This window comes from Camelus ferus, chromosome 32 (assembly GCF_009834535.1).
Source record: "Camelus ferus isolate YT-003-E chromosome 32, BCGSAC_Cfer_1.0, whole genome shotgun sequence".
Lineage (NCBI taxonomy): Eukaryota > Metazoa > Chordata > Mammalia > Artiodactyla > Camelidae > Camelus > Camelus ferus.
The window spans coordinates 13,185,209-13,424,823 of NC_045727.1; the positions used below are offsets into that span (position 1 = coordinate 13,185,209).

The window sequence follows — 239,615 nt, forward strand, 5'->3', positions numbered from 1 at the left end:
TGAACTTGGTGTTTCAAACAAACCAATGCCATTTCATGCCTCTACATCTTTGCATAAGTTGTTCTCTCCACCAGGGTATACCCTTCCCCTCAATTGTCTGGGAAATTCATAGCTATCTTTCAAAACTCTGCTCAGGCTTCTGAAAAGCTTTGCTTAACTTCTATTTATACTTTTGCTACTCAAACTGTGGTCTGCAAATGACCAATCTTTGACATCACCTGGGAACTGGTAGGAATGCAGGGCCTATCCCAGATTCACTGAATCCGGATCTGCATTTTAAACGATGCTAGGTGACTTGTGTGCGAGCTGAAGTTTGTGCAGTGCTCTGTGCCACTTTTCATTTTTTGTAATTGCTTGTGTCTGTTTTACCCTCAAGACTGTGAGATCCCCGAGGTCAGGGTCAGGGTCCATACCCCATTCAGGGGCCAGCCCAGACTGTGGCAGCTGAAATATTTGTTGAACCCACAGGGTTCTTCAGACCTGGATCTGAGCCCAGTGTTAAAAAGAAGAATTACAGAAGTGAGGTTCTTTTGGAACATTATTTTACTTTGTCCTCATAAAGATATTATTAAACAGTGTATACCTCCCTCCTTGCTTTCCCTTAGGATGAATTAATAAAAGAATCAAATGGAAAAATGAACAAGGGTTTATGTACAAGAATGTTTATAATTGTACAAAATTACTTAAATAATCAACTTTATGCAGCTGTTAAAAATAGTGTTATGTGAATATATAAATACAGAAAGCTAATATGCATCATACTTATAAACCTTTATAATTTTTAAAAATTATAAATTATTTATAAATTTAACACATTCAAACAGTATAGAACCACGTGGGTAAGCATTAAAAGTAACCGTCTGTCCTACATTATTTGTTAATTGATAGGCTTTTGTTACCTACCCTCCTGAGTCAGTTCCCAATGAGGGTCCTTCTCCCTGGTGTCATCAGAGAGAATAAAATGAGACTGAGTTTGGTTCGGAAGTGAATGAAAGCTTTATCCTTTGATCAAAGAATGGAGAGGTGTGAGCTTGCAGTGTAAAGTACAACGTTGGTGCGGCTATTTTATGGGGATTCATCAGCAGGGAGGGAGAGGATGGAGCTCTCACTGTGCTGCACCAGGTCCACATTGCAGGGTAGCCATAGCATCTCTGCACACGGGCCCCGCAGCGTATCTGCACACGGCCCGCATGGTCTCTGCACATGGCTCGGGCTGCCATCTTGGACTGAGGTGTCCGCATAGCGGTTTGGCACCAGGAAGTCTGGCTGAAGGGCCTGGTGCGAGGCCTCTGCACACACGAGTAAAACTAGACTAAGCACAAAGGTTAAAAAATTTAAAAAAAGCTTAGATTTTGTTACCCAAGTTCTATTTTTGTTTCCTGGGAACTGTTAATGGGCTTTACCGGCAACACTTTCATCCTCCTACAATTTCTGGTCCAGAAGGATAGAAGTAATGTGGTCTGTGGTGTGAGGTGACAGCTTCTAAAGTCCGTTCACAATGTTAAATTTTATTATTATTGATATATATGGTCTTAATAGATCCTGTACTTTCTTTAATAAGTCCACCTAGTTTTCCTACATCATGTAACAAACATCACTATTTTTCAGTTGAGTATCAGTTTGCATTTAGGGGTCAAGTTGCAATATATACACATTCATACATACACATACACATATATCTCTATCTCTGTGCCACTCTTTCTTTATCTCCAAGCCCTTTGAATTATATTTGGGTAGTTTAGAAGCTCCAGTTGTGCAATTGGTTAGCGCATGGTGCTTATATTTGAGTAATTTAAATTAAACTTTTAACCCTCACCTCCCCCCAAAAAACCGAGAACACATTTTTCTGCCACTTGCTTTCCTTAATATTTTTCCAAGTCCCCTCACATAAATCTACCTTAATCTTTTCAATAACTACATCATTGTTTATGGGGGTATCATAATTTACTCCATTCCCTTGCTGACAGACTTCTTAGTTGTTTGTCATTGTTTCTTATTATGAACAATGCTGTTATAAATACCCTTTTACATATGTATTTGGCTTTCTTTTATAAAATAACTTTTTATAATTTAAAAGTAATGCACATCCATGGTTAAATTTTTAAAGAAAATTACAGAAAAGCATAATGCATAAAAATGAAAATTAATTCCATCACCATGAGATGCTGAGTCTCAGCTTTTCACAGTAAAATGTTTTAATTTATTTTACTAGAATTTAATAGGAGAAAAAGAACTGAAGTAAAACCAAAGTCTCCCTTTGCCACCCCACCCCACCTCTGCCAAATTCTTCTATATTTAAAAAAAGATTATGAAATAGTACAAGAATGGGAACATTGTGCATTTGGTTAAACTTTGTTTATCTTAGTAGATATAACTTTAAATTTCTACATAATAAAACTTTTAACACCTGCCGAATGAAAATCAGAGGACAACTGTGATGGCTAAATAGACAATAAACACTCACATGCACATTTAAAAATTTTATTGAAAGGAACAAAGTTTAAAACCTAAACCCGCTAGAAGAAAGGAACTGAGAAAGGCTGATCTCCAAGAAATTATTCAATAAAAGCTGACAAACTGCTTGTAGGGAAAAAAAAAAAAAAAACCTATCCCATCCTGGCAAGAAACATCCTGGGAAAATATTTACACCTCCTGTGTATTCTAAACCCAACAAGTTAATCATGAATTCAGAATATTAATCTTACTCCTCGCTCAATTTTTTTTTTGTCCAGTAGGGTTGAGCACTGTTTCAAATTTGTTAAAAAAACAAAGCAAAACACTTTGCTGAGCTTTGAACATGCACATTCAAGCACCTCTGCTGAATGACCCGAGGCCCAAAGGAGTCTTTTACAGTGTGTCTTGAACTTGCTTGAAATTAAGTTCTGTGTCTGTGATGCAGAGCTTAAAGGTGACCACTTGCAAAGATGACTTGCTAGTCTGCTTTGTGAGCCAAGGAGAGACCATAGTTCAGAATCTTGCCTTGTTTGGTGCACTTCCTCCCCATCCCCCCTTCACTTTACCTATTTACTTTCACTTCTGCTCAGAAAGCCCTGTGGAACTTGTGTTTGAGGGACATGACTCTCCCTTGCCAGGAAGGCAATAAATTCAGCTTTGTTTCTGACTATAATTTGGTGATCTTTGTTTCTTACTGGCTAAATCACCATCAAGTATCCCAAATTATGTTCTTTTTAGCTTGTGATTTTCCAGCATCGCTTATACCCACATTCCACTGTTTCTAACTGCACTCTTCCTTTTGGTCTTTTATGTTCATCTTTTCAGAACTTTCATATTGTCATGTATTCAACTTGCCCAATGACATCTATTTTTATTCTTGAAGTTTTTGTCCCAGAGGCCTCTAATGTCCAATTCTAGTTGTAACACATTGTCTTTTACCTCTTCTTTCTAGCTGTCAGGTTGGGATTCTTTCAAACCTTTTCTTGCTTTAGTTCCACTGTTTCTTGTTTCCCCAGTCTTTTTCCTGGACTCCCTTATCAGTTTGTTGAAGTGCCTCCTCAAGTAATTTTTTTCAGAGAAGGTGCACAAGAGAAAGTTTCAGAGTCCCTGCTTGACTTCAGATATCTTCTTTTCTCCTCACATTTGCTTGACAGTATGGCTGGATATGGGCTTTCCATTCAAAATAATTTTCTTTGTACAAAACTGTCATATAAAAAATAGAAATTGCATTATTTTAACAACTGGCACTAGAATTCATTTAAGGGTGGGGACTGTAAGGGGTGGGAAAAATACACTAATAAGCTCTCATGGATAGACGAAAAGGATAAGAGTGTGGGGGAGAGACCAGGAGAAAAAGGAAATCAACTACACTGCTCATTATGTAACAAGACAGGGAGCTTGTACTGGTTCTGGGAGAGCAGAGCACTGGAGAGGATGTCTGATGCCCAGTGTGAAATGGACTATGTTGCTTGTATGGTGCTTTTGAAAAAAAAAATGTCCACCAATTCTTTGATACTCCTCTCTTCAAGAAATGGAGCTTAATTCCCCTTCCCCTGAGTGTGGGCTAGACTTAGTAACTTGCTTCTGATAAATAGAATAAAGCAGAAATAATGTGTGACTCTGGAGACTAGGTCATACAAAGGCACTGTGGCTTCCATCTTTTTTTTTAAATTGAAATATAGTTGATTTGCAATGTTAGTCTCAAGTATACAGCAAAGCTATCATTTTATATATACATATATTTTTTCATATTATTTACCATTGTAGGTTATTATAAGATATTAAATATCTGTGCTATGTAGTAAATCCTTGTTGCTTATCTATTTTATGTATAGTAGTTTGTATCTGTTAAATCCCTCCCCCTATTCCCTTTACCCTTTGGAAACCGTAAGTTTGTTTTCTGTGAGTCTGTTTCTGTTTTGTATATAGATTTATTTGTATTATTTTTTAGATTCCACATATAAGTGACATCATATAATATTTGTCTTTCTCTGGCTAGCTTACTTCACTTAATATTATAATCTCTAGGCCCATCCATGTTGCTACAAATGGCAATATTTCATTCTATTTTTATGGCTGAGTAATATTCCATGGTGTGTGTGTATGTACATCTTCTTTATCCAGTCATCTGTTTGTTAATAGACACTTAGGTTGCTTCCATGTCTCTGCTATTATTGTAAATGGTACTGCTATGAACATTAGAATCTTTTCAAATTAGAGTTTTCATCTTTTCCAGACATATGCCCAGGAGTGGGATTGCTGGATTGTATGGTAACTCTATTTTCAATTTTTTTAAGGAACCTCCATACTGTTTTCCGTAATGGCTGCCCCACCTTACATTCTCACCCACAGTGCATGAGGGTTCTTTTCTCCACACTCTCTCTAGCATTTATTGTTTGTAGACTTTTTGATGATCTGAGGCTTCCATCTTGATTACACCTTTAGGAGAATTGGGAGTTCCCACTTCCTTGTTCTTGGAATGCTTGTTCTGGGGGAAGCCAGTTGCCATGTAGAAGTCTGACTATTCTGAGACCTCCATGCTGGGAGGAAGTCCAAGCTAGCCGTGTGAAAAGGCAGCATCACAGAAAGATGCCAAAGTTGCCTCCAGCTCTCCCACTGTTCCCAGCCCTGGTGGTGGACATGAAGGTGAAGAAGCCATCTTGGACATCCTTGCCTCAGAAGACACGTCGTGGAGAAGACCTGAGCCTCCTGACATAAGGCCCCAGTTGAGTTGACCTAGCCATTTTCATTCATTCTAGGCACTCCAGCTGGGGCCCCCTGGTATGTAAGCCCAGAAACGAGCCATGCATACTGTGCTCTGCCCAACTCTGACCCATGGAACGAACGGTGAGGATATATGGGTGTGGTGCTCTGCTACAAAGTCTTGAGGTGGCTTGTTATGCAGCAATAAACTGGAACAGTCACACAGTTTATAACTGTCAAACTAACTCAGGCATTCTTTTTTTTAAAAAATCTTTACTAACCATTACTTTTTCATTGCCAAAGTCACACCTGTTCATTGCATCACATTCAAATACAGAAGTATTGTTTAGGACTGGGATCCTGTACTTACCTCCAAAGCACCAGTACCTGCCACACGGACTTCCAGTGGCTTGATGAAGTTTACTGAGTGAGTGAGCCCTGCCTTCCTATTCTCACCTGCTTACTGACTACCTTTCCACTCACATTTAAAAGAAAGTCAGAATAAAATAAAATAAAAAAATAAAAGAAGGTCGAATCTGAAAAGTTTTAGAATGGTGCTACAGGAATTGAGTATCAGCTACTCTGGGGGCCAGGGGAGAATCAGGCTCTGTGGGTGGTGGGCTGGCCAGGTCTCAGGCAGAGGGGTGCTGGCTTCCCCCTATTCCAAGTCCCTCTCATTAAGGGGTGAGGCTGTGGCTTACATGAACCAACCTCTGACAATAATTCCAAGGGGAAATTTGGGGAAATAGCAGCTCAACTACAATGTTATGAGGAGTTTGGAGGGGCAGAAGTTTCTGGGCGATGACAGGCTATCTGGCCTTGGGTATGTCCTTCCCTTCCCAACCTCAGTTTCCTTTATGAGTCTCCTTTGCCAAAGCCCAGCCTGGGAAAAACACGAGGTCTTTAAGTGGGATCTGGCAACATCCCCAAATGCCAGGAACAAAGTCACCCCTCTGATGCTTCAAATTCTTTAGAAAATATGGGCTGACACTGTGGAAAGGGCAAGTTACAAAACAGTCTGTACAGAGAGTACAGAGCTTGCTCTGTTTGTAACTTTATCCAGCCTCTCTGTGTAGAAGCAAGTTGGGGGAGGCTGTTTGCCAGTGTGTTATCTGTGGTTATCTGAGAGGGTGGGAGGAAATTATTCCTGGTAATTTTTATTTTCTTTTTGGTGTGCCTCCAAAATTTTCTACAATGAACATCTATTGCTTTTCATAATCAAGAACTTAAAAAAATTTTTTTTTTAAACCAGGCAGTTTGATACATGCCTTTTGTCATGCTTGGTAAGTCCACAGCTTGCTTCTAGATGAAGTAATAAAAAGAGGGGTCATCCACGCAGCCTTGTTAGTGGAGACTGTGAGGTTGTCTAATGTGTTGGTTTTCCACTGCTGTGTAACAGATGATCCCTAAGTTTGTGGTTTGGAGCAGCACAGTTTATGAGCTCACGGTTTCTATGGGTTGGGAGTCCAGGCGTGGCTTAACTGAGTCCTCTTCTCAGGGGCCCACAAGGCTACAGTCAAGGTGTTGTCCAAGCTGCATTCTCATCTGGAGGCAAGGATGGGGAGGAACCTATTTCCAAGGTCACTCAGGGTGTTGGTGGACTTCAGTTCCTTGTGGCTGTAGGACTGAGGGCCCCAGCTTCTTGCTGGTCCTTTGGGTGGAAGCCACCCTCAAGGTCCTAGAGGCCACCTGCAGTTTCTTGCCATGTGGGCCTTCCCCAACACGGCCACTTATTTCAACAAACCAGCAAGAAGAGCCTCTGGAGCAAGTTTGCTAGCAAGATGGAGTCTTATATAATGTAATATAATCACAGAGTGACATCCCATCACCTTTGCCAGATGCCACTGGTTAGAAGTAAACTGCAAGTCCCACATCAGAGGGAAAGTCTGATATGAGCAGAAGGGATTTTGGACTGAGTGTCTGCACCCCTCTAGAATCCATGTTGAAGACCTAACCCCCCGTGTGGCTGTATTTGGAGATAGGGTCTCTAAGGAAGTAATTAAGGTTAAATGAGGTCATAAAGGTGGGTTCCTGATCTGGCAGGATTAATGTCCTTAAAAGAAGAGACACCAGAGAGCTCATTCTCTCTTCCCTCACACACACACTGAGGAAAGGCCACATGAGGACAGAGGGAGAAGGTAGCCGTCTGCAAGCCAGAAAAGAGCCCTTTCTCGAAACCAAATTGACTGGTCAGTCACCTTGATCCAGGACTTCCAGCCTCCAGAACTTTGAGAGAATACATTATTTGTTGTTTGATCCATCCAATCTGGGGTATTCTGTTACAGCAGCCTGAGCTGCGTTGGACAACTGTGAACGCCAGGAAGCACTGATCATGGTGGGGGCAAGTTGGGGTCTGTCTGCAACACTTAACATTGTGAGGCTGGCTGGAATTCCAAATGGAAATTCCACACAGAAATTCCAGAAGCTTCTAGGTAACATCTGGAATTTTTAAAAGTGCCGATTCTCCCCCAGAGATCGTCGTTCTGTAGGCCAGTGCGGGGCCCGAGAAGTTTCCATGAGCTCGTCCAAGGTGTTTCCAACACTGGAGCAGGTAGTCCAGGTTAAGAGTTAAAGTCCAACATCTTCAGACTCGAGCCCTGCCGCTTCCTAGACACAGGACCTTAAATTGGTGACTCCTCCTTCTGCTGATGGTTCTTCTTCTGATGTGACATGGCAAGTTGTTAAAAGAAAATTAAAAAAACACTGATATTAGCTGCTCCTCTTCCCAGCCCAGCCCAGCCCACCCCAGCCCCAGCAAAAGGAGGCTGGAATTGTCTCACGTCCTTATCCCTGTGCCTTTGGGTCATGGAAAGGTTTGAATTCAGGAGAGGGACAGGGTTTGGAGGCTGTTCAAACATGCGGGTGAGTGACTTGGGTCTTGCTTGTCCTGATGGCTTGTTCTGGGATGCTGAAATACACCAGGGGGGCTGGAGAAGGTGAGAGTCCTGGTGCAGGCCTGTGGTCAGGTGGGGGACAGGGGTAAGGGCCAGTGTACCTGGGTACCAGAAGGAAAAGCAGTTTTTGGCCAAGCTGGCCACAAGCAGGTGGAGCAGCCTCCCTGTGGTAACTGCCGTGGAGGGACCTCAGTTTTCTGTCACAAAGAGTCAATGGCTAAGGGGTGGGGCTGTGGTGGTGTGTGAGTTGACTCAGGAAGGACTAAATGACCTAAAAAGTATGGGAAATTTCTTGCATTAAGTCTATGGAATAAAATTCACACCAGAAATGTGTCAAAAGAGATGATGCATACTGCAGAGGAATTGATAAACGAAAGGTATTATACTATTATGTTAAAATCTCCAGTTTGAGTGCCTGGAAAGCCTCTTCTTACTTATCCACTATCATGGGTCTTATTGTTTTCTAGGCTGAAGCAGATCTATGGTTTGGAGGATGAGGCTATGGTTGGAAACCTGCGTGGAAGACCACCTACAAATTGAGGGACCCTGGTGTTCCCTCCTTTGTAATGACTGGCGTGCTCTGAGCATTAACTGAGTTAATAAAGGCAGAGGGCTTAGCTCCATTCCTAACCTTAGTAAATGTGAGTTATGACCATGTGTTGTAATAATGCTACCAAATGCTGGCAGACTGGGTGGCATGGACATATTTTATTCTGTGAACGAAAGGGTATTTGAGTAAAATATACCACCAGAGCCAGATTCCTGGGCATGTGGCCCGTGCAGTCACACAGGGCCCCATTCTTTGAAGAGCCCCATACTCAGGAGGGGCTCACATTTGGTTTAATGCTCTGCTGTTGTCATCTTGAAATTCTTCATAATTTTTGTTTTGTTTTAAAAAAATTTTTAAATTTTATTTTGGGGGAGCAGGTACTTAGGTTACTTACTTACTTATTTGTTTGTTTATTTATTTATTTAGTGGAGGTACTGGGGATTGAACCCAGGACCTCATCTGTGCTAGGCATGCACTCTACCACCAAGCTATACCCTCCCGCCTCTTCACAATTTCTGAACAAGGCCCCTGCATTTTCATTTTGCACTAGGCCCCACAAATTATGTAGCTGGTCCTGTAATACTGTACCTTGACTCGAGTTCTTAGGAGCCAACTGCACGTGAAGTTTCCAAATTCCTTACAGCCCTTTACCTTGTATGAGTCTTGCTATATCTTGAGTGCCTTCATCTACAGGAAATTTCAGAAGGCAGCGATAGGAGAAGGTGGATGGTCTAGGATTAGAAAAAGGGGAAGGAGCCAGGGCTGGGGAGACTGCGAGGATCCCCTCTGTATAGACCTGGCGCCTGCAGGTGTGTAAAAGGGGGTGGTTTCCTGTAAGGGTTAGGGTTAGAGTTAGGTGAGGCACAGGGAAGCTTGACTTGAATTTTCTAAGTAGAAGAAAGACTGAAGAGTAAGAGAAGCAAGGAAGGAGGGGAACAAGAAGGTTCTATTTCTCCTTCTTAGGCTGTTAGACCCAAGGACAAGCACAGAAAGCAAAGCCAAGAGTATTAGTTATCATAAAATAGGTCCATGAAGGCCAGGCCCGGGGACAGAATGCTATTAGAGCAGTTTGCCTTAAAAGAGGGAACTGGGGGAGGTATCCAGGCCAAGAGCCATAAGCACAGCCCAAGTCCTCGTTCCCTTTTTGGGCGCCCCAGGCACGAGGAAACTGCATTCCATTTGGCAAAGTGCTAAGAATAACTTGGTATCAATTTGCTTTTCGGCTGAAGCCAAAGATGCCTGTTATTATAGACTTGAGGTTTCTTGAAACTTTTCCACATTCACTTTTGATTACTGCAAATTTTCCCATCGTTAGAGATAATGAAATGTCGCAAAATGGCTGAAGGGCTTGATTTGGCCGGGGAAGTGATGGGAAGACGCCATGTGATTACACTGTTCCTCCGTAGGACCCTTGAGGAGGTCTGATCCTCTCCCGCCTTCCATGGAGACCCCAGCCAGGCCCCGCCTCTGGGGCGGGCTCCCTGGGCTGTCTCAGCTCTGGCGGTGGTGGGGGTGGGTGGGTGTGTGTGTATGTGTATGTGGCCACGCTTGCTTTGTCATATACTCTCCAAAATTTGTGGTATAACTTAAATGTTCACATTGGAAAATGAATATTGTAAAAGACACAGATTATACTGCAATGTAATTGTGCTGGTCACAAGAGAAACAGTATTTACTTTAAAATGTTAATTCATAGAGCACTACAGATGATGTGTTCTGGAGATGGGAAGTAAGTTGAATGCCATTTTGAGGACTGTTGTCACTCTTTGAGCGTGTCAGCAAATCTTTGGGGCTGGAGTGAAGTCTGGGCTCGTTGGTCCTCTCGTCTCCCTTCCCCTGCCCCGTGTCCTGTCCTTGCGACATCTCTGAAGGCTTTGAAGCCCTGGTCTGTGTATGCCTCTCAAGTCCTAGATCACCTAAAACAGTGTCGGGATTTGAATACTTTCTCAGGGCAAATTGTCTTCTCCCCAACTCCAGACAGTCCCAGGCATCTTCCAAACTTGAGAAGTCAGAGCTCCTATCCAAAGAGGCCGGGCACTGAGTCAGGCAAATGTGACTGGGGTGTTTCTGTTCTGCTGCTGCTGCCTCAGCAAGTGACACGGATGAGCCTAGGGCTGCTTGATGCAATCTGGCTTCAGCCCATTTCCCAGACCTAACAACTAGGTCTGATTTCAGCTCCTTTCCCTAAGATTTGAAGGCAGTTCAGGATGGCAATGTGGGATAAAGCCATTAGGTCTTCTGGGGTATTCAGAATTAGATCCGAACAGAAAAAAATATTTTATTTTTGTAGATGTGAAGAACCAGGATTCAACTCTGTGACTTAAACCTGTATATATATATATGTATGTGTGTGTGTGTGTGTGTGTGTGTGTGTGTGTGTGTGTAAAAGGAGCAGCCAGGAGTGCTGACCCTTGATCTGATCAACCGTCTGGAGTGCACCCAGGCTCCCAGACTGGCTGTCTGCTCTGATACAGATGAGGAGGGACATATTTCTATTAACGGCTATTGGACCTCCATAATCCAGGCTTCCTACCACACTTACTAACAGGCCAGCTGGCACAGGTGGCGTCCAAGGACCTCAGCCCACAAGAGGAATGGAATGTGACATGTTCTGCTGCTACCAGCACTCCCAAGGGTGATGGGGCAAATAAGGAATTGATTTTCCTTATAAAAGAGATTGAATAATACTCTGTGTGTGTGTGTCACGGACACTGGCAAGTCGAGGTTAAAAAGATGGCAAGCGAATTGCTGGCTGGCTGAGCCAAGAGGCTTGCAGGGAATTGCTGCTTTCATAACATTATTACTAACATTTACTGAGCGCTTCCTCGGCACCAGGCTCTGTGCTCAGCACGGTGCGTGCATCACCTCTCCTAATCCTCACAGTCTTTGAGGCGTTGGCTGCTGCTACTCCTCTTTTTGTGAATAAAGTGGGCTCAGAGAGGTTAAGTAGCTTGCCAGTGTCCTCAGCTTTGCCAATGCTGAAATTTCCGTGGCTCAGTCTATTGGAGCTAACAGGCTCTAACCTGCCTCTTACAAAACAATCTCATAATATTTCCTAAACACTTACTACGTGTCAGGTGCTGGTAATGAGTTGAATTGGAATAGTTTAGTCAGGACTTTGTCCACTTCGTGAAAAGAGATGACAACTCAAATTGAATAAGCAGAAAGTGGATTTATTGGCTTGCAAAAAATGTCCAGGGTTAGTTTTGCTTCAGGCATGGCTGAATCCAACAGACAAAAAAAAAAAAAAAAATTCAGGATTCTCTTTTGTAGTTCCCTGTGTAGGTTCCATTCTCAGGCAATCTTGTGATGGCAAGATGGTTGCCAGCAATGCCAGGCTTGCAATCTTACAGTTCTAAATTCAGCGGATTAAAAACAAGAGGAATGCCTTTCTCAGTTATTTATCACCCCCACCCCTCCACTAATCTGCCAGAATTAGCTGTTTGTATAAGATTGGTTTGGCTTGGATTATATTCTCATTCCTTACCCAACTACACCGACCAAGGAGCTACAGGGCTCTGGAGGTCAGTCTGGGGTATGCGCTTACACTGGAGTCACAGGGGTAGTTAGCATACGGACAGGAAGTGGAGGAGGGCTGAAAAGCCAGAGGGCGATTGACATGCACTTATCAAAAGAAGTGGGGATAGATACTGGGAAGAAAAAAACAAACAAAACAAAAGAAATGTCCACAGCAGTGGGGGTTCTGGGAACATAAAGAAGGGGCACCTAGCTAATAAAGCAAGGGGTCAACTTACTAATTTATAATGGGAGATATATGCCTGGTTCATGAACCAACCAGACATCCACCTAGGGCACTGCCCTCTTGTCAGTGAGCCCAGCTGGGGGCAGGTTGCTTCAGCGGTATAAAATTAGAACAGATGGAATCAGATGTTCCTGAGAAATATCTCCATCAAACTACTTGTGAGCAAATAGGTTCAGCTGCGAGGGAGAGAAAATCTTAAATACCAATTATGTAAAGAAGATAGAAGTTTTCCTTATCCGTTAAAGCAAACCTAGAGGTAAACAGTGCAGGCAGACCTAGGATGGAGGCTTGACATCCATCAGGCACCCAGACTCCTTCTCACTTGTGGCTCAATCACCATTCCTACACAGCTCTCTCTCCTCCATGGTCCAAGTGACATGTTTAAGTTCCAGCCATCAAACCCACATTCTATCCAGCAGAATGGAAGGAGGAAATGGGCACTTGCTTTTTCAAGGACAAGTCCCGGAAGTTGCCCATGCCCTTTTGGCAAAACTTTAGTCAGTGGGTTATACCTATCTGCAAGGGAGGCTGGGAAATGCGGTTTTTATTCTGGGAAGAAAAGGTAACAGGGAGACCACTGGTCTTTGTCAGAAGGGCACCCTAATGGACAGCCCGTTCTCTGCTGCAGTGAGTGGCCTCTCCAGTGGTTGAAGACCAGTCACCTGGACCCCAAGCACCTTCCAAAGGCAACTTTAAATATGTGAGACGTAAACAACTGTTACTCTTTGTTTTCTGCTTGGATCATCACTCTTTTATTAACATATTCTAACTTGAAAATGTCCATTGTAATTTAGTTGATTATTCTTAAACTTAAAATTTATTTTTCTTAGAAATAAGTATGCTTTCTCTTAAAAAAATAAAGACAAGTGCTTCCCACAATTAGTACCTCATACGTATTGGCATTATTTCACTAATTGTGAAACTTTCTCAAACCCTGTATTTTAAACCTGCTGCGTGTCCTTCCACCTTTCTTTCGTGATCATTTATTTAGACACAATTGTAGGTTTTGTTTGTTTTCACAAAAATGCATTCTCATGATATACATTATGCTGTAAATTTCTCATTTTGCTTAAGAAATATATCATGGACATGGCACAGGTTAAGAGCTAGAAATCTGACTCATTCTTTTTAAGAGTTGCATAGGGATCCAGAGGACAGCTGCACTTTAAATGATGCCACCATTCCCTTCGATGGGCTCTCCAGTCATTTCCATTTTTCTGTGACTACAGGCCATGTTGCAGTAACTTTTTTGTACCGATGTCCTTATATCTTAGTTCTTTAAGACAAGGTCTTTGAAGTAGGACTGCTGGGTTAAAAGGTGCATTTAAATTTTTTAATCAGTATGGCCAGATTACCTTGTAAAAAGATTGGAATGATCCACATTCCCACCCATAATGTATGAAAGTTTTCATTTGCCCTAATTCTTGCCAGCACTGAAGGTATTGCTCTTTTGAGTAAATAGTTCATTGCCATCTGATTGATAGTTGATCAATGGTGCCTGGTTGCTTTGATTTACATCTTAGTGACCACTTGTACACTTGATCATCTTTCATAGGCTTATTGAAATGCAGAAAAGTTTATGGTTCAAAGCACAGACTCTGGAATCATTCCACCTGAGTTTGTGTCATGGCTCAAGATGTCTGACCACCTATCATATGACTTGGGCAAGTTATTTCATTGCTCTGAGCCTGTTTCCTTAGCTGAAAAACAGATATATTATCTATTTTATAGGGTAAGTTGTGAGGATTAAAAGTATATAAAGTACCCAAAACTAAGTCTAGCAAATAGCAAGCACTATAAATGGTTAGTGACTATTACTGTTGACCTTATAGATTTCTTGCGTTACCTGCTGGGTGTTCTGTACTGGCGTGATTGTTTTGTAGTAATCAATTTGTGGGAACTCTGTATATTAGGGTTATTAACCTCAGTCTGTTACTTATGTTGGAAATATTTCCCCAGTCTAACACGTGTCTTTTATAGAACTAAGATTTGTTTTCCCCAAACTTCTGTGTATGTAGTCAAACATGTCTATAATTTCCTTTAGGGTTTCTAGGTTTCCTGTTTTGTTTATGATCTCCCATCATAAGATTATAAAAATAGTCTCCTAAAAATTCTTTCAGTATTTCATTTTAACATTTGTTTGTAGTTCTTTTGTATTTATTTTTGTGTATGATGTGAGGTAGGGATTTGATTGTTTCCTCAGCACTTTACTGGAGCTCTGTTTATATAGTAATTACACATTTCACATTTAATCTAGAAACTTCATAGAGAAATTTGGATGAAAATATAGTATTTATAACAGTTAGGAATTATTTGGGTAGTTATGAATATTAATGGATTTTGATTTTTTTCTTTTAATGGAATCTTCCCTTTCTCTCTTTTTAAAATTGTGAAATCTTTTTTTCAAATGAAATATTACAGGAAACTCCAACATACAAAATTAGCTGTTACTGTTTGACATGGTGAAGGATAATGAAGTGACATCGTGGAGGAGTAAGATAACAAAGAGCCTTGTAAAGAAGGATAAAGTTTCATAAGTTTAGATTTTATTCTGAAATAATGGGGGGACCTATTAAAAGGTTTTAGGCAGAGAATGACACAATTAGCTCTGCAAAGAATGGAGAAGTGGACAACAGCGGAGGCAGTAACACCACTAGAAGGGCATCACGGAAGTCTGAGCAACAGACACTGTTCCCTTGGACAAGGGCGATAGAAGTGGAGATGGTTCTGAGGTATATTTACATGATATATCAAGAGAAGTTAATGACCAATAGGGATGTCTGGGGTGAGAGAAGAGAGGGAGGTGTCAAGAATAACGCCCATGTTGTTTTGGGAAATAGGGTGGAGGATGGTGCCATTTATCAAGGAAAAGCAACACTGGAAGAACAGATTTTGAAGGGAGAATGGTGGGGTTAGTGCGAGGAATCTGTGTGTTAAGTGGAGGAATATCCAGATGACAGGTGGACATTCAGATCTGGAGCTCAGGAAATATGCCCGGGCTTAAGATAGGAATCTGGCAGTTATCAGCATACAGCTGGAAACCACAGAGGCATGGGAATGGATGAGATTTTTCAGAGTCTATAGGACAAGAAGGTCTAAGACATAGGACGGACACCGATTCAGCTGGGGTTCTCTGACTGTAAGTAATAAAAATCAACTCTGGCTACTGAGCCTCTACATACGGTTGCACAGGGGATACCTTGTGCAGCCATAGGTAGCAGCCTGGCCAGGCAGTGTAATTTATTGGAAGGATATGAAGCAGTTCACAAAAATTAAAGAAGCTTAACATTCAGGAAAATCAGGTACCTCGGCAATGAGAAAGTCTCAGTAATAGGAACTTACATGCCCCATGTATTATCTTCCTATAGCATGGGAGAGGGATATCTTCCCAAAGCAAATGTGAGGTACTATTCTCAAAGAAGGGGGGAAAATACACTGAGTAGGTAAATCCAGCTGTCTGTTATGGTCTGTCCCTTGCCTTTCCAGTATATGCATTTCTTTTTTTTTTTTTTAACATTTTTTATTGATTTATAATCATTTTACAATGTTGTGTCAAATTCCAGTGTTCAGCACAATTTTTCAGTTATTCATGGACATATACACACTCATTGTCACATTTTTTTCTCTGTGAGTTATCATAACATTTTGTGTATATTTCCCTGTGCTATACAGTGTAGTCTATTCTACAATTTTGAAATCCCAGTCTATCCCTTCCCACCCTCCACCCTCCAGTATATGCATTTCTTACTGAATAATTTTATAAATGCCTCCATCCAACATACTGTAGAAAATGAATTCATCTTGTCCCCAGAGGAGATAAGCTAAAATTATTTCAGTTATTACATCCAGTGTCAAGATTGCTGGGTGATAGTCACTATCCTCTAGTTCTTAACCCCATCTTGATAATGTACAATTTATGGATTTACTGGCTTATATAACCATCACGAACACACTAACATATATTAGCTTGGGGACACTGCCAGCAGAATGACTCAGTGCCCATGGAGGGAAAGTCAGATTGGGCTAACTTGAATCATGCTTAAACTTCAGCCAGGAAGTGTGAGGGGCAAAGTACTTAAATGGAGAGAGAGGAGAGGGATAAAAAGACAAGGTAAACTAGGAGATATGGGTAGAGGCTATAGAGATCTTATTTCCACAAGGCACAGGGCTGTAGCTGGTAGTTGTCCCTCGGTAAGCATGGGAGACTGGTTCCAGGACCCCAGCAGACATCAAAATCCAGATGCTCAAGTCCCTTATGTAAAATGGCATATTACACCCAGCCCTCCGTATCTGTGGATTCCACACACCCAGATTCAGCCAGGGATTGAATCTGTTCCACACTGGTAGAATGTATAGATGTAGAACCTGTGGTTATAGAGCCGACTGTACTTAACTCTCCCTTCTTCACTATACAGCTCTGTATTTTTAATTCAGCCAAGGGTTTTTGTCTAATGGGAAGACCCAAACTTTTATTCCTGAGGTACATGGGGGTTGGGATTTTCCAAGTCTGTTGAATCTTTTTAGATACCAGTACTCCGTAAGTCAGTACTGGTTTTCTGACTAATGCCTTAACTTTCACAAAAGATCTTAGTAATGCTGCAAATCCAATCAGCATCTAATTTTTGCAATTTGTGGAACCAATCTGTAAGTTCTAGTTTAGAATTAAACACCCCTAATTCAATGGTTTTAGCCTTTCTTACTCACTTCAAATTGTTCTGTTGTCAACAGCTACCTGGTTATCCAAATTTTGCCCTCAATGGGTATATAATTCCAAACAAGAGTCTTTCCTTGCTGTTTTGCCATTGTACATTATTCATTGCCCTCCTACCCCCCCCCCCCCACAGAGCAAGTGTTATTGCTAACTTTAATTCAATCTCAGTATAATTCCAGAATCTCCATGTCCCTGCGGGTTTGAAGCCTACTATTTAACGCTGTTATCAATTTCTATAATCATTCAGTTGTTTGGCTGCAAGCAATGAAAACCCACTTTGGTTGACAGATAAAAAGGGAACATAAGGAAGATACATGGTAGTCTGAAAAACAAAGGAAAATCTGGATGACAAGGTCTTGACAACAGAAACTAGGGCACCTTTGGGGATGTCTTTGCATGAATTCTTATATGGTCTTCTTGGGACACTACTATCAGGACTCAGCTTCTGTTAGTTTGTGTCATCACTGCTCTCAAGACTCAAAGTCCTGGTAGAAGGGAATTTAGATTGTACAAGCTTGGATCACACAATCAAACCTCAGCCAAGAGGCATGAGGCAACAATACTGTCATTTACAGTATTTCCACAAAATGGGAAGTAGCTTTCCAAAAAAAAAAGAAAGAAGCTATCACTAAAAAAAAGAGAAATGATTTGGGAGGAGACAAAAATCAATGGATCTCCATTCTACCAATATTTAAATAATGAGGAGAAGAAAAGAACTTACAATGGAGCAACCAACAGCCAGGAAGGCAGGAAGAAGAAGCACTTAAGGGAGGAGTGTGTCAAGATGCTGCTGGGAGTTGTTTGTGCTGCTGAAAGTTCAGGTAAGATGTTTATGTCATGAACTTAGCAATAAGAAGGCCATTATTGACCTCAATTGCAGTGAGACCAGAATACTCAAAGGATTCTAAAGAAAATGTGGCCTTTTCCTTCTTGCCTAGTGTGAGCACTGCAGTAGAAGTATTACAGAGATTAATAACAGTTGAGAACTGGAATAATCTTTGATGAACACTGAAACTAGGAAGTTCTGATAAGCCAAACACACTTAGACATTAAAAGAAATATACTTGAAAAACTAAGGAACAACTACTACGCTCTGAAAAAGGTGCAAGTCTATCAGTTTGAGTAATGGATGATGAATACATTTATCTAAATATTCACTATTATAATATAGGTCTTTTTAATTATTTGACAAAACTGGCTTAGTGTTAACTTGCCAAGGTCAAACAGTAAGCACTAAATTTAATTTAAAAATTCTTTATTTTTAAATAAAGTTTAAAAAGTGAGTAGTGTAAATATTCAAATACAGAAATGTATAAAGTTGAAAGTCTCATGTAACCTACACTGTTCAAAGAAAGCCATTAATAGACTTTTCTATGCATTATGAACATAAACACACAAAATTTTTAAATGATTTCTTACTACATATGTTTCTATCAAGTTTGTTTCACTTAATATATCATGGCCATTTTTCCATGCCCATACACAATAAATGTACTTTATTCATTTTAACAGACATGTAGATTTTCTTATATGGCTGAACCATGTGTTTGGTTATTGTAACCAGTTCTTTACTGATAAACATTTAGGTTTTCTTCTGTATTTTCCTACTGAATAATTTTTATGTTTCTGTAGTAACTGAAGCATTGTCAGTTCCTACTTCATTTTGTCTTCTGGACTGGAAAATACTTTCAGTGTGGCCTTGACCTCTAGTTTAATAATTGGAATCTCTATTTGAATCTGTCAAATTTCAAAACTGGTATATTAGGACTCAATTTCAAGTAACAGAAACCCAACTCAAAGTAACTTAAGCAAAAAAGGGTATTTATTGGTTCACATAACTGAAAAGTCCAGGGGATATACTAGCTTCAGGCACGGTTGGATCCAGGGGCATTGTCATCAGGACTCAGGTCTCTCCATCATTTGGCTCCACTTTCATCTGCACTGGCTTCATTCTCTGACTGGCTCATTTGATATGGTGGGCCCTGTTGGTTTGAGCTTTTCATCCTAGAGAGCTAAGCAACCTCAGTAAAGAGCTTCTCCTCCACAGTTCATGAAAACTCTTAAGGTTGAGTATCATTGGACCAACTTGGATCACATGATCACTCCTGAACCAATCACTATGGTCAAGGAGATGGACTGTGCTGATTGATCAGGTCTGAATTACATATCCACCCATGAAACCTGAGCTGTTGTGTGACACTGAACCACGTGGACTGGAAATATGGAGAGGTGGTTACAAGAAACATCAGGGAGTTGTTATAAGGAGATGGAATGGATGCTGGTCAATCAAAAACTTATGTCAATGAAAAGACCAGATATTGAAAAAGTTTAATTTCTGCTCATAAAGTTGAATGCTAACAGCTGGCATTGTTACTTCCTTGACAATAAAAGCATTCTGGAAAAAAATCATGAGAAGTAAGTCTGTCTTCTACTCAGGAGGTTTGTAATCCATTTGAATGGAATAATCACGTCCAATAACATACTTTTGAGTGATACAAAGAGTTTCAATATAAGTTAACTCAGTGGTCTTGAGTCTGAGAGCCCAACTGTCTTGCTGACATGAAGCAGGACAACTAGCCTCCCACTGGCAAATAGTTCTGTGATGCTGTTCAAATCAGTGGTAAATTTTAAGTTCAGTGTTAAAGTTTTTATGTGTTCCTTTAAGTCTTTTGCAAGTTGAACTGGAACATTTCTGAGAGTACTGGTGAATCAGATTCATCTCTGTATTACTGCAAAAGAGAGAAATGGACAGTGCTTTCAATCTGCTGTACTCCTTCGGATCTGGTAGAAAGGTCCCAAATGCTGAAAATGATCAAATATATAGAGGCACAGAGGCTCATTCTGCAGTTTTTGGTTTTTTTTTTTCTTTTTAAAGAAGGTTGCTGGTTAAGGAGTACACAGCGTGGTCCTTTCTCTTGTGAACATTAAGTCCTGGTGGGGTGAGGTGCAGGTTGCTTCTGTTGAAAACTCTTTGATGGAATTGGATATAAGGTAGGCCAAGATCAGCTGTAGTCTTCTCAAGGACGGCCAGTCTGTCTGCAGCAACATGTCAACAAAGGCAGGTAAGGGCTGAGTCAGATAGTCAAGTAAGGTACCTTCAGCAGGGCCAGCCATATCAATAGCCAGGCTATGATCTGGGAGAACAAGCAGTTTAATATCGAAGCTCTGTAAGTTAGTTTTTACCCTGAATATTCCAGGGTTATTCCATAGGGTTTAATCTGCATACAATTTTCTGATCTTAAATGGCCAGTCAGGTACAACTTTCATTTTCCTGCTCATCTGCACAAGAACTTCCAGCTCAGGAGAAGGCAATATCCTCAATCCAGACTTGAGGTTCTATTTAAAGGCTATGCTACATCTGGGAGTGATTGGGTTGGGAGAGCCAGGTTCATCAAGGTTGGCCCTACTTTCTTTGGTAATCAAGTCTCCATCTTCTGTAACTCAGCCCATCTCTGAGAATCATTTTATAAACAAGTCAAGGTCTCAGACTGGTTGACTGGTACTGCTGATAGATTCAGATGAGATCTGAGGCATGGAGAGAGAAGATAAGATCCTAGGTCTGAATCATCAATTCTTATACACAGTGTATATTAGACTCGTGAACAGATGATCATCTTCACCTTAAGCCCCTCACTTTGACAGGATTAAAGGGAATAACTGGCAGTGTAGATCAATGTCTTTTTCTGTACAGTACAGGAGAAAAGAAAATCGAGCTGACATTTTGAAGGTAGTAGAAATACTGAATTTGTAGATAATTTCTTTACAAATAATAGTTGTATTCAAGCAGACTAGTCATCAGAATTTATTTTTATTTGTTGAGGGTAAGCAGTCTAGAGTAATGAGACTTAGGGCTTGTTTGATGATTTGTAGACTGAGTCACATAATCACAATTAGTCCAGAGGATAAAAGACAAAGATATAAAGAAATCATTCCCAACATTTAACCAGTGCATTCTTTAAAGTAGTTGAGGACAGCTGGCCCTTAAGTCGACTGTGAAGTAAAGGAATGCGATTTGTCTCATGACACAAATTGAAGGTTACTTGTTCTACATGATCTGGTCTGGGAGTTCATTACTTGAATCCCTCCTGCAGAAACAGAAAAGTTATCTTAATGCCTGAGAGTATCTCATGACAAGGAATGAAGTCAGCCAATGTAAAACAGTACGGAGACAGATGAAATTCCATGAAAACATCCACAAGGACAAGGGACTGTGGTCTTGCGACATTAGGAAGCAGCAGCTCTTGAGTCTACTGATCTTTATGCAGGCTTTGTAGATTTTCTTTCAAGTCAGTCTACATTTCCAGCAAAAAGGTAGATGATATGCAATTTGAGATGCCCACCAAGTAAGCTATCACGACCTGGTCAAAAGGCCTACCTCCAAATATCCCTGTCACCTATAGTGGATGATACTAGACATCAAAAGACCCATCTTAAAATCTCCCATTGGCTAGAAGAAAATTTCCAAATGGTCACATTTTAAATCATATACACGAGAAAGGATGTTCAGAGACTGTCTCTTGTGGATCGGGTGTTAACATGTAGTCAGAGCTGAGCATTCATAATTTTGGAGCAGAATAGGCAGTTATGCCAGTGATGGAGGAACTGTTTTAGTGATTTTTCTCAAAGGTTATTAGCTCATTTATCCTGGGAACAGCAGTTAAACTGAATAAAAACCAAGGAGCAGTGTAACTGCCACAGGTTGATAGTGATTTATGGTTTGAGAAGATGAATAATTACCAGGTACCCTTCTAGGTAATGCTGCCAGTATTTGAATTCTGCTTTCATAGTTAATGGTTATCCCTTGCACATGAAGTAGAGTACCATGGCTGATGATGGGAGATCCAATGTACAGCTGGCCTAATATGGCCTCAATGAGGCATCAACTTCAACACTAGCTTCAATACCTGGTGATTCATGTGTTCAAGGAGGATCAAGACTTCAAAGTCATGTATTTCAAGTACCACTAGAGAATCTGGTGTTTGTGGAAGATGGGTAAGGGGGTTTGTCAGTGTAGAATATGTATTAATTGCTCTTTGGCTATATCCAATTCCAGGAACCACTGCAAGTCCATCTAGGGGTAAAGGGCTGTTAATCGTAGGTCCACTTGACTGATACCACTTTCAGCCCATATGACTACTCTGGGGTGCAAAGATATGCCCATCTTCTTGCATTTTTCTGCGTTTGCCCACATTAATTATTTCTAAGAATGCTCAGCATCAACTGAACATGGATGTTGTTGGGCAGAGGTACAAAACAGAATGTCATTCAGGTTGAACATATTGTTGTCTAGGGCAGTGGTTTCAAACTGTGTTCTGACGAATTCTAGGTGTTGTAAAGAAGTCTCCTTAGGTGTCACCATGGCGGTAAAGTAAGATGCTTGTAGCAGGTTTCAGGCCCCCCACTTCTGCTTCCTCCAGAGCAGCTTCACTTTTTTCTGGGCTTCCATATAGTTTTCATTCAAAGGGCTTCATGGCCACAAAGCCTTTGGAAAACCATTGATCTAAGAATAAGTTGTTCACAAAATGCTGAAATAAAAAAAATAGGTCACAGAAACCAGAAACTGTGTGAGCAAAGCCTGTGGTAAGACCAAGTGTTTTCCTACTTATTCCTTCCCTAATGTGGGCCACATTACAGAATGATGAAGTTAATGTTCAAGTCTGCTACAATTTCAGATTGCCTGAAATAGGGCTTATAAGTGACAGAGAATAAGGCTATTGGTTTTAAGTGACAATAGCACTGGGGTTTTTGCAGTCAGCATACAGCTGCAAAATTCATTCATTTCTTCGTAAATATTATACCACGAAGTCCCTGGCTGGATGACTTCTCTTCAAGCATCATTAAGATCTCAATGGGCCACAATTCAAATCCTAAGAAAGTATCTCCTTCTCACCCTTCCTCCCCTTTCTCCATCCTTCTCCTCCCTTCCCTGTCTCCTCACCCACCTGAGATGTGATGCCCTTGAACTAGGTTAACAGCACAGTTCTAGGGACACAGAAGTATATTGCTAAATGTCATGGAATTCATCTAATTCTGTGGCAGAATTAACCTCCCATTCCCCTTCCATGTATCCCCACAAATCTTCTAGATATTCCTCTGACAGAAAATAAAGGTAACTTGTTAAGATATGGTCCTCTCATATGAAGAAGTCATACTAATTCAAGCAGTTATTGACAAAGTAAGAAAAAGGGGGGTTTCAAAGATTCCCCCATTCCATTGAAAGGAATGGTGCAAAAATAACATTCTGTGCTTGATTAAACGTGGAACGCATTGGGCTAAATGGCTAAATAAGACTCTTCAAGCCTTCTGAGATACTTTAATATACTACACTGCATTATAAATCAGGAGAGGGAACACATTTTACAGTACTTCACCACCTTAACGAACTACAGAAACTCTACATATGATATATATTATATGTGTATATCAAATATATACATACACACACATATATATGAAACAGTACTGTTCTAAAAAAATTAATGGCTCATTTATATAAAATTAGCCGGGGGATAGATGACCATAGATAAGATCTTGGTGCTCAGGAATATTAACTTAAAAAAGAGACAGGATATGAACAGGGAACCCCAATCAATTAGACCATCTTTGGAAAGACCACAAAATTGGACAAAAGATCTAAAAACAGCTTTGTGTTTCATGCTGGGTAATCCTGTTGTTATATGAACATTTGCTGTGTTGACTGGACAATCTATCACCACAGACAGTCTACTCCTAAGCCTCAGAGATGCTGCCATGGAATTCTGGTCTAGGTACAGATATCGTTAAGATTACATTTATGACATCCTGACTAGGGGCAACAGATCAGGGATCTGGAAACTTTTCTGGGGTTCCCAATCTCCAGTTATTTTAACACTGTGGGTAAAATAGAGGCTAAGTTAATTCCAAGGAGAGAACTGGACTGGGAGTCAGAAGGGCCTGGCCTCTACCACTTTGTAGCTGTAACACCTTGGATTATCTTTTAAATTTCCATTTCCTTATTTGCAAAAAGGGATTATAATGTGTGTCATTTGATAACTGAGATTAATACATGTGAAAGTGCTTTGAAACTGTAAAGTGCTATATGAACATAAGGGATTACCATATAGGTTCTACCTGGATGTATCAAGAGGCCTTTTCTGGAATCTGACTGGAGCTTTGTGAGATGCTGTTAGGTAAAGGGATTCCTTGGTAGATTTTCTTACATTTGTGTGAAAAGTTCTGGTTCCTGAGTAATCCCAAAGAAGATGCTATGAGTTCACTGTGCCTTTGCTTAATCCCAGTGGGTCAGAGTATCTGCTTGCTCATTCAGTAGGCTACTACAGATTTGAAATGGAAAAAGAATAAGGTCCAGTGACTTAGATGGGATCCTAGACACTTCGTGAACTTCAATCTTTTGAGACTGTGGGGCATGGTCCAATGTGGTACTCAGAAAGATGTTGCCATTCTTCAGTGTTGATAACTAAAAATTCCCTGGTCCAAATTTATTACGTGTCTCTGAAGGCTTTAACTGAAGAAATGAAATGCATACTCATGGAACAAACTGGGCCTTTGTTGTGATAGAATAGCTTCAGCTATTTGGCTTGAGGAGTTTGAAGTCACTAAAAAGGGCAATGCTGAATCTGGGTAGAACAACACAGGAGTGGAGGTGAAGGCCACATCATGATGATTCGCTGGATGCCTCTTGGGTCACAGTGGTCCACTGGAATGGTGTCTTCTTCAGTAGTAAGGTGGTATGAATCACCATGGGGAAAAATCCAGGTACCAGATGTAGGCTGATGGAACAGCACAAGGAACGCAGTCAGAAGGTCCAGGTGAACACTTGACAACCAGGAGGCACAGGACTGGAGGAGAGAGGGACAAAACAGATAAGGTAACAAATGCATGGAATCACAAACACAGGACTCTTACACTGGGGTGGGGCTGCTGTCAGCACATCAGCTGCCTGATGGGTACTAATTTTTTTTTTTTTTAATGGAGGTGCTGGGGATTGAACCCAGGACCTCATGCATGCTAAGCATGTACTCTACCACTGAGCTATATCCTCCCCTCAATGGGTACTAACTCTTGACAAGCCTGGCTTAGAAGCTGACAGATGATAAATGGGGGGAAAAAAGTTTTGTGATTAATGATCAGTGATAATAAGAACAGAAAGAGTTCTCTGGCAAAGATTGTTTCCTGACTCTTGAAGACAAACTCTCTTAGGGAAGCAGCAAACAGAAACTGCCCCAATTCCCATACTTTGGGGCAGTAATTTGATTGTATTCGGTTGCTGGGTAGTGGTTGATGGGGGAGAAAGAAGTGGTTTCACAGGTGGTATAACAATGAATTTAAGTTTATATATCAGCACCAAAGCAAAGGAGATATTGTTCTTCCTTTTCCAGTGACTTCCACAAATTGTCTTAAGACCTTGTACTTTAAAGAGCTGTCCTCAACTTTCATTTTAACAAGATTCCACCTTGAATGGGAGAGAATAAAGTATGCAGGGAAAAGGGAGTAAGGCCTTAGTCTTTGTATTGCCCTCTCTGTAACACCCTATGCAACACAGCAGTTTCTCTTTATGTTTGAGAGCTCCCTAAATCTTTTTAAAGTTAGAATTAAATAATAAAAACATTAAATAAAGAAATGTGGCCCATTACTAGTGACTTTCTTCCTAATCAAGAGTAATTAGGTTATCACACAGCAATTAAACATTTATTGAGTGCTCACATTCTGAGATAGCCTGTTCTCTAAATTCCTTCTTTCCACTAAATGCTTCATCATATGCGGTGATATGTCCAGGCAAAGATTTGCAAGAAAAAGTCCTTGCTTTCAAGGGGCTTGCTATCTGGAGAGCTAATGCATACAAAAACTACAAGCAACTGTATGGACAGATAAAAGATATACAACAACATGTTATAAAACTTAAAAAAGATAAGTTTTGGCTAAAGTGAAGAGACTCATGGAGGAGAGACCATGTGAGTTGGATACTGAGGAAATGGCAGAGTTCTGACAGGTGAAGAAGCAGAAGAAGGCATTCCAGGGTAGAGAAGAGAATGTGAACAAAAGTATAGAGATGGTAAATAAGGCATTTTGGGAAATGGTAAGTACCGTAGTTCACTTTGGACGGAGTGATGCCAGAGTTTGCACCGAGGGTCTGGCGAAAACTCGGGTCTCCGAATTCCCAGTAACAGTGCTGGTGGCAGTGCTTGCTCAGCCATTGTCTTTTTTCCTCAAAGCAAGGACAACAGTCCCGAAATTCAAAAATAAAAAATCCAGCTCGCAAGTTCCTGTCACATCCTGATAATCTCTTCTCGGTCCCAGATCCAGTTCTTGAAAATCTGGAAATCTGGAGTCCACGCTATGACTGCACTGAAAGACATCTGTTCCAGCTAGTGCAGGGCACTGTAATTAAACCCTTTCAAACTCCTATCTTGGACATTTCATATTTTGTCACAAAATTTCAAGCTTTGAGTTCCAGTTGTTTCTTTTCCTCCTTTCTCCTGAGGAAAGCATCTTATCACCACAGTCATAAGAATCTTCTGAGGTACATCCAGAATTAATTACAAAAGAGCTAAAAGACCAACACATTTTTCTCCAAAACAGTAATTTCTCTGGGATTGAGATTATTTGTCTCTGCCCGCTAGGTAAAGGGAATAGTCCATTGACTTTTCCAGACATTTGTATGAAACAGCAGAACCGGCTAACACCTAACAGACAAAATATACTTAAATGTGTTTGCATTTGCTTGCTTAGAGCTGTACCACTGGTAAGCACCACTCCACAAAGTGAAAATGTTTGAAATCCAACTGTTCAAACATTTCTATAGTGTTTGCTGGATAATGGCCTGGAATTTGATAAAAGCAGTTGACAATTAACAAAGAAGCAAAAACTGGCATTTTGGCCACCTTAGTAACACACTTGCAAGCAAACCGAATACAAAGCAGGCCAGCAAAAAGTTAAAGTTTGAAACACTTCCAATCTACTGACCCGGAGGTTCAGCAGAAGTTCTAACAAAACTTTTCAAAGAATGTTAGCCTTCAATTAATAAAGACAAACCCCCAAACATCTTCAGGAATTCCATGCCTGGTTCAGTCTGTTCCAGTAAGCCAGCTTGCTAAAAATCCACCTGCACCATTAATTAGCTGGACTTGGCAGCACCATTTAAACAAAAGCCTGCTTACTACCAACCACACGACTAGGAATATAAAATAGGAGCAAGTAACGGATGGCAACCATGGTCATGGAAAATGGTCAAAGAAAGAGTCAGAAAGGTAATCAGGCACCAGAAAAGAAAAAGTTGTTGGGCCAAAAATTAAAGAGGCTTCTTGATGCTAGAGAACACAACCACTCCTAGTTTTAGCTGCTTTATATGGGGTGCCACTGTACCATGCACATCAGCCACCCTTCAGGCAACCCACGGTGAAAGGACTCAGAATAGAAGCCAAGCAGTGGAGTGTTGTTACCCCGAATATTCACTATGCATATAACAGCTCACATATCCCAGGGATTCAAACAGGGGCTTCAAATTGGTTCTGAAAGGGCCCAAATAACATCTAGGCCTCAGTTTCCTCCTTGTGGCAAAGGAATTGTGGTTCTTAAAAACTCTTCCGGGTCAGTCCCCTCTGAAAACTTGTTGGCGATGGATCCTCATTCCCTTAAAATGCACATTCCCACTAGTTTCTGCATACAATTTCAGAGAACTTGGGGATCCCCAACTCCAATCCAAGGTTCCCAGGTTCAAAATCCAAGGACTGGACAACTGCTAAGTTTTCTTACAACTCAAAAAAAACAAACAAAAAAAACACCCAACCGTTACGAACAATAATCATCCCTTGCATATACGGACTTTTTTTTACCATTTACAAAGCGCTTTCAATCCCACAAACATTGATAGGCAGAGGAGGAAACTGAGGCGCAGACAAATTACAGAGTGACTTGCCTAAGGTCACTCATCCAGCTGGTGGCTAGGCCCGGAAGCAAACCCAGCTCTTCCGACTCCGGAGCTTGTCTCCCCACCCCGGAGCAGCCGCCAGAGCTCCCGCCCCCCACTAAGGCGGCATAAGGAGGAAAAGGCAAAGTAGAAAGCCCACCACCAACCATCCCCCGGCCCCCTCCTGCCCCCCCAACTGGGTCCTTGCAGGCCCTGAAGGGTGGCGCCAGGCCTCCAGGCCGGCCCCGGCCACCCCAGCTTCCCCGGCCGCGCCAAATCCCGCCGCCGCCGCCTCCCCGGGAGCGGGGCGGAGCAGCTGCCCGCCGCCGCCGACCACCCGGACGACTCCTCGTCGAATCGCAAACGCATAGGCCGCCGCCCGAGTTCTGCGTACGAGAAGAAAGACACGGCGCGAGCGCCAACGGCCACCGGGCGCGCGCCGCGGCGGCCGGGCCTGCGCCCCAAGAGCTGGATGCCAGAGCAGGAGAAAGAGCCGCCAACCGATCGCTCGATCGACCGCGCGCCCGCTCCTTCGCCCTACCAGACCGGGGAGGGGGGGAGGGCGCGCCAGGGCTTCTTCGAGTTAGGGGCCTGACTCCCCGGCGACGAGACAAGATGGCTCCTCCGGTCCGCGCCGCAGCTACCGTCCCGGCTGCGTCGCTCGGCCCGCCCCCGGTACTGTTTCTTTAAATGGCGGAGAGGGTCAAGAAAGCAGGAAGAGAGGCGCGCGCTCTCACGTGACAGGGGAGGGTCCGGCTAACAAGATCCGGTCACGTGGAAACATGCTACCCACGAATCAGGAGGCGTCACATCAGGGCGGGGGCGGGAGGAGTTGCGGCTCTGTGATTGGCCGAAAGCGCCGCGGAGGCCTCGGGGGCTTGGGGCGTCGGGGAGTGCGCGAGGCGGCCTGGGTTGTGTGCGCTAGCGGAGACAAAGCGGTGGCTGAGGTGGCTGAGGTGGCAGTGGCGGCAGCGGCAGCGGCGGCAGAGCAAGCCCTAAACGCCTAATTTCGGGGTGCTAAGTCCCGTCACCATCTCATCCAGGCGGCGCGTGGGCGGCTGGTCTCGCGGCGGTGGCAGCGGCAGCAGCGGCGGCGGCGGAGGCGGAGGCGGCGGCAGCAGCAGCACATGGTTCCAAGAGCGCGCTGCGGTTGTTGGGTTCCAATTCCGTGGGGAGGGACAAAGGCAGCTGTGAGCGCCGGGAAACGCCCTGTCGGTTGGTGTGCTCGCCACTGCCCTCGATCCGGGCTTTGAAAGCTGGGACTAACTCTTCTCCGTGAGGTGGAGACCACGGGACCGAGGCCAGGAAAGGGCCTCAGAGGCTGAGGCCGCTGTCTGAAGGAAGTGGGGGAGGGGCGCGGCCCGCCTGAGTTGATTTGGGTGGGTCAGTTCTGAGGCGACGTAGTGGGTCACTGTGAGGTAATCTGACCCAGATTGGGGCCGACAGCAAGCTAGGTTTGGTCCGGGCTTTGAAAACGGAAGTCGGTCTTCAGCGCTTAGGAAATCTTTAAGTCAGTGAGGTGGTGAAACCGGAACCAACGCCATATGCACTCCATCAACATCGTGGTCACCAGTCTGGGGCTTATTGAAGGATCCTGGGATCTTTGATGGCGAAGACATGGGTGGTTATCCACTTATATGATAGAAGTTGCTAGATTTCCGGATTGGTAAATTTCCTCAGGAAATTTAGAGGAACAAAGAAAGGCTCGAAGAACATGAAGATGGAGCAGTAATAAAATCGCCATCTCCAGTATCATCTACTCCAGCACCAACCTCATTCGACTCGTGAACTATCGCAAATTAACGCTAAAGATCCTGAAGAGTACAGATTTATGACGTAGTTCTTCCCAAGATATTATATAGTTATTGAGAAGATTAAACAAAAATTAAAGGAGAAATCAATTATTGTTTTAGACAACTCTTTGAATATATTTTGGATAGATACTAGGTAACCTTGCTTGATTATAGGGAGCACAGATTTACCAAATCTTACAAGAAGGAATCCTGAAAAATTTATTCCATTGTAAGCTTGTATTTCCCAGTTAGTAGGTAAAGGACTGGAGACCTCACTGCACTAATGGCCTTCACAAATTACAGCAGTTTGAATCGAGCTCAGCTAACCTTTGAATATCTACACACAAATTCGTAAGTATCCTATAGGTGCCACCGAGGTCACTGATAACTCATTGCTTGATGTTAATATGGAAATCCTTTCCCAGAAAATTTTACCCTTTTACTTTTTGGGATGTGTCACTGGATGAGTCTTGAGCTCTGTGTGGAAGAACTGAGATCAGTGAAATATTTGTTGCTAATCCGGAAGAATATGATCTTTATTGGATTGAAATTTATTTGATCAAATGCAAGCTAGTTACTTGGCGTCAGTATATTGCGTTGTTTCATTCAAGTGTTTGATAGGAATCCACAAGTACTATTCTTTGGATCGCCAAAAGTTGGACTGTTATAGTATCAACTACCTTCTCTTTAGTGACAACAGTCAAAACAGTTGGGTTATACCAAGCCTTTTCTAAGAAGGAAAAAAGAAAAAAATAAAAAGAATGAAGACATTTAAATGACAACTTGTGAGAAGAAATTATTTTTTTCCCCAGGAAACAGTTGGCTTCATTTCTCTGGGAAATTTACCCTCATCCAATATAGTTTGTATACGCTAAGCAGGAAGTGACAACTTTATTAAACCCATGGTTTAAATAGTGTTTTCCCCAAATGTGTGCAAGTCCCTGAACAAATAGTGTGTTCATGGTTCTTGAGTTTGTGAAGAGATTACCATCACTCCACATTGGTCTGGAATGTTTCACGGTTAATCCTTGTGCCCACTCTTGGAAGTAATCCAGTGAGGTCATAACTAGTTAGGTTATTTATTTATTTATTTATTTATTTATTTATTTATTTATTTTTACATTCATTTGGCACTTTTCAGGAGAAGGTAAGTAATCTCATTCTAGTATCTGGAGAGATGATGAGCAGCTAAATGAATGGCCCAGAGATCTGAAGAACCACCCTCATGGTTGAGAATATAGACTTCAGTTATCCAGTAATAGTACAATAACTTAGTATTTTATAGGAAAGGACAACATATTATTTGTGATAACATCTGTAATTCTCTTCTTTGCAATTTTTCCTATGAAGGAAATAAAAATTATCTGAGTAGTGAAGTTAATATGCCAAACGAGAGCCTGGTTTTGTTTCGTTTAGGAAGATTCTTATTGAATTAGAGTGTTTGAGTAGGTATTGTAGAAGTCACCTAGGTGAAGTCTCATACTGTGGATGATGAATGTGAAATTCAGCTAGATAAGGTCTCTGATCAAAGGTTATACTCATCTAGTTGAAAGCACAGCCTTGGCTAAAACCTTCAGTATCCTTTTGTATATTTGAATTGCCATGTTAAGATCAAGCAGTTGAAGGACACTTAGATGTTCACAGGTGATTGTGTTTGATAAGTTCAGTTCTGGATTTTGGAATTGGGGCCTTATTTGGAATGACAAACTATGTATGATCTTGGAAGACCATGAATGAGATTTCAGGAACTGGGCTCTTAATCCAGCGTCCCCAAAGACTGATAATTAATAGTAACAGTTAATTGCTTCATACCGGTCATTTTAAAACATAGTCTAAAGTAATCTTTACAGAAACCCTGCTGGAGTAAGAATTATTCCTATTTTGCATTTGAGGAGACTGAGGCTCAAAGCAATTAAGTTACATACCACAGCTGCTATGTGGCAGATTTAAGGCACCAAGGTTCAAGGCAGTAAGATTTATCTAGTCACGTGGTTAGTGCTTTTCACCATTAGGCAGCACTGACTGTAGTCAGTTTTACCTTTAAGGGCTTGTTTCTTTGTCTAAAGAGCAATGGGTTCACTTTCCACTTTGTCTTCAATTTCAGTTTATCTCAATGAACCTCTAATTTGAAAGTGAAACTGGAGAATTTTCTGTGAATTTAGCTTAACATGTTGAACTGGAACCACTTGCTTGCATGAACATTTTGATGGTTGTATGTATCATTTGGAAGCTCTGGAGTTATTATCTGGACTACACCTTTGATGTTGTTTACTTTTGAATGTGTCCAATCCTGCCAGAAGAAAATATGAACCCCAGGATACTTAGATAGGTTTTTGGTTTGTAACCAATTTCAAGACCGTTCTTTGTGATCTGACAGGAAGTTCATTTCTAGAGGAAAAACACTTTAAAATTTTCATGAAATGTGACTTGTTACTTGTAATGATGGTAATGTATCTCCTCCTGTTACTGGTGCAGTTTACTTTCAGAGAAGGGAGTTTTTGTCTTACACACCTTTGTTCTAATTTAAAAAAACAAGACCATTTTAGGGTGTCTGACATCTACAATATTGCCATATGATCAATTATGAAACAAACGACTCTTTGTTTACCTCCCAGTGTAGACTTTTGAGCAGAGTCCAGGATAGAAGGGTGAAAATCAGTGTGGTGCAGTGAAAAGAGCATGGGCTTGGGGAGCCAACCAAGCTTGGGTTTGATTGCTTCCTGGCAGTTCCTTGGGTGGATCGACTTATCTGAGCCTCAGTTTCTTCATCTGTAAAATGGGGCTAATCTGACTGTTTATAAGGATTAGGTAAAATGTCTGTAAGGTAATTAGATTGTACATGGTACACAATAAACACTAAATAGATGATGATTATTTTTCTATTTATAATATGAGCTTATATAAACCACAAGTTGGTCAGTGTGGTAGCAACTTGCTGTTTGGTGCTTGTCATCAGGCAGATAAATTCTTAGGTAATTCTGGAGCATCTGTTGGAGATACTAAACACTTGTTTTGAATTTTTTTTTTTTTTTTTGTAGTAGGTCTACAGTAACTGTTGATGGTTATTCTCTTGATTACATCAGGGTTGAGGTTTGAAGCCTGGGAAATTCTAACATGAAAATCTTAGGCTAATTTCTTTTAATACTGGATGTTGCTCGTATGAGATGAATGAAATTAGGGTTTTTAAAGAAAAATTTTATGTTGTTACTGCTCTTTGTAGGTTTTGGTTACTGCTGGTAATAAAGTTGACAAGCAGTCTAGGTGCCAGATTCCAGATGTAGTGGTGGTAGTGATGTTCCTTTGGCGTAAGGTGTGTATCTTAAGTCACTCTGTTTGCAGTATTGCTGGGTGGTCTGATAGGGCAGGGTGCTTAAGTGTAAGATGTCTGCTTTATATGTGTGTTCCTGGTGGCATATTTAATAAGCTGTTAACTTGGTCGTATGATATTTTGGGGTTTTTTTTCTCGGTATGTGAAGTAACCTGTTAACTCTAGAGACAATATTTCTTGTGATGTGTAATCCTGTTGAAACGTGGATCCACACTCTAAATATATTAAAGCTGTCTGAATGTAAAATGGTTGCTCTAGAACTTTCTAGCTTTATTTTCTAGCAATTGAGGCAATTAACTCTTGACAAGATATCCACTACTCAGCAGTATCCAGATACTCAGCAGAAGCTATCAGTGTGGGCTTATGGGTAGTCTATCTCTGAATCTGAATTCAGTCTGAATATAAATAGACCCATTTCCTTACGTAATGAGTAGATTCACACGTGAATTTGTCGCTGGAAATGCTGAGCTGCAAAACTGTTTTGATCATGCCACAAATGGTGTAAAGCTACAGTCATTTGAAAGTGAAAGAGTCTTTTAAAAATCTTTGTCTTTTTCCAGATGGTTGATCTTTCTTGGATCACATGCAAAGAATCTTTAGGTCTGTGAAGAAAAATTTCCTTTGATACTTACACAAATATCTCTATCTCAAATGTTGTTAGCCATGAGCGTACCTCTTTGAATATTATTTGAAAAAAAGGGAGAGTTTTCTCAGTTGGTATGTTTTGGATCGTACAGTTTTAAGACATATTGAGAGCTTTAGTTCTAGCATTTGTTAGGAACAATTATTCAGTTGGAGGTTTGGAAAAGATTTTGAATGTTGTATCTGACCTTACCAGCAGTTGTCACAAAAGGCCCCTTTTATGATGTGTGAGTGCACATCATGAAGGTACCCCCTTAGCTACATTTTAAAGCTACTTTTATCTAAAATGTGTATTGTGGAACAGCATTAGTACTGTATGGAACAACAAACATTTGAAATATTTTCTTTAGAGTCTAAATGAACAAAGGCAGTTTTCTAAACACTGTATAGAAGACAGTGAAAACTTATGCAGAGGTGCTTTGTGCTTGCCCTTTTGAGATCTTACTGAATTTTAAATGTCTCTAATTTTCATGTGAAGCAATCAGAAATATGTATTGCTGAGAAGCAGTTGCTATTCCTATTTTTGATTTCTTTGTCGTAATGGCAAAAGTATCAGAATTAGTTTTCCAGTTCATTCATATTCACCATTGTCACTACAGATGACAGTAGGACAGATACATCATTCTTTAACTGGTCTGTCCCAAAGATTTCTGCATTCAAGATGTAGGCTCATTCTTACTATGATTGTGTTTTTTTTCCCCCAGGAGCTATATTTCTGAGATTCCTTGACTTAAAGTGCAAATTCTTTTTGAAATGAGAAATACTGCAATAGAATTTATTCTATATTTTCATATGACAACCTTGAAAATTTTTAAAAAAATTTTGAGTATAGAAAACTAATTCACTTTGTCAGTTTCTAAGCCAGCTGCTAAGTCAGATGGCAAAATGATTGCTTGAAAGCTTGAGGGCAAACATTAGATTTACTTTTAACTTATATTACCTTCAACAAATCACCTTAATTTTCTAGCTTATTTTTCCCTATTAGCGGAGTAATCTACAGAATACTTTTTTTGTTTCTTTAGTTGATAATTTGAAGAATTTAAGATGATTTTAGAGACAAATATTTTTGATAATTAAAGATATGGCTGTTTTATGTAGTTTTTAAAAGAAAAATGTAAAATAATTAAAAATTCAATTTTAATGAGAAGAATTTGAGCTCTGTCTTCTAGGTGATTTGGAGATAAAATATCTACTTTTTGTTGAAATGTTATTGGTGCTGCCTTTGAATCAGCAACAGATATTTTCACTGATCTCATGGGAAAAATTTCTTGCTAAATTTCCAAGAACTGGTAGTTTTAATTAAAAATTTGCACTTGTGAAATTTTGAAGATTTACTTGAGGAAAAACCAGTGTTCCTGGACAGTTCAGTTTTGGGTATTTATTTTATAAATAAACATTTTACTGTTTGCTTTAAACAATATAGTAAGTGCTCAAAGAATCTTAATATTGTTATAATTCATAAATTTTGAGAAATTTTCACTTTATTGGCTGAAACTATACAAAAAATCAGCTGGAATAATACTGTTATTTTTGAAAAATTGATGATGGTAATGTATTATGTAGGTTAATGCTTTTATATTTTCTTTAATTAGAAGTCAAGGTTTCTGGTGGAGGGTGGGTATAGCTCAGTGGTAGAGCATGTGCTTAGTGTGCATGAGATCTGGGGTTTAATCCCTAATACCGCCATTAAAAGAAAAAGTCAGGATTTCTAGGTGGTTCTAAGGTAGACACATCCCACTTTTATATCTAATGAGGACTACTTTGGGAAATAACACAAATTAAGGAGGATGTAAATGGAGGAAGAATTAGAAGGAGACATCTTATGCATAAATATCATCTTTACTGAGTTCTGAATAACATGGTAATTGTGAATTTATCCCACCCAAATTTTCAGCAGCCTCCTTGAGGAGGAGATGACCATTGGCTACCCTCCTTGAAGGGGCTAATTTTAATAAGGGCCCTAGGAGACCACACCAAGCCTTTATTCTCCTAGAAGGAGTTATTAACAAGGGTCTTGAATTCCTTTCTTTAATGTGGAGAAAGTTCTGTTTTTAGCCAAAATTGAGGAAAGTCAAGAAATGGATTATTCTCTCCCTTCTCCCACCTTTCAAATGGAGTGTTTTTGCTTATAAATTGCACAGAACTGAATCGGTTTTCACCAGAAGATCTCACACAGGTATTGTCCATTGAGCATGCCTAGAGATACACAGAAGCTGACAGTGGTTTAGGGAATGAAAAATAAAATACAGGCATTTTTCTAGGTAGAATATGGAGAGTGAAAAACACTGCTTTTAGCAGTAGTACTCAGGAATCTAATGCTTCAGGGTGGGTTCCTCTGCTCAGCCTACTAAGAATAAACATTCTCAGTAGCTAGCAGGACTTGACAGATTAACACTTGAGGGGGACTAAGCGAGCTCTGGAAAGACTTGAATTGTGGAGAAGCTTAAACCTCAATAGTGTAAATTGACAATGCAAATGGCAACTTTAGTTTTGCTTTTTTTTTTTAAGCTTTTAAATATTTCGTAACTAACTTTTTATTAGGAGTCATAGTTCAATTCCATAATTCTTTTGCTGACTCAGTGTTTATCTTTTCAGAACTACTCATGAATTCTTGTTTGGTGCTCTTGCTGAACTGGTTGATAATGCCAGGTATGTGGTCTTCAGGCACACGGCATGTGCTTGAAAACTTTTTGGGTTGTTGTGACCTTTGCCCTCTGAAGACTTGGGAGGAAGGCAGTTTTGTTGCAAATGTGACTCACTTCTAAGAGGCCTCCTACCCAAAAAGTATTTTTAATAGCACATTAGTTGATACTTGAATTCATTGCTGTGTTCAAGCCTAAAAATAGTGAACTTATGACCTCCAAAGCTACCCTCCCTTGTGTATTAGAGCAAGATAATTGTAGTGAAACACAGGCAATTAAGATAAAAACCTAGGAATCTAATTAATGGAACAAGCTCTGTTTTAGCTTGTTACCAGGACAGTACACCGTGTAATGCCTTTTAAATTATGCCAGAGTTCTGTGTCTTCCCAGAATACAGTGGGCCCTCTGTATGCAAGTTCTACATCTGTGGATTCAATGAACCACAGATTGAAAATATTGAAAAAAAAATTTCCAGAAAGTTTCAAAAAGCAAAACTTGAATTAACACACACTGGCAACTATTTATATAACATTCACATTGTGTTTGGTATTATATGTAACCCAGAGGTGATTTTAAGTAAACTGGAAGATGTGCATAGGTTGCACCATTTTATACAAGGGACTTGAGCATCTGCAGATTTTGGTATCCCCAGGTGGTCCTGGAACCAATCCCCTGTGGATACGGAGGGGTGACTATATTTATTGTTAAATGACTCTAGTTGATCAAAGCATCTTCCATTGTTAGCAGCTGTGCTTGAGAGAGATCATTCTTCAGTACTGTTGTACTGAGTTCTTAGTGATAGAAACCTATAAATGTTGCTGTGCAAGACCGAAATTTGTGTTGGTTTAGAGATAAATAGCAAAGTCCAAATTATGATTTTGTTTATATCATGAAAATATTGTCTTAGTCTTGTTTCTGAATTCAAAGATAAAGTTCATACCTGGTATTTATTGGCCAAGTTTGATGACTAATAAAGGAAGAGAAGACTAAGAGTTGACAGAAGCACTTTCTAAACAGCTCTCCAGTTAATGAGCTTGCTGATAGGTCTACCTGTGCCTGTGTTATAAACCTATACTGTTACTATTTTTATTATTGTTATTCACTGGAGTGCTCGTGGAAGTGTGCTAGTTAACAAATTGTTTAACCAGAAAACTCCCATTTTTCGATATTTTCAGTTGTTTTAATCCTTGCTGACTCATAATTTTTATATTCAACTTAAAAATCTTGTAGCTTAATGGAACCATGTTTGAACTTGCCACTTGTTAGTTTAGTGAGACCATAGTGTATTTTGGCAGGCTGCATTTTTGTAGATCATACAGTTAACTGGAGATTACCGGGGAATATATGTTCCTGTTCATGCACACATTTTGCCAATCTCCCTCAGTTTTGAAAGTGTTTTTATGTCTTTGGGAATAGATGCATGTAGAGTTGTATGGATTTGTGTGGGTTTTTTATTTTTTTGCATTTAAAATGCATGAAACTCTGTTTGCCTTGTTTTCCTTGCCTACAGTTGGCAGAATTGGGCTAGATTACTTTCAAGCCTTTATGGAAAACTTCATTGATGAGTGAACTTTTATTTCAGCTGATGGCTGGAGTCTAATGGGGTGTCCCAACTTTCTTTCAAGCTTAAAGAGGATAAGATTATGGACTTGCGAATCAGTCTGCTGACTGTAGTGTATATACCATGAGACCTGATTTTTCTTAGGTTTTGTGGCAGGTTATTGCTTTCCCTTTTTTTCAGTATCTTGGTAAGGAAAAATGGACAAGTTATTGGAACGTTTTTTATGCTTGCAATCAAAAGAGTGATTTGAGTCATTTCTTACTGTGTAAAGGGAATGTTCTTATTTATCTTTTAGATGTTTTCACTGTGAACTTCTTATTAAAAAAATGTATCCAGGCCCTATGTGTCATGTGATTATTTAAAATAATTTGGAGCTCCAGAAGTGTTTCACAGACATATAAGGAAAATTGTGTTACCAAGTATAAAAGTATAGCTTTAATCTGTACAGAATTTCTTTAAAAACTGAAAATAGAGTCAAAATAGTATGTATCCCACTCAAAATACTGTGTGTTTTGATGGTTGATATTTCATATTCTCATTTGAATCTTGATTTTTTTTTTCTTCTAACTTTGCAGAGATGCTGATGCCACCAGAATAGATATTTATGCAGGTAAGACATACATCAGCCCTGTCTTCTGACTCCCAGTTCCTGAAAGCATTTATTGCTGTGCCTAAAAAGAAATGAGTAGGAAATAACTGGTTTCTGGATCCTGGGTAGACAGCCTGATTACTCCAGGCCTTAGGCAGAAACAGGGCAGCCCTGGTCAGACTTAATAACAGAAATCAAGAATATTGGTGTGAAGAAACTAACATGGGGTGCCCAGATCTAGAGATATATTTTTAAAAAGCCACTAGGAGATTTCTGGGGAAGATGGAATAGGGTAATGGGGAGAGAAATGACTAAGTACCACTGATTTTCCTGATTGGAATTGGCAGGTGGCCAGGCTTGTGGTTTCTCAGCCAAAGAGAGATCTTATTGGAAGCCCTCTCCTCCCTCTGCAACCTTGGGGATCTCCCTTCTCCAAGTCCTAACTTGGAGAGTTGCTGGTATCAGTTGTATAAAACAGCTGGGCAACTGGGTTGGCCCTGAGGTCTGCAGAGATGTTTTCAGGCAGAGGAGTCAGGTAGGAAGGAGGGCTGCTTTGCTTGGAATTTAAAGATATTGACAGCATCTGCTGTTTTGCTTATTTAATTGGTTCTGCTCCTTGGCAGTGAGATCCTCTTTTTTTTCTAGAGTGGGTGTGACAGTGGAAGAATTCTTAGTCATTATCATTAGGTACCCCACACCTTCGTTTTTATAGATAGTTTGCTTCCTGCCTGTTCAGTGTTTGTACCAGCACAATTTTTGTCATTTGAATGCTAAAAATTTGGAAGTAGAGTTAGAGGAAAACGACTTTTAAATCCAGTTTGGCTAGCATGATCTGTTTTTCTGACAGACTTCTGAAAAGTTTGAGGTAATATTTTAAGTAACATTGTCTAGCTTCTGAGAAGACTTGAGTGTTTTGTGGGAATATACAATTGTCAGATAGCCCCTCTTCTTCAGCACATTTGATAAATGGGAATAAGCCCACAATAAGAAGTAGTTCTTAGAACCTCCAGTGTCATATAATTACAAAGAATCTGTCCAAATATGAATTTCTTATGCCTGAGACACTTTGGAGGAAGGAAAATATTCAGAACAGCTAAAAGTCAATTACACTGGTTAAATTCTGAAAGCTTTCTGTTCAGAAGGCTCTGTCAAAGTGGTGAAAAGAAGACTCCTTTTATTTTTAGAAGAAAGTGACAGGAAAGGGGACACAGCAGAAGAATGTTAGAAGATGGGTGCTAAGCCCTCAGGCCAGATGGAGGCATCACTCCCAGGCCACAGTATGTGTCTTACCTCCCAGTGTGCTTCAGTGAGGAGTCACAACAGCCACCTCTGGAAGAAATGGCGGCTGTCTTAATCATTGCACAGATGGCACACGAAGAGTGGGCCTCTACTCCAAGTGATGTTGAAAGGACAGATTATCACAGCCACGTCTATTTGGAAGAAGCTTTTTGAAAGGGATCATCTCTGCTCCTTGTTGCCACCCTTGGTGGGTGAATTTCAGCAAGGAAATTTAGTGCTTTACACTTGGAACGCAGCAGAACCAAGTTGAATTTCAGTTTAAATGAAAAAGGCCCTGTGAGCATTTACCCTGTGCTCAGTGTGACAGCTCTTAGGCTTGGGAGGAATCCAGAGCTAGTGAGAGGGGCCTTTGCTAAATTCTCATTAGAGGGTTGCTAATTGGAGAGAGAGTTAACCATCTACAGATGATGAGAGAACAGTAACTCCATCTTGAGAGAACTGTCAGAGTCATTAAGGATTATATGGTGTGGTAGGAGCACTAAGCTCTAAGCACTACAGCATTTTGGAGAAAGACTTGATTTACTCTGAGTACCTTGAGACTGGGGTGCCCTTAACTTCACACTTCTCTACCTCAGTGCCTTATTAACACATTCAATGGGAGGAATTGAGGCAACCCCTTTACAAGCAGAATAGTAGGATTAGTAATATCTTACACTATAAAGTGTTGTTAATATATGGGGGAAAGTATTTTCCTGTCTCGCATTCTGAAACGAAATGAATACTGAAATTGGAAATCTCCCCAAAGATCAGATATAGTTTGAGTTCACAAATTCACATTTTAATTTAAACTTAAGAAGGGTGAGAAAGGAACCAGACTCACTTACCCAAAAGCATTCCTGTTAGATGGGGCCAGACCATAATGTGCCTGTCAGAAGTAGACTGTTTTTTAATTGAGTTTCTGGACTTCCTTGGACAGGGACTGCCATTCCTCAAAAATCCCTTTTGTGGGGCCAGGTCAGTGGTTAATAAATAGAAAATTAGTTGGAGCAAATGTCACTGAAATGAATACTGCTCAAACAGATTGCAGAGTATGATGAAGAACTTGGATGTCATTCTGTTACAGCCTGTGCTAAGGACAACATTATTTTATCACATCTGATTTTTGACTTATAGCTCCATATCACATCGCTTTTCCAGCTTCTTTTTTTCCCCCCTGTTCTCCCTTATGGGAGTTGGAGGGAAGAATGTCAGGCTAATTTGAAGAAGCTAGAGTTGGCCCTGTTGGGGGAAGCTTAGACGTGCAGCCTTCCACACTGGTTCTGTCATTGTACACAGCTGCTGCAAGGGTCTGACGTGCAGCTGCAGAGAAGGCAGTTTGGCTTTGCCCTCCTGGACTTGCATCCAAGATGTATGCTGGGAAGAGGAGCAGACAGTCTCCAGCTGCTTAGACTCCCCTCTGCCTAGAGCTCCCCCATCACCCTCAAAATCCTTTCCTTGGAGGCTTCACGTATCACTCAGTTGACTGAGTAAAGTACATAGAAGGTGTTAGGAATGTACCTCTAACTGGTAGAGAGTTTTGAGCAGGGAAACCTCTTAGTTCTTGCTGTCTCTAGCTCTGTGCTTCTCAAAGAGTGGTCCTTGGTGGGCAGTATCAGCATCACCTGGGTGCTTGTTAGAAATGCAAGTTCTGAGGTACCCCCTCAGACCACGCAGTTAGATCCTGCAGGTTGGAGCCCAGAATTGGGTGAGCTACTCTTGCTCCAGCTGACGCTCTTCTCGGTCTCCTGCTTAAACCCTCTTGGCTTCCCTGATCTGCTGCAGAGAGTGGCGGTCACTGGACTGTAAGCTCCGTGGAGGCAGTGACCACATCTGCATTGTTCACGGCTGTTACCTTCGTCACAGAGCCAGGCACGTCAAGTGAGCGAGTGACTGGGATGAGACTAGAGCTAAGTGCAGGTGCCAGGCTGCCTGTTTCCAGAGCTGAGGGCGTGACTGCTCTGTCTGCTAGTCTGTCTCGGCCCTGAGGCAGTGCTGTACATGACATGGACCTGGACACTTGCAGCTGCTTACAGGCTGTTGGTCACTGTGTGGCCAGGGGAATCCTCCATAGATGGGTCTCCTAACCTCATAAATCACATGAGGAGCTTTGAAATGAAGTCCTTGAGCAAGAAAGGGACCTCAGACCCACTGTTAGGTGATGATTGTACGTAAAAACAGCCTGTGAGTCCTGTCCTAACACACCAGGGCCTAGAAGTAACTTCCTAGATAGTGTTCAAGAAATCCCAGGAATCCTTGGGGATTTTTCGGACATACTTGGCTCCAACCAGTTTCTAGATCTCAAAGCAGAGTATCCATGTCAGTCTTTATGGCTGAAGTGTGCAGCAAACGGCTCTTGGCTAGATTTAGGACACTTCCTTTACCACGCTCTGTCTCTGACCCTGTTTGTCTCTCTATGACACTTTGCTGCTTCCAGAAGGAAACTTTGAAGACTTTTTGCACTTCTTTTGTGCTTGTGTCTGCTTCCCAGCTCTTGTGTGGATTCTCCAGGGTCTGATGAGAGGCACTGCCACAAGGAGAAATTTTCTTATCTATCAAAAGTACTTCCAGGAAGGTCTTTGCCCTCAGACTTTCAAGAAGCAGTTGTTATTAATGTTTCAGCAAAGTTCAGCTTCCTGAACACTGAGTAATACTTGAAAATCTCTGTGGTTTATTGTACTTCTGAAATGGCATTTTAAATTACATTAACTAGCCCATTTAACAGAAGCCAGTTGTGACTTAACTTGAATCTAGCCTGAGGGAGGACAAAGAGCATTTCAAACTGAGATTCCCCAGCCAAGATAGTTGTATAAAGTTGGTGAGCTGCAGCTTGGGGCAGAAAAAAAGTCCTCCGTTAGGAACTAGACTGAAGCAGCCTTGGGCTTCTCCCTGTGGTACCTTAAACTGACCTTCCTCCGTTTAGTAGACGTGCTTACCTGATTGCAAGGCATGTGCTAGTCCTCTTTAGCCTATCTAGTCCTCATCATTGGGGTCAGAAGTCATCTTGGAAATGCTAGGATGGTCCCTCCCTATTTGGGACTATCTCCAGTTTTGGTGATATGCTCAGACCCAGGCTGCTTGGAGTAACTGCTTACTGCTGCAGAAGAAGCTGCTGAAATAAAAGGGTCTTCTAGCCACTGGAGTGGCAGCCATAGTCTGTTGCATTTCCTTCCAGCAAGCTCTGCCACGGCTGCTCTGTGTCTTACTGTCAAAGGGCTGTTCCTCCTCCCAGTCAAGTAGGTCCGGCTGAAAACCAGGCAGCTCTCACTGTGCTCTGTGCCCTCTCACTCCTGGGTTGGGGAGCCGTGCCAAGGACCTGTAGCATGGAGGGGATGTGGCGATGGCTGCATATGTCCCAGAAACTGCATTTGGCCCGAGATGGTCATGTGCAGAGTTAGTAATTCACCTTCTAGATAGCAGCTGCCACCACTGTGTCCATAGCATGTCCGACTTGAACACTTTGTCTGAAGGCTACCGTACCCTTAACCTGCAGAGGAGGTGCCCTGCTGAATTTGAGCAGTGTTGGTGAGGTGCAGCATGTAGTGGCTGGAGTATTTTAGTGTCCACGTTAGAGGGCAGAGAGGCAAAAGGATGACTGCTGTGTGTGAAATACATGCGTACTCGGTGGTCCTGGCTGTGGTTAGATGCTGGACTGGGTGTTCTCTGCCCTCCTCATAGACTGTCTCAGGCTTGGTCCTGAACTGGAAGGCATTGGGGAACCTTTGAGGGGAATTCCCACCCTCAAGGGCCCTGCCAGTTAACTCAAACTAGCCAAGACTGAGAAAGATGCTAGGTTTGACCTGGCTCTTTTGACCCAAGCTTCACGTTGATCCTCCTTCTGGTCATACCCAAGCTGCCGCCCTCTGCCGGGTAACTACCCAGTAATGGCAGCTTCTTCTTTTACAGAAAGGAGAGAGGACCTCCGAGGAGGATTTATGCTTTGTTTTTTAGATGATGGAGCAGGAATGGATCCAAGTAAGTGACAAGTTGATTGCTTCTCTTGGGGAGGTTATAACCATTTTTACGAAATACATGCTGTGTTAACTGGATTTTTTGTTGCCTCACTGTTGTGACTAGCAGGGAGAGGGAGGTCTTTGCAACATCTCAGGCTTAATTTCACTAATGGATTTGCTGGGTCTTGTCCTAACATACGAGGCAGGATCCGAATGGCAGCCTCAAGTTTGTCAGGTTACTGCCTCTTGATTTTGTATCTATCATCTTGCATAACATCCTGGAGCTGGAGCTGCAGAGGCCTCCCCCAGCCTTATTACCACGTTCTGGTAACAGAACAAGGGCCTCGTGACGGCAGCACCAACAGGCCTGTCGGAGGTTGCCTGTTTGCCTTGTGGTTGTGAGTTTCCTTGGATGGAGGTTTTCAGTAGACACACAGCCTTGCTTGGATTTAATGAGGCTCAGACCTTGATTTTTTTGAGTCTGGGAAAGGAAAGCAGACTTTTCACCTTCTCTTGTGCCTGCTACTTCAGGTGATGCCGCCAGTGTGATCCAGTTTGGGAAGTCGGCCAAACGTACACCTGAGTCCACCCAGATTGGACAGTATGGGAATGGGTTAAAGTCGTAAGTATCCTGGGAGCCCATCACAGGACTCAAAACAAGATCAAGCCACGCTGTCCTGCTTCTATCCAGGGAAAATTTCCTTCTCCTTGTCCTTCATCCCTGTAATTCTGGAACAGGAGGAAAGTCAAGAAGGAGTGGTGGTTTGGGGACTTACCAACTGATGTCCAGCCTTTACATTACAGATCATCCAAAATCATTGAGGTGGGGGAAGCTGTAGGCTTCTCTTGGCACTGTGCTCTGGAACAGCACTGCTCCTGTTGAAAATTCTTACTTTTACCCTGTGGTTAAGGATGCAAGTGGTGGTTTTGTGGGCTTGGGTTACGTCTGAGATGGTGAGGGGGTCGCCCCATGGAGCAGCAGTTCCTGCTGAGCACCTACTGCACAGCACACTTTGTGCCAGGCACTGGGGACCCAGGGTGAGTGAGAGAGACCTGAACCCTCCTCCCCAGGGGACATAGTCTACTCACGTGTCCCGTGAGGCTGGGTAGCAGGGACCTACCTAATGTCTTCAGATCCCTTGGACTTCTTTCTCAGCCTTCAGTTCCCACTGGTTTGGTGTTTGGAACGTGTTGTTCTGGTTTGAGTGAAGCCCCAAGAGAAAGATTTCTATTTCTGAAAAGCTCACTTCCAGCTGTACATACCTTTGGATGGAATGAGATTTAGTGGGGTTGGAGTTTGTACAAATGGAATTCTGAGTCACGTTTCCAGTGTGGCTGTGAAAACGTGTTGTTTTGCTGGAGGGAGGGTGGTGTGTGGTCCGTCAGCAGCTTCGGTGGTTTCTCGGGCGCAGCAGGCGTCAGGTGTGTGGGGAAGAGGGGGTGCTTCCCAGGACGGCGGGGGCCTGTTCCTGGGCTTCCCCACTGTCTTTCTGATGAGCACTTCCCACGTGCCAGGCGCTATGCTGACAACTTTATTTGGGTGATTTTGTTTAATCCTCACCATAGACCTGTGAGGTGTAGGTACTGTGGTTCTCATCTTCGGATGAGGAAATTGCAGTCTGTAGGGGTGAAGTGACTTGCCCAGAGATGTGAAAATGCCCCAGTGTAGAGCAGAGATCTGAACCGTGTCTTTCTGAATGAAGAGCCGACTTTGCCTTCCATCCCCTTCAGTCAAACTGAGGTTCAAATCTGACATCCGCCACTTAACTACTTCTCTGAGCCTCAGCCTCCTCGTTGGTAACTGGGATTATAACACATAAGAATTAAATGCTGTCATTGCTGTGAGAGCACTAGCCTGGTTTCTGACCTCTTATTTATTTCTCCTCCTTTGAGATTTCCGTGGCAGATTCCTGGCCTGATTTGGTGAGTCAGGGGTAGGACCTGTATGTTCCCCAGGAGATTCTGGTGTGGATAGTTTCCACAACTGAGTTTTCCCAGAGTCCGTGTGATGTAAGCAACCCTGACTTCCCATCTGGATCAGCCTCCTTTTCGTGGTTGTATCAGTTCTGTGGCCTCAGACAAGCCTTCTCACTTCCTGAGTATGTTTCCTGCTGTAGATAATGGGCTTCTAATCTCTGACATTCTCCCTTACTGAGCAAGTTTCAGGAGCAAATGAAATGTGATTCTGCAAGTGCTTGGAAAACCAGGAAGGAAAGTCCACAGAAGTTGAGTGTCATCATCAGCATGTTTTAGAATGACTTTTGCGAAGGACCCATTGAGATGGAGCCATCTAGCGTCCAGAGTGTGTTCCTTTTGAAACCAATTTAGAAACTGAGAAAGACTTTCAGCAGGAAGTGATTTGTGGTGAGCATAGGGTAGAGAAGCAGAGAAGTGACATTTTTGTGTTATTGCTATTTTCCCTCCAAGGTCAGGATCAGAAACAGAGGGAAGAAAGAGGCGCGAGGTGAGAGATTTTGCCAAATTAGGGCAAGAGCAAGCTTTGAGGGAAGGCAAGCCAACGTGCCTCACTTTGCCACCAGTAAGTTCCAGGGAGGAATGAGGGCTGTGGAGGGAGTGTTGCCAGCACCTCGGGAACTGGAGGAGGAGGAGCAGAACTGGGCAGCCCCCAGGGTGCTCTGGGTGGTGTCCTGGAGTTTTCCTGAGCACTTGGGGAAGTGGGACGTGGCATTCATTTGTGTGCCTGGGCTGTGTTTGTGCGTGGAGGAGAGTAATATGGCTTCCCAGTGCCATCGCCCCTGGGGGTACTGGGAGGACTAATGAGGTGACAGCCATAAAGCCAGAAGTTGCTCCGAAGAAAGGAGCAAACAGCCCATCATCCAGTGGGCACCCCTCCCGCTGGTGCTTCATGCGCTGCCCTGCTCTGTGTTGCCCAGGAGGGCCTGTCCTTGCCTGCTCTCCAGAGGGTTAACAAGGCCAAATAGAGGTAGGAAACAGTAGATTTCATTCAGACTCTCCATGTGGACTGCAGCCTCAGGGCACATTTCTCAGAAACCAGTTGCACCCTAAAGCAGGGGCCTGTCGCATGACAGGTTTGAGGTGTCAGAACAGTGCTGAGACACGATGGCTGTGATTACGGGGCGTGGGCCGGTTGTAGGCCTCCTCCAGACTGTGAACAGGAAGGATGCTCTGTCTGGTTAGCCCTACATTTGGCTGAGCCTTTGGGTCATCCTGGTGTTTGAGGGCTTGTGAGTGCAGGCGGTGGGCTTTTCCCTTGATGGTGCTGCCGTTTGAGGAGTGAGTGGGAGGGGAGTTGGTGTCAGCAAGGAAGGACAGGTGAGGACTGGGTGTGCTTGGCGTGGAAGATGATGTGTTGAAGGTGTGGGTCACTGGAGTGAAACCTGGCGGTGCAGTCAGGGTGCAGCAGCTCTGGCACAGCCAGGATGAGCCCAGAGCATGGGTGGCCATGGGAGGGTGAGACTCACAGGTCATTCACAGGTGGTGAGACAGCCTGGCTTGGGGGGTAAATGTGGTTGAGAAGGTGATAAAGAAAGACTGAGGCCAATGGAAGAGCAGAGGGGGCGAGTCGGGGGAGCAGAGGGGGCGAGGGCTGTGGGCCTCAGCGCAGGGCCCTGGGAGCAAGGGAGGCCTTTAGGAGAGCCCTCTAGAGGCAGATTCAGGCATGTCCAGAGGGCGGACTTGCTTCTTTTTCAGGTGAGCTTTTGAACCCCTGGGAGAATAACCCACCTCTGCTTCCCTTTCAGGGGCTCCATGCGCATTGGGAAGGATTTTATCCTCTTCACCAAGAAGGAAGACACCATGACCTGTCTCTTCTTGTCGCGGACCTTTCACGAGGAGGAGGGCATTGATGAAGTGGGTCTCATCCTCGTGCTCCAAGTCACCGTCCCATGTGTCCTGGTTCTGGGTCATTTGCATGCTGGACTTATTTGTGTTGAGGATTGCAGCCCTGCCCCCGACTGAGGGATTAGCTGGTTGATTGGATGAACTGGTTGAGGGGGTAAGACAGGTATCTTAATGTAATGTGAGAGGAAGTAAAATCTCACAGCTTCTGAGAACAGTTGTCCTGGTTCTGAGACTGCGGCCATCAAGTGGCAGGGACCAAGAGGTGGCTCTGTGGGTCTCCTAGATCTGCAGCTAGAATTCAGTATGGGGTGGGGGGTGTCGCTGTGGAGAGCTGTTTTATCAGGAGAGGTATTTTGGGGGCTTCCCTGATTTGGGTGGAGACCCTAGCTGGTGATAGTATTAGGGACAGCCCTGTCTTTCCCGTGTGCTGGTGATTCTGTGGAATGTGCTGTGAGCGCGTCTTCTAAGGGAATGAATGTGTTGCTCTCACCTTCTGTATCAGAAGCTACAAGTCATGAACCTACGAGGGCTGGGCAGGTAGTGGAGCAGGATCATGTTGGGAAACATCGGTGTAAGTTCTTCACCAAGTGACGTGTGATACTCAGCCCTAGCTGATTGTTGTTATGCTGGAAGACAGGCGTAATGAATCTAGAATACCCTGATTTTAAAACATTTTGGTAATTAATTATATAAGCTGAACACATGCACAGCTGACTCTGGGCCTGGTGGGTGGCTCAGATGTCTGCAGAGCTGGTCTGCTGAGGTCTGTACCCCATCGTGGGGAAGATCAGGGAAGCCCTTGGTCTGTCCAGCCTCAGACCAGACTCCTGCCTCCTTTCACATGTGAGAAAGGGAGGCTAGAGCTTGCGAGAGGCTGAGAGGGTCTACGGAGAGAAACCCACCGCTGTCGTGTGAACTGGTGAATTCGGGCAGAGTTTCCACCTGATTCATCTGTGCTAGTTGGCTGGGATTCACTTGGTACTGGCCTTGTTTAGATGTGGATCCTAAATCCTAGCAAATCAATTCTTGTTGGGAATGAAAGGCACTTTTTCTGCCATCTTTACTTGGTAAGCCAGTGGGTTTGTTTGCCTTTTTGGTGGAGCATGTGTGTCGGTTCACTCAGTGGATATACTCAGCAGACTTGGAGTGAGAGGTGCTGAGCTGGAAGGCACTCCCCGGGAAGGTGGGGCTGGAGTCTGTGTTTTCCAGAATGTTTCCTGATGGCCTGAGGGTGGTGGGAGGAGGGGGTATGTAGACTGTTCAAGGCCCTGAGAGCTGGGAGAGCAATGGGAAGGTGGTGGCCTCTGGAGAGCAGAACAGGCTTGACCTCGTGCCTTGGGGAGTGTAGGGGACTTCAGTAAAACCAGCTACTAAAGGGAATTTAAGCAGGGGTGTGGCAGTAGCAGATTCTCCTTGAAAAAACTCAGTTTGGTTATTGTGTGGTGACTGAAAGGTTTGCGGTGTCGGTGTCTGTGGCCAGGCACACAGATTCCAGATTTGGTGCTTAATCAGTGGAAAGGAGAAAGGGGAGGAGGGGTCCTAGGTGACTCGGGTTCTGGTGGGGCAGGTGGGGCGTGGAGGATAGGCAGTTTGGAGAGTTAAGTCTGGGTCTGAAACTCGGGGAAGGCCTGGATCTGGGATTCTTGGTAGCAGGTAAGCTCACGTAAAAGAGCGTGTGGCCCAGGAAGAGAACCTGGGGTCTCGGGCCTGCCCCGTGTGAAGGCCTGGGTGGGGGACGTGGCCTAAGAGGCCGAAGTGGCCAGAAGGGTAGGAGGAAAAGCTGGGGAGCGGGGACGCTGAAAGTAAAGAAGTATTCTAGAGGGGAGGTGGGGTGCCTAATGGGGTGAAGGCCCACAGTTAAAGTAATGCCATTGTCCCCTGGGGCTGCTGAGAGGAATGGTTGGTGTAGAGTGTGGTACAGGTGCACAGAACACAAATGGAACTCAAATCCCCCGGTGGAAACACTAGGTTGAAATTTTTTCCTTACTTGGTGTTAGAAGGTTACTGTTTTGGATTGTACTCTAGTGTGCACTCGGCCAAGATTTCAGAATAAGATCATTCTCAGCTGGGTTGGAATGTGTCCAGACCAGCCCCAGAGCTGAATACTGCAAGCACGAAGTTTCTTAGAAACCAGTCAAGTGTCTCAGAACTGACAGTTTATCACCCCAGCACTTGTTAAAACACAGAGTCCCATTTCCTCAGGGCGGGCGGTCTGTGTGGAACCTCTCAGGTGCCTGGACTGGTTTGCTGGGCAGAGGAAATCCCAGGCCACAAGGCTGGGCGGGACGGGGAGGGGGGCCTGCATGTCGAGGCCTCTGGGGAAGGGGCGTTTGAGGCAGTGTTTTTGAAGAGTGAGGAGGATTTTTCCCCAGCTTTATTGAGGTATGATTGACAAGGTAGGGTTTTTTAAAGATTACTTAGACGTAAGATTAAACTCCATACGTGTGGAGGAGAATATTAAAATCTGTGTACAGTTGAGAGAGGAATTAGAAAGCGGATCCCCACGTAGCCACCGTCCTGGATGGATGTGGACGTTCCCCTGTGCCCTGACCAGTCATACTCCTTGTTGCTCCTCGGAAGGAACCGCCCTCATGGGACTCTGGTGACGATTGTTTCCTTGTGTTTCTTGATAATTTTGTCACCTGTGTCTGCATGCTTGAATAATAGTTTAGTTTTGCCTACATGTGAATTTTATATAAATGGACTCATACTGTAGGTTTTTGTATTTTGCTTCTTCGTGTACCGTGTTTGTGAGATTCATCCACGTTGATGCCAGTAGCCATTTGCCCATGTTCATCACTCACAGTAATCCTTTTTGTGAAGACAGTATGGCTTAATTTGTCCACTCTGCGTGGATGTTAGTGTTCTTGCACGTCTGCTGGTAGACACGTGCCAGGAGAGTCTCCTAGGATCTGTACCTGGGCGTGGAATTGCTGAGCTGTGTGTTACATTTATATGTGTCTTCAGAGACACTACATGCTTAGAGATACAGTTTCCTTAGTAGAAAGTGTAGAATTATTACCAAATTGGGAAAATGACCAGGGACCTCCCAAGCCCTGAACGCAGAGACCCCCCAGGCCATGAACCAGTGTAGCCGGGAGGACCTGGGAGTGTGAGGCTATCTTGGCAGGAGCCCCAGAGCCTCTGGTGCCAGGCGGGGGAGCTTGGGTGTCACCGTGGGGAGGGACGGGATGGACACACCAAGTGCTTGCCTGTGCTCTCTCCAAAGGTGATAGTCCCATTGCCCACCTGGAATGCGCGGACCCGCGAGCCTGTCACGGACAATGTGGAGAAGTTTGCCATCGAGACAGAACTAATCTACAAGTACTCTCCCTTCCGCAATGAGGAGGAAGTGATGACCCAGTTCATGAAGATTCCTGGGAACAGTGGTAAGTAGGCTTTGAGCCTGTAGCCTGTAGAATCTAGGGGCTCCAGAGCTGTGAGTGGTGTGGGGGTCGGCTAGGGGTGCCTGGCAGAAGGAAAGGAGGATTTCTGTTCCCCAGGAACGCTGGTAATCATCTTCAACCTCAAGCTCATGGATAATGGAGAGCCGGAGCTGGACATAATCTCAAACCCAAGAGATATCCAGATGGCAGAGACTTCCCCGGAGGGCACGTGAGTGTGGCTGGGAAGGGAGGACGAGGGGAGTGACTTGTGAGCTTGTTCCTGAATTCCCCAGAGTCAGAGTTGATAAAGCTGAGAATGCCTGTCTTCCTGCCACAAGACAGAGGGATGGATGGAGGGCAGCAGGTCCTTAGCTAATGCAGATAAGGAGACTAGTGACCCCCTGCCCCAATTCCTTAATTTGACGGAGGAAGAAACAGAGACCTAGAGAGGGGAGAGGAGTTGCCTGGGCCGTGGCGGGCAGGGGGGCCGTGCCAGGTGTCCGTGCCGGGGATGTGAGGGGGTGGGATGTGCTGTTTGGCAGCAGGAGAGGCCGAGATGTGAGGTGGAAAGGTGGCAGGCCCTTGGTTGGACTGGTGATGGGTGGCAACAGAGCCCCTCCTCTCCCCCTGCCTCCAGGAAGCCAGAGCGCCGCTCCTTCCGCGCCTACGCCGCTGTGCTCTACATTGACCCCCGGATGAGGATCTTCCTCCACGGGCACAAGGTGCAGACCAAGAGGCTCTCCTGCTGCCTGTACAAGCCCAGGTAGGGGCCTGGCCACCCTGGCCTGCTATTTCCCTGGGGCGGAGGGTGGGGCCTGTCCATCCATCTTTTGGGCATCATTGGGAGTGTCGGCTGATGAGAGGCTCTGATGATGCCAACTGAGTTTAGGCCTTTCTTCGGCTTGCGACTTACAGTGGACACCCTTCTGGGTCCTGAGGGAGGGACGAGGGTGGCTGACAAGCTGGGGAGGCTCAGTGAGTGTGCCGCCTGTGACTTAGAGGGTGCCCGGCCTGGCCTTGGTCTTTAGAGGTTGCTCAGGAAAGCAGAGGCCCTGGCTGATTGCTGAGGTTGGCTTCTCCTGCGGAATTAGCGACATGCCTGGTGAGTGGCGTGGCTGCTTATCAGAGATGGGGCAGGAGGCAAGGGACTCAGGAGGGTGCAGGACAGTTGCTGCCCGGCCCCCCTGCTGTGTGGGCCCTCAGATTGCTTCCCCTACCCCTGCCCCACTTCAGGATGTACAAGTACACGTCCAGCCGGTTCAAGACCCGCGCGGAGCAGGAGGTGAAGAAAGCTGAGCATGTGGCGCGGATTGGTAATGACCCTGTGGGCAGGCGGGGTCGGCAGGGGTTGTCCGGGGGGACGTTGCTTGTGACGAAAGCAGGATCCAGGCAAAATCTCTGTCCATCACCCAAGGATAGGCTGTCCTGGGCCCTGGCCCAGTTCCTCTTGTACCCCTCCTGCCACGTTCCAGTCCCCTCAGCAGTTTTTCTGCCCAGGCTGCCTCTTCCTCAGCCATTTATAGGCACTTATCTAAAAAAGCAACATCAACTCCTTGACTTGCCTGCCTGGAGTGAAGAATCCCACGCTGTCCTCTGGCACAAATGCTTGTGAAATTGGTTCTTTTGACTCCAAGGCAAAAATCTCAAGGTTTCTCATGCTGACCAAGCTTCTTGGCTGCTTGAAGGGGGAGTAGTTGGCTGAGGACAAGGATAAGCTCTTGCTGAGGGTTTGACTCTGGTTGCCTTGGGCAGTTTTTGACCTGTTCTGATTCATTTGTAAAGTTTGAAAAGCTTGTCCGTTTTTCTTGGGGCCTCCTTGGCTTTCCAGGCAGGGAGGCTGCCCTCCCTGCTCTCCCATTCCTTCCCTGACAGTGTACACACGTCTTGTCTAGCGGGGTCTGCACTGTGGGGTCCAGCAGGGATGACTAAGAGTTTGGCCCTTTGAATTCCTTATCATGGTTTCTTCTGGGTTTCAGCTGAAGAGAAGGCGCGAGAGGCAGAGAGCAAAGCCCGGACTTTAGAAGTGCGCCTGGGCGGCGACCTCACGCGGGACTCCAGGGTGAGGCCGCAGACCCCCGGCTCTCCCCGAGCATTGCTGCTGGTAGCATCCCAGTGCTGGCCTGGCCCAATCTCAGGCCAGTCAGGAACCCCTTGCTCTAACTCTGAAAAATGGGATATGACATTTCCATAATCACCGTCGAACATACTGTGTAGGGAAAGCTTGGCTGATCACTTCAGCACCCCAGCAACCCCATGAGGTGGACACTGGGAGTATCCTCAGTTTACAGAGAGAAATTGAAGTGAAGAGCGTCCCTTGCCACAGGGCAGTTCTCCACCCCTCCCCATGTGATGCACCCCCTGTACAGACTGCTGTTTCAGTTTTGGGTGTTTCCTCCCTAATGCTGGTGAATCCGGTCAAGTGAAGTAGAGCTTTTGACTTGGTCCCTAGCGAGGACCCTTTTCTGTGGAAAAGAAGTAATTTCCAGGTCTGGTTTTGCGTCCGTGTGATTTAAAGCGAGATGTCTTAGACGTTACAGCACTGCCTGCTGTGGCCCGAGCACGCCTCACTCGGTGCTGGGTGCGTTTCCAGGTGATGCTGCGGCAGGTGCAGAACACAGCCATTACCCTGCGCAGGGAAGCCGATGTCAAGAAGCGGATCAAGGAGGCCAAGCAGCGGTGAGTGCCCAGCAGTGGCCTCGGGGCTTTTAAAACTATGTAGCTTTGGTACTGATTATTGACAGTTAAAGGGCTTGAGGAATCCCTCCCCACCTGCGAGGTAGACGTTCTGTCACACACAGAGGGCTTTGAGAAAGCTGCTAATGTGATCCCAAGGGCTTGTCAGATGCCCCAGGAGAGGTTCCCCCAGCTCAGTGCCTCCTGAGCCAGGACGAGGGGGCAGAGCCAACACCGTGTGCTGAACACAGAACCTTCCTCACTGGCAGCTCTCCCTCCCTCCCTCCGTCCCTTTCCTCTGTCTTCCCACCCCTTCTCTCCCTTCTCACTCCTTTCCCTCTTTCTTTCCTTTTTTTCCCTTTCCATTTAAAGGATGTATAAGATGCTTATTGCATACAACTTGTAAACTATAGAACATTTAAGAAATACAGTTGTAAACTCCCTTATACTTCTCCCACCTGGTGATATCTACCCTTAACTGTGTACCCCTGGTTACAGATGTGGACTGGTGCTGTAGATTGAGGTGTTCCTTTTCATCCAGTCTGGGCGTGTGTCCTGGCTCCTTGCGTGACCTCTGTGCCCCTCCGTGCCTGGAGCCTCTCCAGGCTCTAGGTCTGAATCCCTGGTTGCCTCTTGGCCCCTCACCATAGCCATGGCTTTCGGGTTTCTTCCCATGAGTTTGGCCAGTGCTCATCCATCTGCTTTTCACCTTCCACTATTTTTTTTTATTTTTATCACATGATGGTTTCTTCTCTCACATACTTGTTCATTGTTCTTAGTAATTTCTGCCTTTTTAAAATGTATTACTGTCGCACTGGTGGAGTAGTTACGCAGAAAACCTTGTGTTTATCTCACTATGTGATGGTCTTTGCAGAGACTGGCAGCAGCTTCACAGAATCCCATTGATACTTCCATCCATCTCGTTTTGGTACCAAAAGCCAAAGTCTTGTGCTTTTAATTAGGGAGCTTAAAGTGACCACACAGAGCTTATCCTTATCAAGTCTGACAGGTTACACACTGAATGCAAACGCAAAACTTAAGTGTCTCAAGTTTAAGCTTAAGCTTAACACATCTTAAACACCATGGTGTTTGTGTGTTACTGGGTTGATCTGGTTGAATTTATCTTCTGTCTTCTCAGAGCACTTAAAGAACCTAAGGAACTGAACTTTGTTTTTGGGGTCAACATTGAACACCGGGACCTGGATGGCATGTTTATCTACAACTGTAGCCGCCTGATCAAGATGTATGAGAAAGTGGGCCCACAGCTGGAAGGGGGCATGTGAGTTCCGCCCACGGAGAGCATCCAGCCCAAGACGGAATGCGGGAGGGTTGTGGCCAGAGGGGTGACAGAGCCCTGTCTTCCTTCTGTAGGGCATGCGGCGGAGTCGTTGGGGTGGTTGATGTGCCCTACCTGGTCCTGGAGCCTACACACAACAAGCAGGACTTCGCTGACGCCAAGGAGTACCGGCACCTGCTGCGGGCGATGGGGGAGCACCTGGCACAGTACTGGAAGGACATCGCCATTGGTAACGCCCTTCCTCTTCATCTCCAGCCTTGGGACTCTCGCTGCCTGAGGGGGCTGGCTCCTAGCTGATGTGTGGGTGTTTGCCTTCCAGCCCAGCGGGGAATCATCAAGTTCTGGGATGAGTTTGGTTACCTCTCTGCCAACTGGAACCAGCCCCCATCCAGTGAGCTGCGATACAAACGGCGGAGAGCTATGGAAATCCCAACCACCATCCAGTGTGGTGAGTTGGGGCTTGAAACCTCTTCCTGACTCCTTTCCGACATAGTCCCTGTGCTGGCCTCCTGACTGCACTGACATTCGTGGACTTAACGGTCCCACTAAGGATATGAGTCTGTTTGGTGATGAGCCTGGGAGCTCAGTCTCAGGGCTGTGCTGCATCCACCTGCTCCTCCAGAATGAGGCAGGGTGTCATCTAACCTGCCAGGTCTCACTCAGTTTGTACCACATTGGTAGAGGTGTGAGTGATGCCCGAGCCAGGACCCTCCTGGAGCAGGAGAGGGGTTGGGGCTGCTGAGAGTCTGTGATACAAAGTCTTCATCCTTGCTGAAATCACTGTCCCTGGGGAGAATGACTGTTCTGTAAGGCAGGCAGAGTTGGAGCCAGACTGAGGGTCTTCACATGAAAGGTCGGGGCATCTTTGCCTTGGGCCTGGCTGGGAGGAGCCTGATTGGGATTATTGGTGGTGGGCATGGCCAACGTTTCATGGGGGTGTTTTCTGTATCACAGATTTGTGCCTGAAGTGGCGGACACTCCCCTTCCAGCTGAATTCTGTGGAAAAAGAGTACCCCGACACCTGGGTTTGCTCCATGAACCCAGATCCTGAGCAAGATCGGTGAGCACTTGCTCTACCAGGGACTTGGTGGGCATCTTTCCAGCCCCTTGCTTTCTTCACTTCCACTGTGCTTCTCGAGGTCAATGCTCATATCCTTACATCTCGGTTTTGCTGTACATAATGAGTGCCTGGAAATCAAAACAGAAGTGTGTCCTGCTTTGAGTATTAATTCTGTGCATTTGGAAACTCTGAAGAGGTTGCTCTGGTGAGAGATCTTGGGTTGGCTGAGGAGGAAGGACCCCGCCCTACCTGGACCATTCGCTCTCTAGCACTTTCTCTCTACAGATGTGAGGCTTCTGAACAGAAGCAGAAGGTGCCCCTGGGGACATTCAGAAAGGACATGAAGACACAGGAGGAGAAGCAGAAGCAACTGACAGAGAAAATTCGCCAGCAGCAGGAGAAGCTTGAGGCCCTGCAGGTGTGTGGGCAGGGGCAAGGGGGGCAGGAACCCTCAGTGGCTCCCCCGTTCCCTCAGGCTCAGTTCCACCCTCTCCTCACCCATGAGTGCTGCCACAGCGGAAATGCCAGCCTCCAGGCACGCTGACTCTTCTTTTAAAGAAACAATTTTGTTTATATATGACAAAGAGGCCCAGTTCATTTAGAGTGTTTTAAAATTCCAGAAAATAAATATATCTTAGAGGTAACTACCATTAACTATATATCCTTTCAACTTTTTATGACTACTGTATACACATAATAAATACATGTATTTTTTACTAGAAGTACAGAGATCATGACACATTTGTGTCATATCTCATAAGCACACAAATTTTTTTGTGCATAATTATTTTTGGGGGATAATTTTCCAGAAGTGAGTTTGAAAGAATAAAAGGGGTTTTAAATTTTTATGGTTTTTTTTTAATAACTGTTTCCAAATTATCCTCTAGAAGATGTATTATATCCTGTTTTTTTTTTTTTACCAGCAGTATGGTTATTTTTAAATGTTTATACAAATTTGGTAGGCAAAGATATACATCTTAGAATTTACATTTCATATTTCTAAAATGAACATGTTTTTCATGTATTTCTTTTATAACTATTCTTTTATTTCTGTCATTAATTTTTTCCTTGATCAATATGTCAGGGTTTTTAAAAATACATATATATGTGTGTCATATCAACCCTTTATCATACTTATTACAAAGGCTTTTCCCTTTCTGGCTTCTGTACAGGAAGATGCTCTCGTTGACCCGAGTGCTGTGTGCGTGCCTCCCCATCTGCTGAATCCCACCTGTCTTTCCTGGCTTTGTCCATCAGGGCTCTCCAACCTTATTTGTCTCATTTTATAGGAATTTAGTCCATTGACACTTTTTCTCAGTCTCTCAATTGCTGGATTAATCACATAGAATCTTGTAATTTAGTGGTTTAATGTCTGTGTATTTTTGTCTCCCCAGTGAGAGAGGGAGGCTTGAAATAGTGGGACTGTGGCCCAGGTTTTCCTTCTTATTTGCCTGCTGTCCCAGACAGAGTAGGGATCCAAAGAGTTTGCTTGAAAGTACCAAGATTTGCAAACAACCTCCTCATCATGTTTACCCTGCAGAAAACCACACCCATCCGCTCCCAAGCTGACCTGAAGAAATTGCCCTTGGAAGTGACCACCAGACCTTCCACGGAGGTGAAGCCTGGGGTTGGGGGAGAGGCTTTTCCTTAGGTGTCTTGTGCTGTGGTCAGTGTTCTCACTCTCTCTGGGCCTCTTCCAGGAACCTGCACGTAGACCGCAGCGTCCTCGGTCGCCTCCTTTACCTGCCGTGATCAAGAATGCCCCGAGCAGACCCCCTTCCTTGCAGGCTCCCAGGCCATCCAGCCAGCCCCGCAAGGCTCCCGTCAGCAGCAGCGCCCCAAAGCCTGCTGCCCTGGCAGCCCGGGAGGAGGCTAGCACCTCCAGGCTGCTTCAGCCGCCTGAGGCACCCCGAAAGCCTGCTAATACTCCGGGCAAGACTGCACCCCGGCCTGCCCCTCTGGTGCAGCCGCTGTCCCCATCTCTGGTGCCCAACTCCAGGAGCCCTCGGGAGGCCCCTGCCCCCAGAGCCATCAAGACTCCAGTGGTCAAGAAGCCAGAGCCACCCAGTAAACTCTCTCCGGTGAGACGCTCTTCCTCCTCCAGCCCCGCCCACAGTGGTGTGGGAGTGGAGTTGGGCAGCACTGGCTGCACTGGGGGGCCTCGGTGGAGAGCAGGCTCCCTGGCTGCCCCTGTGGAGGACGAGTCTGATCGCTAAAGGGACCCAGTTGGGAGCCCTGGAGGGACTGAGCTTGTTGGTTCCCTCTCAGGGAGTTCTTGGGTGCTCCCTCCGAGTTTGGGTGCTCCCTCCGAGTTTCGGTCCTCCACAGACTTGAGTCCCCTCCACTGCTTGTCATGTCATGGGCAGAGGTTGGCATCTGGTGACAGCCTTGGTGGGCTGCAACAGTGGCTGGTGCAGCTTGGGGAGGTCCCAGCTGGCCAGGCAGGCTCCGTGGGGAGTGAACTGAGAGGCTCACGTGTGAAGCTTTGAGCAGAAGTCCTCATGGGTACGTGGGCTGGGGGTTGCTGTGCACCTAGTATTGTCAGGAGCTGAGCCCTGGCAGGGACTGACACACAACCCCACTATGAACCACTCCTTTAGGGATCTTCCGGCACCTCAAGGGCTGACAGGGCCCCTCACGTCCCCTCTCCTCTTGCTGTAGGCCACTCCTGGTCGGAAGCGGAGTCTCGGGGTCTCTGATGAGGACGAAGCCGAGGAAGAGGCTGAGAGGAGGAAGGAGAGGTCCAAGCGGGGCAAGTTTGCTGTGAAGGAGGAGAAGAAGGACGTGAATGAGGTAGGTGGTGAAGTGAGGTTCTCAGAACACCTCTCGCGACCTGTGACGGGAGGCTTCCAGAAGCCCAGTTCATCTCTGAAGGACTCGGTCACACAGCTGACTAGAAACATGGTGCCAGGCAGGATCTGAGTGAGGATGGCTTAGGGCTGTAATCACAGGTCTGAGGTCACTGACACAGATCTGCTTCCATGTGTCTGACACTCAGCCTCTTGCCTGCTCTCTCGTTTGTCGGGGTTTGTGGAGGCAGAAGCATAGTTAGTGGTTTAGAGAGAGGCTCCCAGTGAGGCCACACGAGGGGTGAGGTGGTGGCTTCTGACCCTGGGCAGATAGGCTGCTCCCAGGGTTGCAGGCAAGGCCTCTGACAGACCCCATTCTTGCAGCTGTCAGACAGTGCTGGTGAGGAGGACCCTGCTGATCTCAAGAGTGCTCAGAAAGGTGAGTTCAGGGAGGTACCCGCAGCTTGTGGGGGATGTGGGGCCCCTCGGCCAGCAGCACCTTATCCCGAAGGCTCACGGAGGCTTTCCTGGCTCTGGGCTCTCTAATTCCAAGAAGAATTCTGAGGATGGCCCATCCTCGTGTTTATCTTTAGCATTAGTTCCTTGGTGTTCACCTCTGGCAGTCAATCATCCTGCTGCTCTGTGGCCCCCTCCTGACAGGCAGGGAGGGAGACCAGGGTGGCTGGGCTCCATGGCCCTGGCATTGCGGGTCAAGCTCCTAGGGGTTCTTGTCCCTGTGAACCTGGGATGACCTTTCTTGAGGTGGCCCTGGCTGGGTGGGGGGGCTCTAATCTGTGTTTCTGACTTCAGTCCTGTCCACACCTGCAGATAAAGGGCTGCACGTGGAGGTGCGTGTGAACAGGGAGTGGTACACAGGCCGTGTCACAGCTGTGGAGGTGGGCAAGAACGTGGTGCGGTGGAAGGTGAAATTCGACTACGTGCCCACGGACACAACTCCACGAGACCGCTGGTAACGCCCCTTCCGTGAGGCTGGGTTGACAGCAGTGGCTAGGGCAGGGGCAGGTGACACAAACGCTGTGTCCTCCTCCCTAGGGTGGAGAAAGGCAGCGAGGACGTGCGGTTGATGAAGCCCCCATCCCCCGAGTATCAGAGCCCGGACACACAGCAGGAGGGTGGGGAGGAGGAGGAGGCGGCGGTGGCCCAGCAGGCTGTAGCCATGGCGGAGCCCTCCACTTCTGACTGCATTCGCATCGAGCCCGACACCACTGCCCCGAGCACCAACCATGAGACCATCGACCTGCTCGTCCAGATCCTTCGGTGCGTTGTCATCCTGCTCCGGGCCAGCGGCGGCTCTCTGCGCAACCCCATGCAATTCTGACTTCCTGACCCCACCTTCTTTCTTATTTAGGAATTGTTTGCGGTACTTCCTGCCTCCAAGTTTCCCCATCTCTAAGAAGGAGTTGAGTGCTATGAATTCAGATGAGCTAATATCTTTTCCTCTGGTGAGTCTGGCCAGACCTTTGATTTCTGACTCTGGTGCTTAGTGGGATTGCCAGTGCTCAGCTGTGCCCCCTTCCCCACTCTGCCAGCCTCCCTTTCTTCCACTGAGGGAAGGGAAAGGAAGCCCTCACATTGTGGAGAAAGAAGCATCTTAGCTGGATGACTGGTATACAGCTGTGAGGTGCCAGGGCGGAATCCTCCCTGAAGGACGGCAGGCCCGGTGTGACTGAGGCAGGAAACAGTGAAGAGCTTAGGCTCAAAGTGCCTAAAACTTCACTCTCAGAGGGAGGTGGTGTGTGGAGATGAGCCCAGCAAATGCGGACGTGGTGCCTCAGTGCTGGAGCAGCAAAGGAGAGCATGTAAAGACTGAATTTTCAGCAGATGTTTGGACACTAGACTGAGAGCTGTAAGGACTGTCGATGTGGGGGGGGGGGGGGTTGGCAGCATGGGGAAGTGCGGGAGGGCAACCCAGTCTGAAGAAAACATGGATTTTAGCAAGTGTTTGAGTGATGGAAGGTGTTTGAGGCAGAGGGACTTTTGTGAGCAAAGGCCCTGGGATGAAAGGGCAGGTCGGGGCCCGAGGCAGGCAGCTGTCTGTCTGGTGAGCGCTTAGGGAGAAGGGGCCTCAGAGCCAGATGTGATGCCTCTGGAGCGCCCAGTCTTAGGCACAGTGGCTTAACTTTGTGTGACATGGAGGCCCAGCAGAAGGTTTGAGCGGATGGAATTGTGGATCTGAACCATGTCTAGGGCAGGGGCCAACAGACTTTCCCTGTAGAGGGCCAGTTAGCAAGTATTTTCAGGCTTACGGGGCTGTAAGGTCTTTGGGGCAGCTGTTCAGCTCTGCGTCACAAACAGCATATAGAGGAAGGGATGTGTCTGTGCTGATTGGGCCCATAGGCAGTAAGTGGTCAGCTGACCCTGCCCCTACGAGGGTAACTGGTTCCTGGCAGGATGGGTGGAGGGGACAGGGAGCCTGGTCTGCCTGTAAGCAGTCAGGGCTGAGGGAGTGAGAAGCAGAGCCAGGGGTGGTGGGCGTGGACCAGTGGATGAAGGCGTCATGTCAGGTCCTTCATTGACTGAAGGCAGGTGATGGGGGAGGAGGTAGAGGCCACACGCTTCCCTGGCTCACAGGCCTGTGGGAATTGGAGGTTGGTGACCGAGCTGTTAATTGGGAGAGAAAACAGAGGGTAGGGTAAGGAAAATGAGCTGTGACTCAGTTGTCTTGGGCCGGAGATACTGGCACTACGTTTCTGGTGATGTCCACTGGGCAGGACACTGGAGACTGGCCCTTGGGAGGGGCGGGGTGGGAAGGCCAGGGCCAGAGTGGGGACCTGGGAATCGTGTACGTCAAGAGGATGTTTCTGTGGTAGGAGCAGCTTAAGTTTTCCAGGAGGCGTTTCTAGAGAGGACAGCTAGAACTGAATCTGCAGGATCGGTGTGTTTGACGGCAGCCCTGGGTGGCAGCTGCGTGCTTGATAAAGTTTGCCAGAGAGGGGTGAGCTTTAAGAAAAGGAAACAAGGTTAGGAGTTGAAGAAACTCTGGCTCAGAGACGTGAGCAGTGTGTTGTGATAGAGCCCAGATTTGAACTACTACTGAGGACAGGGCCTTGCTTCCCTGTGAGACGAGGGTGCTGCTTGCTGGGGAGGCTGCGAGGCGGCTTCACAGGAAGCTGTGGGCCTGGGTTCGCGTCCTTGCTTGGGCTGCAGGCCTTCAGTCCAGGAGCAAATGGCTGAAGGGCCAGCTGGGCCAGCCTGGCGTCCTTCGTCAGGTTTGTTGCTCTCGCCTTAAAGTTGTTGCCAAATTCAGAGCAAAGCCTGGGTGCAGTGGGGTCTCTGCAGGGGGCCTGACTGCTCAGACCAGAGCACAGGCAGCAGGACCGAGCCTAAAATAGTCGGTTAGCTTATGCTTGTAGAAGGAGGTGAACCACTAATGCATCAGCCTAATAGCCTCCTAAATGTAATGCCTAAAATAACTCTGGCTTTAATTTTTTTTTAAATTAGGGACACAGCTGAGTCTATTGTTCATTGTGTCCTTGACAGTTTGTAAATGACTGTCCTTTTTGCCATCCTGGTGGACCAGGAATTCCATAAAGCCCTTAGGGGTCCTGCAACTATTAGATTCAAATATGTGTATCTTTAAAAAGTAACAACTGCATGTGAATCTATAATGACCTAAACATGAAAAAAATGTAAAAACAAGTATGAATCATAGTTGGGCTCAAGATGTGTTTTTCATTTTAATACTTTTGGAGCCTGCTTGAACATTTATTTTGTGTGGTAATTATATTTTGTGCATAAGTTAAAGTTTCTCTTGCAACCGTGGTTTACTAGGATAATATTCTAGATTGTAAATAGATTGTTCTAACACTTAAAAAACAGCAGCCAGGAGGAGCCATTCACTGCTGGGTAGCTCATACATCTTCACAGAAGTAAGTAAATGCTAGAAGTGGTGAGGCTGCAGTGGTCGGCCAGGCCATCAGAATGGCCTCATCATTCTCATTGGTGATTTCTGAGTAAATCATAATCTCATAACTTTGAGCTTTGAAAATATAAACAAAGAGATATTAACTAAATTGTTTTTACGTTGAGATTTACGTTGTAACCTTAATTTGAAACAAATATCTTGCTACCTTCTAAAAGTTTGAAAACCCTTATGTCTAGTTAACATTACTGCCCCACCCCCGGGAAGTGTCATGCACTCAGGGAAGATGAGGAAAAGCTCTGATGCTGTGTAAACATACTGCACAGACCGAGGTGTCTGCTCTTGGAGGTTCTTGGTAAATACTTGCGGAAGAGAACTTTTGGTCTTCACGTTGTTGGTGTGACTTGGAAGCGGGTTGCTGGGAGGGCTGTTGTAAAGTCAGAAAGGTATGACTGATCTGGGGGGTGGCCATCTTGTCCCTCTTGGGCCACCTGGGATGGTGAGCAGAATCATGTGACTCGCGGTGGCTGTCTGCCAGAGCACTCCGCTGAGTGCTTCACACACGAGCGCTCGTCTTCATCCTCATGATGTCATGAGGTGGGCATCAAGGCCTTTCTTCTCTGGAGCGAGGAGATCGTTACTCCTGTGTCTGACATCCCTTCAGACCCAGCTTCCTTGCGCTGAGCCAGTTGGGGACACCAGTGCCCATCTAGAAGGGCCCTGGGAACCCTTGTGACCTCGTGCGCCTTACCCTCCGGCTCCCCTCCCAACAGAAAGAGTACTTCAAGCAGTATGAAGTGGGGCTCCAGAATCTGTGCCATTCCTACCAGAGCCGTGCCGACTCCCGGGCCAAGGCCTCCGAGGAGAGCCTGCGCACCTCCGAGAGGAAGCTCCGTGAGACAGAGGAGAAGCTGCAGAAGCTGAGGACCAACATCGTGGCACTCCTGCAAAAGGTGCAGGAGGTGAGCCAGGCAGCCCTCTCATTGCAGCTGGACCACGTGGTGTCTCAGGGAGGTGGGCCTGGGCACCTCTTGCTCCCTTCTCCTCACTCACAGGAATCTGCGGTTCCAGCCCTAGCTGCACAGCATCCCGACCAGGAGGGCTGGACGTGGTGCGGCTGCCTGGGCCTCATCCCAGCTAGACCCACAGTATCATACTTTTGCCCTTGTTTAGACATTCTGATGTACAACCTGGTTTGAGAACCCTCCAAGCCATAAAAGAGAAAGACCTTCTTGATTTTCCAGATGATGCCTAGATGGGATGGGGTAGCCCAGAAGCGGGTGTGCCCTGTAGAGTCTGTCTTTCGTCCAGGCAGTAGACACTGAGAGTTTTCTCTGTGCCTGTCCTGTGGACCCCTGGTAAACCAGACAGGCAAGATAGGGTTCCTGTGCTCAGAGCCCAACAGGTGGAGGAGACTGGTGGGACATGCCTTGAAGAAAACACAAAAGAGACAGAAAGCAGGGAGGCCACTTTACTAGGGTGTTCAGGGGTGGCCTGTGGAGGTATTTGAGCTGAGAGCAGACCCAGTCACACGGGAGTGGGATGTGGGAGTTCTGGGCAGAGGGAAGAGCTGGGCCCAAGGCCCAAGGCAGGGAGATAGAAGAGGTGGGGCCTGTATAGGGTTGGAAGTCACTGGAGGGGTGTGGTACCATCTAAACATTTTCAATCTAAGACATTTACTCTGGTTGGTTGTAGGAGGGCCCGGAGGGGGTGGAAGTTAGAATCCGGGACTCCAGTGAGGAGGTTCCCACAGTTGTCTGAGTGAGAGATTCTGGCGTGAACCTTGGATAGTGACTGAGGAGGAAGAGAAGAGGGCAGATCTGTTAATACCTGAGGCAAGGGGAGGAAATAGGGTGATTGTTTTGATTTGTCTGAGCCCCTGGGTAGAGGGGAGGTGGTGACCTGTACTGAGACTTGGAGCAACATGGGGTGGGTGGTGCTGTAGAGCTGTTGGGTGTAGTGAGCCTGGGAGGCCTGAAGCACATCTGAGGCAAGTGGGAATCTGGGGCAGAGGCAGGGCAGGAGCAAGAAATCTGGGCGTCATCTGTGCACAGAGGATGGGGCTGGGGGGAGCAGATGGTCAAGATGGGGTGGGCCTGACAGCCAGGGTGGAGACGAGAGAGGAAGGGACTTGAGCTCAGGCCTCATGGGCTGCGAGGAGGGTGGGGAGGCGGGTCCACCACCCCATGGCCCCCGGCTGACCCTGCCCTACTCTGTTCCAGGACATAGACATTAACACAGACGACGAGCTGGATGCCTACATCGAGGACCTGATCACCAAGGGGGACTAAGGGGCCCAGAGCCAGAGATCAGCTTCCCTACCCCTCAAGGCAGAGCTCCTGGGGGTGGCGCTTCATTCACGGGTTGGTGGACTTACCTTGGTTTGACTCACGTGGGACATTTGTGCTTTTGGAGGGAAAGAGACTCTGATTCTTTGAATCTTCCTCCCTAAGTTTATAAATATTTATTTTTTAAAAGAAACAAGATGCTGTGCCTGCTGTGAGACCATACCTTTTTTTGGTGACTCTTGGGCAAAGGACAGAGAGAACCAGGACGCCAAGTCCGAGCCACATCTGTTGGCTCCTGGCTCCTCAAGATGTGGCAAATCTCTTGGAAGTTGGAGAGGCTCCAGGGGCAGGGCTGGGGGAGGGACAGGGCCCCCCAGAGTGGTGCTTCCCCAGGAGCTCCAATCCAGGGGACCCCAAGGGGGCCACGGGTCAGGAGGAGGCTGAGCACTGAGCAGCTCTCCCTCTCATGGCTCCTGCCCCAGGCAGGGATGTGAGTGGTGGCCTGTGCTGTCGGGCACCTTGGCTGTGGCACAGTCCAAACAGCTTGGGGAAGAAAGATCCTCCTGTTCAGCTTCCCCATCCACTGCCCAAGTGCTCCCTGCTGGAGATTTCCATGGCTAACTGTGGACACTGAGGTTTCCTGCCTCAAAAACTTGAGTCCGCGTTGAGGAGTGGACTGATCCGACTCTGGTCCGACTGCTGACCTGGGTAGCACGCTGAATGTTTGAAGTCCAAAGGATTCCCTTTAGGAAAGGACCTTGTGTGTGAAGGATCCCCTGTGCTGACCTGGTGGCAGCTCTGTCAGTGGGTGTGGCAGGGTCCTGAAGGAGCGACCTGCCTCCATGCTGTGGGCCATCTGGAGGGCCTGCTGCTGCTTTTCCTTCCCCTGCTCCCTCTCTGCCCCACCATGCCTGTTCAGGATCCCTGCTTTGGGCCAGAAAGGAGGAGGGGCCCACAGGTGTGGGAAGTGGGTCGCAAGGACTCCAGAGGCTGCTCTGTAGGAAGCACACCATGCCTTTCCTGCCACCTGGTCACAGTCTCATACAGCTGTGGCCCTCAAACAACTTCTCAGGGTCAAAGACAAAGGCAGGAGTTGCTGAGTTTTCTCTTTAATGGCCATTGGAAAAATTCTGGTTTGCTTTCCTCCAACTCTCTTCTTCCCCCTCTTTATTTGGGGACTTAGGGTTTTCAAGAGCTATGGCCTTTGACCACTGGTCTGCGAGTCAGACCTCTCAGTGTTTCCAGCACCTTCCCACATCTGGCCAGCAGTGGCCCTGTGAAGTCTGTAGAAGACTGGGAGCACTGCGAGGCCCCTAGGCAGGCCACACTGGATTAGAAGTCTTCACCCACTTGTGCACGTGGCCAGAGCGCCTGTGACTTGCGGGTTTGGGGCTTCCCCAAACACATTCCTGGTAGAGGGCTGTTTGGGGGAAATACCATTCAGAGAGACCCTGACCTCTTCCTGTGGAAGATACTCTGAGTCTTGGGGTTTCTTGAACTGGTGGTTCCTCTCCTGTCCAGCTCGCCCTCTCCATCACAGGCAGCATATGGTCCATTTTTGTCCCCAAACATACTGTTTTAAACTAAATGGAAGTTGGTTCTGCATTTTTACCAGAAGGTAAACTCAAGTTTTTTATTTACACACCTGTAATCAAAATGCAATACTATAAACTTTCACTGGTGAGACTCCTGAACTCAGTCTTCAGTCTGTTTTCTTCTTAGTAAAATCCAGCATCTTCCTCCTCTTCATCCTTTCCTCCACTGTGGCTTTAAATTGTCTTCAAATTCTTCTTCATCTCCACCATCTTCAGTGTCTTGTATCTTCAGCCTCCTTAACACCCACAGAAACTGAAATACTGCATTTCTTAAATGTTTTAGCTTCAACTTCTGGGTGTGCCTACCTTGCTGTTTAAATCCAACCACAGCTGCGCTGAGTGCAGCCTGCTTCCCACGCGGAGCTCCTGCCATTCTGGGTAGGAAGATGCGATGCAGGGGTCCCTCCCATTCCCCTGTCACAGATAACTGACCTCCTTGGAACTGTGGGAGGAAGGAGAGGGTCTGGTTGGTCTGTGGCAAGAAGGTCCTGGGTTCAAGGCTGTGAGAAGGTGAATGAGTGCAGTGACCCTTGTTTTTAAGGATAAGAGGGATGAGGAATTTCTTTTGTGTTTTTTGTTTTGTTTTTTTAAGTGACACATGCACATGGTAAAAATTCAAACAGTACAAAAGGCTGGACCATGAAAATCAAGGCTCCCTCCCCCGACCCCATCCCCTCCCTGGAGAGAGTGTCCACCCTTAGCACACAAGTACACATCCACACAATTTCTGCCTGTTTCCCACTTAGTGTATCTCGGAACCTGTTTCAGAAGAGCTCATATGGATCTACTTTATTCTTCTGAACAACCATATAGCCTTTCATTGTCTTGAATGTACTGTCATTTAACGGTCCCCTATTTATGAATATTTGCGTTTTTAGTGTTTATGAAAAATGATGTGGTGAGTATCTGTGTGTGTATGTGTGTACTTAATCATTAACTCAGATCCCTACGTATATAGGATAAATTCCAAAGAGAGAAATAGCTGTGTCAGACGGTTGTATTAAAAATTCTAAGATACATTCCAGAAAAGACTTCCAATTTCAACTCCTATCAGTAGTGTATTATTTCCCCCACACACTTGCCTGTATGCACGCTCTTCCATCTTAACTGTTTACTAATCTGAAAGGTGAAAAGTGGACTTTTGAATTGGTTTGAACTACCCTGACATTGAGCATCTTCACTGGCCAGCTGTGTTTGAGACAGGGCTGTACTTCTGAAACTTCGGTTAGGAACTTTTCTGTAAATCATGAAAAATAAGGGGCAAAATCCTCAAAAAAGTTCACCTTATACCACTGCCTCAGCCCCCAAGTGTCCCATGGATTTAGCATTAAAAACCCCACTTTAGCATCAATACTGTCTTCACTACTAGGTCAGGACAAGGGTTTGATATTTTGGTTTACCAAAGGAAGGCATCGGTTAATAGCAGGCTGAGAGAAACGCCTCTGATTCCTCCTCTACATCTGTCTGGGTGGCATTGCTTTTTGGTTCCCCTTGTTGGGTCCAGTTCCCCTTGAAAGACATGAGTGTCTTTTAGACCCGTGGTTCCAGCAGCATTAGCCAAGAGTTCACAGCTCTAAAGACCAGTAAGTGTTAAGACTGGTAAGTTCAGACTTCTTTACCTGCGCGTGCAGTGCCTCCACTGGCTACTTGTCTCCAGTGTAAGGCTGGGCCAGGCTATTGGGGACCTGTTGGCAGTTGCCAAAATGCCGAAAACATCCTCAGAATTCCACTGGAGGTTTCTGCCCTTTGCTGGAGATGGAACCTCTGAGGCTTCCTTTGGAACAGCCATATTGCTCTTGGTTCCCTGGGCAGGTGGACAGCCAGTTTGGCCACAGGACACAGAGCTCTAAAGGAACGTGCTTCCTCCAGTGCAACATTTGAGGCCTCAGACTGTCCTCAGCACTATTGGGGGCACCCTCTTGATAGTGCGCAAGACACAGACTGGACAGAGGAAGGGCCTGGCAAGGCACATCCCACTCAGCAGTGAGCCAAAATGTTGCCAAGCCTGTTTCTCAGTTTGGCGATTTACACCTCCTAACTAGGAACATGCCAGGCCCAACTAGGGCTCCTGGTGGGTCCTGCAGAAATCTCCCTCCTTCTTCCAGCTCACAAAGCCTCAGACAAATCACTGCCCATCCTGGGTCCCCTCTCTAAAATAAAGGAGCTGGATGACAGTAGAGGTTTTATGGCCTACTAAGGCACAGGGCCAATTCTCCACCAGAAATTTATCCAAAGGCCTATAAGGACAGCCAGTAATTGAGCTGGTCTCAAGTTGCAATGAGGGCCCAAACCCCTTGTTGCCCTGACCCCTTATTTTTGCTTCTAAGAGTCACTGGTCCCCACGGGCTACCTGTAGGCCTTCCACGGCTTACTCAGTGGCCTTCCTCGTAGCCGCCTAACCATCAGCCCATTCAGTATGCCCTGAGGCAAGCAGGGCAGGGCTTCCATCCAGCCTCCTTCGGGCTGCAGGAAGGTTGCCTGTGCTACTTCCTGAGGCCCGGGCTTTCTCAGCAGCTTCCAGCCAAGGCTCGGAGGGTAGGGATCCCATAGCACTGAGGCAAACCTGGACTAGTGAGACGAGAAGGCTCTGGCGGACACATCCCTCCTCCTTTCTTGTCCCCTCCTGACGCTGCTATGATGCTTCCATGGGATCCTCCAGGGCCACTCCTGCCAGAGCACCTGCAGGTTTTTGGGGAAGTGGTGGGCGCTCTAATCCAGCACTTTGAATTTACGTTCCTTCCTTCCCCGCTTTTCCTCTATTGAAGCTCTGGGCTCTCACTCCCCGCACCACTTCCCCATCATTTAAGCCAGTCTGTTCCTAGTCAGGTCTGGAGCACTGCGATGCGAGAACCCCTGAGTGTCAGAAGGGAGAGTTTTGACTTCCTCACGCTAAATCATCAGCTACCATAATACAGCGGGAGCTCGAGGGCTGGCTGCAGATTCTCACCTGGCCTAGAGGACGCGGCCCGCAGCACTGGGTCATCTCTCAAAACGGACTTTGCGGGTATCGGTGCGCCGGCGTCCTCCCAGACCGCCAACGGTTGCGTGACGCGGAGAACGCCCGTCCCGCCCGCCAGCATCTTGAGCCTCGAGACGGGCGCGCAACGGCGCCTGCGCGGTGAGGTTACTGCACGTGCTCCGCGCCCTGCGCATGCGCCTTGGGAGGCTCGCGAGCCTGCCAAAGGGTCCGAAGCGCGAGTGCCAGCGTCTGCCCCTCAGCGCGGGTGAGGAGAAGGGGAGGTGAGCGAACCCGGGAGTGCGAGGCCCGCCCCGGGGTCCGACGTCGCGTCCTGCGGCCCCACCGCGTGCGGCCAGGCTGGGGCCGGCGGCCGCGGGGTCTCACGTCCCGGGACAGCGGGAGGCTTTGGGACAGGGCAGTGGGGAGGTTGGATTTTGCTCCTGGAGTCTGCGTGTCAAGCCCCGGCTCGGAGGAAACCTTTCACCGCGGCTGTTTTCCAACTTTCTTGGGTCAATACAGGAAAATTTCTTGTAGAGATGCCCCTTAATGGTGTGGTGCTTTTACATCTGCAAGACAGAGGACCTGGAGAGGAAGCCGCGGGTTTTACATTTTAAAATAGCCTCTCCAGGTACCTTCCCCTGACAGACCCGCCCGCTCGCCCTGAGGGCTCGGGTTTAACAGCTGCGCCTCGTTTTCCGCTGGTTTGTCTGTCCGTGGCTTGGTTTATGGTGGTGTTTGAAAGGTTTTGGGGTTTCCTATCGTGCTTGAGAAAATCCTTCCCCCTCTATCCAACCCTTGAGTATTCTCTTACATTTTGTTGCACTGTTTTAAAGTTTTTTTGTGTGTTAATCTCCATTCCCTGTGGAAATTATTTTAGTAGAAGTGGTAGGGCAGGAGTCAAACTTTGGTTTTGGTTTTTCCAGGCGGAACTTCACTTCTGCCAGCGCCATTTATTAAGTGACCCGCCTTGGTTATTACTTATATTACACTGTATGTGGTTTTGGATCTGTTGAGCTTGAGATGACCCTTAAATACAACAATGGAGACACCCTGTTACCAGCTAGACGGACAGGTGATTCCGACGTGAGTGTTGAGCTCCTAGAATCTGGGGGCGTCATCAGCAGATAGATGAGTTTCCCTCACAGTTTTACTTTTTAGAATGTTTTTCCAGGCGACTCTTGGAATTTCTTCTTTCACATGAGATTTAAAAATCACGTTATCCAATTCTCTCCTGTCCCTGCCTCCCCCCCCACCCCCCAATTCCATTGGGGTTTAAATTTTAATTGCATTAAATGTAGATGTAAGTTGTGGGAGGGTTGACATTTTTATGATTTTAAATCTCCCTAGACGCTATGGTTTTTCCATTTGTTTGACTCCTTTTAGATCTTCCAATAAGATTTTATTATTTCTTCATACGGGTTCTAAAACTTTCTCATTTTATTCCTAAATGTCTTGTATTTTTTGTCACTACTGTGGATGAGTTTTTTTTTTTTTTGTCTCTATTCCTGATAGTTAATATAGAGAAAAGCAAATTATTTAATATTGCTTATTTTCTATCATACGAACTCTGGTAGTTTTTAAAAGAAACTTGTATTTTATAGATGAAATGTGCAGATTTGCCAGTATGCCAATTTAACTGCAGAACCTCTGAAACAGTGTTGAATAATTATCGAGGTCTTTCTGATGCGCATGGGCTGAGCAGGATATTGGCTGTTGGTTTTGGTGAACGGCCTTTAAAGTGTGGAAAGACCTTCCTTCTGTTTTTGTTGTCTCGTTTTTTAAACTTGGGGCTTTTGGGATGGAGCTGTGGCTGACCATCTTGTCTGAGTTGAGTGCCAGGGGGCACTAGTTACACAGAATGAAACGTGGGTTGGGAGCCCCCTAACCCTGTCCCCCAACCCTGTCCCCCATTGTCAAAGGCCATTTCAGCATCTATTGCTAAAACCATATGGGCTTTTTCTCCTTTAAGCTGTTTTAATGATTACTTTTATTAGACACTGAGTAACTATGAAATACTGCATCAAATATTTATAGGACTATGCAGTGTACATCTTTCATTTGGTTTAAGAAAATGTATTATTATTAGTTTATAATCCATGTGTGCCCCTCCTGAGCCCTCTCCCCTCTCCTCCTTGCTCAGTGGTAACCACCATTCTGAATTTTGTGTTTATGATGTTTTCTTTGCTCTTTTTATACTTTAACTATCTTGGTTTATATTTCTAAATAATTGCTTGGCCTATTTTTGAACTTAAATGGACATGACATTTTATTTACTGTTCTGCAATTTGCCTGTTAATATTATGTTCCAGAAATTCATCCATGTTGTTGGGTGTAGCTGTAATTTATTCACCTTCCCTACTGTATAGTAGTGCTGCATACTCGACAGTAATGGAAATGAATTACACCTACAGTGGAACATACCACAATTTTTAAAATCCATGTCGCTCTGATTGGCATTTGGGTTGTTTGAAAGCTTTTTGTTAATACAGTACATCTGTGGACATTTGTGTTTATGCCTCTGGTTGCATGCATAATACTTGGAGTAGACTGAGTAGACTTGCTGTGTCATAGGTCATGCCCTCTTCAACTTTCCTAAGTAATACCAGATTGTTTTCAGAAGCAGTTGTATCAATTTATATGCTCATTGGCACTAAGTGCTTCATTTCTCTGCTTGCTCACCCACACTTGATACTGCTAGACTTGATTTGTTTTTTGCCAGTCTGATGGGTGTGTAGTGTTAACTCATTGTGGTTTAATCTGCATTTCTCTGATTTCTGATGGGGTTAGGCATCTTTTGATAAAGTGTTTGCTCAAGCCTTTTGCCCATTTTCCTTCTTGTAACTTGTTTAAGAAATCCTTCCCTATCCTGAGGTCATAAAGATACTTTTTATATTGTCTTCTAAAGAGTGTATAGTTTTGTCTTTCACATATAGATCTTTAATCCATCTGGAACTGACCTTTGTGTATGGTGTGAAGTAGAGCTCCAGGTCCTTTCTTCTTCCTTCCCTTCTTCCTGATCGTCCTTACACCTCTTATTGAAAAGTCTTACCTTTCTCCATTAATCTACAGTGTTACCCCTCTTGTATATCAAATGTTCATATATGTATGAATCTGTTTCTGGATTTTTATTCAGTTACATTTGTCTGTTGTCTCTCTACACACTAACTTAATTATAGTTTTATAGTAAGTTTTGCTACCTAGTAGAGCTGATCCTACCACTTTTTCTGCTTCAAGAGCATCTTGAATATTCTTGATCCTTTGCATTTCATATGAATTTTAGAATCATTTTATCAAGCTCCATGGGAAAACCTATACGGGGTTTCATTCGAATTGACTGTATGTTATCAGTTTGAGAAAAATTGGTATCGTTGTAAGTCTTCCAAATCATGAAAATGGTATAACTCTCCATTAATTTAGATCTTTCTTTAGTGTCTTTCATGGCAATTTTATCTTTAGAGGTCTTGTGTGTCCTTTGCTACATGTATCCTAGGTATCTGATGATATTTGATGCTATCGTAAATGGTATTTTTTAAAAGTTAATTTTCTGACATTTTGTTGCTAGCTTGTAAAAATGTAATTGATTTTTATATATTGACTATTCTAATTTATCTCCTGATTCTTTTGGATTTTCTTTGATATATTGTTTGTGAGCAGTGATAATTTTGTCAGTTCTCATACCTCATGTATTTTTCTTGCCTTATTGCATTGGCTAGGATTGCCAATAGAGTGTTGAATGCAGAGTGTGAAAGTGGGTATCCTTTTTTGTTCCCTGTCTCACAGAGAAAGCTTTTTTTTTTTTTTCGTAGGTATCATTCATCAGATTAAATTTCTTTCTATTCCTATATTTAAGCATTTTTTTCTTTTAAATATCACAGATGCATGTTGAATTTCATCTCAAGTATTTTCTGCATCCATTGAGATGACCATTCAGTGTTCTCCTTTAATTTGTTACTGTGGTTAATTGCATTGGTTAGTTTTTCTTAAGGTAAACCAACCGTGCACTTCTGGAATGATTTTTCTGTATTGCTAGATTTGTTAATATTTTGTTTTGAATTGTACCAGCATGTGAGTGACACTAGTTTGTGATTTTCCTCTCTTACACTGTCCTTGTTGGGTTTTGGTAACTAGATTATACTAGCCTCAAAAAACAGGGACAGTTTCTGTAAGATTGGTTATTCCTTGGTCAGCTGTGTCTGGAGTTTGGTGTATATATGTGAGGGGAGGTTTTTTAACTGACTGAATTTAAAAAAAAATGGTTATACTATTATTCAGGCTCTTCTAATTTTTGAGTCAGTTTTAAGTTATATTTTTCTAGAGTTTATCTCAGTTTTCAAAGGTATTGTCACACAGTTGTTATAATATCCCTAAAATACCTGTAGCATCTGTATCTATGTCCTCTTTTCATTCCAAGTATTGTTTTTTGGGTTCATGCATTTCCTCCTTCCTTCTGTTTTCCTTATCAGTAAAGTTTGTCAGTTTTATTTTTTTCTAAGAATCAACCTCAGCTACCTTGGTCCTTTCTATTATGTTTGTTTTCTCGTTCACTAATTTCTAATCATTATTTCCTTACTTTCCTTTCTTTGAGTTTATCCTAATATTCGTTTCCCTACTCAAATTGGATGTTTAGCTTATTATTTTTTGGCCTTTTTCTTTTACAACATGAGCTTTCAAGACTATAAATTTCCCTCTAAGTACAGCTTTATTTGTATCCTGTAAGTTTAGATATATAATATTTTAAGTTTTAATTGTATTTTCTGGTTTTTGTTTTCTTTTTTGATCCATGAGTTTTTTTAAAAGTGTATTTCTTAATGTTCAAACATGGTTATTTTTTCTAATTTTCTTTTTGTTACTGATTTTTAACTATCTTTGTTGTCATCTGAGAATGTGGCCTATATATACCAGTCCTTTGAAATTTGCTGAGGCTTTATGACTGGCCTAAGTATGTGGCTAATATTCATAAATTTTCTGTGAATTTCAAAAATATGTATTTTGCTCTTAGGTATAATTCCCTGTATGTACCTATTACAACAAGTTTACTTTTGATTCTTTTTTTGGGGGGGTAGGTGATTAGGTTTATTTATCTTAAATGGAGGTACTGGGGGTTGAACCCAGGACCTCATGCATGCTAAGTGTGCACTCTACCACTAAGCTATACCCTCTCCTCCTATTACACCAAGTTTGTGTTGTTTGAACCCTTGCTGATAGTGTTTGAGCTCTCATTACTGGGAGAGAGATGTTAAAATCTTCCATTACGATTGTGTATTTATCTATTTCTCCTTGTGATTGTGTCCATTTTACTTTATTTTGAGATGTTATTAGATGCATATGAGTTTTAGAACTTCATAAATTTTACTTTTCATCATTATAAAGTGTTTTTTTTAATCTCTTGAAGTTGACATCTAGTAATATTTTTTGCCTCATAATCTGTCTTGTCTGTATAGTTATGTTTTAGGTGTTTTCTTATAAATAGCATATAACTGGATTTTTTAAAATATTTTCCATTCTTACTCAAAGCATTTAACTTACTTAAATTTTGTGTAATTATTGATGCATTGGTTACTGACTTATTTCCATATTCCTACTTTGTAAATTTTATTCCACTTTATCTGCACTCCTTTTTCCTTTCCTGCTTTCTTTTAGATTGACTGAAAATTTCTCCCCGCATACAGTGTTTTTCCTCTGTTCTGGAAGTTTAGTATTCTCATTCCTCCATACATTTTACATAATCCTTAACTCATCAAAGTCTAACTCCACAAATCACTTAATATTGTTTCAATAAATTTTTGTTAGTCTTCATTTTTCTTTCATTCCTGAACGATATTTTTGTTGGGAATACTAACATTTTCTCCTCTACTTTGGAGATATTTTATTGTCTTCTGACTTTCTCTGGAGGCCAGAAGACAGTGAATTCCCAATCTAATCAATGCTCTCTCAAGGCAAATTTGGTTCCTTGTAAGATTTTGTGGTTTTTAAAGGTCTTGCATTTTCACTATATTGTATTTAGCTGTAGATATCTTTTTATTTACCTTTACTAGGATTTGTTGGGATTGAGTCTGTATACTGGTATTTCTTGTCAAAAAGCTAATTTTTTAGTCATTAACTCTTCAAAGATTGCTTGTGCTCCATTTTGACTAGACACACTTGGCATCTTTTCACTGCATCCTTGTCTCTTCTCTTTTATATTTTTCACCTCTGTGTGTCTGTGTTGCTTTCTGGATGCTTAACACAGATCTCACTTCCATGCCTCTAATACTCTCCTCGTTGTATAATCTGATATTTATTATTTTTAGTGATTTTTTTTTCAATTTCTGCAAGTTCTTTAGTATTTTTTGAATGCTTTTTACTCATTTGCAAGCCACTCTTCTGTTTCTAGATATATATTAAAATGTACTTATTTTACACTGTGTCTGCCAATTTCTCTGTATCAAGGGGTTTTATGTTATGCAAGATTCTGCTGTAATTTCTGTTGGCCATTGTTCATGGGCCAATTTGTCGTGTTTCCTTGTATCTCTGGAGATACTATACTGTGAGCTGCTGGTTTTCCTGGCAGCTTCACATCTGGGGTTCTGTAAGGCCTGGAGTGAAGGGGAGAGCCTCCAGAGAGGATCTGTTTGTTTCTCTCATGTGACTAGAGACAGACATTGCCAATTTGGGGCCAAGCTATATTCTCTACTAGAGCTTTTATTGGACCACCCTGATAGTATGTATTTGGGCTGTGAAATCAAATGAGGGTCTGCTTCTGATTACAAATTCTTAGTTTTTTTTTTTTTTTCTGCTCTGCTTAGGACTAGCCTTTAAGACAAGCAATTTTCCTTGTATTCGATTATTGATTCACCATTATATTGAAGGTATAGCCCTTGGGGGCCCAGCTTTAGGGAGGACATGTACTGATGCCCTACATCAGGCAGGCCATTTGAGGCTATGAAAACTTAGTTAGGCTCAGTGGGCTCAGTAAATGGCTATGAGAAGCAGACTTGGGGACTTGTATCTCCCCAGGTTTCCACATCCACTTAATTTTTGGCCTAGGTATTCCTTATATTCATTCCAGCTCATGGATGCATTTAAGGTATTTTAAAATTTTTATCCAGCATGTCTAGTTTTCCACGAAGGATGATAATACAGGCACCTAGTCTACCATTGCCAGAAAAAGAAACCCCTCTTGAACTGTTTGGTAAAATGAATGATTTACAACTAAAAGCTTCCCAACTTTGACCCATTCTGGCATTTCTGTGTAAACCCAACTTGGGCATGGGTTTACCAGTGTGAGGTATCAGCTTTTTGTATATGGCTGAATTCTATTTGCTGTTGTCATATTTGGATATATGAAAGTTCTGTTCTTATTTTCCATTCCCTCCCCTGGCAGATCCCCTCTCCACTGCCTCATGGGTCAGGGCCATCCTGGGGGTGACCCCTCCCGCCTTTCTCTCCAGTGAGAGCTGCCCCCCAGCACCTCTGCCAGGACTCACCGGTGTCTGCCTGCCTCCCCACAGATGGGAAAGCAAGCACCTGGAAAGGAAGGAGTTTTGCGGAGCCAACCTTGGATCCCACAGCACTGGGGTGTCAGGATAGATGGTTAGAGCCTGGCTCTGATTCCCCTGTGGTGCCTGCCCCACTCCATCCTCTCTCCTGGAAGTGCTGGCACTGGGAGGAGGACCTGCTGGGCCAGACCAGCCACCCTTGGCTGGGTCCTAGGAGCTACTGACCCAAGTTGCTTGGCAACCTGGGGCAACAGAAGTGGCCCAGGTCATAGTTGTTGGGCAACCCTAGAACTCACCAGGGCCAGTGTTCCCTGTGGAGGGTGGTGAGGGCCTTGGCTTGGCCCCAGGCCAAACTGTGACCCTCTGCTAGGTCCTGACTCAGCCTTCGGCAGCCTTCCTGGCCCAGACCCTGTCCCACCATATTTTCCACCCCCACCCCTCCCCATCCAGACCAACCTCCCACTGCTGGCTTCTGGCACTGAGCAGAATAAAGCCCCACACTCCTCCCCCATGCCACCTGTGGGCTGTCACCTGCTCCCCTGTGTCAGCCCTGCTCCACCCAGTTACAGACAGGCTCAGGGACAGGGCCGTGGAAAACTCCAAATCCAAGGTTTTTTATTACTGGTCAGAAGGTGCTCACTCACAAACAGTGCTGAGAAGAGGAACATTGAACAGCTCTGCCGCCCGCCCACCTGCCCTCTCTCCAGTGGGCACCCTAAGGCATTTCACACGTTGGTGTTTTCACTTTTGTTTTTTTATAAAAACAAAGCCAGTTCTGGAGTAGAAAGTAAAACCCTGTGATGGATTTTTCAGGACCAAACAAAAGTGGGAAAGGTTGGAGTGGGGGTCCTGAGGGGCTGGGACAGTGGCCCAGTCCCCCCCCACAGGTGGCAGAAGCCATTGGAAGGGGGTCCAAGGAGAGGGCAGGACACAGCTGATGGGGCCAAACTCAGACAGGAGTGCCCTGTCTTCATCATTTTTGCACTTCTATATACCATACAAATTTAAGCAAAATAGCTATTTTATATATATTTATATATCATAGATATAAATCAGGCAAATAAAGAGTTCAGGGGGTACTGAGATGGGGCACCCCAGAGGCGGGATGCTGAGTCTCTGGTGCCCAGGACACCAGCCCAGGCTGAGCTGAGGGTTGGTTCTTATTGCTGATTTGGGGCATGGTTCTGGGGCAGGAGCACCTGCAGGCTGGGCCTCTGGCCTTTTTGGGGCTGGGGAGCAGCCCCAGCACGGCCAAGGCTAGGCAGGGGCTGTTGCCCTCAAATCCACATGGCTGCTGGGGCTGAGCTCCAGAGACAACTGACTTGTGCTCTCCTGGGCCAGGGCAGCCCCTTGGTTCCCTTTTCTGGGGGGTCCTGGGCTCCTGGAGGGTGGGCAGCTCAGATACAAAGGGCTTTGCTATTTGAGCTACAAAATGCTCCCAACTCAGAGGTGTCTGTCTGGCTTCCTGATGTCTTAAAAAGAAGGGGCTCTTGCCAGGACACTTTTGTGGCAAGAAAGCACACTTAGAAAGTTTTCCACTAAGTGCTGTACTAAAAATATTTACTAAACATCTTCGCTGGAAAGAAATGGAGATCATTTTTTCTAAAAAAGTCAAAAGCAGCTCCCTGGGAGGGACCAGTTCCTCCCTGGGTGGGGCTGGTGACCAGGGCGGGGGCCAGCCTGCCTGAGTTGTGGAAACTGGAATTGTGGTAACTGGAGCAGCGGTTCGGATGGGGCCCGAGTCTATAGTGAAGGGGTGTGGGAGACCCGGGGCACCTGGGGGCTGGAGAGAACCCGGGTCAGCATTTCCTCCTTCCAAGGCAGGAGCCCCAAAAATGTGTTATTTAAAAAAAAGGAGAAGAAAAAGGTGGAGTGGGAGGGCGGGTGAGTACTAAATTGAGTGCTTTAAATAAAAGGTGGACTAGGCTGTGCAGGCGCCTGTATTTGCAGGAGGGGGCGCTCAGAAGATGTTGGGGCACATGTGCCAGTCCTGCTTCTCCTTAGCCTCCCAGTAGCCGCCCTTGTACATGCAGGCCGTCTCCCCGGTCAGCGGGTCCAGCCTCTTCTCGAACCACAGCGGCATGTACACTTCGGCCTCCTTCTCTGCTGGAGGAACAGTGGGCTGGTGGGCGGAGGGCCTGCCTCCTCCCAGCGCCCCAGAAATCCACTCCCTGTCCCTTCTCCCGCTGGCACCCCTCCTTGCCCCCAGGCAGGGCACCCCTTCCCAGTCCCTAGGAGACCCTTGTCCCCCCTCTCACTGGCCCCACTCCTCGCTCCTGGGGTCCCCCCATCCCCTCCTCACCTTCCTCCGCGCCACAGCCCCGCGCGCAGGCCTCCAGCCGCCGGCGCCGGTTTAGGCGCTGCTTCTCCTCCAGCCGCTGCTTCTCCGTGTTGGCCTCGTCCCAGTGGCCCTTCTCCATCAGCCGCTGGTCCGGCCGCAGGCGGCTGTCAGTGGGCGCCACGCCCTCCTCGTGTTCGTTGAGGGTCAGGGCCAGCTCCGAGAAGTAGTACATGTTCTCTGCGTTCTCCCTGCGGTGGCCCCGCTGCGTGAGGTCCAGCCGCCCTCCGTCCCTCCCCATCCCGTGTGTCCCTCCACCCCTGCAGACCGGCTGGGGCGCCCACGTCGCCCCTTCCTCCCCGCGCCTCACAGTCTCGCTCCACCGACCTGCATCTGTTTTGTTACTCCTGTCTGTTTTGTCATACTCTTCTGGGAATTTGCCACTTTCGTCCAATTTTTCATATTTATCAGCCAGAAGTGTCTCATAATGTCATTATTGTTGCTTTAATGTGTGACAGCAGCGTCCTTTTCGCGTCTGTGATGTTGGTCTTACGCGCCTTCTCTACTCACTCATAGCAGAGGTTTGTCCGTTTCCTTCATTGGCTGAAGATGGAGCTTTGCTGATCCTATTTTAGATTTTTCTGCACTATTGATTTTGCTTGTATAGTCTTCCTTTTACTTTGTTGGACTTTCTTTTGCTGCTCCTTTTCTAACTTCTTGGGGTGGATGCTTAGCTCCATATTTCTCTGTGTTTCTTTTCTAATATGTGCATTTCAAGGCTACAGATTTCCCTCCAACTACTGAATCCCACTGTTTTTGATGTGTATTATTTTCATTATCATGCAGTTATATTTTCCAATTTTCATTATACCTTCTTTGTCCTATGGATTAATTAGAGGTATATTTCTTAAGTTTAAAAATACATGAAGATTTTTCTCATCTTTATTTCCAGCATAATTGCCTTGAAGGCACAGTATACTTGGTGTAATTTCAGTTCTTTGAAACTTGCTTTATGGCCCAGTACATGGTCAGTTTCTGAAAATGTTCCACATGTAATCAAAGAGCCTGCGTATTCTACAGTTGTTGAGTGTCCTGAAGGTTCTGTTGTTCAAACTTGTCCTGACTTTTTTTTTCCCTCTGCTCTCCATTATTAAAAGAAGTATATTAATGGGGAAGGTATATAGCTCAAGTGGTAGAGTGCATGCTCATCATGCATGAGGTCCTAGGTTCAATCCCCAGTACCTCCTCTAAAAAAATAAGTAAGTAAACCTAATTACTCCCCCCCCTCAAAAGAGGTATACTAAAATCTCCCACTTTGGTTGTAAACTAGTCCATTTTTCCTTATATTTCCATCAACTTTGCTGTATATATTTTGAGTAATTAGATACAGGGTATATTCAAACTGAAAACATCTTCCTGGTGAACTGAACCTTTATCATTGTGTCCCTCTTTGGTCTTTTTGTTTTAAAGTCTGTGTTGTGATATCATTACAACTGCAGGCAGCTTTTGCTTGGTTAATTTTTCTATGTATACATTTCTTCTTCCATCCTTTTATTCCAATCTATTTCCTTATTTAGATGTGTTTCTTGTAAACCACATATAGTTGGATTTAAAAAACTTTGAAAGCTTATAATGGGAACACTTAATGTAATTCCTGATATGTTGGATTTAAATCTACTAGCTTATTTTTTTTCTTTTCATATTGTCGCTTTTTTGGACCTCAGGTGCACAGTTTTGGATTAGTCATACTACTTGGTACATTGGTCTTGGCATGGCCTGCTTATATTAATGCAACCTTGGCACCTGAACAAAAGATAGAGAATCCTGACAAAACCTACATCTAACCATCATCCATCCCCTACTCAGGTTCATCAGTCCTTTGCTTTCCGTTTAATATAGTTTTGTCGCATCTTTAAGTAGTCTTAAGTGTGTGTGTATTAATATACATATATTTTATGTTTTTAACTGTATTAAAAAGAAAATCCTGATCTATGTAACTTTGTAGGAGTTGCTTTTTAAAACAATATTATATTGCTAAAATTGACCTATATTTCATCTTGCTGTGGTTCATTTGTTTTCAACTACAGTAAATATTGTCTTGATTGAATATACTGCAATTATTCATCCAATAAATTTGGGTTGTTTCCAAGTTTTTGCTTTGGGGCAATCTGACACGTTTCCTGTTGTGCATTTTTAGGAACTTCTCATGAGCCCACACCTCGCCACAGAGTATGTGCTGTTCTTTAGGAGCAGAGGCCACACTGCTTTCCAGTGATGTATAAGAGATACTGTGGATCTACGTCTTTGTCAAACTTGACAGTACCAGACTTCATTTTTTTGAATCAAATGAAGGTAAAACTGGATCTCATTGTGGTTTTGATTTGTATTTCCCCGAGTACTGATGATGCTGATCATTTCCATCTGATGACTGGCCATATGCGTTTCTTCTTCTGTGAAATTCTTGTTCATGACTCTTGCACATTTCCCACTGGATTGTTTTGCTTTATTCATTAGAAGTCTTTATTCTTTTTTAATTATTATTTTTAGTTGGGGTAGAATACTTCTTATGTATTTCTTAAGTATATTTTTATTGAAGTATAGTCAGTTTACAATGTTGTGTCAGTTTCTGGTGTACAGCATAATACTTCAGTCACATAGGAACATACATATATTCGTTTTCATATTCTTTTTCACCATAAGTTACTGCAAGATATTGAATATAGTTCCGTGTGCTATATAGTATAAAATTGTTGTTTATCTATTTTATATATATTAGTATCTGCAAATCTCAAACTCCCAATTTATCCCTTCCCTCCCCTTTCCAACCTGGTAACCCTAAGTTTGTTTTCTATGTCTGTGAGTCTGTTTCTGTTTTGTAAATAAGTTCATTTCTTCCTTTCTTCCTTTCTAAATTCCACATACAAGTGATATCATATTATATTTTTCTCTTTCTGGCTTACTTCACCTAGAATGACACTCTCCAGGTCCATCCATGTTGCTGCAAATGGCATTATTTTATTATTTTTTGTGGCTGAGTAGTATTCCATTGTATAAATATATCACAGCTTCTTTATCCAGTCATGTTGATGGATATGTAGGTTGTTTCTATGTCTTGGTTGTTGTAAATAGTGCTTCTATGAACATTGGGGTGCATGTGTCTTTTTGAATTAAGGTTCAAATTAAGGTCCTGGATATATGCCCAGGAGTGGGATTGCTGGATCATATGGTAAGTCTATTTTTAGTTTTTTAAGGAATCTCCATACTGTTTTTCATAATGGCTGCATTAAACTACATTCCCACAGTGTAGGAGGGTTCCATTTTCTCCACACCCTCTCCAGCATTTATTGTTCGTGAACTTTTGAATGATGGCCATTCTGACTGGTGTGAGGTGATACCTCATACTTTTGATTTGCATTTCTCTGATAATTAGTGATATTCAGCATTTCTTCATGTGCCTATTGGCCATTTGTATGTCTTCACTGGAGAAATGCTTGTTTACTTCTGCCCATTTTTGGATTGGGTTGTTTGTTTTTTTCTTATTAAGTTGTATAAGCTGTTTATATATTCTGGAGATTATGTCCTTGCCAGTCTCATCTTTTGCAAGTATTTTCTCCCATTCTGAAGGTTGTCTTTTTCTTTTGCTTATGGTTTCCTTTGCTGTGCAAAAGCTTATAAGCTTAATTAGGTCCCATTTGTTTATTTTTGCTTTTATTTCTATTGCTTGGGTAGACTGCCCTAGGAAAGCATTGCTGAGATTTATGTCAGATAATGTTTTTGCCTGTGTTTTCTTCTAAGAGGTTTATAGTGTCTTGTCTTATGTTTAAGTCTTTAAGCCATTTTGAGTTTATTTTTGTGTATGGTGTAGGGAGTACATGATTTACATCTTTTTTTTTTTATTTACATCTTTTTATGTATTCTTAATATACTAATCCTTTGTCAGGTGTAAATATCATGATTACCCTCTCTAAATTTATATATTGTCTTTTTGCTTTCTCTAAATTGTCTTTTAATAAGCAAAATTTCTTTTAATGAACAAAAGTATTTTAATTGAACTGCATCAGTTTTTTTTCCATTATTTAAGATATATTTGCTTAAGTTCTAAAAGATACTGTGTTTTCTACTTAGAGTTTAACTCACTGTCTAAGAGCTAGTCAAATCTAGTACTTATTGTAAGACCTTTATTTGGAGTTGATTTTTGTGATAATGTAAGAGAGAGATTCATGTAGTCTTTTTCTGTGTGGATAACCATTTTCCCTAGATCCTTTTAGTGATGGTGCCATTTGTCCATGTGATCTGATATGCTACCTTTGTTATATACCAAAGATACATGCATATCCAGGGGCTGTTTCTGGGCTCACTGCTCTGTTTCACTGTAGCTTCAAAATAAGTCCTCTTTTTTTCTGTTCTTCTTTAGAAATATCCTGGCCCTTTATTCTTCAATATAAATGTAAAAAATCATAATATCAAGTTCCATGAAAATCACTATTGGGATTTTATTTGATTTACTGACTCTTTAGATCATGAGATTTTTATAATACTCATTCTACCCATGAACATGGTATCTTTCTCCATTCATTTAGCTCTTCCTTGATATCTCAGCAAAGTGTTATATGCAAGACCTCTACAGAGAAAATTTATTATAAGGTCCTTTATATTTGCTGATATGATAACTGGTGTCTTCTCTGAAACTGTGTTTTCTCATTGTTTTCTTTTAGTGTGTATAAATGCAACAGACTTTTGCATATTAATCTTACGTTGAGGCACCCAAAATGCATTTTCTGAATCTGTTCAGATCTGTTAAAGTGATGAGTTAATTTATGAATTTTCTAGTATAAAATCATCTTTAGATACCCAGGATATACTCAACATGATTGAAGAACGTTGTTTTTCTTATACTATTGGATTTTCTGATGTCTTGTTTTGGAATTTTGCTTACATATTCATGAGTGAAAGAGCGTATGTAGAACTTTTATTTTCCTACTACTCTGTTAGCCTGGTTTGGTGTCAGGTATCTTATACTGGCTTCACAGGATAAGAGAGGAAAGTATTTCTTCTTTTTCTGTGGTCTGAAAGATTTTATATAAAATTGGGATAATATATCTTAAAAATTTGGTAGAATTCACCTATAAAATTATCTGGGCTTTTGTTTTCCCTGTGGGAATTTTTAAACTACTGCTTAGTTTCTTTATTATAGGACTATTCATGCTTTTTTTTCCTTCAAGACTCATTTCTTGTAAGTTATAAAATTTTAATGATATTTTTATACTTTAAATGTCATATGAAACTTTTATTAATATTTATGTCTATATTTTCTCTTGATCAGTCTTGCTAGTAGTTTTCTTTTTTTTCCCCTCAAAGAATCAACTTCTGGCTTTTTTAACTTCTTACTTTACTTCTTTCTATTTTACTAATCCCTGCTTTTATTTTTAAGGTGTATTTTCTTCATTCTTTCAGTTTCTGTGTTGAACTTTCTCTCATTTCTTAGATTGGAAACTCAAAAAAGAAAAAGCCTTATAAGCTTTTATACCTATTTAAGGCAATACATTTCCTTTGAAGCATTGCCTTTAGTACATCCAGACAGTTTTGATATCTTTTTTTCTTCTCATTCAGTTCTAGGCATTTTAAAATTTCCATTCTAATTTATTATTTTACCCATGAGTTATTAGCAACTGAAAAAAATTTCCAAATATGTGGGGACTTTTTGACATCTTGTTCATAACTTCTAACTTAATTATCTTATAGATTTCACTTGTTGAGCCTTTCTTTAGAGTTTAGTACATGATTTTTGCATAAATTCCATGTATACTTGAGTAAAAAACATGTTCTCTGATTGTTGCAACCATAATTATATGTATATCCTGTGTTGTTTTTTTCCCATTTGACTCAGCAAGAGACGGGGTGTACTGAAATCTCTCTGTCTCCCACTGTGGTGATAGGTTTATCCATTTCTCCCTTTCCTATCAATACGTGCTGTGTATTTTTGAGGCTACCTGCATAATGTCTAACAACATTATGCCTTCTCAAAGAACTCAGCCTTTTATCATGTAGCGTCTCTTTAACCCTTAATAATGCCTTTGTCTTAGTCTATTTTTACCTGATATTAATATAGCTGTTGTAGCTTTTTGGGTTAGTATTTCCATGATATGTCTGTCTTTTACTTTCAGCCTCTGCCCATCTTTATGTTTTGGATCTTTCTTAGAAGGTCCATGCATCTGGGTTTTTAAAAATCCAGTCAGTATTTTGCTTTTTAACTACTGAGTTTCATCTATTTATATTTATTATGCTTAGACCTATTTCTACTGTGTTAATTTACTGTTTTTATTTGTCCTTTTTCTTTTTAATATTTTCTTACTAATTTAGAAATCTTCTGTCTCTTCCTTCACATCCCTGGTGCCTTCTCTGTCTCCCCAAACCCCATCATGTTAACATTACCTACACTTTTAATTCTGGATTATTGTGGGAATATTTTCTCTTTTTCTTTGGTCTTATTAATTGTTTAAAAAAAATACACCCAACTTTTCATTTTATGTACCTACCACAGCACCTTCTGGATTTCTTCCCCTGTTTTAAAGTACTATGTCCAGTACCCTTTTCATTGTGGGTTTTTGTGTGGCAAACTTGAGGCTGTTTGCCTGAGAATTTTTTTTTTTTTTAAATCATGGCCTCATATTTGAATGATAGCTTGGCTGGACAGAAAATTTTACTCTGATTTCATTTTTTTCATTACTTTGAAAATATTACTCCGGTGTTGGCTGTTAAAAAATGTGACATCAACCTGATTCTTCATTCTCTACTGAAACCTTTTCTCTCTTAAGGCTATTTGAATTTTCTTTTTGGTATCCTTCATTTTCACTGTAGTGTGGTCTGGGCAGAAGTTTTCTTTCTCTTTCATCTCTGGAATATAACAGGCCCTTTCAACCCAAGGTCTTTCATCTCTTTATTCTGGGACATTTATCTCCATCGTTTTTCTTTAACTACTTTCTCTCTCCTTTCCATTTATTTCTTTCCTTTAGTTCTGGGATTCCAACCAAACATATTAATTTAGTGGTTGCTCTCGGAATTACAACTTGTGTACTTCAAAGAGTCAAAAGTCAGTGCGCATCCTAACCCACCTCTCGGGTAACACAAGGGCCTTGGAAAAGTTTCCTTCCAGTTATCGCTCTTCTGACTTCCATGATTGTGCGGTTGTACTTAATGTTTAGATTTTAACCCTCACAAGACACTATTGTTCTTGTTAATTCACTGTCCACATGATTTTTGTGCTTCATTTATTCACACACCTTGGTTCTTCCATCTGGAAGCTGTATCCTTTAGTGCAGGTCTGCTGGGGGCAAAATGAGGTTTTATTTGTCTGAAAACATGTGTTTCAGCTTTGCTCTATAAGGCTGTTCTCGCTGGGTGTATAATACCAGGCTGGCAAGTGAGTCTTTCTGTACCTGGAAGATTCCGCTTGACTGTCTTCAGGCTCCCGTTACTGCTGTTCCTTGGAAAGTACAGTCTTTTTAAAATCTGGCTGCTTAATATTTTATGACTTAGTTTCAACAGTTTCACTGTATAGATTTAGGTGTGGGAAATTCTCTGGTGTTTTCAGATATGCTCTTTCTTTTGGACTCTGACTGGAAGCAGGCTGGACCCTGCTCTCAAACTCGATGTGCACCCAACGTCCAGATGCTGCACCTCTCAGGCCCTGGGGCTGCCCCAGGACTCACTCCGGGTCACCAGGGGGCTAGCCTCTCACTTTAGCTTCTTGTCTTTTCCAGGTTTTGTCTCTTTATCTGAAGATTTCGATGATTTCTTCTGACCTATATTCAGTCGGTAGATTCTCTCTGTTAAACCTTCTCATGGAGTTCTCAACTTCAGTTCTTCTGTTTTCCCTTTGTAGAATTTTCATTCTCTTTGGAATCAGCTGTGTCACTTTTATAGTTTTGTGTTTCCTGCACTCTTGGACTATGGGGCTTGTCCTATCAGCCTATTTAAAGTCTCTGTGTAGGACTTGTGTGTCACACTTACTTACAGTTGGGTGTCGCCCCCATACTGGGATATCAGCACACAGTACTGTCCTCCCCTCCCATGTGGATCTCTGCCTGCTGCTCCCTCCCTGTCTGGCTGGATGAGGTTACCTGCCTGCCCTGTCCACTTCCCTCGCCTCCTTGTCCCCCCTACCCCACAGTCCCACTCACGGCAGCGGGTACTTCTTCCACAGCAGCTTGGCTGGTAGTGTCTGGTACACCGTCTTCTGCTTCCCATCCGAGCTGGGGCTACTGGGGCTGCTTTGCACGATCTTGGCGCACTCCATCTGTTCATCCCACGAGCCTGACAGCACATAGTGGGCCTTGCCCTGGCTGTCACTCACGACTCCTGTCACCTGTGGACATTGGCAGGGCCAGCGTAGGCACACGCCCCCTTCTGGGCTCCCTGACTGAGGCTCCAGGAGGTGGCCTTGCTTACCTTTCGGGCCACCTCTTTGGAGAAGTAGCTGTAGGGCAAGAACTTCAGCTGGCACCGGTCCTTGGTCTTGTGGTTCACAATCTCGATGTCCCCTGTCTGGTGAGCGAAGGGGTGGTCAGCGGCCGATCCCCAGGCCACATGCCCCTTCCCCAAGGGCACCCCCTGACCTGGTCGATCCAGAGCTTGCCCACGATGATGTTATGCACAGTCGAGGTGCTTTTCCTCCACACGTAGTGATTCCCACTGGCCTGGAATTCTAAGTGGATGGCACCTGTAGGCCAGATGTAGGGTCAGAGGCCATGGCCTACCACGCTGGGTCCCAGCCAGCCTGCCTGCCTGCCCATAGTCCTAGTGTCCTGAGAACCAGAAGCAGTATTTGTGCAGACTGGGGACAGGGAACAAGCCAGGGGGCATCCAGGAGGCCTGCTGGGAGACTGTTGTCACCCCTGGAGGGCCCAAGCTGGCTTCTGGGTTGGCAGAACCCTCCTCCTCATCCAGAATGTCTTTCTGCCCCACTCACCTAGCGGCATGATGGAGAGGTATTTCCCCCGGAACTTGCTGGAGATGGTGATCTCCTGCCAGAGGCTCCAGCCGTACTTGGAGAACACATAGTGGGCAGCAGAGGGTGGGTGGTGGCTCACCTGGGAACAGATCCACAGGATGTGAGCATCTGCTAGACATGTCCCAGGCCTGCCCCCAACCAGCTGGGGCCAGCCTGCCCTGTGCCCAGTGTGAACGGTCCTGTGGCCCTGGGAGCCATGGACCTACAGCAGGGGCCCTCACCCCCTGCCCCGGAAGGGACAGTGCAAGGCCATGGGAGCAGCCTGGGTGGCTGGTGGGGGACACCCCAAGCACCGCAGGCCTGAGACCTGGGCTGGGGTGTCTGCACACCTGACTCTCGGGCTGTGAAATGGGGGTGATGGCTGAGCTGTGACAAGCTGTGCTGAGGGTGAATAAAGCGAGGGCAGTTGGCGCTGCCAGGGGCTTCATGCCCACTTTCTGAAACGTTAACCTGCCCACTTCCCTGAGGAGGCCCAGACCAGGGAAGCCATTTCAACTGAGGGGCAGAGTTGGACAGGTTGCAGAGCCAGTGTCCCACCTCAGCCCCAGTGGTGGTGCGGCCAGCTGTGCCTGTCTAGTGCCTCTGGCCCTTCCTCTCCAGCACTGGGTGCCCTGACCCTGGTCTCGCCGGCCAGGTACTGCTGTCAGCCTTCCCTTGTCTGCTCCTCGTGTGGCTCCTTTGGTCACCGGGTTAGGGCTCAGCCTCTCCCAATTCCCCCACTTCCTCAGGCAACTCCCGGACTCGCCCCAGAACTGCAGCTGTGAGCTCCAGCTTCACTGGACACCTCTGCTAGGCTCCTCAGATAGCCCGGGGCTCCTGACATGCCCTGTAAGCGACACCCCCACTTCCTCCCTACGTCTCAGAAGCACAATCCTGCCAGCAGCTCCTGTGTGATGAGTGAGCTGTTCCCGCACCTGCCTGATACCTGTGGCCGGGGCCCCCCTAGAGCCCACCCAGCAGCCAACTCAGGGACGTGACCCCAAAGACCTGGCCCTGGAGCTCTGCGTCATCACCTTCTCGGGCAGATGGTCTGGTGGGTCCAGCTGCTCACACCAAATGCTCCAGAGTCATCCCTGGCCCCTCTTTCTCATGCTCCTCACTTAATCTTTAGCAAATCCTAGGCTGTTCTTCCTTCAAAACAGCATCCAGAATCCACCCACTCCCCCATCTTGCCTCCAGGCCACCGTGGATGGTGCAAAAGCCTCGCCAGCTTCCCTGCTCTACCCTTAGCAGCCCCCGCCGCACTCTCTCTGTGTCAGCCGGGGGGGGGGTCCCCATAAAACAAGTCCCTGAAGTCCCCATAAAACTGCCTCCTCTTCCCTCTCATGACTCCCATGCAGAGAAAAGCCAGAGGCCTGACGCCGCCCCCTCCTCTCTGACCTCTTTTCTGCCTCACGCTGCATCAGCCAAACCGCTCCCAGACCACCCCCTTTCTAACAGCCAGAACCATCCACATACACAGTACCTGTTCCCCACACCCCACCCCGTGAGAAAAGCCACCCATCTGCACCTTCAGCACCATCTGTAACACCGTGGATGCTTGCTCAGCTCTGTTCGACGACGAAATGCACTTACTTCAGGCCAGGAACCCTAGGATCATCCTTGCCTTCCCCAGCCTCCCTCCCCACATCCAAAGCATTGGTGAATCCCTAGCTCTGCCTTACAAAGGTGCTGATCTCCCACCTTCCTGGTCGGACCTCCTACAGGTACAAACAGCAGGCAGAGCATGCCTTTTAAACCAGATTTCGGAATGTCTGCCTTCTGAGCTCAACCCCCGGAATCAGAGCAGGGCCCGGGGCACAACAGACGCTCAGCAGCAGCCGGATACAGAATCTGTCCTGGGCGTCTTTCCACAGCACCCACTTGGGGCCCCCCAGCACCCAGTGAAGCACCCACAGAATCCCCCGCTTCAGACAGAGATGCCAGGGCTCAGGCTGAAATGCCACTGCTGAGGCTCCCAGCCTGTGGGGCCTGGTGTTGGCTCTGCCTCATGAGGAGAACACATGTCCCTGTGGGGAAGGCCTGGAGGGAGGGATGGAGAGGATGGAGGCCCACTGACCCGTGCCCCAGGGCAGGACCCGGGGCTCCTCACACTCCCAGCCTCCACCGTCACTGTCCATGGCCTCACGGAGCACAGGCTGCTCCCTGCCTGCCACTTTTCAGCTCAGTGGTGACCCCGTGCTCTAGTCCACCTGACTCCCCAATGGTGCTCTGCAAATGCCCCTCCGCCACGGCCCGAGGAGTCCTCCCCATCCCCCATACCAGACCTGACTTTCCTTACCCAGCTCTCCTTCCACGCAGCCCTCACTGTCCCCGGGAGGCCAGCTCCATGGTGCGGCCGGTACCTGCCCCCATCACAGAAGGCCCAGCTGCCAGATGGGACCTTGGCTTGATGGCCCCTTTCTGTGTCCCATTTGTCTGGCTCCGACCCCCAGGCCTGGCCGGATTGTGTGTGGGCCTTACCTGCTCACACAGGGAGCGCAGGCCCATGTCATCCAGACGGTCCAGCTCAAAGGTCTCACCCAGCATTGGGTTGAAGGGCTTGGCGATGCGGTGCACGGTGGTGGAGTAGGAGGACACGGAGAAGGCGGCCACCAGGCACATCTGCTCCACTGAGCTGGTGCAGTGCACCGCCTTGTCCAGCAGGTGGTGGTACTCCAGGTCCTCGGTCAGCCGCTGGAGCATGGACAGGGGCTCATTAAAGTTGACCTGTGAGCAGGCAGGAGAGTCAGGTCAGGGTGTCTGGGTTGGGCGTCCGCTGCTCTCAGCACAACAGACCTGGGGTCAATCCGCACAGCGCCCTCAGAGATGTCACCTGCTCAGACCACCTTCACAGTGAGGCTCCTCTGGTGACCTCAGACCGCAGCCCCACTCCTCACCTGCCTCCGGGCCCTCACCACTGTCTGACCTGCTTGCGTCTTGCAGACTTTTATTACATTTCCTGTCAGTCTCCCTTCCTGGGATGTGAATGCCAGGAAGGCCAGGGTTTCTGGCTTATTTTGGCAGTGCGTCATAGGAATCAGTGAACGAATGAACGGATGAAGTGGGTCTTCCTCATATTGAGCTATTATGCTATTTTTCTCTCCTGGTCACACAGTGAAACCAAGTCTGGCCTAGAACCCCCAGCACCCTCTCCATGGAGATGCCACTGTGGTCCAGCACCACGAGGATGCCAACCCTGCCCTCAGCCTGGTGGTGACCTCGCTGGGGTGGGCACTTGGGGCAGTGCCCAGCATGGAGGAGGGCCCACCTGGCCCCACACAGCCCAGTCCTGCTGCTCCCCATCTGTGAGGCGGGAGGTGCTCTGCGGGTCCCTACGTCTGATCAGCACAGAACCCCTCCTGGCTCCTTCCCTCTGAGCCTGAGCCCTAAGCTCCAGGGGGATTTTGGCAGTGCCGATGAACATGATTCTATAATGTATTCCGTGCTCCTCAGGTGTCAATAAGAAGATGACACCCAGGGCTGCCTGTACTTCCCATGGGCCATTACTGCTTGTCCATGCACAAGGAAAGCCCCACAGGACACCCACCCTGTCCCGGCACCCCGCTGCGCCCCCTACCGGCATGGGGATCTTAGAGAGCTCCCGGCCGATGCAGTTCTTCATGATGCTCCAGAGGTTAAGGCTGTAGTTGGGCTTGTCGGGGATGCGGACACGCCTCTTGACTTTGGAGGGGCCCTTGGGGACAAGCGAGGCGCCATCCAGCACCTGCCAGAGAAGCAGAGTGTGCCTGTCAGCAGAGGCCAGAGCATCTCCTCAGCCCCCTAGGCCTTGCCCTGGCTGTGACCTGGGTGCTGGCACGTGGCTGGGGGGAGAGGCAGACTCTGCCTGAGTTCAGATGAAGGCATCCAGGGTGAGGGGCCTGAACTCCCCAAGTGCCAACCTCCCCCTCGGCCCCTCTCAGGGTCCCCCCTCCTTACATTGTCTGATGAGGTCCAGTCCACAGAGCCTGTGGTCCCACCCTCAGCTTTTCTGTGGCAAACACAAGAAGGAAGGCAAGTTATTTACAAATCCTGAGGCCTCCCAGGGACCTATCCAGCCCTTGGTGAGGTCCGAAGGGCAGCCCACATCTCCAACAGGGGCTTTTCCGGTTCAGGACTCAGGTGGGGCTGAGGGACTCGGGTCAGCGATTTGGAGGGGCTCCCACCCACTGACACTCCATGGCAGCAGCAGCAGCTGCTGTCCAGCAAAGTCCTCACCAGGGGCCCCTGCTCTGGAATGCTGACCCTGGATGCAGAGGAGCCAAGGGGTGGGCATCTTGGAGAGAGCCCCATGGAGCTCCGTGGGCCCCCTCTGCCACAGACAGACCCCACTGTGTCCCCTGTGCTGGTTTGATTCCTGCACTGGACTGAGGTTGGGAAGGGAAGGAAGCGGGGTCAGTGCATCTCTGTTTCCAGGAACACCTGTGGTGAGATGGGGGCCAGAGCAGCAGGGGGCGCTATGGCTGTGGGTCAGAAGCTTGAGGGCCCAGGCAGGGTGCTCTATTTGGGCATTTTTGATTTAAGTAAGAACAGAACCAATCTAAGCAAAAACACCATCTGGAGCAAGACTTAAAGAAAAAACCCTGAGTGCAAAGAAGAACAGGTGGGGCTGAGAACGGGCGGGAGAGGCTGACCCAGGAGAGGTTCCACCTCCTCTCAGAGCCCACCTGTCCTCCTTGGCCTCAGTGATCACAGTGATGAAGGACGTGGAGTCTTCCATGGCGTCAAAGTACTCGGTATCTTCATCTTCCTCACTGTCCTCGCCTTTGGTGGTTAGGAGGCTTCCTAGAGACACAAGGAACCACTACCTCAGTTTTGCAGCCTCAAAAATCGCGCCTGCCCAAGAGGGGAGCCCAGAGTCCAGGCCCTGTGTCCCCTCCCCACCTCAGTCACTCAGCTGGGGGGCCCGAGCTCCCTTTCCTGGGACACACTTTTTTTCAACCCTCATGCTCAGAGCCTCTTTCCTTCTGGAAGCTTCCCTGATCTCTAAACATGCTGGTCAGTCTGGCCCAGCTTCCCTTTCTGACAGACCCCTTTCCCGGGGTACCTGTGACCTCGAGCCCGGGCAGCCCTGCCACAGAGGGGACAGTTGGGGTCGCCGAGGTTTGTGTCCTGGATACTGGGAGACTGCCTGTCTGGGGCCGTGGGGAGAATAAGCCACACGGGCAGCCAGTGTCAGCCAAGGTGAGCCCAGCCGTGGGCATGTGGAGGGGGTGGGTCCCGGGGGCTGTGTGAGGGGACGCCCGGGCAGAGGCCACCTGCGCCCGCTCACCCTCGCTGAAGCTCTTGCTAGGGTTGGCGGCCCGGCCGGGGGCGCTGCGGAAGGCGCGCTCGAGGCTGTTGTGCTGCTTGGCCAGCTGCTCGATGGTCTCCTCCAGGTGGATGCGTTGCTCCTGCTCATACTGCAGGGCACGCTGCCATTTCCGGCTGTGCGTCTCTGCTAGTTCCAGGAAGTCCCTGCAGGCCTGGGGGGCTGGAGACTGTGAGCACAGGGCTGGGAGCACCGTCTCCCCTCCCCCTCCCCCTGCCAGGTGGGTCAGATACACCTGTGCTGCCCCCTTTGGCTTCCTCAGAGCCAGTCTGGCATCTGCCCTGGTGGGTGCCCCACACTCAGGACGCCCTTTGAGGGCACTGAACCCCGGTGTCACTGCCAGCAGCAGCTGGGGTGCCAGCTGTGGGTTCCTCACAGCTGGGGCCTAAGTGCTCAGCTGCCGTGCCCTCACCAGGGCTGGACCTGAGGTTTGTCACGACCCCTGTCCCCACCGGAACCAACGCACCCCTGGCAGCTCAGGCCAGACCCTGGCATTGGCACAGAAGGAAGGAAAGTCACCTTCTGCTATACTGCCTGGCTCAGAAGTAACAAACAGTTCTTGTCTGGCAGAGGAACTGGGACTGGAAGTTTCCACCAAGTTAACTCAAAGTCTGTATCATATAAACTCTGCTTTAAAGGTCCCCCTTCAAACTTGCGGCCTACTATGACATCCAGATTCTTTGCAGCTGCCTGAGCACATGCCTTCACCAACCTGCTACCTGCTGCTGCTCCTCAGGCCTCTCCCGCACCCCCCCAAGGAAGGCTCCGCCCCTGCTGGGTCAGACCCCTTCTGACCCTCGCCTCCACTGCAGTCTCGCCGGCCAGTTAGTTTCTCTAGTGACTGTGCCTGTTTCTCTTCATCCCATGGAATCCCCCAAGCTCAGCAGCTGCTCCAGAGCGTTTGCTGGATAACTCAACATCCTGCCAGAGTGGGGCACCTGCCTGGGCTTGGCTGGCTCTCCCACCCAACAGAAGCCAGGCCCTGGGATCCGGCCTGGCTTAGTGGAAAGGGCCCTGGGCGGGGGCTCCAGAGGGCTGGCTGCTCAGCTGGCCCCGGGCATGATGCTCCTTAACAGGCCCTCCCTGGGCGACTTCCTTGTGTCCGCCCATCTCACCCCCCAGCACCGTGCAGGGTGGGTGGGGCAGGTGCTCCCCCCTCCCCGCCGTCCTTAAGATATGGAAACAGAGGCCCAAGGAAAACCAGCAAAGTGTAGTGGGAAAGGCATGGGCAGGCCAAGGTTCCCACGAGCCATCCAGCCGCTCTGAGCCCACGTCCCTCCATGAGCTGCCACAGTACTGCGCCCACAGACCGTGTCTCACAGGCACCCTGTCTCAGCTCACCCAGCAAAATCCTCAGAGGGAGGAGAGGGATTTTCCCTATTTGACAGACGAAGAAACCAAGGCTTAGTTCCCAGCAGCCCCGCGAGGCTCTGGGGAGGAGACACAATCAAGGGTCTCCTGCCCTCCCCGGGACGTCTGGGTGCTGGTCCCTGTCCCCTCCCTGGCCACACCTAAGCCACCCTAACCCGCTTCTCCAGAAGGGTCAGGGATTTATGCTGACAGGTGTCCTGGCACATGTTGGGGGAGGGGGGAAGAAATCTCCTTATGCACTTAGCAGGCTCTGGAGGCGAGGAAGGTTGCATCCAGGGCCGTTGCAGGTCTGGGGCTATTTTGGGTCTACAGGGCTCGCCCACTGGTGCGGAGCTGCAGTCACTGGCTATCATGCAATTTGGGGACCCCCGAGGTGGGCCTGGGGAGACCCAGCTCCAAGCCTGGCTCTCCCGCTCCACAGTTTGAGGCCTGGAGCCAAGCCTTCATTGCCCTGGGTCCCACAGTGGTTTCCAGCTTCACCCTGCGTCCCTGCCCCTCCATCGCTGCAGACCTCAGGGTGGGGACCCTAACAGCAGACACAGTGACCACCCACCCCGGCGACCAGACTGGAAGGCACCTCTGCTCGGTCAGCACCAGTGGGTTAAGAGGTGGCAGGGGTAGGAAGGCAGAGTATCCCTCTGGGTACCTCAGAATCGCCCCACACCCTTACAGGAGTCCCATGAGATGAGGGGACTGGGACCCCTACCCTATCCCACAGACAGTGAACAGAGCCTCTGAGGTCATACTGGGTCCTTAACCAGAGCTTGGTCCACTCCGAGCTGCTGCTCCCAAGTGACCTCTGTCCATGTCATCGTTGCTTCCCCCGACCCTAAGCTCAGGCAGCCCCAGCACCCAGGCAGGTTAGTCTCGGCTCCTGCCACCTGTCCACTAACCAGGGTAGGAGCCCTAACAGCAGAGGCTCAGGCTCCTCTCCCTGGGAGAGCACTGGGCACATCACTTCAGGGAAGCCCCTGGCCAGGTCCTCCTGTCCCCAGATACCAAGGCCCAGGGAACAGGGGCTTCCAGGTCAACAAGGGGCAAGCAGGACAGGATCCCAGTCCACACAAGGCACGGTCCCCTTGCCTGCTCGCCCGCCTGCCTTGGCGAGAGGGTGCAGGGGCCCCCGCGGCGTCACACACGGAGCCTTATTACAGGCGAGACATGTGACCGGCGCTTCACAGTGTTCCGGTCCTTATGGTCTGTGAGTGCCCTGCCCGCTGGCACATTGCCTGCCCCACCCAACTGGCTCAGCAGCTGCACAAGGCCTCTCAACTTCCTTAGTACTGCTTCATCACTCCCTGCTGACCAGTCACAGCTCCTGCAGGCTTCTCTATGACCATGAGTTTCAACACAGACGGGTACTTTGCTTTCATATAACACACAGCATTTGAAACAAGGCTTGTAAATGAGCTTACAAACAGTATAAAATAGCAGCCAAAAGTCATGGTAAAGAATTCCACAAACTCATGTCAGAGAGCCCTGTAGACTGTGTGGCCTCTGAGCTTCCTAGCAGCAAAAGCAAAGAAGGAAAGACAATTGTAGTGCAAAGATGAACTAGGCTCCCTTCCTCCTACCCTTGATATCTGTGAGCTCTGAATACCATAGAAACAACCATTTTCTCATTCTACGGAAAAGGGGACTTTTGTTGTATTTCCTGGGGCAGCTGATGGCTTCCTACAGACCTGTCCCAGATCCTCTCCAGACTCATCACTGGGGCCCAGCCTTCCCCACGTTCTCCCTCACGGGTCTTCCCCTTGTCTGGCTCAATCCCAAACACACCTGCTTACTCTGATGCCGGCCCCACCTCCCTCACAGTGCACTCCTGCTGTGGGTCAGGGCTGTCTGGGGCATTCTCACCAGCACTGAGGTAGCCGTTTGAACAGCATGACTGAGGAGAGAATGGCGGCTCAGGGAGGCCAAGGGACTTGCTCAAGGCCACGAGGCAGTGCGTGCAGGGCCAGGGTCCAGTTCCCCACACACCCCACCCTCAAGTCTCCCAGGGCATGGAACCAGTGCTGTCACTGGTTTGTTAAGCTGGATCCTTATTGCCATCTGGGTGCCCCTGGAGGCGGTGTGGGATCACGCAGCCTTCCTGGGGTGGAGCTGGGCTCTCAGAGATGCTCACTAACCAAGGATGTCGGGGAGTAACCCTGTTCAAGCAGGAGGACCCGGCCCTGCCTGCCTCCCAGCACCATCCCTGCAGGTGAGGATGCTGCCCATGTGGCCTGGGCTGCCGGCTGCCGGCCTGAGTAACCTCCACCTTGCTGCCACTGCAGGTCTGGCCAAAGTAGGGCAGCAGAGGGACAGGAAGTCAAATCCCCAGGACCACAGGAACCTCATTTGGGCCACATGTGGCTGGACTGGGCACAGGAAGATCAGACAGTGTAGAAGTGGCCTGAAGAGTGGGGCACAGTGGAAGCTGCTGTATCCTGTTCCCCAAGATTGAAGGGCTCACGTGGCTGGACCAGGGCCTTTTCCACTGTCACTTGGTGCGGGGTTGAGGGGGGCATCTGTAGTCAATGAGCTGCCTGGTCACCCTGTGGGCTGTGGTGAACCCACCTGCCCCCTCTGCCCTAAGGTGCCTACCTGGTGTCCATCTCCAGCTGCCCCGGTTTCCTCTGATGTTGCCGACCTTCAGGCCCCATCCCTGCCAGCCATGGAGGGAGCAGGCACTGGCCCTGGCCCCGCCACTCTGGAATGCTGAGCTGGGCCGTGCACTGTGTGCTTGCTAAGCTGGATTAGGCCTGGGGCCCAGCGATGCGGGGGTGGCTGGGGGTGGCTCCCAGGGGCCCAGGGAGGGCCTGGCTGACCCGAGCCCTGGACACAGTCACATTTCCCCTGAGGCGTGGCCACAACTCTCAAGAGAACTCATGCCCGGCCCTGAGCAGGAGCGGAGCCTCAGGCCACCCCAAAGCCCTCGACCCATACCACACACACCAGGCCCTTCATGGCACTGCCTTGCTGCCCACCCTGAGGCAGGCAAATAACCTCCTGGGCCTTGGTGTCCTCATGAGATGTATTGGGAGCTGAATGCCAGGACTCCTGCAGAGTCCTCAATTCTGGGACCCAGAGCGTGATCATCCTCTGGATGGGAACAGGGTTCCAGTCTCAGCCTGGCCTCTTCCACCCTGAGGGCTGTTGAGAGGGTCCCTGAGATGGAAGAGGTGCGTGATCCTGAGGGCAGAGCAGCTTTGCCTCTGTGGGGAAGGCGGGGAGCCTGTTGACATGGCCAAAGCAAAGTGAGAACTGAAAAGCCCAGGACGAAAAAGGCGGCCTGGCCACCCCTCACTGGGCTGGGCTGCCCACTGGTGACTCACTCTTCCCAGAAGCCTGGCCTGTGAGGGCTGCCCCCCAGGGAAGCACACTGGGGCCAAGCTGTGTGAGTGCCAAGGGGTGTGGCTGCTGGTCACCCTGACAGGTGTCACACAGACACAGAGCATGTCTGAGCTGGAAACCTTGCCCAGCTGTGCCCAGGAGGAAGGAGGACAGACTAATCGCTTTTGCTGGTCCTGATCCTAATCCCGAATGACCTCGCCACTCCCCAAACATGGGTGGGCAAGCTGGGCTACCATCAGTGGCCTGGGTCTCATGCCTGCTCTGTGTGTGGCCCGGGAAGCCTCTCGAGCTCTGGAAGGGTCTGCAGGGCCAGGACCTGGCTCAGGCCCGGCTTTCAGTGGTGGCTTGGAAATCATCAACCTCCTGCAGTATCACTGCCGCCTGTGCCGGGGCCATGAGAACGGTGCCAGGGAGCCACAGAGGAGGGGAGGGGGTACCACATGCCTAATGCCTGGTGGTTCCGGGCTGGGCAGGCACCTTGGGCCAACAGGACCAGCTAGGTGACTGGCTCTGTTTCTAGCCGTTAGCACAAGGCAGGTTCCAGGGACCCAACCAGCTGGGACCTGCTGGGTGGCTGACGGGTCACGTGACTGGCCTGCAGCTGTTCTTGGGCTTCAGGGCTCCAGGTTGGTGGGTGGCTGAGGCTGCCCCACCATCTACCCCCCACACCGAGCCTCACGTGGCCAGCATCACTGTGGACCCGCCTAACACTAGCCTGTGGTACTAAAGGTGGCGAATAGGAGAAAATCGTGCAGAGTCCTGGTTCCCTGAGCCCCTCTGCCTTGCCAGCAGCTTACACCAGGGACACACCGGGGTCTCTCCTTCCCCTCCCTCCAAGGAGCAGAAGGCTGGCCTGACAGCAGGAAGGGGCTGAGATTCAGGCCTGGCTCAGAGGCAGCTGGACTGGAAGAAGCACGTGCACTTCAGCCCCCAGGGCCCAGAGCTGGGCCCCCAGGAGCTGTGATGGGGGTGCAGGGCCCTCCAGTCCAGCCGCCGTGCTGCAGCCCCACCACCCACCCACCCCTCGAGGTTGAGCAGCTCCAGGGCCAGGCCCCCTCCTCCCGAGGCCCTCAGCACAGGCTGCTGGCACCCAGGGGCCAACCGTTCCCAGACACTGAGGGGACGGTCACAGCTTCTCCTTGATGTGACTCACGGCAGTGGGGAGGCAGCTTCGCACTTCAGTTCAAACTTGAAAATAGCCCTTTCCACGTTCAAAATAGTTTACCCCTTGTGCACAGGAACTGGCACCATCTGGCCACCCGTTTGCCAACTGATTTTAGACAGTTCTGGAGTCTATTTTTACCCATCTCCCCAGGCCCCAAATGAGCAAGCTGTCAGGAGCAGAACAGTGGTCAGCTGGACCGGAACCTGTCCGTGGGGCCCAGGAGCACGAGGGAAGGCAGCTCTGGGGCCTCTGGCCGCTGCTTCACTGGGGTGGGTGCGAGGAGCCCAATATGACCTCCAAGCGGGGCTCAGAGAAGCCTCCGAGCATTTCCAGCGGTCACGGCCCTTGTTTCTAGGATGACCCGGCCTTTGTTTCTATTATGCCCCAAATCTGAGGCCTTAGCCAAGTGCCCTGAGGTACTGTCTCTACATACAAGCCCCACCTGGCTCTACGTGCCCCCACCTCTCCTCACCTGCCTGTCCCTGCCCTCCCCTCCCCCTGCTGCACTGTGCTCCTGCGGCTCCTCCCACCAGAGCTGGAGCCAACTTCCTGAGTCCAGCGGTGCTGGGCCGACGTCCAGCACAGCTTCCCCACCCTTGCTGTCAGGATCTGCACCCCATCCCACCAGCCAGCTCTCCCGCCAGCACCAGGTGTGTCCCTCCTGTGCTGCTGTCCTCTTTGGCAAACTGAGGGACCCAGAGTGCAGGGTCTGTCTCATCACGCCCTTTGAGCTGAGCCTGGTGGGTGCAACCCTGTTGGCCACTCCCCCCAACTTTCTGCAGGTCCAGTGTGGGGGCCGAGTCAGGAGGGGCCTGAAGAGCAGTGGCAGGGAGCAAGCCCCCAGGCTGCCAGCCCAACGACTGGCTCAGCACCTTCACACTGGGACTGCGGCTCCCTCCCTCGGCCCCAGGCAGGGCTGAGAGGAGGAGGCCCTGAGAGCGGTGGGATTAGGACCTGGGGGCTCAGCAGGTGGGGAAGCAGGCCTGCGTGAAAGTCACAGAAGCAGCCCTTTCCCACCAGGCTCCCTGCTGGCTGACGGACAGAACCTGCTTCCACCGGCCGGGGCGGGGCACGTGCAGCCCACTCACCAGGGCAGGTTCGCCTCGAAACAATCGTCGCAATACCGTGGGGTCTTCTGCCTGCCATGGGGCCAGGATGCAGGGCCCAAGGCCAACCCGTAGGGGAGCCCAGGTTACCCAGGAGAGATTACCCAGGTGTGCTGGGTCTGGCAACAGGTGATGCAGTCCTGGCCCTTCTGCACAGATCCCAAGGCCAGCAGTGGGGACAGCCCAAGGGCCAACGGCTGTGACCCCATGTGCTTATGCAGGAGCCAGGCCTGCTACCCTTGGGCAAGATGACTGCTCTGGGCCTCAGAATGGCACCTGAATAATACAAACGATGGTGACAAGCTGTAATGACCCCAACCTCATGTGGCCATTGTGAGGAACAAAGGAGTGGCAGAAACTGGGGCGGGCGCTTGCGGTCATAGTGCTAGCATCCCAGAGGCCCACCCTCCAAACCAGGGCTTCAAATTCTGCTTCACCACAAAGATAAACTCACAGGAAAGGGGAATAAAACAGGAGTTCATCCTTTTCGCTTTATGGAAACGAATAATCAAACATGAGCTAGTAACGTGTGTTATTAGCTCAGCCGTTCTCCACATTAAACCTCAGGACAGATTTAGTGCTGTACCACCAGCGCCTGGTTCTCGGGGATGGGCGCAGTTCCTGGGGGGCCCTGTGCACGGCGTGCAGAGCTGCAAGGCTCAGTACGGGAACCACAGTCGTTCTTGTGCTGTGAGTTTCCTTCTAAATGGCAGCAAATGCACAGCTACCCGGACAGCGATCCAAGTGTGGAACTGCTGGGCTGCCCGTGATCAAACTCACAAAATCACCCACTGGGGAATTCCGCCAGACACTAAGCGACTCATTCAGTCGCTCCTGCATTCCTTCGCAATCTTCTCTCTCTCTTTCAGTGAGGCTCTGTGGATGCCAGGCACCGGGCCAAGAACAGAAGCGTCAGGCTACCAGGATTGCAGTGCCCTGCCCAACAGGGAGGATGGCCTAATGCCATGGTAGAAAAGCCCAGGAGATATGAGGACCCGTGGACAGGGTGACAGTCAGCAGAGCTGGGGCAGGGAGTGGGGCAGCGGGGGGCTGGGGTGTGGTTAGAGAGTGGGCAGACAAGGCTTCTTGACCCTCCCTTCTCGGAGCCTCTTTCCGATGGGCACTAAGCATCCTAATGGTACTAGTGAGGCTGTGGGGTGGGGGGGCAGGGTGGGTAAGTGGTCCTGGGCAGGAATGGGCTTCCTGGGGATTGGGGGCTGGAGCTGCAGGGGTTGCTTAGTTACAGCTCCCTGGTCCACCTCCTCCTCATGGCAGGGGTGGCCCTTCTGCACACGGTGGGGTCTGGGTGCTTGCTGTCTCACGGCTCTGTGAGCTGCCTTCCCAGAACCGAGTTGGCTCCTGGCAGGTAAGGAGTAGCTGTCAGGAAGGGGCCCTGCAAGAAACGTGGGCCTCTGCACTAGCCCAGGCTGCTAGCACAGCCTTGGGGGCCAGCACCTCATTTCTGTGCTCCCCATAGAGGTGGACGTGGCAAGGCTCTCACGTTAGGTTCACGCGAGCAGGTGGGCAGAGCTGGGCCCTGGGAGCAGGCACCATCACTCAGGTCCAACCCTCCTGGTGCCAGAGCTGCAAACAGGCTTCCTCATCAACCCCAGGGGCCTGCCCATCAAACAATTCATCATGACCTGCCTCTATTGCCTGATAAAATACTGTTGTGAGAGGTGCCAGCTGAGAAGCTCATCACCTGGGAAAAGCCCAAACTGCTTAGAGACACGTGGCTTCAGCCTGGGCAGACGGGGAGGCAGTACCAGGGGGCGGGGGGACACAAACGCATCATTACGCCATGAAATGCCTGACGTCAGTGCCTGTCCCATGAAGAAGTGCAGTGATGAAGGCCCCCAGAGTCTGGGGACTGTAAGGAGGCCAGTGGGCTGAGCGGGTGGACAGAGGAAGACAAGAGAGCAGACCAACAACAGAGCCAAATCACGGGGTGGCTGCAGAGCTGTGGTCCAGCAGCCCCTCAGCAGGTGGGCACCAGCTGCACCCCACAAGTGCTGGGGACAAAGGTCCACCTGTGTGACCACCTGTGCACGTTTCCCTGTAGTCTGGGAAGCAGGTGCCCCTCTCCTGCACCCCAGCAGCCTCAGGCCCAAGCCTGTCTGTGGCGGGAGTGGTCCACGCCCCTCGACACCCCGCAAAATCATGCTGCCCACAGTCCCAGTGAAGCAGGACTGGGGCAAGTCTCCCACACTCAGGATTTCATCTGAGGGTCTCGCTCAGGCTCCAGCCTCCACCTTCTCACCCTGCCCCCAGGTTTCCTGGTGTTGGGCGTAGAGCCTGGTCCCAACTCCTGACCCTGCTCTGGTCTGAACCCCTTGCTTCAGAGGCTGGGTCCCCAAACTGGAGCTCACCTGGGCACCAGTACGGTCTGCCTGTACCATGTTCTCTGGACCTGGGCTGCCTCCTCTGTATTGGCCTCCATCTCCCCACACCTCCCCACTTTGGCCCCCGGGTCCGAGCATCCAGAGCCCAAATGTGCCCCTCTTGGGGGCTGCCCTGGGGAGGAGGCCGTCGCAGTCAGACCTCTGTCTGCTGTGGGAGGCCTGGAGGAACAAAGGTGCCTCTGGGAAACACTGGCCAGAAAGAGGAAGGGCCTGCAACTGTTGTCGGGCACTGTGCTCTCTGCCGCCACGGAGAGACCCTCCCCATTCCAGAACCCTGTGGAAAGAGGTGACTCCTGGGGCTGAACCCCCCGAATTCAGCTACTATCAGGTGGGCACGGCCGCAGCAGGCTCAGCTCGAAAGCTCTTCTGACTGAGCGGCCCCTGACACCAGCACCCCCACGTGCCCGTCCCCATGGTTACAGGTCCTGACCCTGCTGAGTCTCAGCGGCAAATGTACTTGGGGAAGGAGTGGCAGCAGCTGCTGTGGGATGACACGGCTGTGGTGTCCCTGTTGTGGGCACAGAGCCATCCGCTCAAGCTGGGGCCTCGGCCTTCCTCACCCAGGCCCGCAGGCCTCAGCTGGATCCCACACCCCACCCTGGTTTCCACCTGACGATTAAAAACTCTCCTTGCCCATCGACACCACGTGGCTGAAGTGACACAGGATGGGGTGTGTGAGAGGGAGCCCTGGTCTGTCCAGCACCCCGGCCACCTGCTCAGGGACCGAGGTGCCGTGGTGACCCTGGGCCAGGACGCAGGCAACACTCACGTTGATCATAGCATTGGATGTGATGCGGAAGAGGGTGGCCCGCTCGTTCACCGCCTTCAGCTTCTCGCTGCTCTCGTAGGGGGTCCGGAGCCCATCCAGCTCGCTCAGGGAGCGCTGCAGTGCTGCGCCGTGCTTGGCCACCAGCTCATTGCACGTGCTGAGGTCGTCCAGCTTCAGGGAGAGGTTCCGGACGGTGTCGTGCAGCTCAGTCCTGTCGGTCGGGGAGGCAGTGTCATCGTCGTCCCCAGAGTCATCTGTGGAGAGACACGGGGTGGCTGGGTTATGAATAACCAACAGGGCTCTGGCACCGGAGGCCCGACAGCCGGGCCCAGGAGGGAGGGGTGGGCAGAGCTGCTAGGGAGATAACCAGTCTGGGTGGTGCTGCTCCAGCACCCTACTAGGGCAAGGTGGCCGCCAGCCTCCTAGGGTGGGGGGGTGTGGGCCCTCCTGAGTCAGTGGAGGTGATGGAGGAGGGACCAGCTGGAGCGATGGCCTGGGCTGTGCTCTGCAGGGGGCACCTGTGCCCCCATGCTGCAGTGCAGGCCGGGGTGGGCTGTCTGGGCAAAGAGGCAGGGGGTGCACCCAGAGGGCGCAGATCCCGAATGAAGCCCGGGCACCGTCCCTACATGGCAGGCCCAGCCCGGCTGATCTGACTCGCGCTTCCCCTGCCAAGCTGACCTGCTCCCCGCTCTGCGCCCACCCTAGCCACACCAAACTGCCCCGTTCCCTGCAAACACGAGTGCTCTCACTTGAGGCCTTTCTGTGTCCCCACTGCCTGGAGCTTCGTCACCACCTCACCTCCTCAGAGGCCTCACCCCCTACCCAGCCCAACGCCATCCCAACTTCAAAGCCTATCTGAAGATCCCCCAGGTCACAGTCACAGCTCCCCTCCCTGCTGCTGCCCAGGGCCTCCCTCCTGCAGGTCTTCGCCTGTCTCCCCTGAGGAGCAAGGCCACACTCACCTATGGGGTCTTTGGTGTGGAGACACTGGCTGTGGCCTCTTAATGGCCTTGTCAGGGTAGGAACTGTACCATCCCCAGGGGACAGACAGGTAACGAGGCTCAGGTAGGTGAAGTCATGCCCCGGGCCACCCAGCTGGTCTGTCTGCATCCAGGGCCACCCTCTTCCTGCCAGGCTGCACTCACTAACCCCCCACCTCACCTCCTACGCGGCCCCAGGTGCCTTGGTGCACCCTTTCCTGGGAGTCTGGGGTGCCTTGGAGCCTGGCCTGCTGCCAGCCCAGCCTGTGTCCAAAAGGGTTGCAGGGGGCTGTGGGAGCCTCTGGGGTGCACTGCGATGAGTGGGGTGGGGTGGGCAGCCGGCCTGGGCCCTTCTGCTGCTTTGACCCAGGCCTATCAGTGTCAGAGCCTACAACTGCCTAGGGCTTTCTGAGATGCCTTGTTTCAGAAATAACCAGGAAGAAACTTTTGTTTTGGCAAAGAAAATCCGTAACCCGGGGTATAAAATTTCTGAGCAAGATGCACATTGTGAGAGAACGGACTTCTTCCCGTGGCAAACGGTGTGTGGGGGCGGCCACAACTGAGTCACTGCTCTGCACATGCCCGGAGCTGGGGGCAGTGCCCAGCCAGCTGGCAGAGTGGGGTCCAAGCTAGGCGGGGCTGGGGGCAGGGCCTGCCCCCGCCTCAACCAGCCCAAGTGCGGCCCCGAAATGACCCAGGGTCTGGAGGCCACAGGTGCTGGGCCAGGCCCTGGGCCACTGGCTTGACCAGTGTGAGCGTGTAGCCTCACAGTGGCCAGCAGATGGCAGCTGTTCTTCCTGCTCTCCAGGCAGGGCCACTGGTTTAGGGCAGAGCTGGATCTGAACCCGGGTGGGTCTTCCCCGAGGCTCTTCCTCTCTGGATGGCCTTAGTAATCTTGCCTTTCCGGGTGCCAAGCCCTGGGCCAGGCGCTGCCTTGGTTAACGCACGTTGACCCACTGAAGTAGGTGTGGGGGCAGAAAGGTGCCTTGAAATTGCCCAGGGCCGTAGGCGGGGGAATTCTGGAGCCTCCAGGCCTGTCCAGCTTCAGAGCCTGGGCTTTTAGTGACAACATACCCTCCTTCCGCTTTCCGGGTTCCACATGTCTAACAACCAGAATGGCCACCAACCATGGCTATTGCTGTGCACTGGGTGGGATGCGCTGAGGCATGCTGGCCACAGGTCAGCCTGACTGTGACCCCCTGTGCACAGCCTAACTCTGACTGTCTTCCTGTGGGACGGGAGGAGGGTGGATAACCACACCTTAGCAAGCAGCTCTTAGGGTCTGAGTTCAGGTCCAGCTGCCAGGGACACAGGAATGTGCTCTGCTCCTAAATCCCTGGCTGTTTTGTTGGGGACACAGACCAGCATTGCTGACTAGCACAATCTGTTCTGTGGGGATGGATGGAGTCCCTCCCAGAGGGACGGTGAGATCAGAATGAGGGAGGGCCTGCAAGGTGAGCGGAGTAGTGAATAGTTGAGTGAATGGGTGAATGATCTTGGGTGCATCCCAGGAGGCCTGCACAGAGGTGGCAGGTCCCACACAGGGGGAGGGTCTAGAGAAGGACACGAGCAGTAGGGGTGGGGCACAGGGGAGCTAGCTGGAGACAGGAGAGGGCACAGCTAAGAAGCCTGGGCCTCCATCCCTTGGCAAAAGGGAGTGTGTGTGGGCATCTGAGCAGAGGTTCACAGAAAAGAGGAGGTGGGTGGCCGGTGGCAGGATGAGCAGACTGAAGGGACAGAGAAGCCAAGAGGTCTGACAGGGCCGTAGCTGGGAGAGCCCCAGGAAGCCAGGGGCTGGAAAGAGCAGGAATCCTGAACCCAGTACAGGCAGGCTGACGTCAGCACCCACCCAGCTCCAAGGCCATGGACAACCAGCCACAGCCACGCTCCCGGGCCAGCCCCCCAAGAATGTGGGAGGGGGAGGGGGTATCGCTCAGAAGCTGACATGTGGCCCAGGCTCCCATGTTCCCACAGCGTGTGGGGCTGTTCACACACTGAGCTTGGGGTATGAACCCCACCTCCAGCCCGGCCAGAGGCAGAGCTGAACAAAGAAGGTGACTCTGGCTCCTAAACGGTGAACTCCGGCCACACTGAGTCCCCAGTCTTGGGGTTCTCACAAGGCGCAAACCCACACTGGAAACAGATGAAGCTCAACGTGAGAGATGCAGGTAAAACCACTCAATGTGATGGTCCTCAAATCAGAAAAAAGAACGAAGGACATTCACTTGGCATGTGCTTTCCAACAGATAAGCTGGCAGGTACCCATCAAGAGTGGCCTCCCCGACATCCCCTCCCCCATGGGGTCTCTGCTGGTGGGGCGCAGGGTCCAGGCAGGAACACACTTTACATGCACAGGTTCCCAAGCTCGTAGCCTTGGGGGTTTTCTCAGGCTTTTATGACCCTGACACATCCTTTCCGTCCTAACTTCCGTTGGGAATGAAACTCAGCCACAATGAGCATGCGAGGAACAAAGTAACAATCTGCATCTTCACGACACGGCAGACACTGAACTCTGCGTGGACGCAGCACCCTACAGAAATTCTGCAGCGGTATGAATACAAGAATAGCAGCAGCTTAAATCTAGGACCAGGTCAACGCCACACTCTGGCGTTCAAGGGAGCCCCTCGCCTGCCTCAAAGCCCCTGTGAAGGCCAGGACTCGGCACAGAACAGCTGCCTGGGGAGGGGCTGCCAGGCTGCCCCGGGTCGGAGGAAAAAATGAGGTGGTTGGAGAGCAGAGGCTTGAACTCTGAATTCCTCATGCACTCCCCCAGGATGCGGCCTCCTCTGCTCACACGTGCACCAGCTGCTGAAGACAGGAGCTGCTGCCCTGCCAGTCTGCTCGGGTGCCTTGCTCTCCCCTCCCCCTCAGCACAGGGCGCGGGTGGGTGAGGCAGGAGGGGACAGGAGACTCCCTTTACTGGGCACTGTGAGTGAGAGGCCAGTTAGGGGAACCCAAAGCACACCCGCACCTGCCCTCTGCCTGGTGAGGATTATTCCTCCATCCTTCACGTCAAATCTCAGCCCCTGCACCCGAGGCCCGTCTCCCCCACTCTCTCTGGGATCCGCTGTCCTGCTAGCCCTGCAGGGCCCCTCGTGGTCAGCTGCTCTGCCTCACGCGTGCTGGCCTCTGGCTAGCCCTGCACCAGCTGGTGTGCCCAGGAGACATTGCGTAAACTGCCCGCAGACCCAGCCCGGGGTCTCGGCAGCTCGGGAAGCAAGGTCTGGAAGAGGCAGCTGCACACTGCCCAGCAATGAAGTGGCTGGGTGGGAGCCTGTTCTCAGACATGACCACTTCTAGAAAAGCACCGACTCCTAAAATACCCACGATTTTCCCCAGCTAAACGCAAGAATGAATTCTCCTTTTCGTTAGAAGAGAATAAACCCATAAAACTCAGGTTACCAATGTGTTTACACAGCAGCAGTCACAACTTCTCCATCTACACCGGCCAGGTCAGTAGCAGCCTCCCGTCCGTGGTGAGCTTCCCACGTGTGTCCATTTCCAACCCTTAGGGACTATCCTGGGTTGGCTAGTGTCTCCCCAAATCCAGGCTCTTCCTGGAACCTCAAAATGTGACCTTATTTGGAAGGACTGATACAGGTGTAATTAGTTAAGAAGTGGTCATCTTCACTCTTGGACTTATATCAGGAGAAAACTCTAATTCAAAAAGATACATGCACCCCAATGTTCACAGCAGCAATATTTACAACAGCCAAGACATGGAAGCAACCTAAATGTCCATGGAAAGATGATTGAATAAAGAAGATGTGGTGTATATGGAACATTATATTATATATAGTGGAATATTACTCAGCCCTAAAAAAAGAATGAAATAATGCCATTAGCAGCAATATGGATGGACCTAGAGATTATCACACTAAGTCAGAGAAAGACCTTGTATGATATCACTTACATGTGGAATCTAAAAAAAAGATACAAATAAACTTATTTACAAACCAGAAATAGACTCACAGACATATAAAACAAACTATGGTTACCAAAGGGGAAAGGGGTTGGGATAAAATAGGAGTTTGGGATTAACAGATACATACTACTATACATAAACCAGATAAAAACAAGGACTTGTTGTATAGCACAGGGAACTATATTCACTGTCTTATAATAACCTATAATGGAAAATAACCTGAAAAAGAATAGATATATGTGGATAACTGATTCACTTTGCTGTACACCTGAAACTAACACATTATAAATCCAACTATACTTCCATTAAATATATATACATACATGAGGCTACCTTGGAACAGGACGGGTCCTTAATCTAACACAACTGACATCCTTCTAGGAAGAGGAACTAAGACACAAAAACACTAGCGATGACACAGACCAGAGTGATGCATCTCCAAGCCAAGGCTGGCCAGCAACACAGAAGCTGAGAAAGGCCTGGAACAGATCCTCCCTAGGCCTTCAGAGAATGAGGCTCTGCTGACGAGTTGATTTTGGACTTCTAGCCTCCAGAGCCGAGAAAGAATACAATTCTGTGGTTTGGAGCCGTGGGTTGGTGGGAATTTGTTATGGTGGCCGTGGGAAACCAACCCTGTGGCTTAAGCCAACACAAACGTATTTTCTTGCAGTTGTGGAGGTCAGACGTCCTAAGATCAGGATGGTGGCTGGGCTGCGAGCCTTCCAGAGGCTCCAGGGGGGAGTCTGTTTCTTTGCCTTTTCTGGCCAGTAGAGGCTACCCTCGTACCCTGGCTCACGGCCCCTTCCTCCATCCACACAGCTGGCCAGCATCTTCCAGCCTCTCTCTGACCCTGACCCTCCTGCCTCCCTCTTGTAAGAACCCTTGAGATTCCACTGGGCCAGCCGGACAGTCCAGGATTCTCTCCCCATCTCAAGATCCTTAACTTGATCACATCTGCAAAAATCTCTCTGCCCTATGAGGTAACACAGTCACAGGTTCTGGGAATTAGGACGTGGACGTCTTCGGGGGCCATCATTCCAGTACCCCAGCGAGCGGCTGTGTTCTCACCTGTCACGGGTCAGTACGTCCGACTGACTGCCCTGGGGGGTGGTCCCCGGATGCTCTCTGGTTAAGCACTGAGACGACTACCTGGGCGGAGAGACCTCACAGGCCCTTTGTGCTCCCCTCCAAGCCTGGCACACATGCTCAGGGAGGTGGCCTGGGGCAGGCGAGGAGCCCGGTTCTGGGCCAGGCAGTCCAGGTTTGACCCCACGTGGCCTTGGCTGAGTATGCTCTTCTGTACACTGGGGACACTGGAACCTCCCTTGGAAAACGATTTAAGCACCTGGTGTGCAGCCAGGGCAGAGCTGGGGCTTGCTGGACCCTTGCCCACCAATATCCCTGTCACCTCATCAGCGCAGCTCACTTCTGCACAAAACCAGTCTCAGGTTTACTTCAAATCATAGGGGCTTGGAGCCAGAGGGAGCCCCTGTGTGTCTGCTGCACCCCGATCCCTGCTCCCCACTCTCGGGGGCTCTCCTTGAACCTTTCAAGAGCTGGCTGTGGCTGAGGAGCCAGTGGGCACCCACACCAGGGCCAGGGCCCTCCTTCACCTGCAACTCCTGGGAAGGAGTGGGTTGCTATGGAAACAGTCAGCAGAGCAGAGCCAGGTGGGCTATTTTTAGAAGTGGAGCTTTTCCCCCCATCTTTGAGGAAATGGATCAAGTTTCTGGGTGAGGAAGCCCTGTCAGGGGGCAGCTTTTGGAAACTAAGGAACCAAAAGCTACACAGACTGGTCTGGAAGGTGGGGGAGGTGACATGGTGGGGATGTGGGAGTCAGGGGCCCTGCTGCCACTCTATTTTGCACAGTCTCTTGTCTGTTTCTCTGGAGAACCTGGCTTTGCCCTCACCTGCCCACGACCTCCTCAGGGTCATGGAACAGGGTGACCAGGGGACCTCTTCCCCTCACTCACTGTGGCTAGAAGTGAGAGCAGCCCTGGCTGAGGAGACTCAGGACCTGAGAGGTCAAGGCCGAGGGTGGGGGGAGCCCAGCACTCACCCCTCCCACTGCACCCTCACCCAGTACTGGGCTGGACCAGGTTTGGAGGGAGTGGTACTGAGATGGGCCTGGCAGAGGGACAGGACTACAGTGGAAGGGGACAGGCCTGTGGGGGTGAGGGGACAAGCACAGGGGCACCAGCAGGGTCCTGGGCACGGAGAGACATTCAGATGGCTCCTCCACCTCTAGGTGATTATCCACCTCTAGGGGGGCCCCCCACCCCATGCCCAGACCCCCAAGTGCCCCATGTCCTTTCTCCCTCTTGACTCTTCAGCTCACCCAGTGCCGCAGGGAGACCCTTCGGCCCAGGGCTTTCCCACGCCCACCTGCGCCAACCCCTGGATTTCCTCCCTCCTCTCCTGCAGACGGCTGCTCCCCGAGGCCTGCTACCCATCACTTCTCCTCAGCACTGCCCTGAGCCCTGGGCTCCCCAGCCTCTGGCTGATTGGAGTAAACACCCAAAAATGTCAAGAGAAGCTGGTGGCTTCTTGGAGGACAGACTCATAGCTCACTCACCTCTGCAGGGTCAGCAGCAAGCCAGGCACTAGGCCAGAGATCGGGCAGGGCGCTGGGATCAGGGAATGAAGAGAGGAATCTTGTCCCACCCACTAGGAGCCCGGGGGAGGAGGCAGCCATGCAAAGGGACCCACAGCCATCCGTGGGATGGCAGTGCAAGGCAGGTGGAGGCCAGCAGACGCCAAGGAGAGCCACTGGAGTCAATGGGGGGAAGCAGGGGGACAGGACACACGCTGTCTGAGTGCCTGTGTCCTTGCTCACCTCAGGCTGGCCCCGCTGGCCCTGTCCCGGCCCCCCTGCCACTCTACAGAGGAGGGGGTGCAGGGACGGTGGTGAAGGAGCCCCACTCTCTGTCCTCCCGAGGCAGGGAGCCCACATCCCTGCATCACAGACCCTGCTGTGCCTGCAGCCTGAGACCCCGCCATCCAGTGGCAGCTGATGGTGCTTACATCTGGGGCGGGACTAGCCCTGACCGAGTGGTGCTCCCTGACCCAGCAGCATGGTTAGTGGGGACGGGCACTGTTCCCCTCCTTCTCTGCAGATCAGGGAGGGGACAAGGCCTAATCCCCAGCCCTGCAGCTTTCCAGCCACCCCTGCCCCTGCTGTCTGGGTCCCTGAGTGGCCACACCTCCCTGGGGCCCCCAGGCCCCCCAGAGGAGGCTCTCATCCCCAGGACAGAGCAGGGGAGCCTCCTACTTTCCTGTGGTCTGGCTGTGCAGAGATACCTTGCTGCAAGGCCTCTGGGAGACAAGCACAGCTCCGGGGGGTTCGGGGTCGGGGGGTGCACATAAGAACCGAGGGGGAGGGGGGACAAGGGCGCTGCACTCTTGGCAGAAAACAGCCATTTCCAATCTGCAATGTTAGTACCTCAAAAATCCAATTACAGCGGGTTTGGTGATTGTTACTTAGATTTCAGGAGGTTTGTGAAGCTGCCCAAATTCCATTGCAGAATCCCATCAGCCAGATGCTGACAGCAGACAGAAATAGGCCTGAGGCAGATCCATGGATGTCAAGTGACTTCAGCGGGTCCGAGAAGGAACAGCCCTGTGGCTCAGGGACAGCTTATCCTGCACTTCCTCACGTCCTGTCATCGCCACGGATGACACCATTTGCTGCAAGAATCATGCCCAGAAGAAGGGGCGGCGTGGAGAGTTAAGGATTGTGCCCAAGACCCCATGGCTCCTGAGTGGTGGAACCAGGACTGGCCAAGTGGTCTTTACAGAGAGTTTGGTGACACTTGCCACCTCCATGGCCCTGGGGGCTGAGAGACTGAGGAAGCTCCCCAGCACCCAGCCTGAGATGAAGCCCATGCTGGCTGGTGCCCTCCTACCTGGCCTGGAGTGGGATGTGACCAGGTGCCACCCAGGGACCCCAGCAACAGGAGGGACCCCCAGAAGGAGAGCAGGTCTGCCTTCCCCAAAGTAGGTCCTGTGAGACGCTAGTCCCACAGGGGCCTCTGCCAAAACAAAGAATCAGTGATTAAAAAAAAACAACTTAAGAAAACAGGATGAATGGTGTCCCTTCCCCAAGGAGGTAGGTGACTAGAGGCTCTGAGAAGCTCTGCCTTGAGGACCCTGGAAGGCATGTCAGGATTGAATTGGATGGAAAACCAGAGAACAATACATGATAAATTGTGAGGCCTGGCAGGCAGATAGAAAACACAAGCCACAGAACCAGGGCCGTAGGACCTCGGTGGCCCCTCTGGCCCACCTGCCCTCCTCTCTCACGGGCGAACAGCACAGGGTGTTGAGGGAACCGGGTGAGACCCCATTCGGGCTCTCCAGCAGCTCCCGCTGCAGAGAGGTGCAGGGGTGGCATCCCAACCTGGACGGCTGTCAACAAGGCCACGGTGGGGCCTCCCGCACGGGCACCCCGGGCTGACACAAAAGCTGGGCTTTGCTTCCGTTCCAGCAGAGACGCAGGGACAAGAACCACAAACCCACAAAAACACCAATCTGTAGGTCAGTATCTGTGGTGACCGAACTGCCGATGTTCCCAGGGAAAAATACCCCTGGGGACCCCTGGGTCAGCCGGAGAGGCCAGCAAGCAACGGAAGGCCGGGCAAAAATCTCAGAGAGCAGAGAAACACACCTCCGTCCTCTCACTGGAGGGGGCAGGGCACAGGGCACAGGGTCAAACCACGAGCCACAAGGACCGGTGAAAATAAGTGTGTGCAAGTGATGGTTAGGTCGCCCACAGGCCTGGGCACCCCGCTCAGCAGAAGGCTGTGACCTGGAGCCATGCAGCATCCTCTGGATGACGGAACGCTGAGGGAGCAGGGCCCACCTCCAGGAAAAGAAACACCAGTGCAGAGATGGAGCATAAAAATAGAGGCGCGTGCTCCAATTACAGCATCTGCTGTGATGCTGACGGCAACCCACCACCCACAGCCTCCTCCAGCCCACCCAGAGCTTCCGCCCTAACTGGGGTTTCCATGGGGCCTCCTGAAGCAACGGGGGTGCCCATCCCGGATACAGCACTCAGGGAGCTGGCGTCCTACCCCTTGGGCCTCCAGGCTCATTCACCTGCCTGTCCAGGTTTGAGTCTCGCCCCAGGGTCCCAGGGAGCAGAGGTAGGCTGCCCCTCCGCCGCCGCCGGAGGGAGGCCTTTGAGGGCTGTTTGGGCGGAGCCATGGCGGCCCAGCCCTGGTGCGAGCTGACCGGGGCGGGCGCTGCTGCTCTCGCCTGAGCCCTTGTTTAAGGGGCACGAAATAGGCAGCTGGAGCACTGACGCTCCTTTCCTCCCTGTTGGTGTCAAGACTGGGAGCCCACCCATGTCTCAGCACGGTGGGTGCCTCCCCACCAAGGCACCAGCCCCCCAGGCTGGCTGGTTTCACAAGCCCACCCCACCCAGACAAGAGTGGGCCTCCTGGGGCTGCCCTGCTCCTCCCAGCCTCCACTGAGGCCTCCACGCTGCCACCCACCCCACCCGTCTGCAGGCTCCTGGGGACCACCTGGTGACTTGGAGGTGGGGAGGGCATCAGTATTTTTAAAAAGCTCCTCCAGGAGATTTTACACTACAGCCAGGTGAGAACTGCTGGGTTAGATCACCGGCTCTAACACCTCCTAATCCAGGCTCCAGCCCCACACACTGCCTCAGGGCTCCCTATGTCCCCCGCACCCCAGCTCCGCACCCCAGCTCCGGGGACTAGGGAACCGAGGGAACCGAGGCTGAGGGCCTCACGTGGCCCCCAGGCCTCGCTCTCTCCGGGGCCCAAGGCTGCCTCCTGGGTACCTAAGAAAAGAAAAAAAAATTCTCTTGTGATCTTGCCAGCTCAGGAAATTAAACAACTTCCATTTCTGCATTGAAAGCCAGGCTTTGCCCACAACATGCAAGTTCAGTTTGGGTGCCGCCTTCTCACTTCTGCTCGGTAAGCCTCTCAGGTCTGCACGACTTCACTACTTGTGAGCCGCCGCCCCAGATCCCACCGGGTTATGAGCCATGGCCTCGCCTGGCCACCAGCTGCCGGGGACGTGGCGGGAACACCACGACAGGGCTCCTCTCTGCCCTCGCGGGTGCATGGGCACCACTGCCTGTGGCCCAGCTCGGAGCGCTGACCCCTGGCCTTGCTTCTCTGGGCCAGGCGCCCCCGGGCCCCAACCTCGGCTGACTCGTGAGGCCAGCGAGCCCTCACCGGAGAGAAGGAGCCTTTAATGGACAACAAGGAGCTCCACCTGTGAGGGGGTTTCATTTCACTCAGCACAAACGCCTCTCTCCAGGCCAAAGAGAGGTCTGGCGACCCACACGCGACAGCCCACTGATCCTTCTTTGACAGCGCCAGTGCAGTTGAGCCAGTCACTGGAAACTGTGGGGTTACATAGTCCTGGACTGAACAGCCACAGCTGCTTCCCCTTGGAAACCACTGGACGCCTGTGTAATCACACTGAAGAACTTTCTGCGTGCAGCTGCCTCGGGGCGTTGATGACAGAGTGACTGAGCAGGGGGCCTGGGGCGGGGAGAGGGGTCCCACCACCTAGGAGCCATGGGACCCTGGAGGGGCTGGAGCTGCATCTGCACCTGGCGGACCCCCACCTCCCGGGCGGCATGCAGGAGGTGCCAAATAGAAACCCAGTGAATGAACCAAGGACATGAGGGATGGTGGTGAGAAGAGTTTTCTGGGCTGCATGGCATGTGCAGGTGAGTGCTGAGGGGCATCGCAGTGCTTTGAGGTTTGGAGAAGAGTTGGGGTTCAGAGTTTTCCTCTGTGCAGACCCTGGCTTGAGCTAACACAGGAACACAACCTGATCACCTTGTGACCTGCCTGCCCACCAGGCCTTGGCTGCCCAGTCCCTGCAAAGTTCCTCTTTCCTCCCTGCAGAGCTTGGGGCGCCCTCCTGCCTGTCTCTTATGGCTGCAAGGTCATAAGTAGGGGCCTGGCTGTGGGCTGAGCTCTGCAGGGAGGGTGAGGAGGAGACCCACAGTCCCTGACGGGTGGACTCTCATACTCCTCTTCGGGCAGACAGGCCAAGCCGTGTCTTAAACAGAAAGGGGACAGAGCCGCCCCTTTCATTAACTGTCCAAGAGATGCCTCTCCCCTTTAGGAATCAAGCAGAACTTCAAGTCCCACTTAGCTGTTTATCACCCCTGCAACCTTGCAGTTACTTAACTTCTTAACCTTCAGTTCCTCATCTGTAAAATGGGTCTATGTCTGTAAAGTGCTTAACACAATGCCTGCCCCACAATGAGGCCACCCACTTCGGTCATCATTACCTGGTTATAAAAATGAGCCACGCTGAAGGTAAAAAAGTCGAAAAGCATAAAGTAGCAAAGTAAGGATCACCTCCTCAAGACAACCTCATCAGTGTGTCTGACGCCAGGGGCAACTCTTGCCGCCCACCCCAGCGTGCTGCGCAGAATGGGGACCGCCTCCCTTGTTCCAATTCCATGACTGCTGGTGACCAACAACACAGAAGCAAGGGACATTTCTTGGGCCAAGGGCAGATGGGAACTCTCATCCCTTGAAAGGCATGTGCCCTGGGACCAGGCACACCTGTAGCCAGGTTACCATGACTACCTCCTCCCTGCAGATCTGGTCCCTGAGCCCTGAGAAGCCAGGTCTGCAGAGCTGAGGACAGGGCAGGCATAGGTGGCCACCTGAAGTGTCACCTGGAGAGGCCACCCATCTTTAAGGGCGACACCAGAAGAGTCAACTTGGCAGAATGTGCTGAAGGTGACCACGCTCGGGGTGAGGCCGTGAGAAAGTGGCAGAGGGTAGGGCTATTTTTGGAGGCTGTTTTGGCTCCTCCGAAGGCCCTTCTATTCCTCTCCTAGTTCTGGGTCACTGTCCATGCAGCTGGGAGCCTGGCACAGGCCCTGTATTTGGAGGCACCTGAACATTCCTCCAGGAGGACAATGAGCGCCATGGACAGTCCTCATGATGACCCATCACCCTCAGCAGCCAAACGCGCTCTCGAGCTGCCAGGACCTTCCCCTCCACTGTAGAGCCCGGGGACCTCTCACACCGGCCTGGATGCACCCACACATAGTATGCTGTCTGCGAGGGCACACAGTCCCTCTGTGCGGGAACACAGTCCAGCACAACCTGAACCCCACAGCCAGGTGGGCTTGAATTACAACCCGACAGCCTGCAGGGGCCCAACATCTCGGGGCCAAGTTTCCATCTGAGACCCATTTCAGGTTGGCTCCATGGTGGCCGGGGCTGGGGCTGGGGGTGGGGGTCTGCTTAAACAGGTCACTGTGGCTGAGAACTTTCTGGTGTCCCTGTCCTGGGCCTACCTGTGCTGGAAGGGGGAAGGACTGATGGAGCAGGGAGTGGGGAGCCCTGAAGACTTTAGGGGGCTGCGCTAAGGCATACCCAAGACCATTTAGGACCAAAGGACCTTGGGACGGTGGAATGGCTATGTCCCACAAAAGGCTCTTTTCTGGAGCAGGAGAACGTGAGGCAGAGACCCAGGCAACAACAGAGGGTCGCTGCCTGCTGACAGCACAAGTCACTGTACAGCTCATGAACCGCTCTGCCGGGCAGTCCCCCCACTTCATGCCCCCTTCAGTGCCGGGGGTGCTGGGGTTCTGGGAGTCAAGGGGCCTGCCACGGTCACCTGGTGGGCAGCTCGACTCTGGGGTTTGGATGCTGGGGCCCTGAAATGGGTATGCCAGGCGGTGGGCACATAAACCAGAGGACAAGGAGGGAGCAGCTGCTTTACAGCGCTGAGAGATGGGAAGAAAGCCTAGAATGTAGAGCTCAGAAAAATGTCCTTCGAAAATAAAGGCAAAATAAAAATACAATCAGACAAACAAAGCTTGAGAGAATTTGTGGCTTGCTGACCTGTACTGCAAGAAATGTTAAAGGAAGTTCTTCAAACTGAGAGAAAACAATACCAAATGGAAATTCAGATGCACACAGAGGAGTGAAGAGGGCTGGAAATGAAACCGGGTACAAAAGCTCCTCTGTGTCTTGTTTGTAGGAAAAAGGCCTTCCCCGAATTCCAAAGAGCAGGCATGAGCATTTACTAGTTAGGGAAGTGAGGAAACGCAGGAATAAAGGGAAAGCAGTTAAGTGAGCGAAGCAACAACAACAGCTCAGCATAAAACAGTCCTTGTTCCTCCTCAGGGGACATACACAACAACCTGACACAGGTCTTTGAGTTGTTCTGTGGGATGGTGACCCTCGCCCAGGTGGAGGTACGGGCTGACCACAAAGCACGCAGACCACAGACTGGCTGGAACCAGAAGGTTGATTAAGATTCCTGAAATATCACCCTGTTACCTCACCACTGACCAATCAGAACAAAGTCATGCACTCTGCGCTCCTCACCCCAAATGCTGCCTTTAAAAACTCTTCCCTGAAAGCCATCAGAGTTTGGGTCCTTCGTGCATGAGCTGCCTGTTCTTTCTTGGCACCTGCAATAAACGCTGAACTTTCCTTCACCACAACCCAGTGTCAGTAGATTGGCTTTGTTGCGTGTCAGGCGAGAGGACCCAAGGTTGGTTCAGTAACAGAAAAGATGAATATGTAAGTAAACATAAAAGTGCTGGTTTTCTCACTTTTAAATTTCATTTAAAGACAACTGACTGTAAAGAGCAAGTTACAAAAAAAAATAAGCGTATTGTATGGTTCATACCATCTTCAAAAGTAAAACCGGACACAGTAGAAAGGGTGGGGGCCATGGAAGTACATGGTTGTAAGGTTCTTACTTACAGTTAAAATGGCATATGATTTAACGAAAAACTGTGACAAGTTAAAAATGTATAATGTAAACCCTAGAGCAACCACTGAGAAGAGACACGTGCAGCTCACCAAGACAGAGCAACGCAGGGCCATCAATCAGTTCTCAAATTTAAAATGATAAAATCCATGTTCTCTGCCTACTACAGAATTGAATTGGAAAGCCAGTAGCAAAAAGGTACCTGGAAAATACCTGAATACGTGAAAATTAAACCACACGCTTCCAAGTGACTAATGAGTCAAATAAAAACCTCAAGGAAAACTAGAAAATATTTTTGAAATGAATGATTAAAAAAAATACAACATATCAAAATTTACAGGAGTTAGCTAAAGTAGCATTTGGAGGGAAATGCATAACTTTAATAGCTTATTACAACTGGGGAGCTCACTGTTAAGAGTGCATGCCTAGCATGCATGAGGTCCTGGGTTCAATTCCCAGTACCTCTATTTTCAATAAATAAATAAATAAATAACCCTAATGAATCTCCTCCCCCCAAGAAAATAGCTTACTATAGAAAAGAGAAGAGGTTTAAAATGAATGGTCCGAGCTTCTATCTTAATGAACAGAAAAAGAAGGGGAAACTATACTCAAAGTAAGTAGAGGGAATAAAATGATAAAAATAAGAGCAGAAACCAATGAAATAGAAAACAATAACAATGCAAAATTAAAAGCTTTGAAAGATCAGTGAAATTGATAAGCTTCTACCTAGAATAATTAATAAAGAAAATACAAATTACCAATAACAGGAATGAAAGAAGGAACATCACTACAGATCTACTGACAGTAAAAGGATGTTTAAAAAATATGTACAATATTATGCCAGTAAGTTTGATACCTTCGATGAAATGGAAAATTCCTTGAAAGGACACGTTACCAAAAATGACACAAGGGGGAAAAAAAGCCTTTTTTAAAGAAACTGAATTTTAAATTAAAAACGTTACCCTCCAAGAAAACTCAGGCCCAAATGGCTACACTCCACCAACTCTTTAGGAAAGAGATAATACAATTCTTATACAAACTTTGTAAAAAAAAAAACAAAACGGAAGGAGACAATTCACAATCTTCTTAGGAGGCAGTATCACCTCATCTTACGAGAAACCAGTATTACACTGATACCAAAAGCAACAAAGACATTACAAGAAACAAAACTATAGCCCAGGATTACTCATCAATGTAGATGCCATATCCCTTGACCAAATATTAGCCAATGAAATTCAGCTAAAACGGCTAATACATCGTGAACAAGAGAGGCTTATCTCAGGAATGCAAGGTTTAACATTTGAAATTAATACAATTCATATTAACAGGATAAGAAAAATATAATCAACTCAATACATACTGAAAAAGCAGTTGACATAATTCAACACCCATTCAAGATAAAAACTCCAAAGACTTGGAAGAAAAAGGAGCTTTCTCATGATTATAAAAGGCATCTATAAAAATCCTATGGCTGTCCTCACACTTAATGATGAAAAGTTGAACTTTTCCTCTCAGTTTGGCAGTTCCTTTTTTTTGGGTGGTGGGGATTAGGTTTGTTTATTAATTAAATTAATCAATTAATATTTAATTAATGGAGGTACCAGGGATTGAACCCAGGACCTTGTGCATATGCTAGGCACACACACTATTACTAAGCTATACCCTACCGCTCTTGGCAATTTCTTATAAAGCTAAACATACCCTTACAAAATGACCCACAATTTCACTTCTAGGTATACCTAAGAAGCAGAAACTTACATCTACAAAAATACATGTATTTTAAATGTTCATAGCAGCTTTATGGCTCAGTAGCAGCCCCAAACTGGAAACTGTCCAAATGTCCTTTAACAAGTGAATGAATAACTGTAGTATGTTCACACTATGGAAAATCAGTCAGCAATGAAAAGGAACAAATTATGTATCCACACAATAAGAATGAACCTCGAAAACCCATTATGCTGAATGAAAAAAGGTCACACATACTACTGTTTGATTCTATTACATGAAATCCTGGAACGAATAAAACTACAAAATATCAGTAGTGGTCTGGGGCTGGGTATGAGGGGCTCTGACTGCAAAGGGACATGAGGAAACCTTTGGGGACAATAAAAATGTTCTGGATCTTATTTGGAGTGGTGGCTATACAGGTGTATACAATTGTTAAAACTCACAGAACACTTAAAATTAGTTCATTTTATCGTATGTAAATTGTATATCAATAAAATTGATTAAAAAAGGAAAAAAGAGGATAACAACCTACTAATCCAGTTCTAGGAATGTCTCCTACTGACCAGCAGATACACATGCAGATATGTGATTTCTGTGTGACATGAAAAAAAACCTTCAGACATAGTTGATGAAAAAAATCAAGGAGCAGAACAGAATGTATAGTATGACTGAATTTGCCTTTTGAAGGTTATCTATATTATATATGTTTTTAAAGAGCAAGTAAGAAAAATAGTAGGTAAAACCAATGAAACCAAAATCTGATTTTTTGAAAATATGAATAAAGGCTATACACCTCTAGCCAGATTGAAGAAGAAAAATAATATGACCAATGACCAATATCAGCAAAGAAAGAGGGGGCATCACTACAGATCTTACAGACATTGAAGAAAATACCACTAACAACTGTGTATGCACAAAGCCAACAACTTAGATTAAATAAATCCTTGCAATACAAAAGCATCACAACTAACTCACCTGAATTAACAAATACACATTACTATCTATAAAACAGATGAACAAGACCCTACTGTAGAGCACAGGGAACTATATTCAATACCTTGTAATAACCTATAATGAAAAGAATATGAAAAATAATATATACGTGTATATGTATAACTCAGTCACTATGCTGTACACCAGAAACTAACACAACACTGTAAATCGACTATACTTCAATAATTAAACAAAGAAAAAAAAAAGAACATCAAAAATAAAGAAAGAAATACTTTTTCTTTACTAAATTTACTACAATGAGCACTGAATTACCTTTGACGTCTGGAAAAATGTAAAATTATTTTAACCACCAAATGGCAATGATTTGGGATTGCGTCCTCTGATTCCTATCTCTGGCTGTGCACCACTGCCTCCGTGGCTTTCCGACTACTTCCAGGCCTCAGTGTCCCTGTCTGCACCCTAGGGCTTGAGTAAATCATCTTCAGATCCTGCCTGGCTGTGACAGTTGGGGATTCTATGGCTGCATGACCTTCCTTTGTGTGGGTAACTGAACCCTTCTCAGCTCAATGTGAGAACGCTTACATCGACACCTTCCCCATTCAAACTCTGAAAAATGTGGAAAAAGCCACGAGTTTAAGGCCACATTTCCCATGAGAGTAAGAGCTAAATCAAGCTGAGGGCCATTTAAGAAAGTTCCAAACTCTGTGCAGTCCATGGGGAGAAGCTCCCGGAGTGGTGTTCCTGCAGCTACCAGCTGGGTAGTCAGTCCCCGGGTCCTCGTCCACACAGACGCCACTTCCCGACTGACCCACGGGGTTACCTCCCTTCCTTCCATGGAGACCCATCTAGTCCATCTGGAGCGCTGCCATGTTTCAGAGCCCCCTGCAGAGTTAACATGCACCCAAGGAACCCTGCTGTTTGGGAGGGAGCACGAGACGATGATCAGGGAGACAGTCTGGTGTTTCCAATTAACAGCAAGGGCAACCAGCCAGCACTGATTCTCAGCAGTTATCCCGATTACCAGCTTCTCGCTACGGAAGCAGCAGCTCCTCCTAGCCCCGGGCCAGCAAGGAGAGGGCTCAGGAGGGGGAAGGCAAGAGAGAAGTGGGTGAGGCAAAGGTGAAAACTCCCATGGGAAAAATGGCACAAAAAAATTAAATATTCAGGGCAGTAAGATGCTTTGGCCAGCTCTCCACTGGAAAGTAGGCACAGAAATGGCCGCAGAGAAAAGGACAACTTCAAGGCTAAGGAGCCCGGGTTGGGGGGAGGTATAGGGCCAACGACGGGTAGGAGCAGGGGTGCTGGTGGCCACAAGCGGCCCTAGGTCAGAAGCCCCCTCCATGCCTGGATCTGGAACCTCTGCGTCACACAAGGGCCTGAAATCAGAAGGGTCCTGTGCTTGGTTTAATGCTCAGCTGTCTGCCACTCAAAATTTTTGAACAAGGGGCCCCATAGGTCAGGCAGCAGACCCTGTGAGGGGGTGACGGTTCCAGGGACCACCCCTCCAAATCCCACCCACCGAGGGAAGCAGAGCAGCGCCAGGGTCCCAGGAAGTCCTGTCTGGCTGGGGGTCCAGCCACGTCTGACCAAAACCAACATTTACGATACTTCTTCCCCTTGGGTTTCCACACAAGGGCAGGAGAAGGAGACAGACGAGTAAACACAAATAATAACCAAATGTGCAGGGTAAATTCACCCTTTTTGGTTAGTCAGTGGCAAGCTAAGAGACTAACAAGGCACAACTTTATGCTTGATCAAAAAATGCTCTCTCAGAAATATACTAATGCAGGGGAGGTGGACAGAAGCAGATGTCCACACCCGGACCTGAGACCTGAACACTTTGGCCGAGGGCGACGGGGTGCCCGGGGGAGCAGTCACACCCCTTGACTCCGCGATCACACTCCTGGGAATCTGTCCTGGAAAGAAACAGCAGAGAAAAACTGCACATGCTGGAGACACTCGGCAGCAGTTTGGTGACAATCTGAAGAGAACTGTAATGTCTAACTGAATGTCTGAAAAGGCACCCCACAGCCATTTGGTGGATCCACCTCAAGCCTGCGTCCAGCCACATGAAAATGGTGATGTTTGTGTATCTCAATGATGTAAAAAGGATGTTCCCATAAAGAAACACACTGACTGAAAACAGAGACCTAAAAACGGCGACATGAGAGGTAATGAAGTGATGGAAACACCATGATCTGGAACATCTGGAATTGCTGCCTTAATAGTAAACAACCCCTAAAAATACTGCAAAATTCAGGGTGCAGAGGACAGGACCAGATGAACCTCAGAGTCTGGCCAAGAACAAAGCGTGTGCATGTGTTGGGGGGGAGGGGTGGGCTCGGGAGGTGATTTCATCAGGCAGATGAGTAGCTGCCTAATGGTTAATGAGCTAAACATCATGATGGTGGGAGCTGCCCACCCAGGACAGACTGTGCTGCTTCTGCTGTAAAAATATCCCAGGCAGAGGGCTGTGCCCAGGGGGCTTGACTGGCTGTCAGTTCTAGCCTCTTGGGAAAAACATTTGTCCTCTAACGCTGGGTAACTCTCACCTACAGACACAAGGACTCAGGTGCGCCAGGCCAGGACTCGGAGGGCTGCCAGGTGGGGGTCCGCTCCCTGAGTCTGTGGCCTCCTCCCACCTGAGCAGCTATTTCCGAAGACGTGCGTCAGGCGTCATTAGTCAACACACACGTCAGAGGGAAACGGGACATAAAAGGAAATTTATCTTTGGCAGCCCGTAACTTCATCTGTATTCATATTATTCATCTATTGGATCAGATGCGGCAGCCAGTCTGAGCTGACTGGCACTACAGGAAGAGGGGGACTGACTGGGTCCTCAGAGGGCAGCGCTGCCTGCAGGACCCTCCCAGCTGAGTCAGGGGGAAAGGGACCCAGAGCAAACCTCTCAGTCCTGGGCAGGAGGGGCTTTGGGCTCCAGCCTGACCCCGGGCCGCCAGTCTCCAGCTGCCTCACTCTCCCCACTTCGCTCCCTACCCAGCTCCCCAGGGCCTCCTCCAGGGCCCAGGCAGGGTCACCTGTCTTGGCCTGGCAACCCGGCAGCCCATTCTCTCTTTGCCTGGAGGTGACAGAGGTCACTGTGTTTCAGGAGTCAGACGTTGCTCCTGATAAATGTTAATTCTCTGCTGCCCTCAAGGCAGGGGTCACTCCTGATTGCGACCTTTTTGACTCTATAGAGGCCTCACAATCCAGCATAGCCCTCCCCATCCCTCACCTTCCCTGCCTTTAGCACCCCCCCAACTGTCAGCCTGGCCCCTACTCCCGACCCCCACCAACACAGTGATACCCACATGCACACGTTTGGTCCTCCTCGGCACCTGGGCAACCGTACATGCTGCCCACACAGCCCACCCCTAGCTACCTGACCACCTCTCTACCCACAGCAGCTCCCTCCCTCAGAGCCCAAGGACTCTGGGGGCCTCAGACTGTGTAATATTCTCAGATCTTCTCTACAAGGCAGATGAGACCCTGGGCTCTGAATTTGGCCAGCCAGGGCTGGGCCCCACTGTCCCTTCCCATTGTCCCTTCCCAGTGGGGACACAGATGTGGTGGGTCAGAAGGATGCTGGCTGGGCTCCAGCACACGCAGCCCCTCCAGGCTGACTCCTATCACCTGGCTGCGGACACTGGGTCCTGTGCAGCTCCTGGGCCATTTCTTAGCACAGAGTGAAAGGCTGGCTAGGTTTTCTGCTAAATGGAAAAGACAAATGTTCTGTTTTCCCTCACCATTTCCTGCTCTTCACTCTGACTCAAAAGCACCCAAACATCTGAAACTTCTCCCTGGCATTTAGCCTCTTTCAAATCACCACACCAGGTTCTGCCCCAGAAATTGAGCCCCAGCCCCATCCACTGTGGCCTCCACTCAGGCCAGGCTCCTCGGGGATCCAGCAGATTCACAGTCTACAGTGCCCGGCACTTGAATACTTGATCCCTTACTGTTTCCCTGACACGTCACTCAGTTTCGGCCAAGCTCATTTCAGCTCTCTGCAAACAGTGCAGCCAAGCAAAAGACGGAGGCTGGCTGGTGGGCACCCGAGGTTCTTTGAGGTCCCAAATGAGAGAGTGGTGACCTCAGCAGTGTCATAAGCAGGGCCACCCAAGGCCACCCAGCCCTGACCCCTGCTAAGTCTACCTTGCCAGGGTGAGGGGTTTCCTTATTTTGTGCAATGTCAGAGCTTTATGTGCAACCAGAAAAGATGCAGAAGTCCTATACACAGCTGTGTGCACACATGTACACACAGTGCTGCGCGCACACACAAAGGCCAAGGAGTGAGTTTCCAAGGACTGAATTCAGAGGTTTCGAGAGACCCTGGAAGGGCATTTCTGCCTTTCAGGCACCGGCTTTGTCTGGAGCCCAGAGAGAGAGAGAGACACACAGACAAACGGGTAAACAGACCGACTGATACACAGGTGCAGAAGTATTTCAACTTCCCTGGCCTCCTTGCCAGGTAATGCGATTTAATGCCATGCTTTAGGTGAAGAAATTGAGGCTCAAAACAGCTAAGGATCTGGCTGAAGGTCATGCAAGTGCTGCGGGTTGAACTTGCCACTTCCCACTCAGGAGCGGCTTCCTGTCAATGGACTCCCTGGGCTGCTCCTCCTGAGCCCAGGTCCCTGTCAACCCAATTCTGCCCTCATTTACAGAGCTACAGGCAACTGAGGCCCACAGAGGGGCAGGCACTTGCCCATGGTCACACAGCCTAGCGGCAGAGTCAGGACCACAACCCAGGTGCCCCAACGCTCCCTGTGAGGAGCAGCCCACATGAAGAACCTCTACAAGCCCAGACGCTGTCCTGCACTGAAATACCCATAATAAAAGCTGGAAATTAAGACCAATCTTCTAAAATCAGAAGACATAAATGGACAAAGATCACCTGCAAGTCTCTTTAAAGGATTTCTAAGATGGAGTTGAAGTATCAGTTCCCCGTGAAATAAATTTAAAATGTATACAATTACAAACACCCTAAGATTTCAGATGGTATTTTCAGGCAAATTTGCAAGGTTAAACATGACTCCAGGACTGAGGATTGGAGTCTATGCTGGGCTAAGTCTTTAGGAAGCCGTTAGTGTGACTAGTCAGCAGGCAAAGTTAATTACAAGGTTTATTACAGATCAGAGAATGTTAATTTCTGAAAGGAGCTGTTTCTGAGAAATTGGTGTTAAGTGAAATTAACTGCCCCTGTGTCTTTTAGGTCTACAGGGTCAAAGAATCCTATTTCCTCCCCTCCAGTTTCAAATTATAACATAGACATTCATGAAGGAAAACAAAGCAAGTTTCACTCATACAAAAATCTCCAATAGTGAAGGTTTCAAGCATCAGAAATTGCAAGGCTTTAACCTTAAGACAGCTAAGACTCTTCTCTCAGTGCTGACAAAGGGCTCTCAGGCGACTCTGACTGCACAGCCTGGGGCTGTCATTCAGGCCTGCTGTCCCTGGGGGCAGCATCTTCAAGGCTGGGGCCTGCTCAAACCCAGGGGGCCCCTTATGTGACCCCTCTGACCTGGCACAGCTGGCTTAAAGGGCAAAGTGGAGGGGACTTGGGTCATGCACCGGGGGAAGCCAGCATCACGGATGGCCCCAGGAAGAAGCCCTTGCAGGCAAAGCTGCAATTCTGCCAAGGTCCCAGGGCATGCGGGCACCAAGGACTCTGGAGCAGGAGAGGTGGGAGGATGGGTGGGATGGATTAAACAAGGCGGCCACTTCCCCTTTTTTCCAGAAAACTCTGGAGATATTTCGGTTCCATTTTGCAGAGGTTAATCAGACAGACACGTCTCTAGCCATAGCCCCCTCTCCAAAACACCCCGCAGGTAAAGCGAGTTGGGAGCTCACGCCGGCAAGGTACCGGGACGGGGGTTCCCCGAGGCTCCCGCGCTCCCCACTTGGCGAGCAAGTGACATCAGAGGCTCTCGTGGACTGATCATGCAGCAAGCCCGGAGTGCGCGGGGAGCCGGGCCTCCTGGCGGAAGCAGGGCGGCACTAACCCTTCTTAAATTTATTCAGGCAGCCGGAGCTGCAGAAGGAGCGCACGGAGGCCGTCTCCCAGCAGCCGCGTCCCTTCATCCCCGCGGCGGGGCGGCCTCCGAGCAGCCAGGTGCTACATGGCGCCAGGCCCTGGGGGCTCGCAGGGAAGCGCGCACACCTCGGTGGGCAGCCCGGCGGAGGCGGCGGGCGCTCGCGGGTCCCGGCACTGCCGTTACCACAATGCACCACTGCCGCCCGCCCGCCGCCCAGTGCACGAGACCGTTGAGCCCGTTAACTCCGTCGGCGCCGCGGGAGCCGGGCGCAGTGCGAGCGGTGTTGCGGCCGCCCCTTCTCCTCCCCCGGGAGCGAGGTCTCAGTCCGCACGCCGCCTGCTAGCCCATGCAACCGTCCCAGGGCACCTGGGTCCCAGGGGCCAGGCAGACTCCCCATTTAAACGTTACATTCTAATGCGAAAACCCGTGCAAAGGTGCCGCCCCTGCAGCGGCAGGCTTGGCCACTTTATTTCAAAGGGAAAGATGCCACTGAGAGCCAGGGGCACGTGAGAAATGGGGATGGCCCATCTGGGGCCTTACGGTGATTTCAGGAAATCAGGGTCACCTCTGAGGCCTGCTGTGGCGGCTGGTGCACCTGTATCTGGCCACCTGCAGCCACCTGTCCACTGTCCCAGAGGAAGGCAACAGGTGGGGCCCCAGGGACCCCAGCTCCCTTGGCGCTGCTACCACAGGGCTGTGGGCATCTCGGGACAAATGTCTGTCTCCACCCAGACCTCTGAACACAACTCGCCTGTCCAAATGCCTGCAGAACTTCTCCGTGGGATGTCTGATGGGCATCATAAATCCAGCTGTCCAAATCTGAGCTCCTCAGGGCAGCCCTAGACCTGTGTCCCCCACCCCTCCCCCAGTCCTCCCCGCCTCAGCATATCCTACCAGTTACTCCAGACAGACACCTTGGAGTCGTCCTTGACTCTGACTCTGTCCCTTAGACCCTTCTCCAGGTGGTCAGCACATCTCGGCAGCTCTGGCCTTAGAATACAGCCAGGATCCTGTCCATTCTCACCACCGCACTGCTGCCACCTGGGCCTAACGAGCCCTCGTCTTGCCTGTGTGCTCTCCCAGAACCACCCAGCAGGACTCCCCCATCCACTCCGGACCCCCCAGTCTATGCTCAATACGACATCCTGAGAGCACCTTTTTCAGACACTGTCACTCTTCCCCTCAGCAGTCTCCAAATCCCCACAAGCAAGCCTATTGTGCTCCCCTCCCTCTGCTCCGGCCACTGTGACATTTTGGCTTCAACACAGTGGCTCGCTGCAAGGCAGTCCAAGCCAGGACCAGCCCCACTTGTTAAGCCTCAGCCTCTACCTCACTCTGCCTTGTCTCTCCCACTGGACTGAGCCCAGGAACTGCATTCTAGCCACTGTTCCTCCCCGACACCATCACCTCATGGGAGCTCAGTCCCTGGAATTTTTCAAATGTTAACTGATTGAAACTGAATTAATCAACCTTCACCAATTTAAAGGTTTTCAAACATACAACAAAGTTCCTGTTATGACATGTAATGGACTCAGGAATGGTGGTGCTGGGCCAGTACTTCCCATCCTGGCCTTTGAAGCAACTTGCACTTCTTCCATCTAGAGAATAAACCCTTAGGAGTTGTGTCAGAGTCACTGGTGGGGGTGGATGAGGCATTAGCCACTCTGGGCCTTGATTTTCTAGCTACAAAATGAACAGCATAACAACGAAGTAAATGGCTGCGGATGGCAGAGTGTGGATCCAGTGCCAAGCGCTGGGCTGTGGGCTCTGCCTGCCTTCTCTGCGTTTCTTCATTTAATCCCCAGGAATATGTTCCTTAAACACACTTTTGACAGGTGGGGAAGCTAAGGCTCTGAGGTACAGTGACTCGTGCGAGATCGACATGCTTGTTCTGACTGACGTTGGAGGCTTCACTCTGGGCAGTGCTCTGTGGGGTCCCCGTAAACAGGATGCTGCCCCCTGGCTCCCAAGGGCCTTGGAGGAAAGGTGAGGTGAGGTGGGCGTGGTGTCCTGGATGCTTTGGGAAAGGCTCTAAATACGCAGGTGACTTTTAACAGGATGATCAGGTGCAAGAATAATTCAACCCAGGACACTGAACACTGAGTGTCACGGACTCTGGAAGCTGGAAGAATCTTTTGAACGCAGAGCCGTGCCATGCCTTCCATTCTCAGAGCTGAGACACAGGGAGACAGGGGCTGCGTGCCTCGTGCTGTCCTCACTGGGAGCCCTGGGGCCACTGGCCTTGTCTCTTCTGTCTGCCCGCCCTCACCTGGCTGACAGCTGTGTCATGCAGAAGATAGGGAACAAAGCACACCGGGGGGGAAGCTAAAATAGTGAAAAAAATCCAGAGGAAAAGCATGCGGTCCTACTAAGGCAAACACACACACACACGCACACACACACACACACACACACACACAATGTTCTCCTTCCTACCTAGTTCTTTTATGCTGTAAGTCACATCAAACAATGATCAGATTCTGCTCATGTGAAATACTTAAAAATCTACAGCCTAGCTTCACAGGTACCCAGAACAGGTACCCAGAAGGGTGCCAGTTTGTCCTTCAAGAAGGAAATACTTTAGCTGAAGTCTTAGATGACCCAGCAGTGAGAAGGCCAGACATACGATGACCTCCAGTAATTCCATCCACTCTGCTGGCTGCCCTGAGCCCTGTACAAGTTTCCCTCTGTCCACGTGTGGGTGAGGCTGAACCCCAGCTCTGAACCTGCCCCTATCTGCATTCACCACTGAGAATACCTCCCAGCAGATGGCTCCTAACAGTCTAGATGTAACCTTCTGAAACTGAAGGCACGAACTCTGCGACCTTCCTGAGGTCCACTCACCCCAAATATCCCATACTGGCAACCCTCCCCAACAAGTTCTATCTGACTTCACATCAAGACCAGTTGATCCAGTCACTTCAAAGTGGTTGGTCTCATGTCGACAGTGACCACTCCCTTATCATGTCCCACCTGGATGGCGGCTGTTGCAAGTCTCCCTAGAGGCCAGCCTTCCTGCTTCCACTTGCTACCAGCACACTATTCATCAGACTCTGGTTCCAGCATGTTCCTTCCTTTATTCAATAATACAGCACACATTCCCACTCAACTAAAATCCACATATATGTACGCATGTGTGTCAAGGGGTGGGTGGATCTATTGCTCATCCCAGAGAAATGGGTGCCCGGAAACCAGTGTGACTCTATGGGCACCCTACCACTCATCCGGAGCCCGGCCTGGCTCAGTCTCCACACCCACACCACCTTCTGGCCTTCCCAAGCCCCCCACCGCTGACCCTGCTCCCTGACCCCTCACAGAGGGCATTTCTCATGCATTGCACACCACACAGCTTCTTCCCCTTTGCACCTCTGCCCTTGACTGGACCTTAACTGGACCACACAGAGGTGAGTTCAGGCTTCAGAGTCCCACAGGGGCAAGACCTTCCGTGATGTGAGGGACCAGTGGTCCCCCCTCTGGGCCTCAGGCTCATCACTGATGAGTGGCTCGGGCCCACAGGAGAGAAGCACTGACCTTCTCTGTGTTGTCTGGGGGATCAAGTCCTCCAAGGGGTACCATCTAGCATCCACATTCCTTGTGGGGATATCTTAAGAACGAAGCCCTTTAGAGCAGCAGTGTTCTAAGAATAGCTACGCACAAATGCTGAATGCCATTGTCATTAATAAATGATTCTGCACTGAAACCAAAGAATTAATTTGAGAGCAGTTTATGATAATGTGCTGCTAGTCAATTAAAATAAACTTCCGAGAGGGGAAAAACGTTCAATTTATCGTTGATTGTTTTAGAGCAGAAAAATGGAATGGGGGAGAGTGCACCATTCAAGTCAGTTTGAAAAAAGGCAAAAAGGAGACAGATTCCATAAGGGACGGTGCCTCAGCCTGACTCTGCCCACACGTGGCCTCCGCCGCAAGGGGCCTCCAAAGAGGTGGGGGCTGCCGCTCTGGGAGCTGAGCCTCGGGACTTTACCCTGGAGTGAGCCAGGGCCTGCACTGTGCCTGAGGACCAGGCCGCCTGGAGGACCCCACAGAGAATCGTGGTCAGGACCTACCAGGTGGCTCTGGGGACATGGCCTCTTCTCAGCCCCTTCTGCTCTCAGGAGTGGCTGGCCCAGCTGGCGCCACTCAATTGCTTATGTCCATTATTGACCTAAAGGCCTTCTGCTTGGCCTTGAAGTCTAAATACTACTTTCACCAACAAATCCCTCAAGCCAACCAAAGAAGAAATGTGATTCCCAATAAATTAATAGTGATTTGTCTAATCCCCAATTATGCCTTTAAAAAAAAAAGTGACAACAAAAAGAATTGAAAATACAAATCTACTGTGGAATGTTCCTCCTCCTTCATTGGTTATTAAAGGAGTACAAATTAAAGCGGCCTTGAGGTAGGTACCCTTTTAAATATACTAAAATGGTCAAACACCTAGTGCCAGTGAGAGTACAGTGAGGCTCTCAGACCTCCACAGGCCCCTTCCGTACAGAGACAGTCTAGCCCATCAAGGCGCCATGATGGTACCTGGCCCTTAACTCAGTAATCCAACTCCTGGGGATTTTCCCTCAGGAGACAATCCAAGAGAAGCAAAGAGCTTTCGGTCCAAAGACATTCATTGCATCCTTATCTGTAATAGTGCAAATGGGAACCTCAAATGCTCCACAGTTGGAGGATGCGTCGAACCATTAGAGGACCTCAACTCAGTGGAATATTATGCAGCCATTAAAGTGATCTTTATAAAGACGGGGAATCTGTTAGCGATACTGTGGGGTAACAAGGGCAGAGCATGCAGGGTGCTGTCTAATGTGATAGAAAAGCTGTGAAACACAAGTGTACGTGTGGGCTGGGGGCAGTCTGGTGAGTGTGTGGGGTTGCTGGGAGACCTCCTCTATTCCCACTGCTCTTCATCTTACTGTGCAATCTTTCCCACAACAATGAAAACTGAACAAGCTACATCCAATCAGTTGAATTATTTGAAACCCTTCCCTGAGGGGACAAAGGAGACGCAGAGGAGTCGGCTGGGACTAGGTGTCCTGCTCAGGAAGTGTGAGTTACGAGGCCACAGGATGGCGGGGACAGAGGCCGGCGGGTGGCCCGTGAGCAGGAAGTAAGGGCACTGAAGCCTTAACAGTCTTAACATCAGTCAGGCTGCCTGGGGAGGCATGGGTTTGGGGGTCAAATATGCAACCCATTCACTGGGTGGCTTGAAACAAGTGCAAGAGCCTCTCTGAATCTCACTTCCCCGATGCTCATCAAGACACGGGGCTGTTGTCCTGTTACATGCTAAACTGTGACCCCAAATTCATATGTTGAAGTTGAAACCTGTAGGACCTCAGTATGTGAATGTGTTTTGGAGACAGGGCCTTTAAAGAGAGGGTGAAGGTACCATGGGTCAGACACTGGGCCCTAATCCAATAGGTCTGGTGTCCTTATAAGAGGAGGAAATTAGGACACACATCAAGGCATCGAAGACCATGCAGGAGATAGGGAGGCGCAGCCACCAACAAGCCAAGGAGAGAGGCTGCAAGATGAAACCAACTCTGCTGACACCTTGACCTTGGACTTCTGGCCTCCAGCACGGTGGGAAAATACATTTCTGTTGTCCAAGCCTGTGGTATTTGGTTTGTCACCCTGAGCAGACTAATCCACTTCCCTTTGCAGAGTCACGAGGGTGACGTCACCAGCACAGGGCTGCCAGGCAAAAAACACCTGGGAAAGTCCGGCTGGGTCCTGGCGCCCGAAAACCACTGACCCAGAAGAGGCCTGTGCTGGAAGATGGCTCTCGGTGACCATCAACAAATCAGAGACAGCTTCTCTCCTGATCCTCGCGGCAGCTGGGGGAGGTTGGGCAGGACAGACAGCGCTCTGACACAGCTGGCAAATGGAAGTTCAGTGAAGTTAAGGGCTTTTGTTCAAAGTCAAAGAGCAAGCACGGAATGAAGAAGGGTCAAGATGCAGCATTTTGAACTTCCAAGCTTCATTTTTCCCCTCTAATGAAAAGCAAGCCTCTGGTGGACAGATCTTACAACATAAACATTTAAAAATTCCACGGCACCGCGACCACCATAAACAGAGAAGCAACAAAGAGCAAATGCTTGCAAGACATATAACCAACAAAGGAGAAATAACCAGAACTTCAAATGAGCTCCTACATATCAGCCTAAAAAAACACATGTATCTAAACAATAGGAATATAATGAGTCGCAAAATGGACATGATTGGTCAACAAACAGAAAAAAGGATGCTCAGTCTCATGGGTAATAAGAGAAACGAAAAACAGAGCAAGGAAATGCCTCTTCATTCTCTCACCAGAGTCACAAAGAGTAACAGGAATGATGGGGCAGCCTCTGTCGACAACCCACGAGTTCCGGAGATACAGATCGACGCGTTCTTTGTGGGCGACTACTGTGGATGTGTCTGTTGATATGCATCACGGGCATGCCCTGGAAACCCAGCAATTCTGCTCCTAGGAACCTATGCTTTGGAAACACTGACACACGTGCAGGAAGAGGCATACACAAGCAGGTTCACTACAGCGCTCCCCGCAATAGGAATAAAAGGTAAAGGAACGAACTGTCCATCAAGAGGAAAATGACTGAATAAATTGTGACCCACTATGGAATTCCAGGCTGGCATTTAAAAAATGAGATAGGCCCATTTGTATCACCATGTAAAGATCTCCAAAATATCCTGGTAGGGGAAAAAGCAAGCCGTTTATCAATACGCACAGGATGATCTCACAGACGTGTAAATGCGGATGCGCGGGTGCATGTGGACCGACGTGGCTTTATAAATGCAGGGGAAAGTCTGGAAAAGTGCCACTGTTAACAAATGGGTGTGTGTCTCTCTTTGGCGGGGCGTGAGATGGAGGTAATGAACGATGTCTAAATTTTATGTTATGTACTCTAGAATCATTTAAAGATTTTATCATCTTTTTTTTATTTTTGAAGTATAGTCAGTTTACAATGCTGTGTCAGTTTTAAAGATTTTACAATCGTATGTCTCCTAATCTAAAGTCATCTCTCAACAAATTACCATTGGAAAGAGTGTGCCAGAATCAACTCCTGCTCGGGGTGAAATGTAGGGGACCCAATGGAAGACTGTCTCGTGGTGGAAGGTCAGGCACAAAGGAGGTGGATGAGGAATGAGTCTGAGTGCAGGAGGGCCCAGAAGTCACATCAGAGAAGCCACCGCATCAGTGCACACAGACCAACCTGGCAGGCAGCAATCAGAGAGGGGCCGGATCATTTGCCGCACCTGTGGCACAATCCCCAGGAGGCGGAGGAGCAGAGCCACCCATGGTGACGGGCCCTGCAAAGAATGGACACAGCTGCAGCAGATGCAGGGCAGGGGGCACAGGCGCCTGTCATCCGGCCGGGCAGCAGGACCTCGACCCACCCTCAGCTGCCATGCTGCCACAGAGCCCTGGTGACCTTGAGAGTGACAGCTGTGGCTCAGGGATGAGGCCCAGCAGAGGCCACCATATGGTGGCCGGGCGTCCACCTGTGTTCACCTCACCGGGTCTGCTCTGGGAGAGGTGTCAGGAGTGGTAGCAGAAGAGGACAGAGGATGCTGCAGGCGAGTGTGGACGGAGATGCAGGGAAGGCGAGATGTGACAGAGGCTGCTCAGAAGGGTCACCCCTGAGTGTGGCAGCCCAGTCTGATGCCCTCCGAGGGCCCTTCCTGGGCCCTACTCACACCAACCGTCCCTCTTTGAAACCCCCTGTCTCCTGGTCCTGTTACCACATGCCCACTGTCCTCCAACCTCCTCCGTCCCGGCTCCCAGGAAGGGGTCAGTCCCACTCATGCTGGGGCCCAAGTGACGGTGTCCACACCCAGGGCTCCATGTTCTACCTCCTGGTTCATGTCTCCCCATCTGTACCATCAGAATAGTCCTCCCCTCCAAGCTCCAGACCTCGATGTCCCCTAACTCACCTTATCCCCAACTGAGCCAGCAACTCTCCTCTGCTCCCTCCTGACAACCTTTCCCTTTCCAGACAATTCTTTCTGCCCTCAGGCGCCAGGCTGGAGGGTCAGCTCCTGTGGGTCCTCCTCTCCGTGAGCCCCTACACTCGGAGTCTCCAAGTCCTGATGATGTTAAATTCAACCAAGTCTGCACACCCACACCTTCTCCACCCAGGGCAGAGGTGAGCCACCCCCGGCTCACTTCCAAGGTCTCAGTTTCCTCTACCCATTCTGCCCCATCTTCCATGCCGCCAGGGAAACAGTCACTAAAGGTATCATATGCTCACCTCCTTTCCCTGGTTCCCTGAAACCCACAGCAGTAATTTTAAGTTCAAACTCCTTGGCAAAACACAGTCCACTAGGAGTGAAGCCTTGTGGGCCTCAGCAACCCCCTACTCCCACTCCTGGGCTCCACCCGCTTTTCTTCCCTCCCATGCCTTGGCTCACCTGGCCTGGGATGCCCTGCCCTACTCCCCCGCGGCTGGCTCCTGTCATCTCTGGACACTGGGCTGTGGGCCTCCTAAGGGAGCCTGATTGACTGTTGTCACCCCCGGGAGGGCTGGAAGGCTACTCAGAGGAGGGCCCTTCCTCAGGGTCCTCACCACATCTGTGCACGCCTCTTGTGCACTCAACACACGAACTCACAAGCATCTTATCTACAAATGATCAGCGCCTTTAGGAACAGGAAGAGGTGGTACTCTCTGCATTAGTTTTCTACTGGGTGGCTTCAAACAACAGAAATAAATTCTCTCGCAATCTGGAGGCTAGAAGTCCACAACCAAGGTGTTGGAGGGTCCTGCCTCTCTGAAGGCTGAGGGGAGGTTCCTTCCTTATCTCTTCTAGCTTCTGGGAGCCCCAGGCTTTCTGTGGCTTGGGAACATCTGCACATGGCCTTTTCCTGTGCTTCTGGGTCTCCACATGACCTTCTCCTCTGTGTGTGTGTGTGTGTGTGTGTGTGTGTGTGTGTGTGTCTGTATGTGTCTGTGTGTCTGTGTCCAAATCTCCCTCTTTTTACAGGACACCAGTCATACTGGATGAGGTACCACTCTCTTGACTTCATCTTGATCACATCTGCAAAGACTATGTCCAAAAAAGTCACATTCACAGGTCCTGGGGGTTAGGATTTCAACATATCTTTGGGGGGAACACAATACACCCCACAACACTCACTTTGGCATTCCTGGTGCTCAGCACTGAACTAGACCCACAGCGAGGCTCTGCTGACCCTGTGAATGGATGTCTGAGCCAGTGTGCTCTGGGTCCGGGCAGTGGAGGAACAGTCGGAGCAGAAAGGCAGCTGGGAGGAGGCCTGGAGGAGGTGGGAGAGGGGAGGGATGGGTCCAGGCGTGGGGGGAGCAATGCATGGGAGAGACCTTGGCTCTGGGCTTTGCAGTGCAGGGAGCTGGGCCAACCTGAGAAATCTGCCCCCATGCTGGAGGCAGGGAGGGGCCAGGAAGACCTGTCAGGAGAGCAGTGACAAGAGCAGAACCAGTGTTCCTGGAAGACTAACCCGCCTGGAGCACACTGAGGCAAGTCTAAAAGGGGCCCGCCCAGGGCAGGGAGGCAGCTAGGTCCAAGGATAGTACAAAAAGTTAGCAGCTAACAAGGAACTGAATCAGGGCAGTGGCAGCGTGGCCAGAGGGCAGGGACAGAATTCACAGGAAGTGGGGCAGAAGACGGACAGAGCATGGCCTGAGGCAGCAAGGAGAGGAAGGAGTCCAGGCTCCTGGGGGCTGAGGTTCAGAATGCAAGACTTAAGAGGCTGGGGGCCAGCGACTGGAATCGGTGGCCCAGGAAGAGCAGTAGGCCCACAGGAGCTGCGATCTGTTTAGCCTCATGAAATGTTGTTCAATTAAAAAAGTAAGCTCACAGGTACACTCATTAAGTAACCACTGAGACGGGGCATATGTGCAAAGCATCTATAAGACAGCCATGTGCTTCGTAAAAATTCAAGTTGACGGGCAAAAAGCATGGCTCTTTTTTTTTTTTTTAAATCAATGCCTGGTGCCCAGGCTGTTAGCAGCAGGTGTTTTGGAGAAAGGCCTCTGGCCAAGGGAACTAGAAATTTAACTGAATAACCTTTAAATTACCTCATCACCCCAGGAAATGGGAATCAATACAGTCTGCAGATGCATCCGCGGGCCAGCAGAGACCAGATGGAGCTGCTAACCCAGGGGGGCAGCCGGGACCCAAGGGAGCTCAGGGTCATCTCTGGGATTGCAGGGGTCCCTGGTCTCAGGAAGTGCTTTCTGACAGAGCCACCAGCAAACCCCAGGCTCCCCAAAGAGGCAGTGCTGGAGTGGTCCATTAGAGGGGGCTCTTCCCCTGGGAGATGGAAGAAAGACCCCCCTCCCAAGGATGAGTCATTCCCTCTCCGGGCCTCAGTCTCCTGCTGTCAGGAGAGGTTGCTGATTTCCTTCACCTTCCAGCTTTGCTACCAGCTGCCACTGCTGTCCCTTGGCCAGATCACAAGCCCCACCCCTGGGTGAAGAGGAGCCCATCTGGCAGGCCTGGAAGGGAGGGTCTCATGACACTGACCCCTCCTCGTTGCAATTGTGTCCAGCAGACCCTAACCTCTGCTTCTCCTTCCTCCTGCTGCTGCCCAGCAGTGGGTGCTGTCACCACGGTGGACTGTGAGCCTGGAGATCAGGGTGACTCCCCCTTTCTGTGCCACCGGCTCATCTGGGAGGCCCTGTCCTTGTGCTGGGGAGGCATGTGCCGCAGTCAGACCCTGAGCACCTGTCATCTAACCTCTCCCAGCTCCGGTCTCCTCCTCTGTATCCCAGGGGTGCTGATGGCTCTTATCTCACCAGGCTGTCAGGAGTATGGAGTCACTATAGGGAAGCCTGGCCTGAAGTAAGACCCCACCTAGTGTCGGCTGCTGTCACTACAGAGCACGTGGGACAGACGCAGGAGGAGAAGAGACACAACATTGGAGGAAAACCCTGTTTTACAGAGAGAGAACCTCGGGGGACAGCAGCAGCCACAGAGCCTTTCCTGGAAGGGCTTTCTCTGAACAGAGACCCCTTGTGGCCTCAGGCATTTAGGCTTCTTTCCTCCTGGAGGGAACAGTCCCCTGGTCCCTTTGCCCAAGCTCCACTCTGGCCAGCCAATGTCCCTGGATGAGGGCAGACCCAAGGACAGCCCCCCAGCAGGACCAGGCTACCCATGGCAAACTACTGAGTCCTTTCATAGCCCTCGTGGTTGGAGTCTAAACTCCAATGTGTGGGGATTCTGTCTCAACACACTCAATACACCCGGTGATTCGTCTACTAACTGGTGGTGGCAGACTACGGCAGGAGATACATTAAGGATAACTCAGAGAGGCTACGTCACAGCATACAGTTAGTTAATGAGAGGTAAAATGGGAATCTGGACCCAGGTCTCTCAAACTAAAAGCTGGGCCTCTTTTCACTCCTTTACCTGATGCAGCTGTTGCCACCATCCCTAACGCCATTCTACGAGGAACCTAAGATCAACTGCCTTCACCAAAATAAAATTTATTACATTGCTAAATATTCATCACTCTACTTTCTGCCTTGGCCTTGAGAAACCCAGTCAGAAAGGTTCTGTTCCTACGTTTCATACCCATTTTACAACTGTGCACAGAGAGGCAGTCTTGTATGATACAACCAAGTGCAGGACTTCTGAGCAGAGACTGAGAGCAGATACATCTAGGACTGTATCTTGCTCAGCCGACTCTCAAATGTTATCTTCCTCCGGTACAGAGAACTTGAGCCCAACTTAATTATTGAAGAGGTTTTAAGTTGCTCAGACTAGGAATAAAAATAGGTAGCCTGATTGCATTACAGGTGTGGAGCACGCTAAAAATATACCCCAAGTTGATCTAGTTATGGAAAACTTTGGGGCTATGAACGTATTTTCAAAACAAACCATGCAAAGCTCAAATACACTGTTTTCCAAAAAACAGAAGCAATGGCCTGCTGCTTAGCTGGCCTGCCATTATACATTCTGAACTTCAGATTTTTACAAAACAAGTCAACAACAATGTCAAAGTACAGTTATGAGTCAGCCATCCTTCCTGACAATTACACTCTAAAGAGTTTTATTCATCTGGCCAAAAATACAAAGTGTTTACACGGTAGGAAAAAACTTACCTCCCAAAACAAAAGTGCTTTTGGGTGGAAAAACTGATCAAGAATAATGTAAATTGAGTCTATGTCAGCTGTGCAGTTACCATACTTTCCTCCTTATGACCTTTCCCCTCTACAGATCATTGGCCAGAAGCGAATGGTACCTGGTACCCAGTGGTCGGCTTTATGCAAGCAATGCTAGCACATCCTTGGCATGCATTTCCATCAGCACTGCAGCACTGCTGCAGCTCACACTGACCCTAAAATCTGCACATCATCTCACACATCTCTTCCATCTCTCTATCATTTCACTGGCACCATCAGGCATCCGATGATCCAAGGAAGCGGCCCACCAGAGTCATTGCTGGTGCCCACAGCTTAGGCTAGACATACAGAACAAAACACAGACCTCAGTCCTCCAGCACGAGCCTGTGGAGATTTAGAAGCTTCATCTACATCCATCAGGTTAAAACAGGCGCCTCACTCCAGCACAGCTAGACTTCTCCATGGTCCCCCTTCCTTCCAGGCCCTCACCTCCCCAACATACCAAAAGTCCTTTGTCAAGACAGTAAAGCTCCCCGCAACAGCCCGCCCATCAGGTTTTAGGAATCAAGAGGTCTCTGTCTGACCTTGCCAGGTGATGGAGATGGGAACGGAATGGTGGTGGGATCGAAGGCAGAGGTGACCCATCAAGTTTAAACACATCTCCCACTTCAGCTGAGGCAGGATGGGGGCAGCTTTAGGGATCGAGGAAGCCCAAGGCTCCTCTGACTGGGTAGTTACCCAGCGTGACCCCAAACTGCTTACTCAGAGGCACAGACCGGCTGGAGAAGGGCTTTTCCTGTGACAGGCACCACCGGAGTTTAAATCTCCTTTGCGTGCTGGGAAAACACACACACACACACACACACACACACACACACACACACTAGCAGGGAGTGCCTGCCCAGTATCCACTCCAGAGCTCCTCTGCCTGAATCCAGCTCACTCACAACAGCCAGGTGCACTATGTGACCCTTGTCCCTGAAACCCTGGTCGTGGCAGCTCAGGTGCCCAAGGAGACTGGAGGAAGGCAGGGAAAGGGCTTTACCTCTCGCTTGTGGCCCCAATGAAGGCTCAAGCCTGTCTTCTCTGCTAAAAGATGGCTGGCCTCTGTCTGGGCTGAATTTCAGTGGCTGCCCAGAGCCAGCCCCCTACACAGAGTGGGAAAGGTGTCACCCTCTGACAACAGTCTGGACAAACAGCCCTTCCCAGTGCCATGCAGTGAGCTGCACCCAGGGTGGGGAGGAGGACATGCCTTGTGACTGTCCTTAGACTTCTGGCTGAACCCTTTGTCCCCTGGCTTGTGAGGGAAGGGGGGCCTGCCCTCTATCCCAGGACTAGGAAAGTACCAGGGCAGACATCTGAGCCATCAGCCCTGTAGGCTACTCAAGATCAGGGCTGGAAAAAATGTACAATGGGGAAGGAAAAATTTAAAGCCCAAGAGAACTCCATGCCCCAGGACTCGCCTGCCCCATCTCTGCTCCGCCAGCCCCAACTCACCCCAGGGAGGGGCTCCCGGGTGTGGAAGTGGGCCTGGCCCCGAAGCTGCGGGGGTTCTTCCAGTTGCCGCCGCCGCCTTCCCGTCGCCGCGCTCTCAGTCCATCTCGGTGCAGTGCTGGCTGCCACCGCCGCGCCGAGCAAGGGAGAAGGAGGGCGGTCCCCGGGTTGGGTGTATGCTGCCCAGCGGCCCGGGGCCCGCCTCTCCGCCGCGGCCGCCCCTTCAGCACCGCGGACAGCGGCCAGCCCGCGCTCTCCGAGCGCAGCCAAACCGAGAGGAGCTGTGCGCCCCGCTCCGCCCGCCGGTCGGTCAGCCTGAGCGTGGCAGGGGCGCGGCGCGCCGCGTACTCATTCCTCCAGCCTCTTCCTCACCAGCCTTAGGAGGCCACCTCTGCCCCCCCCCCGCCCCCCGCCCAGGGCTCCGCTTCAAGAGCGAAGGGCCGCCCGCGAGGCCCCCCGCCAGTCCCCGGAGGACCGGACGAACCTCCTCCAGCCCCGTCCTGAGCAGGGATTAGCTCTCAGCAGAGCAGTCTAGACAAAGGCAAGTTCTCCTGATGGGACGCGCCCGGTCAGGCGGCGGAAAGCGCAGCTCAGCCCCTTGAAATACTCGAGCTTTGCCCGGAACCCAACCTGGCACTAAGGGCGCTATCTCAGTCCAATCGAGGCCAAAGAAGGCTGCCCTTCACTCAGGCCCAGAGAGGGAGGAGCCCTTGGCTCAAGCCCTCATTTCTCCACAGTCATATGCCCTGGGGTTGCAAGGAGTTAACCAATTAAGAGTCTGTTTCAGAACCCAGGGAGGGAGGGCTGTTGGGGTCTCATCCCCACCTGGAATCCGCTTCCTTCCCCCACATTCTTGGTGCCAGAGAGTCAATCAACCAACAGATGGGACTGCTAGAGCCTGGTGACATCACGCAGAACTGCTTCCGTGTTTTTCGTTTCTGTTCAAATCCCTCCCACTGCTCCTCACCCCCAGCCAGGAAAGTCCCAGACTTAGATTGGGTGGAGGTGGGAGGGAGTGGTTCTGATTTAGCCTATGCTACAGACCGGAAACAGGAGCACCATGTGGTCACCCTTACCTCTGCCCTCAGTGAGCCTCAGCTTCTCTGGGACCTGGAGGGGGTGAGGGGGCTCCCTCTGCTTCATAGTCTGAGATAACTGGGCCTGTCTGGGCAAGCAGAAGGGACTCCACAGACTGGACAGCCACTTTGGGCCCTGCCCACGTCATGGCCTCCCTCAGGCCTTTCTGCAGTCCAATGATTAGGAGACCCTTCCCTTTACTGGGCTAAACTGGCAACTCTTGCCTAATTTGTTCTAGAGTAACAACTTTTATGCCTCATTAATTCAAGTCCAAAGATACCTTCATTTTTACCATTTGGCTGAGAACCCAGTCTGAAGGTGGAAAACCAAATGGAATGAGCTCAAGTCAAGGTTATTAAACACTGTCCAAGCAGGCAGGAGGCACTCTGCTCAAACACTCGTGGATCGTGGTTGTTACACAGAGAGTGTGGAGCTGAGGCGTCCACGAAGGGCATGGTGGGAACTGGATCAGGCATCTGCCATTCAGGAAATGTGGCCGGCGGGGTGTGGGGTGGGGGTGGTGGTGCCTTCAGTCTTCACATCATGGAAGAAGAATCACAATCCACTTGTGATGTCTTAAATTTTAAGCAAAATCACTACCTCCTCTACAATCTTTTTAACTTAACACCTTTTTTCTCTGAAAATATTTCCAACACTTTTGTTTTTTGTTTTGTTTTGTCTTGCTTTAAGGTAGCATACCATCAAAATCCAAAGACAAGAAACAAGTCCAGTGCCAGGAGCACCAGGTTGTGTGGGCTTCCTGCTGCAATGGTCACAAGCATCAGACAAGGGGGGTGGGGTGCCCAGCTGCCTTCCAAACACCCAGCATTTGCCAAGTGGACATGTTGACACAAGGAGAGTCTCAAGTGTTTCTTTGTGCACCTCCTCATTTGGAATGAGTTTCTTGAGCATTTTGTGACAAATGATTCCTTCAATCTAGTTTCTTTGTCTAATTTATGGCAATATTAAGCCGTAAGTATGCATCCTAACCTTTAGGGAGGTCAGTGAGGGATTTGGAGAAGTCCATTTCTACACATACACACACACACACACACACATGCACACACTGCACTAGCACAAAGCCCAGAATTTCTATTGACATGACATCTGCATTTATATTGAAGACCCCCAAAGATTCAGGATTTGGAACTAACAGAAACAAACTAAGCCATACAGTTACTCAGTTATTTTCTAGGTTCTGGTAAAGACTTCTTCCATTGATTCTCATCCACAAAGGCAGGAAGACAATTCTGCCCCAGGCCCTCTTCCTCCCTCTGCCTAAGGGCTCAGGCCTCCCTCTTTGACCTTCTCACCACCTACTCACATTCTGGTGAGCAGACTGACAGCCACTGCTGCTGACAACTAGCAAACCACACCTGACCTACCTGAAATGTCACCCCTACTGACGTTGCTGTTAAATCCCAAACAAATCCACCCTCTGCCTCCTCAGCCCAGCTGTGTTCTGTTCCCTCTGTTGTGCCTTGAAAACACAAGCACGTCCATGGTAGATCCCTTCCACCTCCCTCACGACCAGCCTGCCCCAGGTTCCATCAGCCCTTGGCCCAATCTTTCCTTCTGACCCTACTGGGAACCTGGACCTAGCCCTCCTCCCCTCTCCCTGGTACACCACGCAACCTCCTCCCTGGGACCTGTCTCCTCTCTGGCCACGTTACTCTTCCTCAGACACCTGGTACAGACTGCCACTCCCCCTGCTATGAACCTGAAATGCCATCGTCCTGCTTCTGACCAAGTAAGGTTCAACTTCCAAGCCTAACCCTGTGGGTCCCAGGCAGATGTCCCCTCTCTACCCCAATTCCCAGGCCCCCCACCAGTGATAGCTCTGCCCTCTGGCCATCATCACAAGTCTTTGTCTCATGGCCTTCACTGTCCTCTGTAATATGGTGCAGCTGCTATGGAAAACAGTATGGCAGTTCTTCAAAAAGTTAAAACTAAACAAAGAAAAAAATTTTAAGAAAAAGAAAAAAGTTAAAAATAGAATTATCGTATGGTCTAACAATTCCATTTCTGGGTACACACTTGAAAGAATGTAAAGTGGGGTCTCAAAGAGACATTTCTATATGTTCATAGCTGCATTATTCACAATAGCCAAAAGAAGTGACCCACGTAAATACCAACAAATGAAAGGAGAAGTAAATGTAGTATATACACACAACGGACTATTACGCAGCCTTGAAAAGGAAGGAAATTCTGACCCATGCTACAAAAGGGATGAACCTTGAGCACATTATGTTAAGTGAATTAAGTCAGTCAGAAAGAATATACATTGTATGATTCCATTTATATGAGGTACTTAGGGCAGTCAAATTCATAGAGACAGAAAGTAGCTGGTGATTATCAGGGATTGAGGGGAGGGGGTGGGGAACAGAGTTATTGTTTAAGAGGTATAGTGTTTCAGTTCTGCAAGACAGAAAGAGCTGTAGGATGGATGGTGGTGACGGTTGTACAACAAGATGAAAGTACTCCATACCCCTGAATTGTACAGTTAAAAATGGTTGCAAATGCAAACTTTGTTATGTATATTTTACCACAATAAAAATTTTAACCCCCAAATATACGCGTGTGTGTGTGTGTGTGTGTGTGTGTGTGTGTGTACATATCTTATTGAAGTACCTATGTTAACAGAGTGGAAGAGAATTAAAAAAACATTAGGTAGCTAGTTGAGCTTAATATTAGTTATTTCCCTTGTAAATCTGTTTATAATGTTTAAAAACTTGTGATATACAAGAAATATTAAGTAGGAAAAACTAACAAACTCAACCCTGAATACCATCCTTGTAGTCCTGACTGCCCAAGGGGCTCTCAGGTAGGTGGCTGCAAGCCCAGGAGACCAGCATTCCCCTCCGCAGTCACCAAGCAGCCACGCCTCCATCAATTTAGGGGCTTGTGTCCCCACAACTCCTGGGAAGTTCTCAGACACTTCCCGCTCTCCCTGCACGAACCACATCGGCAGTTAGGGAAACCAAGGAAAACGCTACAGAAGAGAAATGTAAACTTGCAAAAATACAGGTGGCTGGGGGGAGGATATAGCTCAGTGGTAGAATGTGTGTTTAGCATGCACAAGGTCCTGGGTCCGAGCCCCAGTACCTCCTTTAAAAATAAATAGATAAGTAAATAAATTAACCTAATTACCTCTCACCCCCCCGAATGAATGAATGAATGAATGAATGAATGAATGAATGAATAAATAAATAAATAAATAAATAAATAAATAAATAAATAAATAAATAAATAAATAAATAAAAAGATATCCTTTAAGATAAACACAGATGGCTGAAACGAAAAGAGCTACTCAGCATTTCTGGTGTGTCTTAAGCAGCTTGGCTGGCAAGAAGCTAACTTCAAAATAACATGATAACAAGTCCAAAAGAGGAAAAAAAAAAGGACAAGATGGATATATAGGTGGAGCATTTCAACAGAATTGGAGATCTATAAAAAAATTATCAAATAGATATGCTACGACTTAAAGATACAGTATCTGAAATTAAGACTTCTTTGACTAGGTTCCATAGCAGAATGGTGAAAGCAGAAAGTACAATTAATCAACTCAAAACCTGGTTAATCAAATATCCAGAGAGAATACAGATGGAAAAGACAGAAGAGTGCATACAAGACGCGTGGGAGACAGTCAAAAGGTCCAGCATATGTGTAATTCGAGTCCCACAGTGGGAAGAGAGAAGAAGCAGTCTGGGAAGGAATAATGGCCATAAGTTTTCCCCAATCTGATGAAAGAAACTAGCCCACAGAATCCAGAAGCTCAGTAAGCCCCAAGAAGGAAAAAATATAAACCAACCTTACCTAGCCACATCATCGTCAGTCCTGAGAATCAAATACAGAGAAAAAAAACTTAAAAGCAGCTAGAGAAAAGAAAAGAGATATTTTCAAAGGAGTAATAAGACGATTGTCTTCTTTTCAATATAAAATATAGTAGAAAGAAGACAATAGGATATTTAAAACATAAAAAAGGAGGAAAGGAAGTAAAGAATGAAGGACAGCTAATCTAGAATTCTATGCCCAGTGACATGATCCTTCAAAAATTAAGGTGAAATTAATATGTTTTCAGGCAAAATAAAGACTCAAAAAGCAACAAATTCTCCACCAGCAGACGTTCATCACAAGAAATACTAAAGGAGTTCTTTAGACTGAAGAAAAATGGTCCCAGGTGGAAGCAAAGAAATACAGAAAGGGATAAAGAACATCAAAACTATTTTTTTAAATGTAGTTACTTATAAATAAATATTGTTTAAAACAACAGTAACAATTATAGTGCTTCGTGGAATTTACAACATACATGAGTAAAATATATAACAACAGTAATATGATGCAGGAGAGTGGATAAATGGAATTTAACTTGTGAGGTTCTTCAATTATTTAGGAAGTGGTAAAAGTACAATTTAAAGTAGACTATAATACATCAAACATTCATACTATAGTCTCTTTTATTAAAAGAATGAAAGAAGGTAAGAATAAGAACGATAGAGGAAAGAATTAAATCATTAAAAAATGCTTAATTATTTAAACAATGAGAGAGAAGGAATATCATGCTGCAGCGTCAGAACTTCCTTCCTTTTGAAGACTGCATAATATTTCATTGTGCGGATTTATCATTTTTTTTAACATTTTTTATTGATTTATAATCATTTTACAATGTTGTATCAAGTTCCAGTGTAGAGTACAATTTTTCAGTTATACCTTAACATATATATACTCATTGTCACCTTTTTTCCTCCGTGAGCTACCATAAGATCTTGTATATATTTCCCCGTGCTATACAGTATAATCTTGTTTATCTGTTCTACAATTTTGAAATCCCAGTCTATCCCTTCCCACCCTCTGCCCTCTTGGCAACCACAAGTTCGTATTCTATGTCTATGAGTCTATTTCTATTTTGTATTTATGCTTGGTTTGTGTTTTTTTTTTTTTTTTTTTAGATTCCACATATGAGTGATCTCATATGGTATTTTTCTCTTTCTGGCTTCACTTAGAATGACATTCTCCAGGAGCATCCATGTTGCTGCAAATGGCATTATGTTGTCGGTTTTTATGGCTGAGTAGTATTCCATTGTATAAATATACCACATCTTCTTTATCCAGTTATCCATTGATGGACATTTGGGCTGTCTCCATGTTGTGTGGATTTATCATGTTTTGTTTATCCACTGACTGTTGATGGACGCTAGGACTGCTTCCACCTTTTGGCGATTGTCAATAATGCTTCTATGAACATTGGTATGCAATCTAAATCATTTTTTAAATCATCCTTTTAGCTGAAATAGAACTTTAATCATTCCTGCTTTCAGTTTTCAGACAACATGGTAGACAGGATGTACAGTCTGCAGTCAGACAGACCTGGGTCCAAAAGCCAGGCTCTGCCACTCACTAGCTCAGTGACCGTGGGCAAGGTCCTTGGAAGATTGCACATAAAGCATGTAAACCTGCCAGGCACATGGCAGGTGCACACGGCAGCAATTACTAACATTCCTCTCACGAGCGTGGAGCCCCTCTCTGATGGCAGGCGGGCTGGGGAGTGTCAGAGACTCTGGGTTCTCCAAGTGCCGTGAAGAAGATCCTTGAGGCTTGCGTGTTCATTTTCTCCACAACAGACAGGAAGACAAACCAAAACTTGTAACAGCTGCCAATCAACCTCCATAAAACATGCTGTCAACCAATGATAACTGGCGAGAGTATTTTCCATTCTGCTTGAAAATACTGTTTCTATTCATATGACTTTAACTGCCATGTGCTAGAGGCAAACCCAGATTATGAATGATTCACTCATAGACACAATGACTAATCAAATGTCAAAGAGACGATTCATTAAAAAATATAAATGCAAACTTTTTACCCATGGGCTTGCAAGTAGATGTCTGTGGGAAGCAACTGCAGGAAGGTTTATAACCTCAGTCTCCTCAGTAAACAATGCTGCAGGTGGTAAATGGAAAAAAAAATACCTGTATTCATAAACTATTTCTTAGCATGCAAACCATGATGATTGAAGCTTCTGTATGTGGTTCTTAAACACGTAAGTTTTTTGCTGTTTTGATAAATGCTTACAGATTTTTTTTTTTTTATCATCAGCCCTCTGACTCTATTGCTGTATTTTGCTGATATCTACCTAGGTGATATCTACCTAGAGGAGGTGGCTAGTTGGGTTCTAAATCAAACCATTCACCGCAGAGGCTCCTAAAAGCCCCACTGGCCCGCACCTGACCCTGGGAGATGACTGTGATCCTCACAGTCTCGCTGCTCTGCGCTCGCTAAGGCACTCTCCCATTCTATACATTTTTCTCCATCCACAAAGTAGAATTAAGACTGACAACATATTTCACAAGACTGCGGCACAGATATCGTAAAGAGACAGGACTGATTGTATCTAGAATCCCCCGATCTACGTAAGCTCTCGCAACCTGGGGAAGGGCAGTTTTTGAGACCAGTGCACGTTGGCTTTGACTGTCAAAGTCCTTCCAAGCAATGGAAGATCCTATTCCCTTTAGTTTCAGGGCAGCTGTGTGATCAATGAGGCAAGCAGAGAGATAACAGAAGAAACACCCACTAACTGATTTTTAAATTGCTGATCCAAAAGCTTACCGGTCTTGAAACGACCCTTAACCACATTTGCCAGTGGATTCTCAGCAAGTTATCGCATCTCAAACAAACAAAATTTAACCTATCCAGTCTTCCCTCGCTTCTCTCTCTCTCTCTCTTTTGGTAAAATGCACTTTGCTACATCCCTTCAGGCTTGTTTTTTGCGTTTTGCTTAGAGTCTTGCTATTTTATATCGCCTGAAAGCTACAGGAACACAAGTTATGAGAGCAAGTGGTAGTAGACACTGCAGCAAACACACACTCATACACTCACACACACACACTCACTCTCTCTCTCTCTCTCTCTCCTCAAATCCAGCCCCCAAGCTGAGAACTTGAATTCTCAAGACTAACAAGGAGCCTCTGGCTTTGTTCTTTCCTGTCTCCCTCCAAATCCATCATGGGATCGTGTGTGTGTGTGTGTGTGTGTGTGTGTGTGTGTGTGTGTGCGCGCGCGTGCAGAGGCAGCCAAAACCGCTACAAAACTGACACTGCTTCAGGTTGTCAAATCTTTTCTATCCCTTCTTTCTCTCTCTCCCTTAAAAGGGGGTGGAGGTGGTCAACAGCAGTGTCATGTGGGGCTACAGATCCAAAGTCTCTCCTGACCCGGAAATGCCTGCAGGCTGAGGGTGAACTTGAGAATAAGCCCTCAAGAGGTGTCATCCAGCCATCCTCTGGCTCCAGTCCAAGGACCCCACACCCAGTGGGCCGCTGTGACAGAACCACACATCTGCCAACCCCAGGGCCCCAAACCCTCCTCCTGTAGCCCGATCGCTTGGGAGCAGGAAGACCGTCACCCCTGCTACCTCTGTTTCTGATGAAAGCCAGTATCTCATGTACGGAGAGGTGCACAAGAAACACGTGTTCTCACCGAGATTTGCATCCCTCCTACCCCTAAATAACACAGCACAAAATAAAATTAAGCTGCGCTCTAAAACGGGAACAGAGGAGGAGGCAAAGCTGTTACAGGGAAAGAATCTCAAGGAGAGAAAATTTCACTCTGCCCTGTGCTCTTGGGGCTAGAACTGAGGTCAATCCACCTTCTGGTCCTTGAGGCTGACTTCTGGAAGGGCTGCACCCAAGCCACCTCCAATCAAACCATTTCTCTCCCCTTAGGGTCTCCAGTGGACTCGGGAGCCCAAGCAAACACCTGTTCTATGTGGTGAATCCCCCCAGAGAGCACTGGGTTGTCCTGGGGCTCTTTCGAGTTTTTCCCAGGATATTTGTGTGCCCCGTAAGTTGATTTTTCTCTCTGTAAGTATCTGAGCTGAGTTGATGGGGTCAATGGAGAAGAAACTTCATTTGCCTGTGTTAGCTCCTGGAAATACTGGAAGACAAGCAATCTGGAAAGAACATGGGCCAGGTCATTTCTAAGGGAGGCCCATCTCAATGCCCCCAAATTCTGGCCTTTGAGTCTGCAGAGAACGTGGTCCCCCACCTGCTTGCCAGACTCAGGACTTTGCCCTCTGGTCAAGGTTGGGCTTCTTTCAGAACCTCTCCCTGCAGTCTCCGGGATGCATCTCAGAGATGGTACAGTAAACCCTCCAAGAGCCACCTTTCAAGCTTAAAAATAGGGCAGCTCTTTCAAGAGGGGACAACAACCATCACTGGGAGCACAATCTTCATGCTTCCTTTATGGCACAGACTCTGAGACGCCAGCAGAGGTCAGGCATCCAGTTAATGGGCAGATGCCAAGCCATTTTTTTCGCCCTTTCAGGATACTGCATGAAGATTTGCCCAAAGCTATTAAAAATTAATTATTCACCCCCTAAGAAGGCTTGAATCAAAAGTCAACATTTACAACTTATTAATTACCACGTTCCCTGGCATTAGAGACTCATTATACTGGAGCTGCAGTACTAATCTAATTTTACATGAAAGGGGACATGTAATTGCAGGAGCCCTGCAAGTCTGCGCCATAGCAAAGTCATTTTATGCTCCTCTTTGAGTCTGTCAAAGTCGATCACACCAAAGGCCTCGGCTGGTTTGTCAGTCACCCTGGAGCACATTCGGCCTTTGGACTGAGGGCCCCGAGTAAAAGGGATGGAATGTGGCTAAGAGCCCAGGGCCCAGCTCTGAGCACAGCGTCCACCACCCACTCTCCATGCTGCAGAGGGCTGGGGGCTCACTACTGAAGGGTTATCCTTGCAGGAAAAGCCCCCTGCGAACTGGGTGGGATTCTGCACCCTGTGCCTCGGCCATGGTCGCAGAGGGATTGACAAGATGCTGGGGAAACAGTGCATCAAAGGAGCGGGCACCACTCCTTCCCTCCCCTTTCATCATCCACAGGACACTTTGCAGCTGATCAAACTGTCCCCACTACCACCATCGCCACTGCAGCCTGTACTGGTGCCATAAGGGCCAGGCACAGTGCCGACACTTCACATATCCTCACAACAGCCCAATTCTTCAAATAAAGGAACTGGGACTGAGGGGGGAGGGGCGCTGGTTAGATCACTTGTCCCAGGTCATGTGGCTGCAAAGTGACACAGCTGGGATCCCAGTTCTGTTGGGTGCTGGTACCACAGACGCCATAAGGAACAAACAGGACACAGAGCCTGGCTCTGCCCCTGAAGCTTTCTCAAATCCCAGTACTTTTCTTCCCCACTGCCACCACCCCTGGCCAGCATTGCCTGCCACCTGGATCCACTGGCCCCTCTGCCACTGTCTGGCCTCACTCTGACATACTCTCCACCCTGTAGCCCCTAGGATCTGGGGGGAAGGCTTTTCATGATCCATGATCTGGCCCTTGCTGGTTTCTCCAGCCTCAACTTGGGACATCCCCACCCCCTACACCCCTCCCTGCTCCCACCACCTGTGAACTGTCCTCATCAGTCCAGACCATCATGCTCTCCTCCACTTCTGGGCCTCGCTTTCACCAGGCTACGCGACTCACTGTCACCAGGCTACTTCCTCCCGGCCCTGTGGGTCTCAGCTAATGCATCACTTCCTCCAGAGAGCCTTCCTTGACTATCCAGGCTGGGATAGGTGCCTCTCCTTGTGCTTCCTTTGCAAGGGTGAAGCTGCAAAAGTCTTCACTTGGATTTCCCTCCAGCCCAAGGTCAGAATGTTTCAACGCACTTTTGGGGCATCTTACACAAAGAAACCCATAGTCAGCATGTCTCTGGGAAGTAAGGCTCCTGGGGAGAGGTGGATGCTGGGCACCCTGGCTGAGACACTCCCAGGAACCAGCCTTTCCACACCCACAACTCAAGTTGGGGTCTGAGCCCAAGGACAAATGACCGTGAGTGAGACCACAGCACTAACCAAATACATGAATGATGGGGAGGAGGTGAGGCTCCGCTTTCCATTATTAGCACTACTTTCACTACTCCTTTCCTATGTGCATGTATTAATGAGATTTAAAATTCCCATTTTTAATATTAAAGTAAAATTGGTGCATGGCATTTATTTTTGGGTTGTTTGAAATGCAGTGATGTCACAGAAATTAAATTCATAAATAACAAAGAGATCAGATTAAAAGGGTTTACCAGTATTTTAGTGGCCCGGGTGCATTACAGCGTAAGGTGGAAAATGGCCAAGCCGCGACTCTGGCATTTATTCCCATCTCACAAGCGAAGGGGCTGTTACACAGTCGAGGCTGATGAAAACCCACGGGTGAGAGTTTCAGCAGCCACGCCATGCACTAGTGACTGACTCTGTCCCCAGCACCTGCTGCTGGATAATCACCTTGCCATATTCTGAGAGGAGACGGATCACTGTAGCATATTTATTGCAAAAGTGCTGGCAGAGGAATCCAGAAAAACAGTATCGGGTGAGTTGCAGTTTTTAAATAACACTAAATAAGCATGCCTTTCTGCTCGCCGGGGCTTGTGAGCCCTGTAAGGATTGAGTGCTCAGCCTGAATGATCGTTCTACTCAGGCATCTTCATTTGGTTTTAAACAGACCATACATAGATTAAGGGGTTTTGCTTCATATTAAATGAGAATCTGACTGGCACACATGAAATACATGTCTAAAAGGAAAAATAAGGAGCCAAGGAAAACTGAAAAGCAAGAGATGAGACCGCAGGGTGGGGATAAGCTGGATTTCGGTGCTACAGAGGAGTTCGGTAGGGGTGTGAGGGAGGGAGGAGCAAGGGGCAGGGCCAGGTAGCGAGGATGACCCACTGGCCCGGAAAAGAGCACCCGACCACCAAAGAGGCCACAGTCTTCCTGCCTCGGGCCCCATCACCCAAGCACACAACTGAACCCGTCCGCTGTCCCCTCCACTCTATTGCTACTTCATTCTAGAAAGAAACTGCGTACATATTTTAAAAACATGCTCCCTTTCTTTCTGGGCTCTCGCAGAGAAAGGCAGGATGTGGGTTCCTGTTCCTTGGAGTCACATCTGTCCAGCTCCCATAGCCACAAGTGCACCCCATGAAGTGCAGGGAGGCCCAGGCGGCTGAGGCAGGAAGGTGGCAGAGCAGCCTGGGATCACGTTTTGGAAGCACCTGTCAAATGTCTGTGGAATGCGCCAGTGGCGGGCACGGAGAGTCAGACCACCAAGTTGTTATAATCGCACCCATGCGAAAAAAGAGTTTGATCGTGTGCCCTCAATATATGAATAATTCTTTCTAGATTATACATATGGTATGCTGCTTCACTTCTGCTTTACATGATCATGTGCCCTCCTGGGGTGTACTGGTCCCCTTCTTAAAAACGGTAAGGCTAGGGGACAGTGGAATCAACAGCCACAATACCATCACACCCCCTACCCAATGCAACTTTTCTGGGAAGATATCAGAGAAGAGAGGGGAGCTACGCGCACGACACAGACCCTGGGGCGTTTAGCTCACAATAGGCCAAAACCTGAATTTGCTTGGTGCCCAGCCAGAGGATAGCACGGTAAAAAAAACTTGGGCCGGGCTCTCCACAAGGCAGACGCAAGCATAAAAAGTGACAACCGAGGCTGCAGAGCACTCCCCAGAACACTGATGCTGTAAAGCCTGGTGAGAGGAGAGCTCCTGGAAGGTGGCTGCGACCGCCGCCATGCGTGGGTGTGCGCGTGCGCAGTGCGAGCGGGGACGGGATGGCAATGTCTGCAGTGTTTTCACTGCTTCTTTTACATTTCCTTTGCTATCACTGCAATATTTTAATAGCACAGGAAGTCAAGTTTAAGTGAAGAGCGGCAGGTGATTTTACTCGCCAGTTCCCTCTCCTCTGAAACACAGCATCGATTTCCTCCCACGGCTTTCCCAGCTACCAGACGGATGAGTATGTCGGAACCAGCCTGGCTCAGCTAATGGGGCCTTCTGTCTTTCTGCTCACGAGGCTGCCATCATCACTCTTCCAGAAAGCTTGGTGCCCTCCTCGGCGCAAGGGCCGCGTGGGCTGTCACCATGGGCGAGGCGGCATTTTTCTCCCGTGTTGGCTTATCAGTTGATGGCCTTGAGCTGTGATAGCATCTTGGGAGCCCTCGAGCCCCACTGCGACGGGAGCACCTCTGTGCAAACTGAAAAGCCAGCGGCACTTCTAGGTAAGTTATGGCAAGGGTTCACATGAGAATATTTGTGGGCGTGCCTTCCCTTAATCAAGCTTTGCATTTTCTGGTGAGGGAGTGTTAACTGGAACAACCTTTATGGGGGATAACTCGCCAGCAGCATCAAAATGGAAAGCATGCACTTGATTTAGTAATCCTTTCTCTAAGACTTTACCCTTAGGAAATAATCATACGCTGCCGGGGGGGGGGGGGGGGGGGCAGTGGAGGAGAAAAAGGAAAAGAAGAAAGGAAAAAAAAAGTGAGAAAAGAAAAAGAAACACCTGTCCCAATGCTTTTTTGGATATGAGAGGAACACTGCAAGCAACCTGAATGGCTAAAAAATGTTTAATTAAATTATGCTGTATCCAATCAATGGAGTATTATGCATCATTAAAAATGGTATTATAGTTATTTGAAAAGAACTGTTATTTAAGGTGTGATATTGGTCTTGAATTGATCCTTTTAAAAGAGCTCTTGTTTTTTAGAGATAACACAGTAAAATGTTTGCAAATTGGTTTTGCTTTAAAATAATGGCAGGGAGCAGATTAGTGATTGCCAGTAGCAGAGGGAAGGGGGAATAGGGAGTGAGTGCTTAACAGATATGGGGTTCCTTTGGGGGTGATGAAAATATTCTGGAATTGGAAGTGATTGTTACAGAACATTGTGAATGGCAAAATATCACTAATGGTGAATTTTATGTTATGTGTATTTACCACAGTAAAAAAAATAATGGAGGGACCAGAAGATGGAATGAGATGAAATAAGATTGGCCATAAATTGGTAATTGTTGAAAGGTGAGCTTTAAGAGCATGGGACCATATGTGTACATGTGTATGTATGTATATATATATATATATATACATACACGTATGTAACTTATTAGAAAGTTTCCATAATAAAAAGTGATGCCACAGATATACATTTATTGGCACAGCATGTCCACAATATGTTGAATTTAAAGAGCCAATATGGGGAATTTCCCCACTGATGTGAAATTGTATACCTAGATCTAAATGCAAACACATGCATAAAGAAATGTTTTGAATGCTGTTCAATAAAGATGTAACAATGATCAATTCTAAGTTAGTAGAATTGGGGTGATTTTTTCCTGCTTTGGTCCATTTTCCAGTATGGTTTGCACTTTTCTTTTTCCATTTAGTCTTTTTACAAAACAGTAAAGGTTTTTTCTTAAAAGGCAGAGATGTTTAAGAATACTCTTTTCCCCTCCAGCATTCTGACAGAATGGTCCTGGAAAATGGCACATTCCTAACAAAAGCCCCCTGGCTAGCTTGACTCCTGAGGACTTACTCAGTGATAATGCTCTCCACAGTGGCCATCTCCCGATGGAGGACACCTCTGCCACTGAGGACAGCCCCAACAGTCAGCCCTGCAGCTGCTCCTGTACACATTCATCTGGCCTTGCAGCCACCCCATGAAGTCAACTGGGCCAGGACTGGGACTGTCCCTACTTCTGAGATGAGAAAGGGAAAGCCTGGGGACCTGCCCCACGAGGACCCTTCCTGCTCTCAGGAGCCACCCCCTGGGGGGTTAGGACCTGGCTGCTGGGTGCTGGGCCCTCTGTGCTCAGGAGATGAGATCACTACACACTGATCCTGCACAACTCAGATACCTGCACTGTCACTCACAGCCGCGTCTCCAGCCCCTACATGAGATCATGTGAACATCAGCAGCGAGAGGGATCAACATAGTGACCAATGCTGGATGGTCCATTGCAAAGGACACAGCTGCTCTCGCTGTGGTCTCTCCAGCTTAGCTGCCCAAAGTCACATGAAATCCCTCCTGACCATTCATGCTCCTGGTAATGCTCTTTGGAAGAACTTGCTCTTCAAATCTGGCTCTGTGAGGACCCCCCAAATTTATCTGAACGACCTAGAGGTTCTGCACCCAAAGTGTATGGACCAAAGGAGTCACAGTGCCTGTGGCCAAAGCACCAGGCACCCACTTCTCACACTCATCCTCTCACTCATTATCTCCCCCTCACTCATTCTCTCCCCCTCCCTCCATCCCTTCCTCCATTCACCCAACAGTCCCTGCACACCAAACATACGGACACAATGTTCCTCCTGCCTCTGGGCACTAAGGGCTGGCACATGGGTACAGCCTCGATCCTTCCCGTGTGAGAAGAGACCCAGGATGTAGTGGTCCCTAGAGACCACTGTCACCTAACACAGGCAAGTGCCAACCCAGGCCAAGGTCTGGGAAGCCTTCCAGGGTGAGGAGGCAACAAAGCGTAAGCTTTTGGAATCTGATAATTACAAAGGTAAGTGCTATTATGCCTGTTAGTTACAAAGGAAGTAATCAGTAATCAGGATAACTGTCCTGGCAGGAAAATGATGCTTAAAGCATCTTAGTGGTAAGAATACATCAAATGTAGACAAGTCACTTTGTCTACTCTTTTTGGTCTAATGACTCTGACCTACTAATCCTCTTATGAAGACTGCCTCCAACACAAACACATCAGAGTATCTATTTTTCTACTGAAATAAGGGGGCCACCTCTGGGCCGGCTCTTGGGCTTAGCTGGCAGGCAGAGGGTCCTGTGGGAAGAGGCGAGGTCAGAACAAACACTGCCCTCGCTGCAAAAATCCAACTCAGCTTCTCCGAAAGCTGAACATCAATCTGCTCGAATTCTGTGCACATACTCGAACTCTGCTGGTGACCCAGTTACCCTGGACTGCTGCAGCTAGCACTGATTTCTACGAGTCCAGGTCCCTCGGGGGTAAGCCGCTGCCATCTGTATGGGTCACAGGATCACATCTAAATCCAAACTGCCAATGCCTCTTACACAACATAATACCATCACTTCACTAAGTTCCTTTCTGGTGGCTCTTGCCTCTTTGCTAATGTGGATATTTGAGAACCAACTCCAACCCATGCCCCACACTTTACCCTGCAGGCCCCTAGCAAGGCCGAGCCAGGAGAAGGTCTCCATCTTTCCAAATTCCTGTGCTCCGTGCCAGGTCTCGCTTCTCTGAGAAGAGCCAGAATTCCCTCCCAGCTGAGGGCGATAACTTCCCCTTTGGTTTCTTTGGACTCGGAATAAAGCTCAGCCTTCTCTGCTGGAAGCACACACGTGTCTCCCTTTCTCAGGCCCCACACCCCTTTTTCTCGCTCCCTCATATCCTCAAGGTTACCCGGGAGAGTACAGGTTCCTTTAAACAAACCTCAGTCCAAAGCACTGTCAGTTTTTCAGATGTGATCAAAGTACCTTGAATATGTCAAATAAGGAATCCTTGTCTTTTAAAGCTACATCCTGAAATATTGACAAAAATTCACAATGACACAGGATTAGGGTGGAGGCGCAGAAACAAGACCAAGGTGGTAACTGGTGACAAGTATGTGCGGGTTCCTGAGACTTCTGTCTGCTTCTTTTTATGTCTTAAATTTTCCATAACAACAAAAGGTTAAAAAAAAAATCCCATCCCCGGGGGTTCTGCAGCATCCTTGAGTCCAACTGTGCTATCTGAGGCTTTTACCTGCACCTCCCTCAACTGACACATGTCCTGAGCAGCAACTCCACACAAGGTGCTGCTGAAGACGCAAAGGAGAAGCAACTGGCCTGCCCGCCCGGGGCCCTTCACGTCCACCAAAGTTAGACAGAAATTACTCAGGGTTTGTATGTGTGTGTGCGCGTGTGTATGTGTGTGTTGTTTAATCCATTCCAGTCAACGTTTCACTAACTTAACGAGCTCACAAGAGGCCTCATTACACCTTCTGCCCAGATGGGTGGATGGGGCTTCACCTCCTTGGGACCAAGGGATCTGGGGTTTAACAGCTTGAATGAGGCTATGCTTCTCCTTTGTCCTGAGACAAACACACCCCTGTCCCCACACAGCTGCTGGGGACTGAGGATGGAGGAGGTGGCCACAGGAGAAGCCACCACGTCTCAGGACTTGCAGGCATTCTCTGAGGACAAAGGAACAGTACCCTCCAACAAGTCAGTAACCCCGCATTTCGGGAAGCCATTCCATCAAATGGGAAGAACGCTGAGTGGACCAAGGCAAGATCACCATTCCCCCAAGCCATATGCATCCCGGCACAAAGGCAGCTGGTTTTCCAGGAGCTGTTTCCAGAGCCAGAACACACCCTACCCCATGCTCCCAGGGGTTTACTTCCACCTCAGGGACCACAGCCAGTAAGGATAGCAGGAGAGCCTTCCAAGTCCTACCTTTTAGAGGATTTTCATTTTGAACTCATAGGACGGCAGGCTGTCCAGATGTTCTTTAGGGTCAGCCCCTCGGGCTATGAGCCACCCAAGTCCCCCTTCCCCCCCTGCTCAAACGCCAGCCTCAGTTGCTCTGAGGGCAGAATCTGGGTTGCCTGGGATCATTCCAAGTGCCTGGTTGTGATATCAGAATAGGGCTATGACATCAATGTGGGGGGCAGGGCAGCCTGGGGGAGCAGGCCAGGACAGAGGGAGCCCTGAGGGGCTGGATTAGCCCCCCTGGAAGTAAGGCCCGAGACAGAGAGGTGGCAGCTCTGGGTTCACTTCTTAGAGCCTCCTGGAGCCCCCACTGGGAGGTGGACCTGAAGATCTTCTAAAAAAATGGTTCACAAGCACTGAGAGGGATGTTGTAAGCCTGCCGACCTGCTGGCACTTGCTGAGACATGGATTTATGAGCAAGGCAAACTAACCGTCCTTTAGCTCCCCCCTGTGCCCAGTGAAAGGATACTCTATTTTCTGACTGAGAGGCTCAACTTCAGACCCCACCCACCCAGTGAGTCAGGAGCAGAGCCCCCATGTGGGCTAAGCATCAAGGCCCCCAGGATGCAGCTGTTAAATTAAACACAAGGAGATAAAATATAAGATGCCCTTTACATCTGAATTACAATGAACAAAGTTCAGTATATGTCCAAATGGCTGCATGGAACACAAGTATACTAAAACATTGTTGTGTATTTGAAGTTCAAATTAAACTGGGTAACCTGTATTTTTATTTGCTAAGTCTGGCGATCCGAACCGAGGGAGATCTTTTTTTAATGCAGGTGGCCCCCACCACCGCCCCCAGCCCTCAAGTGTTGCTTTCATTCACTCAGACTTATTGGGGCAGGGGGACCTGGGAACTTGTATTATTTTAAAGCTGCCCAGGTGACTCTTACCAATAACTACAGCTGACTTTTCTTGAGCATTTGCCAAGCCATGTGCACAGTTCGTTTCATGCATTGTCTGAGTCCTCAGAGCACCTCCAAGGGGTGGTTCTATTACGAAGCCCATTCTTTAGAGGACGGAATGAGGCAACAGACAGCAAGCCCCTTGTCCAAGGTCACACAGATACTCAGGGAGCCATGGTTTGAACCCAGGCAGGCTGGCTCCCACTGACTTAGAAATCTCTGAATTAGAAGGACACTGGGATGCACATAATTGAAGCTTCCAGCGGAATGAGAAGCGGGGAATTGGAGGCTCCAGGAGCCCGTGCTCACACTAACTGTTACACTACCGCAGGCTAAGCCAGGTGGCAGAGAGCAAGCATCTGGCCCAGGCAGGGGGCAGCTCAGGGAGGGTTTCCAGAATGGCCTCTCCTTGAAGGGCAAGCAGACCTAAGGGGAAGCAGAAGGTGGAAAGGGCGTGGGTGTAAGGAAGAGAGTTTGCAGGCAAGAGGGTCAGCATGCAGCTGGCAGGGCAGCAAGACGGTGTGCCAATGAGGAGAGGGGAAGCTGGGCAGGTCTGGAGGGCAGAGGAGAGACAAAGCAGAGGCAGAAGTCAAAACTGCAGTTCATACAGCCTGTAAGAGAGAGGACTTCTGTTCGTTCACTTCTAGGTCTCCCAAGTCCAGGCTGGAAAATACTGGAAAGGAAAAAAACTGAACTCACCATCTGTTCTGTGTTCCTTCAAGCTCTGGCCTTCCCCAATCTTCCTATGGTTAGTTAACTTTCAGGGTGCTTAGACAGCAGCTCCACGCATCCTGTCCAGGTTTTCCAGCTGCACAGAGTGAAGCACTCTTACTTTATCCTACCCAGCCTGGAATCGCCCTGTATTTTAGAAGACCTACGCAGGCTGCTGGAGAGTCTACTGGAAGACTCTCGAGTCCAGACTCCAGGTCAGGCGGCCGAACCAAGGTGGAGGCCACGCAGATGGAGGGCGGCAGGCAGATGCAAAACTGCTCACGGGCAGTGCTCACAGGCTGTTGTGACGACAGAACGTGAGAGGTGAAGGAGGGCAAGGTCAAGGTTGACACGCAGGTTCACCCCTTGGCCAACTGCCAGGTTTGGAAAGTGACCTAAGACCCTGAAGAAGGCAGTGGGCAGTGGGTCAGGGGAAGAAGCCAGGACAGAGAAGAGGACAGCAGTGGGACCAGGTCCCTAGGGAAGAGGAAGGCAGTGGTCCCCAGGGTTGGGCACTACTTCAAAGAGGAGAAACATCTTCACTGGAGTCCCACAGGGGCCTGATGCAGGGAGACCAGTAAGTCTGATGGCAGAGAGCTGAGGTGGTCCAGGCTATGAACTTCTTTTTCTCCGGAAAAGCAAGGAGGAGGGGAGGAGGCAAGATCCTTTGCTGGGTGGTGGGAGGCAGTGGTGAGGATACACAGAGTGATGTGGACTTTAAGAACCACTGAGGGATGGGAGAGGAAGCTGGCAGGGGGCCGTCACCAGGGAGCAGGCATTGATAAAGGCCCAGCAGAAGCCCTGGGTTTGAGGGGGTGCTGGTCCGTCCGACTAGGAGGGGTTGCCCCAGGACTTGCCTGTGTGACTCAGCAAAGGGCCCAACCACCCCTGCCTGAGGGCAGAGTACGTGGAACTGAAGGGTCTTCAAAAGAGCAGCTGCCTCACTGCCAATAACTGAGTGGCCACCATGCTCTAGTCACCGTGCTAAGCAGTCTGTAACTGATTTAATTGATTCCCTCTTGACAACCCTAAGAAGCCTTTATCACTGGACACACTTTAGGGTGAGGAAACAGAGTGGACAAGTGACTTTGCCCCCGTGACTCAGCTAATAAGCGTCACAGCCAGATTCAAGCACAGGCCAGTCTGGCTCGCGGCACAGCCAGATTCAAGCACAGGCCAGTCTGGCTCCTGGCTGCCCCGCTGTTAAGTGGAGGACACGTGGGTGTGATGGAAGCTGGACAACCCAGAAGGGACTGAGGGATGGACACAGAGCCAGGCCAAGCAAGGAGAGATAAGAAAGAAGGCAGCTGCTGGAGGAGCCAGAGAGGTCAAGAGGGGCCCTGGGAGGGGGGCTGCTGTGGTGGAAAAGGGCCAGCCTCTGACTCTCAGATCACTGTAGGGTCCAGAGGTGGCTCTGGGCGGTGTGGGGAGGACAGGGCCTGGTGAGGTTGGGCTCATGGAGCCAGATGTCCTTTGTCAAGGTGCAGCTAACAATGTAAGGGTCTGCCAATCAGGGGACAAGGCCTGGAGTTTAAGGACAAGCTCTGTGGCCAAGGGCCCCAGGGGACTTGAGGGCTGAGATGGGTGGAGGGCAAGCCCAGCAGGGGCACCAAGATGCCAAGATTTGGATGAACGAATGGCACAGAGAATTGAAGGCTGGAGGTGGGCACAGCCCTGCGTCTTGGTCCTTCCCCTTCTCATGGGGTTGGGAGGGTGGGGGACTGCCTAGATGGAAGGTCATTCTCCGCTGCGTTCTCTCAGAAGTACCAGATTCTCATGACCCCACAGGCACCTTAAAAAGGCAGGTAAGTGAGCAAAGGCACAGACACTAGCCAGCCCTACCACAGGATGCCAGGAGGGCCTCAATCCAGCCACCAGGTGGCAGCTGCAGACACCAGATAAAGCTTTCCACTGACAAAGGACTTCAGAAGCTACTTAGATGGCAAATCATTCAGCCCTGGGGTTGCTGGACTCATCAGAACATCAGAAAACTCCACGTCCTTCTGTCACCCAGACCCACCGCTGAGAGCAGAAGGATCCCTCCCTTACTCCCCTCCCCGGGAGAGAAGGTGCCTTCAGAGCACGAGCTCTCCCTTCTCCAAGCCTTGATCAATGAATAAAGCTCCCGCTCGGCTATCCAGAACCAGGTTTTATTTGACTGGCATTTGCGACTGCAGACAAAGGACTCATCGAGGGGTCACTGACCCACTGGGGATCCATAACACTCCCTCACACGGATTCTTTTAATAACACATGAGAAAAGGCTTGTGAATCTGAGAATGAGAAAGGCTGTCTTGAAAGGCTGGTGAGCGCTGCTGTGTTTGCATTTACTGGGTTTAGTTCGGTCTTCTTTATCTAGTTCTTCAAGGTGTAAGGCTTGATTACTGACTTGATGTTTCCCTTCTTTTGAAACATATTTTTTACAGCAATAAACTTCCCTCTGAGCACTGCTTTTGCTGCATCCCATAAATTCTGGTGTTGTATTTTCATTTTCATTAATCTCAAAGTATTTTCTAATTTCCGCTGTGATTTCACCGTTGAATCAGTGGTCATTTGAGTGTTAATTTTTACATACATGTGAATTTTCCAGTGTTTCTTCTGTTATTGATTTCTAGCTTCATTCCACTGTGGTCAGGAAAGACATTTTGAATGATCTCAGTCTTTTAAAATTTACTGAAACTTGTTTTTTGGCCTAAAATACAGTCTATCCTGGAGAATGTTCCATAGCACTTGAGAAGAATGTGTCTGTCGCTGGGCAGAGTATTCTGATATGTCTGTTAAGTCTAGCTGGTTTACAGTACCCAAGAGTTGTAAGCAGTCTGGTTATATGATCAAATTCCCATTTTTAAAGATATCGTTCTGCCTGCTGTTTGGAGAACTGGCTGCAGGAAGGAGGACAGGAAGGAGGCTTTTGCAGACACCCAGCTAAGGGGACGGCACCTGGATTACCAGGTGGCAGAAAAGCTGGAGAGTAAGAGATGATTTCAAGAGGTAAGTGGAGTATGAAGTAGACTTCCTGCCAGATGAGAGGTGGTCCACAGTCTCGGAAGGGACAGACAGGCCAAAGGATGACCTACAGGGGTCTGCGTCCTTGACCCAGCTGGTTGCCATTAGCCAGACTCAAGGAGAACCACACCAGGCAGTCTTCCCCTAGTTATGGGTACCCGAGGCTGACTCCAAGTGAAAAGTTACAAACCACAACTCTCCAACATCCGCCTGAGAACTGTGGGAGGAGGGCGTTGCCTTGCAGAGAAGCCACCACAAGTGTTATTTTTAAAGAAATAATCAGATGGCCCCAACCTTTCTATAAAAGCACAGTATCAGCTTGAAGCTTCCTCCTTCACATACATTAGTTTATTTGTGCTTCAAAACACCAAAAGGAGAGGAATCTGACCATTTCTCACCAACACACAGAATGTACTACCTTGAATTGTACCTCAATGTCTGTCCCATGTCCTTACCCAGAAGGCTAACCCTTTGGGAACACAAGACATGTGCTGCACCTCCAGCCTCTGCCCATGCCTAAGGGACGTGAAATGAAGGCAGGTCAGCCTGAGGCTGCTCTCTCCAGGGTCCCAACCTTTCCCAGAGAAAGCCCACGCTAGCCATCCCTAGCGCTGTCCAGTTGAGTTAAAAAGTACTTCCATGCCAGCCTTAAAAGAAACCCTGCCTGCTGCTTGTCCCAGGAAAATTGATCCAGAATGATGAATCCAGTAAGTGCTACCTGCTACATTATTTTCAGGACGTTCCTAAAAATGAGTTTATTTATTTGCTTACTTATTTTACTTAGGAGAAGCTAGTAAGAAGCAGCTAGTTCTTTCATGACCAGCAATGCTCCTGCACTTGACCAATGGGACTGTCCTGAGTCCAGCCACACCACTGGCCACATCACTTGCCACAGTAGCTTTCCACAGGCATCCAAACTAAGACCACAGGTCCTGCTGGGAATCTCGGTGCAGCCAAGACCTGAGATGCCCCCAAATACCCTCCTTCACTGGGAAGTGGAGTGGTACTCTGGGGACCCCTGGGAAAGCTTGTCATCACTGCTGACATACCCAAGCCACACGAGTGCTGACCCCAAGGAAGTCATCACAGGGGGACCCATGCTCCAAATGGGAGAGACTAAAAGAGAAGGTTCGACTGATACTCAGTGACCTTCAACGTGCACTGAGAAGCTAGCGCTGGGGGAGAGACCCCAATGCAGGCGACTGACATCACTAGCTCCTTTGTGCAAGAGCTCCTTCCACAGGGCTCTCTGTCTCCCAAACCAGCCTAGGAGATAATCCTGGAGACCAGGGGCTGTAACTTCCCTCCCCTGGAGCCCTGCCTGCCTAAAAACAACCACACAAGTCTGTGTAAACACACACCTTTTGTTTATAACTTTCAAAAGATTGTAGCTTCCCAGTGCCCCCTCCCTGTGTGTGGACACAGTTTTCAACCATCAGAAACATCTGCTGTCACTCTGGGTGGGCAAAGCTCTGGGGAGGTCAGCATTCTCATACCTGGCCGCAGGCATCTAATGGTGTGACCCCTGTGGAAGGCAACTGCACAATGTCTCTGAATTACAAATGCAGGGTCCCACTGACCTAGCAACACCACTTCCTGGGATACACACTTCATTTAATACTTGTACACACATGAAATGAAATGCCAGGTCACTTACCGCAGCACAGCCACTCATAGCAAATTAAAGAAACAACCTAAATGTCCATCACAGGCTACAGGCTATGTAAACTAGAGTACAACCATACAAGGAAGTACTGTACTACTGTAGAAACAAGGCGGAAGCTTTTTACGTACTTATAGGAAAAAAAAATCCAAGATACATTATTGCTAAATGGAAAAAAAAAAAAGCAAGGTGGAAGACAGCATTTATTTTAAAGTAAGTACCTACTTGAATACATATGCAAAGACACAAGAAGCTCTGGTTGCCTAGGGGTGGGAGAACGAGGTGGGCAGCGAGGGTATAAGAGTCAAGGGCAGGCTTTGCTGCGTATGTTTTTGAAACCATTGGTTCATGAATCTTATAAAGACATTACATATTAAAAAATAAACAAATTAAAGTAAAAAATAAAATGTCTTGCTCAGGACTTCTGAGCTGACCTTCCACCTTGGCAAAGGCAGCAGCTCTGGTTAAACAGTTTTTAACCTGCAAAATGGACCTCAGAAAAAGTCTAGCCTGAGGTGCAGGGGTACCACCCCGGTCTCCACCCCAACTGCTGCTGCTGCAGCTGACCCACTGCAGCCTCTGAAGGTTCTGCTGAAGCCCAGGAATCAGATTTGTGTGAAGAAGGGTGCACACAGCCCAGCCCACCACAAACAGTTCCATCCCAAGAACTGCCAGCCACCCCTACACCCCCGCCGACCACCCAACGTCCTACTGCTGAGGTCGCACAGGGCTGAGTGGAAGAGTGAGCACACACTCCGACCTCCTGGGGTTGGTCTGGACTCACCTGGGTCTACTGGTCACCACTTCCCCCAAACGCTTTCAATCCCTACTCTCTCCAGACCCACAACCCTGCAGGTCCACCCACCACGTCGAGCACTTGCTACCTGAGTGGCTGCTCATCATGCGGATGGCCTTGGCCTTGGCCAGCTCCAGGGCAGTGATCCACTGCTGCCGCTCCACCTCCGAGCCGGCCTTGAGGTGGTAGGTCTTGGCCCCGCTGGTCAGCACAATACCGCAAGAGTCCTCCGTGTCAAAGTGCGCGGTGGACAGGTTGATGGTGCCACGGCAGGTGTGGGCCATTTCACCCTGATTTCTGTAGGATGCAAGAGAAGCGATGGGGTGAGGCTCCCAAACTCAGTAGTTCTGGACTGAGAAAAACCTCAAGGACTGAAAATAATCTCAGGCCCTTGGAGCTGGCAGAGGCCCTGGAGTCAGCACGGGGAGATAATACCTATCAGGACTGACCGGTAGAGGCTTGGCTGCACTCAGCGGGGAGAGTGGTAGAGGGAGGAGGGTCAGTGTTGGTGCCCCACGTGGGGCACAACAGCTGTGGTCTGAGCCTCTGCAGACACCGGGAACTGGAATGGGTGGTTGCTGGGGTCCTGCTAGACAGCGCAGACCTCTGACTCCATCCCAGACTCTTTCCACAAAGTCTCAGAAACACAGAGTTGGAACAGGGTGGGAACCTGCCACTCAAACTGAGATTAGAGAGCCAGAACCCCAGGGGGAGGACTTGGAGGTACCCCTGCCAGGAGTAACCTGGGAACCCAGACCCACAGAGCAAGGATGCCACTGAGACAGGAAGGAAGGGGGCAGGGCACAGCCATGAAAAGAATGACCCAGCAGTTAGCACCAAGGTGGCAGAAAAGTCAACTCCCAATAGACCTGGAGGCCCAAGATGGCTGGAGATTCGACCTCCAGGGGAACTTGAACTTCATTACACACCTTGGAGTGTCCTGGCCTGGTGAATGACACACCCACAGGCGCCATGACAGATTCAAGGCTAACCATGAAAGGTCAAAAAGAGGGTGAAGGCCCAATTCCTGGGAATCCCCACCCCTTCCCCAAAGTAGTTGGAATGATTCTCCTACTCTTCAGCATATGAAATTACCAAGCCCAGATGACCCTTGAACAAGGTGCATAAGTGGGTGGTGGAGGCTGGGGGGTGGAGATGGAAACCAGGCCACTCTGTGAAATCAGGTGCGAAATAAAACTCATATTTTATGGCAAGACAAAAAACATTAAACATAAAAAATTCATCTCTGCCTTTTGGCTTCCTCTCTCCCCTCACCGTGCACTGTGTTTCTGCATTATGCACCAACCAAACCTCCCCCGTCGGCAGGAATACCTGGTCAACCATAAAGAGCAACATTCTTCTAGCATCAACTCCTTAAAAGATAACATTCCTTCTTGATCTTGTAAGGGGCCACATGATCCACCAGGATGAGAACTGGAATTAGTGTTAAATTTTTAGGTATGTTAATGTCATTTAGATTTTTTTTTAAGAAACCTTCATCTCTAAAGAGATACATACAAATATTTACAGAAATATTTACAAATATTAATTATTACTAAAATTATTTTTAACTTAATTATTAAAATTAAGTTAGAAAGATGCCTGGGACTTACTTTATATTAAGTGCGGTAGGGGGAGTCCACAGACCGACCTTAAGGTTAGACTTGCTGACACTGGGTGGTGGGGATATCGTCTACTTTCATTGGTAATGTGGGCAAAGGGAAAGTTGCAGGGTATTCCTCCTGTTCAGGGGATCCATACTTGTCCCTTCCAAACAGGACAGCCTTAAGTGACTGTCAGTGAAAACTGCCACAGTACAAAATAAAATCCATTTAAAACCTATCACATTGTAAATTCTTTCCTATGTACAGTGATGGCCAACAGCAGTGCTGAAGGACTCTGGTGACGAAGGGGGCCCTTGAGTCCCTGTAAGCCAGCACAGGAATGAGGCTGTGCGCTGAGTGTCTTAGGACCAGAAGGACCGAGATGATGGGTCTCTGGAGAACAGGATCTATTTCGAGCAGGGTTGGGAGTCTACAGAGAACAATTCAGGATACTTGAACTGATTTGTTTTTTTAAATCATCACACAATCTCTGTAGCTGCAGCCACAATCTACAAGATGCCCCAGCAACCTAGATTCTTCCTTTTACAAGTGATCTGTTAGCTTAAAAATTCAGCAGCACTAAAACATACCCCCCAAAAATCCTACAGTAAGCAAAGGAGAGTCTAAAAAAGAAAATCAGTTACCAAGACAAGTGAAAGACTGAAATACCAGAAATTAGAGGTCAATTGAGGAAACACTGAAGTTGAAATTCAACACACCCAGGACAATTATAAATTTAAATGTGCAGATTCCGAGTTTACAGATCTGAAGGTGAGACGTTATTTATTCAGGAATTCTACTTCTTCCCTTCATGACCACAGGCATTGACATTAATAGGAGATGAAATAATCTTACATAAAAGTGACTCCCACCAAGCGTCAGTGGAGGCAGAAACAGCAGCTCAACTCCTGTCAAACCGTGACAGCAGCCTGCAAAACCAAAGGCCCCAAAGCAAGGCCAGTCGCAGACTCCCACGACAGAGGCTGAGTTTAAAACAGCCGTCACCCCTGCATGGCATGTTCATCCTTCCATTTGGTCAACATGAGGCCAGGCACTGGGGTCAGATGGGTGAACAAGACAGATGAGGCCGGGGCTCCCACAGCATCCAAGAGCATGTGACCATCTGTCTCTCCTCCAACATTTGGACTGAACAAGGGAAGGGCACTGTCAGCAGAGAGGGGTCTTCCCCATGGCCAGTTTCCTGAACTTGGATAGTCCATGGCATGGCTACCCCAGAAAGATGCCTAAAATATATCTTCCTCATCCTCTGGCAAACCCAGCCCTGCTCCCCACACAGGAGGTTTTCACTTGTTCAGTGTACACTGTTGGCAAAACCCTCACGTTCAAAACATCCCTTTCAGTTATGAAAGAGTTTACCAAATGCTTCTGCACCATTTATTTCAAACAGCCAAGTAGGGTATTTACGGATGAAGAAAGTCAGGGTCACAGAGGTTGGGAGCCTCCATCCCCTTTAACTGACAGCATATACAAAAACTAACTCAAAATGAATTAAAGCCCTAAATGTTAGGACCTAAAAGTATACAATTCCTAGAAAAAAAATCATAGGGGGAAAGCTTCATGACAGTGGACTTGGCAATTGGGACTATGTCCTTTTTATTTATTTATTTTTTAATGTTTTTATTTTATAAAAATTTCTTAGTTTTTACCGAAATGTACTATATTTATGATGTTAGTTTCAGGTATATAGCAAGTGATTCAGTTATACATATACATACACATATTTGCAGATTTTTCAGATTCTTTTCCATTATAGCTCATTACAAGAAACTAAATATAGTCTCCTGTGCTATACAGTATGTCCTTGTTGTTTATCTATTTTATATGCAGTAATATGTATCTGTTAATCCCAAACTCCTAACTATTCCTCCCCCACCCCCACAACCCCAGGTAACCACAGTTTGTTTTCTATGTCTGTGAGTCTATTTCTGGTTTGTAAATAAAATTTGTATCTTTCTTTTTTTTAGATTCCACATATAAGTGGGGACTATGTCATTCTTTAGTTGAACACAATCAAAAGAATAAAAAGGCAACCTACAGAATGGGAGAAAAATATTTCTCAATCATGTATCTGATAAGGAATTAATAACCACTCCTAGAACAACAACAAAATCAAACAGATTTTTTAAATGGACAAACGACTTGAACAGACATTTCTTCAAAGATGGTATAGAGATGGCCACCAAACATATGCAAATGTGCTCAACATCACTAACCATCAGAGAAATGCAAATCAAAATCATAAGGAGATATCACTTCATACCCATTAGGATGGCTACTATCAAAAAAAAAAAAAACCCACAGAAAATAACAAGTGTTGACAAGGATATGAAGAAGCTGGAACTTTTGTGCATTGTTGGTAGGATTGTAAAATGGTGCGACCATGATAGAAAACAGTATGGAGTTTCCTCAAAAAATTAAAACTAAAACTGCCATATGATCCAGCCAATTCACTTCTGGGTGTATATATCCAAAAGAATCAAAAGCGGGGTCTCAGAGATATTTGCATACTCATGTTCTATTCACAGTGGTCAAGGAGTGGAAGCAACCCAAACATCCACTGACAGATGAATGGATAAGCAAAATGTGGTATACACTCACAATGGACTATTACTCAGCCCTGAAAAGCAAGGAAATCCTGACACATGCTACAACATGGATGAACCTTGAGGACATCATGGCTCAGTGAACTAAACCAGTCACAAAAAGACAAATACTGTATGACTCCACTTTTATGAGGTATCTAAAGTAGTCAAAGTCATAGAAACAGAAAGAAAAATGGCGGCTATTAGGGGCAGGGGGAGGGGGTAAAGGGGAGTTGTTTAATGGGTAAAGAGTTTCATAGTTGCAGGATGAAAAAGTTCTGAAGACCTGTTTCACAACAATGTGAATATACTTAACACTACTGAACTGTATATTTAAAATTTGTTAAGATGGTAAATTTCACATTATGTGTTTTTTTTATCATGATAAAAAGAAATTACATTGCTAATTAATGACCAAAAAAGGAAGCCGGGGTGGGGGGCAGGGCTTGATTTTCCACTATCTTTACAGCCTAGAGGTTACCAAATTCAGCAACGGCTAGACCCTGATTATGAGGGATGTGGCTCTACATATGATCTGATGGAAACATTTTAATATATACTTAAGAACTGGACAATCTGGTACTGAGAGAAATATGGTGACCCAGGAGGAGTCCTAGTAAATACTTTCACATGTTTTTCTCACTTTCTATCTAGCAGCTAGACAACTGGATGCTTAGAAAAGACAGAAGGTGAATTAGATGGACCTCTAATTCAAACATATTTACTTTCAAAACTTTGTGGGGGGGAAAGGGAATCAGGATTGTGTAGTAACTGAGAACAACAGCTCTGGACTTGAATCTGGCTGTAAACTTAGTAGTGGTGAGATCTTCAAGTCTTTAACCTTTTTAGACCCATTTCTCCAACTGTAAAACAGAGACAATAACAATAGAACCTACACCCCTCAGGCTTGTTCGGAGGATAAAATGAAATAATCCATATAGAGTGCTTAGAACAGGGCCTGGTACATGTTAAATGTGATAAATGTCATGAGAAATAAAACCCTCTGGGGATAGTATATTCAAGACTACACTGCTGGCAGTTTCTGAAGAGGCAAGGGAGGCCTACCAACTGTAGCACACATTTTGTGGCATTTGCCTCGCCCGCCTCTTAAAATAGGGTTGCCAGATAAAATACAGAATAAAAAAAAAAAATCCTAAGCTAAAATATATAGTACAAGAAAAAAATATAGGAGGCCAGTTAAATTTGAATTTTAGATAAACAACAATTTTTAGTATGAGTATATTCCAAATATTGCATAGACTATACCTATACTGAAATTTTATTTATTTCTCCTGAAATTTATTTGATATTTATCTGAAATTCAAATATAACTGGTATTTTTATTTGCTACATCTTGCAAGCTTCCTTGGAACTGCCAGCATCATCCCAGGTGGCCTGGGCAGTCATTTCTGACCCAGGCCCGTTCCCAGACTCCAGTTGATTGAACTTGAAGTTGACCCTTGACCAAATGGAGCCAATCCACTTTTCCTTCATAGAAACTGGGTTCAGGGAGTTTGACAGTTTCTGCTGTAGTGATGGTTGGGCCTCAGGAGCTGTGGGCAGCAGACATCTTCTGCCACATGGTCCAAGGAGTAAAAACAAAACAAACAACAGACCAGAACTTAGAGAAGAAAATAAGAGAGAAGCAGACATGAGAAATGCATAAAGTGTGCAAAAAGCCAGGCAGGCTTTGTAAACCATCCTGTGGTCCCACACGAAAGCCTTTTACACACACACACACACACACATCCCGCTCAAGCTGCACTGGAAGGCTTTGATACTTGCAACCAAAAAGTCTAAGAAATCAAGGCAACTGTAGACCTAATTCCTGAGCTAAATATGTCCCATGTTATTGATTCGAAGGGTAAAAATGACTAGGAAGCCATTTTTAGCTCAACTCTGGTTCTAGTGATCACTCTGACGGAAGCCAGCCCCCAGGTAAGCAGTCTGGCTGCTCTGAAGCCACCATGCAGTAAGGAAGCCCACACCAGCCCGTGTGGACAGAGCCCAGGGAAATGCCTTGAGACTCTCTGGGGAGACAGAGATGTTGGCCAGCCCTAGATGCTCCAGAATCCACCATTCCAACCCCAGCCACCAGCTGATCACAGCCCCACAAGAGGGCCCGAGCCAGAACTGTCCAGCCAAGCCCTTTCTGAGTTCCCAACTGACAGAAACTGTGAGCGATGATAAAATCATTGTTGTCGTTTTAAGCCTCAAAGTTGCGCAGAAACAGATAATGGATAAACTGAGTGCACGTGGGCAGCTGACCTTGCCAACTGTTTCCACGGCTAGCAAGTATCCGATCACAAAGGAACAAGACTAGCTTCTTGTGAAGCTTCTGGAGCCAGCCCTCCTGCTGTGTGGTCACAAGCAAAGCCCAACTCTGAAGACAGGAGAACCAGGCGTTGGGGGGGGGGTCTCCTGAACGAAGGCAACAGCTGGGGAACCCAGTGGGGGCGAAGGCCCCCCAATCACTCCTTCATGGGGGAGGCTGCTGGAAGGGGTGGCTTGTTTAGGCGGGAAGACAGGAGCTTCTGACTGTCTTCCCGCCCCGGTGGTGTGGCGGAATCCCAGCTGGGTTCAGATCTCAGCTCAGTCACCCACTAAGTGATGCCACTGCAGTGGGACAAGCCCTGGCTTTCTCATTTGTCACCAGGACATAAGAACTACCTTTGTCATAAAATGGGATGACATACGCATAAGCACCGTATACACCATTAAGCTCTGTTCAAATTTGGTCATTATTAGAATCTACGATAGAACAGGGAAAAAATAGAGGGTACTGCCTCAGTCAAAATTTTTGTCTCATGCATTGAATTTTTCTTTGATGAGCCAAAGACCTTAAATACAGACAGGATAGTCTCTGCCCATCTCACAAAGACATGAGCAGTAAGGTAAATAGAACACTGAGGTTCTGTACCTCTGTTTCCCCTCTTTTCAAAGATTCCTGCAAGTCAAAGCAGGCTGGCGTCAAGGCAAATTCCTGTTTCCATACGCCTCATCTAAGCACCATCCAGCCTATCAGTCGGAGTAAAGTCCGAAACGGCTGACTCCAGGGCTGGGACAAGAGAAGTACAAAAAGAGCCTTGAACATCTTTTCAAGCCAGACACGGGAGTCAATGTCAATACCGGCTGGCCAATATCAGCTGTCAATACCATCAGGGCCCCTTCCAGAGGACTTGAAGGTCAACTGAAGAAGCCCTCACTAAGCAAAGACAAGGCAGGATGATGCGAGCATCACTGAGGGCAATACAGCCGTGCCTGTATCCACGAGCCTAAAGTGGTACTTAAGAAAACAAAACTCACTGACTGGTCACCACTGGAGGATAAGAACCAACTCATTATTTTGAAAGTTTGCAAATAAATGGAAAGAATCAAACATTTATTCTGCCTCTCCTGTGTGAACTGTATCGCTGAGGAAGCAAAGAGCAGTAGATGAGGGTAAGTTTCTCTTTATAGAAGTTATTCCTGATAATAAATGAAGAAGTGACAGAATTAGGTTAATCCAAGACAGATCGTTAACACCTGCTGATAGCACAGAAAGAGAAGCTACCAGATGTTATGAGCTCCTGATGCAAGAACACAACATATTTAGAGTTTCTAGATCCATCTCCAAGTTAAGGAACGACAGAGGACCGTGTTACCCTAAACCAAGAGGATGCAGTCCGCAAAACCCAGACGTGGGAGGTTCTCCGGGTAGACCTTATTTAGGTCCTGATACAAACAAATGTATCAAAAACCCACTTACGACACTTGAGACAACTGAAACTTTGAACACTGACCGGATATTTGATGATGATAAGGAATTACTGCTAATTTGCTTTAGTTGTAATAGTGGTATGAGGATATGGTTTTTTTAAATCCTTATCCTTTAGAGGCAGCCACTGAAACATTTATAGGGAAATGTGAAATGTGATACTTATAGGGGAAATGAGACTTCAAAATGGTGTGGGGTGGGGCTGCTGTGATGGAATAAGATTGGGTAGGAAGTTAATAATTATTGAAACTGGGTAACAGGTGCATGGGGGTTCATGATACTATCTTCTACTCTGATATATGTTTAGAAGTCTTGGTAACAAAGAGTTTTAAACGTAAATGAATACAAAAATGAGCTCTTACTACTGTCATACATCCTTGGCTCAGGATAAGTCTCAGAAAAGGAGCTGAAAAGCTGGGCCATGTGTAGCCCCCATGGTCACTCCTTCTCCTGGCAATTCAGTGACTCCCCTTGGGTGACTGCAATAGTCCAGGCTGCTCGTTGGGTCTTTATAACGTGCAAAAAAGATTAAAATTACAAAGCGTGTCTTCTATTAAAAAAAAAAAACTTCATTGTAATTTGAGACTCTACTAAGTACAAGGCACTACACCCAGCACCCCTGGGGACACCACAGTTAAAAGACACAGCCCCATGCGCTGGTGGGGAAGAGATGGACCACCACCCAGCTGTCAGAGAATGGACCGCTCTGCTAGCCCAGCTCATCGCAGGGGAATCCAGGCAGGTCCAGGCTGAGATGACCCGGAACTGAGGCTGCCCTGCTAGGATGTCTGCAGCAGTGAGGAGGGTTCTCCTCGCTGAGGCTGGCAGGGGCAGAGATCTGGACGGGAGAGGGAAAGGCATGTGGGTTGCAGAGGGGGACTAAGGCGAGTTGGGCAGAAGAAGGTCAAGACTGGAGGAAGGAGGGTGGGGGGACCGACTGGGAAGGGCAGTGGGCAGTGAGCCCAGGGACACGATGTGCTATCTTTTAGGAAGACAGCACCTCTTGCTGCTTCCAAGGACAGCACAATCTGGCAGGTTCCTGTGCAAGCTCAGCGAGGCCACCTGCCCTCTTCTTGGTTTAGGCAATGGCCCATCAATGCAGATCACACAGAGTGAGTTGAGACTGTTAACCCGGCATTGGATGCACAGGGCTGCGACCTGGGTGTGTGATGAGAAGCCGAGAGGAGTGAGACACAGCCATCAGGACTCCAAGAACTCTTAAAAACAGACAGACGTGGGAAAGACTCCCATAGAAAAGGTCAAAGCTTACAGCACCAGCATGACCCTGAAACTCACTGACTGCTGCTTCCTGTTTATGGTTAGGAAGGGAGCCTCTTAAAGTCACATCTGTGTGGTGACACCTGGTATGTGACTCACCACACGTCAAGCTGCCAATTTTGGTTTAGTTCAGCGTGTTTCTAACCGTCTCCTCTCCAGTCTCCTCCTCTCCTCCTGTCAGCATCCAGTGTGGTCCCATTTCCTCCGTTTTTTCCCCCGGGATAAGCAGATATTGATCTTGGTTTAAGGAATCTCACATCCTTTTCACTAGCCTGTCTTTCTTTATTGACAGAGTTTGCCAACTCCATCCCGGAAGACTCCACGCAGCCTGACTACTCAGCCCCCTGGGAAGCCCCCAGGATACCTTGTCTGAACCTGCGGGCCTCTTACTGATCAGCCAGGACGGCTGCAGGCTTCCCTCCTCCTCCTCCACCCAGTGGTTTGGTGACGCTGCTGGCCCTCAATAAATGGTATAATCAAAGCTGCTGGACGCTTCTATCACAATATTCCAGACTATATCCTGGGCTGATATGAAGCAGTCAAAGTTAGCCCCCCCAAATCACATACTGTACGATATCCTTTTTTAGAAAGCTAAAAATAGTTGAAATGAAAAATGTGGTTTTTTTCCTTTTAAATTGCATGTAGATGAGGTAAAACTAGATAAAAAGAAAAGAAAGAGGATGGTGATGGATTTGGGATGTTGGTTATCTCTGAGTGGGGCAGGCTTGGGGAGGGAGCACGAGAAACAGGTACCCACATTTTCTCCAAACACATTTCTCCAAACATCAGGTTTCATTTAGTCTAAAAAAACAAAAACAAAAACAGCGTGTTCTTTCTGAAACGGAAGTTAGCAAAAGAAGTGGCTCTGATTCCTTCAGCACCAGCAGGTAAAGCTGACTCCACCCAGCCCCTAAGGAAGGGAGATCAGGAATAAAAAGTTCCCTCACTCTGTTTTCAGCTCGCAAGCACTTGAATTTGCCTCTATTCCGGCCACACACCCTTGGAGAACCACCGAGAGTGGGGGTCCGGGGCTGGGGGGAGGTGACAGCACATGGGTGGCACTGGGCGCAGACAGAGCCCCAGGGAACCCACCCTGCGCTGCTGGCAGGACTGTGAGCCGTGGGCCTGGAGGGCGCTCAGCCCTTGAGCCAGGCAGGCAGGATGGCCAGGCCTGGTCTGGGAGGCAGGATTCAGACTAGAAGCAGGGACAGGAGGGTGTGTGGAAGGTCTGAAGTGCTAGGAGGCCTGAGGAGAGGCAGAGCACAGGATCTTCCAGAAGGCAGACAGGAGTCCAGGGAAGACAGGACCACTGCAGCTCCACCTCGAAGGGCCTTCTCTACACACAGAGACTGACTTCTCTCCCAGGGCGTTTAGGCACAGTCCGCAAGCTGAGTGCCTTGGGATGAGCCACTGAAGCTTATTCACTCAGCCTCAGTTTCCCTTTCTGTAAAATGGGAATGAGGGCACCTCCATGGCTGGCCTCACATGGAGCTGAAGGAAGGCAGAGGGCTGCACAGATGTCACAGATCATTTGTCCCACTCAAGTGAGTCAAGCAACAATTATGCCCACCTTGGAACCTAGAAATGTCCAAGAATGCAACTACAGACCTGGACTGTGCAAACACACACACGAGAAAACTTGTCCCCACTCCCCCCCAAACCAGTATTTGTCCCCACAACTTTATCAGCAAGCAAGAATTTTTCTTAGTTACCTAGACATTCTGCACATTTGAGATTACCTCGAAATACCTATTATCTACCTTAAGAAGGAAAAAAAAAAAAGATGGGACATTTGCTCTTCCAATTAAAATAAAACAAAAATGCATGAGGTCAGGTTTTACTGCCACTAGAACTAGGCCTTCCTGCCACTGTGGGATCCTATACTCATAAACATTACCTGGACCCTTATAGGTTATAGTATCTGGTAAAATACAGATAACTCTGAAAAGCTGAACCCAAGGATGAGTGGGCATCAGGACACACATCTGGGACAGGCAGAGACTGTGGAGCACTAGAGGCCCAGGTCAGAATCTCTCTCCACTGCCTACCTGGGCCAGTGACATTGGACAAGCCATGTCCCCTTGTCAACCTCAGAACTCTTCATTTGTACAAGAGAATAATCCTGGAACCCATTTCATAGTGTGGTTGTGAGGATGAAATAAAGGACCATAACATAAAACCGAGAGTGTGGTCCATAGCCGACATGCCCTATTTGTTATGTCCCCTGCCTTTAAGAAGACAGAGTGACACTTATAGTGAACCACTGATGATCCCTAACACCGTGTGTCTTCGCAAAATGTCTACATAACTGAAAGAGTATGGTAAGTGGGATTAAAAACACACATTTGGAAAAGTATTTTTTCCCACTAAAACACTATGTTCTGTGAGCTGTGTTGTGCTGCTGAGTGGGCTGAGGAGTACCAAGACACCAGATAGGATGGACACATTAGAAACACAGGTCAAGGAGGGAGGGCATAGCTCAGTGGTTAGAGTACATGTTTAGCATGTGTGAGGTCCTGGGTTCAATCCCCAGTACCTCCATTATAATAACTAACCAATGAAATAAACCTAATTACTTCATCTCCAAAACAAAAACAAAAACCCCACAAACAAAATAAGTAAAATATTTGTTAAAAGAAAAGAAACACAGATCAGCTTTCTCTCCTGCTGGGAATTAAAGACAGTGATCCCCCCTTTGGAGTGGGAACCATCACTTAAGTTCAGTGGAGCTCCCAAATTCTCAGGGAATCATAGACTGAACGATCCTCTAGAAGCTGTGTTTCCAAAAAGGCTATGAAGGACCACATAAATCCTCTATGGGTGACCTGAACAGATACTGCCTGGCCGAGTGACCTGGGCAAAGTGACCTGAGTTTCAGCCAACAGCAAGGCAGGGCCCTCCTGTTTGCAATGACAACAGAGCCGTGCTTCTCAGACTGTGGTCCAGAGCAGCATTACCTGGGAACTTGTTAGAAATGCTGAATCACAGGCCCCTTCGAGACCCACTGCAGCAGAAACTCAACAGGGGGGCAGAGCATTTGGCATCTCAACAAGCCCATCAGGGAATTCTGTTCTCTCAGGTTTGAGAATCCACGGTATAGAGTGAGTGATCTGAGATCTCAAAGTTTAAACCAACCATCCCTAGGAAACATACAGAGGCCATGGCCAGTAGGAAAGGAGAGGAAGCCTTCGGTCTCTTTCCCCCTTTCAATCAATCTCAGTGTTAACTATCACCACTGGACTTCAATTTTGAATCCCACACTGCTTCTGGACTGAGAAAGTCCATGGTGGGACACTTACCGGTTCTCATAAGATGCCAAGATGGGCTCCTGATGGGCAGAGCTGAGTCTGAAACAGTCTGATCAGCCAAGGAGGGGACAGGAGCCCTTCCCACAAGTGGGTCCCAAGGACTAAACAAGGGTACTGTCTCCCTCAGTCCCTAATACAATGACCTTATTTCCTGAACCAGAAAGCTCCTGAATCAGGAACTTCGGGGGACTGACTCTGTCTAGCTGTCCCAGGTCCCACAACTACGAAGACCAGAGGGGCTTCAAGGCCCCAAATCTCTCCCTCACTCCACCTCTTTGCTCACTCCCTAAAGTCAAGCTGCCAGATCTCATGTCCGCAGGGGCTCCCCTACCAGAAGCCAGGGCTCAGCCCTTGAAGGTTGGCCAGACGCACTATTTCTCCTGCTAGAGTACATGTTCCCAAATGTCCCTAGGCTAGTGCTGGTGTCCTCCACTTTGGATGCCCTCTGTCACCATCACTGCAGCATTCTGGCCCTCCACACTCAGCCACCCAACCCTGACACTTTCGTACCTGTAGTAAGACAGGAGGCCATTGCTGAGCACAAACCAGCGGCGCTGGTAGCCCTTCAGGTAGTTGGTCCACTTGAGAAGCCAGCCCTTGAAGCTGTCCAGTGGTAGTAAGACAATCGGGACAGAGGAGGTCGTGCCACTCCCTGTCACCGGAGCCCCAAGATGAGTCTTCATTTGTCCCGGTCGCGAGGGCTTTGGTGCCGGCAACAACCCTGACTCGAGTTTGGTCAAGGCCACGCTCCCCACTACTGGCCCCAGCGCCAGGACCTGCTCGGATGGGGCCTTGGTGAAGAGCCCAGCCCCCACGCTTGAGCCTAACTCTTGCCGGAGCTCTGACCCCGTCCCTGACCCGGTCCCCAAGCCTGGCAGCACTTCCAACTCCTGTCTGAAGCCTGGCCTGGGCTCCGACATCTTCTTGGACTCAGGCTCCGATCTTGGCACCCGCTCAGAAACTGGCTCCGACACCTGTTCTGACACTAGCTCCCGCTTGGGCTGGGGCACAGGCTGGGGCTGAGGCTTGGGCTCCGGTCCGGAGCCGGGCGTGGAAGCGCTCATGCTCGGCGCCGCCGTGTGGCAGGACAGGCAGGGGACAACCGTGAAGAGCGACGAGAGCCCGCGGGAGCGGCCGCCGCCTCGGCACAGAGCGGCCGCTTTCCCCATAGAGCCTGCCGACCCGAGCGCGGCCGGGCGGGGGGAGGGAGAGCGAGAGCGGAGGCGGCGGCCAGGGGCGGGGCCGGGGGCGCCGTCACGAGCGCGCGCGGGTCCCTCCGCGGCCCGTGCGCCCGGCGCTGCCTGCGCCAGCCCGCTGTCGTCCCCGCCGGCGCGAAGCGGACAGCGCTGGGACCCCCCGACCCTCTCCTGCGTCGCCTGCTCCCGGCTCCCGGTCCGGCCCTTGGAAGGCGCCCTGGAAGCACTTGTGGGGCGAGAGCCTGGCGAGTGGGCGACGCGGAAGGCACAGCGCACTTCAGGCCACGATCCCTGCCTGCGCTCCAACCTGTGCCAGGCGCTTGGGGAACAATGATGAATGCGGAGCCCGCCGGCTCCCAGCGCAGCTCTGCCTGCCGGCCCTGCGCCTGTGCCCACCCCACACCCCGTCCGGGGTGAGTTCCCTCCCCGAAACCCAGGAAGCCGGGGATGGGGGAGCCCTCGGAAACCAAGAAATGCGCCCGAAGCACGGGCGCTCAGCCAGATGAAGCCAAAAGCTGAGGAGGACGCCCACCAGCCTCAACGGGAGACATTACCTGTCTATGGGTCCCTCCGCTGCGACCAGGCTCAGGGGTCTGAAGCCACTGTACCTCCACCTCCTGGGCCAGCCAGCCTCGGGTTCTTCCAGGACACTTCGCTGCAAGTGGCAACATAGTCCAGGCTATCTAAGGGAATAGAGAAAGCATTTATATTGTAAGTGGAGCGTTTTAGTACAAGGAGCACATCTAAAAGTGGAAGTTCTTAACTTGGAGCTCCTGGACGTCCCTGGGAATCTTGGCTGGCTGAAGCTCCTGCGATAGTCTGCAGAGTTTCACCGGTCTGTGTATTTTTCTAGGGAGAAGGTCCCTAGTTTTCATAGGATTCCCAAAGGAGTCTGCGATCCCAGAAAGGTTAAACAGCACTGATTTTAAACAATCTATCCTAAAGGGAAAGGTCAATGGTTACTACAAATAAAGGGAAACACAGGTTGAAAGGTTGGGTAGTGGGCGTCTGCCCAGACCCCTCCAGCTCTAGACCTCGGTGCAGGCTCCTCTCTGCTCATCCTTACCTTCCCCTTACCCACTGTCTATCCCTTATCCTGCTTGTGACAAAACCACCTGTGCAGGGGAAGCCCCCTATGTGAAGTGATGGCAGGTGCTGACAGGCTGGAAGGTCCTAGAAACAAGGAGGTGCAGACACTCTCCTAAGCAGAAGTTCCATAGCTTTGCTGGTGACTCTGGGACCCCTTCTTGGGGCACCTGCCCCTGAACGGTGGTCTTACCTGGAGAATTTTGTGAGCTCTGGAGTGCAGAGGCCTACCCATCTAGGTATATCCCATAAATACAAAAGAGGGTCCTCAAATTTCAGTATCAAGGAAAAGTGATTGCCTCGGTGACAGTGGGTAGACAAGTGGCACCTGGGGAATGCAGTGGCGGTCTTGCTTTTCATTTATTCCCGTTTGAACATTTCAAATGTCTTAACTCTGTGTCTGTTTCACCTATTCAAAAAATTCTTTCAAGCCACCCCAGGGAAGCTTAGACATGCAGTTTTCCATCTCCATCTCCCTGGAATTCTGAGTCAGTAGGTCTGAGATGGAATCCAGGAGCACGCATTTTAATGAGCTCCCCAGCAGTTTCTGATGTGGGTGGATCATGGACCACACTTTGATGGACAGTGATGTGGAGGGAAAACTGTGGGCTTTGAGAGTCAGATCCATTAAGGAAATCTCAGCCCAGCCACTCCCTAGCTGTGGGACCTTTATCCACCTCACTGAGCTTCCTCTTACTCATCGGTAAAACAAGGATAATAATCCCTACCTCACAGGTTGAGAGTAATAAAGCATGTAAATAAAGCTCATTTGGCATAGTAGGTGCTCAATAAATGTTCTCTAGTTATTCAACTAGAGGGTGTTCTGTGAAATGTTGGGTGAAATGAATTAAACAGAGGCCAGAGCAGTTTGATCAACACCATGTTTTTCATGCCTTTGAATTTAAGCATTTGGGGTGGGGAATGCAAGCTCCATTTCACCACAGCTCCCACTGCTGCCTAGTGTCCAAAAGCCAAGAGCACCTACCTCTCTGGCCCCTGAAGACATACGAGTTGTGTGATTACCCCAAGGGGATTAGAACATAGGTTCCTTCAAAATGTTTAACTGGTTTCTAAAACGTTGAAATTGTAACGCATGCACTATTCAGAACTGAAGTATATGGCGTATACAACGAAAGGAGAACTCCCCTCTTCTTCCTCTCTGGGGCTGGTGAGTTAATAGCTTCTACACATCTGTCCAGAAATGATCTAAGAGCACAGGTCCTTAAGGTGAAGTTTACGGTCTTCATAAACTATGTGTAAATTTTAAGTGTCAGTGCCGATCTGTGTGTTCTGTAGGTTTTATCATAATCTTAGAGGGGTCCATGATCCCCCCACATTAAGAACCACTGACATGGAGACTTTTACCTCAGGGTATCTGACAAGCACCCATGGGTGCCTCCCATCTTGAGACCCAAAGAGATCCCACTGAAATAAAAGTATTAAAAATCTGAAAAGTACCAAACAGCAAAGAGAACTAGAAAGAAGTCTTTATTCAAGAAGTGTTCATTGAGTTCGTATCTTATGCCAAGTCTTCTTCTAGGCCCAGATGATAGAGCAGTGAAAGAAATCTGACAAAAACGCCTGCTCTCCTGAGGCTTACCTTTTAGTAAGATACAGAAATAAACCAAATAAATAATTTAGAAAGTGACAGATGCCGATGACTGGATAAAGAAGTTCTGGTGTACATATACAATGGAATACTACTCAGCCATAAAAAAGAATAAAATAATGCCATTTGCAGCAACATGGATGGACCTGGAGATCATCATTCTAAGTGAAGTCAGAAAGAGAAAGAAAAATACCATATGATACTGCTTATATGTGGAATCTAAAAAAAAAAGACATAAATGAACTTATTTGCAAAACAGAAACAGACTCACAGACATAGAGAACAAACTTAGGGTTATCAGGGTTAAGGGAGTAGGAAGGGGTAAATTGGGAGTTTGAAATTTGCAGATGCTAACTACTATATATAAAATAGATAAACAACAAGTTTATAATGTATAGCACAGGGAACTATAGTCAGTATCTTGCAGTAACCTATAATGAAAAGGAATATGAAAATGAATATATGTATGTATATATATAACTGAATCACTATGCTGTACACCAGAAATTAACATAACATTGCAAACGGACTATACTTCAATTAAAAAATTGTTTTAAGTCAACAGGTTATGGCAGAAGGTGGAAAGAACTAAAATGGGGGGGTTTATTCCTCAAACTGGTTAGTGAGCCCATGAGTGTCTTGTATTATTTGTATGCTGTACACATATTTTACAGTATCCTTTTGTATCTACTCAGCATATAACACAGACTCGCACCAGGGGCAGGGATGGGGCAGATAAGTTTGCAAAGTGCAGGTAACATTTCTCCCAGGCAGAAAACAGTATGTCTCTTCTCTAAAGAAACTGAATTAAATATCTGAGGTCAGCAAGGGCTTGCAGAGTGGATGTTGGCACCACAAAGTAGAGCCCTCCTGACTCTGCTATTTATGATTCTGCCCGACACAGAGCTTCCAGCCAGATATTCTCATTCAGCAAAGGGATCAGAGGGAGGACAGACCCAACTGCGTAACAGCAGAGGAAACCTACACCAACTGGTTTTACAAGGCAGGCACTTGCTAAGGGACGCAGAGTAGAGCTAGAAAGCAGCCGACCTGGGGTTTGAACTGGGGCCTTCCTTCCAGATTTGTGCTCTTAACTACGTGCTGCCCTGCCTCCCACTTAGCTTGTGCATCTCTTGTCCTGGGTAAAATGAGACACAGGCCCGCATCTACTTTTGTATCTGTGGCCACAAGCTGACCTGGATGTCTCTGGCTTTGCTCTGAGCAGGAGTTGCTCCCATGCACTCCGCAGATATTTACGGAGCATTACACGTGCAGAGGACTGAGCCACATCTCAGACCCGGAGAATGGAAGGAAGTGCAGAGATCAGCCAGCAGCAGCCCCCTCCCCACATAGCTGCAGGTGGGAGAGCTGAAGCCCAGGGAATGGTTACTGGGGGAGGCAGGGGGGTCCAAGTCCAAGGTCTGCTCCCGGCTCTGCCCCCTCAGCCCTCGGAGTCCTGCAGAGTTCCCACGTCGGCAGCTGGGCCAGGCTCGGCATTGTACTCCCCGAGCAACACGTCCCACTTCCACAAGGGGCTGGTCTGGGGTGCATCAGTCCTCTTGCTTGTGCTGAGGGTCCCCAGGAATTAAATGCCTGGGCCTCCCTCCCAGACCCGGCACACAGGAACATGCCCTCCAGCAGATCCCGCCTGAGCGCACGAGCATCTGCTGACCCCTCGTGGTCGCTGTGGGATCTGTCCTGGCCCAGCAGCTGGGGCCTTCGTTGCACCTCTGGGACATTCAGCCCTGGTGACTTCATTTCTCAGATCACTTTCCTACTACTCACCTCGTGAGGTCCTCCTTACAATCCCAAGAGGTGAGGAGACCAGGATTCTCACTCTCACTTGACAAGTGAGCGGCAGGGCCCTGGAACCCAGTCCCAAATGCACCACTAATTCCTCATCTGACCTTAGCAAGTCAGTTCCCTACTCTGCCTGTTACTTGTCGGTGAAATAGAAGTGACCTGCACAAAGCAACTCTGAGATTTCCCCAGCTCCCCCAACTTTCAGAGCTGAGAGGTGACTTGTCCGAAGTCAGAGAGAATCAGGGCAGAGGCACTCCCAGTCAGCAGGTCACCCCACTTCCCCACGCTGATTGGGAAAAGTGAGAGGTGTCACAGAAGACAAGAAAACCAGTTCTCCCACCTCTGTGTTCCACATGTGTGCTGCAGTGCCACACGGACAGGTGGATAGGTGAGCAGATGGATGGGTGGGTGGGTGGGTGGGTGGATGGGCAGGTAAATGGGTGGATGGGTGGACGGGTGGATGGGGCAGATGTGTAAGAACTCTGGGATCGCTCATAGCTGCAACTGTAGCAGCTACCTGCCTCCCCCATTCCGACAAGCCACCCCTATGATTCTAGCGGCCTAGCCCCTTGGCAGGCTGCTCCACCTGCTGGGGTTGCAAAGCCAATGCCCCTGCCTGACAGCCAGGAGCTGGGACCTGCCGTGAGGGAAAGCATCCAAGACTTCCTCTCTGCCATGTCACTGGCCACCGTGGTCAACAATGGCGGCTGCAAGGAAAGTCGGGGACCAGGGCCACACATGGGCATCCCTCACAAGGCAGTTCCTGTGGCCACCAATGGCTGATACTGAGGGTGGTACGCACAACAAAGCTGAGACCACCAGGATGGCTGGATGGCGTGGAAAGAGCACACCTTGTGCGTCTCACACCATGGCTCAAACTGAGGGACTCTGAGCACATTCCTTAGCCTCTCCGTGCCTTGGTTTCCTCACCTTAAAGGTGGGCATGATACCTGGAGAGTACTGCTGTGAGGACTGAATGAGGTCTGATATAACATGCCTTGCATGTAACAGGTGTCTGGTAAACAGAAGTGCCCTTCTTTTGTTCCAGGTCATGAAGAGATTCTGGAGAGGGAAGGAGTGAGACCCCCTGTGCACGCAGCAAGCTTTCTAAACTGGGAGGGGTTTCTAAGTACCCTGAGTAGTGATGTGCACGTGGTGTGACAGGGGTGGAGGGAAGGAGATGTATCTTCAGCAAGAATGGAAGGTTTGCTCAAACACACCTCATCTCATTAAGAGCATCATCACCTGTCTCCTGCCATCAGCACAGTTCTTCAGACACAAAGGATATTCCACAAAGACTTCCTGAGGACGAACTGAAAACATCTTTTCACAGCTAAAGGGCAATGGTCAGGAAATGGTCCTGTGTTCTGTTCTTCTGCCTCCGGGTGGGCATCTGCCTCATCTGCCTCCCACTAATGCAGCCGACCTCTATCCATCCCAGGATGGGTGACAGGTTCTCCTGAGCCACCGGGTAGAAGGAGGACCTGGATTTCAGTCCGGCTGCTATAACAGCTAACCTCAGGTAACTGATGTAACAGCAGAGGCTCCCACAACACCATCTGTGATGTCATGCCCCAGGGGCTCCAGGTCCCGGGCCTCCACTTCCAACTTGAGTGATCCAGACTGGGGGCTTCTCACGTGGCACTCAAGAGATGGTCCTCAGAGTGAGACAGGCTTGAGGGGGGCTCTGTCACTTACTAGCTCCCCAACCTTAGGTGGGATTCTTGCTCTCTGAGCCTCAGTTTCTCATCTGTAATACAGGGCTAATAAAATTACCTACTTTGCAGGTGGGGTATAGCTCAGTGGTAGAACATGCACTTAGCATGTGAGAGGTCCTGGGTTTAATCCCCAGTACTTTCCCCCCCCCCAAAAAAAAAGAAATGAAAAAACATTTAAAAATGAAGGACTTCAAGGAAATTACCTAGCCTCTCAGGGCCTCTTAAGGGTATAGCTCAGTAGTAGAGTGCATGCTTAGCATGCACGAGGTCCTGGATTCAATCCCCAGTGCCTCCGTTGAAAAACCAAATAAATAAGTAAATAAATAAACCTAAATTACCTCCCCGCTGCGAAAAAAAAAAGTAAAAAAAAAAACAACTTTTTAAAAAAAAATTCCTACTTTGTTGTTTGGAGAATGCAATGAATTATGTTTCAAAAGAGCTGAGCCTTCTGCCTGGCATCTGAGCGCTCAATAAATGTGAATGTGTCAATGGTTTTAATGACTGGAATGGGCTTCCGTGTGACTTCATTTGAACTAAGAGTTCTGTGTGTCTGTGTGTCCACTGGACTAAAGAATCCCTGAGGCCCTCCTTAGCTTCAAGATTCTATTTCTCAAATAATATCTTCCCATCCAATACTCCCACATTCTTCCCTCTCTGACTTTTCCTTCTTTTCAACTACCAACAATTAGGCAGCCTCTCTAGGACTTCATCACTTCTTGTTCTCTACTTACATGCACCATCCTCTGGTTGGGAAAATGGGAAGACTAAGTCCACACAATCTGAGATGAGTTAGTGGCTTATAAAGTGACTTAATTAGTTTGACATCCCAACTCCCTCACCCAACCCCCTTCCCAAGGGTCGCCCAGTCCGTTGGACCACAGGACAAGGATGCAAAGACCCTCTGCCAAGGCCAACCATCCAGGGAGAAGGGGGCATGTGGCCGGGGGCCAGACTGGGGTGAGGCTCAGAGAGGCTGCATTAGGAGAGACGTAGGAGGTGGGGAGTTCCCGGGGACAATATGAAAAAAGAGGGGCTGGGGCTGCTCTGCTGGTCCTCTGAAGATGCCAGGATCCCTAAAGCCTTTCTTTCCCCCTTTTAGGTACAGTGCCAAGGAAAAAGACTGCTGGCAACATGAAACAAATACACAAAATAAAGAAACACACCAAAGCCCTAGCAGCGGCGGATCCAACAGAAGAATTTCTGTTTTTGTTTTTGGCAAACATGAAGATGCTGCTGTGTAATAAAATTTAAATATTTGAAACCAATTATTACCATCGGTTGTGTTCGGCCAAGAAAACAGACAAGAACCCGTTTTGGCCCCCACTGAAAAGCAGCAGGTTCTCAAAGGAAGACCATTAAGAGGGAGAAGGGAGCATCAGGAACATCCGGCTCCCACCCCTGCCCCTGGACTCGCTGGTCCCCTCGGGAGGGGGGCTCGCTGAGGTTCCCCTGGAAGGAAAGCCTGCTGAATGTCCCAGCAGCAATGCCCGAAGGGTACGATGAGGGTGAGGACGAACCAAGAGGACTTCCGAAAGCCACCAAGAGGGCTGAGGTCATTACCTGGCAGCTGCGGTGATGCAGAATGACCACTCCATGCAGGCAACAAACCTGCTTCTAGTTCTCTGCCACTAACTTGTTGCATGACCTTGAGCAAGTCAGGTCACCTCTCTGGGCCTCAGTTTCCTCATCTGTAAAATGAGGAGACTTGGTTAACTTAAAAAAATACGTACCAGGCCCTTACTGAGGGCACTGTGCTGAAGCTGTGAGTAATACGAAAAGGAATGAGTCATTTATTCAAAAACCATCGAGTGACAACTCCAGTTACTAGGCACTGTGGTTACAGAGATGAACAAGTCAGCTTCCCTGCCCCCGAGACTTTCACAACGTGGTCAGGGAGACAGTGAACAAACGAGAAATGGCCAACTATATGCTCGGTGCGGACAGACGTGTAAGCACAGGAAGGAGGGGCCTTTTCCACCGGGGCCAGGGTGGGGGAAGTGGCACAGAAGAGGCTTGAACTGGATCTTGGGGGATCCTTGGCCCCTGCTCTCACAGACTGGACAGTGTAATCACGGGTTGGGACAAACACCCAAACATCTACCACAGGAGGCAGAGTGAAGCCACCACAGGTAAGCCAGGTTCAGAGGGGAGGGGAAACCAACATGGTTTAGGCAGAGGGGGTAGAGGGACCGGCAGGAGGCAGGTCAGAGAAGCTCTGAGGGGGAGGAATGGCATTGAGATGAGCCTTGAAGGATGAGAAGAGCTTCCTGAGAGCCTTGGGGGGCTGAAGAGGCATTCTAGGTGCGTGGCCTGTGCAAGTAAAGGTAAAATGTGGGGGCTGTCGGGGTGTAGCTGGGACAGCAGGCAGGCCGGGGGTGGGGGCTGGTGAGGCTGGACACTAACTGTAGGCATCGAGATGACAGTCATTGAAAATGACAGGCCCTGGGCCAAGCCCTCCACACCCTCAGGCCAGCTCTTGGGGGTAGGTGCCCTCATTACTACCTGGTTCAGATAAAAAGACAGAGGCTCAGAGAGGTTACAAAGTCACACAGCTGATGGATGGCAGAAATAGCCCTTAACCCATTTGCCTGATGCCCCACCCTGACTCCTTCCCACTGGAATGCCAGGCGAGGGCATCACTGAGCCCTTCCCACCTAAGGTACCGATGTCCCAGTGCACCTGGCCTGGCCCTGACTCAGACATGTGGGTACCAAAGGTCAGCCTCTGCCTCAACCTTAGAAGCCAGCCTGATTCAGCCCTTTCCAGTTGGGCAGCTACAGGACTATCAGGACAGCCTTTACCAGCGAAGGGGATGGGCCGGGACAAGAAATGTTAGAAGTGCTGAGGGGTTTTGTGCTCCGCTGTCCACTGGTCTCAGTTTATTGTTGTTTCACATCAGCATGGACTGACCGGTTTCTAGCTCTTCTCCCGTCAGACAAGTGTCATCACAGCCCCGGGGCAGCTCATCCACCTTGACTAGGGTGGCCGGCTTTTCTTGTTAGGCTGGACTTTTAATGGGACCTTGTGTGCTCGGATGCTATCCAGGTACTGGCGGATGTTCATGGATTCCCGTCTCCAGCGCCCCAGCTTTCTGAGCTGGTCTGCCATGAATTTTTTTTTCAGGTGGTCATACAAGTGGCCCATCTTTTTCTTGGTCTTGTCTGAAGCTCTTATCTTACAAAAAACAGAGGTGAGGTTAGGATGAAGCAGCTACTTCACAGGAAGAGAGGCCAGGGTGCCGGCTTGACCTAATATTCCATAAATAACTTGGCTCACAGGGAGCCTCATTTCCCCACTTGTCAAATGTGGGCACTGAGCTGGATAACGGCTGCAGTACCTTGTGACAGTCTGCTGCCTATGAGCCTGGTTTTGACCTTAACATCTCTGTCTGAAGACTGGTTGGGAGGAGGAGGGGGCAGTGGGGGAAGAGAAAGGGTGCCTCTTGTCCATCCCCTTCCTTAACTCCCATTTCCCCATCCCCACTGCCCATCTGGTGCTGTGGGAGTATTGTTGGGGACATCCCCTACGTCACACTGAGCTCTACTCATTTCTTCTAGGATATCATCTCTGTCCTGTCCCCAGCAAGACTGCAGCCTTTGCGAAAGCACATCTTTCATCTTACTCATTCATTCACTTATTCCAATGAGCTAGTTGTAGAGATGATACTACAAAAAATTGGCCACAGGTCTTCACAGCAACTACAACGTAGTCGGGAAGGTGGGACGCATGTGCAAATATTCCTAAGCAAGGCATGGAGTGATTCCCCCTTTCCTATGCATCAGGGTCTCTCAACCTCGGCACCACTGATGTATGGGGTGGGACCATTCTTCCTGAGAAGGTGGAGGGGCAGGGCGGGGGGGCGGCACATGGTAGGATGTTTAGCAGCATCGCATCCCTGGCCTCCACCTACTGGATGCCAACCACACCACCCCACTCTCCCTTGTGCCACCAGAACTGTCTCCAGACACGCCCAAGTCCCTGAGGGGCAAAGCCGCACAGGGTGAGAACTGTGGCGTAGATGAAGGGGTACCAGCCATCATCACTGTCCTCAGACTGCTGCTCAGAGGGTTCCCAAGACGCTAGATCTTAGCTGCCCTCCTTGAGGCTCTGAGACATCAGTGGCTGGCCAAAGCTGCCTCTTGCTCTAATGGGAGCACTTTTAGGGGGAGAGAGAAACATTGCCATACTGCCACTCAGGTCTCTCCAATCCACTGAGTTCCTACAAGCTGGGCCCTCAGCAAGACACAGTCTACAAACACAGAGAAGGCAGTCCCTGTCCCAAGGGAGAACGTCCTGCACCATGATCAGTCAGTCCCCGGTTTGCAACTCCACAGTGACGCACGGTACGACCTTAGTGAAATGACTCCATCTCTCTGAGCCTCGGTTTCCTGAACTATTAAATGGGGTAATAACACATAATGCACATTGTGTACCTAAAACATGGAAAGGCTCAATACAGCTTTAAAGGTGACCTTCTGGATGGCTGGAGGACAGCACATACCAAGCCAACTCAGGAAAGTTTTCAGTTATAGCTTAGAGATCTTCACCCCACTCACCAAAGGTACAATATCCCCAAACCTTCTGGTCATAGGGGTTGGCCCCCAACCCATCCTGGTCCTGTTAGTCTCCCACACTACCTGACCACAGTGACTGGGGCATGGATGGACCAACTAGAGTCAGCTGGTGTCCTTCTCCGGGATTTATCTAACTCGAGCAACAGTGGGAGCTCTCCGCTTCCTTTCCGGGCTACAGCCCAGGGTTTCCTAAGGCCATGCTCCCCAGGGACAGCCAGTCTGATGATGACAACCACGTGCAGAAAGCAGCAGAATAGGAGCTGAGAGGGAGACCCGAAGACACATCCAGTGGCACTGGAGCCCCTGCCATCTCTCACCCCTGACACCGGTGACCCTGCCCTACCCACCCTCCATCATGTAAACTCATCACTCTCCATTTTGCTTGAACTAGTTCAAGTTCAGTTTGTGTCACCTGCAACTGAGAGACTTCTAACAGATTTTACAAATGAGAAGAGTTCTGGAGGAAAAGTGCTTCCCCAAGTTCACATATAGCTGGCCTGCCCACAGCCAAGTCCACCCTATTTCCACTACTCCACACCACTGGAAGTTTAGCGGAGAGAGAAGCACCTAGGCCTCTACACTTCTTTTGGTCTTTGCAACCCTTAAGAGGACATGGCACCATCTCTCACACCTCTCCCACTGTTCTCAACATCAGAATCCCATGGGCCCGTCCAGATTTGGTCCTAGAACATGGAGGGGAGCTCAAAAGAGTCAAGAGGGGACAGCAGCTCAACTCTGGACTGTCTACTCTGCTCGAAGAAACGAGTACATTCTCAGAGTCCATCCTGCTCACTAGCCTCTTCCTAGTGCCCCAAACAATGCCTGTCCCAGCAGGCCTGAAAGATCCATTTAATGGATTAATCAGTTGGAGTCTATGGGGTGATGATGCTGTGGTTTCCCTCTTCTTCTGAGGGCTTTTGGGTAAACAAGTCAAACCCTTCTTGTCCATAAGCAAAAAGTAGAATTGCCTCAGTTCTCATGTGGAAAGTGGGGGATAATCCCTGAAGGAAAAAAAGGAACAAATTATGTTGATGCCACTCCAAGCTCTGGGACACAACAGATAGCAGGAATCTACTCTGGGCCTCCCTGAATAGAAGGGTAATGTGCTTTGAGGGAGGAAAAAAAAGCCACAAGAGCTAAGAGACATGAAATCCTCCTTGGCTCCCTCAGCCTATGGACAGCTGTGACACCTTGGGCCAATCAGTAATCCCAAGTCTCAACTACCCCCTCTGTCAAATGGGCTTGTATCAGAGCACCTTAATGACTGCCTACCACCTCTAAGATCTGTGATCATCCCCCAAACACACCCTAACACCCTCTAGTGCAAAAGCTTGTGACTTTACCTCCATCTCATAGATCCGCTGTGCACTGAGGTTGTCACGAATAATCACTTGGGATAAGTGGCTCTTGGGTAAAAATTTTTTCACTGCTGCTTCACTGGAATTCATTAGGCTGGAGCAGGGAAGAGAAGGTGGTACAGGCTCGACAGCGGGGGCCAGGGCTGGGACAGGACCTGATCTGATGGGGCCCTGGGGTAGTGGCTGGGGCTCCCCCAGGTTTCTTGGGAGAGGCACAGCTGTCATAATTATGAGGAGCAAGGGAGTAGGCCTAGGTTTCTTCCTGGAGAAAATGTGAGTTAAAAGGGTGTTCCTTGGATGTTAAGAGAAAAAAAATCATCCTGAGAAGGATGTAGAAAGTAACCTACAAGAGGAGTGTCAACAGGGACTCCAAAGGAGCAGTCATCTTATGGAAATGCAGAATGAAATGGGAGGTGAGGGTCTGAGAGGAAAGAAGCAAAGTCTGAGGGAGGAATTTGATGAATTTGATGGGAGTTGAGGTCGAGGAGAGGGCACTGCTTGAGCCTAGGACTGGCCGGATCTGGGATTTGGATCTGGGCAGGGGAGGTCAGAGGAAGCCGGAAAAAAGAGAATAAACAGTTTGGACAGAGTCAAGTTGGGTAATAGAGGAATCCTAAGAGAAAAGGGTTTGGAAAAATCTAGAAAAGTAAGGAAGTTTGGGGAGGACAGAGACGTGAAGAGACTCGGGAGGGTGAGAGACAGGATGGAAATGGAGCCAGGTGCTCCAGATGAAACGAGAGATGACGATTTGGTCAAAATTGGATACTAGCCATGGAGTTTTCACTTTTTGATAATTTGGTTACACCGTAAAGTGATTTTACAACTACATATCTTTAAATATTTTTGCCCATTTAAAAATAATTGCTCATAATATTTCCTTTCAAAAATTTGGAAACTATCTAAACATACCATAGGGATTTGACAGGACAAAACATAGGACAATTTTTAAAGAATAAAATATTTTGAAGGATTAAAATTTTTTTTTTCCTAATTCATTTTTAGAAGGTTTCGAACTGTGCTTTTATGAAATGTCTTTACATTTACAAATTAGTAGTTCAATGCCCTTTATTGCCCATTTACATTTTTTCTGACAGCAAAGACATGAGCTGATGGAAAAGGCTAGTTTGGAGATCAAGATGCTCACCTACAAAAGTCCCCCAAATCCTGTCAGGAAAAAAAAAAAAAGCCCTAAATACTCAAAGATACATGAAACAGAATAGATAAACAAGATTGTACTGTGTAGCACAGGGAAATATATTCAGGATCTTGTGGTGGCTCACAGCGAAAGAGAATATGGCAATGAATGTATGTATGTTCATGTATAACTGAAAAACTGTACTCTACACTGGAATTTGACACATTGTAAAATGACTATAACTCAATAAAAAATGTTAAAAATAAAATAAAATAAAATAACACTGTTTTGTCTATTGGGGGGAAAAACAAAAAAGATACATGAAACACTATTCATCCACTCAGTAGTGCACCAAACGTATCAATACTTCCTGGGAAGGTGAGGGGAAAGGCAGTGACTGGAAATATTCCCTTTCAAGTGATAACTAATAATCATTTTGAACCAAACTGCTTTCCAAAGCAAGCATCTGTGGGAGCCTGGAGGATGCTCTGAGGGGAGGTGTGAAACGGGAGAGGAAGGGTAACTGGGGTCTGTGGCGTCTGGGGCCGACCTGAGGGGGCCGGGGGCTTTCCCTGGGCCACTGGGGAAAGTAGCGGCTGAGGAGGGGAGTGGCAGGGCTGCGGGCACCTGGGCCTCACCAGGCTCTAAGGGAGTTCGCGGCTCGGCCCAGAAGGGACCCTCGGGGTACAGGACGTCAAGCCTGGGAGACCGAAGGGCCGGGGCGATTCGGAGGAGGTGTGGGTTGGAGGTGGGAGTTCTGGCCTCTCCCCGGCGTCTGGGCTGCGGGCGTTCAGGCTCCCGGTACCCCGGGGGTGCGATGAGCTTAGCACGGAAATCCAGACTCTCCGGGGTTCCAGGAACAGGTCGGGCTCCGAGGGGCCCGAGGCTCTGGGAGGGCCAGGGCCAAGGTCCCAGCGGCCGGCTGAGGGAGCGGGGGTCTGAGGGGGTTCGGCTGCCATAGGGCCCCGGGCCGCACCTGAAGAGCATCAGCGGCTGGGCGGTCCGCGGCCGCAGGAAGCAGATACGCGGCTGAGTCCCCACGTGAATGTCGGGGCGGCTGCCGAGCCTACCGCGCCAGAGGAAGACCGAAGCCGGGCTGGTGCCAGAACTGGTGGTCGCCTGGTCGGCGGCCGCATAGGCAATGGGCGAGCCTAGGTTCCAGGTGATCGATGGCCTGGGCTGCTGGCTAGCTGCTGGGTACTCATCTTCCACCCTCGAGAGTGTCTCAGGAGTGAGAGCCAGTTGGGGATCCATGCTCACCGAAGGCGCGCAGACGCGGAGTGAACCCTGCGCAGGCGCAGAGTGAGCCTTGCGCAGACACGGTGCGCAGACGCGGGGCGCTGAGCACAGCGCGTTGCCCGGGAGACGCGCTAGTGAGGCGGGACCCGGGCTCTGGGCGGGCAGTGTGCGCGGAGCCCGGAAGGCTGCCGACGCAGCAGGATTGTCCCTCGGCAACTGCCGTGGTGCGGCCCGGCGCGTTGCCGTGGAGACTGGCTAGGAGAACTGAAGAGGGCTGCAGCGCACTGAGCGGACCGTACTTCCTGGCTAGGATTGCGGTGGTCCCCGCGCGATCGCCGGGCGGGTAACCGGGTGAGTCTGGGTGGGGCAGCTCCGGGGCTGGGAGACGAGGCTGGGGTTTCTCCGTAGACCCAGCACGGTCAATTCCTCCCCGCGACAGGGGACCATTGCTATGGGAACCGGAGCGCCAGGCCAGCGGGAATTGCGGCTTCCCGATCCTGATTCGTCTTCTCCCAACCCGAGATCCTCTCCCAGGGTTGCTCCCTGAATGAACTTGCCCTTTCGCCCGCGCGAGAGATGTAAGACACCGAAGTCTTGACACCGAGCGGGTGAAGACGCCCGTTCCAACGCCAACTCCCCGGGAAACCTACCTGATTCACCCCTGGAAGTGGCGTCTTTCTCCCGTCGATACTTGACTTTGTTCCACGTTTATAACCCAGTATTAACGAAAGCCCCGCGGTGTGGCTTGCCAACTTTTCCCACACGTAATGAGACCAGAAAGACCGGCTGTTGGACCTTGCTTTGTGACCCTAGACAGGTCCTTTCCCCTTCTTGCCTCACTTTCCCCGTGTGTAAAATGGAGATATTAACTTCGGACACCAGCTCACTGTGTTGTTTTGGAGATGGAACCAAAGCTTTTAGGCCATGAAACCGTGACTGAGCTGCTGCGGAGTCGCTGTTTCTCCCCCTCCCAACCCCCCTCACGCTAAACGTTCTTCAGATCTTTGTGTCATTTCTTCCGGCGATCTGTGCTTCTCCTTAGCCCCAATCTGAAATAAATGCCTTTACTCTTCATTCCTCTAATGCCCTGCATTATAACCCCCCTAACAACAGCAACAATAGTTATCATTTTTAGAGGGCTCACTCTGTGCCAGGCCCTGTGTTAACCGCTTTACATAGGTTACCTCACGTAATCCTCAGAAGATTCTTGTAAGGTAAGCACTGTCATCCCTGTTTTCCAACTCTGTTGCGCTTGTCATTGCCTATTTAATGTCTGCCTTTCCCACTTGACTTTGAGCTCTGTGAGACGGGCGATGGCTGTCTCGTGCATTTCAGTATCCCAGCACCCAGCACCTACTACAGTGCCTGATAAATATTTTTTGACCAGCAGGAAAATGACTTTCCTCCCATCACTACCCTCACCTTCCAGAGCAGTGTCTCCTCTGCACACTCTTTGTCCCTGTAATTGGCAGCAGTCTCCACTATTCCTGTTGCCCACTGGACACTAGTTTTGGGGTCCCTCAGTCCACTTCTGCCTTGGTTTTCGTGTGTTAAGGATCCAGAACATCCCTTAGCATTTAGGCTTCCATCTGGGTTTGGGGGATGGCCTTTTCCCCTGTACTCACGTGACATTTAGAACAAACCAGCCCCATCTGCCCTACTGGGGATGAGCCTGTTGCATTGGACTTTGGGCATTGGATTTGTCTGTGCAGCCTTTGCCTTCCTCTCCTGCAGCCCAAGAACCACCCTCACCTCGACCCAGCTCCTCCCCAAAATTCTAGAGGTGGCAGAGTCAAGGTTGTTGGAATCATTCTTATGTTCAACAGATATCTGTGGGGACAGGCAACTTGGCACTGGTGATATAATAGAAGTGAAGATAGACACAGTGCTATCCCAAAAGGATTCGTGGGCAGATCACAGCAAAACCACATCTTCAATAAATGTTAGGAAGAAGGGCACCTGGGGCCTGCCTGGAGCAGGGACTTGATTAAATGTAGGGATAGGGGTGTAGTCCTGGGAGGTTTCCTTCAGGAATTGACCCTAGGTGAAGATCCCAATGCCGAATGGAACAGATTAGGATCTGGCAGACTTGTCAGGAAAGGGGGTTCTGGTTGAGAGAAACAAAGGCCCTGGGCCAGAGAGGATCAGATCCCATACAGAACTGCAAGTGGCTTGGCCTCCCTGAGGTCCTTCAGGATGCAGGAAAGGTTAAAAGGAGGTGGGAGAAATGGGCAGGAGCCAGGCCACAAAAGGCCTTGACAGCAGAGCTAAGGGGCTCTGTCTCATTCTAACAGGGCAGATGCTGAAATATATGAAATATACTGAGGGGGAACAGAACTTGGGCTCCTCACTTGTGTCCTCTCCCTCCCTGCAGTTCTCCATGGACACAGCCTAGCAGGAAGATGCAGCCTTCATGCCTCGTTGGCCGCTGACCTACCGGCCCAATGACAGCATCCCCGTGTGCCTTCCCGGTTCAGTTCCGGCAGCCCTCGGTCAGCGGCCTCTCACAGATCACCAGCAGCCTGTATATCAGCAATGGGGTGGCTGCCAACAACAAGCTCATGCTCTCCAGCAACCACATCACCACGGTCATCAACGTCTCGGTGGAGGTGGTGAACACGGTGTACGAGGACATCCGCTACGTGCAGGTGCCTGTGGCTGACACACCTGGCTCGCGGCTCTGTGACTTCTTTGACCCCATTGCAGACCACATCCACAGCGTGGAGATGGAGCAGGGCCGCACCCTGCTGCACTGCGCCGCTGGCGTGAGCCGCTCAGCCGCCCTCTGCCTCGCCTACCTCATGAAGTACCACGCCATGTCCCTGCTAGAGGCCCACACATGGACCAAGTCGTGCCGGCCCATCATCCGGCCCAACAATGGCTTTTGGGAGCAGCTCATCCACTATGAGTTCCAGCTGTTCGGAAAGAACACAGTGCACATGGTCAGCTCCCCTGTGGGAGTGATCCCTGACATCTATGAGAAGGAGGTCCGTCTGATGATCCCACTGTGAGCCATCCTGTCAGCCCCTGCGGCGAGGTCAGATGTACAGATCTGCCGTTGATCCTACACCAAGATCTGCCCTTAAACGGTCTCCCTTTGTTGATACAGAAAAACCAGACGATGCCTTTATACAGGCAAGAAGAAAGGAAGGGTGCTGCAGCTTCTAACCTGATCATTCCTATCGTTAAAGATTAAACTTACTAAGTGTAAGATGGTAAAGAGATGTTTCCTACCCCGTGAGTGACAGCTTGTGGCTGCTGACCAGAGAGGGAGGGGGAGCCAGGTGGTACCCAGGCCAGATGGGCCAGCACCCAGTGTGTAAGGCAGGCCTGGAATCCTGCAGCCCTCCCCCCAGGAATGAGTCCACCACAATCTCATCTCACTCTTTCACATCCGAAGCCAGCCTTAAGCATCATATCATCTCCTGTGCTTCCCACAGTAAGTGCCAACCTACTGGATAAGTAGCCTTCAAGCGTGCTCTGGGAGCCCAAGGGGCCCCAGGCAAAGCCAGCTTCCACCTTCAACCACAGGGGCTCAACTCTGGTTTTCTACATTGGCCTTACGCATAAGATAGTTTTCAAAAGAAGCATTCCATTAGATACAAACTTTTAAAAAACATTTCTTTTTGAGCACTGTTGTACATGGCAAGGTCCCCTTACCACCTTTTGGTTAAAGGTGACATTAGTCTCTGTCTCAGGGCCCATGTGGAGAGCGGGCCTGTCATCAGGCTCCAGAGGTTCCCCTCACAGGCCTCGGCTCAGAAGGCTGGAGCTGCGGCCTGGAACCCAGCCTTGCCAGCTCCTGCCCATGTGATCTGGGGCCTCTTGGAGCCTCAGTTTCCTCACCCAAGCAGTGACAGCCCTTTCCTCACAGGGTGGTCATGAAGATTCCATGATTCCTTAGCACGGTGCCTGGTACGTGGTAGGTGCTTAGTGTAACCCGCAGCTCTCGTCACGAATGATGCTCTGACCCCACTGGTCCAAGTCGGCAAGTCATCCTCACAACAGCCTTTCCCCCATCTGTGTATAGCCCATTACTGCTTACAAAATGCTCTTCCAAAAAGTCATCCTGCGTGGGAAAAAAGTGGTTTAAGTCCTTTCCAACTCTGCCTTGGAGGAGGCCTAGACCTCAAAGCCTCTTCAGAATTCCCATTATGTTTCATCCACGTGTGACCTGGGAACCGAGCTTCCCCCAAAGGGCCTTGTTTAGATTGCTGATCATCAGAGCCAGCACCCTGGGGTCCACAGGGTGTGTGCCAAAAGGACAAACAAGCAGGCCCTGCCAGTGGGCCCCAGAATCCAGGAGTGTTCACACCCCAGCCCTGGTGCCTGAGGATCTGGGTCAAGACCAGCTCTTCTAATCCAGAGATTTTTAGACGAACATTATACGGGCCAGACAAAAGCACAACTGCTCTGTGGGTCCAGAGCCCACTGGGGGCCAAATGCTCCTTCTCTCCAAACCTGTCCCACCCCTACTTCCACACAGGGCCTGCCCAGGGCTGCAGTTTTAGGGTCGGGGGGAAGGAACATTGCTGCTCTAGGCTGATCTCATTTGAGAGTTGAATGAATAAGCAGACCCACAAAGACCAGGGCTGGTGTGGCAGTGTACCCACAAAGCAGAAGAAACCCATCTGGAGGAAACCCAGATGGGAAATTTCTTCGAAAGCATTTTTTTAAAAAAGCTTATTTGGATATCTTCTGTTTCAATTTTTAAAACTTTTAAAATTAACATACCATAAAATTAACTTTCTCCTACGTGAAGTCCTATGTGTTTGAACACATTTGTGTAACTACCTCCACCATCAGGACCCAGAGCAGTTCCATCACCCCCCAGACTCCCTCATGCTGCCCCTTTGCAGGCATACCTTTGTCCCACCCCAGTCTCTGGCAAACACCTGTCTCTTCTCCAACCCCACAGATCTGTCTTTTCCAGAATGTCACATGGTCACATGCATTGAATCATAGAGGATGTATGTAACCTCCGGAGACCAGCTTCTTTCAGTACAAGGTCTTTAAGAGTCACACCTGCTGCTTTTTATGGCTAGGTGGTATTCCTGTATGACAACACTACAGTTTGTTTTACATTGACCCGCTGAAGGATATTTGGGTTGTTTCCAGTTTGGGGTGATTTTGAATCAAACTGCTATAATTATTTGTGTATAGGTTTTTGTGGGAACATAATTTTTCATTTCTCTAGGGTATATACCTAGAAGCAAGATTGCTCAGTCCTATGGTAAAGATTATGTTTAACTTTTAAAAATGACCAGACTTCCAGAGTAGCTATACCGTTTTGCATCCCACTCTGAGAGCTTCAGTTTCTTGCCAGTATTTGAAACTTCCAATATTTTTTATTTCAGCCATTCTGATAGGTGTGTGTTGTTAGCTCATTGTGGTTTTAAGTTGCATTTTCCTAATGGTTAGTGATGTTAAGAAAAGAGTCTATTCAACTCTTTTACCCATTTTTAAATTGAGCTGTTTTCTCCCTATTGAATGTTGAGAATTCTTTATATATTCTGGATACAAGTCCTTTATCAGATACGGATTTTTAAAATATTTTTCCCCAGTGTGGCTTGTCTTTTCACTCTCTTAAAAGTGGCTTTTGCAGAGCAAAAGTTTTCAATTTTGGTGATATGCTACTTACCGGTTTTTCCTTTTATGGATTGTTTTTTTGGTGTCTTGTCTAAGAACTTTGCCTAACCTCAGATCACAAAGCTTTTCTCTAATGTTTTAAAGTTTGAGAGTTAAAATTTTTCACTTATTTCTATGATTCTTTTGCATAAGTTGTGAGGGGTAGTTTGAGGTTCGTATTTTTTCCTGTCAACGTCCAGTGGTTTCCTTTGATTGAAGACTGTCCTTTCTCCATGGAGCTGCCTTTGCACCTTAGTGTGAGTCTGTTTTTGTACTTTCATTCTGTTTGATGTGTGTCTTTCTCTTCACCAATACCACACCGTCTTGTTTACTGTAGCTACAAAGTAAGTCTTAAAATTGAATGATTTGAGTCCTCCAATTTTCTTCTTTTTTAAAAAAATTGTTTCGGTTTTTTTAGTTTCTTTGCCTCTCCATATAAATTTTAGAAGCAACTTGTCTACATCGACGACAACAACAAAAATTCTGCTGGGATTTCTATTGAAATTACATTAAATCTGTTGTCCAGTCCGGGGGAGAATTAACATCTTGACTTGAACTCTTCTGACCTGTGAGCACAGTGTGTCTCCCTGTTGATTTAGGTCTTTGATGTCTTTCATCAGTGTTTTGTAGTTTTCAGTGTTTTGTAGTCTTTCATACAGAGCTTATATACTTTATTACAGTTGCACCTAAATATTTCATTTGAAGGAGGGCATCATAAAAATAATTTTTTTTCAACTTTGGTTTCCAATTGTTCATTGTTAGTCTATAGAAGTACAGTTGATTTTTGTGTATTGACCTCGTATCCTGTGACCCTGATAAATACACTTATTCTAAGAGCATATTTGTAGATTCCTTGGCTGTCTACGTGTAGACAGTCATGTCGCCTGCAAATAGAAATAGTTTTATTTCTTCCTTTTCCATCTGAATGCCTTTGGTTTCTTTTTTTATTACACAGGCTGGGGACTTCCAGTATGGTGATGAGCACGAGTGGTGAGAACAGACGTTCTTGCCTTATTCCTGACCTCAGAAAGTGTTCAGTCTTTGACAGTTAACTACGATGTTAGCTATAGGTTTTTCTTGTAGTTGCTCTTTATTAGGTTAAGGAAGAGTTGGAAAGTATTATCTTCTCTTCTAGTCCCTGGAAGAGATGTATGAATTGGTGTTATTTCTTCTTTAAATGTTTGGTAGACTTCAGCAGTGAAACCATCTGGGCTTTTTTCAGAAGGATTTAACAATAAATTCAATTCCATTCATAGTTAAAGGATTATTCAAGTTATCTGTTTCATCTTGGGTGAGTTTTGGTAGTTTGTGATTTTTGAGGAATAGGTTATTTCATCCAACCATCAGATTTATGCATGTAGAGTTGTTTATAGTGTCCCCTTAGCATCTTTTTTATCTGCAGGGTCTGCAGTAACATCACCTTTTCATTTTTCATACTGATCATTTGTCTTCTGTATTTCTTTGTTAGTCTGGCTAGAGGTTTATCAATTTTAAAAGATCTTTTTAAAGAACTACTTACCTTGTATTTTTAATTTTCTCTATTGTTCTTCTCTTTTCTATTTCTTTGATTTCTCCTCCTAATTATTTCCATAGTTCTGCTTGCTTTGAGCTTATTTTGTTCTTTTTTTGAATTTCCTGGAAGGTGGAAACTTAGATTATTGATTTGAGACCTGCATCCCACAGAAATCAATATGTTGCATTTTCAATCTTGTGCATTTCAACACATTTTCTAATTTCCCTTGAAATGTCCTTCTTTACCCATGTGTTATTTAGAAGTGTGTGGTTTAAATTCTAAGTATTTGGAAGTTTTACAACCATCTTTCTGTTGCAGGTTTCTAGTTTAATTCCATCAGTCAGAGACCATTCATTGTATGATTTCATTTCTTTTAAACTTACTAATGTTTACTTAATGATGTAGGATATGGTCCGTCTTGGTAAATGCTTCATGTGCACTTGGGGGGAAAAGGGGGTTATTTTGGATGGAGTGTTCAGTAAATGTCAATTAGGACCAGTTGATTGATAATGGTTTCATTTCTCTTACACACTTCCTGGTTTTCTGGTTACTTCTTGTATGGATTACCAAGAGGAGTGTTAAAGTATCCAGCTAAAACTGGATTTGCTTACATCTCTTTTCAATTCTATTAATTTTTGTTTCATGTATTTTGAAGCTTTGTTGTTAGGTGCTTCATGATTGGGATTGTTATGTCCTCACGGCGAACTGACCCTTTTATGAACATCCAGTGTCTCATTATCTTTCTTTAGCAAGTCTGTTCTGTCTGATATTAATACAACCACCCCAGCTTTGTTTTAAGTAGTATTTGCATGATGTATCTTTTTACATCCTTTTACTTTCAGCCTACCTATATTGTTATATTGAAAGTAGGTTTCTTGTAGACAGCATATAATTGAGTCTTTTTTCATATATCCAGTTTGTCCCTTAATTGCTGTGTTTAGACCAAAAATATTGATATTTGGACTTAGGTCTACCATTTTATTGTTTTCTGTTTGTCCTCTCTGGTTTTCATTCTTCTATTTCCCTTTTCCTGCCTTCTTTTGGATTATTAATATTTTTAACTATTCCATTTAATTTTGTATAGTCTTTTTAGACATTGCACTAGAGATTATAATATACATACTTAACTGTTCGTAAGCTGCTTAAATTAATATCTTACCACTCTCACTACTGTTCATACTAGATAATGTATTAGTTTTCTCTTGCTGCCATAACAAGTTACCACCAACTTAAGACAACACCTATTTATTACTTCACAATTTCCGGAGGTCAGAAGTCTGGTTAGGTTTGACTGTCTTCTGCTTAGGGCCTCACAAGGCCAAATTCAAGGGGTTTCATAAGCCTGAAATCCAGCATATTTTTCAAGCTTATTGAGATGGTTGACTTCAGTTCCTCGTGGTTGAAGAAGACCCCATTTCCTTACTAACTTAGCTGGGGGCTGCTCTTTTCTCCTAGAAGTTTCCCACATTCCTTTCAGTGCTTTCGTGGCCCCTCCAGCAAGAGCGGGTTGAGTCCCTCTCACACTTTAAATACCTCTGACTCTCCTGCTGCATCTCTGAGTCCAGCCAGAGAAAAATCTCTGCTTTTAAGGATTCATGTGAGTAGACTAGGCCCACCCAACAATCCAGCCCTGATTTTTAAAGTCCATAAACTCAATTATATCTGCAAAGTCTCTTTTATCATAAAAAGTAACGTTCACACTTTCCAAGGAATAAGGCATGGACGTGTTTGGCAGAGGTGAACATACTGCGTATCACAGACAATTTCTACTGCTCTGTCTTCAAGTTCACAGCCTTTCCTCAGTCACCTCCATTTTGCTACTGAGGCCATCTAGTATATTTTCAAATTTTGGTGAATGTATTTTCTTAGTGTTAAATATTCTATTTGATTATTTTCTGTACCTTCTATGCCTCTGCTGAGACTTTCTATCTTTTCATTTCTAAAGTCTTTTTCTGATAATTCCAATATTTGATCATCTCTGTGTTTAAACTTTCTTGACTCTTTATATGTAAAGTAATTTTGGATTGAATCCTGGACATTTTAAATATTATGTTATGGGACTAGGTCTTGGGTAATTCCTATGGAAGGATGTTGAGTTTTTGTTTTAGGAGGCAATTGATCCACTTAGGATCAGTTCTGTTCTGCCTCCTATAGGCTGTTAAAACAATAGGCTCAAAATGGAGTCACTTGTGCTAAGCCCCACTGCACCAAGCTGAGACTTAATTGAATTATAGTTTTGGCTCTCCCAGAAGTAGAATATTAAACCAGTCAATCAGGAATCACCTCCTCAGCACTAGTTAGGTAATCTGCCTGATAGATCCCTGCCATCCCCTAAAGGAAAATAACCTTGCGATAACCAAGGCACTTTTTTGCCTAAGACAACTTCCTTGTTCTTGCTCCCTTCTGCATATGAAAGTCTTTCATTCTGTATAGCTCCTTGGAGCTCTTTCTGTTTGCCAGATTGGATGCTGCCCAATTCATAAATCGTTGAATAAAGCCTATAAGATCTTTAAAATATACTCAGTTGAATTTTGTTTTTTAACAGGGCCATAGTTCGAGTATCAGTTCGGTTTTCAGAACTTCTGCAGCGTAAGTCATATCTGTCTTACATTTGTGCCACCCTGGAGCCCGTCTGAAATCTGGGGGGTCTACATAGTAGTTTCGTTCTCAAAGTCATTGGAATACTGTTTGGGGTCAGATCCATACCTGTGAGTCTAGGGGACCCAGGTCTCAAGCCTCCTCCTCTCCACAGTTTCTCCCACACCCTCCAGTTTTCAAGACCACCATCTCCCGGCCTCCAAGCTAGAACCCGGGCCTTGAGTCTGCCTGCTCTGCTGTACACATTCTGTGGCTTCTTCTGCTCTGGAACCAGGTGGCAGGATGAAGGGAGGGGAAAAAGCAAGGGGATGCCTCCCCTCCAAACACACCCTTCAAGCCACAGCTGTGGTCAGATGGAAGGATGCCCCTCAGAGCTTTAGGATCTCTGCTGGCTGCCGCCGCTGCTGCTCCCACCCGGTTTCAACTTCAGAATGAGGCTTGCCCAGGGACAGGGCTGGATGAGAAAAGAGGAAAAAAAAAGAGGGGGACAAGGATTTCCCTCACTCTGTTTGTCCTGAAGGGCCCTTCTTCCTACACCTCAGACCAGAAAGACAGGGCTTCTCTTGGAGTTTTTTCTTTCCATTTCCAGGGGCCACACTGCCCCTGAGACCACGGCCAGCAGATACAGGAGCAAAAAGCAAAACAAGAAACTCGCCACCAGACTGTTTACACTCCAAGTTCTGGTTCCCTCTCCCATCCACCTGCTACCATTTCTTCCTCAAAGTCCACAGATAGCTGCTTCCTACATTCCGCCCAGGGTTTTTAGTTGCACTCAGATGGAAGGACAGACTCTGCTTACTCTGTCTTACTCAGAACTGAAACCCTAAGAAATGTCTTTTTGAAAATATATGCTCATTCGTGGCAGGAGGGTAATAGCTCAGTGGTAGTCCCGTGATGGCCGGGACGGAGGCCTCCTGCCTACGGCCATGTGAATGCATCGTCTTGGAAGTGGACCCTCCAGCCCCAGTAAAGCCTTCGTGTGACCACAGTCCTGGGTGACATCTGACTGCCCCTTGTGAGGGAGACCCTGAGTCAGAGCTGCCCAACTCAGCCACTCCCAGGTGCCTGATCCACAGAAACTGGGAGATAATTTATATCTGTTGCTCTAAGCCATAGTGTTTGGGGATAACTTGCTCCCCCAGATCAATACAATAGATGCTACCCTGCACCACACCCAAGGCACTGTCCCCACTGTCATCTGTCCAATGGACCACAGTGATAGTTCCCTGGTCTCCCTGCCTCCTGCCACAAGCCCCTTCAATTTCTCCTACACATAGGATCCAGACCAAACTGAAGGGCCATTATCCAGAAAGCTTTACTGCACATCATGACCCTTGCCTGCTCAAAACCTTCCACAGCCCCCCTGTATTCTGTGTTATTGCTAAGAGGTGTACAACTGAGCAGGAACAGTGTGATGGTGGAGTTCCTGGTGTCCCTGAGCTGACTGGGGAGCAGAGGAGAGCAGAAGAGTCCTTGTTTGCCCTGGCCCCCTGGAATGACAATCCCAGGGCCTGCCGGAGAGGGTGGGAGGGGCCCCCTGGCAGCTGGGGCCAAGACAAGGCAGCTGCTTTGTTCTGAATCCACAATGGCAGGATGCCCGCCACAGGCCCGGCTTCCTCCAAGGCAGGGCAAGGGGGTGGGAGCTGGGCCAGGGGCATGCCTGGGCCCTCGCTGGGCAGGGGGAGGCTGGAGGGAGGAGAGCATGAGAAGCCTTGGGAGAGGAGCTGGGAGGCATCTGTATGAGCTAACATTACTTGACGACCCGCTAGGTTTCAGGCACTGTCGCTAAGCACATGCCATGCCTTAGCCTCCAGGATCTAGATCAGGGTGGGCTCTGCTGCTGCCCCCAAATAACACAGACACACAGGAGGGGACGACCCTACCCCCCACCCCCGGTCATACAGCTCAGACTTGCCAGGGCTGGGATTTGAACCCAGGTCTGACCCCTGCTTTTGCCTAGTCTTCTCCCCCTACTCCATCCACACCAGGCTGGTGCTGGTGCCAGGGAGCCGGCAGTGAGCGGTCATCTCAGCCCTCCTGGAGCCCCGGCCGGTAGAGGAGAGAGGCGATAAACCAGCTCTGAGAGTGAGGTGTGCTCAGGGCCCGGCCTAGGGAGCTGGGGTGACCTTTGGCTGTGGCTGTCAACCCAGCCTGGTAAGGGGCAGGGCAGGGACGGGGATTGGTGGAAAGAGCTCCCAGGAATGGTGACATCTGCTATTCCGAGAAGGATTCCCGGCAGGGACTAGGTAAAAGGAGGGAGGCTCAGAAAGGTGAAGTGACTTGCCCCAGGCCACAGAACAAGTAAGAAGCAGAGCCTGGAGGGTCAGTGGCCTGTCAGTGAGAATCACCTGCAGAGCCCTTCCCTGAGGGGATCCCCATCAGTGAGAAAAGTGCCCGGGACACAAGACCAGGTTTCTGACTCCCAGTCCAGTGCTCAGTGTGCCCACTGCTGGGAGGAGAGAGAAGCTGGGCTTCAACTCTGCCCTTGAGGGAATCACCTCAGTGCCATCCCATCCCCCGTCCCACCCCTACAACCTCCAGGTGCTGGCTTTGATCAGATGGGAAACTTACTCTTAAGCCAAGCACTTCCTGGGGCCCAGGAGCCAGGGCAAGGTCACTGCGGGAGGCTCCTGCTATGGCAGGGGGCCCCCTTGAATGTGGAAGGGTCCTGAGTACCGAGGAAGCTCTGCCCCTACAAAGCCATCTATCCCTGTCAGGGCTGGCCAGGCCTCAGAGTGGAGCCCAGAGGTATCCAGGGTACATGGGACAGGGCTGGGCCAGTGGCATCTCTGAGTCACAGGGAGGGTGGGTGGCCAGTGACTCAGCCTAGGCCCACTTCCCCTCGGCAAGGCCAGCCTGGGTGGAGGCCTATGCTGGGAAAACCTGCATCTGTCCTCCCTGGACCAGGGGCCTCCCAGCCCCTTGCCACCCCCAACCCCACCCTGAGGCTGACCCGGTACGCTGCCCTGTGTAGCACTGGCTGGCACAGCAGACATCCATGAATTCTGGATACTGAAGCAACGAATGATTCCCCTAGCCCTGGCCTGGCCTAGCTCCCACCCTCCCACTTACCAGATGGGCCTGGAGCCTCAGAGAGAGTGGATGCCTAGCCCAAGATGGGGACCAAGCCATCTGGCACCATCACCCACCTCTCCCCTGGCCCTGCTCACCAGTCTTCTCACCAGAATCCTCGCCATGGGGGACCATCAGCCCACTTTGCAGATAAGGAAGCCGAGGCTCAGAGAGGGGCAGTACCTACCTACCCCAGGTGCAATGAGGTGGGTGGAGCAGGATTAGGCCCCAGGTCTCTCTAACCCAGGCAGGGTCCTTATGGTTTTTAACAGGCAGCCTCCAGTGGAGGCAGGTGGTGGCTGAAATTAAGTGCATAGAGTCAAGGACAGAGGAGTGATGATCTGAGTCAGGACAGCTGGTCAGAGAGGAGCCCAGCAGACTCCAAGCTGAGACTGTGGCCCCAGGTTCCCCCCGTGGCAGCCCTGGAGCTCCCCCCACCCCAATTCCTTGCCCTCTGCTCCCACAGCCCTGGGCATGGTCCCTGGTCAAGGCCCTTCCTTCCTCAGGCTTCCTTTTTGGGGTTTTCTTTTAGAGGAGAGCTGCAGGTTGGGTTTTCTCCCCCAAGCAAGGATTTAGCTGTGAGAAGGGAGATGCAGATGTAGGAAGAGGTGCAGGGGGGTGGGCCTGGCCTCAGTGGGGACCTGCAGGAAGCTGGTGGGAGCAAAGGCGGAATCCAAGGAGAGGTGAGGCCACGGGTCCAGACCCTGACAGCCTTGTGGTCTGGGGCAGGAAGATCTGACCTTGTCCTGAGCAGTGTGGAGCCACAGAGGCTGTGTGTTCTAGGAGACCCTAGGGCAGGGCTGGCGTGCAGGGGCCGGAGCAGAGGGCTGGGGTGGGGGCCTGGCCGACCACAGCAGTAATGGTGGAGGTCCTCGCTTCTGTGTGGGCAGCTAGCAGCCAGTGTGCCCTCTGCTCTCCCGATATTTCCTTTTCTTCCTCCCTATATTTCCTTAGCTGCCACCCCTGAGGAATGACACAGGTGTCCACGCAAAAATAGTTTATTTGAGGACGGAAGACCCAAAACTGGGGAGCCCGGGGCTGAGGCCACAGCAGCTGCCTGGAGTTGGCACAGACGACCCCAACTCCCTAGGTAGCCCAGTGGCAAAGAAGCCCTTCCCCAGGCCCCTAGCTGCTTCCCCCACTTCCTGGAGGAAGGATTGCGTGACCGCCAAGATTCATCGTCGTCGCCATCAGAACACGGTTTGGCCAGCAATACTCGGCGTCATAGTTGATACTAATTGTAATAATTACTCTCACAGGCACAGTGCCTGCCCCGGGCTCGGACCCACCATCCAGTGGTGAGTGGGGACTGAGGCGAGGAGAGGCGGGCAGGGACAGGAGAGGGGTCTCTCCGGGAGTCCCCATTCCAGCCTCCAAGGTGGCCCTTCTGGAAGGCCTGTCTTCCCCGTTGGACCCAGAGGCTGCCCGCTCTCCACATTTCCCATGGCCACAGGCCAAGGCTGGATTCAGGCTGGGGCTGTCCCAGGTGGTCCTTGTGCGCCCTCAGGTCTCAGAGACCCTTGCCAGGCTGGTCCCTCCACCAGAAGCCCCGGTGGGCAGCCCAGGAGGCCACGAACTCGCAGTTGTGGTAAAGGAACATTCCTGAAAGGGTGAGCGCGATGCCCACGTAGCTGAGGGCGCTAAGGCAGCTGCCAAACAGGATCCGGGACAGGACGAGGTTGCCCACGACAGTGAGGTTGCCCAGGACGTGGACAGTGAGGGCTGAGGTGAGGGCCAGCAGGGAGAAGCTGGCCAGGTTGTAGAGTACGGACAGGAGGCAGCTGAGCAGGATGCAGGCCCAGAGGTGGGAGTCAGTGGGAGCGGGCGGCGGCGCCACGCCGGCCTCCAGCACCAGGGCTGCGCCTGCCAGCAGGCAAAAGCTGGGCAGCGAGGTGGCGTAGAGCAGGGTCATCGCGTCCAGCCTCTCCTCCTGCAGCAGGGCACCTGCAACCAGGATGGCAGCCGTCAGCACCGTCAACCCCACCTGGCCCGCCCTGCATGACCGATGGTCCTCCAGGAAGCCTGCCCCAGCCCCTCAGGCAGAATCAGTGACTCCCTCGCTCTGTAATGTGAAGGTCAAGATTCCGGAGTCAGACCACCTGGGTGGTGACCTGTATTGCTCCTTACTAGCTGTGACCTGGCACTTAACTTCTGTAGGCCTCTGTTTACTCACCTACAAAGTTTTATAACCTAATAGGCAGGGTAGCTGTAAAGATTAAAATAGATAATGTATAGAAAGCCCTTATAAGTGCTCAGCAAACGTAAAAAGGTAAGATAAATAAGGCCAATATCACCTACTCAAACCACTCCCCGGAGGCTGAAACAATAATCTGCTTGTGATATCCCAATGATCATAAACATGGGGAAAAGAAATCTTCAGGGACTCCCCAGGCCCTGGAAAAACACATCGTGGGCTCTTAGCCAGCTTTGAAGGCCCTGTGCCAAGTGACCCCAACCCAGCTTTCTTGGCGTCAGCCCTTCCGGAACCCACTGCCCCGCAGTGCGGCTCCCACATCAGAGCAGGGACAGGCTCACAGCAGGTCCCAGCCCTGCCACTTACTAGCTGTGTGGCCTTTACATTAAAAAAAAGTTGGGGATAGCTCAGTGGTAGAGTGTGTGCTTAGCATGCATGAGGTCCTGGGTTCAATCCCCAGTACCTCCATTTAAACAAAAAAAGAAAGAGAAAGTTTTATTAAAATAACAAAAATTGTTTGAGTCAAATGTTCAATGACTTATGACCACTGGGATGACAGGGGAACAAGAAAGTCATTGTCTGCCCTTGGCTGTCATTCACTGTTTATCACCATCTTTTGCTACCAACACTGGGGCTTGTCTAGGTGAATCCAGGACAAAGAGGAAATCTTAGGCTTTGCAAGGGAAAAGGAAGTCCTATTGCGTTGCACCGGGGTGCCTGCACCGGTGTGTGCGTGCACACGTGATACCACCCCACTGGTTCACAAAAGAAGTGGTGCCCATCCTAAAATCACATACGGCTCAGGTGAAATGACAGTATTTGCATGAAGGCAACGACGATCTGGGGCCTTCTCCAAGTTTTCGCGGAGGGATGAGTAACGGATCCCGGTCCCCTCCCAGGGCTCTCTGAGCCTCTATGCATTTTCTGACACACAATTTCCAGAGGTGCTTACTCATAGGCTATGCTTAGAATAGGAAATCTTATTTCTCTCTCGATTTCATTCTAATGTTTTGGCTTTGTTCTCTAGGCAACAGTCCCTCTGGCTCAAGCATTTCTAGAAATGAACAGATCATTGGAATGCCTCCTGTTCGTTGGCTCCAAATTTAGCACCGTCACGAGCTGCCCATGTCGGGCATGTGAAAGGTGCAATCCCTGGAAGGTGTTGAGGATTTCAGGTGACCTTCACCTCTGGCAAATTTCACCTTCTGCGGGGCAGCCAGGCAGGAAGGTCCTTCCCTCCCCACTGGGCCCCTTGCATCTGCTCTGTATCCCACTCTGCCCTCCACCTCCCCTCCCCGCAGCCCAAGGAAAGAGCAGTGATCCTCAGCCAGAGGTGATGCACCCCACCTGGGGCCCCCAAAATGCCAAGCCGGTCGTCCTGCTGTCTCAGTGACCCCTCCTCTGCCAGCTCCCCACAAACCCTGCATTTCAACCTCTCCTCCTCCAAAGACATTTTTGTTTCAGCCTCTGAACACACCCAACCTTCAGCCACATGCAAACAAATGTTCTCTAGACCCCGTCTAGCTGGCTACTGGCTTCTCTCCTCTCTGCTCCGTCATGAGCTGTATGGTATCACACAAGTCACCTTCCCTCTACGCCTGTCCTCTTGTGTCAGCAAGGGGCATGTGAGGTGCTAAGCACAGGGCCTGGTGCCCAGGGCAACTGCTCACCGCGGCAGCTGTCACGACCCCCACGCTCTGCTCCCGTCCGCTGACACCCGCTCCCAGACCGCCCTCTCCTGCTCTGGCCCTATGGAGAGCTGGGCACATGGTGAGGGTTCAGCAAGTGTTTGCTACTATTCTTACATTATTGTTACCATCGCTGCCTGCCTCCTCCCCTAGGCTGCCTTCTCTGGTCTCCCCTAGACGTAACTGCTGACCACACCTGTGCCCACCTTGGCCCTGGCACTTCTCCCTCACCATGTGATCTCTAGGTCTGAGGGCACCCCCTGACTAGCCTGAGAGTGCAGCGGACAGAGATCGGGTCAGGCCATTCCCCAATACAGGTGGGTATAGCTGAGGACAAGTCTCAGCACGTCCCACCCCACTTCCCAGCCTTTCTGTGAGTGGGAAGGTGGCACCCTCGTGTAGCCCCCTTGGCCGGCAACTGGCCCAGGAAGGAGGGAAGCTGCCGGATCTGTCTGTGGCTGCCTGGGCACGCCTCTTCCTGGACTTTCATCCTCTGCTCCCATGCAGCCTGTCCTCAGGAAAGGAGCTGATGTCAGCCATTTACACTCTAGTCTGAATCTAGTCCTGGTACCTTTCCTGGAACCTCTGGAAGTAGAAACCTTCTCTTGCCCAAAAACCCATGTCAGCCCCTGTCTCCAGTCTATTCCTCCCCACCTCTGCCAGGCTTCTGCCTCAGCCTCCTAAGCTCCTCCTTAGCACCTTGAGCCATGTAGCCTCAACAGCCTGCCAGTGTTGCCACCAGAGCCATTAATAAATCCACCACTTAAGGGCTACCTGCCCTGTGCCAGGCCCCAGGTCAGGTGCTGGGGACACGGAGCTGCCCCAAAGCCAGGCCAGGCCCTCTCAGAGCTCCTGTCTGGTGGGAAGCAGACAGGTAATCAAGTGGCATGTGGGGTTCTGATGGGGGAAGCAGAGGGTGCTCAGGGAGCCTGGAGAAAGCATCCAATCCGCCTCAGGGACCAGGCTGGAGACAAGGAGGGAGCTAGCAGAGCCAAGGAGCAGCCTGATTGCCAGGCACATGCTGCTCCTGGCCTGTATGCCCGAGATGTGGGCGGACGTAGCCTGTCCTGCAGGCCGGGCTCCTCCTAGGTGTGGAGCACTGGGCAGGCATGGTGGGGCCTCAAGGCTGGGGCCTTCTCAGCCTTCTGGCCCTGCCCAGGGCAGGGCACGAGGTCAAATTTCCCACTGACTCATGCATGCCCAGAGCTCAGACCCTAGCTCTCATGTAACCTGAGGGCAAAAATAGAACTGGAGGGCCCTGGAGGACAGGGATAGGTCCTGGCGCTGCAGATGCCAGGGCAGGGTTGAGCTCTGACTTCAACCTTCCCTGGCTGCAGGCTGCTCCTAACCCCAGTCCAGTGCCCTGGGAGCACCCCTTTTCCTCTCCCAGGCTTGGGTCATAGGACCTCAGAGCTGGAAGGGACGGAGAGCATGAAGGCTCTGAGAGCACCGAAAAGATGGGGAGACTGAGGTGCAGACAAGATCCAGACCTGCCCAAGGTCATCCAGCAAGTATGAGCCAAAGTGTGGCTGGAACCCAGGCCTCTCTGCCCTGAGTGGGTGCCCTGGACTTCACCATGTCTCCCTTGGACTGAGGCAGAGAGAGGGTGGGGGCTGTGACTCAGAGCCCCTCAGAAGGACAGGCCGGAAGGTGGCCTCCACCCTTGGGCAGAATGATGTAGCTGGGTCTAGGCCTAGAGCCTCCACCTGACCCCCTGCCCAGAGCCCTGAACCCCTTACATCAGAGCTGAGGTCCAGAGTCACATGGACCAGGATTCCAGTCCTTAGGAGCTGTGTGACCTGGGCAAATCACGAACCTCTCTGGGCCTCAGTTCCATCATCTGTAAAATGGGGATGAAGGTGGTGGTTGCCATGATGACTCAAGGTCAACACTCGGCATGGGGCCTGTTACACTGTAGCTTCCAGTAAACACCAGCCCTTCCCAGACTTCGCCAAACCCCTCACCATTCAAATCCCAGCTCACAGCCTTCCTCTCTTCTGTCTCCCTGGTCCCTGCCATCAGGCCTCCCTCTGGATCCGCAGCCTTATGCCTCATCATTTGGACAGCGTGGAGTCTGCTGCCTGGGTTCAAATTTGCCTCCGGAGCTCACATGGCTCAGGGCAAGCCCCCTCTACCTGTCAAATAGGGGCAATATAGTGACTTCCTTGATCAGGGCAGTAGAGAGATCAGGGCAGTAGAGAGATCAGGGATATAAAGGACTTGACAAAACATGGGCCACAGATCTAGGCAGCAACTCTTACTAAATCCTGGTTGAGCCTGTAGAGCCTAAGTTTGGGGCCTGGAACTCACTGAGCTGCTGGCCCTTTCTGAGCCTCAGTCCCTGCCTCCTCCAAAGCCACACACCTCAGTTGCTTCATCTGTAAAATGGGATAATGACCTCAAGGGCCTCCAAGGCCATGCTCCCACCCCGGCCCCCACCTTCTCAGCCAGCGACCTGGGTACTCACTCTGCTGAATGGACTTGAGGCCACGGAGGCAGGTGGCTGCCAGCAGGAAACCACAGCCGGCGGGGGGTGTCCGGAGCTCTCCAGCCAGGCTGCAGGCAGCCCCCAGGCAGAGCGGGCCCATGGCGGCAAACTGCAGCGGGTGGTGGCGCCGGCCAAGCAGCAGGGCTGACAGGGCCAGCGTGATCAGTGGGGTGGTGGTGGTCGCCAGCTGCGCCAGGTCCAGGGGCACAGCGCTCAGGCCCACGTTGCCGCAGGCCATCGAGGTGCCAAAGGTGAGGCTGAGCAACAGCACTTGACAATGGGTGCGGCCGGGCATGGGGCGCCGTGCCCCCCGGTGGCACACCAGTGCTGCTGCCAGCATGTGCAGCGCCGAGAGCAGCAGGGGCCGCCCGAAGCCGTGCACCGTGAAAATCCACTTGTTGAGGCTGGACATGCTGGCTCCCGACAGCAGCCACACCAGTGCCGCCATGGCCACCCGGGCCCGGCCAGGCCGCCCCAGGGCCTGAGGGGTGTCGGGGGGCCAATCTGGGGACCCAGCCAACCGCGCCCCACCAGACACTGCCACTGCCTCAGCTGAGGTCATCCTGCTGTCATGGTGCTCCGGTGGGCAGCGGCACATCCGTACCAGGGGGGCTGGCGCGGGAGGCCGGCTCCCCGGTGACCAGCTCTGGGCCACCAGAGAGCCCCACTTCGGGTCAGGCCAGACCTGGGTTCCTGGAATGCCACCGGGTCTCAGACAGGTGAGGGCACTGCTTCTTGTGCCTGGCTTGCGCCAGCCCGGGGCCAGGAGCTAAGCTGCGTTTCCTGCTCAGGCAGGTCAGAGCCCAAGTCGCTGTTGCTGGGATGCCTGGCTCTCAGGGGCTCAAGCCTGGCCTAGTAGGCGTCGGGCACCTCTGCCCCATGCCAGGGACGTCTCCACGCTTCTCCCCTACTAGTGCCAACGCTAGGCTTACATGGAATCCTCCGTCCTTTTTCTCTTCGGTCCAGACCGCGGGACCTCCTGCGTGCTCAAGCCCGGCGGGGGCGATGAGGGCTCCCGCGCCCCGTGGTGCCGGTGGGGGGGCTCGCTGCCTCCAATAGTGCCCTGGGCCTGCGGGTAGCTGACAGGCCGGCCCGCGCTCCGGCCGGTGCCAGGCGGCGAGCTCGGCTCAGCTCGGCTCCGGCTGGGCCTGCGCTCCAGCTCCGGCTCCCGGCAGCTCGGGCTGCGTCTCAGGCTGCAGCGGCGGCTCCCGCCAGGCTCGGGCGGAGAGCGAGGCTCCGCGCTCTAGGCCCCGCCTCCACGGCCGCCCCTCGCGCCCCACCAGGAAAATTGGGCCGAACCCCAAGCGCCACCTCTGGCCAAGCCCCGCCCCCGGGAAGGATGTCCTGCCCTGCCTCCGCTCCGCCGGCTCGCAGCTCCTCCTCCATCGGCCTAGCGTCCCCTCCATCAGCAGAGCCCCCTAGCTGGCGTGGTCAGCCTGTCTATCCCTTCTCGCCCCACCGGTGGGGGATCAAGCCCCTGCCCACCGAGAGCCAAGGCAAGTCCCCCACAGAGAGGAACACAGGGCGGGAGACCCTGGGGTATCTTTCTGAGGCAGCCTGATAAAAAGCCCTAGCTTCACAGAAGACTCCAACTTCAAGGACCCCCACCCCACTAGACTTCATCCTAGTACCAGCCTCGGGAACACCCAATCTCTGACCACAGTTATCCAGTGAGACCTCCTCAGCCATCAGAATTGACCACTTAGCCCCTTAAGGCCACTCCCTTGCCCCACCCTAATAGTAACATCTTCCTCTCTCTTCCAGCCCAGGACGGCCCCCTCGAGGCAGGCAGATGGAAGCTGAATCACCAAGGCCACCCACAGCTGCGGAAGCAGGGTCCTGCCGGCCAGCATCTAACCCCAGCCAGCGGCCCCTGTCCCATCCCCTGGGCACTCAGAGCTGACTCATAGCTGGACTTCCTGGGGTCTGCCCTCTGCCTCTAGCCCTGGCAGGACAAAGAGCCCTAGGTGGGCTGGGAGCCAGAGCAGCTGCCACTAAGCCCTTGCCCTTGCCTGGGTCTTGGCTTTCCCATCGGAACAGACGGTTACTCTCTGAGCTCAGGGTCTGGGAAACAGCACACACTCTCAGAGTAGGACAGGCTGATCAGGATTCCAGGCTGGGCCGTGGCCTCTCTGAGCTCTGGAGTCCAACTGTGAAAGAATCATAGGTGCCCAGTGCCAGCTGTGAACCTCTTTCCTGATGTCGGGCTTCCTTCTCTGTGTAAGCCCCTTGACCACTGGGACACGGTTCATCCCCCTAGCCTGTTGTCTCACCAGCAAGTCCTTGATGACAGCAGCCTGTCTGGAGGAGTAAGACCACAAAGAGGGATGGCTTAACACGGCCTATGTCGCCCTCTTGTGGTCAGGATGCAGAATTGCTGCAAATGTCCCCTGATCTCCATCACAATCTTTGGACTGGGATTAAAATCTCCCAGCCCCACTGTTGATTCAGATGCCCTCTAGTGGGCCCAAGAATGTACTTTTCTTTTTTTTTCACTTGCCTCTGGTGATTCTGATGCCCACAGGAGCTTGCAAATCACTGCTGGATAGTCCAAATTGTAGGGCAGGAGATTTCTACGTGAAGGCCTGGGTAGGACCTCTGCCTCTACAAGGATTAAATCCTGAGCTGCTTCAGCCGCTGACCTTCAACACACCCTGAAAGGTGATCAGGAATGAGGCACTCTGTGCTCTGGGAAAACTGGCAGAACAGGCTTCAGATATTTTCGGGAGAATTTTATGAGCCCTAATTCTTGCATCTCCTCATATCTAGAAAAGAACTAAAATCATTAATGGTGACACCTGCTCCTCGTGACCAGCGGCAAGCCTCTGCCAAAATGTGTGCTTGACTGCACGTACCCTTCACTGAACTCGTATATAACACTGAATTCCCCCTGCCTCTTCAGAGCAGCTACTCGGAGCTCTCTGAAATGCTATCTCCCTGGCTGTAGTCCTCATCTTGTCCCAAATAAAACTGAACTCACAACTCTCACGTTGTGGGATGTTATTTCAGCTAACAGTAGGCCTTGGTGGGAGGGAGCAAGCTCTACACCCTGGGAGGGTAGCGACGGGGAGGCTGAAGGCAGAGCCCAAAGCAGGGGCTGTGCAGCAAGTGGGGTGGCGTCCTAACTGCGCTTTGGGGAAAAGCTCTGGGTCCTGAGCCGCCAGTTGAATTTGGACTCTGCCATGTAATCTTAACAATCATTGAAGCCCCCAGTTTTTGATGCTTGAGTGGAGGAGCCAGGAGGCCACCCTAGACCAGATGTCTCTTAGCCACGCCCCCAGCCTGACACTGTGAGTGAGTCATTCTCCCTCTCTGAGCACCGATTTCCTTGTCTGTAAAGCAGAGAGGAAAACAGAAGTATGAGCAACCTCAGAGTTGTGCAAGAAATTGTCTAGCACGTACATGCTCCCTAAACAGTAATCAACGTCACAACTGCCACATTGGTCCCCCCAGTACCCCAGAGAATGCTCACCCCGCTCCTGCTCCCCGGGGGGTATCTCCCCCTTTTCTGCTCCAGTCCCTGCATTGGTTCCAAACATGAGGCTCAGGATGCTGGGACTCAATCAACTCTTTAATCATTTTAGTGGCCGGATGAAAGCAGCCCTGCAGAGCTCTCTCCGGCTGCTACAACACTTAGAACAGCTCTGGGGCTGCTTTGATGGCAGAGTGGGGAGCTGGGGTCAGGGCCGCAGAGCTCTCCTCGCAGGACCCCAGTTCCAGAGCGAGCCGTACTCACAACGCTGGCGGCAGCGGCCTTCACCTCCTTGTGCCGAGGTGTCTGAGATGCTTGTGCCCTCCAGCCTCTGAGCAGCCTTCACAGGATGCTTGTGGGGCCAGCGGGCCAGACCCAGGCAAACAGATCTCCTGGGGGAGGTGTGGGCTCCCAGCTTAAGGGTGAGTGGTGGCTTAGGACCCCTGCAGGGGTGGTGGCTGGAGTGATCTGGGGACAAGGGCGCAAGAGGAGGCAGCAGGGTCAGGCATGTGCCTAATACAGGGATATCCGGAGGGAGGGCAGAAGCCCAGGAGGTGTAGGAGGCGGCTGGTGGGCTGAGCCCAGGGGGCTACCAGCTAACCAGCCTCAGCTCAATGGTCTCTCCATCCCTGGGTCTGTAGTCAGCAAGGCCTGCAGAAACAGGTTGAGCAGGGGGTTAACAGGGCAGAGTGTCCCACCCACCAGCCCTACCTTCTGGACTCCTATCCCGTCGCCAGGGTCTGTAAGATGGGCTCAGGGCTTGGTAGTGGGAAACTAGGGGCTGTCCAGAGTCAGTGTGGAGACTCTGAACTCAGTTGTGACCCCGGGGTCGCTGAGACCCACAGGCTCATTTTGCAGTGGGGGAACCCCCAGAGAGCATGGAAGGGTATGGGATAGCATGCAGGATACCCAACATGGGGCCAAAGGAACCTGACAACACCTGGCCGGCCAGGCCACTGCCTTCATAGTCCCCCCGAGGGGCATCAGGAGGAGGGACCTGCTTGCTGTGGTCTGGGGAGAACCAGGACCACGAGTGAAGTCTCCTGGAAGCCAGCCTTTGCTCACTACAGACAATCCAGGCTCCAGCAGGACACTGGGGTTCAAGCCCCAGCTCCGCACTCACTTGCAGCCCAAAGCACCCTAGTGGATGATATATTCTATGTGGCTATTACAAAGAAAGGGGGAGATCTACACAGAGTGACATAGACAGATGTCCACAATACGCTAAGGATGAAAAAAATAAGTTACAGTACAGAGAGCTGTGCCATCCGATATGCCAGCCATTAGCCAGATGTGGCTACTGAGCACTTGAAATCTTAACCAATAAAGGCATAAAAAAGGGTGGGAGGATATAGCTCAGTGGTAGAGCATGTGCTTAGCATGCACGAGGTCCTGGGTTCAACCCCTAGTACCTCTGCATAAGTAAATCAGTGCCTAATAAATCAATACCTAATTCTTCCCCCCAAAATTTTAAAAATAAAGTTAAAAATTACAAAAAAAATTTTAAGGCATGAAAAATATGTCATAATCATTTACACCAATTACATCTTGGAATGATATTTTGGATGCATTATTAATATTAGTTTCAGCAACAACAAAATTTAGAATGACACATATGGCTCACAGGTTGTTTCGATCAGACAGCACTGCTGTAGAGTACGACTTCATTTTTATGAAAAACAAAAAACAAACTTACATATTTGAAAAATTATCTGGAAGAAAATACACCAAAGGTAAAAAGAAGTTATTTCTGGGTATTGAATTATAAGCAGTTTGAATTTTCTTCTTTTTTGCTTATCTGATTTCCTAGAGTTGCACAATAACATACAGAAAAATTCTTACACTTGAATACATGATACGCAATCTTGAGCATTAGTGATTTTTTTTGAAGGAAGAGAAAGTAGTTTTTATTTATTTTTTTATTATTATTATTTTTTGAGCAATAGTGATTATCCGAGGCTGAGGCCTGGGAAGGTTTGGGAGAAAGCTGGGTCAAGACTGGGCTGGGGCTGGGGCAGGGTCACATCCAAGGTGGCTGGCCACCAGACTCACCTTGCAGCAGCGGGGTGTTGGGGGCCCTGAGGAGCTGCCAGAACTCACGTCCCTCAGCCTTTTTCCCCATCACAGAGGTCAGGTAGGGGCCTGACAAGGAGGCCTGTGTTCCGTACCTACCAAAGGGACAGGCAAAGAGGGAGAAAAGGTGACATTTGGTCCCCTCAACCCAAGGGCAGAAGTAGAACCACCCCCACAAGGAAAGTGCTGCCCTGACTCTCGGGACCAGCGCTAGCCAAATCTTCCTGGGACACCTCATCTTGGGTCTCCCCTCCACCCCTCTTCTCTGGCCCCATGGACACTGCCCACGCAGGGGACTCCATCCCCTCTGCGTTGACCACAACCCGGGATATGGAGGGGCGCCTGTTACATTATTGACCCAGCAGCGCTCCCTTTCCGGGGTCTGAGGTTGCAGGCAAGCTGCCAGCAGCACACAGATGCCAACACCCAACCAGAGAGGGGACGCCAGCACTGGAGGGAAGCGGGAACCCACGAGCCGGAGGCAGAGACACCCCCCCGGTGGCACTGGGTCTCAGGTTCCGGCAGTTTCTGTGGCTCAGGGGCACTCCCCACTCTTGTGGCTGGGTGGCTCAGTCTTCTCTCTGATTCCCACACCCTGCGCTCCCCTGTTAGCAGAGAGGGCTGGGGTCCGATTTCTGACCTTGGCAACCAAGAAGCTCCTTCCTCTCACCACCCCGCCCCGAGCTCCAGATGCTGCTGCCAAAGGGTGCCTCTTAAAGGCTGTGGGCCGTGCCGTCCTCCCTCCTAAAGGCTTACAAATGGCCTTGGTCTTAGACCGGGAGGGTTTTTATAGTTTTACAAAACAGAAACACAGGGTGACCTAGTCAAAGGGAAGGTGTCGTTATAGGGAGCAGCCTGTCCCCAGTCATTCCCAGCGTGCAGGGCCCCGTGGCTGCTCGGAGACCTCTCTCTGCCTGCCCGTCTCTCTCCATTTCTCTCTCTCCTCTCTCTCTCTCTCTCTTTTTCTCAGTCTCTCTCTGTCTCTCTTCTTCTAGAATCTGGCTTTCTCTGCTGTGCATTCACAGGCCTCAAACGTGGCCTCGGGCCCGGCCTCTTAACCTGGCTCAGGCACCCACCTCCACTTCCAAGAGAATTATTTCTCAGATTGGTATCCCTGTTGTCTTCTCAGAGGTCCTGGAGTTTTGAATAAAGATGTTAAGTTCTATTTTTTTTTTCTTATTTTGATGACAGTGTCCAAACATGAATACCAGCAGGTTCTAGGTAATAATTCCAGTGCCTGGAGAGAAGCCTGCCAAGGGTCCCCAGTATCTGTAGCCCCCAGCGGTGCTGCCCTGCAGGCTACTGCGAAACAGGACAGAAATGGGCTTGGTAGTGAGTGGAGAGCGGGGGCCAGGGAAGAGTCTATGAGCCATAGCTGCCTGCGCAAACTCAGCCTGAGGGCAGCTCACATCCAAGGGAGTGCTGAGAGCGCTGGGCTCACCGGCACCTGCGAGGACACCTGCCCCTCAGCAGACAGTCCTTATTCAAATGTTACTGGTTTCAGAGCTTTCTTTGTATTTAATTTCTAAAGCTTTAAAGGGGTCTTTGCTTATCTCTGGCCTGAAATTCCCTGGCCCAGACGACCCCAAGGCGCCAGCTGTGGGCCTTCCTTGGCAGCAGGACACTGTTCTTTGGGAACTCCAGGTGGGGACAGAAGTTGGGGCCCTCTCAAACTGACGCACATCCTCCTAGAAGAGAAGTCTGGGGTCTGGGTGACCTAGTAGAAGGCGCTCATTCTCTGGGCCAGATTCCCCATCGGTAATCACCCCCATCTTACTTAGGCAGAGGCACAGGGCTCGGGAAATGCTTGTGTTCAGACCCGTTCAATCTCAGGGTTAGAAGCAAGTTTAGGGCTGTTGTCTCACCTCCACGTGCTGCACAGGGCTTGCCCGGGTAATTCACCACTGGGATTAGACCAAGATCGTTTGATAATAAAAATTCTCATTCTTATGAGAGCTAACCTATATTGAGTGCTTACTAAGGGCGGGACTTTGCACACAAAAAGCACATATCATGTCCTCTTTGTGCACTAATTATTCCCAGACTCCTCCATGGGCTCTGTGCTGGGGGCGGGGGTGCACAACTGCCGTCCTCACTGAGTTGCAGGTAAATAACTTGTCTGGGCCCCGGGCTGGAGAGGGGGGAGCTGGGTTTCCACATGTGGAGGGTCTGCCCCCTCCCAAGGGAGCCCTCTCTCCACCCCTGTCCCATCCGTGTCCCATCTCAGGGATGCAGGGGTGGCTTGGGTGAGGGCCAGGAGGTAGGGGTCTCACATGAATCTTCCATGATCCCGGGCCTTCTTCAGGACGTCTTCCAAGGAGGAGCCGGCAGGGACAGAGATGGACTGTACATATGGAGGAAGGATGCTGGAGACCTTCAGCGTGACATGGATGACCTCTGGGACTTGGGTCTGTGAAGAGGTCCCCATAGCTGGCTCCAACATGACTGTGTGGAGGAGAGGGGAAGCGGCAGCTGGTCTGAGGGCAGGGGGCCAGACGTCAGCTCTCCTTTCTTCTCCAGGAGACGCTGTGGCCCCTCGGCACCTCTTTCTTCCCCGTAGTCCCATGGCAGTCAACACCTCCACCTCCTGCGCAGCTGGAGCCTGGCTGCCTTCCCAGCCTCCCCTGTCCCCCAGCTCCCACATCCTCTGGCTGCTCAAGGTCAGGCCCCTCAGTGATTTCTCTGCCTCCAGTATCTCCCCTCTCACCTATCTGCCACACAGCAGCCCAGAGGGCTCTTTCTAGAACGTATATTTGTTCATATCAGCCCGTTCCCTCTGAGGGTCTCCCCTCCCGTTCACTCTCCTGCCCGCTACTCCGGCTCATTCTCCCAGACTCCACTCTTTAGTAAGCCCCTACTCCCAATTTCCAATCTTGCCTGCCTCTGCACCTTTGTTCTTGCTGCCTGCTCTCTGCTCTGCCTTCAGAAGACTCTTGTCCGCTGGCAAATCTCACTTGCTGACTGCAGTCCCTCTCCCAGATGAAGCCTTGATTCAAGGAGCTGGGACTCACTTGTTATGATGTATCAGAGCTGAGCAAAGTGTGTCTCTCCCCATTCACCATCCATCCATCCATCCATTCTTGTCACATGAGGGGCTGGAGATTCATGGCCCACCCAGAGCTCACCATCTGGTGTCTCACTCCCCACACTCTAAGCTTCTAGACTCTATGACCGCATCTTAGCTGCCAGTGTGTCCCACACCAGCCTGCAAACCCCTACAGGTTAACTCAGTGAATCTGGACTGAGTGACCTCCCCTCACTGAGACATGCAGACTTCAAGGCAGATTGAAAAGAATAGGGCTTCTGTGAAAGGCTCGGCTACCTCTTGGTGCCTGGCAGTCTGGGGAGATGAGATCCACATAGCTCTTGCGGTTCAGGACTGGCAGCAGCTGAGAAATCATCAGAGGATTCCGGAAGGTCTTGTGCTGCAGGCTCGCCAACAGAGCAGCCTTGGCCTTGAGGCATGCTGCACCCAGCTCCACTGTCGGCGTGTGTGAGGTCATCAGCAACTGGTGACAGAATGGGCAAGAAGAGGAGGCAGGGGGTCAGCCAGCCCCTGGCCGCTCCACCTCCCACCAGCCACCCAGGGTGGACCACGGCCCCTTGGCCTCCTTCCCACCTGCAGCGCCAGAGGGGTACTGTAGACGTTCCCGAAGTGGCCCTCGGGGGTCTGGGCCTTCAGGATCTTCTCTCGTACCCTCCCGAGGGCCAGGCTGATCCGGTCTCTCTGACTGGGGTTGAGGTTGGACAGCTCCAGACAGGAGAAGGCCAAGCCCGCCATGGCCACGGAGTCTAGCAGGGGACAAAACCCAGTGGGGTCAGGCCTGGCGGGACCTTGGGGCAACAGGCAGTCACGGGGGGGGGGGGGCTTGAGGAAGGGGGCTGATACAGTCAGAGCATGATTTCAGAAAGTTTCCACCAGCTAGGAGGACCAATCAGCCCCATTTGCCCACTTTCCGGGACGGCAACCTGGGATGGTTGGTCACCCTATTCCTGTCTGCCGCCTGGGGGTCAGGGGTTAGGGAAAGAGCCTGGAGAACAGAGGGCAAAGAGGACTTTATCCTACACCACTCATTCCCCAAGCTGCCCGCACTTTGGAATTACCAGGGGATTTTAAAATGGGCAGATGCCTGGGTCCACTCCAGGTGGTCTGGTTTAATAGGTCCAGGGAGCTGCTTGGGCCCTGGGGGTTTTTAAGCTCCCTGCCCCAAGGGGATTTAATGTATCCACAGTGGGTTTTCTGTAAGCCTCTGGGGCAGAAAAAGTCCCTGCTGGCTTCTGCTCTCTGGGAACCTCCCCTCCCCACCTCTGACCTCCTCCAACCTGCCTCCCCCCATGCGAGGCACACACACTCGCTCCAAGAACACAGCCAGGCCTAGAAGAGACCTCGACATCACGATGACAAGGAAGGGGACTGGAGACCCGAGGTCACACAGTGAGCTGACCCAGAATCCAGGTCTCAGGCACATCCCAGCTTATCTGATGAGAACATCGCGGCTGGGTGTCCAGAACTCTCTCCCTCACGGGCACCGGGCTGCGCCCTTTACTTATAAGGCATCTTTTATTGAGCTGCTGCAGGGGGGTTATTTTACCAGAGCAGCTGCACCAGAAAGGCCAGCCGATTTGTCCAGGGGGACCTACAGCAAGTGTGTGATGGAGGGCCGGGCCAGGGTCTGGTCCAGCTCCGCTGCGGGCAGCCGCTGTGCCAGTGAGCCCTCCTGTTACACTTCTCATGGACTTGACAGGGAAAGGTGAGCAGGGCCTGGGGGCGGAAGCCCTTCATCTGGGGCGGGGCTAGAGGAGGGCCAGCCTGGCCTCAGAGGAGGGGTGTGGGGGGTTGGGGTGGGGTCTGGCTCACTCACCCACAGAGAGGTGGGCCTGGCGGAGATGCTCTTCATGCTCCACGGCATACAGGAGCTTGCCCACCACGCTGTCATGGACCCGCTTCTGATGGAGACACAGGGCCAGGACGCCCAGGCTGTACTGGTAGTAGCTTGTGCGGGGGTGGCCCTTGTGATTGTGTCCTGGGGGAGGAAACCACGGGGTGGGGGCATCATGCTGGGCCTGAGGGGCTGCCCCTCTGCCCTCTCCCACAACCAGCCCCGCCAGCACCGGACCCATTGCCTGCACCGCCCAACACCCTCCTTTAGGTCGTGGGATCCTTCTCGCCTTCGTTCCCTTCACCCATACTTGCTGAGACCCCACTGTCAGGCACTGTGCTTGGAGCATGAACACAGTGATGGCAGGCCTGGCACAGCCTCCAAAAATCACATAACCCAAGCTCACAAGACCATGAATTGTGGACCAAGGTCCATGGGGCCGAGTAACAGAGGTCTTTGAGTAGCTGGGGAGTCAGGGCAGGATTCTCTGAGGCAGTGATGCTGGGGAGGAAGGGTGAGGAGAGCTAAAGGTGGAGCTAGAAGGCGAAGGAGACCTTCCAGATAGAGGGAACATATGGGAAGACCCTGGCTGGTGAGCTGAGAGGCCAGCATGGCCGGAGCCCATGGAGGGGCAGTGGAATGGGTAGGCCAGAGGGTGGGTGGGCAAAGACTGGAGAGGAGAAAAGGGCAGGCAGGCTGGGCCTGAGGGCTGTGAACACAGCAGTGAGGAGCCCCTGCAGGGTTTAAGCAGCTCTAACAAGATCAGATTTGTATTTAAAACGCTTGCTCTGTATGTGCTGGGTGGAGTCAGGAGGCAGGAAAGTTAGGGAGAGAGGCTGAGGAGCGAGTAGTAAGGAGGCTGCGCGGTTGTCCCAGAGGTGGATAATCAGGTCTATTCTGGTGCCTGAGCAGCAAGACTTGCCAACAGAGTGCATGTGGGGTGCAGGAAAGGCTTGATCAAGGGTGGCTCCTGGGGGAAGCCTGAGCCTCTAGGTGGATATCGAGACAGGCAGATGGAGGGCAGGAAAGAGGCCTGGGGAGAAAACCCAAAGTTCTGATGTAGATACTTCACCAGACAGTGTTGTCTGGTGAGCCCTCCCCACCCTGGCAGACCCCGTCTCCTCACCAATGGCCCCCTTCTCGTCCTCCAGGAACCGCTTCAGCTGTGACACCAGCCTGTCCCCCTTGCGGCCTCCGACAAACTCACAGTTGGCCCGGAGAGCGAGCAGGTAGAGGGCCAGCTGGCCCATGGAGGGCTTGGCCTCAGAGTCACTGTTGTCATTGCCAGAGGCAGACCTGGGACAAAGGCAGTTAACAATACTTCCGTAAGAAAGTACCACCCTGGTAAGCCTGGCTAGGGGGGCTCCCCAGCAACATTACAAAGAGGAAAAAAAATCCTAGGAGTTGGAAAGTTTACTAGACCTGCCAAACGTAGATCTAGTCAGCCTTGTGAGTTGTGAGGAGTATGCCATGAGTATTTCATAAAGATGGAAAATTAAACTCAAGAACAAACTCTGAGGGCTCTTGCATCCAAATGACCTGTGTTTGCCCCACCCTTTGGTCACACTTTGCCCGTACATTCTCCCTTTCTTTCCTCTCCCTGCCCTGCGTCTGCTTCTCAAGAGGGAGTCCAAGCGGGAGATGCTCTGTGGTGGTCCTGACCCTTCACCTTTCATTCAAACTCCCATGCTGGACCTCAGAAGAGGCCTCCCCTTAATGCTCCCTGGAAAGGGAGCACAGATAGTCAGATGCTGCTTCTGGGCTCGGTATGAAAGAGTGCAGTCATAGATTAGTGATGTCTGCCGCAGGTATAGGAAGGTACAGCAGCCACGCAAGGGCCCTAGATCAGCATCTCCAATCTAGTCAAAACAACCTCATTCTACAGATGGAGAAAGGCCCAGAGAAGACAAGACTTGCCCTACGGTCTCCCAACAAAGCAGTGACAGGAATGCAGGCCTCCAGTCTCTTAGGATGTGGAACACGTGAGGGAGGAGAAGAGAGAAGGAGGCAGCACCTCAGGAGGCTCTGCTGGTAGCTGAGCTTGAGGCTGTGCAGGTAGTGGGCCTCCTTGGCCCCAGCCTGCAGGCTGGAGAGGCGCAGGCCCACGTAGACACTGGGGTTCAGGTGCTCCAGGGAGAGCCGGTCCATCCAGGGCAAGAGGCGCTGGCCTAGCCTCTCCACTAGCTCGCTGTCCACCTCCGTTATTTCTTAGGGAAGAGAACAGGCCAAGTGAGGTCCAGGGCCAGGCCATCAGCGACGCCTTACTAGGGTCTTCTCCAGGGAATGAACATCTCCATCCTACCTCCACGCGGCACACACCCTACTCGTGTGGGGGGATCTGGCTGGAATGAGAGGCAGCCGGCGAAGGGTGGGGGAAGCAGACGTCCTGAGTGGCTGGAGGGGGCAGGGAGAGGTGGTGGGCCCAGGACCCACTCTGCCCACCAGCAGTGACAGACTGGATTCTGGGCAGTGTAGAGGGGCCCCAGGCCCCAAGCCCCACCTCCCTGGGTCCTCATGCCAGCCCTGTGACAGAGGTACTGCCATCATCACTTTGCATGAAAGAGGAAGCACAATTCAAAGCTATGGGCGTGTTCCACCCATTTACAAAACTTCAACCCACACTGGGAACAGGTTAACGCGTCCAATTTTAAAACACTGCAGACCGCGCACTGGCTAACTGGGGCTGCCTGGTGAACCTCTGGGCGGATCTCAGAATTAGGCCTTCCCTGCCGCCTCAGTTTAGGTGGGGAGGACCTGAGATTGTGAGGTAAAGCGTTAGAAAACCATCCTTGTTTGCAACCATTTATCTGTGCGCTTCGGGATTTACCTGAAACTGTGTGATCAATACGGGGAAATACCAGCAGGAAGCAGAAGCCTCAGGGACAGCGCCCAGCTCTGGCTGACTGGCACTCTCCTCCCTCGGGGAAGGAAGCTGAGCCAGTAGGTGGCCTTGGAGCCACTTCAGACTTTTCCTGTTTATGGCTTCCCAGTTGCTGCAGGGCTTCGGCTGCCTCCAGTGGGCAGGGTGCTGGGCAGGCCACCCCGGGGCAAAGGAACTTGGGGTGGTGGGTGGGGAGGCTGCTTTTCTTTGTCTTTCTTTTTCTCAGTGCCTTTCTGTGTCTTCCTCCATTTCTGTATGTACTTCCCTTTATCTCTCTGGATCTGAGTGAGTCTCTCCATCTCTCAGCCTGTCTCTCTGCTTGTCTGTCCCTCCACAGATCTCTTTTCCTTTCCCCTTTCTTCAGACTGGAGAGGGAGCCCCAGTCCCCCTCACCCCACCCGCCCATCCCTGGCTCTGACCTCTAGCAGGTGAGTCAGCCCTGGGATAAGAGTGATAAGAAGAGGAGCCGTAAAGGGAGGTAGATAAACACAATTCAGTCTCCTGAGCAGGAAGAAGCCAGGCAGATGCACCCAGGGTAATAAAGGTGGCCCTGGGCGAGCTCCCTCCCCTCAGGGCCTTGGACTGGCTTTGACACTGGGAAGCACCATGCCCACCTGGAACGGGCACCACTGCAGCATCCTCGTCAGTTTCACAGCCACACAGAGCGTGAAGCTGGTAAAGCAGGTGGGTGGGCACCACACCAAGGAAGAAGGCAGGGGAGCATTCTTAGCCCATTTTACAGGTGAGGGAATGAGGCTGGGGGCGACTAAATGGCCTAGCAGCTGTGGGCTGCATCCCCAATCCCTGCCCAGGGCTCGTGGGGGTCAGGCTTGTGGACTAACTCTCGAAAGGTTCACACCCAGTGAGGGTGAGGACTGGGTCCCCGTCTCCCCTGGGGACTCTGGACAGGAACCAAGAGCCGAGGGCTGGGGGGGTCTAGTTGCACTTGTAGAACACGGGCTGGAGTCTCCTGACGCCCAGGGAAGACCCTGACCTGGAGTTCTGAGAACAGTCAGCAAAGCCCCAGAAAGCTGGGGCACCCTGGGCAGGTCACCTGGCCCCTTCGACCCTTCACTGATTCCTCTATCACCTGGACACGACTGAACCTGCCTCTTGGCTTTTCCCAGGATCACAAGAGCCCCAGCTGGTGAATGAAGAGGTAATGCCGCAGGCGGAGTACGAGGAGGGAAGAAGAGAGGTGGGTGACTCAGGGTGCAGATGCTTCCCTTCCTGCCTCCAGGCTCCAGGGCACAAGTAGCCCTGAGCCTGTGTGCTCAGACTCCCAGGCAAGAGGCCCCAGGAGGCGCTGGGACAGAGCGGGAGCAGCCTGGCCCCTGTGCGCAGCATGTAAAGCAAATGCCTGCCCTTGTCTCCCGCCAGTCTCTTACTTCCCTCTGCCTGGGTGCCAGCCTCTGACTCTTCCTAGCCTGCTCCTTTTCCTCCTTCAGGTCTCAGTTCCCATGTGGCCCCCTGGCCCGCTACCTCCGGCCTGGGGCTTCCCCTGGCCCTCACCACAGCCCCCACGCGCAGCGCTCAGTTGCCTCTTGACTAGAACGGAAGCTCTAGGAGGGCAGGGATGGGGCCTGTCTTACTCTTTGCTCTTTCCCCAAAGCCTAACACTGTACCTGGCACAGAGAAGGCTCAATCGACGTGTGTTGAACGAATAAGTGAACAGAGGACTGAATTAATGGAAGAGAGCCTGTCTGGCGAGGAGTCAGATACAGTTCATCTCAATACAATGTGCTAAACGCTGAGGTCCAGGGTCCAGCAAAGTCCGAACTGCTGTGGGAACCCAGATAAGCTGCACCCAACACACATGTGAGCCTCAGTTTCCCCAGCCACACAATGAGGGGCTTGGACAAGATGGTCCTCCCTCCTAAGGACCCAGGAGGAAAGAGGCACAGGGTGTCTGCCTCCCGCCTGGGGCTTCCTCTGACACTCACCCCAGCCCCACACACAGCACTGACATGACCCTCATGAGAACCAAAGTCTAGGAGGGCAGAGATGAAAACTGTCTTTCTCTCTGTTCTTTCCCCGAAGCCTTACATGGCACAGTTACTCACCGCAGACCTGGGCGAGGGCCCCCAGGCCCCCCAGCAGGAAGAAGAGGGCCCCAAGGCGCCCCATGGCAGGAGCAGAGGTAGCAGCAGGCGGGGGGCAGGACACTCCTGACCACGGCCGGGCACTGCTCCGAAAGAGGCGGCTTCCTGTCACTGATTAATCTCTCCACGCCCGGCGGCACCAGCACGCTAAGTCAGCGGAGAAAGAGGGGGAGAAGTTCTGTAGCTGAGGGGAAAGGAAGGCCAAAGAATGGAGGAAGGAAGGGCAGGGCAGAGGAGGCCTTCCTGGAGGTGGGGGGTGAGAGGAGGGGAGGGCGAGCAGGGTGGTGAGAGAGGTCTGGAGGCAGCCACAGTCTGGCCCTGCTGCCCAAGAGCCCTGAACCAGTGCAGAAGGCTGACTTCTGATCTGCTCCCAAATCTGTTCAACTGCATGTGTCCCTGTCTCCCCCTTGCTGTTCCAGTGGCAGACAGGTAGGGCTGGGGTGCCTACCTGGTAGCCCTTCCAGAAGGAGCCCCGAAAGTGCCCGCCCTGGCCTGGGACAGGGAGCAGGACTGGGGGTTGCAGTGGTCACATGAGCCACTGCTGGGTCAGCTGTTCTCTGCCCGCCCGTCCGCCCGCCCAAAGGCGGGGGCAGCTGGACCAGGACCAGACTGGCCAGTTTTCTCAACCAACCAGAAAGCTGCGAGCCTCCTGGAGACAAAACAAAGCAATTTAAGGAATGAGATTTAATTATTTGAGACACAAAACCATGGTTAGCAGGGCCACTTGTTGGGACTAGGGAAGGAAACTGAAAAAAAATCTCTGCAAGGAGAGAGAACAAAGGATTCCTCATCTAGCTCCACAGGGGACTCTATGTCCAAGAGTTAGCTCTGGCAGTGCTGTGCGACCTTGGCCAGGTGACTTAACCTCTCTGAGTTTGAAATAGTTTCTCCGTTGCAAGATGAAGGGGTTGGACAAGGTCATTCCAGCTCAACTCGTGAAGATGCTATGACCTTAAAACATCTCTAACCATTTCTAAATAAAATTTATACTGCAATCATTTTATGGCAAATTGCTAAGGTTCATTCTTTCAAGATAATTTGGTTTTGTGTCTGACTTATCACAAGCCAATAAATAAATACAGAGATGTGTGTCTGTTCACAGAAGTACTTCGTAAACTTAAAATTAGATTGTCCAGTGCAAGAAGGCTGGGTGTGGTCCATCAGGGTGAAGTTCCTGCGAAGGAGGGAGGCCAGCAGGAGGCCCCACTTCTGCAGATCCTCAGGTTTGGATTTCCAGGGGGCTTTGGAAATTTGTATGCAAAGGGGCTGCCCCGTCTCTGGCAACCCTCTGCCTGTGGCAGTTGGCAATGATTCTGTTTCCTGCCGCCTCCAGGAAGACAGACTGGAGGAGACAGCTGCAGAGGAGATGCTCCCTTATCCAGCCTCTGGTGGGAAGCAGCTTCCTTGGGAAAGTCACCTCTGATCCCCGAGGTCTTGGAGGTACCGCGGTGACCAGTAGGGAGGAGGTGCATTTTCTACAGCTATTAGAAATAGAGTGATTGATTGGGGGCGGAGCTGGACCTTTTTAGGTAATGCAGTTAGAGAAAGTGAGAAAGAAAGATGAATAAATCATTTTATTCAGGATTTCTATTTGGGGTCTATAGCTGAGAAAGCAAAGATTAGCTTGGAATAAGCAAGTAAAAATTTGCCTGTCCATGCATCAGGACAGGCACAAAGAAAGCCAGCTTCACAAAGGAAGTAAACAGGAAACATTATTTCTCCTGAGGTCACATTACAGCCGTAAAGTGTCCCAACAGCCGTGTTGTTTGAGGGACTAGTGCTTTATTACTGAGATTTCTCTCCCCCTCTAAAATCACAGACTATCAGGAATTTACTGTTTGAAATCATATTAGTAACAAAGCAACATTCCTGGAGGAGCCAAGCCACTTTGACACAGGGAAGCAGCCCTGGTAAGGAATTTCTGGACTCAACATTCTATGCCTGTCTCAACTTTGTAGTTTCCAAGGTAACAGGATACTTTCCTGTCCAGACCTGATGCTGACCCTTCACACAGCTTTGCGTTGTGATGAGCCTATCAAAATGCTGCTTGGTTTACATTTCACCTAACCCTACCCTTCACCCAAATCCTGTAAAAAAACCTTGCCCTTTGTGTGGTCAGACCCCCACAGTTCCTTTCCCTCATTGCAGTGGGTCAACTAAGCTGACTTTGTCAGACCAAAGGTTTGTCCCTGGTGGTCTTAGGATGACTGGGCTAAGACACGGCCTAAAAAAGAATCCAACAGGAAAAAAATTAAACTGTAGGCATGAACAAGGATATATTGTACAACACAGGGAATACAGCCAATATTTTATAAGAACTATAAATGGAACTTATCTTTCAAATTTGTAAATCACTATGTTGTACACCTGAAACTTACATAATGTTATACATTAACCATACGTCAATTTAAAAAAAAAGGTGAAGTGAAAAAAACTGTATGCGTGAAGGAGGCATGAGAAGAATGAATATAACAAATATATGACTGTATGGTTATAAATGGAATACCCATTTTCTTAAATTAAAAATGTAAATATATTAAAATCTTATTTTAGAGCCCATTTAACATAGAAATATATTCATAATTAATCTTAAACTTCAAAAATTACATAAGTAACACATGTGGACTGCACAAAAAATTAGGAAATGTGTGGAAGGAGGAGGAAGAGGAGGAGGGAAAGAAAAGAAAAATCACTGATGGTCCTGCAACCCAGAGGGTTGTTTTCAAAGTGCGGTCTGTGGATCCTTGGGGGTCTCCAAGACATTTTTAGGGAGTCTGTGAGTTCAGAATTACTTCAAAGAATACTACAACATTCTCTGCCTTGTTCACTGTTTGGGCATTTGCACTGATGGTGTAAACCAGTGGCATCTAAAATTGCTGGTGCCTTAGCGGGAATCAAGGCACTGACACCAAACTACACTAGTAGTCACTGTATTCTTTGCCCCCATGACCTCCGGGGGTAGCGGGGGGAGTTGGTTTCACTTAAGAATGTCCTTAATAAGGCAAAAAAAATTAATTTATTAAATCTCAACCAAAACACCCAAAATAGGGTCATCCTATAGACCTGGACTCCAGGCTTACCCCTATGGCCTTTGGCAAGAGTCCTACCCTTTCTAAGCCCGCTCCTTGTAAAATGGGAGTGGGGCACCGTGCTCACAGGTATCTCACGAGGATCAAACGAGAATCCTCGTAAAATGTTTAGCACGGTGCCTGGCACATGGTCCAGGCACACTCGATTTCAGCTCTTATTAATATTCATCTGTCAACATCCAGGAAAGAAAATGTTACAGGGAAGAGTCAGTGTCCACTCAGCAAGTTTCCAAATTCTAAGGGTCTGGGTTCCAGCTAAGTAAGAGAAAACAGTCTTGCACATGAGACTGTGGGACCATCTTAGGCCACACAACTGAAGGGGGTCAGATTGAGCCTCCCCAAAACACGCCACCTTGGCATGTGGATTCTTTAGCACTAAAGGCAATTGAGACCCTGCGGGCTTGAGAGAAATGTCTGTCTCTCCCTTAACTGCCTAGAAGAATTTAAATTGGAGGTATTTCCCAGAATGAGAGTTATTACCAGATATAAATTTTATCTGAGTGATCCATCTGGATAGCAGGGCAAACATCTCATTACCAAGCATCTGCTCTACTTCTTGTCCTGTGAATTGTCCTGTTCTGTGAATGGCCCTCCTGCCTGTTGAAGACCTGAGGCCCAGTCCCATTCCTTAGCTCAGGGTGGCACATATATCTCATTCTACCCTCTGTCTTTGGCTCTCTCATGTATGTGAGGTTCCTGTACTTACAAAATTAAATCTGATTTTCTGTTACTGTGTCTCATGTGAATTTGATCATCGGACCAGTGGAAAGAAACTTTAAAGGGGAGAGGGAAATTCTTTCTCCTCAACATGATGCTCGGAAACGTCCGATGATGCTGTGGCAGGATTTGAGTAGTCCTGTCTGATAGCCTTCCCCTTGTCCTCCAAGGGTAGCTGTCTTAACAGGACCCCAGGAGGGGACACACTGGAGTCCTGCTAACAGGTCCCAGGAGAGCTGTTCAGACAGATCCTTGGAACTGTCTGGAATCTGCAGATAAGAGAATGAGAAGCAAGCTACAAAGTGGGAGAAAATATTTGCAAATGATGTATCTAATAAAAGACTATTATCCAAAGAATTCTTAAAACTCAACAATAAGAAAACAAACAACCCAATTTAAAAACAGACCCAAGACCTGAACAGACATCTCACCAAAGATGATCTACAGATGGCAAAAAAGCCTATGAAAAGATGATCCATTTCATATGTCACCATATAGTTGCAAATTACAACTGATATCACCATATAAGTATTAGAATAGCTCAAACCCAAAACACTGACAGCATCGAATGCTGGCGAGGATGTGGAGCAACAGGAACTGTCACTCATTGCTGGTGGGAATGTAATTGTCAATTTCATGGTACGGCCACTTTGGAAGATACTTGTCAATTTCTTACCAAGCAAAACATAGCTTCACTGTCAGATTCCACAATCGTGCTCCTAGACTTTTACCCAACAGACTTGAATACTTCTGTCCACACAAAAATCTGCATGTGAAAGTTTACGACAACTTTATTCATAATTGCCAAATACTGGAGCCAACTCCATAGGTGAATGGATAAACACACTCTGGTACGTATACACAATAAAATATTATATAACTAAAAATAGCAATGAAAAGAAATGAGCTATCAAGCCACAAAAAGACAAAGATGAAACTTAAATGCATACTGCTAAGTGAAGAAAGAGGTAAGACTGAAAAACCTCCAATTATTCCAATTACGTAACATTGTGGAAAGGGCAAAACTAGAGAGATAGTAAGATCAGTGGTTGCCAGAGGTTGCAGGGGAAGGAGTAGGGGAGAGTGGGTGGGACAGGTGAAGCAAGCACAGGGGATTTTTCAGCACGGTAAACTGTACAATAGTATAATGGTGGATACCTAATACTATGTATTTGTCAAAACCTACAGAACTTTACAACACAGAGTGAACGTAATGCATGCAAATTTAAAAATAAGTCATTTAGGAGATCAGAGGATCCCAGGATAGAATGCAGATGGTGACAATCTAACTGTATTACAACTGTATGAAACAACCTCACCAATGGGATAGGGGAAAGGGTGCTGACCTGAGAAACTGTGAAAATGAGTGGGGTCTTTAAGAATAAAGGTAAAAGGATCTGCACATAAGCACTATATCATGAGGGCATGAGTTAATAATTCTGATGTCAGTAGACATGTGTACTGGAATTGAACAATTAAGTAAATGGATGGCAGATTACGGAAGGCAGGTTTCTCACTGTTAAGAGTGGGGGTTTACAGATCAGAATGGGGGAGGCTAGAATGATCCAAATGGTGACAGATTAGAGGTGGAGACATCAGTATGAATTCATATCTAGCTTAATATAGACAAAGATGGTTACACCTAGAAATATTTATAGGTATGTATGTATACAGCATAATCATATATACAAACATACTTTTTGCTCTGTCAGCAGAGAGGGCCTAGAAGCAAAAATAGCAGCAGTAAGATTACCAGGCACCCAGCTTTTGGTTTATAATAACCATTCTCCAATAAGAGGACAGGTTTCCCTAGAGAAGTGGCTGATACTAGGACTGGGACAAGAAATATGCAACGTGATACTAGTACATGCACACACGCTCAAAGTACCCTCTAGTGGCCAAAGCTGGAACAACTAGAGCAACAAAATAAAATGGTGTTAGACTGAAACCCAAAGTAAAAAATAAATATCCATGTGTCCATACTGATATAAATGATTAAATAAATAAATGATGACATAGACTGAATGCTGCGTCCCCCTCAAATTCCTATGTTGAAACCTAATCCCTCATGCCATGGATTCTGGCATTGAGGCCTTTTAGGGGTCATTAGCAGCCCTCATGAATGGGATTAATCCCCTTACAAAATGTCACATGGTATTCTGGAACAGAAAAAAAAAAAATGATAATAGGTTAAAAACTAAGGAACTCTAAATAAAGTGTGTTAATAATAAAGTATCAGTATCGATTCTTTGAGGTATACGGAAATTCTCTGTTCTATCTATTGAATTTTTATGTAAAACTAAAACTGTTCCAAAAAAATGAAGTCTACTTTTCTTTTCTAAAGAGGAGTTTCCTTAAAATGATAACCTCATCATTTTTTCTGGGCTTTGAAGATACTTTTGCTGATATTCTTAAATAAATAATCCCATGCTCTGGGGAGTCTGCTGATTTTAAGCAACTTATGGAAGGCAGGGGTCTTCTGCGAGACTACGTTAAAAGTGATGATATTTTAACCAGCTACTCAAGAACTCACATCTTGATTTTAACTGTTCTTAGTAGAAACTAAAATCTCAGTATCATCTTTTTGATAGTTTATCAAATATCATAGATATTGATTTTAATTTTGTCTCAATCAGCCTATCCACACTAATTTTATGCTTCTTTTTGCAAGTTTAATTTTAAAAATGTGATTTCAAAAAGTATGAGCAGTTAAGAGTCACAGAAAATAGAGTACGACGGTCCAACATGAGTCCAGTGGAAACTACAGAAGGAAAAAAAATGGTCAGAAAGAAGAGGCAATATTTGCAAACACAACAGTTGAGGATTTTCCAGAATTGAGGAAAGATATCAATCATCAGAATGAGGAATCCCAGTGAATCTCAAGCTGGATCAGATGACATAAAATGACATGTTATCTACAAAGAGACAATAATATTACTGATGGATAACTTTTCAATAGTAACAATGGAAGCCAGATCAGACTAGAAAGAGATCTTCATTGTGTTGAGAGAAATCACCAGCCACTTGGAATTCTATACCAGTGAAGTTATCACTCAAAAACAAAACTTAAGAGTAAAATAAAGGTATTTTAAGATAACCAAAAACTGAGAGTTTACTTGCAGTAGAGTCTTACTAATATACCTCTAGAAAAGGAAAAATGATTCCAGGAGAGAAAGATGTAAGAAAGAATGAGAGCAAAGAAAATGTCAAGCCTGAGGATAAATGTAAACAAATGTTGACTACAGAAAACAACACCCAGGGGGTGAGAAGGGACAGACTGGGAGTTCAAGATTGGTAGATACTGACAGGTATATATAGAATAGATAAACAAGTTTATACTGTACAGCACAGGGAAATATATTCAAGATCTTGTAGTAGATCACAGTGAAAAAGGATATGAAAATGAATATAAGTATATTCATGTTTGACTGAAAAATTGTGCCGTACACCAGAAATGGACACAACATTGTAAAATGACTATAACTCTATTAAAAAAAATGGAAAAACAAGAAAACAACACCCATAATGTGTACTATACAGAATTTAAAAACCAAGATAAAGTTCAACAGTTGTACACAGGTCTAGAGGGATCAGGTTGGAGTTAAAGTATACTAAGATCCTTCTACTATTTCTGAAGAGGACAAAGATAATGATTAACTTTAGGATCTGCTAAGTCTTTTGATTTAGTTAAAAATTTTGGATAATTATTAAAAGAACAGGAACAAAGTATGTAACTTCATAGAGGGGGAAATGGAATTTAGTGTGGGGAGAAATTAATCTAAAAACAAAAAGGAGGGAGAGGAAAAAGAAACCTAGAAAAAGTGAATAGATAGAACAAAAATTAGAGGAAATAAACCCAAATATATCAGCTATCACAATCCATGTAAATGGATTAAACCGTCCAGTTCAAGAGCAAAGATTATCAGATTGGTTTAAAAAAATCCAGCTATATTCTGTTTTCAAGAGAAACTCCTATAACATAAAAATACAAGATTGAAAGGAAGAGGTCAGAGAAAGAGATACCAGATAAATACCAACCAAAAAAAGTTGGTTTAGCTATATTAATATCTGATCAAATAGTCTTGCGCAAAAAGCATTAAGAGATAAAGACGGTATTATCAGATTGTCTTTTGCAAGGATGGCTGCATCTTTGTCCCCCCTGTCCCATGGTGATCTTCTATAATTTTGTCATTCATCCGCAAAGTCTAAACCCCCTCCCTTTGAATCTGGGCAGATTTGTAAACTGCTTGTAAGTAGCAGAATGTAGGAGAAGTGATAAGGTCAGAAAAGAAAATTCACTGTCACCTTGCTCATGGCAAGCCTTGAAAGCTATTGCGTAAGCAGTCCAACTGCCCTTAGGCTGCTACCCTGGGTGGACGCCTCAACTGGCCTACAAAAGTAACCCACAGGACTACCTGAAGAGAGAGAGCCCCCAGCTTCTCCAGCCCTCAGACTAGTCCAGCTTTTATGACTGCAACTGCATAGAAGACTCAGACTGAACCATGAGATAACAAAATGATTCTTGTTTTAAGTCACTACATTTGGGGATGATTTGTTACACAAGAAGAGTGACTAGAACAGAGAGTTACTACATATTATATTAATAAAAGAGTCAATTCACTAAGAAGGTTTTTTAAAAATCATTCTAGACCTAATAATATAACTGAAAAATATAAAGTGAATTGTGATAAAACCGCAAGGAGAAACAGAGTTCGGGCCTTTGCCCTTGGCTTCTGGGAGATAATCTCTAAGCCCATGGAATGTCATGCCTGATAGGAGTGCCTTTGTTTGCCTAGGAGTCTGAAATCAGACAGACAGTAACAATGTGATTTAGGGTGGGGACTTTGGTTCATGTGATACCAGCTTTGGACCTCCCGAGGGCTGGAAATTGACATCAGCTACACAGGCAGTCAACCCTGTTTATGTGATGGAGCCCCAATAAAGACTTTGGACACCAAGACTTAGGCGAGTTTCCTGGTTGGCAATACTCTGTGCTTAGAGTCACACATTGATACCAGGAAAGTAACACTGTCCTGAGTCTCTGGGGAGAGGATGACTAAGCTCTATGTTCGGTACTTTGCTAGACCCTGTCCCACCTGTCTCTTCCCTTGGCTGATTTTAATGTGTATCCTTTCCCTGTAATAAAGTTAACTGTGAGTGTAACAGCTTTCATCAAGTTCTGATAGCCCTTCTAGTGAATTATCAAAACTGAGGATGATCTCAAGGACCCTTGAACTTGCAACTGTTATCAGAAGTGAGGGTAGCCTTGTGGTCTGTTCCCTAACTCCACAGTTGGTACACTTTTGCACGACCTGATCTCCATCAAGAATAGAATGGGTAAAGTATGGTACATTCTGCATGGCAGTTAGCATGAGTGAACATCCACACAGCAATAGGGATGAATTTCACAAGCATAATGTTGAATGAAAAAAGCCAGACAAAAATGAAAACAGTCTGCAGGGAACTAAGATCTCCGTGAACGTCTCAGTGCTCCTGTGAAAAGCCCTAGCCTCCTCTATCCTTCTTTAAGGGGAGTAAATTGGCACTCACATAGAAAGTTTCCATCGACTCTCATTTCACTGCCTTTGGGTCTAGGTGTGAGGAATTAATGTTACTTTGGCTGTTAATCTGAGTATCAACATAGAGTTCTTTTCCCTGACCCAGAAGGCCCATGTTTCTGCAATTTTCATATATAAAAATTACTTATTTGTGTGAGGTGGGTAACAACTCTGACCCTTCACAGTTCTTTATCTAGCAGACAAAACATGCTATGAGATTAAATTGATATAAATGTCGACTGAAAAAATTGCACAATCTAGAAGTTGAAAATTATATTTTATTTGGCAGACTTGCTGAGGACTTAAGCCCAGGAGACAGCCTCTCAGATGGCTACGAGGGACTGTTCCAAAGAAGTAAGGGAGGAGCCAGGATATACAGGAGTTTTTGAAGAAAAAAACAAACCCAGGTAGTCATAATGTCCAAAAATTACTGTTAATTAAATAAAATACAGACATCACAAGTTAATGAATCCAGTGCTTTTCTATGTATGGGAAGATGCAAAAGTCTGGGCTCATTGAAATCATTCCTCTGATAAACATCTTAACTATCTAGGACCAGGATCCTGATTTTCTCTATTCCAAATCCCCTCAGGGTGCAGTCTGGGCAGCTGCAGTAGCTGACAGTTTAATGGTTACAACATCCTTTGTTTACTGATATGGCAGGCAACATTTTTCATTCACACAAAGTTCAAAAATCGGCAAAACTAAGGTATGATGTGGCAAGTCAGATCAATGATTAGTTTCTGAGGACAGGAAGTGGAAGGGTGCACTACCAGGAGGGCTCCTGGGTGCTGGTCATCTTCTGTTTCCTGAGCTGGGTGCTGGTTATGTGGGTGTATCTGGTTTGCAAAAAATAATCAAGCTATAAATCTATGACTGGTTGCATTAGTCCAGATTCTCTAAGAGCAGATGCCAAATGGGATAAAATGTGCATAGGACTGACTGGGGAAAATTCTACGAGTGTAAAGGGAGAGGGAACCAGAGGAACCAAGCCCTGGTCTTTCATTATCCGTCTGCAGGGCACTCACACAACTTGGCAACAACCAATCCACCCTGTTCATCTTCGTAGGCATTGTTCACCACTCTTCAGTATCCTTCAAATACCACAATCAGTGCACCTGCCACAGACCTTCCCTCCACTCAGATATTTTCCCACCAGTGAAATCTTTTGCAACTAAGCTGCCACCTTGCACCATGGACTCTCTATGCCCACCTACCAACTGGGCTGGCACCTCTGTGCTTGCCAAGCTGTGAGTGAGCCAGTTTCGGATGCCCATTTTATCACGCATTTAATGGTCTAAGGACAATTACTAGTACCGTTTGTATTACCTACGTCCCACAGTAAGCAGATGCCAAGACAGGGTGAATGTGCAAAAGTTTTTCTGGGAAAATGTCTATGAGGGAAATGGAAGGGAGCTGGAAGCTGGGAAAGCAGGAGTCAGCCATGTAGGTCTGACCCCTGTGCCCTCTGCAGGAGGCCTGAGACGTGAATTTCATGGCTAGCACATTTGTCCACTTTTCTGTATGCTTGTTATATTTCAATAACAAGATCTTCAAAGTCAGTATGGAGGAAAAATTTAAATAGACAAGGAACAAGCTTAGACTTTGGACACAGGTAGAACCTTTCACTCAAGGGCTCCTGAGATATTCCTAGGTACCAGGTGCTTCACATGGTCATCTCACTTATTCCTCCCTTGAAATGTGGCTACTGTGATGAAGAGACTTAATTTTTACTTGATTTTATTTTAAATTTACATCGTCACACGTGGCTGGGGGCCATACTGGATGATGCAGGTTAGAGGCTTCATTCTTCATTATTATTATTATCCCGGTAACAATCCCAACGCCTTAATTTTTCCAGCACTTCATGGTTTACAAAGCATTTTACTACATTACTCTTCCGTGATGAAGAGTAATGGCATTTCTTTTCCAAGACCCTGTGGGGAAATGGAATCTCAGCAATGAACAATGTGAAAAGGAAATTAAGAAAAGTTGGAGTCGTCACCCTTCCCGATTTCAAAACCTACTGCAAAGTGACTGTGAGCAAAACAGTGTGGCATGAGGATATAGGTATAGACCAATGGGACAGAATTGAGAGAACGGAAATAAACCCTCAAATATACAGTCAGCTGATTGTTGACAAGTTACCTGTGTCATCATCTTTTTTTTCCCGCTGTCTTCAGAGACGATGTTCATACATTTATAAAACTGTTCAATTATTTCGTCACATTCTGC

General features: G+C 48.8%; 6 protein-coding genes and 2 long non-coding RNA genes across 18 annotated transcripts; 4 read left to right on the forward strand and 4 right to left on the reverse strand.

The window, feature by feature from the left end:
• Positions 1 to 28,531: 28,531 nt before the first annotated feature.
• Positions 28,532 to 65,177, forward strand: MORC2 (MORC family CW-type zinc finger 2). Of its 3 annotated transcripts, none has more exons than XM_014560255.2 (26): positions 28,532 to 30,125; positions 36,340 to 36,393; positions 38,523 to 38,557; positions 43,718 to 43,786; positions 44,296 to 44,386; positions 47,487 to 47,595; positions 50,816 to 50,975; positions 51,090 to 51,201; positions 51,610 to 51,735; positions 52,206 to 52,285; positions 52,949 to 53,031; positions 53,563 to 53,648; positions 54,784 to 54,924; positions 55,017 to 55,171; positions 55,262 to 55,390; positions 55,897 to 56,002; positions 56,288 to 56,420; positions 57,543 to 57,617; positions 57,703 to 58,083; positions 58,664 to 58,795; positions 59,176 to 59,230; positions 59,620 to 59,761; positions 59,845 to 60,069; positions 60,161 to 60,254; positions 63,448 to 63,688; positions 64,897 to 65,177. In XM_014560255.2, exons 1-26 carry the CDS (start codon positions 30,058 to 30,060, stop codon positions 64,908 to 64,910), a joined length of 3,096 nt encoding a protein of 1,031 aa, XP_014415741.1. In that variant the 5' UTR covers positions 28,532 to 30,057; the 3' UTR covers positions 64,911 to 65,177. The 3 variants fall into 3 exon arrangements, with proteins under 3 accessions (XP_014415741.1, XP_014415742.1, XP_006185956.1); XM_014560256.2 differs by having other exon boundaries at positions 63,448 to 63,627; XM_006185894.3 differs by having other exon boundaries at positions 28,533 to 30,125; positions 63,448 to 63,636.
• An 11,082-nt stretch (positions 65,178 to 76,259) lies between these two features.
• On the reverse strand, positions 76,260 to 193,294 carry OSBP2 (oxysterol binding protein 2). 6 transcript variants are annotated; one of them, XM_032471520.1, is made up of 15 exons: positions 193,165 to 193,294; positions 179,460 to 179,588; positions 165,248 to 165,456; positions 103,722 to 103,975; positions 93,534 to 93,726; positions 92,929 to 93,046; positions 92,201 to 92,252; positions 91,842 to 91,988; positions 90,746 to 90,991; positions 88,241 to 88,361; positions 87,888 to 87,991; positions 87,721 to 87,816; positions 87,453 to 87,637; positions 79,297 to 79,523; positions 77,593 to 79,100 (listed from the first exon to the last, which is right to left on the reverse strand). In XM_032471520.1, exons 3-15 carry the CDS (start codon positions 165,441 to 165,443, stop codon positions 78,955 to 78,957), a joined length of 2,085 nt encoding a protein of 694 aa, XP_032327411.1. In that variant the 5' UTR covers positions 165,444 to 165,456; positions 179,460 to 179,588; positions 193,165 to 193,294; the 3' UTR covers positions 77,593 to 78,954. The 6 variants fall into 6 exon arrangements, with proteins under 6 accessions (XP_014414815.1, XP_032327408.1, XP_032327409.1 ...); XM_032471519.1 differs by lacking the exon at positions 193,165 to 193,294 and adding an exon at positions 186,682 to 186,805; XM_014559329.2 differs by lacking the exon at positions 193,165 to 193,294 and having other exon boundaries at positions 76,260 to 79,100; positions 179,460 to 179,582.
• LOC116660922 lies at positions 79,782 to 81,633 on the forward strand. The gene is made up of 2 exons (XR_004316585.1): positions 79,782 to 79,853; positions 81,470 to 81,633. It is a non-coding gene; the product is annotated as an uncharacterized LOC116660922 (long non-coding RNA).
• Positions 149,564 to 155,382, forward strand: LOC116660923. The gene is made up of 3 exons (XR_004316586.1): positions 149,564 to 149,573; positions 150,316 to 150,318; positions 155,140 to 155,382. It is a non-coding gene; the product is annotated as an uncharacterized LOC116660923 (long non-coding RNA).
• Positions 186,867 to 193,459, reverse strand: C32H5orf52 (chromosome 32 C5orf52 homolog). 4 transcript variants are annotated; one of them, XM_006185896.3, is made up of 3 exons: positions 193,165 to 193,459; positions 191,039 to 191,147; positions 186,867 to 188,295 (listed from the first exon to the last, which is right to left on the reverse strand). In XM_006185896.3, the coding sequence occupies exons 1-3, from the start codon at positions 193,440 to 193,442 to the stop codon at positions 188,098 to 188,100; spliced, it is 585 nt and encodes a 194-aa protein (XP_006185958.1). In that variant the 5' UTR covers positions 193,443 to 193,459; the 3' UTR covers positions 186,867 to 188,097. The 4 variants fall into 4 exon arrangements, 3 of the variants coding, with proteins under 3 accessions (XP_006185958.1, XP_032327413.1, XP_032327414.1); XR_004316584.1 differs by having other exon boundaries at positions 188,157 to 188,290; positions 192,827 to 193,459; XM_032471522.1 differs by lacking the exon at positions 191,039 to 191,147 and having other exon boundaries at positions 188,180 to 188,290; positions 192,827 to 193,459.
• A 126-nt stretch (positions 193,460 to 193,585) lies between these two features.
• Positions 193,586 to 203,087, forward strand: DUSP18 (dual specificity phosphatase 18). Its single transcript, XM_014559301.2, has 2 exons — positions 193,586 to 193,778; positions 195,802 to 203,087. Exon 2 carries the CDS (start codon positions 195,872 to 195,874, stop codon positions 196,436 to 196,438), a length of 567 nt encoding a protein of 188 aa, XP_014414787.1. The 5' UTR covers positions 193,586 to 193,778; positions 195,802 to 195,871; the 3' UTR covers positions 196,439 to 203,087.
• Positions 203,088 to 207,220: 4,133 nt separating this feature from the next.
• On the reverse strand, positions 207,221 to 216,036 carry SLC35E4 (solute carrier family 35 member E4). The gene is made up of 2 exons (XM_014559294.2): positions 212,588 to 216,036; positions 207,221 to 208,182 (listed from the first exon to the last, which is right to left on the reverse strand). The coding sequence occupies exons 1-2, from the start codon at positions 213,204 to 213,206 to the stop codon at positions 207,749 to 207,751; spliced, it is 1,053 nt and encodes a 350-aa protein (XP_014414780.2). The 5' UTR covers positions 213,207 to 216,036; the 3' UTR covers positions 207,221 to 207,748.
• A 125-nt stretch (positions 216,037 to 216,161) lies between these two features.
• On the reverse strand, positions 216,162 to 228,617 carry TCN2 (transcobalamin 2). The gene is made up of 10 exons (XM_006184762.3): positions 228,465 to 228,617; positions 227,978 to 228,163; positions 225,048 to 225,240; positions 224,160 to 224,329; positions 223,016 to 223,177; positions 221,773 to 221,945; positions 221,476 to 221,662; positions 220,427 to 220,598; positions 218,133 to 218,248; positions 216,162 to 216,731 (listed from the first exon to the last, which is right to left on the reverse strand). Exons 2-10 carry the CDS (start codon positions 228,039 to 228,041, stop codon positions 216,670 to 216,672), a joined length of 1,299 nt encoding a protein of 432 aa, XP_006184824.1. The 5' UTR covers positions 228,042 to 228,163; positions 228,465 to 228,617; the 3' UTR covers positions 216,162 to 216,669.
• Positions 228,618 to 239,615: the final 10,998 nt, after the last annotated feature.

What these genes read in the sequence shown, in the direction of transcription:
- MORC2 (XM_006185894.3), top strand. Translation starts at nt 30,058, where the DNA reads ATGGCCTTCACAAATTACAGCAGTTTGAATCGAGCTCAGCTAACCTTT. An exon ending in TGGAGCAGGAATGGATCCAA is followed by an intron (nt 43,787 to 44,295) that starts GTAAGTGACAAG and finishes CTGCTACTTCAG; the next exon opens with GTGATGCCGCCAGTGTGATC. An exon ending in TGCTGCCTGTACAAGCCCAG is followed by an intron (nt 51,736 to 52,205) that starts GTAGGGGCCTGG and finishes GCCCCACTTCAG; the next exon opens with GATGTACAAGTACACGTCCA.
- OSBP2 (XM_032471517.1), bottom strand. Translation starts at nt 178,878, where the DNA reads ATGGGGAAAGCGGCCGCTCTGTGCCGAGGCGGCGGCCGCTCCCGCGGG. An exon ending in ACTGAGGCCAAGGAGGACAG is followed by an intron (nt 92,253 to 92,928) that starts GTGGGCTCTGAG and finishes TGTTTGCCACAG; the next exon opens with AAAAGCTGAGGGTGGGACCA. An exon ending in TCTCTAAGATCCCCATGCCG is followed by an intron (nt 90,992 to 91,841) that starts GTAGGGGGCGCA and finishes GCCTGCTCACAG; the next exon opens with GTCAACTTTAATGAGCCCCT.
- C32H5orf52 (XM_032471522.1), bottom strand. Translation starts at nt 193,442, where the DNA reads ATGGATCCCCAACTGGCTCTCACTCCTGAGACACTCTCGAGGGTGGAA. An exon ending in GCGAACTCCCTTAGAGCCTG is followed by an intron (nt 188,291 to 192,826) that starts GTGAGGCCCAGG and finishes TTGTAAGATAAG; the next exon opens with AGCTTCAGACAAGACCAAGA.
- DUSP18 (XM_014559301.2), top strand. Translation starts at nt 195,872, where the DNA reads ATGACAGCATCCCCGTGTGCCTTCCCGGTTCAGTTCCGGCAGCCCTCG.
- SLC35E4 (XM_014559294.2), bottom strand. Translation starts at nt 213,206, where the DNA reads ATGTGCCGCTGCCCACCGGAGCACCATGACAGCAGGATGACCTCAGCT. An exon ending in CCTCAAGTCCATTCAGCAGA is followed by an intron (nt 208,183 to 212,587) that starts GTGAGTACCCAG and finishes TCCTGGTTGCAG; the next exon opens with GTGCCCTGCTGCAGGAGGAG.
- TCN2 (XM_006184762.3), bottom strand. Translation starts at nt 228,041, where the DNA reads ATGGGGCGCCTTGGGGCCCTCTTCTTCCTGCTGGGGGGCCTGGGGGCC. An exon ending in GTACCCCTCTGGCGCTGCAG is followed by an intron (nt 221,663 to 221,772) that starts GTGGGAAGGAGG and finishes TTCTGTCACCAG; the next exon opens with TTGCTGATGACCTCACACAC. An exon ending in AGACTGCCAGGCACCAAGAG is followed by an intron (nt 220,599 to 221,475) that starts GTAGCCGAGCCT and finishes TCCTCCACACAG; the next exon opens with TCATGTTGGAGCCAGCTATG.